Source organism: Onychomys torridus, chromosome 6 (genome assembly GCF_903995425.1).
Source record: "Onychomys torridus chromosome 6, mOncTor1.1, whole genome shotgun sequence".
Taxonomy (NCBI): Eukaryota; Metazoa; Chordata; class Mammalia; order Rodentia; family Cricetidae; genus Onychomys; species Onychomys torridus.
Window position 1 is genome coordinate 114027946 of NC_050448.1, and position 288358 is coordinate 114316303.

At 41.4% G+C, this 288358-nt stretch overlaps 2 protein-coding genes and 1 non-coding gene across 7 annotated transcripts in view; 2 read left to right on the plus strand and 1 right to left on the minus strand.

The window, feature by feature from the left end:
* Nucleotides 1-60022, plus strand: part of Tspan5 (tetraspanin 5) — a 167235-nt gene extending 107213 nt beyond the window's left edge. Inside the window, exons 2-8 of one of the 2 annotated variants that reach the window (XM_036190340.1) lie at nt 20700-20750; nt 45219-45365; nt 48842-49012; nt 51597-51722; nt 53496-53543; nt 53647-53763; nt 58021-60022. In XM_036190340.1, coding sequence (XP_036046233.1) covers nt 20700-20750; nt 45219-45365; nt 48842-49012; nt 51597-51722; nt 53496-53543; nt 53647-53763; nt 58021-58086 — 726 coding nt within the window. In that variant the 3' untranslated portion in view covers nt 58087-60022. Of the gene's footprint in view, nt 1-20699; nt 20751-29101; nt 29324-45218; nt 45366-48841; nt 49013-51596; nt 51723-53495; nt 53544-53646; nt 53764-58020 lie in introns of those variants that run through there. The other variant, XM_036190341.1, reaches the window with a different exon arrangement.
* A 21978-nt stretch (nt 60023-82000) lies between these two features.
* LOC118586450 lies at nt 82001-82072 on the plus strand. Its single transcript, XR_004945335.1, has one exon. It is a non-coding gene; the product is annotated as a small nucleolar RNA SNORD113/SNORD114 family (small nucleolar RNA).
* Nucleotides 82073-92853: 10781 nt separating this feature from the next.
* Nucleotides 92854-236056, minus strand: Rap1gds1 (Rap1 GTPase-GDP dissociation stimulator 1). 4 transcript variants are annotated; one of them, XM_036190900.1, is made up of 15 exons: nt 235861-236056; nt 212210-212317; nt 175768-175890; nt 166982-167107; nt 145590-145736; nt 124087-124215; nt 120812-120937; nt 115322-115465; nt 114732-114863; nt 113234-113368; nt 111952-112077; nt 111236-111372; nt 102500-102626; nt 97966-98094; nt 92854-94634 (listed from the first exon to the last, which is right to left on the minus strand). In XM_036190900.1, exons 1-15 carry the CDS (start codon nt 235862-235864, stop codon nt 94507-94509), a joined length of 1821 nt encoding a protein of 606 aa, XP_036046793.1. In that variant the 5' UTR covers nt 235865-236056; the 3' UTR covers nt 92854-94506. The 4 variants fall into 4 exon arrangements, with proteins under 4 accessions (XP_036046793.1, XP_036046791.1, XP_036046795.1 ...); XM_036190898.1 differs by having other exon boundaries at nt 111236-111375; XM_036190902.1 differs by lacking the exon at nt 145590-145736.
* Nucleotides 236057-288358: the final 52302 nt, after the last annotated feature.

Consider the following 288358-nt stretch of genomic DNA (forward strand, 5'->3'; position numbering starts at 1 on the left):
ATACCATTTATGTCATAGCATGCTATACCATTTACATCATAGCACACTATACCATTTACATCCTAGCATGCTATATACCATTTACATCATAGCACACTATACCATTTACATCCTAGCATGCTATTCCATTTACATCATAGCACGCTATACCATTTACATCCTAGCATGCTATTCCATTTACGTCATAGCACGCTATACCATTTAAAGTGGCCAAGGGGCTTCTGTGATTTGGAGTTTGGATTATGGAGTCAGACTTTACCACTGTGTGACCCACGTGAGTTCCTTAACTGTCCCCTCATCTGTTAAATGTAGTTCTCATCGTGCCTCTGCCCTAAGGTAACTGTGAAGACTGAATGAGAGAAATGTAAACTGACTTGTGGTCCGCTCATTCTGAGTTGGTAGCATGCTTTTGTTTCCAGCAGAATGGTGGGCACCCTTGTAGCTACACCTCACAAAACTGATCATTCCTCATCATGTATCTGGTAAATAAATGAGGGGAAAGCCTCTTCCTCATTCAGAAGAGATTGGATTACATCCACATCGGACTGAATCTTACTAATGCTGCCAATGTTAAGTCTTCAGATGAATCTGAGACTCACCCTCTTTACTCCTTGTCATAATTGGCTGGCTTGGGTTAAATACGAGGGCTAATTACTTCAATCTGGCCTCTGGGTTTGGCTGTTTTGTTCAATATACTTATGTAAACAGGTGTTCTCTATGTAAACATTTGTGGAAGTCAAAAACAAAACATTAAATATAGAAGCAGACTGGATGCTACATCAGTGTTTTAGCAAAAGTGAGAAAACAGCGTCTGTTACTTTTCATTCTTGGGGCTGGTGTGATTTCTGTTGGTTTGATAATGTTCCTTGGAGTTGGTTGGATCAGCTCATCTGGGATTTTTATACCACTCTGCATCAGCACATTTAAGGGTTGTTTTATTGAATGTCCACATCATGGGTCTCTTTCTTCTTCTGTGCAAGGAGGCACCCTAGACTAGATCACCAAGAGTGTGGGAGACAAGCAGAAACAGCTGCTTCTCTGATGGGTGGCAGAACTGCCATCTAGCACATGTCCTGGCTACTCTGCCTGCTGGGCAGTGGGTTATTCTGGCCATATGGAAGCACAGCCTTGATTCTTTTGAGTGGTGTGTTTAGTAGGAAAGAGAAGACTGATTCCCTTACCTCCTGTATTCTATTCATTGAAACTAATGACTTCCAATTCCTTTCTTTTCTCCTTTAGACACACCATTGTTCTATCAATATTTCTTTTACATTTTTTTTTTTGGTTGGGACTGTTGGGATGTTCTCAGCCATCCTGAGGGCTGGCATCTGGGTTGTCTGTAGCCCTGGCTTTTCCAGGCTATGCATGGCTCACACGCTGAGTCCTCCAGTGTTCCTGGGGTGGGCAGGATCAGAGAGGATGCCTTGGGGGGTCAGAATAGAGCTTCACTGACTGAGTCTGGGGAAGGCAGTGGTTCCCTCTTTCATGTCAGGATTTCTGCTTCAGGCTGCCTTTTGCATTTGCACCTATTTTTATATTTTCTTCAAAGCATTTTTTCAAGTGATAACAGTCATTAACTTCTTTGCTGCCAAATGAAGTAAGAGGGATTTACTGCAGCTGGTGAGAAATGAGAGCCTTTGCTCAAACCTTTTTGGGGGAGTTGCTAAGAAAGAACAGTTGAACTCCTGAGGTTTTATGTAATTTTTTTTTGCCTGAGATTTGGAGAGTATTAAATTGATCTCATATTCTGGAATTGAGTGATCAAAAGACACTCAAGTAATACAGTCATGTGATGTCTATTCACATTAGTCCTTTGAAGGTGCAAGTTTAAAATTCCTGAGGCCCTGGCTCTGATCACTCTGTAGTTTTGTATCTCTTTTGGCTATTCTGAGCCTTGGATTCCAAGCCATAGCCTCATTTTGTGGGCTGGTTGTCAAGTCTGACTGTAATGGCCACAGTCGGTACTACCTCAAAAGATAGCTCCTGCAATTAAGCAGAAGCCTGTGGGCGAGGCGGTCCGAGCTGCAGATGTCAGGAAAATGTAAGGCAGGAAGGGTGAAACACTAAACGCTGCCTCGGACCTCGTTCTTCACCCGTTATCCAGTCTGAACGCTCTGATGCCATTTTGTAGATAATGGCCTGGAATGACCTCATAACCACGTTCTCTTCTAGCCAGGTAGACGTTTTCTCTCTTCGTTTCCCATAAATCAGGACACACCTTTTAAACCAAGACCCTCGATGTTTCATTTTATCGGTGAAGCAGAAGTTTCTTGAGGTAGTCCTTCATCTTGCCACACTCAATAACATCGTATTCCGTTTCATTAAGGAAGAAAATGCTGGTCCTGACCTATGAAACTGACAGCAGGGAGGTTGTGACCTGCTATTTGGCAAACAGTGGTCTGGAAGGCTCTCCATCCTCATTTCTTGACATCCTGAGCCCTCCCTGGAGTCTCGTGACCCTCATGAAATCCTCCCTCATCTTGGCATCTGGTGCCTTCTATGACCTTATCACTTTTCTCAATCTCATTTACAGCATTTACTGCAAATTGGCTCTTAGGCTAATCACTGATTTACGACTTATCTCTGGCTTGATGGTGAGTGTGGTCAGGGCACAGGCTCTGTGCTAACCTCATCCATCAACCCACACATGCTGCGGAGTGTCCTGGCCACTGAAGCCCATAGAAACTGCACAGTGCCCTGGATGCTCCCCTACCTTTGCGCTGACATTTGAAAGCCACCAAATTAGACTGCCTTTGCCCTTGCTCCAGTGGCATGCTTATCTACGAGGCTGCCTTGATTTCTTACATATCTGAAAAAGAATGACATTAAGTTGGTGTTGCAAATTTTTAAACCTTGGACCTTTGAAGCACATACCAGGTAATTATTTCAGCCTGGAGGCCTGCCTTTTTACCACAGAAGTGACTTTTCATGTGCTTCTGTGTTGATTGTAGATCCTTGACAGGAGAGTATGTATATGCAGCATTTTACTAATTTATATTGGAGCCTTTTACCTATAGTGTAAAAACATCACATGGGGGAGAAAGAATACAGATACCTTAATTATACGCCATCTCTCAAATTTGGAACTCAGATTTGTGCTTCTAGTGATGACATTCAGAAAAGAGCAGGGCCTATTTTATGTTTACACAAATTATCTACCCAAAGGCTGACCTTATTTAAAGGAAGTGATTTGATTTAGGAAGGTTGTTTTAGTCCCCATTGATCTAATTTTCAGAAGCTTGACTGATGTAATAGGACCTGCCCCATACCATCTCGACTAACAGATGTCGCCACAGTCCCATCAATCTTGGGGCAGTACCTTGATTAAAATACATGCCATCCTTGTACTTCCCAGACTTTATAATTTGAGAAACAAATGTATGCTGTTTATAAATTTCTTAAAAAACTACCTGCCAGAAACATCTAGGAGCTCATAACTTACGAAGATTACTAAACATCTAAAGATGCAGACAGTTAAAGGGCTAAAATAGAACCCACCAATGACTGCAATGTCAAGTCCAGGAAGAATTAGTCACTACTGCACACTATGAGGGGACTTTTTATTTGAATTACTCACAATGGATTTCACTATGATGTTTTCATATATGAATACAATGTATTTTCGCCATGTTCACCCAGTTAGCCTCTGGTTTCTCTTAACCCAGCCATTCCCCTGACTCTTCCCAACCAGCCCCCAGGAACGCCACGTCTCCCCCCTCCCCTGGCAACCATTTACTATGAATAAACTGGCACACACTTCTTATAATGATTTCTTTTGTAGGCTTGATGGACTTCTCAGCATATTTAGCAAGTCTGTTCATCCATAGGCAAATGTCTCTTTTGAGCATCAAACACTTAACGGAGACTTTGAAATGGGTTTAGTTTAATTCCACACTCAGCGAATTTGCAGACAAGTTGCCTTATTTGGAGTCTTTCCCATCCCGCCTGCCACTTACCCCAGCTAAAATGTATGTCAGAGGAAGCTGGGTTTTCTTAAAGGAGATTTGGAGGAAATCTTCCTTCAATATTTAAAGTGCTTGACAAAGTCATGCTCACGTGGCCATTGGTTCTGAGATCGGGAAGTGAAAAGCGGTGGCTTATTTACATACTGGCAGAAAGCTGCTCTGGTAGGATTGACATGGGGCACTAATTAATCACCCAGGGTCTCCCCATTCACTACTCATATTGCACGAACCTTCCCTGCTGGCTGAGACTCAAGGGCAGGCCGGAGGCTTCCCGCCAGCTTCTTTTTCATAGGCATTATGCTACCGCTCGGAATTAATGCACGCCTAATGTATTCTGTCAGTGGTTTACTCTCCCGTGGCGATCTTCTCGGTTAAACAGCTTTAAATGAAATTTTATATTAAGTATGAAAAGAACTTTCTTTCAAATGAGGAAAAGGGGATTAAAAAAATCCTCTTTGTAATCTTTTCCCCACACAATATATACTCTTTCAGTTCTGATAGAAATCTCCTTGATTAATTGTGTAAGGCACAGATGGCGTGGTAGTTTCTTCCCATTAGCTGAGGAGTGACCTGATATTAAGCTTAGGAAACGTTCTCCATTACATTTTAATTGCCGCAGCAGTGTGTTTATTAAGTGCCTACTGCACACGCAGTGTCTCAACCACCAGTTCTTACGTCTGCCTTGGTGAATATTGTTACTGCCTGCACATATCGTTGTGAAACCAAGTCTGTCAGCTTGCCCAGGGTCACATTTGGTGAGTGCTGGGGCCAGTTTTGAACCGGAGTTGGCCATTCAAGGTCTTGCTTATTGGACCATATTACTGTTTCCAATTCATGCAGTCCAGCTGTGCTTTTCTTTTACCTTGGAAAGGTTCAACGGTCTTAATCCTTAATACTAAAGTTTCTATTTCCATATTGACTCTTTACATTTATCTGAATCAGTCATTTTAGAAGCATGTTGATTTCAGGTTCATTATTTCATCCCTTCTCTTGACCATCACGGTGCTTTCTTTATTCAGAGAACAAGAAGTTACGAGCATCTTTGAACCAGGGAAAATAAATATAGCTTATTCATATCCCTCATGCTGTTCTTCATCATTCTTCAAAAAAATTTAATAGAAAAGGAAAATTCCAGAGTGTGTTCACATGGCTAGCTTCCAAGGCAGCGCCTGTTGAGTGCTCAGCCTTCCATCTTCTTCAAGCTGCACATGGTTACGACTACAGCTTGTCCTGTATGCAAATGAATTTCCAAGAGTCTGGGAAATCAACTCTCATATAAAAGGACATATAAATGGCTGATGTGTCCAAACCCATTCCCCGTACCCAACTGCAGAGAGGTTGATGTGTGGTGGCGTATGTGGGTTTCCTGTGAAGCTCATACTCCTTAGTATGCAGAGCCGATGTTCTTGGCTGAAAGGGATCCATCCTGTTTCTTTTTATAGTGTCATGAAAAGTAGAAAAGAGGAAAAACTGAGCTGAACATACAGAATAAATAACTAAACGCTGCCGGCAGGCTGCCCTTTGTTTTCCTGCATCCCGCTCCTTCCTCTTTTGTGAGCCACTGAGCCAGGGAGGCCGATCAAAGATGCCTCAGTGTACAGAGCATTGTATATGGAGGCTGTTTGTCACTCACAACAAAGGGCTAATTGCTTCTGGGCCTTCTTTCACATGATAATCAATGAATTTGGATTTCCTCCGTGTGTTCTCTGTATCGTATATTCATCTCGCCAAGTTATTTTTTTCCCTAGGTTTTGATTGAATGTTAAGGATCAGAGAGATGACGTCAACGCAGTGAAAGTATGAAGGGGATTTTAAACACAGGCATGGGAATGTAAGAGCGAGCTGGAAGTGAAGGTACCTGCCACCACTTCCCTTGTGATTGACTTGACCAGAATTATAACTTGTAATAGCTGTTAACAAGGCCCTGCAATGTTTCTAGGAAGGGGTTTATTTCTCTTAGGACTTACCATTCCAGAAGGCCCACTGTGGGGTAATTCAGTTCCTGTCTGAAGAGGGACCCAAAGTACTTCTGGCTTTCTTGGGTGCCTTTGTTACTACTGGGATCTATATGCATTCACTTCTGGCATATTCTAATTCCAACGAGAAATTGTGTTCAACATGGATTTCTGTAGTAGTTTTGTCTGAATGTGGGCTGTGTTTGTGTGTTGTGTATGTGTTTGAGACACATATATGGCTTTATATTTGAGTGTCACAGAGTGACCTGAACAGACAAAAATCTCTACCTCTCTGGAGCTTATGTTTCTATAAATAACCCCATTTCATGTATTTAGAAACTGAGGAGCAGGAAGGTTGGATGGTTTGGCCAAGCTCACGTTTTGGGGACTGTAAGATAGAAAGATGGAAATGTTTAGAGACCACGAGAAAGGACGTCACTCCCTCAACCAGGATTCTGGTTGACGACAGCCACTCAGCTGCATCAGAGTGAGAATTTCTGTGCTCTTAATAACTGCTTAAGGCCTTTCTCCCTTTCCGGCTATGAACTGAAAATTTTAGTTTTCTAGGAATTTCCCCCAGAAACCCCATTTACAGGGAAAGGACACAGAGTAACCTACCACCCTTGGATAACCTCAGTGGCTTCTGGTTTATCATATATAATCCGTCCAAGGCATCTCTGGAGCCACTCTATAATCTTACACATATAAAGAATGAAGGGAGAAAGATATCTTAGCAGTCTTTTGGGATGTAACTTGAGAGTCACCAAAAGTACATATATGAGGATATATATATATGGCTAATATTAAGACGGTTGTGACTCACCCTTGTGAAGCGCACACCTACCTATGACATTCCTCCATGACTCTTTAAGAATCCCGTAGTCACACACTTGGGTATGTCTTACTTTCTTGTGAAACCCTCTTTCTCTAAATCCTTATGCTGGAGCCCATATTAAAATCCTCTATTTCTGCTCCCTAAATCAGCTAGTCCCAGATTCTTCTCTGTGTTGAAACTATGAGTCCCAGTTTGCCCAGGCCTGAGGCCCGGAAAAGTCTGACCATGAGTGTGGCGGTGTGGAACTATGGCTCAGTCTTCTCACTACCTACAAACCCGACGGAAGGGCCTGCAGTCTTCTCCATCCACCCTTCTGCCTCTTGTCACGGCGTGCTCTGGAGTCTCCTTGGAGTCTCCACCCAGATGTCCCCGTGTCTTCCCCCTTTGGCTGGTGTCTTTCCACGATGGCTGCAATGGCTTCCCACTTTGCCTTGCTGTCAGCAGCCCGCCCCCCTTCTCTTCATTCTCTGCTCTAGAGAATAAGTTTCCAAAGTGCGAACCAGGCCCCTGCCCTGCCCTGTTCTGCTGGCAGTCCTAACTTGGTTCCCCATGGCTTGGTGGTCCCTGGGTGTTCACACCACATGTGGTGTGCTGACCATGCCCTCAGTTAGCCCTCTAGCCTCAAGGTGCTCAAGCTTAAAAAGCCATACAGCAGGGACTGGAGAGCTCGCTCAGCTGTTTAACAGCACCTCCTGCTCTTGCAGAGGACTCAGGTTTGCTTTCTAGTACCTACATGGCACCTTACAGCTCTCTGCCACTCAGTCCCAGGGGTCCCGATGCCTCCTTCTGGCCTCTGTGGGCACTAGGCACACACATACTACACATTCATGCATGCGGGCCAAATGCTTATGCACAGAAAATAAAAACAAACCTTTTTTAAAAGCCCTGGATCACAGTGACCTTGAGGGCATGTCACTGAAAGCTCGCTAGCCTTTGCCAGTTTCCATGTAGCAGGACAAGAGATTCCTGAGACCTTGCATTTCTAATAAGTCCCCTGGTGCTATTGCTGGTGCAGAACCATCCTGTGAGGACCGCTGCCAGCCTGGAGCCTTGCTGCACGCTTGCAAACTCCTGAAGGGACTCACTGTGTCAGACTTTGATCCTTCTGCATAAGCTGCTGCCTCTGCAGGAGAAGGCTCCTTTTGCCTTCCCTTTCAAACACAGCTTCCTAGAAAGCTTCTTCTGACAGCATCCCCAACCCCAGTACCTCTGTTTCTATGGCAACTTATCTATGCCTCTGGGAAGGCTCCAGTCCCTGAACCTAAGTTGTGATTTTGTTTATGTGCCCTCATTAGTTCTTTAATAAAAGGAAACATCCATTATCTCATTCACCCTTCTTTCTTTCTTTTCTTTTCTTTTTTTTTTTTTTCTTTTCGAGACAAGTTTTCTCTGCATAGCCCTGGCTTTCCTGGAACTTGCTCTGTAGACCTGTAGGCTGGTCTCGAACTCAGGGCTCAGAGATCTGCCTGCCTCTGCCTCCCAAGCACTGGGACTAAAGGCGTGCACCACCACAGCCTGGCTCTGTCCTTCACCTTTCTACCCCTGGCACCTAGCATGATGCTTGCTTAGTACTAAATATATGAAATCCATTGAAAAATATAGTTCTTTTTGCATCCTTAAGAAGAGGAATCCTATTTTGAATTTTATTTGTGTTCTCTTAAAACATGTCTATGGTGTTTTATTTTTTAAGTTTACAAGATATTTCAGCACAGAAGCTGTTCACCTAAGAATCCTAAACTTTCAGACAGAGTCCATGAGGGCTGGACCGCTTGCTGCTTGACGCAGATGGTGTGAGCTTGTTCACAGAGGCTCATGCCTGGCTGCAGGTGACTTACCTCTCACACCTGTAGGCTGCCATACTCCCAGTCCATTTCAGCCTTCAGCCTCTGGTATGTTTTCAGCCTTGGCTTTATCTAATGGTTGGGAGAGGGGTAACAAATGGAACAGCCCTGTCAGGGTAAGCAAAGATTAGTGAGCTGTAAGCTTGCAACTTCCATGTTTCTATCCAGAAGTGGATAGCTAATCCCTCACGTTCTTTTTTTACGTGCCTGCATTGCCTGGGTAATTTCCAAGAATATGGATTTTATTGCTCACATAGCCCTCCCCCTCCACATCTCATATTACTAGCTCTTGCTAAAATGTCAAGGTCCAAACTCTAACAAAGAGCTTTCTAAACTAGACTGACCCAGTCTGAGGGCATTTCTTTAAGGCCTTCTCCTGGAACAGTGCATGCTCAAAGGCCTTTCATCATCTCTGGGAAGATACTGCCAGCCCATCATGCTGGGCAGTTCCAAAGAGGCCCCCTTCCTGGCCCCTGATTCCTTTCCCAGGCTCTGTGTGATGTACTGCTTCCGATCCAGTTCTTGGATTCGAGCCCTGGCAGTCTGTGTCCACAGTTCCATAAACAAGCAGAGAGTAGCCTTCAGGTGGATGTGTAGACTAAGTTATGTATTCTTTCTCATGCCTGGTCATGACAGCTGGCCTAGCAGTTTAGAACACCTGGAAAAGACTAGCACCCTCCTCCGGGACAGAGGAAGCCCCTGAGCCCTGTGGTTCCAGGCCACTTTAAATGTTCTCTTCATAGCATGGGGATTATCTGTTTTTAGGACTCTGTGGCTGCATGTAGCAAAGTCCCCTGAAGCAGCTTGAGCTGAGGGGGGTGTTGTAATAGAAAACCAGGGGTGCCACATGGAAGCCAACCTCAGAAAGTATGTTCATGTTCCCTATATGTGAGGTACCAGAAGCGGTAATGTCTGGTCTCCATTCTCTGCAGCACAGACTAACTCTCCTAAGTTCTCTGTAGTGTAAGGAGACTGGGGCTACTAGAAGTCATTGCATATAGTAGCAGACTCCTGGGAAAGGAGACTGTGTGGCTTTGCCTAGTGTTACGTGACTTAGGTTTCTCTTACTATGCATGATACAGCACCAGTGACCAAAATCAGCTTGGAAAGGCTTTATTTCATCTTACAACTCAAGACATGCTTCATCATTGAGAGAAGAAACCTGAGGCAGGAGCCGACGCAGAGGCCGTTTGCTTCCTGGCCTGCTTTGCATGGCTTGCTCAGCCTGCTTTCTTATACAGTCCAGGATCACCTGCCCAGGGATGGCACCATCCATAATGTGCTGCCCCCGCCACATCAATCACTGATTTAGAAAATGCCCCCACAGGCTTGTCCCCAGGCCAATCCGATAGGAACATTTCTCAATTAAGGTTTCCTCTTCTCAGATAACTCTAGCTTGTGTCAAGTACGTACACACACACACACACACACACACACACACACACAAAACAACAACAACAAAAAACCAAAAAAACAAAAACAAAACAAAACAAACAAACAAAAAAAAAAACCCATCCCTGGCAGCAGGGCCAGGACTTATCCCAGGTGCATGAACTGACTTTTGTTTGTTTGTTTTTGGAAACAGGGTTTCTCTGTAGCTTTTGCAGGCTGTCCTGGAACTTGCTTTGTAGACCAGGCTGGCCTCTAACTCACAGAGATCCACCTGCCTCTGCCTCCCGAGTGCTGGGATTACAGGCATGCACTACCACCGCCCGGCTGAACTGACTTTTTGGAACCCATTCCCTGTGGTGGGATACCTTGCTCAGCCTTGATACAATGGGGAGGGGCTAGGCTCTCCTTCAACTTGATATGCCAGACTTTGTTGGCTACCATGGGAGGCCTTACCCACTCTGAGGAGTGGATGGGGGTAGAGTGGGAGGGAGGTGAGGAGGCGGAAGAAGGGGAGGGAGGGGGAACTGGGGTTGATATGTATAATGAAAAAATAAAATAAAATAAATATATATAAAAAAACCAAAACAACAACAACAAACCCCCCCCCCCAAAAAAAAATCCCAAACATGTAGAATGATTTCTTAAGACATATGACCAGCCTTGATGTACTCATATATCTGGAGGAAGGTAAGTGAAATTCAGCTCATGCATGTCGGTCATCACACCAAAACAAGAAATGATAGGCAGGAAGAGCCAGAAGATGTGAAAAAGCCTGTAATAGATAGGGCGGGTGAGGTGGCCTAGTGGACAAACTGCTTGCCACGTAAGTGTGAGGATGGGAGTGAGTTCAGATCCCAAGCGCCACATAGATGCAGGAGGGCTGTGGCAGCCTGCCTGGAATGCCAGCACTCAGGAGGCAGAGGCAAGCAAGGGGTCCCTAGAGCAAGCTGGCTGGCTAGAGCTAGATGAGCCTAATCATCAAGCTCTGGTTTCAAGTAAGATACTTTGTCTCAATATATAAGATGGAGAGCAGTTGAGGCAGTCATCAGTTGGCAGTCTGTGGCCTCTGCACATGAGTGCACACAGAACTGTACCTACGTATTTGAAAACATGCATGAATACACAAATACTACACACACACACATACACAGAGAGGGGGGGGGAAGAGAGAGACAGAGAGAGAGGCAGAGAGAGAGAGAGAGAGAGAGAGAGAGAGAGAAGCAGAGAGAGAGAGGCAGAGAAATGGAAGATCTGGGAGAAATTTCTTCATTTCTTCATTCATGTATCTATCTTCATACTTACTAATTATATACTGTTGGGGATCAAACCTAGGGCCTGTGTATAGGTAAGCATTCTGAGCTAAGTCTTTGAATGTGGATTCCCCAAATTTGTGAGTTTAAGTATTTTGGAGCCGTTCAGTCAGATTGCTATGAAAAGGAGTGGCCAGGATTTCAAATTCTAGAGTTTGTTTGTGTCTCTGACTTACACAGACACTCGGTGCACTCTTCTGGAAGGATCCTCAAGCTGGTGACAAAAGAGAATTGAACAGTGCTCAGGTGCTTCATGTGCACCTGTGCTCCGTGATGAGCATAGGTGCTGACCTGCCTGTTATCTGACACACCCTTCTTTTCCAGTCCCGTGTGCACCTGCAGATGTGACCAGGTGTGGTAGGGAAGCTCTGAGCAGACAGGGCCTGTGTTCATCTTGCACCAGGGTTTTTCTGATGCTGAGAGGGGATCCGGCGCTAGGATGACCACTGTGGATGGTAGGAGTTTGACATCAGATAGGGGAATGTCTGAGGAGAGATGGGGCAGGGAGTGGTCTGCATGGGGTACTTGCTATCCTGGGCAGTAAGAACTGCCTGTGGACTCTCACACTTGGTCTCGCAGCCCCCACTGTTTTGAGCAGTTAGTTATACGAGGCGTTCATTAGATCTCTTTTCCACAGGCAAGGACTGCAGGACTCTGGGAAGCCAAAGACCCTCCTTCAGGGATTCTTGTTTCCTGGGGGGACACACTACAGTCTTCACTGTGGCCTAGGAAGCCTGACACAGCCTGGCTACTGTGCTGTGCTTCCCTGCCCCTGGCACTTTGTATCACACATTGTTCCCCCCTCTGTTCAGGGCCTCAGCCCAGATGTCTGGCTTCAGCTCGGATGCTGTTCTGACATCCGCCAGTCAGCAACTTCATCTCTTCATGGCGCCACATTGCTCACAGGTGGTTTTTCTTTCAGATTTATTTTGTTTTTATTTGTGTGTCTCTGTGTGTATGTGCTCACAGGGACCAGAAGAGGCTGTTTCATCCCCTGGGGCTGAAGTCACCAGTGGTTGTGAGCTACCTAACGTGGGTGCTAGGACCCTGTCTTCTGTAACAGCAGCAAACTCGACTCCAGAGTCACTGCATGTCAGTTCCTGCCCCTCACATGGGTTAATGGAGACCCCTTGTCTACCCCGAGTTCACAGTTTAATGGCCACACCTGCCTTTCACGGCGCTTCCACCTCCTCACACTGCCCTCGCCATCAGCCACCCTGTGCAACCTTCTCACTTGCGACTTTCATTGCTCATCTCTTCCCGAACATCCCCGCCAGTAGGCACTTGTCTGTTCAGTACCCTGACTTGTCTGAAGCCCTCCGGCGGCCGCCTTGCTGATTGTAGATGCCCAGCAAACGCTACCTTTCCCATGGTCTGCAGCTGTGCAGCAGTGGGGCTAGAGTTCTGTGAGCAGTATGTACCCGAGGCACTCTGACAATGGCCTTGTGACTGTGTGAAGTGAGACACTGACCCTGGCCTCGATGAGGAATGTCCTGTTTACAGGTTTGAGTTTTATCTGTCATGCCATCTTATCGAGACAGTTCTGGGCTGTTTGTATAAACTGGGACACCAGAACCCAGTGGCAAGAGTAGGATTGACTTTTTGTGTATTGAATTTTCCACCAGCCCACACTTTCTTCTTTGCTGTGGCAGGAATTGTCCAGGGACTTTTCTCCCAGAATAAGTCACTGCTGTAGGAAGACAGGTATTGTGTTAGTGTATGTACTTAGCAGACCTCTGTAAACTGGCCACCCATCTACCGGAACTGCAGTGTTGGTTCAGAATGAAGGGGGGTCAAAAAGTGTTTTCTTTAAACATTCGGCGGAATGTTAATTCTTGCTTCCATTGCTTCCTAGGCTGGCACTGAGGCTCTACAGCGTTTTAGCTCCCGCCCTGCTGATCTTGAACATTGTTTCAGTCTGGGCAGAAGCCAGGGGTGAAACTGCTACTCTCTAAGCAAACAGGAGTAAAGAGCTAAAGAGTTTAGAAGCTGCCGGACAACTTTGATGAGCTGCTGCACCCTCGTGGGTGGGGTTTTTTTTTGTTTGTTTGTTTGTTTGTTTTTTTTTAATAAAACTAGCAGAGGAGGTAGAAATATTTGGTGATTTTAAGATAGTTTAGTTTTCAAAACTACAAAACGTGAGATTTGCTTCACAGAGAATTCAGATAGCAGCCAAGTACTCATTCAAGAAAAACATCCTTCAGAATTGCCGCTAGGTCCAGCCAGCTCTGAAAACAGAACCCAGAAGTTGATTCTGTCTGCAGAGCAGTGGATGTATTTCTCCTGTACTGGAAACTGAAGGGCCATAGTCTCCAGGTATAAGGTCAGTTACTTTCCCACCTCTGGCTTGCCGTTACTGAAAAATGTCACCTAGCAGCTCTTGGTTGTACCCATTTCTCCTCCATATGCTGGAAAGGACCAGTTCCTGTCTGCATGTCCAAGCTGCCTCCTTTGGATCCTTGTGGATCCACTCCAGACGTCTGCCACCCACATGGTGATTCTTTTCATCAGTACCAGCCTGCCCCACCCACTCCCACCCACCACACAGATGGTCCCCGAGCAACTTCCTGTCACTGGGGTGATGAATGGGTGCCTTACAAGGAGCCAGTGTGCGGTGCCATGCTTGCTTTTCTGAGTACATGCCATGCCCCTGCCAGCTGCTGTGTTCCCGCCACACCAGTCTCCCTGCAGACGCGGGGACTTGGAACTCTCTTCTTACCATGGGGCAGTTTCCGTCTTTCACTATTTGACAATTATCCCCTCTAACTGAACTGTACTCCTATGGCAAACCAGAGCCGTGTCTGTTTTCTTACCTCTGTTTATCTTGAGACATGTAAGGTCAAGTACAAAGCTGGAACTCAAAGAGACTGGAATTACTGCAAAGGGATGGATTAGTGGCTTTTTGAAGTATCCATTTAGTGCCAGTTAGGATGAGACACTGTTCCATTCCACAATAATGGAGAGCCTGCCAGGCTGAAAATAACTGGATATGGAAGAGGTTTTCCACTTGACAAGGCAGCAGATGCATCCTTCTGGAATCACCCCATTAGACCGTTTTCCTTTCCAGCCTTGCCAAAGGATCAGTTGTGCTGGCCCTGGAAGCGAGTCTAGCAGGCTTCCACCATTGCACGCCTCTCTGTTTCCACAGGGGCCCATTCTCAGTTCTGTCAGAAGAATGTGCCTTTGATGCCTAGACATCAGAGGAGCGACGTAGAGGATCAGTGCGTGCACTTCCCAACACTTCTCCCCCTCTGCTGGGACTGTAGAACAAGTTTTAGGCGTATTAGGAAAGCACAGGATGAGTACCCCTAATCTGGAAGATTGGGTTCAGTTCCCAGCACCTGAGTAGCAATTTATAACTCTCTGTAACTCCTGTTCCAGAGGACCTGATGCTGTCCTCTGGGTTCTGTGGGCACTGCAAGCAAAACACCCATACACATAAAAATAAATAAAACATTTTTAAAAGTAAAAAAAATTAAAGGGATATTCAATAGCACCTATGTCCCAAATGACCCAGCTCGGGCACCTACCTGTGCAGTGCTGGGAGAAACAATGTTTCTAAACCTATTTAGTTATTAGTTAAATATGAGAAATCTCAGATATCTACTGCATCGAATTGGTGTGTGATACTTTAGGCCAACATTACTCTCCACAAATGTAATTTAATGCAAGCTGCAAATACAGCACATTTTCCAGGAATTATTACTAAAAGAGAAAAGATAAAGGTTTCTCAGTTCCACCAGGCCCGGTGGTCCAGACACATTTCTCCCACTCATGGTCCCACAGATGTTTATAAAATAATCACTCAGAGGCTTATATTAATTATAAACTGTGGCCTATGGCTTCAGCTTCTGGCTAGCTAGCTCTTTCATCTTAAATTAACCCACCCCTATTAATCTATATGTTGCTTCGTGGTCATGGCGTTACTGGTCTGCTGGCATCTTGTTGCTCCTTTGGCAGTGGCTGGCATCTCCCCCAGTTCTACCCTTCTTCTCTCTGTATCTCTGCTTGGATTTCCCACTTGGCTGTAAGCTTTCTTGCCATAAGCCAGAACAGCTTTATTTATTGTCCAGTGGGAGCCACACATATTCACAGCATGCAGAAAGACATCTCACAGCAAATAAAATTACTTGTAAATTTATATTTGCCAAGTAGATCTGAAATATTAACATTTCAACATAGAATAAATAACAAACCAGCCATTAGTGGGATTTTATATTCTTTTTATTCCCATCACATCTTCAAACCTGGTGTACACTTAACACTTGTCTCCATACCTCCGTTTGAATGATCACTGTTTAGTACCAATCACATTGTTAGTACTGCTTTTGCAAATTTGCATTAAAAACAGAATATCAGGGCCAGACATGGTAGCACATGCCCTTAATCCCAGTACATGGGAGACAGAGACAGCCAAATCTTTGTAAGTTCAAGGCCAGCCTAGTCTACAAAGCAAGTTCTAGGCCAGCCCAGGATACATGTCAAGATTGGTCTCAAAAAACAAAAACAAATTTAAGAAAAAGTAAACTTAAGAAAACAAAACATTTTCTTAGTGGTAAGATCCTGTTGCTGAAGATACAAGATGACTTTGGTTGCAGGACAGAGAAACTGAGCTGGAACTGACCTGGAATCTTCTTCCCTGATGCATAGCTTTCATAGTGACAAAGAGTTCTATGCAGGCTGCTGGGGGAGAAGATTCATCAATGGACTTACCCAGTGCTGAATCCTGCATGCTACAATACCAACCTTACAGGAAAGAATGTGCTCACAGGTGTAATAGTGGCAAGACTGTTACAGAAGTAACCAACCGCTTTCTGCTGAGATTTGAGGACTGCTCTGTGGAGATAATTCATGGCTGGTCAAAAGCCTGTGGACTTGGAAGCAGCATGCTACTGTTGTTCTGGCCAACAGACATGTTACCAAACTTCCTTCTAAACATATATATGTATATATGTTTATACTCATAGGTCAGCGTTACTCTGAACCTTGGTCAGGGAAGCTTCTTTTTGCAGTAGGCAATAGTCAGTGCAGAGTCTTATACCTGGTCCATTGCTGAGAGTAAGTGACTGTTGAGAATACGGGCTCAGCCTTAAATAGGACACCTCTATCCGTCTCCCTAAGGCCCAGGGAGGATCATGGAAGAGGGACTAGAAAGAGGTTAAGAAGTTTGGTGGAGTCCTGTGAGATGCTGTCTTCTAGACATAATGGCCGTTGCAACTTAGGAACTCAGAGCAGTCAAGGTTACCTGCATAAGACAAGATGAGGCCAGCCCTGTAATTTCTGCATGGGTGAGAGAGGGGCTCATGAAGCTCCACCCCTCTGTGAGGCGCTATTGGCAAGTGAAGCCCACTGGGGTAGGAAGAGTCATTTTTCTTTGAGAGTGTGGCCCATGTTCATTCAGACAGCACTACCGGGAGTCAGTGAATGATGAATGAAAGAAAAAGAGAGAGCATGGAGAAGGGAGAGACACATGTTGGAGGTGGGCCTGGGAGAGCAAGAGGGGGTAGTTGGAGGTGGATATGAAACAGATTCATTTTATATATATATATGAAAATTAAAAAATCTGGTGTCTTGGGGCTGAGAGTATGGCTTCGTGAAGGACACCTGCTTGGCCGTGTAAGAGACCCAAAGTTGGCCCCAGCACTACAAACAGAAAGGAAAATAAGTATCTCAGCTTGTATTTTGCATTCAGCAAATTTTGACGAAAGTATCATTACTCATGTTACAACTCCAGCCGTTTGATGGAGAGACATTTATGGCACACATTTGCATACACTCCTGTGTGGGAGGTGTTGGGTTTTCCTCCCATCTCGGAAGGGTGACAGGGTGCCGTTCAGAGTGCCCAGCACTCCTCCACACCAGTCTCTCTGGGTTTCAGAGGGAGGTCAGGGTGGGGTTTCTGGGCACCCTCCCTTCAGGAAATGGGAAGAGGAAACTGCTTCAAGTGCTGTGTGCCTGTCTCTGGGGTTTGGCTCTTCTCTCTTAATTGTTTGGAGCTGGAACAACTTGAGTTTTAAAACAAAACACATGTGCTGAGGGCAGTTGGGAGGACATTTGCTGCTGATGTAGTGCTGAAGGTATGCAGCAAGCGGAGGCCCTGCCCCGTGCCATTTGCTTACTTAGGTATGGAACATTTCCCTTCGTTGCAAATTATGCCCCCTTTCCAAATTCTTAAACCCTCCTTTGGAAAGACACAAGTCAAACAGGAAACACTGAAGCAAAATTGTAAAGGAAATTATGAGTCTCTCTCTTTTTTTTTCTCCTCTGTAGAAAACCATCTCTTTCCAAGTTTTTCATTCTGATTCTTGAAAGAAAAGAACGATTTCCCCCAGAGTGCCAAGAGGAGGAAAGAGAACTGTGTAAAGAGGAGAAGAAAGTGCGCACACCCCAGACACCCCCCATCCCCACCCCCCCACCCCCACTGGACTTTGCACCTTTCTCCATGCTCAACACCAGCACGGAGAATGGCCTTCCACAGTCAGTCCTTATATGAAGGCAGCATTTTGTCTCTTCTTGTTTGAGATGGAGTCCCTGGTAGCCAAGGCTGGGCTGGAACTCCTGATCCTCCTGCCTCTGCCTCCAAGTGTTGACACTGAGGTAGGCGCCCATCTCTTACTTCAGCACTCCTCTGCTTGCTGGCATGGTAATATGTTAAGTCCTGATCACATCCCATAAACTTCTGGCCTGAGTGCAAGGCCATTTCCATTCCAGGTGGGAGTGGGAATTCATTAGGACTTGTGAGAGCAATTTCCCGTGGCTAAACCTCCTTTCCTCCACGTAGGAGCTCTGTGGTCTCCAAAACTTACCCAAATTTGTTTTCCCTTTTCCCTGAAAAGGGCCAGTATAGTGCCAGTTTCAAAGTAAAACTTCTGTGACGCTCAGAAAAAGACACTGCGTCCTGTCCGTCACAGTCAGCGCCGACCGTCTCAAACATCGAAAACGGAAGCATGAGTGGCTGGCATGGGCGACATGCAGCAAGACAGGCAGTTAACCATGGTGCCTCTGTGGCCCGTCCCACCCACTGCTGGTGGTGACCCTGTAGCTGAGCACTGCATCTGGGACAGTGACTGCTGTCCACGGGGAGCTTTAGCCTTAGAAAGTCAGACATTTCCCCCCTGGGGTGCATTTGGTTTCATTTGCATAAAACAAAGTGTGTATTCTGCCCTTGGAGTAATCCTGGTCTGAGAGAATCCTGTGTACTCCTACCCACCTGCCACTTGTCACTGTATTTTGTCTGGCACCATAAATAGGGCACGAACCTGCCAAGGTGTTTTCTTCCTATACTTTTATCATGTTTTAGATCAGAAACATAAAATGAAATAGCACACTGGCCAGGCTAGTAGAAGGGCTGACCATAGTTTTTTCATAGGGTGTTGAAAACAAGAAATCTTTCTAAGCACTTGTGCTGGCTAGTTTTATGTCAGCTTGACACAAACCAGAGTCATTTGGGAATGGGAACTTTTGATTGAGAAAATGTCTCTATAAGTTCAGCCTCTAGGCAAGTCTGTGGAGGCATTTCCTTAATGACCGAGGCGGGAGGGTACAAATCACTGTGGATGGTGCCACTCCTGGGCAGCTGGCAGATTGTATTTTTTTTAAAAAAGTAAGCTAAGTAAGCCTTGAGAAGTACTCTAGTAAGCAGTGCTCCTCCATGGCCTCTGCATCAGTTCCTGCCTCCAGGATCCTGCCTTAAGTTCCTACCCAATCTTCAATGATGGGCTGTGATGTGAAAGTGGAAGCGAAATAAATCCTCTGCTCCCCAACTTGTTTTTGGTCATGGTGTTTCATCACAGGAATAGAAAGCTAATCGTGACAGCATTTTTAAGGTAGCTCCCTCGGAGCAAGGGCAGGAAGAATGGAGGCCTAATTTTTTTTTTTTTTTTAATTTTCTTATTTTTGCAGAAGATACACTGAAGCGTTTCTGTCGGTGTGTAGACTATACCACACTCTATCTTATTTGATGTCATACTGTTTTTTGAGCTCTGGGAAGTTCTGCATTTCTCTTTCTCCACTGGGATTTACTATCCTCCTGCCTCACTCAGTTCAGACTCCCTGCTGTGAATGGCAAGACCTTGCTGGGCGGACAATTCCCAGACTTCCCTGAAACTGCAGAGTAACCACCACCCCCCCACCATTGTGCTCTTTGCCCACGCTCTCAGTAGAGAGCTTTTTCTGACATTTAACTTAATCAAGATGTTAGTAAAGTCAACAGTGTTCTCACACTGCTGTCCGTTCGCCACCCCACCCCCACTTCAGTGTTTGGAAAGTAAAGACAAGGGGTGGGTGAGGTAGCCAGTCTCGAACGCTCAGCCCGGGTCGTGGCTTCCTAGTGGGTGGGCGGACCTGTACCATCAGTGCCTCAATTGTAAGACACGCTGTTATTTTAAATACTGTCAGGGGTCGGGGACGATACTGTGAGTTTTAAACCACATTTCAATTTCAGAGGTGTTAAAATGTGAAGGGGAAAATGTGTGTCTCAGAGCAGACAGGGTATAGTGAGAATCAGTTCACATGGCTGGCCCTTTCCACCATGGGTGCTGGCACCGTTATGGCCCTCCCGTTCCCAGTGTAGCTAACTGATGGAGCAGCAAGGTAGTCGGCCTTAATTCGCTCTGCATGCTGTGCGTGTGTGCCAAGTTATCCGTGGAGTTACGAGATCAGCTTAGACCAGGAAGAGGACTGAAGCCTTGGGAACTGCAGTTTTAGTTTCTAAAAAACAAATGTCACAGATCTGGGGATTTCTTTGGATCACATTGAACCTGATAGGATTCTTACTGCCTTTGAAGGAGCCGTAAAGGACTTCTTAGAGGACACAGGGGCTCCTGGGTCCCCTCTGCTACCTGGTCCACTCATAATGGTTCAGTGGGACAGAGACAGATGCATCTCTAAATTCGTGCCTTTTCTGTCCATGTTTAATGAACAGCGGCTCAGATTCTTGAACATACTCACTATTACTAATTAATGTTCATTTCATTCAAGATTCTACCTGAAGATTTTAATTCATGATTTTAATGACTGTGAGGCACCTATGGGTCCCTACCCCTTTTCAATGTTATAATAATTTTAAGCAAGGAGGCCATGGTATTTCTTTTCCTAGTTAATGCAGATTTTTAAAAAGCCTTTTTCCCTCTGATCAAGTAATGTAGTAAAGCAATTCATTGAAAACTTACTTTTGCTGGGCAGTGGTGGTACATGCCTTTAATCCCAGCACTTGGGAGGCAGAGACAAGTGGATCTTTGTGAGTTGAGGCCAGCCTGCTCTACAGAGCTAGTTCCAGGACAGCCAAGGATACATAAAGAAATGTCTGTCTCAAAAAACCTAAGAAGAAAAGAGAACTTATTTTCATGAGTAAAAACATGGATTTTCCCTAACACTTACCCTGATCTCTTTTTCTCTTTCAGTTTTTGGGAATAACATTTCTTGGAATTGGACTGTGGGCGTGGAATGAAAAAGTAAGTTGAATCTCATGAAGGCAAACAGGTTTGGTTCATGGCCATATCTTGAATGTTTCCCTTTTCCACCACGGGGTAAAAACCAGTGTCTAATGAAAGGAAGCCTTCTTCAAGACTGTTTGGGTGTCTAAGGTGATCGCTACATCAAATTAATCACTATAGTCACCATGTAGAGTGTGCAGAGGGGACTGGATTTGACCAAGGCATAGCCCCACCCTGCTGTGATGGTCTCGGTGTGCTTAGGAATGTCACTGTGTGACCTGTAACCTTTCACCCCCCCCCACTCCCACCCCCACCCCCGTCTCCTGTCTTTTGAAGCCTTTTGGAAGATGACTTAAATGTTAAAAATGGTTTGTCATGCCATGTGGTAGGAAGAAAGCCAAATATAAATTCCTGTTTAAATGTCAGATAAACTCATCATCGGTGCTAAAGACTGTGAACAGGCAGCAGCTGGTCATAAATATGAAGAAATGCTCAAAGTCAGTGGTCACATATAGTATAGAAAAAGGAAAATCTGGAAGTACCAAGGGACATATTTCAGATTGCAGTGAAGAGGGGGGTTCTGGGCAGCTTTTGTCCTGGGCTGGTGAGCAGGCCCTTGTCTCTCCTCCTCACTGCATCTTTTGATTTTCTCTTGCTTTCCCTAGTCACCACTGAAATTCATCAATGAGAGGCACCCTCCCTTTCTTCCTTGTTTGGAAGGGAAGTCACCTGTAGCATGTTTTGGCCACACTGCAAAGACTTCTGTCTCCTACCTTGTGAGAGTGTGCAGTGTTTGAATTGGTCAGTGTCCTAGCAAACTGAGGACTTAGCTTAGTCTTCTCATATCTCCTGGTGTTTGTCCTCTTGAGTCCTGGCTGTACTTGAAGGCAACGGCTCTTTTGAAGTGTTAACTGTGTTAAGAACCATCACCAGTAAATAGAAAGGAGACCCGAACCAAGGCTCCTGACAAACAAAAGACTTTCAGATGCCACAGATAGACCACAGGAGGCAAAGAGTGAGACCTGAGTCTTCCCATTGACTGGGGGTGTTGTTACTCAGGGGTAGAGCGTTGTCTGAGTCAGTCCCAGCCCTGCATGAAAGGAGGGGAGATATCATTCTGTTGGTATGATGCTTGTCACACAAATGTGAGGACCTCACTTCATCACCACACTGATGCAAAGCCAGGTATCATCACACCTGTTTTTAGTTCTGTACCGGGGCAGTAGAGAGGTAGGATCCCTGCAGCCAGGCTGTGAATCAGTGAGTTTCAGGTCCCAGTGAGAGACCGTCTCAAAACACAGATGGATAGCAACTGAAGAATGCCACCTTTGACCTCCACATGCACGTACACACATGTGAATGCACACTTGCACACACACACACACACCTTTTTTTTTTTTTTTTAAGAAAGAAAATAGGCTTGGGAAATGGCCTAGAACAGTGGTTCTCAGCCTTCCTAATGCTGAGACCCTTTAATACAGTTCTTCATGCTGTGGTGACCCCCAACACTAAAGTTATTTCATTGCTGCTGCCTAACTGTAAATGTAATGGATAGTAAATGTAAATACCTGATATGCAAATATGGAACCCCCAAGGAGTCATGACCCACAGGTTGAGAACCACTGGCTTAGGGGGTAAAGGCATTTACTGCCATACCTGACAACCTGAGTTCAATCCACAGTTCTCATCCAGGGGATGGAGAGAGCTGACTCCTGAGAGTTGTTCTCTGACCTCCATGGCATGTATGTATCACACACACACACACACACACACACACACACACACACTCACAGGGACACATACACACACACTCACAGAGAGACACACATACACACAGACACATACAATAAATGCATGAACATAATAAAATTTAAAGAAAGAATAAGGAGAAAAAGGCACCACCCCTTTTATATTTATAGAATGCTTCTATAACATATAAAGTACATTCCAGAAATGGACTGCTGCCCAGCAAACAGTAACCTTTTGAGACAAAGCCTCTCTTATACAAAGTAAGACAAATTAAGTTCCCTGAACAGATATGTTCATCCCTGGAAACTTCTCTGTTGAATACCAATCTTCTCTTGGATTGTGGTTAGCTTCTTCATCCCAGTTAAGCCTTGAGATTTGTCTGGGTGGAATCTCAGAAATTCTCCCTTTAAAACCCTCTGTTTGGTTAAATGCCAGATAACACAGCTTCTTATAACCCTTTAATAAGAGCCATTTGTGGCCGCTTTGAAAAAGATACTGGAAGGCATTCAATGAACCAGTTGTCTGTCCTAGCAATAAACAGGCTGTTGGTCATTTTGAAGGTTTTTTTCTCTTTATGAAATACAATTATGTTTTTATTTTGTTGGTGGCCTCACATATCCCTTTTCTGATAAAATAAAAAACTTCCAAAATTGGCAGCATCTTCCAAATAGAAGAGGCACCACCATGTTCGCTGCCAGTAAGTGGAACCTTTTTCTTGAGAACTGACATTACATGGCCCACATCACTTAGCTACTGCCCAGCAGAACTTGATGGGTAAGGGGCAGGTAAGAGGAGCAGGGACTAAAGGTATCCGGCCATACAGTAGCCCAAACTGTGGCGCACTGCTCATAAGTCTGGACCTCATGCACTTAACATTCTAGGAGAGACACTCACTGGCTAGAAGGAGGTCACTGGCCAGGAACTGCATCCAAATGCTGGCAAGAAACACTAAGCACAGGCTACGTGGAGAGTGGCAGGAGACGGGTATGTACCACTCTACAGCTTGATTATTACGTAGTAAGGTTTAAACCCAGGGCTTTGTGTGTGCCAGGCAAATGCCCTGTTACCAAGCCACAACCCTAACCCTGAGATGCCCCTCTCAGAGCTCAGAACCAGCCTTCCTGAGGAGGTGGCATTGCGATCTTTATGAAGTAAGAGAGATCTACATAGGAACAGGTTGAGGACATTCAGGAAGAGAGATGACAGGGCCTTGCTGATTCCACCTTTGGAACTGCAGAAGCCCCTAGTCTCTTCACCAGGCCAGGTCTCTAGTTCAAGGTAAACCCCAGTCAGGTTGAGGGTGGAATGTAGTTTGAGCCTGCTGAGCTAACACCAGTTTGAATGAGTAAACTCCCAGACAAAGCTGTGGCATTTACTTTAAAGGAGGATCCAAGGACAAAGTTTTGAACTGTGTCAGAGCTGGAATGATGTTGAATCCATGGCAGGGATCAGATTTCTGTAATACACAAAACACACTTACGTAGAATAGAGAGGCAGCTGAGGTAAAAATTACTACCCTTCAAACTTACTATCCATGAGTCAAAGTTACTATTGCAGGTGAGTACTGGAAATAATTATTAAATAATTGTATCTAAATTCCAAGTTGGCCTTGAAGATAGAGAGAATGGCTGTGTCTCCAGGGGAAGCTGGTCTACTCTTAGTTTTCCATGATCTCAGGATCTGCTCCTTGGAAGGAATGTTAGCAGTTGTCCAGTGTGAACCCCGTCTCTAACACCCTCGGCAACCTGTAGCCAGAGTGACCTCATTTATCCCAATAACATTTCTGAGCACATAGCTCGTGATTGGGTCCTAATGCCGGGTCTAGAGATGAAGCAAAGGGTTTGAATCCTCAGACTCAACCTCAGACCTTAGATGCAGGAAGGGCATGCATATATCCACAAAAGAAATGCATACAAGCCTATTGCAGTAAATGCTGGTTGGGACTGAACATGCAGGTAACAGTTCCCAGGGTTCCCGACTCTCACCATTTCTGTCTTTGGGTTCCTTTTACTATTAAAATTTTTTCCCATCAGATGAGGATATGTTCTGTAGGTTATTCACTGTGTTTTGGAGCATTCCTCTCAGAACCCACAGAATAAATCCTTCCACATACTTGCTCCTGAGGTTTCTCAGGAGGGAGCTCTGCTTCCTTTGAGGTTACCAGATGAAGCATCTTTTCTCTGGGTGGTCCTCACATGCTATGGACCGGAGTCCCACCACCATCCTCTTGGTCACGTTCCTCTGGCTTCCCTATAGTCTATCCTCCATCATTGAGAGGGTACTAGAGGAGCCGTAGAGAGTATGCCAAGGGCTGGAGAGATGGCTCAGCGGTCGAGATCACTTGCTGTTCTTGCAGAAGACCTGGATTCAGTTCCCAGCACCCACATGGTGGTTCACGACTGTCTGTAACCATAGTTCCAGGGGGATCCAATGCCCTTTCTGCCCTGTGCAGGCACTTAATGCACACGGTACTCATGCAGACAGAAACATGCACAGACAGGAAATATAAACAAATAAATCCTTTCACTATTGAAATACGTTTTGTATGAAAGAGAACAGACCTGGATCGTGTCTCCCTTTTGAGACCCATTGCCTTACCACATCTGCCTCACATCTAGCTGGGTTTGGGGGTCAGTGCAAGATTAAGCATGCCCATGGTAATATGTGGGTCCACCTTTCCACTCCTACATCCCAAAGCTCTCACCTAGAAGGCTGCCCTTCCACACAGTGTGGCTTCAGCTGCGCATTTTGATCAGTCTCCCTCAGTTCCTCATTCTCAATAAAGTCTTGCTCCTTTCCCGTTTCCTCTACCTCCATGTATATGAAGATCTGATTCGCAAGGGCTGGGACACTGTTTGCACAGGCCTTCTCAGTTGTTCTAGTGGCCGTGACTAATAAAAGCCATCAGAGTATTGATCCGGTGAAGGACATGTCATTAGAATGTTCCTTTGAGACTGGCATTGGCTCACTGGATGTACAACCTGGGGTCAGTCACAGGGTTTCTATACTTGTCATTGCGTCGGACCATCTTTTGAGTCCTGTGTTTGAGAGGCGACATCCTCCACGTGGTCTTCTCCCATCCCTTTGCCAGCCTAGGGACTTGGCTGAACCTTCCGCTTTCTCATGGAGCCCTGGCTGGATCTTGACACAAACCTTGTTCTCATCCCACTCAGAGCCCATCAGTGGAGCAAGATGTGGCGCCTCCTCTCATCCACTCACGGGTTCTCGGAGACCCATGCTCTGCCGCTCTTCCCTCCTCACGGCTTTGCGAATTCCATCTCACCTTCTTGACTTCTAAAGTTTGGGATGCCCCTGCCCCAAGACCGCTTCTGCCTTCACTCATGCTCTGAGGAGTCTTAGTGGGTGGAGGTGGGGCTGCACTTCATAAATCCTGCGACTTCCGGGTGTATTTCATTGGCCCCATCCCTGTCTGAACCTCAGATTCTCACACACAGCGGCCTACACAATATCTATGTTTAATGCCCCCAATGGGCTTCTGACACTCAGCATATCCAAGACAAGACTAGCCTGCCCCAGTCCTGCGTTTCTAGTAGACCCTTTGCTTTCTTTTCTTTTAAAACGACATCCATGTTGTCAGCAAATAGTCACCTTTACCCTGCAGCTATACCGGTCCCTTGTCCTCTGTGCCCCTTTCGTAACAACGTGATGAAAGTCCAGCTGTGGGACTTGGCCTGCATCGGTATGGAGGCTTTGGTTTCTGCCCACCCTCCCCCACGCACCCACCTAGGTCAGGCTTCTTGTAACAGCTGAGTGATCCCCCAAAAATGTAAGGCAGTTCCTGTTGCTTCTGTTCCAGACCATGCAATAAGCTTTCACCTCAGAGCTGTGGGGGAGTGCCTGTCACTACGACCTTATCTCCTGCACTGAGCCCTCCTTTCCTGTGTACCAGCCCCTGCTGTCTGGTCCTCTACCACCCAAATGTGGACCCAGCACACCATGGCTCCTCAGCTGCTCTTCTTGGCTCGGTACACTTACCCCCGAGATCCCCATTGGCTCTTTCCTTTCCTTTCTGATCTCTGCTTTCATGCCATCCGCCATAGGCTTCTTGTCTGTTCGAGGGAGGCACTGTCCCTGTCCCTAGCCCACTCTTCCCCTTCCTGTGTTGTCCCACCTTGGAGGACTTCTGCTTATGCGGTAAAAAACGTGCTGCTGGGTCATCCCCTCCCCCCCCCCCCCCCCCCCCCCCGGGACGAAGGCAAGCTCAGTTGGGGGCGGGGAGTCTTGATTTCCCGCTGGGCTCCAGCACCTTACTACATTAAATGGCACATTTTTATTTTATTTTAAATCACGGGGGGGGGGGGGGGCTAATGTGCATATGAGTGCAAGTGTCTGCAGAGGACAGAAGAGGACATCAGATGTACTAGAACTGGAGTATGTATGAACTGCTTGATATGGGTGCTGGGGACTGTACTCAGGTCCTCTGCATGAGGGGTACATGCTCTTATTGGCCAAGCCATCTCTCCAGTCCCTAAATGGCATATTTTAGTGTGGTGCTTAAGAAATACTGTCTAGGGTCTGGGGATGTAACGCAGATGTGCAGGGCTGCCTTGGGGTCCGTCTCCAGTACATAAACCAGATGTGTTGATCGATGCCTTTAATCTCATCACTCTGGAGGTGGATTCAGGAGGCTGAGGACTTCAAGTCATCTGGGGCTGTCTAGAGAGTTCAGGCTCCATGAGATCTTGTCTCAAAGACAGAAGTAGGAAAGGGGGAGAAGAGAAGGGGGAAAATACCATCTACACAGGGCATGACGGTGCAGGCCTAGTCCAGCACTTGGGGGCAGTGTGGGCAGGATGATTACAAACTCAAGGCCAGCTTGGGCCACTTGGTGAGACCACGTATTAAAAACAGTGGTAAGAAATGTGATCCTTGAAACCGTGAAAGATGAATAAGGAGCAGTGGCTGCATTCTGTTAAATCCTGGCCATTCCATGGCCGCTGTCATGAGCTGCGGCAGTCATTGATACCTAAGAACTCTAGTGAACTGACTGTATTCACACTTCTCACTGCATGAAAGGAGATAAACTCATGTCTGGTTTGTTCCTGGTGTCTGATATGAGTGATAAGGCTTTGCTCCCAAGCCTGGTGGTGGCTGTTAAGAGTCTCATTGAAGCTTCCCTGCTGTCCCTCTGTCTCTTGGTTGCTGTGAGCTGGACTCTGAGTGGCCCTCTTACCCCCGCCAGCTCCTCTGTCCGTCTTAGGTCTGTCCCTCTGAATTCTGCTGACGCCACATCTTGCCATTGTGGGCAGCTCTGTGTGGTGGGGTCATCGTGGCCCAAGCTGCCTCTTCCATGCTGCCCTCGTGTTTCTTCTTGGTTACACCCTTCTCCAGGAGAGGCCAGAACAGCCCTCGCCTGCCTCTGACAGCAGAGCGGTCAGCAGCCCCCCCCCTCTCTCCAGGTTCCCGGGGCAGGTGTGAATCCTCCTTTCCCTGGTGAGCAGGCCCTGTGTCTTTATCACAGACCACCACCTGCAAGCTCCCTGGTCGTCCCCTTGACACTCTACATAAGCAGTGAGTAAAAAGAGAAGTCTCACCGCCCACACAACTCCCCCCACCCCCCCCCAGAGTGGTTTCATTCATGAATCACTTATTTGGGGTCTGGGGATCTGGCCTCAGATCGTCACAGTCAGCAGAAACTTCCCTGGCTGAGCCATCCCCCAGTCCCTACAGCAGTCACCTCTGGGACAGTTTAAGCCTCCTCCCCAGGCTCTCTCTCTCCACCTCTTGCATGCCTGACAGGCTGGAGTGGAACCTGTGGCAGGGGTGGGGGCTGAACAGGAAGGGCTTAGCTCCTACTCACTTTGGTTGTCTGTTCCGGTGAAATCTGAGACAAGCATGTTCTAACACGTTGTGTGTGTGTCTCGATTTCACTGTGCTGCGTTAGTGATAAGAAGCCCCTCTCCTGCTGTTGCTGTGTGCAGGTACCATTCAGTAGGGCGTTCCGAGAGGGCAGGGCATACAGCTCAGTGGCCAGGTGACCTAGCTGCAGATCCCCACTCGGCCCCTTTCTTTCTCCCTCAGTGATTTTGGGGCCTGGCTCTCTCTCACTTGGTGAGTTTTCCCACCAGAGTGCCCAGTTCAGCACAAGGATGAAGTGGTGCAGGCATCCCAGGGCACAGTCTGATGCGCAGCACGGTAGCTCTCAGGAAATGGCTTTCTGTTGAGCTCTCCACAGGAGGTCCACCAGCTGCTTCCATAGTGCCCTGCCACTGCCTGCACAGGGTTTCTAGGCACAGAAATGCCTGAGTGCCTGAGGGACAGATCCAGTGGCACCCTGACACCCCCTTCTGCTTTCATCCCTCGGCACGCACTTACACCGGCCCTGTTGACCAAGTTCTGTTTCTTAGTCTCCACACGTGCTGACGTGAGCTTCTGTGCCTCCTCTGTGTGCACGTGGCACCACTGTGGATCTCTGCCCCAGTGTAGCCTCTTGATGTAGACACGCTGTGGGGTGTCACTGAATCTTCTTCTAAATGCCCACGGCTGACGCAGTACTTGGCATCTCACTTTTGGGCTGCACACTAAGACAAGACAATATACTGTGGACTAAAGGACTTAAATGATGGTTCTCATTCCACAGTTCTGAGGCCGGAAGTCTAGATCAAGGTGCCGGCCAACTGTTCCAAAGAAGGCTGTCATCGTGGTCTGCAGATGGTGGCTCCTCACTGCATCTTCACGTGGCAGGGTGAGAAAGGAGAGGCTCTAGTGTCCTCCTCTTCTCACAGTGACACCTGTCAGGTCACGGGGAATCCAGCCTCATGAACTTCTCTCAGCCGAATTTCCTTCAAAAGACTTCACCTTCAACAACTATCACATTGGTGGTGATTATGTTTCAACATATTAATGGGGTGGAGAGGTGTTCAGTCCTTACACAGAGCCTTTATTATTATTTCAGTTCAAACATGCTGCTCAAGACTAGAATGCTCCTAAGCATGCTTTCTGTATTCTGAATAGGTGCATGAAAGTGTCAGGCAAGTGGCAAGGGACATGGGGACCTTAGAACACAGGACATTTCTGTGTTGGGCTGTTTCTGTGTCTGCGGGGCAGCTGCTCACTAGTGTGGGTGGGGACTGTGTGTGTGCTCTACCTGTGAGCAATACCAGCCCCATGGAAGCTACAAGATTTTATATAGGCCTAAAAGATGATCCTCCTCATCTTCTCAAAGATACCCCGTGAACATTTTTTTTTAATGTGCAAGAAAGGATTACTTGATTCACTCTGATGGCCTTTCTTGACAAGGGAAATGGAAAGGATCACATGCTTTGAAGCAGCTTGCCTTCTTGCACATGAGCTTTTCTTCTAGGCGTGGCCTAAGCTGCTCTCACCCCACCATATCTCCTGAGACTGTTCGGGTCTGGCAAGCTCTCCTGCATCCGCTCATCCCCTCCCCTCTCTGGCCTCTGCAGCAATTCATCAGGTAGATGGAAACTTGGGTTTTCACAAAGTGGCTTTGCCAATGGAACATTCTCGGAGGGTCTTGGATAATAATAGGCCCCTGCCTGGTCCTTCTCTGGATATCATCCAAAACCACATTTCCATTTTTCCAAGACCACCCACTCTACGAGTAGCTGCAATTTTCTTTGAAATGTTGCACCTGACACTATCTGTCAGCAAGGGAATGTTTCTTTTCCCTCATATTCTGTGGAAGTGTTCAGGCCCACCACAGTAGGGCCTGGTGTATGGAGGGGAGGTAGGTAAATCAGGACTCAGTGTCATAAATATCTCAGAGAGGTCCATCTGGTCTGGGTTTGCACACACCTTTCACGTGCCTGTCCCTGTGCTTCTGGGCCAGCAGTTGGAAGGATGCGCTTGTGTATGCGAAGGCAGGAGAGCCCTAGACCCTGGGTGTGCTTGTGTTTTTGCCTTTCTTCTCTGTGTGGGTTGACAGAGAAGAGGCTGCCAGGTGGTACACAGAGGCTGCTCGGGGCTGGCACCGAAGGAAACCACAGACACTCCTGAAGGGTGTTGGCTCGGAAGACTGCAAAGCTTTGTTTGCCTTTTTTGTTCCTGGCGCTTGCACAGCAACTTCTTTGAAGAAGAAATTGTTACCCAGAACAGACTCCTTGATTGCGGAAACCACGAGGGAGAAGCTGCTTGAATGGCATAGATGGCTGGCTGCATGAGGTGCTGAAGAGGCGGTGAAGGTGGGCAGGAAGGATGGCGGATGTTTCCACATTCGTCCTGGGACATACATACTATGTTCATCAAGCCATTGAAGAGCCGGAGCTCATGGGGACAGAATGTGGTTGAGCAACTAAGAAGATCACCACAGAGTTCTGAGTCCAACGGGCACCACGTGCAGTCGGCTCCCTGGCTGCAGAAGTACCCAGCTGCTGAGTGTGCAATGTCGTGTGACTTCGTGCTCTCCGTACCACTGTACCACGTCTGTGTTCCCACAGCAGCTCTTGTTTACTCATGGTTCCCCTCTGCCTCTCTGTGCACAGCTTAGATTATTTTCACACACCCCCTAAAGATCCAATTAGCATGCCACCTCACTAGGCATAATCGACAGATGTGGCCACAGATTTCGTAGACAGGCATCAGGCAGGGCAAGGACTTGGATCAAGAGATTCTCCTCCAGTATAGCAGGGTTAGCACCCCAGGCTCCCCTTTGGATGCAGTGGCTTCCTCTTATTCCAACATCATAGTGATGCAGATGGCAGAGATGAAATTCATTAAATTATCTCTTTGTGCCAGGGATTTAGCATGGTGCTTGCATTGACTTGATTTACCTCATTTTCATAATAACCTTATGGCATAATTTCACAGGTGGTATAATTTCACAGATGTGTAAATTGAGGCTTAGGCAGGTGAGCTATCTGACCTATGATCACGTAGGCAGTAAGTAGAGAAAGTGAGATGCAAAACAGTTTTGTCAGATGAAAGATACTAACAGGTGCTAATGAGGATGTGGCAGAGGGAATCCTTGCACAGTGTTGGTAGGAATGTAAATCAGAACAGCCATTATGGAGAAAGGCGTAGGGGTTCCTCAAAAGATTACATGTAGGAGCCAGGTGAAGTGGTATATGCATGTTATCTCAACACTTGGAAGGCCAAGGCAGGAGGATCACACTGAGTTCAAGACCAGCCTGGCTTGCACAGTGAGTTTGAGACCAACCTGAGCTACATCCTGAGAGTGTCTCACATGAAAACACAGAACTGTCATGGCTGGGGAGACAGCTCAGCGGGTAAAGTGTCTGCTGCCCATGCACAAGGATCTGAATTCAGATCTCCAGCATCTATATAAAATCAGACAAGGTGGTACACATTTGTGACTCCAGCACTGAGGGGCGGGGTACAGATACAAGACAATTCCAGGGTCTTGCTGGATAGTATAGCCAAAATTGAGGTTCATTGAAGGACTCTGTCTCAAAAACAAACAAACAAATTATGGAGAAGCAGTTGAAGAAAAAATTCTAGTGTCAATGTCTGGCATCTACACACTCCCACATAGTAGGCAGGCACACATACATGCATATAACACACACACACACACACACACACACACACACACACACACACACACACACCTATCATTTGATCCAGCAATCACACTTCTGGATATAAATCCCAAGGAAGTGACATTGGCATGTTGAAGAGAAGCCCACACTCCCACATTTATTTCTGCACATTCAGAATAGACAAGAAAATGACCGGCCTATGTGTCCATCAGCTAGTACATGGATGAAGAACATATATATATATGCACAGTGGAATACTATGCAGCCATAAACGAAGTCCTGTGATTTGTGACAGCAAGGATGGACCTGGGGCACTATTTTGTTAGTGAAATAATCCAGACATAGAAATTAAAAACTACCTGACCTCAGTCCTATCTGAGATATAAAAAGTTCATCTGTAGAAGCCGAGAGGAGAATGGCAGTTGCTAATTACAGGAGCAGGAAGGCTGTGATGAGGAAAATGACCCATGAGTCCTAGGTGTCCGTAAGAAGTGCTGGGGCACCAGCACATCACGACAGAGAAAGCCCTGTGCAGTTCAGAGAGCTACATGAAACATTCCGATGTGGGGATCACGAAGAAATGTTCGAGATAGATGTTACCTCAAATTCAACACTACAGTGTGTGAAGCGCGATCCTGATTAGTCTTAACAATAAAAGCCTGGAGTCAGATATCAGAGTGAAAGCTGAAAGATCAGAGAAGCAGAGCAGCCAGGCACTAGGGTTCTTCTTTCCTCTACCAAATCTCAGACCGAAGCGGGCATCCTGTCTCTACGAATCCTCAGACTGAATGGAGTGGGGGCAAGATCCTGTCTCTACCCACCTTTTATTCCCTGTCTCCACCTCCTGAGCGCTAGGATTAAAGGCATGAGCCTCCCAAGTGCTGGGATTAAAGGTGTGTGCTACCACTGCCTGGCCTCTAGTTAACTAGTGGCTAGCTCTGCCCGCTGATCTCCAGGCAAGCTTTATTTGTCAGAACACAAACAAAATATACAAGTGTGTAAATTTATCGACACATTCCATGGGTATCCCATAAGTGCATACAAATTTTATGTTTTTAATGTCTTAGCTTAAAAGTAAATATCTAGTAATTTTGAGACAAGGTCTCATATAGCCCAGGTTAGCCTTGAATTCCCTATGTGTTGAGGATGACCTTGAACTTCTGAGCCTTCTGCCTCCATCTCCCAAGTGCTAAGATTACAGTTGTGTACCACCACACCCAGTTTATGATGGCTGCAGGTGAACCCAGGGCTTTATACATGCTAAGCAAGGCCTCTATTAGCTGAGCTATGTTCCAGCCCTGACAGAAAATTCTGTAATCCAGCCTTTTTCTGGGCTGTCCTACTTGTGTTGAGTACCACAGGGAAATTGCAGATTGAGTAGTGTGTGCAAGAAGATGGCTCTGGAATGTTCTCTGCCCCACTGTAGTGTAGACGTTCTGAGCTGCTAGAATATCAACTCTGTTTGATATCACGATGGACACATAAGGATATCTGTTTGTCAGCTGGTTCTGTTGCTGTAGATACCTCTTCAGACACTTTCCCTGAATAGGTCTTCCTTTTCAGCACACACTGGTGTCTGCTGAGCTTGGGTCCATTATTTTGTGGATGATGGAAGTCTGTTTTTACAGGAGGGTTGTTTCTTTGCAGCTTTAAATTGTTACACCAAATGCAAGTTGTCCAGTTTTTGGAATATTGATTTGTTGAATTTTGTTAAGATTGACTTATCTTTATATGCATTGGTGTTTTACCTGCATGTATGTCTGTGTGAGGTGCCAGATCCCATGGAACTAGAGTTACAGACAGTTGTGAGCTGCCATGTGGGTGCTGGGAATGGAACCTGGGTCCTCTGGAAGATCAACCAGTGCTCTTACCAATGGAGCTATCTCTCCAGTCCCGCTTTCATCCCCTTTAATGAAGTGGTGTGTACCTTGTGTTTGTAGTATTACTTTATGTTATATAAATGATTTGTTTTCCTCTCCTACCTGCTCTAGCAACCATGCTAAAAGTAATCTAGGCCAGATTGCGTCATGAATCTGAGACATGCTTATGAGTGTGTGCTCATTTATATCAGCTCTTATTAATATAACCTTAATGTCTTATTAAAATATATGTTCAGAAATACCTCCAGTATTATTAATCTCCTTACATACTTTCTTTTTGTGATCACTGTTTTAGTCTCTTATTCTCACATTCTCTTTTTCTGTTTCTGCTCCCCATGTTCAGAACCTCCCTTCCATGTGAACTGAAAAGAAATGTTCAACAGAAATCAGTACATGTGGCCAGTCTCCCCACTTCTCAGTCCGCTTAGACTCAGCCTCTCAGGGTGGTGTTTTCTGAGTCTGCCAAGAGCAACACCTTTGGCATCACTGCAGGATGCAGGCAGAAGGATAAGAACTCGTGACAATCCAGTGCTAGGCCACCTGTGTGCCTGTGATATCTGCTCTGGTCACAAAAGACAGTTGCCAGAGGATGGTTCATGCTCATTTTAAAAAATAAATTTGAAAATTTAAAAGCTAGTGTCTAAACTCAAAAGCGAAACATTCAACTTTACATGCAGAATTAGAACTTAAACCAGGTTAGGTATTATTGGTCAGCAATGTAAATAAACCCCTCCCATTTCCATTCAGAACTGCTCATCTCGTTGATAATGCTGAATTGAAAGTGGGGTCTCATAAATGAGACTGGACCAGCCTTCATTGCTGTTAACTTGAAATATCAGCTACCCAGCCGAATCAGTTAAAATCTAGCACTTTTCTTTACCCTTATCTGAGCTCCGTAAACAGTGCTCTCCCTTTCCCAGCTAAGTGTGAGCTTTAGTTTTAGACATGCACGTGCTCCCCCAAAATTTTCAGTAGCATCAAAGCAGGACTCCTTGGGTCCAAATGAAAACCAAAATAGAACTTTCTCTTTTACTCCTTGGTTTTTTTTCTTCTTGATATTTTGTTTTGTGTTTTAAGACAGAGTCTTGTATGGCCTGGCCTTGAACTCACTATGTAGCTAAGGATGACTTTGAACTTCTAACTCTTGCGCCCCCACCCGCAAAGTGCTGGGATTGAAGGCCTGCCCACTAAATAGAGCTGTCGAAACCTCCAGCTGGCTGTCTGCAAAAATCTTGAGTGACAGGAGGATTCGGACTCTGGACCGAGGCATCTGTAATTCCAACAGGATTCCCCCCTCTCTGCTCTTGGGTGTTCCTTAAGCACCGCCTTTACATTTCTCTGCAGAGTGGAAAGCCTGACACATGGCTACATGGCTCTGGAGTATGCAGTTCACAGCTTCATTCCCCAGAGAGAAATCCTGTCCTCAGTATGGGGCGGGGGTGGGGGTGGGGAGATGGGGGTGGGGTGGGGGGGACGACACGGGGACTTAGGTTTCTCTGCTCTCTGAGGCAGGGGCTCTTGCGGAGCAATGATGAGCATGAAGAGGATGAGGAAGAGCAGTCCTCACAGAAGAGGCTGGTGCCACAGGTTTCTGGTAACCAGGTGTTTGCCGTGTTCTTCCCACAGGTTTCTCAGGATTTACTACAAATCTAAGCACCTACTTTATACATGGCTGACTTAACTGTGATCTCAAAGTTCTGTTCTTCCAGCTTGAATTATGATCACTTCTCCACAGGCATGGACTAACACTTCTTCCTAATTTGTCATAGTGAGCTTCATGGGATTAAACGTCCAGTGAGAGCCCTCATGGTTATGACACCAGAACAATGATGCCCTGACTCCCCATCATTTTTTTAATCTTAAACTGTTGTTCCCAGGAATATGCGCAGTGTGTTTTGAAGTTCTGTGTAATCAGAAATAGAGCAGTTCTCTGAAGCAAGTGTTGCTCACTGCACACATGAGAGCATCAGCCTGCTTTCCTCCACATCCAAGTATCTAACCTCATTCCAGGCGACTTAGTGAGCAGAGTTGATATGTGGTATTCTTGAAAAGTACTGTGTACTTACCACCAAAAAATTATAACCATGTGAGGTAATATGTATTATCCAGATTTCATCATCCCCACACACATGCATGCACATGCTCACACACACTTAGTTCAAAAACATTGAGCTTACTAGGTACTATATAATAGTAGTGTTGTAAATACATACTTGCTGTTTTGGGAGCATTGTGTTGTCATTCCCCTCACCCCCACCCTGCGTGTGTGTGTGTGTGTGTGTGTGTGTGTGTGTGTGTGTGTGTGTGTGTAGCCCATGCTACCTTCAGAATCTCTAGTCCAGTCTGATCTCCAATGTGAGGCCCCTTGCTGTTACCCTGAGTGCTGGCATTAAAGGCATGTGTCGCCACATTGGCAGCATATGTAAGGTCATCTGCTAATTACGTTTTAAGTTTTCTCTTTCCACTCTGGGAAGAAGAAATCTGAATTAATTTACAACCGATACAGCCCAGGGATGTTCTGAAGCCATCAAAAGTAAAGTCCTCAGGGGCCTACATGTGCTGAGTAGAGCTCCAGCCCCCAGCACTCAGTGGTACCTGTCTCCAGCGCTGTCTTTGTTGGAATTTAGAATTAGATAAGGAAACTGGGCCCCCAAATTATCATCGTTTCCATGGAAACAGTTGAAAGCCTCTCAATTAAAAGTGTCCCCACAGGCTAGAGAGAGTATTAAAATGAGTTTCTCTGAAAAGCCAAGTTATCCTCACAGTAAAGCCAGAGAGGACGAATGAGTGAAGAATCTGCTCTATACTAGTTGGGGTTACCTTTTTTTGACCATCCAGGAAGAATTTTATCTTGATATTTCAGTTACACCAAATTTGTTGGCTTTGGCCGAGCCCCCTAGATAACTGTCTTGTTATCTACTGAGCTTTTTATGGTCAGCCGTGGATCACGGAAGTGTTTGGGAACAAGCTGAGCTGTGCTCACACTTGAACATGAGTCACAAATAAAAAGCCCATTTTTAAAAAAATTGATGAAATCCCAGAAGAATCCTAAGTTGGAAGGAGCCTGTAGGTCATTAAGTATTAACTTCCCATCTGTTTGGGAATCCTTCCTAGAATACAATAACAGAGGTTCACAGTATACTTTTCTTAAGACTGATTTATATGTCTGTGTGTTTTGTGTGCATGTATATGTGTGTGCCACAAGTAAGCCTGGTACCCTCAAAGGTCAGAAAAGGGAGTTGAATTTCCTGTAACTGGAATTATGGATGATTGTGAGCACCACCATGTGGGTGCTAGGACTAGAACCCAGGTCCTCTGCAAGAACAGCAAGTGCTCTTAACCACTGAGCCATCTCTCCAGCCCCCTCACATTATACTTCTAAGGAAAGCATTCAGTGCTCATTGACAGACTTCTGGGTAAGCAGTCACTGTTTAGGATGGGACTTAGCTGAGTGTGGCAGTACACACCGATAATTCCAGCACTCAGGAAGCTGAAGCAGGGGCATCGTGAGTTGAGGCCAGCCTAGAATACAAACAGAAACTTCAAGGACATACGGGCTGGCTTTAGAGAAAGAGGAATTGAAGTGTAGAAGTGGAAGAAAGAAGAGGAAAAGAGATAGTAGAGGTGTTGTGATGGATTCTGCTATACATACAGATATGTACTCTACATAACTACTTATTTTTCATGGTGAGTGGCGGAGAGATGGCTCAGTGGTTAAGAATACTTGCTGTTCTTCCACAGGTCCTGTGTTCAGTTCCTAGCACGAACACAGCAGCTAACAAACCACCTGCAATCCTGGTTCCAGAGGACCTGACACCGCCTTCTGACCTCCACTGGCACTAGGCATGCATGTGATACGCATACATGCATGCAGTACATGTACATACATGCAGGCAAAACACTCATTATTAACTTTTAAAATAAAATCAAGGAAAGAAAATAATTGCATACCGTCGAAGGGTTTCTATTACTGTGAAGAGACAACATGGTCATGGCAACTTTGTATAGAAAACCATTTCATTGGGGTGGCTTACATTTTTAGGGGTGAAGTCCAGTATAATTATGGTGCGTCATGGTGGCATGCAGGCACACATGGTGTAGCTGGAGACCTTGAATTTGCCCCAATGTGAGCACCAACAAGGGAGCTACTAGAGAGGTAGCTGAAAGTCCTACATCTTGACTAGAAGACAAAAGAAAGTAGTCTGTCTCCCAAGGTGTAGCTTGAGCATAGGAGACCTCAAAGACCCCACAGTGACACTCGCCCTCCAACAAGGCCACACCTCCCTTTAGTGCCCCTCCCTTTGGGGGCCATTTTTTTTTTCAAACTACCACACGTACCTATGAAGCCAGGTGAGATCTCTGCTTGGAAGTGGGCAGTAGAGACCACATACCTAGGGCCCAGCTAAACCAGCACCAAACAGTTCCAGAACTCACACAGAAAACCTGGATGCAGCAGCACACTCCTGTACTAGGGAGACAGAGATGGCAGGGTTTGTTGGCCAAGCAGTCTAGCTGAATCTCTGAGCCCCATGTTCAGTGAGAGGCAGTTCTCTACACTAAGGTGGAGCATGATCGAAGTCAACAGTCTGGTCCACAAACACAGGTGCATACTCATCCACACACATACTAGCACAAATATATGAACACACATATGCATGTGTACACGTGTGTAAGTACACACACACACACACACACACACACACACACACACATGCGTGTGCAGAAGTATCCGTCTATTTGTTGTCCCAAGAAACATGCCTTACCATCAAAGATAAAACCTTAGGGCAGAAATTAATGTAACAAAACCCTAAAATACAAAGAATTAATTGCAGTTAGTTTTTTAGAAAAATAAACAAGACTGACAAACTCTTAGCCAGACTATCCAAAAGAAAGTTGACACAAATTAATAAAATTACAGATATAAAGGGAGGCACTGTAACAGACACCAGTGAAAATCAGAAAATCATTAGGACCTATCCCTAAAACTTTTAGAAATGAATGAATTTCTTGACTCATATGATCCACCAAAGTTAAACCAAGATTAGACAAATAACTTAGGTATATTTTTTAAAATACTCAAGCAATAATAATAACTATGAACTAAAATAAAGGCCAGACCCAGAAGGGCTCATACTGATTCTACCAGACCTTTCAAGAAGAACACGAGTGTTCCCCCAAACTATCCCATAATACGCAGGAGGAGGAGGAGGAGGAGGAGGAGGAGGAGGAGGAGGAGGAGGAGGAGGAGGAGGAGGAAACGATGGCATTCTATGAAGTCACATTAGTGTGGCTGCAAAACATGACAAAGACACAGTAACAACAGAAACAAAAATTGTAGACTGATCTCCCTGATGAACAATGAACATTCTCAATGAAATGCTTGTAAACCACATTTAAGAACACATCAAAAAGATCACCCACCATGGTCAAGTTGGCTTCATTCCAGAGATGCACAGGTGTTTCACCAGACATAAATCAATAAATGTAATCATCACATACATGACTTCAAGGACAGAAATCACATTATTATCACAAGAGATTCAAATGGACAGAACCCACTCTCCCTTCATGATAAAAAGCCCTTAAAGGGGCTGGAAAGGTGGCTCATCAGTGTAGAGCACATACTGCTCGTGCAGAAGTCAGTTCAGTTCCCAGCACCGGTGTCAGGCTTGCTGCCTTGAACTCCAGTTCCAGGGGAATCTGACATGACTGGCCGCCAGGCACCTGCACTCACTTGTACACACACTACACATATTTTAAAATGATAAAAATTAATTAAAATAAAGTCCCTAAGGAACTCAATAGATGGAACATAGCTCTACATAATGAAGGCTATATGTAATAAACATATACCCAGCATTATACTAACTGGAGAAAAGCTCAGTGCAGGTCCACTGAAATCAGGAGCAAGATGGGGGCACCTACCTTTTCCACTCTGGGGTTTGGGGGTGTGCGCAAACCCGTGTGTATTGTACATATCCTGAGGCCAGAGGCTGAAGTTGCCTCTCTCTATTTTTAGTGTTCAACATAGGATGCAGCTTATCCTTGCAGCTAGTCTGGCTGCCGAGCCCCAGGCCCTGCTTGCTCCCATCCCACCCTCACCTTGGAATGAGAGTCACATCTCACTACACCTGGCTTGTATGTGCATGCTAGAGAGCTCCAGGCCTTGTGCTTGCATAGCAAATCCTTTCTTCACCGAACCATCTCCTCAGGCTTTCCCCACAATGCTTTTCTGCTGCTGATGAAATATGGCACTTGAAGTCCTAGCCAGAGCAGTAAGATAAGATAGGAAAATAAAAGATACAGACAGAGAAATCAATTTTTTTTTATTCCCAGCTGATATAATCAATACGTAGAGACTCTGAGGACTCCACCAGAAAACTCAGGGCTGACAATCATCACATCAAAATAACAGGATGCAAAATTCTCATATAAAAGGTAGCCTTCTTATATACCAATTACAAATGTACTGAGAAAGTACCAGCCCTGTTCACAATTGCCTAAAGAAATACTGTGGAATAAACCTAACCAGGGAAGTGAGCAAGCTCTACAATGAAAACTTTAAAATACCAAAGAAAGCTAGAAAAACCTCCCATGCTTGTGCATTGGAAAGATAGAAAAGCCTCCCATGCTTGTGCATTGGAAAGCTAGAAAAACCTCCCATGCTTGTTCATTGGAAAGATAGAAAAACCTCCCATGCTTGTGTATTGGAAATTTTGATATTGTGGAAATGACTCCACTACCAGAAGCAATCTGCAAATTCAGTCCAATCCCGTGAAAATTCCAACATCATTTTTCACAGAAGTAGAAGCATAATTTTCAGTTCATATGGAGCACAAAAGACTCCTGATAGACAAAGCAATCCTGAGGGAAAAGGACAACAAGTGGATTCATAGTGTATCTCAGGGACTCAGAGCTGGTGACAAAACGGCTCGGGACTGGCACAGAAATGGCCACCAAGCCGGTCACAGAACTCAGGGTCTGGATGTAAACGCGTACGGTGACAGCTGCCTGAACTGTGACAAGATCCCAAGACTACACAGTGGAGAAGAGTCTCTAACAAATGGTGGCGGGAAGCTGGGCATCCACGTGGAGAAGAGTGAAGCTAGAGCCTTAGATCCTGCCGTACACGAAGATCAACCTCAAATGGATCCAAGACCTTAGCGTGAGCCCCGAAAACTCTGACACCTGTAGACAAAATTCTACAGTCTTAGTAAATAAAAAACACAGAGCCAAATACAGGGGGACTAGCCGAAGAGATCAGAGAACCAGCGAAGAGCCACTGACTGACTACCACCATGCCGTAGTTTCCACACAGAGCTTCTTCCCGTCTAACCTGCACTTTTATTGCCTTCCTGTTCTGCCTCCTCATTGACTCTAAGCCCAGCCACATGACTTCCTCATCACTGCCTGTCTATACAGACCTCCAGGTCTCTATGGCTGGTACTGGGATTAAAGGCATGTGTCACCACGCTTGGCTGTGTCCTTGACCACACAGAGACCCTGTCTGCCATGTGATTGGATTAAGGGCATGTGCTGCCACCACCTGACTTCTGTTTATGGCTCACTATGACCTCTGATCTCCAGGCAAACTTTATTTGTTAACATACAAATAAAATATCACATTTCAGCACAAATGAAATATCACCATAGACACCAGTAGAGAAAACATTTCCAGGTGTTGGCATAGGGGCTGGAGAGGTGCTTAGTGGATGAGGGTGCTTACTGTTCCTCCAGGGGACTGGGATTTGGTCCCCAGCACCTGGGTTTGGATTCTCACAGCTGCCTGTGTAGCTTCAGCTCCAAGGACTCTGACACCTCTTCTGGCCTCTGTAGGTACCTGCATGCAGGCATACAGATACACACATGTAAATTTAAAAAAATACTGAAAAATACCTTGGCACTGGCAGGAACTTTCTGAATAGGGCTCATAAAGCAGTTGACAAGTGTGATTTCATGAAATGAAAATAACTTCTGCACAGAAAAGGAAACAACAGAGAGAAGACATAGCAAAATGGGAGAAAATCTGTGCTATCTGACATTTAATATCTAGACTATACAAAGAAATAAAATATACCCAATGAAGCAAACAATAAATGGACTAGTGAACAGACAGTTACCAAAAGAGGAAATACCAATAAACATGAAAAACGGTTCAACAGTTCCTGAGAAGTGTAAATAAAAACTACATGGAGATCCCATCTCATCCCAGGCAGGGTGGCCGTCAGAAAACAACATCAAACAGTGGTATGGATGTGAACAAAAGAGGACCCATAAGCACTGCTGGTTGGATGTGGACTAGTCAAGCCACTGTGGGAATCAGTGTGGAGTGTCCTCAGAAGACAAAAATAGGCCCACTCTATGACCCAACTATATTCTGCTCCTAGATATTTACTTAAAATACTCCAGTCAACATAGCACAGAGACATCGACACATCAGTGTTTGTTACAGCACCATTCTCCATAACTGCGTTGTGGTACCCATACCTGTGATAAAGAAAGGTGCAGTGTGTACGCACAATGAATTGCTTTCATCCATGAAGAAGAATGAAGTCATTTGAAGGAAATGAATGATGGAGATCATCATGCTAAGCAAATGAAGTGGTCCTCAGAATGACGGATTCCAATGTGTTCTCTCACTTACGGGTAATAGATGTTATAAATACATAAAATCATGTGTGTATAGATGTTTAGGGAAATTCAGAGGACTAAAGAGAGCGTGGAGAGCCAGGAAGGGAGGTTAGCAAGATGGAGGGGGGGGGTGTTCTGTTCAAAGTACATTATATAGTTACAAGTATATACTTGCCTTATGTAACCAAATTAAAAACCAACAAAACTAATGAGGCTGGGAAGATGCCTTAGTCTGTAGGATGCTTGGTGGACAAGCATGAGGACCTCACTTCCATCCTCAACATCTATGGAAAAAGCTGGTTGTGGTGGCTCATGCATGTAATCCAGGACTGGAGAGGCAGATAGACCCCTGAGGCTTTTTGCCCAGGCAAGCTGTATTAATTAGAGAGCCCTAAGCTCCAGTGAGAAACTCTGGCTCAAAAAGTAAATAAAATTTAAAAATAAACCAAGAGGATGGTGCCTGAAGAATAACACCCAAGGTTGGCCTCTGGTGTATACATACACTGTACACACACACTGCACATATGTATGCATGTTGCACACACACTGTAAATGCTTAATAAATGTAAAACTGAAGCAGAATGATGAATTCCCAAGGTGATATTATGCTAGTTACTTCTGGCTGATGGTCACACACTATAACCGCCTATCAAAATGATACATTGTACCCTAAAAGTAACGTGTGCAATTACTATGTATCAATGTAACAATTTAAAAAAATTGTACGGAAAGGAAACATGTTTCTCTCTCCCTCACACGGTTGCTGCTTTGTCTTTCATACCAAGTAAATCAAGTCTACTGTTACCCTAATGAACTTTCCAAAGTGCATCATGTGCACTCAAAGTCTGCTTGGCCACTGACAGAACGAGTCCAAACGGTGAAGCCTTTTAACACCCGTGGCAAGCCCAGTGGCTGGCCTCCTCCCAGCTCTGGGGCCATAACTCCCCTGCTTCATTCTAGTTAATGTCTCTAGCAACAGGTTGTTTTTGTTTTTGTTTTTGTTTTTGTTTTTTTCTCAGCATCATTGTGTAAGTGCAGATTTGTTTTGGTGTTTCTGCATTTTCTGTCCTGGTTTCCCTCCTGGGGTGAATGTCCAAGTTTAAGCTTAAAGGCAGAGCTAGACCTAGCCATGGGTCTGTGCAGTGGCCTGAGGGTACAGCTGCCATGCTGCGTCCTCATGCACACACTCTCATTCCCCTGCTTTGCAACTTTGAAACTGCCCAGCTTTCCTTTGTGTCTTTATCGAAGCCCTCGGCCATTTTTGCTAAGTTAAAGCTGTATTGTTGCGTGTTACAGCTTCTCTTCAGACATATCCTGTTGTCCTCAAGTTGACACTCCTGAAAAGAAACAGCCCCCAAGCTCTCAAATGCTGTTCCCAACACGTCTGAACAACTTTCAAGTGGATTGAAAGTTAATCTCCTACACTCGGGTCTGCTAGGCAGTGCCTGGGAAGCACATGCAGGCGGACGCGTGGCCCGCTCCATCTGAAAGTGCTGAGATAGACATCTGCTCCCGTTCTAAAATAACCCATGACCTTCTTCTGCCTGCACCAAACTGCTCCACCTTACATTTTCCTCATCCAAAAGCAGATGCATCATCAGCCCTGCTCCCGGTTGGCGGCTGTGCTGTGTAGACAGGTATTCAATACCTAGTTTAGGTTGTGTGGCAAACAGTACTGCAGTTGCCTATGGGCATTTTGATTTGAGAGCTCAAAAAAAAAAAAAAAAGTAATAGGAAAATAAAATATTGGTGATTCTGAGTATTTCAGACTTTGGGTTCCAAAAACAGTGTCATTGGTCTCCATAGGACCAAATCTAAGTATGTACATTTCATTCTGTCACTGACCTCCATAAAACCAAATCTAAGTATGTCCATTACATTTTAGAGAAACAGTATCATCATTTCTGGCAGGTTTTGATGTGTTCTTACACGTCAGAAAGGAGTTCATTTAAATGGGTATTGTTTGTGGAGAAATACCATTACTTTGGATTCCTTGTGTAGTCTTGGGGTAGAAGAATAAAGGAACTGAAGTGAGGGAGTGACTTCTGTTGTCTTTCATCTCAACCTCTGAAGTGTAGGGAATGCCTCCAATAACCAACAGAGCACACGAGCACAGAGCACAGAGTGGACCTTTGGGCCTGAGCCTGATGGGGCTGCCCACGAGGCTCAGGGGTGGATTCTGAGGGATCGCTTTTCCTTGGGAAGCTTTGGGCACATTTTCAAGCTCCTAGCTCCCCCGTACCCCCATATTTCTGGAGACATGCCAAGTGGTCCTGGGGGCTTAAAATGATTGTTCTTTCTGCTCAAGATGGTGTGTTTGTTGTTGCATCCACTTTTTACTCAAAACCATATGTATTTGAGGGCATTGAAGCAAAGGTATCATCTATATTTTCGGCATCCAGAGTCTGATGACAATGCTTTATTATTCTAGTGCTGTTTATCATTTTACCAGAAATATAAGCACTGCTGATCTTGCAAAGAACTCTGTTTCCCTCCCTCCCTCCCTCCCTCTCTCCCTCCCTTTCCTTTGACTTTTTCCCTTCTTATTTTCCTTTCTCTTCCTGTTCCTTCCCCTCTCCCTCCTTGTTCCCCTTCCTCTTTCGTTTGTGGTCTCTTCCTGATCATCCCAGATGGTCAGGTGACTGCCGAGGGTTTTCTCTGGGAGGGAAAGGCAAGTGACTAACCCTTCCTTGTTGGCAGTGTGGCCTTGAGTTCTGACCCCTTGTGTGCTTTTCCTCTCCCAGGGCGTCCTCTCCAACATCTCGTCCATCACTGACCTCGGGGGCTTTGACCCTGTCTGGCTCTTCCTCGTGGTGGGAGGAGTGATGTTCATTCTGGGGTTTGCAGGGTGCATTGGAGCACTTCGGGAAAACACCTTCCTTCTCAAGTTCGTAAGTATTGACAACCCTGCTCTCGATTTGAGATCAAGATTATTACACCAAGATGTCACTCTTAACTACTGCCAAGATGGTAAGCACACCAAAGGCCTAGGCAAAAAAATATGGCCCAGTCCACTTTTACTTCAGGAGGGCTCTCCAATCCTGCTCCTCTTCTGCCCCTACCCCATGCCTCTTCGGCAATGAAAGTGCCACCCAGCCTTGCCATACATGGAGGTTTTGTACATATATGCGACAGACTCATCTCCAATCCCTAACGTAGCCTTAGGGAGGAATGAGATGCGTAGGGGTGTGTGTTGTATGTGTGAGAGCGCACACATGTGGCTGGTGAATATTGGACATAGAAAGCTGTGCAGATAGTGATCCAGAGAAAGTAGGCAGTGGCCCAGCTTCAGTAGTCTGTCCAGCTTGCGTAGTTTGGATGAACATGGCAATATGGTCGAGGTGAAAAGTTCCTTTGTATAAGCAGCACTTTGTAGCTACTTTCCAGTGTGTGACTGCTGCATTTGTGGAGGATGGACTTGAGCAGGAGGTATGTAGGGGTTCGGGGCAGAGTAGAGAATGAACAGTGAAAGCCTTCCCTTGGGCGCTCCTTTCCAAGCAGAACAATGGCACACACAACATACTTGTATCTTAAATGAGACTGGTAAATGTGGCTATCTCCGTGAAACAGATACAGCTTCCTTGTTGATGACCTCAAATGTAACTTCAAGTTGCTTTCTGTACTTTGGAAAATGAGGAATTAGCTCACAGGGCCCACAGCATCTGTTTCTGCCAAATATTTGGTATAGATTGAATTTGGCCTCATTTTGTGTGGGGACTGGCATTCTAGTGATTTCTGTAGGAAAAACATTCACTCTCCTCTCCAAAGACAGGAAAGATCAGAAGGACCCACCTTCCTGTGATGAAGGACACAGAAATTTCCAGGGAACAACTTTGTGTGATATTGCCTGTTATTACGCATTTGTACCCCGACTGACACATCTTCTAGGGTCATTTTCACTTAAAACCAGAGCCTGACCTAGAACTAGGCCAAACAGCCACATAGCATGTCTGCTGGACTGTTCTCTGACATGTTTTCTTGACCATCTCAAAGAGGAGACTCACCATTCCACTCTTAGGGTAGCCCATTTTGAACTGGGGTGCCTTCTGCTCCCTGAGTATCCTGATTGATGTTTTCTTTTATCTTTTTATGTGGTTCACTCCAAGAGGGAAGCCTGGGGAGTCCTCGCTCTCAGACATAGTTTAATGAGGAGCTAGCTCTTTTTTCTGTGTGCATAGTGGGAGTGACTAATTTCCCATGGTTCTCACTACCTAGCTACCTTATCTTCCAGATTGACCCTTTTCTACACAGGCACATACAGAGGCTTGTGTGATACCCCCCACCCCCACTGCTGCTTTCTTCATGGAGTCAAAGACCTGTGGAGTCCCTCCAAGGGATGTTTGTCCCTGATCATGACCTTCCAGCCTGCCAGTCTTCTTGGTATCAGGCATCTCTAAATGCTGGCCTGGATTCACTCAGCTTTCCTGTAACCCATGATTTGCCCCACTGCTTAACTGATGCAACCTCCATGCTTCCAAATGTGGGGTCCCTTTAATATAGTTTTCTTGAACATGGCTTTATTCATTATAGCAATCCCCTTCCTAAAGCCTCATATTGATATGAAAAGAGTCATGTTCTTACCTTTTCATCTTAGAGAACGTTTAAATGGCCTCCCTTTATTTAGTACTAATAATAGAAGTTGGCCTAGAACTCTCTCTAAGCGGGAGCTATGAGATAACTAGGCAATAATGTCACCGTGCCTCCCCACAACCTCAAAGATCATGTTGCCCAAGACTAGGAAGATTGCTGGGGGAAACCCAAGAGGTGAGTGTGAAATAGATGTGGCATTTCTTGGCTGACTGATGCCCTCAAATGAAGCTTCAGGACACTTTCTGCACCTCTGGAAATGGGGGAGTTAGTTCACAGCTGGGCAGGTAGGCCTCTGCCAAGTATTTGATATGGATTGAATTTGGACTCCATATTTGATGTGTATATTATATAACTGGAGAACTTACCAGGCAACTGGAAAGGGGACTTCCCTTACCTTTGTGGAGGTGAGAACAGAAATCTGAAGTCTTTGTGCAACTGCCCAACTGTTTCGCACACATGCACGCCTGTTCGTGTTTGATTCTTTCTGTGGTATGGTTTGGTCTTTCTGTATGTGTCCATGTTTGGGGTGGTAGCATGTACAGGGAAGGGGGTTGTTTTATATGAAGATGAAGGCAAGGGGCATAAGTGCTAATTTTTTTCTTTTCCAAGGCAAACTTAATTTGAAATTATTGGTACCACTGAAAATTGAGAACTTAGCATTTTACTTCATTGAGGACAGATAAACAGCAGCTCAGGGGAGATTTGAAGGCTGAGCCGAAGAGCCTGGAAGCAGAGCCTGTGCCTTGGCATCCTAGACTTTGTCAGGCACTGGTTTTGTCCCTCTGGCTCTCTTCCCTCACTGCCCCATAAAGACACACTTGCCACTCCATGCCATGAAGAGAATGGCCACATCCCACTGTCCACCCAACATGCCCTCCCTGCCATGTGTCACCTCCAGGTCATAGCTTGAGGAGGGTTAAGATGCAGGAGGAGGAAGGTGCAGAAAAGCCGTGGGCAGAGCGGCAGTCAGGATGACTAAGAAGAGACTCTGAAGTATCTAGGTGGAAGGGAAATTTCCCCAGGGTTCTGATGGGTTACCTCAGGGTCTCATGCCTTATACCTTGTTATCGGCTTAGCCAGAAGTCTCCTTTTGATTGCACTGTGGTGTTATTTAAAGTGTTTCCTGAGGTTGCTGCTTCCCAGACGGGGGTCAAGAGCGGCTAGTGTTCCTGAGAAAGCCCTTAACCCACAGTTCATTTTCACGATTGGGAATTGTTTTCCCGTCACAGCCACCCCCTCCTACTTCCTCTCTGACCTCCTTAAAATGAACAGACCTACTTCACACTGTACAGGAGGTGCAAGGAGGGATAAAATGGGAATCCAGAACAGGATAATGGAGTGCGTGTGGAACCAAGCCACAGTAGCAAATGACAGGCGATTGTAAAACATGGAATAATCTACCTTTCCAGTTAGGAAAAGGGCTTCCTGGAGGTCAGGCAGAACATTGTTCATATGTCTGGTAGTACATTCATCAGGAGCAATTCATTACGCCTTAATGTGGGTCTAATGAGAAATTCCTATTACTCATGTTTGATTTGGGCTTTGTTGGTTAATTATCAAATGGAACACCAGAGACTCTAAAATGTGATTATGAAGTGATCTTTAATTTTTTAAAGTCCTTTCTTGAAGTGTAATATTCCATTAACAAACCTTAAGAAACAGAGGGTTCCAGTTCAGAGATGTGTCCCAGTTGAATGTAATTACAGTCCTTTTCAGAGCCAGCCCCTAACTCCTCTGATCTCACCCTTGTGCCCATTCCCTGTTGTTTTTCTCCTAGTTTTCTGTGTTCCTGGGGATTATTTTCTTCCTGGAACTCACTGCTGGGGTGTTGGCGTTTGTTTTCAAAGACTGGATCAAAGACCAGCTCTATTTCTTTATTAACAACAACATCAGGGCTTACAGAGATGACATTGACTTGCAGAACCTCATAGACTTCACCCAGGAATACGTAAGTTCAAGCTTCCTTTCCTCTCCAATGGAAACAGCTTCTCACCAGGGGGACTCCCATAAAGCCTTGCGTGTCTTTGCTGGCTAGAGGTCCAGCTGATGTTTCTTTGTAGCTTCTGGTTGTTTACTGGTTTCCCTTGCTCCACAGTTTACATTTGTATCCCAAACAGAAACGTTCTGATTTCACTTGTTTCAACTTGTATTAAATTAGAGGAAGGAAGACATAATTCTTAAGTGAAAATGCCATCACCATGCCTGTACCCTTGTCCGCCCTTGGATAAAACTGCTTTTCTGTATGTTTAAAATTCTGTTTGACTAAATATGAATTTTCCATGTTCCTTCCCCTACAGCTCACAATAATTGACAGGATATTTGTTCATAAAGCTGCTCTAATGTGCCTATCCAGCTACCACATGTGTGCAGTCCAACTCAAAAGTTTGAGACTTGTAAGCCTGCTGGCTTCTAACAAATGGGATAGGCGGGCCCCTCCCTGCCTGCCTGCCACACAGGTGTCTGAACACGACCGTGTGACTAACTGCTCCTGTCCTGCCGACAGAACAGGCACATGGCATGCCACTCAAAATGCACAGTGGCAACAGACAGGGAGCCAAGAGATGCACAGTCTCATTGACTTGGGACTAACAGACGCTTGAACTCTTTCCCTGATAGTAAAATGAGAGTAAACGTGAGCTATTGTCTAATTCCTGTGGATATTCCGACACTCTAATGATGTGCATGGTCTCATATTAGGCCCAAGATGTTATTGTCCTGCAGATTACGGGGCTCTCACACACTTGCACTGGAAAAGTAGGAGTAAGCCAAGGAAATTTGGTCAGTGGTGTCCATGGCATTAATGTTTAGAGCAAGATCAGGGGCCACACAGAAGCTCAGTGGACCAAGGTCTTGCTTTGAGTTGGAAAGGTTGAGCTGGATAACATTTACCTCGAGTCAGGAAGACATCACCATTGTTGAGGAAGGCCACCCTTCTCAGGATGCTGAGCAGTCAGCTGGGGTCTTAGTTTTTCGCTCAGTGGTTTAGTGGATTCAGAACGGCTGCCCTCCACAGCAAGCTGCCCTCAGGTGAAATGAAGCCCTGTTTGACCTGCTCAGCAGACCTCCCTGTGCTGTTAGGTCTCAACGGGTGCAAGCTCACAGCTTCCCAGCTCTTTTTCCTGAGTAGTTTGCAAGGCAGAGCAGATTGGGCTTCGCAGGGAAACCTGTGGTGCCCAGATCAAGCCCAGAGAAGCAGCTGGACGACAGAGCATGTGTTCATGGGTGTTCCAGAAATGCTGGCTGCTTTACTCAGCAACACTGCTGTTTCATGTGATTCTGGCCTTCTGTTCTAGAGTTAGATTTCTGACAGAGCTTTTGGTCCTGAAAGTCTTAAAATGAGCAGGGGTTGGTTTTTGTTTAACTTTAAGAAGCCAGGATAACCCAGGACAGGGAGGTTGTGGGTGGGTTATATTATAGCTGGAATCAGTCCCCATTTAAGAACCACTGAATTGATCATTTTGGTTAGTATATTTTAATTGGCTAATTGGTTTTGTAAAGTTGAATATATAAAAATATGTTCTTTTTTTAAAAAAAAAAAGAGTCTGGAGAGATGGCTTAGAGGTTAAGAACACTGGCTGCTCTTCCAGAGGATCTGAGTTCAATTCCCAGCAACCACATGGTGGCTTACAACCATCTGTAATGATATCTGCCGCCCTCTTCTGTATACATAATAAATAATAAATCTTTAAAAAAAAAAATCAGAGTCTGGAGAGATGGCCCAGAGGTTAAGAGCACTGGCTGCTCTTCCAGAGGACCTAGGTTCCATTCCCAGCACCCACATGGCAGTTCACACCTATCTGTAACTCCAATTCCGGGGAACCTGACACCCTCACAGAGACATACATGCAGGCAAAACACCAATGAATATACAATAGTAAAAAATTATTTTAAAAAATTCAGCATAGAGACTAAGATAATGAAATTTAAGCCTCTAAGGTTGTATAGAGGTGGGTTTTATTCGCTCTGGTTTTGTTTTTGTTTTTTGTGGTTGTGGGGATTGGACCCAGGGCCCCACCATGTTTGTTCACTGCACCACTGGACATCAGCCCTGATGTTCACTGCTTGTGAAGGGTGACAGCGCTACAGCATTGTACATAACCAGAACTTGTCAAGGTGTCTGATGTTCATCTGATGCCATTTACACTCAGTGAAACTGTTCAGGAACCATTCAAATAAGATCAGATCCCCCAGCACAGCCAAGTTGCCTCATTAGACCTTGCCATTGTTGATAGTGTTTTATTTTTCCTTCTAGAAAGTTCTTGTTTATCCCTCTAGCATCTGACCAAGCCAAATAGGTCTGAGCCCTGCTCTACAGTGCCCCTCCCTCTCCCACCTAACGTCCCATGCCAACCCACCTGTAGAACCTTCAGTCTTAATTATTTTGCAAGGCTTTACAAGGCCAGTTAGGTTAATTTTAACTTAAAAGTGAAATTTGAGGAGCTGGAGCTGGCAGGGGATGGGTGTCGAGTGGGTGGAGCGCAGGTCACCTCCCAGCCTGGACGTTCTTTCTAACTCTCTCCTCTTTGCTCCAGTGGCAGTGCTGTGGGGCTTTTGGAGCTGATGATTGGAACCTAAATATTTACTTCAATTGCACAGATTCCAATGCAAGCCGAGAGCGATGTGGTGTGCCATTCTCCTGCTGCACTAAAGACCCCGCGGTAAGAGCGACAGCTCGCTGACGGCTGCTGTGCCCTGTGCTCACTATGGGTGTGACAGCAGAGTGGTTTTGTCTCAGAATCTCTTCTCACAAGCTCATGCCTGAATACAGCCCTTAGGTGGGGGTGCTGTGCCCCAATCTTCTCACTCAAGACAGGGTGGCTGGTATTCATTTAGCGCGCGCACGCGTGTGGTGTGTGTGTGTGTGTGTGTGTGTGTGTGTGTGTGTGTGTGTGTGTTGGTTGGTTCCTATTCTCAGCGTTGGTGTGCATTGGCTCATGGGAGGTCAGAAAAGGAGCTCCCTTTCTTGGGTGAAAAAAAACCATGGGGTCATGTGGAGTTCAAATGACTTCTCCCAGATCACAGTGCTGACAGGTGACAGAGTTGGGTGCCAGACCCAGGCAGCCTGCCTGTGCTGCTCACTTGTCCCTCTTTGATGAGACTGTGGGGCTCACAGGTGAGCCGTCTGCAATAGCTTGGGTTTGTAAAGCCGTTTCTTCTGGGAAGAGAATTAGGCGTAGGAGGAGAGATGGAGACATGACAATGTGGGAATGCGGCTTAGGGAGCCACAGCGACCCTGAGGGAGGCATAAGGATGGCAATAACGGCTGCCATCTGTGTTTTACTTTGAAAAGGAAATAGAGAACCCACTGACAAGCCACATCTCCTTACTACATGCCACACTGTGTGCATGGCTTATAGAATGGGAAAAAAAAAAAAGAACCTTTTGTACGATAACTGAAAAACCAGGACTGGGAGTGGTGTGGCCCATGGGAGGAGGGGCCACTGCCCTTCCTGGACAGGTCTGCCATCCCCCACAGTGGAGCACAGTAGGTGCTGCCCATCAAGGGCAGATCAGTCTAGGCTGAGCATCACTAAGAACTATGCCACCGTGCCTGATTCCATTCCAGCCAGCCTGTCTTCCTCCTCCTCTGAGGCGGGTCAGGTAGCAGCAGGATGCCCAGGTTGAAGTCTGTGGTGCCCACTCAGGCAGCCCAGGCACACACTGGCCCGCATGCTCTCTGTTTTCTATCTCTGTCCTACATCAGCTGTCCACGAGAAAAATGGTCAGAGTAGGTAGGAACAGTAGTCTGCCTTATGCCGTGGACTCTGAGCTGATGAGCTCCATCTCTGACCCCGGAGGGAGGAAGCAGCTAACCCATAGTATTTCCAACCAGCTCCTGGAGATGCCTGTTTGACACGTGGTCAGGCAGTGTTTCACTTTGTAATTAGTAACATAATGCTTTTTCATTAAAACAAAAACTGCAAGGGACAGAATTTTATTGATGAAAAGGGACAAGCACATATTTCTCATGCTTAAGACCCTAGCTCTTTTGTAGATTTTTTTTTAAAGGGAGCGTATATTTGGCATGCATAAAACCCTGGATCTAATCTCTTGTGCTGTTTTTTTAAAAGCAGAAATTGTCAATGGTCATTTTGTCCTTCAAGTTTGATTTTTGCCTCTGTCCCCGCTTTCCCAAACCCTTGAAGCCTTCTGAGGTTGGCAGTATTTTGAATCTTGTCCTTCCCAGCTTAATGGGCCTGCTAGGGTCTTGGTTTTCCTCATTTCTAAGGTGGAAAATTTTTTACTCCATACTTCAGAAGCTGCTCTCATACGCATGCGGCATTTGATGCACATGGCGCGTTGAACTGTGCTGTGGTCTGTGAGCCCTCACCGGGTCTCACCACTGACGCTGCAGGGGCTCCCATTCATTATTAGATGGGCTCTCTGATGAACAAGAATGAGTTTCACTTTTCTCTTCCTTTCTTCCCCAGGAAGATGTCATCAACACTCAGTGTGGCTATGATGCCAGGCAAAAACCAGTAAGTGGAACCTGCCCTTGTGTCTTAGCACACAGTGTTTGGAGGAGCATTTGTGCATGTACAAGGCTGTATCTGTGACACTCTGCTCTCTTCCCCTGTAAAGGAAGTTGACCAACAGATTGTAATCTACACGAAAGGCTGTGTGCCCCAGTTTGAGAAGTGGCTACAGGACAATTTAACCATCGTGGCTGGTATTTTCATAGGCATTGCACTGCTGCAGGTAAGATGTGGGTCCTTGGTGGTAAAGCTCAGACAGTGGTGCCCAGAGAGACCTCACTAGGACAGGAGCTTTGCTCAATCTCTTCAGTGCCAGAGCTTCTGAGTGAGACACACTGGAGGTCCTGGAAACAGGCTGGAACTACTAGGTTTGTGTTTATTGAAGGTCTGGTTCTAGTTCCAAAAACACATTAAGAAACCATGCCTCCTTTTCACCATGAAGAGGTTGGTAGTATCACTGGCATCCCATTGTTTCCATGGGCTTAGAGGACTGCAGTGTGACAGCTGGGGAGACATGGCTGCTCACAGTGGATCTCAGCAGCAAGGCTAAGGCTCTGTGGAGTTGCAGAAGTCTGTGCTGTGTCTGGGCCAGCTTGCCAGAATGCCAGTGAGGGCAGTCTCGGAAACGACTTGTCCATTGATGTGATGGTTTCTGTGGAGGTCACAAACGGGCACACGGTGGAAGGAAGGTAAAGAAGTCTTGAGTAAACAGAAAGGCATCCACAGATCATGAAACTCAGTATGCTTCACGTGGCATCACTACTCATGATGGCAAGAGGCTCTGTGCAGTCTCTAGCTCAGTTCCAACCTTCTCAGTCCTAATCGTGGGCAAGCTGGGCCTGAAATCACAAGGAAAAACTAGAAACCAGAATAGCCCGACATGTTTGAGAAAGAACAGAAGATGAAGAATTCATGTTTCCTAATTAAAACTTCCTACAAAATAACAGGACTCAAGACAGTCTATCTTCTTGTAAGGTTAGCCATTGTAGACAAATGGGGTTAAATTCGGACAGAATTTCTGTGAGCTTTGGTTTGATAAGGGAGTCAAAACTATTCAGTGGGGAATGAAGAAAGGTTTTTGAGGGATGGAAAATGGCTCAGCGGCTGAAGAGCACTGGCTGATCTTCCAAGGGACCAGGGTTCAAAACCCAGCCCCCACGTGGCAGTTAACAACTGTCTTTCACTATAGTTCTATGGGATCTGATGCCCTTTCTGGCCTCCATACACACTGTATGTATGTACAAAAAACCACAAATACACATTAAAAAAAACAAAAACAAAAAAACATAGAGAAGGGTTTTTCAACAGGTGGTGTAGGAACACTAATTTTCTGAAAAGAGTGACTTTTAGATACCTGTTTCTCAGATATTTAAACAGTCACATAAAATAGATGAAAGACTAAACTGTAAGTGTGGTACGCTGTATGCCTATAATGCAACTATTAAAATGATTGAAAGCAGGATGGTCGCTTAAGACTGCACAACCAGCCCGGCCTTCATAGTCAGACCCTGGTGTAAAAACAAGTGAACAAAACTCAATATAAAAACCAAAGCTGTGAAACTCTAGAAGAAAATAGGGTGTAAACTGGTGATTTTTGTCTTGGACAGTTTCCTTCAAAGAGCATGATGGCAAAAATATAACCACCCAATAAAACCTAAGTAACGGGACTTCATCAAAATATGAAACTTCTACACTAAAAATACTATTTACGGGTACTCACAAAATAGCAGAAAATATTTGTGAGTGGTTACCTGAAAGGGATCTTAATGCTTAGAACATATAAAAGGGGCTTATACCAAACAAGAAGAAGAAAGGTCAACCTGAGCTACCTAGCAAGACCCAGTTTAAAAGTGAACGGAGTATCTCAGTAGACATTTCTCTAGCATAGACAGAATTGGCCATTACATATGAAAAGATGTCCACGGCGCTTGTCACTAGAAAACTTCAAATCAAAACTATAGTGAGCTCACCGGTGCATACCCGCTGGAGTGGCTATAATAAAAAAAGACAGAGGGTGTTCATGAGGGTGTAAATCGGAACATTAACACATTTCTGGAGGGAGGAAACAGAACGGCTCAGCCCTTTGGAAAATATGGAATCGCCACGTGACCCCACCACCCCTTTCCATGAATGCAAGCAGAAGGAATGAAAACTTACACTTACCAACACTTGCACGTACATGTTCACAGCAGCAAGTACTGGAAACATTGCAGAATCCGTCAATGGCTGTTAAAGACCTTGGTGTATACTTACAACAGTCTTAGTACTCAGCCATCCAAAAGGACTGAATTGACTAGGTGTGGTGGTGCGTGCCTGTTACCTCAGTCCCAGAGAGGCAGGAGGATAACAGCTTAGACTATATAAGAAGACCCTGTGGCAAGAGCAAAGCAAGACAGACAGACCGACTGGCTGGACGTTTCTTTGTGAGAGTCGCCAGCTTCTTTCGTCAGCTGCGTTTGCATAGAACCCAGCACTTCTTGTCCCCCACCCACCCCGCACCCCTGCACCGTCTGAGTCAGCCACCCGCCGCACCTTCACAGTGCCTTGGGAGTACTCCGGGGTCTCACCAGCCCCACCTCTGGGGCTTCTCGGCCCACCCCATGCCCCTGCCTCAGACTTTCACCCACCCCCAATCAGCCTAGAGCTCTGCCTCCCACTGCGACCTTGTTGATGGGGATTGGCACTCTCATGAGGAGAGAGAGGAGGAAGCTAAGGAACGGATGACATAGCAGCCCCAGGGAATCTTCTCCAGAATGTCACAGACCTGACCTCAGCAGGGAGAGCTGGGCAGGTGCAGCAGGCGGCGCCTGGATCAGACAGGCTGATCATCGACAAAAGTGTTCCCTTCACGTGGGACTTTGTTGATGTTTATTACCTGAAAGATCAGGTGAAATCCATAGAAGGATTGAGTGGCCTTGTGACACAGCTGAGCTTCAGACTGACCTTCTCATGGACGCACGTGACTTCCCTGGTCACGAAGGCAGGGAGTGCATGTTGAGTTTACCTCAATTTTCTGTACATTGTATCAAAACGTTCACCAAAGTTCCTTAATTTGTGTCATATAAAGAAAATGGGTAGTTGGGTCATGAAGTTTTACAACTGTGATCAAAGCCTTGCAGAGCAAAGGAGAGGTTTGTCTGGGCCCATGAGAGGCCAGTGCCCAGCATGGCGGCCTGGAGGTCAAGGCAGCTCAGAGGCAGAGAACACCTCTGTCACCTGTCCCTAGCAACCCACTTCTCCTTGCTAGGCTACAGTCTCAAATGTCCGAGAACCTCTCCAAACGGTGCCATTAGCTGGGGCTAAGTATTCAAACCCATGAGATTGTATGGACCTTGCATTCGAACGGTACCAGTGGATGAACCTGGAGAACATTTTGCTACATGAAAAAAGTCACGGGCACCACATACTTACTATCTGATGCCATTTTCATGAAAAGTCCAGACTAGGTGAAGCCAAGATGGAGAAGGTAGATGAGTGCTGTCAAGGCCACAGGGAGCGTTGGAAATGACTTCTCTTGGTACAGAGTTCGCTTGAGAGCAGTGAACATCTGTATTTAATATTGAAGAGCTAGGGTCATGATAAAATTAGGGATTTTATAGAATATTAATTGCATCTCAGTTTTTATTTTCTCTCTCTCCCCCACTCTCTTTTCCAGCAATTTTGAGACAGGCCTCATGTATCCCCCCAGGCTGGCCTTAAGCTTGCCGTGTAGCTAAGGATAGCTTCTGATGTGCCTGCCTCTGCCTTCTCAAGCGCTGAGATTATAGATGTGTACAACTGTGCCTGGTTTTCTGTGGTGCTGGAGATAGAATCCAGGCTTTATGTGTGCTAAGCAAGCATTTTACTGATTGAGTTATGTAACATGAATTGTTGGAAGGTCTTATTAATAAAATCAAACCTGGTGCCAGTTATTGGGGTGAATGCTGGAAGATCAGAGAAGCAGAACAAGCCACAGCCACCTCATCTTGCCAGTTCCTCAGCTGATCCTGTTTCCTCAGACTGGAAGCCTCTGTGTCCTCATACAAATGGATCTCAGCTGAACTGTTGCTCAAAAGCCTAAAAGCTTAACTAGGCTACAGTTCCTGGTCCTCACACCTTATATACCTTTCTGCTTCCTGCCATCACTTTCTGGGATTAAAGGCTCTTCTTACCATGCCTGGCTGTTTCCAGTGAGGCTTTGAACTCACAGAGATCCACACAGATCTCTGCCTCTGGAATGCTAGGATTAAAGGCGTGTGCTACCACTGTCTAACCTCTATGTTTAATATTGTGGCTGTTCTGTTCTCTGATCCCCCAATAAATTTATTAGGATGCACAATATATTGGGGAACACAACATCACCACAGAGTTATATCTTCATTCCTTGTATATCAGTTTAAGAATCAGATTACTAAACAGGAAGTGGGTAGACCCAGTGGCCAAGGAAAAGCTAAAAGCATTTGAATTCTGCTGTCTAACTTGGTTTTCTTTCCTCTTTTAGATTTTTGGGATCTGCCTGGCACAGAATTTGGTGAGTGACATTGAAGCTGTCAGGGCTAGCTGGTAGACCTCTTTGACCACTGCTGCAAGACACTGGACCGACCCCCCTCGCTGACTCTCCTGTGCTGGCCGATGGCGGGCTGCAGGGACCTGGTCACCGGCCTGCCGTCCTACCTAATGGAGCTGCCAAGAACTTACTTTCTGAGAGGGTAAAACTGGGAAATGCTATTCCCAGATGGAACTTTTCAAAAGAAAAACCGAACAGTGTGAAAGTCGCTGAGTCGCTGTGCCGTGAATCTCTACTGTAGCCATAAGCTGATGGACGGATGGATGCCAGCAGAAACGGAAAGCGGGGAGGCTGGGCACTGCATGCACTTGAATTTATGGAGAATCCAGTGCTGTCCACATCTTGGCTAAAACTGAGGCTCTTCCCCCACAGGGCCAAGTGTTTTGAAATCTCTCAATGCACATTTCCAGAAACTGTACCAACTGTCCTCTGGAGGAGAAAACAGCTGTCCCCTGTGTTCAGATTTTGAGATGGGTGGAACGGGTCACTTCCAGGATGCATATCCTAGAGAGCCCCTGAAGAAAGCAAGCCAGGTGTCTGGGTAGAGCAAGTTAGGGTAGCAGAGATTGTGATCCCTGTTTCCACAGGACTGATCTTTCCTCTGAGTGGCCAGCCTGAGAGGAGAAAAGGAGGTTAATGAGAGTCACTAATTCAACACTCCCTCACCCCACCTTACCAAACCAGTGCTTGGGTTCTCCTGATACTCTGGAATACTCTGGGCTGCGTTTTTGTGTTTTTGCTTCTTTTTTTATTGGTTGTTATTTTGGATCTTCTTGTCTCCCAAAGGCAAAGGCTATAATACAGTCCTGCGTAATGTTTTCTTATTCAGCTTAAATAGTGTGTGTGTGATCCTCACCTGCATGTGCTGTGACCCTGAATCCACCATGTTCTTTTCCAGGAGATACTTGAGAACATTAATCAGCATTTATGTCCTAGGTCCCAGCCTTGGGTGGTTGTGGCATGTTCTTCTAGCCATGTCTTCTTACGCCCTGTGGGCTCACTGTCTCCCAGCATCCAGGTGAGCTTCTGTACATGCCCTGTCTTCCACATTGAATGATGTAAAGCCAGTTCCAACGCAGGGCTGACAGTCAAAAAGCATTTAACGAGGGTTTCTTCTTCTTCTTCTTGCAATTTTAGTTTTGCCATATATTAAAAAAACAAAAACAAACCTAGCTTAGTGCATGGCCAGAGCTGTCCTCATGAGGTGGCCTCAGGGTAGTAACAAAGCACAAATACTTGAGGGGCTGCATTGAGGCCCAGCCAGGGTTCTGTGGAACTAGATGGGAAGCCACCTTCAGGGCCTTCTCTGCCTCGTGCCCACTGGGAGAGTGGATTTGGGCCCCACGTTTTCACCCAGTTTGTGATAGCTCCTGGGTGTTGCGGTCATGGGGAGCAGATCTTAGACTGTGGGTTGCTGGGAAGGCTACGGCTTCTGTGATAGCAGTTCTGCCTTCACCCGCTAGCCTCCTGAGAAGTTCAGCACGGCTTCCGTTTCCACAACATGTGTGTTGCCATGGCTGACGGACAGTCCGCTCAGAGGGAGGACAGGCACTCCTTTACAAGTCCCATCTCTGCAGTTTGGGTGTGTGTGGCTCTGCATGTCTGTACCTGTGTCTGTTGTAGGTAGAGATAGTCATTCCATGTGTGGATGTGAGGTCACTTGACCTCACCCCGTCCATACCATCATTTGTGACGTCCTTCAAGGCGGACACTTGTGCTCTTGGGTCAGCACTTCTGTCTTCTTTATTACCTCATTCTCCAGTGAACTGCATCTGGCCGGTTGATTCAGAATCAGGCAAGATCCCCACCCTGTGGCACACCCAGTGAAAGCCAAGCCACAAGCCCAAGTGAGTTTTAAATTTTAATCACCCTTTATTTTTTACACTCGAGAGTGATTGTAATAAAAACTGTCATTAATAAACTTGGTTCTACCTTACATGGGATTATGTTGTCTTATTGTAAAACATTCTGGAATGGCTGGTTAAAACACAAAAGGCCTGGGCTGGGGCGAGGAGGGGGGAGGATAGCTCATTAGTAGTGTGCCTGGAACTTTGGGTTCAATCCCATGTCCCAGCAACTACCACCATCCCCAGAATTCCTAAGGAGGTAGGTCAGAACGGGGCTCAAGGCCTTGCACTTCGGAGGCCCTAAGACGCCGATGAAATCACAAGCTGATTTTGAGAAACACTGGTCAGTCCTGAGAGGGAGGGAATCTTGTGGTTGTAGGGACTGAGTCTCTCTGGGTTGCTCAACTAGACAGACAGACAAAGCATCCTGTAAGCAGGCATTCTCTGTGCCAGGGCTGTCCTCTATTTGTTACAGACACCTTGGGAACCTTGGAAAACACAGATCTCAGACCTTGACCTTGCCATTTTGGACTGTGTATTAAAAAAAAAAAAAAGCTTTATGAACATTTAATACACAGTGGACCTAGATAAAAGTTACAGGGTTTATTAATTAAGAAAATATTTATTAATTAAGAAATTAATTAATTAAACTATTAATTAAGAAAGTAATTGCCAGTAGTCCCTTGAAACTGCCATCTTAACCCACTGGAAAATACCAGCTTACGTGTCTTTCTGTTGTGAATTGTCTCTGCATAATACTTTAAGAACAAATGGAAACAAAACCTTCCATTTCATGTAGTACTGTTCTAAGACAGGACAGAACAGTGTGTCCCCAAGACGTGAGAAATGCCGTGCCTCGCTCCCGGATATAGAAAACAAAAGTATTTTGATTTTGAGGAAATTTGCCCATGACTGAGGATGGGCAAGTCCTGTTGATGTCCCTTATTGTCTGATGTTACAGGTCCTGGTCATTCCCTCCACACTCTGGCAGCAGGGGCAAGATTCTAGCTACAAGGATGCCCTGTTTTACAAGGCTTGAAACTAACAGAGGCTTCTTCCTTGTGCTGACTCTAGACTTTAGGGAATGGTTCCCATTTCTTTGTATTTCTATTGTTTACTGGGCCTCACAAAGATTGCTTCTGTAATATAAAAAATGTTCTATTCATAAAAAGAACAGTAAAAAACAGAACACATCAGGGAGTACTTGATCTCCCGTTCCTTTTCCCAGGGTCTAACCCCTCGGCATTTCTCTGGGCTTCCTTCCTGCTTCAGGTCCCAGGTTACTTGCCTCCAGGAGATTTGGAGAAAGGAGTCTGTCCAAGCTTTTGCTTCTTTGGAAAAGCACTTGATCGCTGGGGGCTCGTGTTTGTGTGGGCAGGAATGGAATCATTTTTGGTGTGTGGCTCTCCCAGGGCCTTTTGCCGGCTCTCTTGGAGAAGAGCCCTGGGAAGTGGGTGGGCTGAACAATGCGGGTCAGAGCCCATATGACCTGGCAAGCCTTCCCCAGAAAGCTCTGCCATTTATACATCAGCACTTGCTCCCTTCCCCTGGGAAATCTGTACAGACCTCCAAGGAAGGACCGGGAACCAAACCTGGTCATAAACACTGGCCACTGTGGCCAGCGTACCAGGGCAGGGGACAGTGACGGTGAGGTACTGCCCACACTCAGCAAGTGGAAACCAAATGCACAGCACGAACAGGCACTTTTAGTGACTAGGGGCAGAGCAGTCGTGTTCCTGGGTTTGGGCACAGGAGTGGGGAAGAGAAGCTAAGTGCTGAAGGTACCAAAGCCACCTCAGGGTTCCCCTTGATCTTTATTTATTTTATTTTATTTTTTGAGAGACTTGCTATAAAGATAGAGCCTATTTATTATTATACCGCGGTGTTTAGGACATTCTTGATTTGAGGAAATAATTATGGCTTCAGACAAGCTGCCCACGTGCCTGTCATCTCCCTGAACCTGCTCACTGGTTAGAACAGAAAAGTTTTAGTGGCCTGCCCTCTAGTGTTGGCCATGGAAAACTACAGCTGGCTGCAGTCGGAGAGGGAGCAAGCTTGTTCCTGTGTTGGGAAACAGCGCACAGGGCTGGTGGCAGGTGTGCAGGGAAGGTGGGGACGTTCCTTCATGCTCCTGAGACCCAGGCTCATTCTGAGAACCCAGAGCACGGAGCATTTTGTTCTCACCAATATCTATGCACTGATCTTGCCACTGCATTTCATTGCCCTGTTGCAGCAGGGCTGTGCAGGCCTGGTGGAAGCCGGCCCTGCCTCCTGTGCAGTCTCAGATGCAGTTTCTAGAAGCCAGCGTTTACTGGCACCAAGTGGTTACCCGCCACTCTGAGGTGCTATGTCTTCCAGGCATCCATCATCCTGGTGGAAGGTGGCATTAGCTGAACCCTCTCCCTCCCAAGGCTCAGAGTCCTCACTTAAGGGGTTTGTGTGAGCCAGGGTCCCAGGTCGTAAGCTGCACCTCAGTTCTTCAACATAAACCATCCAGAATACGGGAGCAAACTTTGCTGAACTTTCCTCTAAAAACATGACCGAGGGGCTGGTGGAGTTGGCTTTGATTTGAGGGTTTCTAATTTTTTGTTGTTTTTGGTTTTTGCTTCTTGGTTTAACAACGTCTTGTTGAGTAGCCCCAACAGGCCTGACACTTCCTGTTCTGTATCTCAGTCTGCCTTCACTCTTGCAGCAATCCCCCTGCATCCAAGAGCTGTGATGACAAACCTCATACCGTCTGGCTACAACTTTGATTTTAGAGAATACGGAAACTATGCTTACATGCTAGGAGTTAAACCGTCTTTCAATATTTCATACCCCGAGAGTCTACACAGGACTTCAGACACTGGCCCACAGAGTGTAGGGAATCCTTCTTTACAGGAAGGCAGATTCAGGTCAGATGTCCCTAATTGGAGGAGCACCAAGCTTGACAGCAGCTTCCAGAAACTGGGAGGCACAGGGAACATGCAGTCCTAGCCTCTAGAACTCTGAGGGAACAAATTGCTCGTTGAAGCCATCCCATTGGTGTTGTTTTTCTCGCCCCCCCCCCCCCCCAGCTAAGAATCGAACCCAGGGCCTTGTGCTTGCTAGGCAAGCACTTTACCACTGAGCTAAATCCCCAACCCCAGTTTGGTTTTTCTGATGGGGTAGGACAGAGCTCAGTGCCTGTTGCTTTTAGACTTGAAGGGGCCTGCTGCAAGCTGGATGCTTTCCCTGGCAGTCAGGAGGCCCCATGTGATATTGATTGGAGGGAGCTGAACACTGTGGGGTGCATGATGTCTGTCTGCCCTATGCTCTTGGAAAGCCTTGCTGCTTTCTGGTTTTGTTAAGATGGGGTCTCGGTATATATACCCGGGGCTTCATGTGCAATTCAGGCTGCTTGGCACTCAGTCCTCAGAGTTAGGCCTCCCAAGTGCTGGAATTCCTGGTGTGCACCACCATGCCTGGCCAGTCTTGCCACTTTTTTGGGGGGGGGCGTTTAAAATAAAGAATGCGTTATTACATTATATTTAAGATTAGGGTGGTGCATTCTGTATTTATTTGAAGCAAATTATCTAAAATGCCACCTGCTGCAGTGATTAAAATCACATAAATAGGGTTGGGATTTAGCTCAGTGGTAGAGCACTTACCTAGCAAGTGCAAGGCCCTGGGTTCGATCCTCAGCTCAAAAAAAAAAAAAAATCACATAAATCAAATACAAGTAAAATGATCTGTACCTTCGGGAGACCCTCATGTTGTCTCCAAAACAACCCAGCAGTTCACTAACTCTCAGTTGCAAGCTGTTGCTGGGGTAAATGACTCATCTGTCCCTTGAGTCGTGAAAGTATACTGTATTCCAGGTACTGCCACAAGCTCTCAGGTAAGTTTCAGAGGTGTAGTCACAGTGGAATCTCCACAGGCTGGAGGTCTAGACTTGTTCACAGTTAAACTGCCATTTTTCCCGGGAAGAATAGACTCCAAGGATCCAAAGGGTAGAGGTAGAAGTGAAAAGACCTGGGTTTGGGGGATGCTTAATCATTGCGGGGCTATGATTTCCAGACTCCAGGCAGTAAGGTCACGAGTGCAGCCTGGAGGGGTTGTGGAGCACTCAGCAAAGGAAGGTAAAACTGTGGAACCAATGGCCTGGTGGTTGTGGATTTCATTTGTGGCAAAGATAACTCAAAAAAGTGTGAGTTTTCCATACAACATGACATCGAGGGAACAAACTCACTGTCGCAGGAATGTTTTAAAAGTAATTCCGAAAACTTGCTAGGATTGTCCATCACAGCATGCCATTAAAGACAAAAGTAGTAACAGTCAACACCCTGTCCCACTCAAGTTGTCCCCAAGCTTAGTTAACACAACTGCAAACCAAATGGGCTCCTAGCTCTGTGGGCAGGGCGCAAACTCTAGTCTTGGAGGATATGAGGGAAGCCAGCTGCTGTGCTCGGATTAATGTATCCTTGAAATTTTTCTGTGTTAAAAGTGATTCTAGGCTTGAAGATGGCTCAGTGGCTAAGAGCACTTACTGCTCTTGCAGAGGACTTGGGTTCAATTCCAAGTATGGCGGAGCACAACCGTTAGTAACACTAACTCCCATTCCAGGGAATCCGAGCCCTTCTTCTGACCTCTGCAGACACCCCACAAGCACACAATACACATACATACATACATGATGCACATACAGGCAAAATACTCATGAAACCAAGAAAGGCATCTCTAGGGAAGCAGTAGCAGGGGGAGGGTAGCTTCAGGTGATTGGTTCATGAGAACTCCACGGTCTTAAGTAGGGTGAGGAGCTTCAGATGATTGGTACACAAAGACTCCACAGTCTTAAATAGAGTCTAGCTTCAGGTTATTGGTGCTCGAGGACTCCACGGTCTTAAGTGGGCTTGAGTGCCTTTATGAAGGATCCCTGGAGGCATTTGTGCCTCTTTTAGCAAGTCCAGAGGCCTAGGATGTGCTGTGAGGACCGGGTCTCCACCAGACACCAAAATTTCAAAACTTCAGTTGCCCTGACCTTGGACTCCTCCGCCTCCAGAAAAGTAAACAATATTCTGTGTTGTCTATAAAATACCTATTTTAGGCTGGGTGGTGGTGGCGCATGCCTTTAATCCCAGCACTCGGGAGACAGAGGCAGGCAGATCTCTGAGTTTGAGGCCAGCCTGGTCTACAGAGTGAGATCCAGGAAAGGCGCAAAGCTACACAGAGAAACCCTGTCTCGAAAATAGGTATATCTATGTATACCTATTTTAATAGCATGAGTGGACTAAGCCACCGTTCTCCACGCACTTCCTCTGTCCCGCTGAAATTTCTGGGACCCAGGAACTGGCAGGGAGGTTCCTACATGCGGGTGCTGGGGACGGCTGCAGAGCACACGCTTCTGAGCAGTAGTTAATTTACTAGAGGGTTCTATTTTACCTTTTTCAAAATTGAAACCAAGATCTTATAGTTTCGGTTGTGAGCCTAGCCTTTAACGGCTGAGCTATCCCTCCAGCCTGAAACCAAGATCTTAAGTTATCGTTTTCCGGATGCAGTGGTAGCATCAGCCGAGATGATTCCCAGCAGCCCTCCCAGGCATCTGGCTCTTTCAGCTCCCAGGTGGAGGCAATGCACGGCCAGGGCTTTCACAGCTGCTGTCCACAGAGATGAGCAGGTTCTGAGCACAGATTGTGACTCGGTAGTTCTTGAATGGGGCTGCGGAGCCACGGTTCTAGCAAGCTCCAACTGAGACGGTGTTGTGGAGTGTAGACAACCCTGGTTGTCCTCACCGGGGACTGGAAGGACTGGCAGGTTCCTGGCACTGAGGGCGTAGTTGAGTGGTAGAATGTGTACCTAGCATGGACAAGGCCCTGGGCTCAATCTACAGCGTGGAACAAAGAAACAAGTGAGCACCTCACTGTTGGTCATGTCTGCTGGTGTCTTCTAATAATGAAGCTGACATTAGATGGCAAAAGTAAAACAATCTCATTGCAGAAAACCCAAAGAATAAGTGTTTAGCACCTAGAGCTCTAAGCTTGTAATACACTAGAAGGTTGACTTTTTAAGAGTTCCATTTTAAATTGTACAGTAAGAGACAGTGAGGCTGTGCCTGCCTGTAATTTCAGGATCAATGCAAGTTCAAGGTTACCTGGGAGATTCTGTGTACAATCATGTCCTTACATTTTCGTTTTTCATTGAATCAGGATTTCTCTTCCATGTCAGTGAGTAGTTTATATATTAATGGTATGTGCATGGTATTCAAATAGATTGTGTTCTCAAAATTTGGTCCATGGATGGACTTTTTGCAATTCTTAGTGGGCAAGAGTCCCTGGGGTTTAATCTATCTTCGAATCCTAAACTGTTCTGCCCCCTCCCTGCTATTAGTCATTCTGTGAACATGGAGGTCTTCAGAGAGGGTGTAGCGCGATGATGTCCACTCTCAGGATAGAGACGGTGTGTGCTTGCATTTCAATGTTCATAACATTCCTCACTTTTGATTTGTAACATGATATCCACAGCAATTCCACACAAACAAGGGCTCTTCAAGGCCCTCAACCTCCTTTGAAGGAGTAAAGGAGCCCAGAGTCTGAGATGTTTGAGAGGCAATGTGGATTAGCCATCACTTGGCAGACCCCTATCCACCAGCTGTTACAGATGTGGACACTTCACAACTGAATGCAGCTGCTGGAACCTTTGTTACATTTCCAACACTTTGCTGTAGCTCTAGATAGATTATGATAGTGAATAACTGAGTCAAATTATTAAAAGGAGATACCAACTTTTATGTATACCTACTGATTTATGATAAAAATAACTTATCATAAAATAATTTTATGAGGCGCTCCAGCCATCCCGGGAAGACCTGCCCAACTTGGCCCCAGTTTCCGGCCATTTGGCAGGCCTTGCGGGAAGTCTTCCCTTTTCCAAGACTGCAGGCAGACCCTGCAATCTCCACACCCTGCCCCCACACCCATCTGCCTGAGACCCAGCCACTTCCTGAGACTCAGAGACCAGCCCCCAGCTCCGATTCACCCCGGAACTCCCATCTGGACCAGAGGTGAGTGCATGGGGTCACACCCAGAGAGGCCCGCACCTAGGTTCCAGCCCTGGGCACCAGCCACTCTGGGGAAGACCTGCTCAACTGGGCCCCAGGTTCTGGCCATAGGGCAGGAACCCCCATCCCCACCAGGAAGGTTCCCCCTCTCCAAGACCCTCCAGTGGACCCTATAACCTCCACACCCTGCCCCCACACCCCTCTGTGGGAGACTTAGAAACCAGCTTCCATCCTGCCCTGGAACTCCCATCTGGACCAGAGGTGAGTGCCTGGGGTTGTAGTCAGAAAGGCAGCCACCCCTGGGCACCAGCCATCCCTGGAGGACCTGCCCAACTCGGCCCCAGTTTCTGACCATTTGGTGGGCCCTGCAGGAAGGCTCCCCCTTTCCAAGACTGCAGGCAGACCCTGCAATCTCCACACCCTACCCCCCACCCATTTGCCTGAGACCCCAGCCACTTCCTGAGACTCAGAGACCAGCCCCCAGCTCCCATCCGCTCTGGAACTCCCATCTGGACCAGAGCTCCCATCCGCACCAGAACTCCTATCTGTACAAGAGGAACTCCCATCTGGACAAGATAAGGAGACCCCAGGGACTTCCTGAGACTCAGAGTACAGCCCCCAGCTCCCATCTGGCCAGCACTCCCATCTGGAACAGAACTCCCATCTGGGCCAGAGAGAGGCTCCCTAAATCTGTCAGCTCTGTCTGGACCAAGTGCATTGATAAGACCAAGAATGAATCCACAAGGAGATGGGCAGACATCAAAACAGAAGTACATACAACAAAATAAAGAGCAATACAGCATCACCAGAACCTAGCCCTTCTCCAACAGCTAGACCTGAACATCAAGGAATGGAAGAAGCAGAAGAAAACAACCTTATAAGTAACATCATGAAGAGGCTAGAGCCTTATATAGAAGAAATCAAAAATAAAGTGGAGGAACAGACAAACAAAAAATGGGAAGAATGCTAGAAAAAAAAAACTAGAGGAAAGGACAAATAAAGTAGAAGAAAACAATAAGTCTCTGAAAGAAAATCATGAAAAAGCAACAAAACAGACGAGGGAAACAGTCCAAGACATGAAGAGGGAAATAGAAAAAATGAAGAAGACACTAGCAGAAGGAATGCTGGAAATAGAAAATCTGAGTAAACAAACAGGAACTTCAGATGCAAGTATAACCAACAGAATGCAAGAGATGGAAGAGAGGATCTCTGGTGTTGAAGATACGTTAGAAGAAATAGATTCATCAGTCAAAGAAAACACTAAAACCAACAAAGTCATGACCCAAAATGTCCAAGAAATTTGGGACACCATGAAAAGACCAAACCTACAAATAATAGGGATAGAGGAAGGAGAAGACTACCAACTCAAAGGCACAGAAAATATATTTAACAAGATCATAGAAGAAAACTTCCCCACCTTAAAGAAGGAAATGCCTATGAAGATACAAGAAGCCTATAGAACACCAAACAGACTAGACCCCCCAAAAAAGTCCCCTCGCCACATAATAATTAAACAACTAAACGTACAGAATAAAGAAAGAATATTAAGGGCAGCAAAGGAAAAAAGGCCAAGTGACTTATAAAGGCAAACCCATCAGAATAATACCCGAGTTCTCGATGGAGACTTTGAAAGCCAGAAGGACCTGGACAGATATAATGCAGACACTAAGAGACCATGGATGCCAGCCTAGACTAATATACCCAGCAAAACTTTCAATCATCATAGATGGAGTGAACAAGATCTTCCAAGACAAAACCAGATTTAAACAATACTTATCCACAAACCCAGCCCTACAGAAAGCACTAGAAAGAAAATTCCAACCTATGGAAGGCAGATACACCCATGAAAACACAGGCAATAGATAACACCACAGCAGTAAACCCCAAAGAAGAGGAGTACACACACACTACCACCAAAAAATAAAAATAATAACAGGAACGAACAATCACTGGTCATTAATATCCCTTAATATCAATGGACTTAATTCACCTATAAAAAGACACAGACTAACAGAATGGATACAAAAATAGGACCCATCTTTCTGCTGCATACAAGAAACACACCCTCAAATTCAAAGATAGACACCTACCTCCTAAGAATAAAAGGCTGGGAGAAGACTTTCCAATCAAATGGTCTTAAGAAGCAAGCTGGTGTAGCCATCCTCATATCCAGCAAAATAGACTTCAAACTAAAATCAATCAAAAGAGATGATGAAGGACATTACATACTCATCACAGGAAAGATCCACCAAGATGAAGTCTCAATTCTGAACATTTATGCCCCAAACACAAGGACATCCACATATGTAAAAGAAACATTTCTAAAGCTTAAATCACATATAAAACCCCACACATTAATAGTGGGAGACTTCAACACCCCACTTTCACCTCTGGACAGATCGGCCAAATTGAAACTTAACAGAGACATAATGGACTTAACTGATGTTATGACTCAAATGGACTTAATCAATATCTACAGAACATTCCACCCAAACAAAAAAGAATATACCTTCTTCTCAGCACCCCATGGAACATTCTCTAAAATCGACCACATACTTGGCCACAAAGCAAATCTCAACAGATACAAAACAATTGGAATAACCTCCTGTGTTCTATCAGGCCACCATGGTTTAAAGTTAGATTTCAACAACAACAACAACAAAAAAGCTACAGAAATCCTACAATCTCATGGAAACTGAATAATGCTCAACTGAATCACCAATAGGTTAAGGAAAAAATAAAGAAATAAATTAAAGACTTCCTAGAGATCAATGAAAATGAATATACCACATACCCAAACTTATGGTACACTATGAAAGCAGTGCTAAGAGGGAAATTCATAGCACTAAATGCCCACATAAAGAAGTTGGAGAAATCTCACACTAGTGACTTGACAGCACACCTAAAAGCTCTTGAACAGGAAGAAGCAAAGTCTCTATAGAGCTACCCTAATAAAAACACCTTGGTACTGGCATAAAAACCGACATGTGGACCAATGGAATCGAATTGAAGACCCTGACATTAACCCGCACACCTATGAACATATAATTTTTGATAAAGAAGCCAAGAATGTACAATGGAAAAAAGAAAGCATCTTCAACAAATGGTGCTGGCATAACTGGATGTCAACGTGTAGAAGGCTGCAAATAAATCCATATCTGTCACCGTGCACAAAACTTAAGTCCAAGTGGATCAAAGACCTCAACATAAATCCAGTTACTCTGAACCTGATAGAAGAGAAAGTAAGAAGTCTTGAACGCATTGGCAGTGGAGATCACTTTCTAAATATAACTCCAGTAGCACAGACACTGAGAGAAAAAAAATCAATCAATGGGACCTGTTGAAACTGAGAAGCTTTTATAGAGCAAAGGACAAGGTCAACAAGACAATGCAACAGCCTACAGAATGGGAAAAGGTCGTCACCAACCCCACATCTGACAGAGGGCTGATAGTCAGAATATATAAAGAACTCAAGAAATTAGACATCAAAATGTCCAACAGTCCAATTAAGAAATGGGCTAAAGAACTAAACAGAGAATTCTCAACAGAGGAAGTTCAAATGGCTGAAAGACATTTAAGGAATTGCTCAACATCCCTAATTATCTGGGAAATGCAAATCAAAATGACTCTAAGATACCACCTTACACCTGTCAGAGTGGCTAAGATCAAAAACACAGAAGACAGCTTATGCTGGAGAGGATGTGTGGAGCAAGGGGAACTCTCCTCCACTGCTGGTGGGAATGCAAGCTTGTACAGCCACTTTGGAAATCAATATGGTGCTTCCTTAGAAAATTGGGAATCCATCTCCCCAAAGACCCAGCTGTAGTACTCTTGGGCCTATACCCAAGGAATGCTCAATCATACCACAAGGGCATTTGCTCAGCTATGTTCATATCAGCATTGTTTGTAATAGCCAGAACCTGGAAACAACCTAGATGCCCTTCAACTGAAGAATGGATAAAAAAATATGGTACATATGCATAGTGGAGTACTACTCAGCCAAGAAAAACAATGACATCATGAGGTCTGCAGGCAAATGGATAGATCTAGAAAAAATCATCCTGAGTGAGGTAACCCAGACTCAGAAGGACAAACATGGTATGTACTCACTCATAGGAGGATACTAGATGTAAAACAAAGATGACTAGACTGCTACACAACTCCAGGGAGGCTACCTAGAAAACAGGACCCTAGGAAAGACCCAGAGATCGCCCAATGACAGAGAAATGGATGAGATCTACATGAACAACCTGGACGACAGTAGGAGTAATGAAGGGCAAGGTTCAAGGAAAAGAAAGCTTAGGGGAGCAGGAGATCTCAGCTGGATCAAGAACAGAAAGGGAGAACAAGAAATAACAGACCATGATAAATGAAGACCACACGAGAACAGGAATAGGCTGAGTGCTGGAGAGGTCCCCAGAAATCCACAATGATACATCCTCTGTAGACTGCTGGCAATGGTCGAGAGAAAGCCTGATCTGACGTAGTCTGGTGATCAGATGGTCAAACACCCTAACTGTCGTGCTGGAACTCTCATCCAATAACTGATGGAAGTGGATGCAGAGATCCTCAGCCAGGCCCCAGGTGGAGCTCCAGGAGTCCAATTGTCGAGAAAGAGGAGGGACAGTAAGAGTGTGAATTGTTGAGACCAAGATTGGAAAAGCACAGGGACAAATAGCCAAACAAATGGAAGCACATGAATTATGAACCAAGGGCTGTGGAGCCCCTAGCTGGATCAGGCCCTCTGGATAAGTGAGACAACTGAATAGCTTGATCTGTTTGGGAGGCACCCAGTCTGTGGGTCCAGGACCTGTCCTTAGTGCATGAGCTGGCTGTTTGGAACCTTGGGCTTACACAGGGACACTTTGCTCAGCCTGGAAGGAGGGGACTGGACCTGCCTGTACTGAGTCCACCAGGTTCAATTGAATCCCCAGGGGAGTCTTGGCCCTGGAGGAGATGGGAATGGAGGGGAGGGGCTGGGGGAAGGTGGGGATGGGGGTGGGAGGGGGAGGACAGGGAACCCATGGCTGATGTGTAAAATTAAAACACAAATATAATAAATAAAAAAATAATTTTATGATACCTACTGATGTCTTAAAGCTGTGTAAAACAGAGCTACATAATGTGTAAAGTTTTAAAGTAAAAAGTAATTTAATTTTTTTTTTACATTTTTTTTGTGTGTGTGTGTGATGGCACACATGTGGAGGTCAGGAAACAACTTGTGGGGAATTGGTTATTTCCTTTTATCAAGTGGGTTCTCTTTATCCACTGAGTCATCTTGATAGCTCCAAAATTAATTTAAAATGTTTTTATTGTGTTTGTGTGTATGTGTGAATACAGTGCCTATGGAGGCCCTCAGGGGCCAGTAGATTTTCTGGGGCTGGAGTTACAGGTAGCTGTAGGTAATGGGAACTGAACTAAGGTCCTTTGGAAGAGCAATACATGCTTTTAACCACTGACCATTTCTATGCCCTCGCTCCCCCCAACAATTTTTAAGGCTTTGTACTTAAAAGGGGACAACTGTGTGTGTATCTCAGTGGTTGGATATTGATTGTTGGGTGTGCAAGGCTCTTGAATTCAATTTGAAGCATTGCAAAAAAAATTTAAGGAAAAAATCATTTTAATGCATTCTGCATACACCATATTAACATTGCTGCCAACTGGTAAAATATTAGGATGCCCATTACACCAGAAGCCAAAACCTGCTGTGTGATAGGCACAGTGGTTCCTGAGAATCCTCTCAACCCATACCAGAATCTACTGATGTTCAAAATGTTAATAAAGCGGTATAATGTTGGTATGTAACCTAGATACACCTTTTCATAAGTAATCTCTTAATTATACACAATACAGTGTAAATATTATACACATGGCTAGATTGTATTCTTTGGGGAATAATAAAAGAAGGGGTCTACTTGTTTACTACAGATGTAATTTTGTGTATGCACTTCCAATGCTTGCTCAGTTGGCTCAGCAGAGATGGAGCCACGCACTCGCCAGACACACACACACACACACACACACACACACACACACACACACACAGACACACTCCCTCCCAATGCTCTCCCCAGTTACCTGGTTAGAGTGTAAGAAAATAAGAAAATAATCAAAACACTAGGCATGGTGACATATGCCTGTAATCCTGCCACAGACCACCCAGAGGGAGACCACCACTGCGGGAGAACCAGGGAGAAGGCTCAAGGAGAAGTCAGGAATCGGCGAGGAGAATGACAGACAGACACATGTGTTGATGTGCTGCTGCAATTTTACTTCTGTATAGGCAATGCTTATATACTTTTACAATCGAGGAACTTGGCAGGGGGTTACATCAGGCCATTATTTTTTACAATTACTCAGAATCAGCAAGAAACAATAACAAGAGACATCCATATCTATTTTTGTGTATCACTTCCGCAGCGGGAGTTCACCGTGGCTATTGTCTGAGGGCATGATCTCAGAATTTTGTGAAATCTGTCTCGCGCCAGCGACCACATCTGTGGGGAGCCAAACTCTTGCCAGCCTGGGTTATATTTTACTATCATATACCCATTTGCTTTCCAAGCCGTTCTTTATAATTTACCCATCTGTTCCCAACTTTATCATAACTTCCTGTATATGGGAGCGGCTCTAGGTAACTTCCACCTTCGGGGGTCCACCTAGGGGCTGTCCACCAGCTCCCTCTTAAGAAGTACTGTGTATACCCCCCGGGAAGTGTGTGCTGGGGAATTTTCTCTAACTCTTTCTCTCTAGAAGGGTCTGGCACGCTATGTTTACTCCCTCGTAACATTTTTATTTTTACTTTCATTTTTGGGCTCTCTGGCTGTTTCTGACAAGAGCTCGCGCTGCTCTACTCTAAACAGGAATGACCCCAGAGATGTATTTGAGGAAGTCTTTTGAGGTTCCTTATACACTGGTCTGATAAATGGAGGTGCTCCGGGTACAGGTGACCTGGGTCAGTCATGTTGGTGCCGACCTGTGCTGGTTGTGCTGTTAACTGGAGAAGACACAGATAAGACATACAGAGAAAGATCGTGATTAGTGCCAACAAGGACTGTCGTCAAGGCCATTTCGTTCTCCAGGGCTTTCTGGGATCCTCAGGCTGCATGACGATTGCTGATTGTGGGGGAACCGCCTGAGGCCACGCTCCGGGAAGCTCCAACCTCAACCCTTCAGCTGCTGGGCCCCAGCGCAGCGGCATACTTGCTACAGCTACACAGGTGTCACAGCTGTGGGCGTAGCATAATCCCAATCCTGGGGAAGTAGAGGCGGGAAGTTCAGGAGTTCAAGGTCATCTTTGACTATAGAGCAACTTCAAGGCCAGCTTGAGATACATGAAACCTTCCCTCCTCATACAAGAAAATGGCTCTTAAGAGAATATAATATCTTTTTAGGGAGGAATATCTGGGGCTCTAATGTGGTGGTATTGTGTTCCCCAAAATATTGTGCACCCTAATAAATTTATCTGGGGTCAGAGAAAAGCCAGCCACTAGATACAGAGGCTAGAAAATGGTGGCACACACGCCTTTAATCATAGCATTCCAGAGACAGAAATCCCTCTGGATCTCTGAGTTCAAGGCCACATTAGAAGCAGCCAGGCATGGCGACACACCCTTTTAATCCCAGGGAGTGATGGCAGAAAGTGGAAAGATATATAAGGCGTGAGGACCAGAAACTAGCAGCATTTGGCTGGTTAAGCATTCAGGCTTTGGAGCAGCAGTTCAGCTGAGATTCATTTGGATGAGGACTCAGAGGCTTCCAGTCAGAGGAAACAGGATCAGCTGAGAAACTGGTGAGGCGAGGTAGCTGTGGCTTGTTCTGTCTCTCTGATCTTCCAGCATTCACCCAAATACCTGGCCTCAGGTTTGTTTTTATTAATAAGACCTGTTAAGATTCCCGCTACAGCTCTGATTTCAAATCCACTTTCTCCTAGCCTCAGCGCCTGCCCTCATAGTAGTAATACCTTTTTGGTAAGGTCTCTGCAAAGATGAAAAGAGTTCAAATGATCCTACCCTAATTCCAGTTCATGCCTCAACCTGTCCTAAGGAGCTTCCTGAGGAAAGTCCTCTGAACTCCATTGTCCTCTACTCTCCATGGGCTCCTGTGGCTTCCTTTTTTTTTTCCTTAAGACTCCATCACTTTGAACTGACATGAATGACATCTTTTCTGTTAGAATGAAGGCTCTGTAGGCCTGGCCTGTGTTGCTAACCTCGATGTCAGTAGCATTCAAGTGCTGTGGACTGAAAGTGTCCCCCACCAACACACACTCCACCAAGTTCATGTATGGAAGTTGTAATCTCTATTGAGGTGGCATTTTGATGACCATTGATGAGTAATTAGGTTTGGGTCATGAGTGTTGACCCCAAGATGGCCTGAGTGTCCTTATAAAAAAAAGAGAGGAGACAAGAACCTCCTCCCCTCTTCCAAGAGTCTATCTAGGAACAGAGACCTAAAAAAGAATCCACCTTTCCTGGCACCCTAAATTGGACTTCCCAGCCTCCAGAGCTGCAAGAAATCTGTGTTGTTCAGATTACTATGTCTATGGTAATCTGTGAGAGCGTCTGAGCTGACGGAATGGCAAGGCAGATGTCAGGGTAATTTGGTTTGTGTAGAAAGCCTATGTTCTCTTAAAGCATGGGCTTTTATTCTGCAACAGATAACTCTCCACTTGTCTCTAAATGGATTTTTAGAATGACAATACAATTCCAGTACCTGTCAGTTGACCCTAGAATAGCCCAAGCCTGGCTCCTGAGAACAGAAACCATCTAAGCCTCCTGGGCATTGGAACATCTCTGGCTCCTTCCATGTCACAAATCCTATTTAAACATCAAACTGGGGAGGTAACTATGAGTGGAAATTCCATATTAGAAGGATTAGTTTGCTAATAGAGTTTCTCCAGGATTAATGGATTTCTCAACCAACTGCTCTTTGGAGCTGCTGTGTTGCAGGGAGTGGAATTCAGGTTAGATTGACAGAACACTGTTGTGTTGATGGGCAGAACTGAGACTCACATAAATCCCATGCTCTTGGATCAAGTATTAAGGATGGATATGCATAAGACTTGTGGCTTCCAAGACAGGAGACCTGGCTTTTCAAGACAGGGACAGCAAAGCCTCACATGGGGAGGCTGTGGGCCACACACTGACTCATGGCAAACTGAAGAGGAAGGCTAGGCACTGATTAGGGGTACAATCATGTCCTTTGCCTGCCTTAAAAGTTCCAGGCTCCACAGGAATCCTGAGAGGTTCTGATGTATGAGCAGACTTGGCTTTGCATCCACAGTGATGGGTGCTTGGCTTTTTATCCACAGTGATGGGGTACATGAAGGTGGGTAGTGGTCCTATCTGGGGCCATTCCCAGGAAGACTGGCATGAGACATCCCAATTATTTTGCTGGAGGATGGTTTCTGAGGGTCAGCAAGATTTCTGATAGATCCTGAGGGACAGTGTCTATCTTAGACCAATATCTGGAGCTGCTGGTTAGGAAGTCTGCTCATACAAAGATGTGACAGTGATAATGGGTCCCTGAGTCCTCAGGGATCCCAAAACAGAAGTTGAAGAATGGTTGCTTGGCTACTGGCCATCCCACTTTAGGTGGGCAGTTTGTTTGTGGTTTTGTTTTTGTTTTTCAGACAAAGAGTCTCACTACACACCACTAAATATGGCCTTACACTCATTATTCTTCTGCCTCAGCTTCCCATGGGCTGGGATTACAGAGTTTCCTATGTGAATTTTGAGGAATGCATGAATGCTCTTGGTTTTTAACAGCCAGAGCTGTCTTAGGGTTTCTATTGCTGTGAAGAGACACCATGACCATGACAACTCTTATAAAGGAAAACATTTCATTGGGCTAGCTTACAGTTTGGAGGTTTAGTCTATTATCATGGTTGGTGGCATGCAGGCAGACATGGTGCTGGAGAAGGAGCTGAGAGTTCTATATCTTGATCAGCAGGCAACAGGAAGTAAACTGTCTCACTGGGCGTGGCTTGAGCATCTATGAGACCTCAAGGCCCACCTCCACAGTGACACACTTCCTTTGACAGGACCACACCTCCTAATAGTGGCACTCCCTATGTAGCCATTTTCTTTGAAATGACCACAAGTGTTTTCCCACTTACCACAGAAAATAGATAGCCTCATTTTACATCCTCAAATAATCCAGCTTCGCAGGCTCCAGTTTTAGGAATTTGATTCCCTATGTGCTTCATAAATTTTGACTAAAAAAAAAAAAAGTCTGCAGTTGGCATTTTGAGGGAACTTTAATGCAGCGCAGAGACTGAGTGAGAGGGTACCCAAGAGCTTGCTGTGTTTATAGAGCTTGCCTATCCAAGGCCGCAACACACCTCCGCCCCTGGACTGCAACCCTGCAGATCCCCTGCACTGCTCCTGTCTGCCCATGAAAGCCAGCCGTTGGTTGTCATGTCCCTCTCAGGACTGACTCTTCCATCATCTTCTGCACTGGAGTTCCACACCAGTCTCCTCCTCTTCCATGTGCTCCTGACAGTCCTTATCTGTGTGAAGCATTAAGGACTGAGAAGCAGCCGGAAGCCAACCCCACTGCTGGCTCACAAGTCAGTAGCCTCAATCTCAGATGGTTCCTGGGCTAGAACGGACTGGCTCCACGGGCACTGTGTTTGGTGTTTTTGTAATCCTTTCCCGAGGCCCACTGGGAACAGTGGCCCAGGTGGGTGTGACAGACACACAGTTGAACACGATGAGCCTGGGAAGCCCATCCTATGAAAGAGTCTGCAAACATTCTTGGCCCAGTTTTGCCCATGAGAGACTTTATCTTATTCGCCTGTACATTATAAAACAAAACAACAACAACAAAAATCTGCTCTTGGTCTCAGGGAGAGGCTGTATCTCTTACACAAGGCTGCTTGCTATCTAAATGGCCTTGAAAAGCACTTCAAACAAAAGCTTTTCTGTCTTTTCACAGAAGTACAGAAACACAATGCACCCAAGAAGAATTGTCTCCCAGGGTGAGGCACATCCCTCCCTCCTGCCTCCCCATTAGCAATAATTCTGGCTCTGGAACAAAACACAAAAGAAACATACCAATCTTCTATTCAGAAAGCTGGGATTTGCCCCTCCCAGTATATAACAAAGCATTAAGACATCTAAGGTCCCATCTGTTTTCCAGGCCCAGGCTTTTGCTTCCATTTCCCCCTCCCTCCCGTGTGGATGCTAAGAGCCCAGAGTCATTTCCAGGCACAACACTGTTACTGTCTCTGCCTCTGTTAGCAGACTTAAAGGCTCCGGTCTTCTCCTGCAGTAGACAGCCAGTGAATCTCCGATCTTAGGCCAGGAAGGTGGCCTTTGGTGGGGGTCTGCCCTTGGGAGTGAAGTCTGGGAGTTCTGGGTTGTACAGATGTCACTACAGGCAGAACAAGATGGCCTAGAGTGATCTTGATGTGCTAATGACGAGCCCTGTGGCACCCCTCCTCCGAGGGCGGGGTCCTGTTTTATGGGTACTCCTAACATCTGGGTTCTGTGTAACTTCCTTTCCCTGGTTCTTACTGTCTACCCCTTCGTCTTTGTGGTACTTAATGGTGGCGAGAAGGGAGGGCTGTTGTACTTGTGGGGCTCCTGTCAGCATTTAAAAATGACAAGGAAGGAAAGACGGGGACAAAGAGGGGCTGTCTCTAGCAGGTTTTCGCCCTATTTCCCTTTCTGGGAATCATAGCACGGGGTAGGCAAACTGGGAAGACAGGAGTTTTCCAAGCTTGTCATATTGTCTCCTGAACAAAGTTGGAGCTCTGTGAACAGGGAGGACAGAGATGGATATTGAGAAAATAACGTGCAGTATCACTGCCAAGGCACTTGGCCCACTCCCCAGTGCCAAGTGTCTTCTCATACTGAGCAGTGGGATGAGGAGCTCGGGCACTTTCCCTGACCTGGGTTGGTCAACCGTAGAGGAAATTGGCTTTTGACGAATGCCCTGTGTGATTCCCACCTTCCAGCTTCCAGCCTGTGTGCCCTTTTGGTAGCTTTGGGCTTGGAGCATGACTCCTCATTCATTTCCTGAGTCTGTTAGGCTTTTTTTCCTCGGGTGCACATCCTCCTATGTGCCTGATGCCACTGGATAGTTTCTCAACAGGGTGTCCTCTTTACTGGGGCCTTGGCTGCATGTGGGACAAAATTTCTAGTTTGGTTAGCCACTTAACACATGGAGGCTTCTTTTCCTAGGATGCAGTGGAACTGTAGATGCTTGGGGCATCCTGGAGGTTTGGCAAAGTAGTGCTGTGGGATGCAGTCTCCCAAGGCAAGCCTCAAGGAGTAGAGAGCGGTGAGCTTGGCTTTGCGAGATGCTGCCTCCGTCACGACCTCTGAATCACAGTATTTGGCTGGGATAAGGGCTCGACTAGGTTTTGTCAACTTGACACAAACTAGAGTCACCTGAGAAGATAGACATTCAGCGAAGGAATTTGCTCTGTCAGCTGGCCCGTAGACATGCCTGTGGGGTATCTTCTTGAGTAATGGCTGATGTAGGAGGGCCCAGCTCACAGTGGTCCTGGGTTGTATAAGAAAGCAGGCTGAGGAAGCATGAGGAGCAAGCCAGGAAACAACATTCCTCCGTGGTCTCTGCTTCCAGATTCTTGATTGAGTTTCTGCCTTGATTTCCCCCAATGATGGACTGTGACACAGACAGGTAATATGAAATAATCCCTTTCTCCCTGTGTCTTGTAGTCATGATGTCTATCACAGCACAGAGAAATCAGGCTACAACAGGCTGCCTTCTTAACCTAATCAAGAAGGGACACCGTAAATTCCTGCAGTCACCATGGGATGCTGCCAGTGTTGTGGGGGACAGTGGTGGCAGCATCTGCTCCCTCCTGTTAGCAAGATGGCTGGGGCACTAGCTTGGGATGGCTTGCTGCTCTGCTTTCGTGTTCCAGTCATTTCTCATTCAGCCTCCAACTGCCACCAGCCTTCAGAATATCTAAAGGAACAAAACCAGTGAGGCGGTGTACAAGCCGTGGAAATGTCCTTGAGTCAGCGACTCCAGCCTCCTGTGCTTGTGGCATGTCATGTCCCCAAGCCCAGGTCACCCTCCCATGAGCCTCCAGAGCTGAGTTAAGGTCATGTGAACTGAGCAAGGCCTCTCACAGGTGGGACAGGCATGCCCCGCCCACAGCAATCCCAGAGCAGCAGACACACACTAAAGGTATGTTTTGCCCCTGAAGTGCAGGCTCCTGGTTACTAGAACTCTCCTCCCCCATCTCCTCTTGGTTTGGGGATTGAACCCAGGCCCTTACACATACTAAAGGTATGTTTTACCACTGAAGTGCATGCTCAGCCTACAGATCTCCCTAGTGTGTGTATGTGGCATACATGTGTATGTTTGTGTACATATGTGCGGCCAGGCATGGGCATATGGAGCCGGATGCCAACATAAGTTGTCTTTCTTAGTAGTTACTGTCCACTTTATTTTTGAAACTGGATTTTTGAAACACGAAGTTCATGAGTTCTGCTAGGCTGGCTGGCTGATGAGCTTCAGGAAGTCTCCTGTCTGTCTCTCCAGTGCTGGGACTACAGACATGTGCCATAATGCTTGGCTTTCATGTGGGTGCTGGAGAGCTGAACTCAGATCCATGGGCAAGCATGCTACCAACTGAGCAATTCCTCTTACCCCTTAGATTAAAAGTAGTCAGAGAACTAGGCCTATATTAAGTCATTCAAAATTTCAATGGATGTATCCAATTTTTTCCCCCTTAAAACTGCTGTGTGGACCAAACAAGCATGTGTGAAGGCCTCCATGCCATATCTGGCTTATAGGGAAGGACTGTCTTGGTCAGATCATAGAGGGGTGAGTGCTAAATGATGCCTCTCTATCCCTTCTCCACAGGGAGCTGTGTCTGCAGAGTGCTGATTGGGTAGAGCAAACAGGAGTGTCCGGTCAAAGGCATGGTGAGAGGTGTTAAGGAACTGCAGGAGCAGCTGCTGACAGAGCTAAGAGGCAGTCAGGTGCAGTGAGCTGAGCACCAGCTCCATGGCCGGTGACAGCTGAACTCTGCTCTTCACCGCTAGGCCCTCACACTGATATGCTGGATAGTGATAATGGGGAGAGAGAAGGTCAGAGCCAAATACCTAGAGGGAGGTGCTGGCAGTCTGGGCTTAGGAGAGTAGGGTATCTGGGGGTCACTGAGTCCAGGAGGGTTGAGAACAACAGGGCTGTTAAGATTAGTGACCAAGAGTAGAGAGTCCTGACATGTCAGATTTTTTATTTTTTACTTTTTCTTTTTGGCTTTTTGAAACAGGGTCTCAAACTTACAGAGGAGGCAGGGGCACTCAGAGCTCTGTAAGTTTGAGGCCAGCCTGGTCTACATAGTGAATTCTGGGACAGCCAAAGCTATGTAGTGAGACCCTGTGTTTTTTAAAACTCAATATATCTTAAACACCCAAATGTAAGGAAGAGGTTAGGTAACTATGATACATCCATGTAATTGAAGACTCTGTGGTTATATGTCACATGAATTAAAATTATAGGCAATATTCCTGGTAGTCAGAATAATGGCCATTTGTTTGTTTAATAAGAACGCACATGTAGATGAATAATAATAAGAGGAACAAGATGGGAAAGCAGAGAGCATGGATGAGAGAACAGAATCTTTTCACAGTTCCTTCCGCTCTACACTCTCAGAGTGGATTTTCCCCAAGCTGCTTTACAAATTCTCACTTGGATGTGAGCTTCAAGTGCAGCTTTTTGGGTTCATAATGTAGACACTGTGTGAGTACAGTCGGCATTCCTGTGTCGGTTCATGCTGTTTTTAATGACTGTGCATGCATTGATAAGCCAACAACGAAAATCACTTATTGTCTGAGAAGAGCCGCCATCACTGAAGGGTTAACATGGCATGTGGATGAAACACTGCTTAAGTTGCTTTCCAGACTAAGAATGTATAACAAAATAGACACTAATTATGGCAAGAGACCCTCAGACACTCTGGAGTATATTCAAGGATCTTGTCCTTAGATTTTTGTGGTTTATAATGATCTCAGTATTAGTGGCCAATTACTCATAATCCAATAGGGAAGTGGGGGGGTAATGTTGGATTAATAATGACTGCTGGCGCTGTATGAGTCATTGTTTGTGTCTGCAGGTCTGGGAGTCTGAGGTCTACATCATTAAAAAAGAAAGTGGGAACAGGAAGCAGAAGAGGGAAGAGTGTGCCATGAGGAATCGACTAAACCCAAGCAAGTGTGAAATACTACAAGGAAACCTGCTACTTTGCTAAGCTAATTTTTAAAAAGATAAAATTCTTACTATACAAGTGGAGAAAAAAAAAAGGTTTAGCCACACATGGCATAATATTTTAATGATGTGGGGGCTCCAGAGCACTGGCTGCTCTTCCAGAGGACCCAGGTTCAATTCCCAGCACCCACATGGCAGCTCACAACTGTCTGTAACTCCAGTTTCAGGGGATCCAGCACCCTCACACTGACATAAATGTGCACATAAAATAAAAAAATAAAACAAACTCTAAAAAGGCCTGGCAGAACACTGTTGTAGAGCTCTGCTTTGGACTTCAGTCACAGATGTAACAGAGCTCACCAAATGCCTTTTAGATGAGGGCGTGATACACAAAGATACCTGGGTAAGTTTTCTTGGTAAAGCAACTGGAGGTGAGTTTTCATTGGTTGCCTTTCTTCACATGGTGCCTTGTCTTGTTCTCTGGAGGCTAAGGAGAAGACACTGTGCTTCTCAGTGATCTGACTGGGAACAGGAACGGAAGGGGAAAGGGGGCAAGCAGAGAAGTTAATGGTTATTAGAAGTGGCCATTCTGCTCTCCCTTCCCCTCCTTTGTGCTGGACGTTAGGATGACACAGTAGGGGTGAGAAGAGCGAGTATGCTCTGTATGAGGAGTGTCTCTGTGAGTATGAGCCCGTGTATGTGACACGGTGTGTAGAGATCAGAGGACAACCTTGCATGTCCCTCCTCGCGTTCCACCTTGAGACGGGATATCTGTTCCCTGCTGCACATGCCAGCTCGCTGAGCCATCCTGCCCTTCTCCACCCCCACCCAATCTCTCTGTAGAAACACTAAGGTTACAGATGGTTGTTGCCGTGCCTGGCTTTACATGGATTCTGGTGATCTGAACTTGGGTCCTCATGTTTTCAGGGCAAGCACTCATGGAGCTATCTCCTCAGTCCCAGAATGTGATTACTTAATGATGTCTAGTTCTGTTTGTTTTCTTTATTCATTTTTCACACTGTTGAAGATCAAACCCAGAGCTTTACGATTGGTTGCCAGACAAGGGTTTTACCATGGAGCCATACTCTAGCTCCTTCCTCTTGCTTACCTTTCTTGCACAAAAATGAAATCATTGGAGAGTGAAGTGCTGTGCGTTCTGGAGACTGAGGGAGGAAAGGAAGGTGGAGTGATAGAATTGTCTTACAGTTGGATGTAATTGAAATAAAGGGCAATAGTAATATCCCGTAATGTTTGGGGTGTCTTGAAAACCCTGACCAATAACTCAAAAGTGGGCTTCTCATGCTTGGTGTAGGGGCTCTGTTAGGTCTTTGATTCTCCAAGAAAGCATTGCCAGCCCACATGAGAGAATTTCATATAAACTGTATATATGTAGGAAGATCATTAATAGTATGATTGCTTATGACTTTTTCAGGCATTCTCACTGTTATAATTTACTCTCCTCTCCTTCCTGTCTTCCTCATAACTAGAGCCCCCATTTTTCTATTTCCTCAATCAGATCATGTGTACCCGCTATTTCTCTTACTTCCTCCATCCTGAAACCTAACAATGGTATCTTTTTCCTTTCCTGATTTTTGTAGTTACTCCACGAAATGTACTCACATCTGAGGATTTGGAACTAGGAGCGTCCAATAATTGAGAACATGTGACATTTGTCTTTCTGGGTCTGGGTTACCTCCCTCAGTATGATCTTTTCTAGTTCCATCTTGCAAAGTTCATGATTTGATTTTAATTTATAGGTGAGCAGTACTTCACAGTGTATCTGCATCACATTTTTATTATCCATTTATCAGTTGAAGGCCATTTAAATTGTTTCCGTTTCCTAGCAATATTGTGAGTAGAGCACATGACTGAGCAAGTGTCTGGAGCAGGATGTCCAGCACTTTGCCTATGCCTAGGAGTGGCACAGTGGCTCCTATGGTAGATTCAATTGGAGCTTTCGGAGAATTCTCCACATTGGTTTCCATAGTGGCTGTGCCAGTTTGTAACCCACCAACAGAGAATGAGGGTTCCCTTTCCCATGAATCCCTTCCAGCATTTATTACCAGTTGTTGTGTTGAGCTTTGCCATTCTGACAGGGATAAAATGGAATCTCAAAGTTGTTTTGATTTACATTTCCTAATTGCTAGGAATGAGGAACATTCTTGGAGATATTTCTTAGTCTTTTTTTTTTTTTCTTTTGAGAACTTCCTGTTTGGGTCTTAGGCCCATTTTCCTAATGAGTCTGTTTGTTTTTGTTTTCAGTCTGTGTTTTGAGTTCTTTATATATTTGTATATTACAGCCAGAACAGGCCCTCTCCATTCTGTGGGCTTCCTCTTCATGTAGTTGTTTCTTTAGCTGTGCAGAAACTCTTCAGTTTTGTGAAGTTCCACTTGTCCATTGTTGGCTTTGATCCTTGGGTCAACGAAGTCCTATTCAGAAGTTCCTTTCCTACCCTATGTAATGTTAGGGGACTACTGTCCATGTTTTCTTCTAGATGTTTCAGGTTTCATGTTTAGGTCTTTGATCCATTTTGATGCAAGGTGATAGTTTTTGTGCAAGATGATAGATACGGGTCTATTTTAATTCTTCTATACATGGACATCCAGTTTTCCCGCAACATTTGTTGAAGACGCTTTCTTTTCTCCAGCTTATAGTTTTGTAAAATATTAAGTGAGACTGAAGTATAAGATGGGTATTTTGATCAGGACTACATCAAATATGAAATTAGCTTTTAATAAAATGGCCATTTTCACAACCTATGAGCATGAGATGGCTTTCCATTGTCTAGTATCTTTATCTCTTTCTTCAGAGGTTTAAATTTTTCATTGTAGAGGTCCCTCCCTTTCTTGGTTAGATTTATTCCTAGATATTTTATCTTCTCTGAGAATATTGTGAATGGAAGTGTGTTTATGATCTTCTCTATATGTTTGTTGTTGGTGTATAAAAATATATTGATTTGTGCAAGTTGATTCTGTATCCTGTAATATTGCTAAATTAAAAAAAAATGTTTCTAGAAGTTTTCTGATAGAATTTTTGGATCACTAATGTATAATGTCATATCATCTGCAAAATGGGATAGTTTGGCTTCTTCTTTCCCTGTTGGTATCTTTTTAATTACCTTCTCTAGTTTTACTACTCCAGCTTGTGCTTTGAGCATGGTACTGAAAAGGAGAGGGGACTTTTTTATGACTGATGTCAGCAGAATTGCTTCAGATGTTTCCTCCATTTGGGATGATGTTGGCTGTGGGTCTCTCATATATAGCTTTTCTTATGTTGAAGTGTTCCCTCTAGTCCTGTGTGCTGTATGGCTTTCATCATGAAGGCATGATGGAGCTGGCTCTTTCTTTTCTTTCTTCCTTTTTAAAGATTTATTATGTATACAGGGTTCTATTTGCATGTATCCCTGCTCACCAGAAGAGGGCACAGATCTCATTACAGATGATTTTGAGTCACCATGTGGTTGCTGGAAACTGAACTCAGGATCTCTGGAAGAACAACCAGTGTTCTTAACCTCTGAGCCATCTCTCCAGCCCCTAGAGGCTTTTTATCTATTAAGATGATCATGGGATTTTTGTCTTTAAGTCCATCTAAGTTTTTTAATATATATTTTTATTTTATAATTAACTTAATTTCACATATCAGCCACGGATTCCCCCTCCATTCCCACCTCCTCCAAGGCAAGGTCTCCCCTGGGGAATCAGTCCAGCCTGGTAGACTCAGCTGAGGCAGGTCCAGTCCTCTCCTCCCTATACCATGGCTGAACAAAGTGTCCCAGCATAGGTCCCATGCACCACTGCCTGGGGGCCTCCCAAACAGTTCAAGCTAATCAACTGTCCTGCTTATCCAGAGGGCCCGGTCCAGTTCCATGGGGTCTCCTCAGCCATTGTTCATGCATTTCCACTAGTTTGGCTATTTGTCCCTGTGCTTTTTCCAATCATGATCTCAATATCTCTCGCTCATACAATCCCTCCTCTCTCTCACCAATTGAACTCCCGACACTGGATGAGAGAGTTCTATCATGACAGCCAGGGTGTTTGGCCATCCAATCACCAGAGCAGGTCAGCTCAGGTACTCTCTTGACCATTGCCAGTAGTTTATAGTGGATTTCTGGGGACCTCTCTAGCACTCTGCTTCTTCCTGTTCACCTGGGGTCTTCATCCATTATGGTATCTCCCTCTCTGTTCTCCCATTCTGCTCCAAAGACCTCAACATAAATCCAGGTACTCTGAACCTGACAGAAGAGAAAGTAGGAAGTACGCTTGAATGCATTGTCACCGGAGATCACTTCCTAAATATAACACCAGTAGCACAGACACTGAGAGCAACAATTAATAAATAAATTAATTAATAAACAATAAAAGAATAAACCTCGTGAAACTGAGAAGCTTTTGTAGAGCAAAGGACATGGTCAGTAAGACAAAACGACAGCCTACAGAATAGGAAAAGGTCTTCACCAACCCCACATCTGACAAAGGGCTGATATCCAGAATATATAAAGAACTCAAGAAATTAGACATCAAAATACATAACAGTCCAATTAAAAAAAATGGGCTATAGAGCTAAACAGAATTCTCAACAGAAGAAGCTCAAATGGCTGAAAGACATTTAAGGAATTGCTCAACATCCCTAATTACAAATCAAATACAAATCAAAACGACTCTGAGATACCACTTTACACCTGTCAGAATGGCTAAGATCAAAAACACAGAAGACAGCTTATGCTGGAGAGGATGTGGAGCAAAGGAACACTCCTCCACTGCTGGTGGGAATGCTAACTTGTACAGACACTTTGGAAATCAATATGGCACTTTCTTAGAAAATTGGGAATCAACCTCCCTCAAGACCCAGCTGTAGCACTCTTAGGCATATACCCAAGGAATGCTCAATCATACCACAAGAACACATGCTCAACTATGTTCATAGCAGCATTATTTATAATAGCCAGAACCTGGAAACAACCTAGATGTCCTTCAACTGAAGAATGAATAAACAAAGTGTGGTATATATACACAATGGAGTACTACTCTGCAGAGAAAAACAATGACATAATGAGGTTTGCAGGCAAATGGATGAAACTAAGTGTTTATTACATTTATTGACTTGCATATGTTGAACCATTCCTGCATGTCAGAGATAAAGCTAACTTATTCACAGTGGCTACTCTTTTTGATGTACGTTTCTATGCTGTTTGTAAGTATTTTACTGAGAATTTTTGAATCTATGTTTATCAGAAATATTGGCCCATAGTTTTCCTTTTTTATTGTCTTGACTGTTTTGGTATTAGTGATACTGGTGTCACAGGAGTTTGGGAGTGGTCCACTTGTTTCTACTTTTTAAAATAGTTTTAAGAAGGATTGGCTGAAGATGTTTGAAAGTCTGATAGAATTCTGCTGTGAATCCATCTGGCCCTGAATTCATTCATTCTCTCTCTCTCTCTTTTTCAATCTCATTTGTTACAGGTCTGCTTAGGATATTGACTTCTTGGTTTAATTATGGTAATTTGGTTGAATCTAGATATTCATCCATTTCTTTTAGGTTTTCCAACCAAATGGAGAATATTCTTAAGAGCATTCCTTATAATATTCTGAAATTCTTTGCTGTCCAATATAAGGTTTCTCTGTTCATTTCTGATTCTGTTAATTTGGGTCTTCTCCCTCTTTTGGTTAGTTGAGCTAAAGATCTGTCAATCCTTATCTTTTTAAAGGACTTGCTCTTACAGGATTTTTCATACAGTCTTCATTGTTTCTAGTTCATTAATTTCTGTAGTGGCTAGTTTCATGTTAACTTGATACAAGCTAAAGTCATCAGATGGGAGGGAAGCTCAATTAAGAAAATGCCTGTATAAGATTGGGCTGTAGGGGCTGGAGAGATGGCTCAGTTATTAAGAGCACCGACTGCTCTTCCAGAGGTTCTGAGTTCAATTCCCAGCAACCACATGGTGGCTCACAACCATCTGTAATGAGATCTGGTGCCCTCTTCTGGCCTGCAGTCAAACATCCTGTATACATAATAAATAAATAAATAAACAAACAAATAAATCTTTAAAAGATTGGGCTGTAGACAAGTTGGTAGGACATTTTCTTAGTGATTAATGAGGGAGGACCCTGTCCATTGTGGGTGGTGCCATCCCTGGGCTGGTTGTCTTGAGTTCTATAGGAAAGCAGGCTGAGCAAACTAGGGAGCAATCCTGTAAGCAGCATTCCTCCATAGCTTCTGCATTAGCTCTTGCTTCCAGGTTCCTGCTCTATTTGATTTCCTTTCCTAACTTCCTTTTATTATAAACTGTGATATGGGAGCACAAGCTAGATATACCCAAGTTGCTTTGGTCGTGGTGTTTCATTGCAGAAATAGAAGGCTTAAGATAACTTCTCTGATTTTTATTGATTTGCAGTCAACTGAGTTTGGATTTGGTTTGTTCTTGTTCTTACAAATTTTTGAGTTGCATCATTCAGTCATTCATTTATGCTCTTTCTGATTTGTAATAAAGTCACTTAGAGCTATAAATTTCCCTCACAGGACTATTTTTGATGTGTCCCAGAGATTTTGTTTCCATTTTCATTTAGTCTCAGGACTTTTTTCCCCCCTTGACTACTTCTTTGACCCATTCACCATTCAGCAATGAGTTGCTTCAATTCTATGAGTTTGTGTACTTACTAGAGATTTGCTTGGTGTCAATTTCAAGTTTTATTATATTGTTGTCAAATAGGATACAGGGAAGTATTTCAACCTTTTTGAATTTGTAAAGATTTGTTTTGTGTTCCAGGATCTGGGCTGTTTTAGATAAGTTCTGGAGCATCGCCGAGTAGAATGTGTACTGTTTGGTGTTTGAGTGGAATATTCTGTAGATAAGTCCATTTGATGGATGATGCCAACTCATTCAGATGTTTTTGGTCCAGATGATCCATCTATTAAAACAAGTGGGGTTTTGAAATCACCTGCTTTAATGGGTTGATGTTAATCTGTGTCTTTATATCCAGTAGATTTTTTTTTAATGAAATTGCACACCCCGGAGTTTGGCACATGTATGTTTAGAATAGTAAATTATTCTCGATTAATTATTTCCTAATTTAGAATGAAGTATCCCTCTTTATCTCTTCTGATTAGTTTTAGTTTGATGTCTTGTCAGTTATTAGGATAGTGATGCCTGCTTGCTTCCTGATCCTATTTGATTGGAGTGCTTTGTCTGTCCTTTTAAGGCTTTACTTATTTTTGAAGCTAAAGTATGTTTCTTGTAGGCAACAGATAGATGGATTTTGTTTCTTGAGCCATTCAGCTAGCCTGCATCTTTTGATTGGAGAATTGAGGCCATTGATACTTACAGTTATTATTGAAATATGTGCATTAATTGTGGTCATGTTGATTTTTGTTATCATTGATATTTTGTATTTTAATTATGGCTTCATATTTCTTTTCACAGTCTGTTGGCTATATTCATCCCTCTCTTCAATAGAAAATATTGCTTCCAATATCTTCTTCAGGGTTGGGTTGTTGTATATAAAATTTTTAGGCTGTTTATATTGTGGGAAGTTTTCCTTTCTCCTTCAACTATGGTGGATAGTTGTGCTGGGCATATTGTCCTAGGCTGGCTACATTAATTTTTTTAGGATTTGGAATGGACTGTTCGAGGCTCTTCTTCTGGCTTTCAAAGTTTCCCCTGAGAAATCATCTGCTGTTCTGCTAAGTTTTCCTTCCTATGGGACCTGAATTTTTCTATTGCAGTTTTCAGTACACTTTCTTTGTTCTGCATACTTAATGTTTTAACTATGATATGCTCTGGGGAATTTCTTTTCTGGTCTTGTCTAGTTAGTGCTCAGTGTGCTTTTTAAAATTTCTGTGGGAATGACTTTCCATAGTTGGGGAAAGTTTTCTTTTATGATCTTGTTGAAGACCAGGTCTATGTCATTTGATTTGGGGTTCTTCTCTCTGTTATGCTTATAACTCAAAATTTGGTCTTTTCATGATGTCCCACACTTCCTGTATTTTCCTGTTTTAGAAATCATATTCCATGTTTCTTTGGCTTATATCCTTCACTTCAACTCTTGATATTCTATTTTCTCTTGATCCATTTTACTCGTAAGGCTTTGGGTTTTCTAGTCGGGTTATTCAATTTTGTCTTCACTTCAGTTGAATCCTCTTCAGTGTTTCCATCTCCTGACTGAATTCTGTTCTCAAGTCCTAGAATGTCCTTGTCATTTCCATCAGCCTGTTTGTGTTTTCTTGGGCATCACTTCAGGTATTTATTCTCCTTAGTTTCATTGAGTTGTTTGTGTCTTCTTAAAATTCCTTGAATTATTTGAAGTTAGTTTATGATTGTTCTTTTAAATTGTTTCCTGGGTTCATCCAGGTATTTCTTACTGGCAAACATTTCTACAGGATAGGTAGTTTTTAGAGAGGAGACATCAGGTTTCATATTGTTTGTATTATTTGCAGTGATATCTGGGCATGTGGACTTTTTATGCTAACATTGACAGAGCATGTTGGGGCAGAAGAAAGGATGTGCAGGTGGTTGGGCCTACAGGTTGGAAGGTGGGATGAAATTAGATGGACAGAGAAGACTGGTCTGGTACATAGGATGTTTGTACCAGTCCAAGCCTGGAGTGTGGGGTGGATCTGATGAGCTTGATTCTTGGGTTTGCTCACAAAGTGGGAGGCTCTGCATGCCTCTTGGGACAAGTGTGATGACACCAGTCAGGAGGGAAGGTAGGGATTGAGGGAATACGGGCCAGAGAATGCAGGGACCAGAACTGCTTGGCATACATCTGCTCTACTGAAGACTGGATCTGGAATACAAAATAAATTGTCAACATAAATGTTCTTATCTGGAATTGTGAACAGCACCGTGATGTATACTGTCTATGTTTTGGAGTGCTGGATTAAAATATCTGTGCTCTGGATAGAACGAAAACATGGCTTTATAAAAAGCTTTTTAAATTTTATTTATTTACTTATTTTTAGGACAGTTTTACTATGTAGCCCTGGATGGCTTGGAACTCATTATGTAGACCAGGCTGGCCTCAAATTCACAGAGACTCCATGCCTCTGCTTTCTTAGTGTTGGGATTAAAGGTATGTACCCTCATGCTCAGCTTTCAGCTTTGTTTTAAAATTACTTTATCTGGGTAATATGCAGAAGGCTAAGAGTAGTTTAGTCCATAGTATATTATCTATCTTTATCTTGAATTTCTAAAGTTCTGTCTCAAAATTCTGAGGACCATTAAGTTTTCCATGCTGAAGAGAAAATAAGGTGAGTTTTAAGTAATTTGGCTATGGTCCTATAGTCAGTATGTGACAAAGTATCCAAAGACCAAGTAGTTTACATTATTACACTTTAAAATTTATATTATTGTGTATGCTTGATGTGTGTGCAAGAGTGTAGGGCATGCATATGAGGGACAGAGGACAACTTTTCGAAGTTGGTTCTCTCCTACGATGGGTTTCAGGGATCAAACTCAGGCTGTTAAGCTTGTGTGGCAAGTGCTTCTACCCACTGAGGCATTTTGCCAGCCCTATATTACACTTTTAAAGTATAGCAACCACAACGTTCCCATTAGATATGTATGCCTATACAGCATTCACTTATATACACTACATGAAATGTTTCTGTCTCTATGTATATATGTAAATTTATGAGATCACATGATTGTATAAAAAATGATTTACATTCCTAACTGCATTTAAGAGGCTTCATCCCAAACATCATTGCAATGTTACGGTTACCCCGAGTTGAATGGCGGTCTACCTTATTGATTGCACAAACTGGATACAAGACAGATACAAACAGTGATGCTCACCTATATAAGTGTCTTAACCACCTACACATCTTCAGCCCATATGTTCAGCAGAATTTGAATAACCTAATTTCCTTTGAATTCTTTATATACAGGTTTTCTCAGACCTTTACCCTAATGCCTCCAGGTAGCTATAGTCCATTCCCAACAGGTAATCATTTTAGAACTTTAAAATTTGGTTACACTTCTCTATTCACATCATAGTATACACAAAATATAGTTCCAAGGAAAACACTGGATTCTGGAATAGTGTTTATCAGATTTGTCCTGAATGCAAGGTTACAGAATGGGAGGTGGTCAGAGGACTCCAAGCTTCTGGTGGGGCCAAGGGGAAGAAGGGACATTCTTGGCTTTGTGGTGCTATTCCTCCTACTCCTTTAAAACGCACTCTGGGGTAGCAGAGTAATTTAATGTTAGCCCCTGAAGCTCAGCTTCATTAGCTGGCGGTGAAGGATTATTATCTGGTCTTCCTTCTCCCAACTGCCCGAGCTTTGCAGTGAATTTCCTAATTTGTTGGCCTCTGTAGTTAAGTGCACAATCCTCCTGGAGAAGTAGACTGCACTTGGTTTTGCTGGTGCTAGGGAGCTATGAGTTTGAAGTGACTGTTGGCAGCTGAGTCACATGGTTCCATTTCTCAGGTCTATGACTTTGGGATGTTTCTGAAGTTTTTTTTTTTTTTTTTTTTGGTCCCCCCCCCCCCTGTAATTCCTTTCAGTAAGAATGCAATCTATTAAGTATTTTCTTTTTAAAGATCTGGAAGTAGAACTCTCCAAGTCTCATCATCTATCTGGAATTTTTTTTTTTTTTTTTTTTTTGCCAACAGAATTCATTCATTCAACACACTTAATACCAATTATGAGCAAACCCTGTTCTTGGATGCGAAAATATAGGCAACATACACAAAGAAACCAAGTAATACCACTGTAGTTTCATATACTATTGATTTATTAAGTTATTAATATGGACAGAATTCTGCACGTTAGTCCACGTATCCAGCCCAGGAGAAAAACGTTAAAGAGCTCATTCCTACAAGAAGTGTAGCACAGGCGCTCACAACAGTTCCCTTATTGGGACATCAGAGGGAACTGGCAGTCAAGTTTTTACTTACGTTAAGTAAATCTTCCTTGAATTTAAAAGTGTGAAAACCAAAGTCCGATTTAGATAATGCAGAGACACGTGTATCTCCTGTTGGGGAGGAAGGAGCTGTCCCCTCTTCAGTAGCTCCTTCCACTGCCCTCCAGTCCTGTGAAGGAGCCCACCCGTCCTTGTTTATCAGCAGGGGTCAAACGGGTGCAAGAAGGCAGGTCACAGGGAGTCCTGATTAATTTATAAAGATTGTGTGTCAAAGCTCTAAAAACTCACTTGGTGGTGGTTAGTGGCAGTGACGAGCACACTACATTTTGCCAAGAAGGTTCCTCACACCAAGTCCTGGCTTGTAGCCTGTGGGATTACTATGGTTCTCAGCAGGGAAATGCAAGTGAGGAACTCTAACAGTGACTGCTATGAGACCATCTGCAGAATGTACCGGGCTGGCTACTATGGCTTTTAAAACTGGCCTTCCTTCCTTTAGCGTAGACAAGCTTACAACTTCACGTCTCCTCTTCTATCCACCTAGAATTAGCACAATAGTTAAAAGGAGTATGAAAGATGAAGCTCCGAGCTTTCAGCCCGAAAGGTGAAAAACGGGGGAAAAAAACCCTGTTTTCCACCGAACAAGCTGTACTCAGTTTTCCTCAGTTGGAACAAATGGCGAGCAAGTTTTAGAGACACGTGTTGGACAACGCTAGTTAAGTGATGGAAGTTCTCGATGTAACTACACACAAATCAGAATGTAAAGTACAGGCAAGATCCAAAGTGGTCCAGTATGCTAGGGTTTCTTTATCCCCTTTGTTCCGATCACACTGAAAACCATGTCTTCAGCATTGGGCCTCTGTACCACTGTCAGTTAAAGTCCGAGTGAGACGCCTAAGGAAATTTTGCCATGTTGTTTGGCAAATTGCCTATACAGTTCAGAAACAGGAGAAACCGTAGGGAAATAGAGTGTAATGAATCTATTCGACTCCAGGCACAAGGGGCCTGACATTAGTAGAAGACTAATGAATGAGCAGCCATACAGTTTTTGATCACTGTGCTTCCCAAGCACCAAAACCTATGGTGGTACTTTTACTGTTCAGTCTCATCTTTAAATAAGCTAGACAGATCCTGCTGCATTCTTTGTTTCTAATTTACCAGTACATTATTATGTAGCTTACTGCATGTGAAGAGCAAGTCAGCATGTAGTACCAAGTTTACATCATCATAGGGCTACAACATGCACATTCTACTTAATGTAGCTCAAGCGTCAGGGATACAGGATAACAGTTATGGGTGGAGACTTGTTTGGACAGTTGTGTTCACATTAACTATGGGTTGAGAAATCTTATTAGGCAGGTACCTACAGAGTTCTTCAGTTGGTACTGGAACATTACACGCATGCACAAGTGATGTAGAGGATGGAGCGGAAGAAGCAGCTGGATGGAGAACAGTGGGGTAGTCAGCTGGGGTGATGCCTTGTGCCAGGAGGGGCCATCCGCCCTCAGCTTTCCACTGTAAGTCTCTGCTCTGTGAGAGAGGCCTGTTGGGCAACACTTTTGTTCTCGTGACTTCGGAGTTTGGATACAACGTCTAGAAAGGCCAAATCCTGCACTTCCTTGTATAGAGATTCTGGAAGAGAGAAGAGAAAGCTCACGTTTCTGCTACATTGTTCTAATTGCACTATGTAATCTTCTTTAAACATACACCTGATGATTTGACTAGACAGAGCTATAAAGCCAAGAATAAATCAGGAAAGAGTCCAACAGTACCTAGCAAGGTCTTTTTTAGGAGTGCACTGTCTTTTATAAAGATTTACATGAGGTTCTGCAGTCTGAAGTTGTTCAGGGTAAATAAACTGTAATTAATATAGCTTACTGCATAATCTCAACATCTAATAATCTACAACTTAATCCCACCAGCAATTCAAACAAAAAGCTAAATAGTTGATTTAAAAACCTGTTGAATTTTGTGATAAGTGAAGTTTTTACTTCATATACTTTGAATACAATTTGTGAAACTCACCTCCTTGTTAGATTTTTTTTTTCCCCTAGCCTTTTCTGACCTTTTTGGCTCATTTAGCCTTAACTGTAAGAAAGTGTAGGATTCCCAGGATAATTGAGGACCTGCTATTGGGAAGATTGGGGTCTAAATATGTTCAATATAATCAATACTCTGCAACTTAAATTTATTTTATTTTTTAAATTTTCATTTAAACCACAAGCTTATACCACAGGGCATGAATTGTGTTTGGAGGACAGTGTGTAGGAGTTGATTCTCCTTCAACCATGTGGATCCCAAGAACTATGCTCAGGCTTTGGTGGCAGGCAAGTACCTTTAACTGAGGGGCCATCTCCTTGATTCCTGGTGCGTTAATTTTGGTATGTTCAAACACCACAACTAATCTTTTAGTAGAAACAGGAGAAGTCCATCCTAAAGTCACATAGAATTTTTTTTTTCCCTCTTTCTTGTTTTGAGGCAGGTCTCTCTACATAGCCCTGGATGTCCTGGAACTCACTATGCAGACCAAGCTGGCCTCAACTCACAGAAATCCACCTGTCTCAGCCTTCTGAGACCTGGGATTAAAGGCATGGGTGAGGCCACCAGATCTCATTACAGATAGTTTTTAGCCACCATGTGGTTGCTGGGAATTGAACTCGGGACCTCTGGAAGAACAGCCAGTATTCTTAACCTCTGAGCCATCTCTCCAGCTCCCAGAACAAGGAATATTTATAAATCATATATGATAAAGGATTAATGTCAGAACACATGAAGGAACCAAACAACTTTCAATGTACACAGGAAAAGATTCCCAGCATCACTGATGAGTGCAGAAAGGCAAATCAAAACAATCACCTCACATTCATTGAGTGGTGATTACAGAAAAACAGGGTTAGTTGGGATGCTGAGAACTGGAACCCACATATGCATTACTGGCAGAAATGTTACACAGTCAAGACCCTGTGGAAAACAGCACTGCAGCTGCTTCTCAAAAAAAAAAAAAAAAAAAAAAGAAGCAGATTTATCATAAGATCCCACATTTCCATCTCTGTATATACCCCAAAGAACAGAAAGCAGGGCTTGAAGAGTGATTCTTATACTGGTGTTAAGTGGCTTTATTCCCAAAAAGGCAAGGTAGAAGTAAGACAAATGCCCATCAAGGAGGGAATGCTGGGGGATGTCTTTCTGTATGCTGTGAATATGTGTGGGTCCCATTGGATAATAAATACAGCTGCACTGGCCTATGGCAGGGCAGGATAATGTTAGGGAACACATTCAAACTGAAAACAAGATGAAAAGTAGAGTCAAGAAGACTCCAGCTGCCACTGAAGGAGCAATAAGAGGCCAGCAGACCGGTAACACTGTGGCCATGTGGTAACACATAAATAGAAATGGGTTAAGTAATAATTGTTAGCTAACAAGAAGCCTGACCCATAGGCCATACAGTTTGTAAGTAATATAAGCCTCTGTGTGTTTACTTGGGACTGAGCAGCTGTGGGACCAGGCGGGACACAGGAAAATTTCCAACTACAGAGGGAATAAATGTCATATACACATACAACAGAACATCACTTAGCATTTAGAACAAATATGTTATTATTCAACTTACATGACATGCCTAGAATTAATAATAATAGAAAAAGAATACAGAACTGCAGCAGGAAGAGGTAAAGAGAGCTGCTGTTTAATGGATACAGGATCAGTTTTGGAGGATAGCAAACAGCCCGGAGACAGATGGTGGTAGTCAGGAAGCAAAGTGAACATACTTCCTGCTACTGAACACTGAAAAATAGCTAGTATGGTAAAGCAATGTTTACATATTCTATTACAATTAAACTGTCTCAACAGAAAGCTATGACTGTGCTTCAAACAACTGGAAAAAAAACCACCCCAGGAAGAAAGCGAACTTATCAACACTAGACTGACACTAAGAAAAGAAAAAAATGAAAATGCTACTTAAAAATACGCAGGAGTAGCTATGTTAACACCACATAAATGAGACTTCAGAGCAGGAACAACAGTAGAGACTGAGAGGGACATCACATGCGGCAGAAGAGTTACTCTACCAAAAACCTGCAAGAGCCCTAACATCGTACGTGCCTACCAACACTGTTTACAACATTCTAAGAAAAAACTGACAGAGCCAGAGGACAAACATACAAATGTATTATTATGGGGAGGAGGGCTTCAATACTCTTCTCTCAACAACTGACAACACTCAGGAAGTCAGCAAGAATACAGGAAACACCACCACATCACCCCACAGACTCAATCGGTATTTCTAAATCATTCCATTCAGTAACAGCAGAATGAACATACATCCAAGTAGCCATGGTACATATACTGATATAATAAATCAATGATTTCTTGAATAAAGTCTTTAGTTAATATGACATGTGAATCCAGAACTTGTTCTTTACATAAAAACGTATTTGGACACTAATAAACACAAGTTGACGCACACCTTAGATCCCAGCACTCAGGAGGCAGAGGCAGGCGGATCTCTGTGAGTCCGAGGCCAGCCTGGGCTACAGAGTGAGATCCAGGACAGGCTCCAAAACTACACACAGAAACCTTGTCTGGAAAAAAAAACAAAAAAATACACAAGTTTATTTTTGCTGTATTTACTGTATGACACAATTTTAGAAGAATCCTTTGGGAACAGTTTCAGTTTAGAAGTGGTCTTGGGAGCTGGAGATGGCTCAGCTGTCAGGAGCATGCATGCTCTTGCAGAGAGAAGACTGAGTTTGGTTGTGAGCACCCACATCTGGCAGCTCACAGCTGCCTGTAATTCCAGCTTCAGGGGGTCTGACAGCCTGTTCTGTCCCATGAGGGCAAGTTCCTGTATCGTCTTAAAAATGAATGTCTCCACTTCTGAAACACAGTCAGCCATTTCCCATGACTGCCATTTACCATCTGATGGAAGCCATAGACTGATACCAAGTGACAGAGGAGTACATACCAGATCCCATGAGGGCACAGATCAGGACCATGGAGTTATATTTGATTTCTGGAGCACTTCTCTCATCTGCTAGCAGTCGGTGTAGAATCTGTACAAGCTGAGCACTTTCAAGATCTTTCTCAGCAGGACCTACAATACGAAACAGAGTGTCACAGCCACTGTGCATGGTAGTAGTGCCATCAGGTTGAACACTGTTTCCCCTTCTACACACTAGAACTTCCCAAAAAGGAGCCGTGAGAATTTCTATGAAAAGACCAGGATGGGGAAGAAATGCTTAAACAAAACACACACACACACACCCCAAAAATAAAACAAAAACAAATAAAACCCCCCAAAATTTCACCTATTTTTTTTATTAAAAAACATTAGTTGTTACTTAATATTCTATGCTTTAACCTTACTCTCATAAGAAAAACCACCAGAAAAGACCAGACAAAGCAGAAAAACAAGATAATACATACAGACATGTACAAGAAAAAACATGACAAAAACTCCCACGAAGTCTAGGATACATTCAAGAAATGAATCCTAAGAATCCATAGGGTTCAATGAAACAACTCAAGCAGTGAAGAACCTCTGCATGACTTATCATAAGCAAGATGCCAAGAATATAAAGAAACAACATTAAAAGGTTTAAGGGAAAAAATACAAAAACATCGTCTTTCATTAGCACCCTTAAAAACCAGGAAAGCATGGAACAACACAGGTCAAACCCTGAAAGTAAATGACTAACACCAAAATTACTACACCCAGCAAAATTACTTCTTAAAACTCACGGAGAAATAAGGACAGTTCAAGACAAACTCAAATCATGGCAATTCATGCCTGCTGTGGGATGTTCTGTATGTCAAATGTGTTGCTCCGATTGGTTAAAATAAATAAAGTGCTGATTGGCCAGTAGCCAGGCAGGAAGGATAGGGTAGGCGGGACAAGGAAGAGGAGAAGGCTGGGAACAGGAAGGCTGTGGGGAGAGACACTGCCAGCTGCTGCCATGAGAAGCAACATGTAAAGACACCGGTAAGCCACAAGCCATGTGGCAAAGTATAGACTAACAGAAATGGGTTAATTTAAGATAGAAGAAGTAGATAACAAGAAGCCTGCCACGGCCATACAGTTTGTAAACAATATAAGTTTCTGTGTGCTTACTAGGTTGGTTCTGAGCATCTATGGGCCTGGCGGGTGAGAGAGATTTGTCCTGACTGTGGACCAGGCAGGTAAACTCTAACTACATATGCCAAGCAGGCCAGCACTATAGAAGATTCTTAAAGGAGTGCGTATAGAGAAAGAAGACAGCATCATCCATGAACACACAGGAAAGTAAACATTTCATGAGACGAACGAAGAGATGAACAGAGAGCCAAGGTGGGGGATCGATCACACCCAACACAGCAATTTGCTAATACTAACAGCAGGAAGGTAACACTTTCACAGGAAACAGCAGACCCTTCTAAATGATACCTCTAAATGCAAATGACCAAATTTGCCAATTAAAAGATGCAGTCTGAGTGGATTAAAAAAGGTGGTCTAGCTGTTGTTTCCAAGGAACACAGGTATAAGATGTACAAACACTGAGAGTCAAAGGCTTTATACTCTCAAGCAAACAGCTGTAAAGAAGGTGATACAACTGACAGAGGTTAGGATTAGTCCTTTGGAAGGTAAGACAGCAAGGGAAAGGGCACTCTGGGGTGGGTAGTTTCTCTTGGCATGTCCTATAATAGTGGAGATGGTGCCTCCTTCCTCTTTCTTTTCCCTGAAGCCAAAGTGTGCAGCTTGCTTGCCCCAGGCATGTGCAGTCAGAGACAGGCTGCATGCCAACCAGCCCTTCCATCTTTGAGTAAAGCAACTGGGAGGCACTTACACAGGAAAAGCTTACCTTCTCTGACAGAGATACTCAACCAACTAGACTCTTGCCTCCCCTGGGAATGTGCGTTCCAGTTCTCTCTTCCTTGAAGGAGGAGTCTGCTTCCTCTCCTCCTTCCACTTGAAATCAAAATCTGGCTCTGCAAACTTTCTTTCCTGCCTTTTAATTCTTTAATTGGCAGGAAAAACCAATCTGTCTCTGCACTCTAGTTCAGTAGACTCCAGCTCTGACTGGTAAGGAGGAAATGTGGACTACAGTTCATCAAAGACAGGCACAACCCGGGAACCAAATTTTGGGGCTTTGAATTTAAATAGGCACACAAAGGCACAAAAGACCACACAGGTCCTCATACAGTCATAGCAGCAGATTCCAATATTCCATGCTCTTGACAGATCTGCCAAACAAACCAGCAAAGAAGCTTCAAAGCTAGATTATATCACAGACCAACTGGATATTCCATCCTACCAATAAGGAATATGCACACATTTTAAGGCCACAAAACATGCCTTAACAGATACCCCAAAAGCAACAACACCAAAAAAACCAAACAAAGGCTGAAATAATTCCTTCTATCTTAGAAGACCACAGTAAGCAAAATAAGAACTCAATAGCAAGAGAAACATCAGAAACTATACAAATACTTGAATGCTAAAAAGTTACACTATTAAATGAACAATAGTCATTGAAGAAACAAGGAAGACATGATATTCCTAAAACCTCATGAAAACAGTACTATCTCTTATCACAACACCTGGAATACAGTAAAGGTGTATTAAAATGAAAAGGTTACAAATATAAACACACACACACACACACACACACACACACACACACACACACACACACGATATCGGGATCTCACAGTTCTAGCAAACCAAAGAAATCACCAAACCTAACACAGCAAGATATAACAAATATTGGGAAAGAAGCTAATGAAAAAGAAAAAAAAATGCATATAATCAAAGAGCGGGCTCCCTAAATAAAACAAACAACCCCCTCCCCCAAATGTTCAGTAAATCCTTAGCCAAACTTAAAGACTCAAATTCGTAGGAGCAGAGATGAACAGGCAGTTGTTACAACACGTGCCACCGAACCCGAAAGATCACTAGAGGCACCTGTCTTAGCTAGTGCAGTAAGAGAAAGACCTAAAAATGATGCCAATAGGGAAGGAAGAAGCCACATTACCCCTATTTGCAAAGAACATGATTCTATATTTAAAAGACCCTACAGGCGGGGTGTGCTGTAAAGCAGTTTTGGGTCTTAGCCAAAAGTTATATGGCTCTGATACACCATCCCTGGCTGACAGTTATCAGGGTCTGGTTCTATTTGTGTCTTGGCTTCTCATGGAGAATTCTGCCCACATGGATGCTGTATACTAGACAATCACACACAGAAACTAACAGTTTTATTTAATTTTGCCTAGTGGGAAGTTTTGAACACAGACACACAAAAGACAGAGATGAGAGTTTAGATAAAGGAGTACTATAAAGTGATGGAAACACATTTTTAGGGCCATTAAAGGGGAGAATCAGTAGAAACAGCAGACATAGAAAGTCTGGGTCAAAATATGAGCAGCCCTCTCTCCTCTCCCTCCCTTACTTTGAGACAAGGTCTCACAAAAGCTGTAGGGTGAAAAGGACCAAGGAAAAACATCCTGCCCCTGAATTGACCCCAGGACCCAGGTTTGAAATCCCACCAATCCCTGAGCTTGACCCAGAATCAGGCTACAAAAACACACCAATCCCAAGCCACCCTGGAAAGCCTCCCCTATCCCCAACAAGAAACCCTACATAAACTCTGTATCCTGCTCAGTTTGCTGCTACCTCCCACCCTAGCAGAGGCAGCCACCTCCTGGATTTTTCCTCTCCAATTTGTTGTGCTGTGTGATAGTCTAGCGGAGCCCAGCTTTAACACTTTGACCAGAGCCCGATTGGAGCAGAGCTGTAACACTGGCTGGGGAACTATCCCTAGCAGAGCAGAGTTGTTACACTCCACAGGACCTGAGTAGAGCTGTCACAACCTTGCTGGGGAAACCCTCCAGTGCTGGAGCAGAGCTGTTACATGTGTACTGGGAAAACCTTTCCTTGGAGCAGAGCTGTAAGCTGCTACACTTACAGCGACTGTGTTTGTCCTTAGCTCCCAACTACCAGGATACCTTTCCATCTGAGTTGCAAAGCTTACATAATATACACAGTGGGTCTTAAACTCACTATGTAGAAAAGACGATGTTGAAGTTCTGATCTCCCTATCTAATACCTTGGGAATGTTGAGATTTACAGATATGTACTACCAGCCACATGGGGATTGAACTCAGGACCTTGTGCATGCTAGGCCAAGTACTCTGCCAACTGAGCTATAACCCCAGTTCCAGATTCTTCTTCCTGTGATATTCCAGGTTTCATTTCAATGAAAATGTTTTATGTATCTTCCAAGTAAAATAATACTTAAAAGTTAAGTCCTAAAGTGTTGATCTAAAAATGTTACACAAAGCACAGCCACAGGAAACACCTATGACAGCAACTTCCATACGATTTTCTGTATATCAGGATTTAAGTAGACTCTAGCAAAAACACTTCCACAGCCAAGGTTCTATTTGATTTCCATCCCACTCCTGTGCTTCCTTTCATCCAAGTTAAAAACAGTGGAGACCAAGGCTGCTGGCGGGGCACTTACCCAGTTCCAAAGCTGCTATCAGTGCCAAAGCAACAAGGGCTTCGTTTTGCATTATTACATGTTCACTGGTTGCCATGGTAACGAGGTGCTTGATGCCGCCACTCTGTACAATGGTTTTAATTACATCCTACAATAAATAAATATCATGGAATTATAAACTTTAACCCTACACATAAAGAGATGGCATTACAATCCGTCAGCTCACTGTTGAGTGGCTATCTGACGGCGTCCTGTAGGAATCGTTACATTTGAACCGTGCATTTGTTTTTTCTTCACAGAAAAGGAAGAGCTTTCAGCTTTAAATAAATTCATCAAACGGTGACAACTTAAATTGCCCAAGTGAAAAAGACCATTGCATTTCCTATCAAGGAACAGAGAGGCCTAGAAGCTACTGCAACTGACAAGTAAAAGTGTCATTTCCCCAAATGTATGTATAGCAGGATCAACCGGGGGAAAAATGAAATTTGGAATTAAAAAAGCTTTGCTTTAACAATGTTTACGATAGTGCCAGGCGGCTATTCTCTAGATACGCTGGTAAAGATACATTATTATATTTTATATATATCATTTTAAAATTCTCTTTTACCCCTTCACTTGACAAGTTTGAGAATATTCAATGTCAGAAGACTGAGAGCAGGAGAAATAGCCTTCCCCAGAGAAGAGCACAGCAACTGCCTGTCCAACACCAAACAGTCCTGAACACACACACACACACACACACACACACACACACGTATGTACTGAGAAACGAGGCCATGAGTCTGAGGGGGAGAGAGAGGGAGGGAGGGCACATGTGGACAGAGCTCTCGAGTGGAGAAGTCCTCCTACCAACACTGACTTGACAAGTGACGTCATCTGTGACACGATTTACCTTTCCTGTGTTTTGTAATAACTAGAAAGCTATATAAAAAGGACTTATGAGAATGTGGCAAAAAGTCACATGCAGTAAGTAGTCACAATTCTTCTTAGCAACTATTTTGTCTTCATTCTGCTACAAATTTTGTTTTCTTACAACTCAAGCTAACTGATTTTGTGGAAAATCACAATTTTGGAATAATTTACTGTTAGCTTCAATGATGTACAAATCTAATTTTGACTACTTTTCTAATTTTGAGTTATTTAAAACATGCGCTTCCTTTATGTTTCTACCTTACATAAAATTTTAAATCAATTATTTATAGAAAATGTGGCTTTGAGCCCTGTGATAGCATTCCGAATTGCTGTCACCTAAGAACTGCGTTTTATGGGCAGCTGTGCCTTGACAGCTCTCAAGTCTTTCCCTTTGACTTCTTTTAAAATTGTATTTATTATTTATTGTTTGTGCATGTGAGTGCCAAGTGTGTTTACAGAGGTCTCAGAGAACAACTCTTGGAATTCTCTCCTGTCACCTTGTGGGATCCTGAGACCAAACTCGGGGAATCAGGCCTGCCCATAAGCCTCACTAAGCCGCACTAAGGCACCTCACCTGTGCCCCAGAAACGCTACTTTGAAGCCCATTCTAACTTTCTAAGTATTGCCTACTCGGTCAAAAGTAACAGCTGACCAGAACTGTCATAGGAGCTTACTGAGTGAAGGCCAGAAAACATTAACAGATGCATGTAGTTCCCTAAGGAAGGCCTGTGGACGCTGCCATCTTTCCTTTTTCCTTTTTTAATGGCTAGTTCACTGTGGCTGGGGAGGGAGGGAGGAAGGAGGTTTGTAATGGGAACAGTCTCCAAGTCCAAGCATGTCACCTCTCTTACTAGGACAGGTATCTGAGTATATCCTTTTTAAAATGTCTACTATCTCTCCAACTATTTCAACAAATGATTATTAAACTGCTTCTCCATATGGCTGATTTTCCTGATAGAATATGATAAAAGTCTATAGACATAGCTCATTTCTATCTTCTAGAAGATTCTAAGAGCAAGGTTTCATCTCCAGTTTATAAATGAAGAGTGATATCTTCCTAAATGAGACTGGGACCAAGGTTCAGATCCAGAATTTCCAGATCCCTGCTTTAAACCAATCATGTCCAAAGCAAAGCTGCACTCAGCTGCTTTACCTGATCCAAAGAGGCTCCACAAATGCACTTAGTTATATTGTAACTGCAAGTTTTTTGTTTATTCCCCCAGAACTAAAGGCTCATTAGTACCATTTCAGAAACCAACAAGGTTCACCTGGAGTATTACAACTTAAATAATATTCTTCAAAAAATAATAAATCCAGCTATTCAGTTAGCTTCTCTCAGACCATTTCAATCACAATAAATAAACTAAATAACATGACTTTGTAAGGAGTCTTTTTAAAAAATGATTTATTTTTATTTTGTCATTGGTGTTTTGCCTGTATCTGTAACTGTGTGGGGATGTTAAATCTCTGGTAGCTGGAGTTACCAACAGCTGTGAGTTGCCACGTGGGTGCTGAGAATTGAACCCGGGTCCTCTGGAAGAGCAGACAGTGCTCTTAACAGCTGAGTCTTCTCTCTAGCCCCATAAGGAGTCTTATTTAAGCCTCAGATGTCTGCAAAATCTCTAGAAATTTTAGGTATATTTTACCAAGTTTAAAACATTGCTTCACCTTATATTTTATTTCTCAATGAGGCTTTTTTTTTTTTTTTTTTTAAATAAAAAACCAAGTTTTGGAACACAGAAAACAAAGGCAAACAACCCCGCTGACAGTCTCACCTCCAACATTTACAGGTGCTTTCCCTTTAATTACTTTATACTAATGTGCACATTAGATGTTCTGTGATAGGCTTGGATTTCAGACCACTAATTTACTGGACTGTAGTATGGTATAGCCAATGAATCATGTAACAAGAATTTTCATCTTAACACTGTATCAATGCTTGCTCAGAAATTTGAAGAAATGTCCGATGAGTGAGCCAATGACGAAACACATTAGTCTGAACAGGCTTTTAAAAGCTTTCTAACCAGGGACATTAAACTTTTCTAAGTGATAGGCCAACCTTGTTAAGTGGCTGACTTGGTAAAGGCAGCACAAACTTTTCGCCCCCTGCAGTTGGGAAGTATGCATTCACCTAATGGTATAAGCACAGGAAGCTACTGCACATGGCCAAGATGACTAAGCATGTGGAATCTGGTGAGCCAGTGACGATTCTGGAGGGCTAAATCTTAAGACAGCATTCAAGACGGCTCTGAAAGGACTACAGCGTTTCACATGTATGACTACACAGGTCAGTGCAAACATGCATGTACTCTGCTGTGTGCTGGTTGATCAGGGGCCTGCCAGTCATGAAACTGTCTGTTAGGTATGACATTAGTGGACAGGAACAGCTCAATATGTTCAAAGTATAAAACTTCACGTTCAACCAGACAAGACAATTTTGAAAATAGAATAATGCTGCTAAACCACGAATCTATGAAATCCTCAGAGAAGTTCATGCCTCCCTCCTAATTATCATCTTGGACAGAGATCTCTTGATGGTTCCTGAGCCCTACTTATCATTCAATTGCTGAATACCCCAAATTCAGCTTTACGTAATTACTGAACATTTTAAATTCAAGTGCACGACTGACTTCCAAACAAAAGAGGGTAGCACGAAGCTGCCGGGTGAGTGAGTGTGCTTTGACAAAGCTGCTCACAAGCACTACACTGGTTTGGCAGAGGGTCTTCTAGTAGCAATTCAAGAAATGGAATGAGATGCACTGCAAAGGACTGCTGCTTTGTGCAGCATCCACATGCAGCTGCACTACCACAGGCAGCAGCTTAAACACCACATGCAGACATTATCACAGGGTGAGAGAGAAGCACAGGATGAAGGATTAACACAGCTGACTGGCAGCCCCACATCTCCTCCTCATCCAATCTTTGAAGACCACAGTCTAAAAGAATTACAGCATCTCCTACTAACATGAGAAACAAGGTGCTCATTCTGAGTTTTACTTATTCACTATCAATGCCTACCGTCAACAGACAGGCTGCCCATCCTTAGGAAATGGGCACCAGCATTTATAGAGCCATGCCAAAAAGGAAAAGAAAAGGTGGATGGTTTGGGAACAAACCCACATGGTTCTGATGGCCTGGCTTGCGCTCTCGGACAGACTAGACTATGAAGGCTTTGGAAGGAAGAGGAGAATTCTCTGTTCTAACGGCGTCTACTGACGGCTGAGTGGGATGCTCTATGAACCGGATATCAAATATGAGTTTTCACCAGTGAATACAGATATGGAATTGAAACCATGAGAGGAGGAGAGGATTCATGAGTGGAATCTACTGTTCCCTAAGGACCTAGCTGACTTCTGCACTTCAAGTAATCTGTGACTGAAGCATTTACTAAACTGTCTCTCTACAAATTCTGTCTATAAGGAAACTAAATCCAACATGAACCAGCACCTGTGAGCCACACTTGAAAACCTCATGGAATTAGACAAATGCTCAACCTCCAGACACTTACAACCTGGGAACAATAGTAAGGAAGGAAGTTCTATTAGTATGTGTGCAGCCTTTCGTCAGACTGATTTCTTCACACAGCTGAACAAATCATAAAATCCATATGGAAGCAAAAAGATCTGAAAAAGCAATCGTTAAACAAAGCTTGAAGTGTACCACTTCAAAGTACACACTTCAAAGCTATAGTAACTCAAATGTCACAATAATGGCATAAAATAGATACAGAACAAAACATAACACCCAGAAACAACCTCTGCATTTACAGACAAATGTACTAGGAAAATGATATTCACAGGTAAAGGCTAGGACTTCTTTCTATATAAAAATCAAAGAGGGGAGGGTCAGAAACCTAAATATAACACAAAAACTGTGGAAATACTAGAAGAAAATACAGGGCAAAATTTCAAAACACTGAGATAAGGAACAGTTTTTGTATAACTCCAAAAGCACAGAAACTAAAGCAAAATCAGAAAAATAAAACTATCAAACACCTTTGTACAGCAAAGATAATCAATGACAGAGTGGGAAGGATTCTGCACATTAATACTCAGAATATATAAATATCTGAAAAAGCTCACCCCAAATCACCCATTTAAAAACAGTAAATTGATACTTCTCAAAAATCAAACAGCCAATAAATTTATAGAAAAGAGGGGCATGATTTCATTAGCTCTGAAGGAAATTCATGTCAATACCACAGTATCACCCATCTCACTAATGATTATCAAACAATGTGGAGAAACAAAAGGAAAGCAAATTTTCATTTATATTCATACACCATCCATGGGACTGTAAATAAGGACAGCAATCAAAGACAACAGTATACAAATTTCTCAAGAACTTCAGAATGGAAATAAATAATTTGGTTTTCTTATTCCTAGGTATACACACAGTAGATCAGTTGGTAAAATATTGTCATTTATACCAAAAAAAAAAAAAAAAAAAAAGGATGAAACTGAGGAGTTATATATTAAGTGAAATACCTCAGACACGGAGATCTCAGGAGATCTTCAGGTTCTCTTTTATAGTGGATATAAAAACTAAAAAGGCAACCAGACTGTGTAACTGTGATGAACTGCAGGCTAGAAAAGTAGGTAGGCTCTTAGCGGGCTTACTGGAAAGTCAAATCACTGGGTCCCTCTACACAGGTATAAGTAAGTTCTGGTGTTCCAAATACGGTAGCAGTAGTGCCGGTTCACATCTGGAGTTTACAATTACTGTGTATGTTTAATGAATAACTACTAGTGAGGAGCCCAAAATCTTTAGACACAAAGTAATGATAAAGAAATGGACATGTAATTATACTAATTAATCAGTATCTACTATATACACATTGAATTCCACCTTCTAGCCCATAAATATGTATGACTATATTAATATTTGAAAATGTTTAAAGAAAATGTTAACTGCCCTGATATATCATTATCCAATGTGTATGCATCCAATTATCACACTGTACCCTTTATAAATTTGAACAATTAACTTCACAGGTTCAGAACATGCTCACACTATTAAGTGGTAGTGCACTATCTTACTCATAATGTATACTAAACATCTGCCAAGTTACAGGCTTTTAAGGTAGCAGCTGTCACTAGCTCAACACCTGGTATTCAGAACTGTAGGACCTTCACCTTTTGTGGGTTCTGTGTATGTAATAATTTGGTGAGGGCTTTTGAAATTTCAAGTAACCCAGGCTGGGCTTGAATTTGTGATCCTTCTGCCTCAGCCTCACGAGTCCTTGGATGACAGTGGTATATGACCACGCCTAGCTAGATGAAAACTTTAATATACCTTTTCTGACTTTAGATCCATTCCTACCCAGTAAAGTAATTAAATATGGTTAAATTTTGCTTTATTTTGGTTGGTTAATGACTCAAAGCACCAATTACCCCAAACTGAGAAGGATTTACAGAAGTGTGAGGTTTTAGGAAAATAGTTGTTAATGGAATTTTGTAATCTCTCAATTCTTGAACCAGTAATAATGTTGCCAACTGACAAAAAGCACTAATTCTTTTTTTTTTTTTCTTCCAGAGCTGAGGACCGAACCCAGGGCCTTGTGCTTGCTAAGCAGGCACTCTACCACTGAGCTAAATCCCCAACCCCAGAAAAGCAGTAATTCTATTAACGAAACAAACAAATATGGAGAAAGATAACAACTGAGAGAACTCTGTAGAGATGTATCCGATGTTTAATTATTTCAAAGCTTTATTCCAAAGCCTTTCCCAAAGTATGTTCAGAACATGGTTTAGAGACACAACTTGTAAAACAAACTCTTGGTCAACTCAGTTTACTAGTGAATTACAGGGGTTCACTGAAATGTTTAATCTATGCTTTTAACCCCAAAGTAACAACAGGGATTAACAAAATTACACTATTTCTGTAATTAAGCCTACCATATAACCCTGTGTCTGTCTGTCCATCTGTTCCTTTTTGAGACATAGTCTCACTATGTAGCCTAGGATGACCTTGGCTGACTTGTGCTATGTTAAACCCAGCTGGCATCAAATTCAGAGAGAGATCCGAATGCCTTTGCCCACCATGTACTACCACACCCAGCCTTACACAGCCTTGATTTTTGGGTAACATCTCTTGGATAATTATTTAATAGAATACATTTTAGAATCTGTTCTCTACTTTGATGTTTGTTATATTAAAAATAATTTAAACAAACAATCTTGATTTAGACCTCATGTAATGACCACACCTTAAAGGCTGATCACAGACGTATGCAAACTAATGTTCCTATTGCTGTTGAACAGCTTATTCTTGAACGTGGGAAAGACACAAAAAATACAGCCATGTGTACTAAATTGTAAACCTAAACCTAAAATTATGTGACCATTGGCTACAATTCCTATATAGTTCCCAGTTGTTTTCTGTACATACATATCTTCAAAGATACAGGCCACACTTTTGATCTTTCCAAGAACCTACATGGTGTTGGATACTTAATGGGCACTTAAAAATGTTCTGGGGGGTGAAGGAGGAAGTAGAAGCTAGGTGAAGTAAAGGGGTACCTATGACAAATGAAATATATAAAACATCTTAATATTTATATTTCAACTACAATATTTGAAAGGTTTTGGTTCCTAAATATGGTTGTTTTAAAAGTTGGTATGAATTTTTCCATGTACAACTGAAGCTTGTGGGCTTAGCCACACCTTAGTATTTATTTATTTATTTTGCCTTACTACCACATGGAACAGGAATTATCCAAGAGTTCCATGTTCAGATGGAAGAACTATTTTGCTGTTGTATGTTATACAGTAAACAGAGATTTGGTTTCCCTAAACTCTAAACTGTTGGTGGGAAATCTCATGGGGCAAAGAAAGTCTAAGGGGAAACACTCTGAAAAGTTTGGGAAAGTGGGTTAGAATATAGAAGTGAGGGAGCCTGAGCTGCTCTTCTGTGCATGCCCTGTCTGGTACCAAGCCCCTAACTAACTCATTTAAAGAACTGCTTCCTCCTGTATCTAGTATAGAGGCCAGCCGATTCTATGCCTACGTCTTGTCATGTCCATTTCCCATCTCCACTGCTACCACCCAGCTGGACCGTGAGCTGAAACAAACTCTTGTTGGGACAATGAGATGAGTGTGTCAAAATGACGATCGGCCCTCTCAAAGCTCAACCACAGACGGCGTCATCTCTTACATACACTTTGCTTTAACTTCAGCTTTTTTTTTTTCTGCTCCCATTAAACGCTAAGGTGATTTTTCCAAATAGAAATGAAATAATGATACTCTGCTAGTTAAAATCCTTCAAGAAGTTTATTTATACTTCTTCTGGGTATCGTGTCCCATGCCTCAAATCCCAGCCTTTCAAGGCTGGTCTGGGCAAGACAATGAAACTCTGTCTAAAAAAAAAAGAAAAACACAGAAAGGCTGAGGATGTAGCTCAGTGGCAGAGTGTGTCCTAGTGTATCCAAGCCTGATTAAATCTCCAGTAATTTCGGAGGGAAGGGAGTGGCAGACTTACTTTTCTGGAGAATCTAACACACATACTTTCCTTGGCATATAATTCATCTTAATTCGAATAATCAATCTCTGTCCACTCTCTCCAACAGATCTGCATTTGCTGTTTTCCGTTCAAACTGTGCCTTTTGACCTCTGGGTGTCCAGATATACATGTCTCTGGGGGAAAGCCCTTCTCCACTTTCTCTCTCAGCCCCCACTACCAAAGCCTTACCTTTAAGCATGGTGTAATAAAATTGAGTCTCTACTTCCTGCTGGCACTGGAGATTAGCTATTTATAGGAGAGACATGAATCTGTAGGCACATGGTGCAGAATCCACACTGACAATCAAGTGTTGGTCAGTGTGCGCTTGCTTCCTGGGGAACTTACTTTTGATTTACTGTGTCGGATGAGGGCAGAGAGCAGTCTGTTGGACTCTCCCATGACACCAGCATGGTCTTTGGCTTCACACCACTCAACCAAACGCTCCACCAGTTTAGCATTCTTTCCCAGTTGTTCAGCAGCTTCTGCTGTAGGAAACAAGGCAAGCCGAAACCAGACGGAATCACTGGTAGGCAATCAGCGGACAGGAAAGCAGGTGCAGGAAGGGAAATTACAGGTCTACAAAACTGCAACAATCTTATAAAAGCAAGCACTGTAAATGCTTCTTGCCTGATGGCCTTTAGCTTATTCTATATTGTCACAGGCTTTCACACAAACATAAAAACCAGAAACTTCATAGTCTTGGTTGAGCTGAGCCATCAGTCAGTCCTCAAATAGAAAAATACAAATAAATCTTTAAAAATGGTGACTGTCACTGTATTAAAACATGGCAAGGCAAATGTGGGTATGAAATGTCCTCAAAACCCCAGGAACCAATAATAAGACATCAACCTAAAGAAAACTTAGGTATTAATAATAATATAGAACATAATTTTTATTCAAAATCATTTAGCATAAGAATTAAGTCTAAAATCAATCTCTTTTTAACTTTTGTTTTCGATTTCCTTTTTCAATTCTAGAATTCTGACAATTAGAAACTAAAGTCCCTTTTAAGCACACAGAACACCACACCAAGACGGTGACTTGGAAACTATTTCTTTTACCTTGCGCATCTATTAACATTCTTAGTGTTCCCAGGAGTTTGAACTGAACTGGTGGCATTTCAGATTTAAGGAATTTCAAAACTGTCTCTGTGACCCCAGCTGATAACATCTTTGCTTTATTTACAACTAGAAAGAAAAAGAGACAATGATTAAAATGGTGCTAACATTCTCAATAAACATTCTATTCAACATGCATCTAATACCTACTATCTTTAAAACCCGTTTTATATTTTTCTATGTAGAGATGTTAAGAGTGAGGTTGTTGGGCATGCTGATGTATGCTAGCAGTAAGAGTATGAAATGGTGAGGCAGGAGGATCAGGAGTGCAAGGTCCTCATAAACTACATAACAAAATTGACACTAGTCTGGGATACAATCGGTCTCAGTCCCCGCTGCCCAAGGCAGGTGGACAAACAATATGGTTGGGTTTATATAAGTATCCTGCTTACAGGAACATAACACAGAAAAATCATGCTAGTTTTTAAAAACACAATTTTAAAGCATTTAGTAAAGAAAATCTGAAAATGGTATCTTTTGAAATACACATGTATTCTTCAGTGTTTTTCTTATCACTGTATTTGACTTAACTATACTAATATGTGATAGATACTATTAAATATTATCAATATGCTATACAAATCAAATATATATGATTTACTTCAATTACTACACTATTTTACTGTCAGAAATTTAAATTTAGTAAGTAGAATAACATAATTAGCCTTAAAAATCATCTATGTCATTTTCTCTAAAAATATCATTCTATGGATCAAACTGTTAATGCAAAGATATATCAAGGCTATTTTCAAAAATATATATATATATGCCCATAGGATGAAACCAAAGGGACCCCACTACTTTAGGAAACTAGTCTTTAGGGGACCCTGTTCATTGATGTCACATCTTACTTCACCTGAAGATGCCTTAGAAAGCTCAGGCATGTAATATAATGAAAGCAAAGAGCTCATAAAAGTTGATCAATTCATTTAGACATCTCAAGAGATCAGTTTTGTACTGTCTCAGAAAACCTATTTAACATATGGTCTCCATTTCTTCGTTAGGAAAAAGGTGGAGAGCCTGAAGACTCGTCCTTGCCCCGCCCCTTTCGAGACAGCTTCTCACTATGTAGCCCTGGCAGGCCTGGAACTCACTACTTACATGCGACTGACCACTAGCAACATCTTTGCCTCCCCAGTGCTGGGGTTAAAGACATGTGCCCTAACAGCTGGATCCCCCTTTCACTGACACGGAGGTCTGCAAACTTGTAGCTGCTTCATCTTACCTGGAATGGCTAAATTCCTGAGGGCACTTAGTGCTGCGTGCTGTACAGTCACATTCCCATCTTCTACATGTCTGTCCAGCAAATCCATGAGTTTTTCTACAATTCCATTGTCTACCATATGAATGCAATTTCCATCTGCACAAAACAAAGGCAAATTTCCTCCTTTATAAAAATGTGTTTAGGGTTGGGGATTTAGCTCAGTGGTAGAGCGCTTGCCTGGCAAGCCCAAGGCTCTAGTTTTGATCCTCAGCTCAAAAAAAAAAAAAAAAAAAAAAGTGTTTAAGTATATTAGAGCACTAAATCTTAAGCACCAAATCTTTTAAACTATACTGATCTATTCTACCAGTCTTACATTATTAAATAGTTCTAAAGAGAAGTGAGGAGGAAATAAGTCAGCCATGAGAGTCTATAGGTTGAACTTTTTGAAAACCTCAAAGTCTGAAATGTTCTAAATTCTGAAAATTTGTGGTAGAGATAGGAATCTGTAAGTAGGAACCCTATAATTGAATTTATGGGATCAATCAGCCACAATTAGGACACACTAAAGATATCTTCTAAAACTACTTTCAGACAATGTGCACACGGTGTAAAGGAAAGAGATAAATTTCATGTTTGGGCTTGGGTCTTCTGACCAAGATATTATCTAATGTCTATATAAATATCCCCAAATCTGAGAAAATCCAAAATCTACAATGCTTCAGGTCTAAAGTATATTGGATTAAGGGACATTCAATCTGTGCTATATATGAATAGCTCACATTGGAGTAAAACTGAATTATAAAAACAGTCCACATTTCTTAGATGTAGGAGTTCTTAGACTAACTATCAAGGGTATCAGATTTACAAGCCAGTCTAATACCGTTGAAATATTATTAAACTAAACACTGTACACCCATAGGATTATTCATATATAAATTTCATGGATATAAGGGCATAACCCAAGAACCTAAGAATGACTATTCAAGTTATTAAAGCCAAAACAACATGACTGGGAAAGGAGCATATCTCCCATCAGATGTACATGCTCAGGTTCACTAAATGTGAAGTACAAAGTATTCAAATCCAATGCACGATCACTGATCTTTAAATTTCAAAATTCACATGACTATATAAAATGTGTCACTTGTTAGGAAAGTCACTACAAGTATTTCAGACCTCTAAAAGATTAAGGAAACAACACACTAAGCATTTCTGGACTGTACACTTTTGGAATATGTAATAGAAAAGCAGAAACTTTAAAAATGCAGAACACGGGGGCTGGAGAGATGGCTCAGTGGTTTAGAGCACTGGCTGCTCTTCCAGAGGTCCTGAGTTCAATTCCAGCAGCCACATGGTGGCTCACAACCATCCATAATGAGATCTGGTGCCCTCTTCTGACTTGCAGACGTACACGCAGGCAGAACACTGTATACATAATAAATAAATAAATCTAAAAAAAAAAAAGTATCTTAAAAAAATGCAGAATACTTTATTCACGAGGAATAACTAATATGCATACCATTCCTGGCAAAATTTGCAATTGCTAATGCCCCAGCAAGCTGCAGCTGGTGGTTATTCGAGGGAATCCAAGAAAGCACCCTTTGGAATACACTGCCCTTTCCTCCTTCAAAAAGTTTCTGCATGGATTCATCTGGAGGGAAATGAAACAAACAGTTAAATAAGATAAATATAATTAAGAGTAACAAACCCATGTTCCAAAGTGGATATCCACCTAGGAAACTAGACACCTCACAATAGTAGGTGGTTAATAATAATAATAATAATAATAATAATAATAATAATAATAGTAATAACAATAATAATAAACAGGCAATTAGTAGAGATTAGACACTAAAGTTTATAAACTGTGTAGCTCAATTTCCAAGTACCACCCGGCTTTTAGGATCCTGCTGTCATAATTGTCTATTCCACATGACAGGTCTCCAAACACTGGAAGACAGCAAAGAGTTAATCTCTTGTCCTTTTCACAGGGTGTATAAGGTTTCAAAACCACCGTAAGCAAGATAAGAAAATAAGATGCTTAGTGTAGTGTTTCAGAAAGGTACAACAGGTCTAAAAATCTGACGACTAGCAGAAGTTCAAACTCACCTCCCAGAAGTAACAAAACCATGAGATCTGACGCAGTTTTAAGCTCAGCAGTGTCGTCCTCTTTGTCACTGTCCACCTTCTGTTGAACAATCTCCAGTAGACACTCGACCAAACCTGCTTCAACCAGCTGTAATTTAATCGCATCTGAAGAACAATGGGAACAAAATCTAAGTTTGATGACACGGGGCCTCTGGTATAAATGACCTGTCATGAAGAATTTGAACTAATGTATTTTAAGCTTAGTTAATGCACAACCTAGATAACAAAAAAACAAAACACCTTTGAACACATGAGTTTCAAGATGAAGGACTTGACGGTCCAGCTTGATTACACGAAACTTACTTGATTTTTCTATTTGAGATTATTTACCCTCTCAAATGTCTTGTGGCATCCAAGTACACTAGGTCTTTTGTAGCTCTGACAATAACCAATATCACTATTCTTTTAGATACGATGATAATGTTAAAAGGCAAATGTACAGATTATAGAATACATATACATACTTGTTATGTAAAATTAAAATATACCTACTATTGGTTTTGAATAAAAAGCTTTAAAAAATTAGACAATCTGAACCTACACACAAGTATCCTTAGTTTGGTATTTTGTATAGATCCAATTTTTCTAGTGTGGTTTATAACTTTGTAAATCTTGTTTTCAAAAAGAGCTTCAAGTTTTCATTAATGTAAACTGTCTTTTGGATCACAGGTACATGGTGGTTCCTTGCACTAAACTATACTTCCTAATGTGTCTTTAAAATGTTTATAATATAGCTGAAAGGAAAACAAATTAAGTCCCCTCATGGTTAATTGATAAATTTTGGTATTTCAGAAAGATGATTTATAATCGTTTCATTAAAAAAACCTGACTGCAATTAGTAACTTGACCCCCATACTAAATCTATTGTTTTATAGTGCTAATATCCTATTATTATACCACTTGTGTTCTTGAGGATTTTATATTTGTAGCCGTATTTATCTCCTCTTTGTCAAAATTTAAGTGTACATTTTATTGTTTTAGTTGGACTTTACTTGGTTGCATTTATTGGTATCCTAAGCTGTATGTGTGTCACATACAGCAATGGCAATTTCAGTTTGTCAGGTGGAAGAAAGAATTTAAAACACACATATATTTAACATTTATTCTTTTAGGTAACTTCAGCATTGAAAATTTTAACTTTTTATTATCACAAGGATTATTAATTTTCCTTTGAATATCTTTAAGTACACAAAATATACTGTTTTTTTTTTTTTTTAAACATGCACCTGTATTGGGCCATACTTAAAGTAGGACGTTTCCTTGGTTACAGACCACTAGGCTAGAGAAGTGCAGAAACTAGAATTGAAAACTATGATTAAAAAAGTCTCAGAAATATTAAAGCCTTGAACTACACAGATACAGTTACAATTAGCCAAACGAATGGAAGCACATGAATTATGAACCAAAGGCTGTGGAGTCCCCAGCTGGATCAGGCCCTCTGGATAAGTGAGACAATTGAATAGCTTGATCTGTTTGGGAGGCACCCAGTCTGTGGGACCAGGATCTGTCCTTAGTGCATGAGCTGGCTGTTTGGAACCTTGGGCTTACACAGGGACACTTTGCTCAGTCTGGAAGGAGGTGACAGGACCTGCCTGTACTGAATCCACCAGGTTTAAATGAATCCCCAGGGGTGCCTTGATCCTGGAGGACATGGGAATGGAGGGGAGGGGCTGGGGGGAAGGTGGGAGTGGGGGTGGGAGGGGGGAGGACAGGGGAACCCATGGCTGATGCATAAAATTTAAAACACATAATAAGAAAATATTTTTTAAAAGTCTCAGAAATATTAAAGCCTTGAACTACACAGATACAGTTACAATTATGCTTCTTGTACAGTGAAAGAAAAAAATCATAAATAGGATACAAATAATACAGAAACAAATTTTCAAAGGTCTGCCACTGTCCCTTGCACAATTATTTAACAGAATTTAGGTAAAAGCACGTAATAAATAAAAACTCTACTCTATGGGAACTCTGGAAGGTGGGTACAGTGATTCTTTGGCATAAGACCTGAAGATCAGGGTAACATTTTCCCTCTGTAGAGCTACCTAAGGAGATGAAAAAGAAGTTTCCCTCTGAAACATTAGATTTAGGTATTCAGAACATGTAAAATGTGCAGGATAAAGGTGACATATCTTTCTGACAGTCTGACTGTAACCACGGATTTAGAGACCTCAAGTTGCCTTTGTTAAGGTCAGCCAGACATTTTAGGAAAGCAGACTTTCTAGCTTTAGCAACACCATTTAACCTAAGGACTATCCTTGGCACTTGTTTGTATGATATGCATGAAGGTGTATGATATTCACGGAAGGTGTTATCACATATGCATATCCATTCATATTAAATAACCTGCAGTTCAGCAAATAAACGAAGGCAGGCAGTTTCTTTGGGCTCATGCTTCAGTCGGCCACACTACAGTGGGGTACTGTCACCAGGTCTCTGCCCCCTTAGTCCCCTCTGGACCCTGACACACACATTCAGTACACTTTAATCCTAGGAGCTTCTCAGCCCAGGCCAGCCAATCTAGCAGTCGAGATTCTCTATCATACAACCTTTATTTAAAAGCCAGGGAAAAGCCATCCATCAGAAAATACATATATAAACATAAGCAATTGCGAAAAAGACAATTGCTCAGACCAAGAAATTGCCCACAACCTAAGAAGTCCCTTTATACATGTCTCATTCTGATCCCAAGCTCTTCCTTTTTTATCTCTCATGCCAATCCCCTGGCTGTTATGATAAATCACCTCTATACTTTATTACCTCACCAAATAAATAAGCATTCTTAAAAGCTAGCTTAGTGTTGTCTTTTCTCATTACTATTTTGTGTGTGTGTGTGTGTGTGTGTGTGTGTGTGTGTGTGTGTGTGTGTGTGTGCGCGCGCTGGAGATTGAGCACAGGACTGCATGCCTTCCAGGCTACTGAGCTATCAGTCCTGACCCACTTTTCATTTAACTTTATATAACTGAAATGTGTATTTCTTAGTGTTTGTTTGCATTTTCCTTGAACTTTTTGAAGCAAGAGATATTGATTTTGTGTATGTGTGGGTGGGGAGATGTGGATGGAGAGCGAATGAATGCCCATGGAGAGCCAGAGGACAATTTGTAGAAACTGGTTTTCTCCTTACGTTATGTGGCTTTGGGGATTGAACTAAGGTTTTCAGGAGTGATATCAGGACTGCCCCCAATATTTTAATATGTTTTTAGCTTTAAATTTCAAATTGAAGCCAGTACTTTATCTAAAATCAATTAAAAATATATGTGGAACTGGTTGTATTGGGACATGTATGTCTTTAATGCTAGCACTTGATAGGCAAAGGGAGGTAGATCTCTGTGAGTCTGAGTCTACATAGTAAATTCCAGGATATCCAGAGCTACATAATAAAGATACTCTGTTCCTACCCCACCCTCACCCCCAGGAAAAAGGGCAATGGGAATGCCTCCAACTGTATTTTCCCCTGTGTTCTCAGTACTGTTTAGCAAAAAGTCTGTCTTTTCCTTCTGTGGTATATTTTAAATTATGTGCATTTTCCTTTCTTTTTAGAAGCCTTTTGAGACAGAGCCTCTCTGTGGTGGCCCTGGCTGCCTACAAGAACATGGTATCTTTTGCAATTTCAGATATTTTCCACCAGCACTCTGAACTGTCCCTTCCCAAAACATCTCCTCTCTTTTGGAACTAAAAACAAGAACAACAAAGGAACATAGTGAGTTCTCTTCCTTTTTGTAACTGCGTCTCCTTTTCTTTAGACTTCCTCCAGGGTTTCTTTTCCACCTGTGTTTCAGCTCATGGGTTCCATAGTTCAACTATATCTAACCTGCTTTAAAGCTTCCATCAAGTACTTTATTTTGGTTGGAAATTTCAATTTGGGAATTTCTATTTGTTGACTTTTAAATCTGCGGTGTTAAATTTTTATTATCTATAGTTTTCATTCTGACTTTTTAAACTCTTGCTTTTCATCTCTTTGAACATAGTAAGTGACCTGCTTTGATCTTCTGTGTGTGTGCATGTGTCTCTGAGTGTGGGTATTCATGGTGCACACGTGGCGGTCAGGACAGCCTCAAGTGCCGGTCCTCACGCTTTGCCTTATGTTGCCAAGTCTCTCTTGTTAACTGCTGGGCACACCAGGCTACTGCCTCTTCTTCCACTTTATCAGTACTGGGGTTACAGATGCATGTGGGATTTGAACTTCGATCCTCACACTTGTCCGGCAAGCACTTTACCTAGCACCTACACTCTGTCTGGCTTCCACTATCCCTACTTTAAGTGGATGGATAATAACTGTAGTAGCAGGAGGTTTGCTGCTGTCTGTTTTGTTCTTAGTTAGTGTGGTGCCCTGTCAGTGTCTGGCTCCCCTGAATATGTAGTAGATGTTATATAGAGATTTTGGTTTTTCGAGACAGGGTTTCTCTGTGTAGCTTTGCGCCTTTCCTGGAACTCACTTGGTAGTCCAGGTTAGCCTCAAACTCAGAGATCCGCCTGGCTCTGCCTCCCGAGGCTGGGGTTAAAGGTGTGCGCCACCACCGCCCAGCTAGATGTTATATTTAAAAAATCATTTCACAGCGGGTTTGTTTCCTGACTTGCTCCTATCTTTTTGGGTCCATCACTTAAGTGTTTTTGCTAAAGAAGGTATGATTCACCAACATCCCCACTGTCGACAGGCCCAGAACTCCTAGCTATTATCCTCTTGTGCCTTTATAGGGCTCAGAAGTAGAGTTCAGTCTCTTACTCCATTTGTCTTCTTACAACTGTGTCTGTGTGTGAGAATGCATGTGGAGGGCAGATGTCAACCTTGCGTGCTTTCCTCCAACATTCCCCACTGTTTCTTGAGACAGGATTGCTCTGAACCCGAAGCTCACTTACTGGACTGGCTGGCTGGACATCAGCATCCTGTTTCCATATCTCCCCGTTGCCATACTTGACTTTGACATGGGTTCCGGGACCTGACGCTTGAGTGGCGGAGACCTTATCCATTGAACCATCTCCCCAGCCCTCCTCTTTCTTCTACATTAGAGCAGAAAGAACTGCAGAAGCATCTTTGCTAAGACTTTAAAATCAAACTTGGAAAGTAGCTTCTCTAAATTTAGACATAGTCATGGAATAGATAATAAAGCTGAAGTTAAGGATACAAAAATAAAATATAACATTAATAGCACAAAGAAGGGCTTTGAGTTAAGAATTGGCATTAAAGAACCTGAAAAGCTAGGCTGGAGAGATGGCTCAGAGGTTAAGAGCACTGCTTGCTCTTCCAAAGGTCCTGAGTTCAATTCCCAGCAACCACATGGTGGCTCACAACCATCTGTAATGAGAACTGGTGCCCTCTTCTGGCCTGCAGGAATATGTGCAGATAGAACACTGTATACATAATAAATAAATAAACCTTAACAAACAAACAAACAAACAAACAAAAAACCTGAAAAGTCCTACATGATCAAACAAAAGGTGGTTTTTCCTTACCATTTTCTGCCAATGGAGCTAGAACTTCAAAAATCATCTCTCTTTTATCATGTTCTACTTGTTTCTTGAATAGTTTTACCAGCTCTTCAGCAATGTTTGTACTAGCAAACTGTTCTTTACTTGACTCTGAAAAATAAGAGAAAAACTTAGAGTAAGCAAACAAAATTAAACCCAGAAATTTGTTTCCTATTACTTTTATTATTCAGGCATTTTGTACTATTCATGAACACAAATGCTCTTCAGACACAGAAAACAATTCAACTGATTTCTAATGCCCCTGAAAAAGAAAGTGTCTAAAGCTTTAGAGAAAATGTTCTGACCCAGTTACATTAGAGGCCATAAAAAAATGTTCACTGGAATAATATATAGGTAGCTATAGCAACAATAAAATTACTGAGTCATAAATTCATACTTTCAGGGCTTTCATGCAAAGTGGAAAATTGTTCATAACCAATTATACTTTACATTGCTGAATAAAAGATGACACCACTGTATCTTTAGTATAACTTAATGTTTTTGGGCTGGTTCTGACATGACTACTGTATTTTTGTTATTTGTTTTTGCAGTGTTAGAAATTACATGTAAGGCTTTGTGCATGTACTCCATCACTGAGACACAAGCTCACAGATATTATTTCAAAGCCATTTCATCAGTGTTCCTGAAGCCGTATCCCCTGTCCTCTTCGGCGTGTCTAACCTCACCCTCTCCAGAAATTCACCCTCTGTCAGCACTGAAATGTCTACATTTCTCACATAAAACACTCCCTCTCTTCAACTGTCAATTTCATTTTTACAAACTAGCTCCTTAAACACATCCTCTATTTACCAGCCTCCACTTTTTTGACTTACACAAATCAGATGCATCCCTAAATGCTTATTACTTTCTGTCAGGAGGTCACTATGCATGAGCATGCTTTTGGTAATGCCTTCCTTCCCCTCTCCTCAAAAGGTAAAATGGAATCAATGCAGACACACTCTCCTGTTCAACTTTTCAATCCTTGAAATTCACAACACTGGCAAGAAGGTCAAGATGGCCACTTAACTTCCTTCCCATGAAGTCATGTAGTTCTACATATTTTTCAAGTTGATGTATTTACAACATGTAGAAATATAACCATGGAAGGACTGAAATTGGTCCTCAGTAAACAACTGCAATTGTATGTGCTTGTACACTCCAGCCTATCAAGGTCAGGTGACACAGAGCTCACCAGAAGCCTCTGATTTCTTATTGTACTCTCTTCTCTTAACCTTTCAAAGGAAGGGACTTCCATAGGTGAAGGACACCTGTGGTAGAGCTTCTTCTCTAGAGCTGCCCTACAGAAACAGGCAAAGCTCATCTTTATATTTTACCCATTAGCTTCAAAGTATTATCAATCCATCATGAAATGAACAGAAAATATTGGCAAAACATCTATTTTTCATGCCGTCATTGTGTATTTTATTCTTCAGCACGTTCTCAATTTAGACTCGCCGTATTTCAACGTTCAACAACCACGTGTGGCTGGTGGCTACTCTGTTACAGCGCAGTAGACCTAGTAATGTGACGTAAAGCATGGAATGGAAGGTGAGTGACATGAGATCTGAACCATTCTGTTGTGCTTGGATACGAAGAATGATGTCAGTATGAGATTCTAAAGTGACTTCTACAAGTCTACTGGACATAAACTCCTACAACCCACTCTGCTTTATTAGAGGAAAAGAATACTTCTAAATACTAGCTGAATGTTTTTTCCTTCTTAGCCTCACTTGAAAAAAAACTGTGTATTAATCAGTCTAGCACGAAAAAGAAGAGGAGAGACGGCTACTAGGATATGACCCAGTACATCATAATGGCTTTTGAGCTAGGTGCAGTGCACCCCTTTAATCCCTGCACTTGGGAGACACGCAAGGAGATGTCTTGTCAATGAGACCAGCCTGGGCTAGTGAGTTCTAGGCCAGCCAAGCTATAAAGTAAGATTCAGTCTGAAAAACGAAAAAGAGAAAGACTGAAGAATATTTCCAGGGAAGGTAAGATGGCTCAGTAGGTACCAGCAATTGCCAAAGAAACCTGATGACCTGAGTTTAATACCTGGAACCCACAGTGGAGAGAAAAGACTTGCCAAAGTTGCCATCAGATCTCCAGACAGACACACACCCCTTATTATTTTAAGTTTCGAGTCAAATTAAAGTATTAAAAATTAGTGTGCAAAGAAAACAAACTTTTAGAAAGATACATAGCAAAGTCCTGGTACCTTATGTTTCATTATAAAGTGTAAGATTAATAAATATATTCATGCTTTAACTAGTGCATTATCTAGGACAAAAAAAACCAGTGACATTCCTATAAATATAATAAAGAATTATAAACATGGCTGTGGGGATGATTCGTCCCCAAAATTGGAAGGGAAGCAAGGGACAGAAAAGGAGGAATTAATGTAGAAAACAGGGCAGGGAGGAGAAGAAACAGAAACAGAGATGAAGGGCAGAGGTAAGCAGTCTTTTTGTTATGACAAAGAAATGTCTGCAGCACTGGCATTGTTCTACCTGTCTTCCTATTTTCAAAGGTTTCTTGAATTTTGCTCTATAATACTCTTACAAATACATAGGAACCTGCAAGGTGGCTCAGCAGGTACGGACACTTGCTGCCAAGCCTGGCAACTGAGTTCAATCCCAGGGAACCACAGGGTAGAAGGACCAAAGCAGCTCTGGCAAGTGACCCTCTGACTTCCACACTCATGCTGTGGTGCATGTGTAGGCATACACATATACTCTAAATGTAAAATATTATAGATATAAATATATATTCATATGAAAAATATAATATATATATATATACATATATATATATATTATATATTTATAGGAAAACCCCCCACTTTTAGGGATTTTGTGAAAAGATGTGGAAACACTTTAGTTTGCTATGCTTTTAAGGTTCTATAATCAAATAATTTATATTAAAAAAGAAATTGTAATGTCTATTTTGTGTGTGTATTGGTGTAAGTAAAACCACAGGCCTCTTGTAGGTTTTACAAACACACTATTTTTGGGCTATATACTCAAAGCTCTTAAATTTTAAATCCTAATATATTAAACAATTAGAGAAGCAAAATAGTTGCAATTGTAAACAATGTAATAAAAAAATCTAATTGGATTTATTTCTTTAACATTGAACAAAGTACCTTGAATACATAAAAGAAAAACTGAAATAAATTAAGTGGATCCCAAGTTCATAAAGAAATAACCACTATACGAGCATTAATAAGTTAATGACACTTATGGCTTGTGATGTAAACTTACCAAGTTCTGCTAAATTCCCAAATGCAACAAGACACATTTCTGTAAGAGCTGCATTGTGGCAGTGGATGCCCAGTAATTTCACTAAGGTTGGGATAACACCCATATTGATTAGCTGAGCTTGAAGAGAATCTGTTAAAACAGAAAAAGAAAAAGGGAAGAAGTGTTTATATTATCACATATTGTCAAACAGAAAACATCTGTTACTTTCTGTAACTCAATTCTCTTTGAATTACAGCAAAGGCAATGAAGTCCACTTGTTTCGTTTGGGTTGTGAGCCTAGCCAGAACCTGCTGAATCATCTCTCCAGCCCACGTATACTCATTTGATTGACTTGAATATTTAAATCACATCCGTTCAGAAGAGCTGAGATTTTAGTCTTTTCAATGATTAGCAGAAATGTATTAATAACTTAAAAAATATATAAAACCATTATTCTTTTTCTTCAAATACCTCTAAATATGCTTAATAATGAAGCTTTTAAGATATATGAATAAACACACCATTGGTTTTAAATGGAAAGGTTAGAAATAGCTGTGTAACAGGAACTCACAATACAATGCTAAGAAAAACAAGAAGTGAGACCAAGAGAGAAGAAAAGAATCTTAGAATTTAAAAAATACAGTTCCTTCATAATCAGAAAAAACGTCCAAAGTAAGTAACAAGTCAAGCAACTGGTTCTGAGTATTTGCAAGGAGAGTGGTTCGTTCTGTGATGACTGCTAGAACAGTGCATTCTAACACGGCAAAGAGAGTCACCTAAAGCAGCTTTCCATCAGTTTTCCTGAATTATAGTAACAGGCTGTTTCAGTAGGAAGGACGACTTGAGAAGTGAGGAGGAGGACGTCAACACTGTCTTTGTTCACTTTCATTTTCTAAGTAACTAATTAGTATTAAGGTGCTAAACATGCCTTGTGTCTCCACAGTATTTCCTCATGGACACTGCTAATAAAATACCTGTAGCAAGGTTGAAGGTAATTAACCCAAATGAAAACCAGAAGTAGTCCCTCTTAGAATGAGCTAAAAAGAATGACAGACACTCATGCATTTACACAAAACAGTACTGTCACTAATGGGTTCATCTGAAGACAGGAATGTTCTTTCCAAATTGGTTTTTGGTTGGTTTGTTTGTTTTTCTACTTTAAAATGAAATGCTATTTAAAAGGTAATTATTATCTCCAAAATTTTAAAAGTTATCTATCTGGGATGTACAGATAAAATTGTTTCTTACAAAATTCATTTTCTTTCTCCACAGCAAATCCCTTGACAGCTGCCCATCCCTTCTTTACTACTCCTCACAATTCTTGAGATATGGATGTGAGTGGGCGGGTATCAGAAGAGAACACAAACGGAGGGTGCCTGGTGGCCTTCGTTTAATTCTCGGTGGCTTTTAGAATGAATGATGAAGAGATGGTCAGAGATTACTAATTGCCCTTGAAAACTGAGTAAGTAATTATGGCTAATTATCTGGTTTGATTATTTGAGCCTGTCTGTACTGGAAAGGGGCCTATTATCAAAACAAGAATAGAAAATAAACTTGAGAAAAAGGCAGGGCCACACTTACAGTTCAAACAACCTAATAATACATTTCAAAATCGGCAGTGGAATTACGAAGCTTATTCTAAATCAAGGAAAAACATATATTCAATGAAATGATTTGCTTTTATACTTTTAATGCAAAAACGTTCCTGAATATACAATGAAGCATTTAAATGAATGATTCTCAATACTTACAGGCAAAACACTTAGGTAAGACTATACAGTGCAGTATGTTACATGGCCTGAATACTTCCATTGTAAGTATGCTACTTATAATGATCATGCACCTCTCCAAGTTAGAAATTATTCTGGTTACTTACCAGCAGCATTCTGCACAGGTAGATCAAGCCAGCATATCTTTGCTCTTTAGCAGTAATATTTACTCATTTTGACTATCTCGTCACATACTGCAGAACTGCCGTATACTAAATAAATCTCAGATATGTAAGCGTGGGCACTAGCGCATGCATTGAGTGTGGGAGTCAAACTCTGTTCTATGTCTGCTTACAGAAGCATCACACACCCCCTCAGTACTGTCAGTATGAGCTTTACAAATACCCAACAATGCAGGGACATCAGAGTAACGGTCTATGAGTAACGTAACTCAACAGGATGATGCCGCTTAGAAGATGATCTTCACATTCTAACTTGGCATCACTATAATTTCCTTGGACTACTTAAAAAAATGTCATAAATTTAGGTGTCAGGGTAAAGAACAACAAAAGGTTAAGAAATGTAGAACTTAATAAAATTTTTGGAATACAAACTGCACCAGTAACATCTGAATTATAGCAAATCATCAGGAAGAGAGTAGCATAGCCAAATAGCCAATGGTGTGAATCACCATGTTTTGTGAAAACTGCTTCTTTCTGAAAGCATGTTTACAAACTACTCAGGAGCCAAATTAATTATATGCTCACACAGAACACACATACCACACACAAGAGAAAATGTACAGTCATCCGACTGGACAGACTCATTTTGGACCAACTGGGCGCATTATTTTATATCCATTTTTCTGATGCTAACTAAAGGCAATAATCATACTCAGATAACTCTAAAACTTGTTCACAATGTATGTAAGTTTTCCGTGGATATTGAAGACCCAGAAAAGAAAAAAATGAACTTAAATAAGCAGGCACAAACTTTTGCATTGTGGATAGAGGTGTTCTACAATACTGTTTTCCAAATGGGATTGTTGAAACCCTTCTAGAAAAACTACCAAAGGAAAATCTGTTTTATAAAAATACCAGAATTTTTATCTTTTTCAATATATTGACATGTGTGCTGATGATGTAAAAAGAATGGTTGGTAAAAATGCTGGCACTCTGTTTGAACCCAGGCAGTGATATCAAAAAATAACTACTATACTCTTTTTTTGTTTATTTGTTTTTGAGACAGGGTTTCTCGGTGTAGCTTTGCAGCCTATCCTGGGCCTCGCTCTGTAGACCAGGCTGGCCTCGAACTCACAGAGATCCGCGTGGCTCTGCCTCCCAAGTGCTGGGATTAAAGGCTTGTGCCACCACTGCCTGGCTGTATTCTTTATGGTAACAATATTCACAGTAAAAAGGCTGTTATTCTCAGCAATTTTATTTTTGAAAATACTTTTCATAGATTGTTCATGTTAACACATCACTTCATCATAACATATCACCTATCACTTTAAAATGTTATAAGAAATACTTAAAATTTAATATCTATCACTATAAGCACTGCTAGTAATAACCTAGACACACAATACAAATTTTCATCTTTTTAGATGTTTAAAAGGGCTCAGAGGACAAACATTTAAGAATCACTATCAAAGAACTGCCCAATTTTTATAAGAGTTGGGGGTATGGGGGGAGAAATCAGGGAAAAACATCCTGAATTTTAATGAAGCACTTGGCAGATACAATAAATATGGGAGAGAGGGGAAGCCCAGCACCAACAGAAAGCATGTTATAATTTAGGTTTTGGTCTCAGATATTTTTGAAAGAAATTACTTTAATAAGCATCTTAATTTCTCATCTCTTTTATCTGAACAGGCTCTACTTAGGCCTAGGAGACTACTCCAGATCTAGTTTATTTCAGTTGTGACTAACTATGTATGTGAATACTAGGTAAGTCTTCAATTAAATGGGAATATTATTTGTGTGGGGTATTCTTAGTCATGGAAGCAAACCAGTATATAACTGATATTTTTTTAATTGTCCAAAGAAAGATTGTGGATGTTCTTCAACAGATAACAGTTGACATTCATGCTGTCATGAATCTAACGAGAAGCAAAACTTTTAAATTAGAGAGCAACAGGAAGAAATTCGTAGAACCACAGATAATTCATGTTTTCTGGACACACTGAAGAGTACATGAAACAAGAGCAAGACTATGACGTTTGCATCCCTCCACCAACACCAGCAACTCGAGGTGAGTTTGTATCAGAGGTTCTACAATACAGAACTCCAACAGTGCAACCCAGGCCAAGACACAGCAAACACGTGTGTATGAGACAGTCTTCAGACAACACAACCTGTCAGTGTCTAAAGACTTTCTACAACTGCTCCTGACACACATCACAGACAAATACCAACCAAGTACAGAGTTGCAAAACCACGTTTTATCAAGATGACACAGGCCCTGCATGATTGATCTATGGGGAAGAGGAAGAAGGCACTGAGGGGGTGCAATACAGATGCATATACAAAGAGATAAGGCAATCAACGCATGCGCTGGTGTGAACACTTACCTACCTACATTTGAATTTCAATGGTTCCAAGTTCTTCAGGTCACATTCATGGAAACTCCAAAGAATGGAGATCTGGAGAGAAGATCTCAAGTTGAGGAACCTTTTTCCCCCTGAGTTTTAAGTTTAATGTTTAAAACATTGGTATAGACTACAGGTGCAAAAAGTATGCAGAAATGCTAATAACTCAATTATTAAATCAATTACCAAAAATAAGTTTAAGTTTTTAACATGTTTAGCTAATTCCTAAAGGCTTCTACAGACAGTGCTAGAAGATTATTAACCCTATTGGTAAGACTTAAAGATGAAATGCCCAATTAGAAATACAGCCTACATATTAGTATGTATGTATGTATGGTCTTTCTATTAGAATAAAGATAGGATATTGCTACCTAGAGGCTTTCATTAAAACCCCAAGCTAAAGTAAATGAGCAGTACACAACTGGTGCAGTGAAAACCAAAAGGCAGACGTCTTGATGAAATGTTCTATTACAAATTGGTTAAAAACCATTTGAGCATAATAGAGACTGAAAACAAAAAAACAAAAACCCACCTGTGACCTAATGAAACACCTGCATTCCCCAAACCAGGATATGAATATTAAAAATTAGAAATGATTTCAGTAATGTAGCATTTCAGACTTTAAGCTGGTCTTAGCTCATTAATACTGAGATGAAAGCTGATGTAAATACACTTACTAAGAGGGTGAGTAGTGTTAACTGGCTACACAAATGCATCTGTGTGAGTAAAGATGTCCCTCTACTTTACAAACAGTACCCTCCTGTTGATTACCAGGAACACAGAGTTTTATTCTAAACCCAGTGCTGAAGTATAAAACCACAACTAAATATTTAAAAAATAAACTTCAAATCTATTATTTTAAGAGGTTTTAAAAAACAAAACATGCATAGGTGTTTCATATCCAGAATGCCCCATTAATTCTAAGGTTAGATATTTCAATGACATGTAGTCATTTCAAAAAGAAAAGAGAAGCAAATCAAGATGCATTAGTCATGAGAATACTGGAAGCTTTAACCAACATACTCATACTCCAAGTTAATAAATAGTAAAGGAATTCAAATAAATTCTTTCAGGGTTTTGAAAATAAAGCAGTCTCAAAATAGCAAGCCTTGTCTTCCAGGGAGCTCCAAGGTTAAGCACAGTACCACAGGCAGGACTGGGAACTGCAGCCATAGGCCCAAAGAGACTGGCAAGAGGAAGCGGATAGCGTTCCATTATCCCCAAGCCCAGCACATGGTCCCAGCCCAGTGATATGCGGTGATTACATCGTTGTCGAGTAGACAACTTTTCTCAGTACCATCTTTAGGTTCAATTATTTAGTGCAGATGAACTCTAGTTTAAGTGAATGCTGTAGCAAATGATATTTATTTTTACAAGTATGCCTACTTTGATTTTTAAAGTATATTCTCATCTCAGAAATTGGCTTTTAAGACTAGAACTCCCCCCCCCAAAAAAAATTGAATGGATTTCACATCATGCATCTCAATCCCACTCATCTCCCCATCCCTTCCCATCCACCCTTTACCCTTGCAATCCCGCTTCAAGGATAAAACAGAATAAATGCCCTGGTGGCTTAGGTGTGAGCCAGGACATGAGCAGGAGAACCTGCCCTCCCCTTGCTGTTTCTACACAGGGTGAGCTAGCCAGGGTGTGCTGGAGAGCTCACCCCAGTGTTGAGGATGAAGGACAGCTGGCAGGCTGATGACTCCAGCAATGACTTGAACCTAGAACCAGGGCTATGTGTTGGTCCATCCCATCATCCACCCCACCGACAATCTGCTGAAGGGGCTGGTCCTGCAGACCCAAAGTTGCAGCGTTTCCTTGACACAAAACAACAACAGGATATCCAAGAGGAGCTCCAGTGAGGGCCCAGTACTGAGGATGTAGCAAAATCCAGAGGCCTTGAACCAGACTAATGACCCTTTGCAATGAACACTTGCAGTAATCATATATGGACTCGAGGGTTTACTGAGTGACTCACTGTGTCACAGTACAGCTTCCACAAGGAGATGACTTGTCTTTGAATGTTAGCAGGTGTGACTGAAAAGCCTCTTATTAAGAAAAACCAATCAACAGCTCTACCCTCATATGACACTGCAGAAATCATCTCAGTTTTTTGTTTAGCAAACTAAGTTAATGCCAAGCTAACTTACACCTTAGCATGAATACTTTACAACTAGGGGTATAAATTATCCTAGAATAATGTAGTTTTTACACTTCAAGGTTACACAGGATTATTTATAATGTATAACTTATGTTAACAAGACACCTACCCTACCCTATCCAAAGCCTCTGAATTTCTTCTGGTTGAATTTCTAGCTAGTAACCCTAGTTTTCAAATGCCTTTTCATTTCTTCTTTTTTTATTTTAAGACGAGGTCTATGTTGCCCTGGCTGGCCTAAAACTTTCTATAGACCTGGTTGGCCTCAAACTCAGACACTTGCTCGGTCTCCTAAGTGCTGGGAGTAAAGGTGTGTGCCACCACATCTGCTACATAATTTTTTTACAAAATGTAATCATCGCAGTATTTAAGGCACCCTCTCTATTTTAGAAAGGCTTGTGGAGTGGCTTGGAGACAGGGCTATTTAGCAGACATGTTCTCTCCCTCTGGCTTCAGTCTCAGCACTTACAAGACCAAGAAGCTTGCTGCAGAGCCATCTCCAGCAGAACTACGTACTTGATCCAAACGTATTTCAACTAGTGTGGCAACATGGGCAAAACTTGCCCTTTACCTAATAGCCATTTTCAGAAAAGGTAAACACTCCACACAGCAGAAACATCTCCCACTGTGCTTCAGATGCTGCAAATTTGTTACGTCAAGAGAAATAGAAATGTTCACTATTGAACTATTAAAATAGAATTGAAGCTGAGTGGTGGCACATACCTTTAATACTAGCGCTCTGGAGGCAGAAACAGGCGGATCCCTGAGTTCGAGGCTTGCCTGGTCTACAGAGCAAGTTCCAGGACAGCTGTGAATTATCTCAAAAAAGTAGTCTCCACCCTCCCACCAAAAGGGCCAAAAACCAAACCAAAACAAAGCAAAAAAAAAAAAAAAAAAAAAAAAAAAAAAAGATCAAGGTAGACTGGTTTCTTTAGAAATTAGAACACAAAATGGAGTGTAAAGAACTTAAAAATAACTATTATTATTATTTCACAGGTATAGGTATTTTGGCTGCATGTATGTCTGTACACTACATGTGTGCCTCTAACCCACAAAGACCTGAAGAGGGCCCTGGATCCCTTCAAACAGGAAATACAGGTAGTTGTGAGCTGGAAGTGAGTACCGACAACCAAACCCCTGCCTACTACAAGATCAAGAAGTGCTCTTAACTGCTGAGCCATTTTGATAATAGATTTTTCCTCCTCACATATTATGTCCCTCTACCCCTCCCAGTTCTTTCCCAGCTCCCCTCCCACCCAGATCCACTCCCTTTCTGTCTCTCCTTAGAAAACAAACATGATTCTAAGGGGTGGTAGTAAAACACGGTAAGAGAAAGTGAAAACCATCTCATCAAAGTTGGACAAGGCAAACCAACAGACAAAAAAACGGAGTCCTAAGAGAAGACCCAAGAATCAGAGACCCACTCACTCACGTACTCAGGAGTCCCATAAAAATACTAAATTGAAAGCTATAATATATACGGAGAGGACCTGAGAAGATCTGTGCAGGCCCTGCAACTGCTGTTTCAGTTTCTGCGAGTTCATAGGAGCTTTGCCCATGTTGATTTAGAGGGCCTTGTTTTCTGGGTGTCCTCCATCACCTCTGGCTCTTACACTCTTTCAGTTTCTAATTTTGAAGGGTCCCCTGAACCCTAAGGAGAGGGATTTGATGGTAATATCCCATTTAGGGCTGAGTGTTCCAAGGTCTCTCACTCTGCACAGTGTCTGGCTGTGTTCTCTACATTTGTTCCCATCTGCCGCAGGGAAGCTTCTCTGATGATGGCTGAGCAAAGTACTGATCTATGAGTATAGCAACATGTCATTAGGAGTCATTTTATTGCTACATTTTTCTTTGTTTGCTTTAAATATTTTGTTTTACCCTAGGTCCCTGGGCTATCTAGTTTCAGGCTCTTGGTCACTCTAAGAGTGTCAGGTATGTGTCGCATCTTGTGGAGTGAGCATTAAATCAGATGTTAGTTGCTTACTCCCATAAGTTTTGTGCCACCATTGCAGATCAAACAATTTGTGGCATTATTGGTGTTTACCTGTATTAGCATGCAGAGTCCTGTCCTACACCAAAGCCACTAGAATGTAAGGGGGAAGGCTCTATATGTGCAGGCCACAGCTTGACTTCTCCATGTTCAATGAGCTGTACCGGTGCTGCCTTCAGCAATGGGGCCATGCTGTCAGTTTGTGGAGCGGGAACTACACTCTTGGCAACAGCCTATGCTGTTAAGGATTCCAGTGGAGTCTCTTTAGCCAACAACTAAATTAGATGTAACCCAATCCCAGCACTGGAAGTAATCATTTGGTGACATGACATGTCCAGTCCCCTCCATTATTTGATGATTTCATTTAAATTGCCTTCATAAGTGTATATACTTTAGGAAGCTTCTGCTATATTGTTTCCATACTATCCCTCAAATGGCCCGGAATTTTATGTCTCTCCCCATATTTCCTCACCCCCTCTCCACTTCTCCCTTGAGCTTCCCATCCAGGTCCCACCCAGCTATCAGTGACAATTCTATTTCTCTTTCCTAATGAGAACTATCTGTTGTCACCCTCCACTCCAGTCCTTTACTCTATCTCTAATCTCTGTGGTTCAATAGGTTGTAGCTTGCTTATCACTGACTTACAAGTGAATGCATACCACATTTGTCTTTCTGGGTCTAGGATACCTTACTCAGGACGATTTTTCCATCCATTTAAAGTAAATTTCATTCTTTTTAATGGTAGAGTAATACTCCATTGTGTAAATGTATCACTTTTTTTTTTTAATCTCGTCTTCTGTTGAGTGACATCTAGGTGGTTTCCAATGTCTAGCTATTATGAATAGAGAGGCAAAAAACATGATTGAGAAAGTGTCTCTGTGACACTCCTTTTGCTATATGCCAAGGAGTGGTATAGGTGGACTCAGAGTAGTACTGACTTACATTTCCTGGTGGTTAAGGATGTTGAACATTTAAGTGTTTCTCAGCCAATTGGATTTCTTATTTTGAGAATTCTATTTAGGTATGTACTCCACTTTTTAATTGGGCTATTTGGTATCTTGATATTCTAGTTTTGGCTTTTTTTTTTTTTTTTTTAGTTCTTTATATATTATTAGCCCTGTACCGGGTGTGTTTGGTGACAATCTCTTCTCATTTTGCAGGCTACTAGTTTGTCGGTATGATAATGTCCTTTGTTGTGCAGGGGCTTCTCAGTTAAGAGTTTCTATTTATTAATTGTGGACCTTAGTATCTGTGCTAATGCTATTCTGTACAGAAAGTCTTTTCCTGTGCCAATGAGTTCAAGGTTATTCCCCATTTTCTCTTCTATCAGGTTCAGCATATCTGCTTTTATGTTGAGGTCTTTGATCCATTTGGACTTGAGTTTGCAAGGTGATAGATATGGATCTATTTGGATTCTTCCTGCTGACATGCACCATTTGTTGAAGATGCTGTCTGCTGTGAAATACTAAACTATGTAAAGGTGTATTACATTTGTTTATGCTGCATTTCTTTAATGATTTAAGGAAGTGTATTTAATTATGTAAAGATGTGTTGCATTTGTTTCACCTTGCCTGCCTAAGGCACCTGATTGGTCTAATAAAGAGCTGAATGGCCACTAGCTAGGCAGAGAAAGATAGATGGGGCTGGCAGACAGAGAGAATAAATAGAAGGAGACAAGGAAGGAGAGAAGGAAGGAGGAGAGAACAAGGAGGAATGGAGGGACACATTTGGGGCTAACCAGGTAGTCATTAGCCAGCCAGAGAGAGGCAGTGAACGTAAGATAAAGAGAAGGAAGGAAAAGCCCCGTGGCAAAAGACAGATAAAGAGAAACAAGATAATTTAGGTTAAAAGAGCTATCCAGAAACAAACCTAAGCTAGACCAAGCATTCAAAACTGAAAATAAGTCTCCATGTCATGATTTTGGAGGGGGTTGGTGACACCAAAAGAAAAACTCCTGGTACAGAGATCTTTTTCAGCAGTGTGCATTTCTGGCTTCCATTTCAAAAATCAGGTGTCCATATGCAGGTGGATTTATGTCTTGGTCCTCAATTTGAGTCCATTGATCAACAAGTCTGTTTTTATGCCAATACCACTGTGTTTTAGTTACTATAACTCTGTAGTACAACTTGAAATTGGAGATAGTGATACCTCCAGTACTTTATTTATTATTCAGAATTGTTTTGGCTAACTTGTGTGTGTGTGTGTGTGTGTATGTGTGTGTGTGTGTGTGTGTGTGTGTGTGTGTGTGTATGTGTGTGTTTCCATATGAAGCTGAAAACTATCCTTTTAAGATCTGTGAATTGTGTTGTTATTTTGATGAGATTACATTGACTCTTTGATGATTGCATTTTTACTATATTAATCCTACCAACCCTAAGATCCATAGGCATGAGAGATCTTTGCATCTTCAATGTCTTAAAGTTTTTATCATACAAGTATTTCACTTGTGTGGTTAGGGTTACCCCAAGATATTTTATATTATGTCAGGCTACTTGGAAAGGTATTGTTTTCCTGACATCTTTCTCATTCTGTCATTTGTCTACAGTCAGACTGATTTTTGTGAGTTAATTTTGTATCCAGATTCTTTGCTGAATGTGTTCATCAGCTGCAGGAGTTCCCCAGTGGAATTTTTAGGGTCATTTATGTATATTATCATATCATTGCAAATAAAGATACTCTGACTTCTTCCTTCACAATTTGTATTCCCTTTAACTCCTTCAGATATTTTATTGCTCTCGCTAAGACTTCAAGTATTATATTAAATAGATATGGGGAGAGTGGAAACCTTGTCTTGTTCCCAGTTTTTTTGGAATTACATTGAGTTTCTCTCCACTTAACTTGATATTTGCTATAGTTATGTGCTTGCTATAAACTGCTTTTATTATGTTGAGGTATGTCTCTTGTATCCCTAGTCTCTCCAGAACTTTTGTCATGAATAATTTTATCAAAGGCCCCCTCTGCATACAATGAGATGATCATGTGACTTTTGTCTTTCAGTTTGCTTATATAGTGGATTACATTTATTGATTTACCTATGTTCATCTATGGGAATGAAGGCTACTTAATCATGATAAATAATCATTTTGATATATTCTTGGATTCAGTTTGTAGGCATTTTATTAAGAATTTTTGCATCTATGTTCAAAAGAGAAATTGGTCTGTTATTCTCTTTCTTTGTTGCGTCTGTTGGGTCTTTGTTGGAACTTGAGTATCAGAGTAAAACAAATTAGTCAACGTTCCTTATGATTCTATACTATGCAATAGTTTGAGGAATATTGGCATTAACTTTTCTTCGAAAGTCTGATAGAATTCTGCATTTAAACGATCAGGTTCTGGGCTTTTTTGGTTGAAGACATTTAATTACTGCTTCTATTTCACCAGCAGTTTTAGGTCTGTTTAGCCTGCTTATCTGATCATGATTTAATTTGGGTAAGTGTATATATAAAAGAAAATTATCCATTTGTTTTATATTTTCCAATTTGTTTTTTTTTTAAAGTATGGTTTTATGATTCTCTGGATTTCTTTGGTGTCTGTTATGCCCCCCTTTTCATTTCTAAATGTGTTAATTTGGATAGTCTCTTTCCACCTTTTATTTAATTTGGATAAGCGTTTGTAGATCTTACTGATTTTTCTCAAAGAACCAACTCTTTGTTTCATTGATTCTTTTTTGTTTATTTCTACTGACTTCAGACATGAGTTTGATGATTGCTGTCTAATGCTTTTGGGTGTCGTATCTTTTTTGTTCTATAGTTTTCAGACGTGCTATTAAGTTACTAGTATACTTCAATTATTTTTGTAATGTAAGAATTTAGCGCTATGAACTTGTCCTTAGACCTGCCTTCATAAGTTTGGATTATGTTGTGTATTTAATTTCATTCAAGTCTAGAAAGCTTTTAATTTCTTTCTCAACACATTTTTCATTTGGTAGTAAGTTGCTCACTTTCCATGAGTTTGTAAGCTTTCTGCTATTGTTGGTATCCAGCTTTAATCCATGGTAGTCAGATAGGATGCAGGATGTTATTTCAATTTTCTTCTATCTTTTGAGAATTGCTTTGTGTCTGAGTATTCAGTCAATTTTGGAGAGAGTTCCATGAAGTGCACTAAAGAAGGTGTTCTCTTTTGTGTTTGGATGAAATGTTCTGTAAATATCTGTTAGTTCTATTTGGTTTACAACATTAGTTAGCTAAAGCATTTCTGTTCAGTTTTTGTCTGGACGACCTGTTTATTGGTGAGAATGGGATACTGAAGTCTCCCAATATCAGCACGTAAGCATGAATAGATGACTAAAGTTGTAGCAGTGTTTCTTTTATGAACTGGGTGCCCTTGTGTTTGATGCATAGATAATTTGATGAGTATGGAATACCCTTTCCTGTCTCTCTTCTGGTTAGTGTTGGTTTGAAGTCTATTTTGTCGGATAATTAAAATGGCCACATCAGCTTACTTCTTAGGTCTATTTGTTTGGAGTATCTTTTTCTAACCCTATACCAAGGTGATATCTATCCCTGATGTTAAGGTGTGTTTCTTGAATGTAGCAGGAAGATGGATAAATCCTGTTCTACACCTATTCTGTCAGTCTGTGTCTTGAAATCACCAATGTTGAGAGTGATCAATGAACAAGGTTTGTCAATCTGTTATTTTGTTGTGCGTGTGTGTGTTGAGTACTAGTGCATGCATTCACATCTCCTCTCTTTTGATTTACTTCTTGGGGATTCTTTATTTCCTGTGTTTTCTTGGGTGTGGTTAGTCTCTTTAGATTGGAGTTTTCCTTCTAGTGCTTCTGTAGGGCTCAATTTGTAGATAGATATGGTTTAAATGGCTTTATCATGTAATATCTTATTTTCTCCATCTATAGTGATTGAAAGTTTTACTAGGTATAGTAGTCTGGGCTGCAGACTGTGGTCTTGCAAGAGATTGTGGCACATCTATCCAGGCCGTTCTGGCTTTCAGAGTCTCTGGCAACTCAGGTGTAATTGTAATAGGTCTGCTTTTATATGTTATGTGGCCTTTTCCCTTGTAGCTTTAATAGTCTTTCCTTGTTCTATACATTTAGTGTTTCAACTATTACATGGTAAGATGACTTTTTTTCTGGTCCACTCTATTTTGCTTTCTCTATGCTTCTTGTACCTTGATAGGCATCTCTTTCATTAGGTTAGGGATTTTTTTTTTTTTATGGTTTTGTTAAAAATATTTTCTATACCTCTGAAGTGTTTTTTTTTTCCCCTTCCTCCTCTATTCTTGTTATTTTTAGATTTGGGCTTTCCATAGTGTCCCAGATTTCCTGGATGTTTTGTACCAGGTGTTTTTTAGATTTAACATTTTCTTTGACGGAGGTAATCTATTTTTTGTATAGTATCTTCAAGGCCTGAGAGTGTCTTTTCCACCTCCCACATTCTGTTGTTGAGGCTTACTTCTCAGACTTCTGTTTGAGTCCCTGAATTTTCCCTCTTCAGGTTTCCCTTAGTTTGGGTTTTCTTTATTGATTCTATTTTCACTTTTACGTCTTAAATGGCTCGTTGACTTTCATGATTTGTGTTTACCTAGACTTTAAGGATTTTTTTTTTTTCATTTCCTCTTTAAGGACTTCTATCATATTCATAAAGGGTGCTTTAAGGTCTTTTCTTGTGCTTCATCTACACTGGAATACCCAGGGCCGGCTGTGGTAGGGTTGCTGGGCTCTAGTAGAGACATTGTCCTGGCTTGAACTGACTGATCATGTTTATATGCTGGCATCTAAGCATCTAGGTTTGTTAACACTGTAATTCTAGGTGCTGATATTTGATCTTATCTTTGTTGGGTGAATGTTTATGGTGATATTTTATTTGTGCAGAAATGTGATTTTATTTGTATGTAATAAAATTGCCTGGGGGTCAGAGCTAATAGCAAGCCATAGCAAAAGCCAGGCAATGGTGATTCACGCCTTTAATCTGATCACATGGCAGGCAGAGTCTGTGTGTTCAAGGACATAGCCAGCTTGGAGACACACGCCTTCAATCTCAATACCAACCATAGAGACCTGGAGGTCTATATAGACACGCAGCGATGAGGAGGTCATGTGGTTGGGTTTATAACCAATGAAAAGGCAGAACAGAAAGTCAATAAAAAGACAGACACACAGGAAGCAGATCTCTATCTCAGGGGAAGGACACCAGTGGCAGCCGGTGGTAAGAAGGTGGTCTTGGTCTCAGCTCTTAGCTACTGCTCTGACTTCTGGGGCTTTTAACTCTGCATTTGGCTTTGTGTTTCTTATTTAATAAGACCATTTAGAATTACATCTACAAGTGTTTTGTTCCTCGGTTTCTGTTGCTCTCTCTGGTTCTTGGAAGAGTATGGTGGCTATGTGGTGCTTGGTAGAGAGTTCTTACGGGATCCTGATAGGCGTGTCCACTGGGGGTTCCTGGTGAGATGTATTTTGGTATTAGGGGTGACACTTAGGAATGGGGATGGGACAGGAGGAAGGAAAGCAGGTGCCTCACCAGGACCCGCTTAGGCCCCTGGCCATGGGGGAGAGTCAGGGGAGGAGAGTGGAGAGTCTGCCACAGAAGCAGATGTGAGAAGGGGTGACTGCACTTGGAGGAATGGAAGGAGGGTGAAGTCCTGCAGTCAGCCTGCAGCTTTGCTGAGCAAATGGCCCTGTTGGGAGTATGACCTGAGATGAATAAATGAGTGAGGTGAAGGAACGTTAGAGAAACATCTGGGTGGTTTACTGGAGATGGGGTGCAGAGAAAGGGGAAGTTGAGGCAGGTGGTCTGCTGTTTTTGTTTGTTTTTCTACTTTTAGTTACTTAATCACATTTATGCTACCAGTCTTCTAATTAAAAGTCCAACTTGGGAATTCTTAGGTTTTGTAAAGATGAGGGGAAAAAAAGAGATCAGAGAACCAACCGTGCCACTTTCAAATTTCACAATGATGAAAATCCTGAAAATAATATCCAGTGGCCTTGATTGTCTGAAATCCAAACTTTAGGCAAATTCAGAAAAGAAAACTGGCTTAGAGAATACACACCCACACAGCCTTTGCTCCTCCACCATCCTCAGGTTGTACTGAGCACATATGCAGCATTATAGGGATAAATGTTCAGTCATCACTGCAAGAGCAACCTGAACTCTAATATTAGGGGCCAACAGAGTATTAACTCCTGTGATACAGTGCCAAACTTTATTTATGAATTTATCAGAAACACAGACAACGTAAAAGTAGCTCAATGGGTTAAGCTGAGTATTTGTGCCAACACTTGACCACATAGGATTAAGAACAAAGCATTTGTAAATAAAAAGGTATCTGTTGCGGAATTTCATTAATTCTACCTGATTCAACAAAGGGATTCAAAAGCTCTGTTGCACAGGAAGATATCAGAATTTTCTTAGCGACAAAAACAACAGGTAGTTAATAAAGTGCAGCAACCAGAAGGTAGTTAATAAAGCACAACAGCCAGCAGAGCAAGAATAAGAATCCCAAGCACGCAGCTGCACACTAGAAATCCCAAGGCACCTTCACTGACCACACTACGACGTTTCAACGTGACAAACTGGATTTAAAAGACGTGAACTTGAAAGTATATGGCCAATGTCTTTATAAACAGACAACATTTAGAGAATACCCTTAACGTAGTAACACTGCAAGATCCAATCTTACCATTATTTTTTGTCCTATAGTTATATATATAAATCTAGTATGTAGAAAATATATAGACATGCGAGTTAATTAAACTTTGGAAGTAATGCATCACATGGAGCAAGAATTCTTCTAAACATCTAACATTTAGGAAATGTTCCTGTGTGTTGTCATCAAAGAATACCAAAACACAGGGTAAACACAGCTTAGGACAGAATGTGTTTTAATCAGTATCATTCCTTATTTATTTTTATCTCTATTTTAAATGTGAAGAAGCTAATCCAAGTTACTGAAGAAAAAAAAAAGCTAATCCAAGTTACTGGATTAGATTCACTAAGGAAATGAACTTCATGATAAAAATAAATGGTGGATTTTTGTTTTTGGGAAGTGGGGAGGTGGGGGACAGGAAGTTTATTATATGCCCTGATCACATTCATCACTGACTGAAGCTGAAGCTGAGGCTGGAACTCCAGCAGGGCCCATGGAGGAATGCTGCTTACTGGCTTGCTCACTTTACTTTTCCATAAAACCCAGGCCACCTGCCCAGGGATGGCACCACCCACATCAATCACTGATCATAGAAATGACCAGATTTGCCTACCAACCAATCTGCTGCAAGTGTTTCCTCAGTGGCGTTCCTTCTTCTAGTGACTCTAGCTTGAGTCGCACTGACAAAACCTGCCAAGCACACGCTGAGGGAATCGCTTAGCTCACTACTCTACACCTTGGACTGTACCAGACACTGTGTAGTACCATTTGTCATATATAGTAAAACTCGAGCTATAACAAGTATGATAAACATTTTCTTCTTTTAAAAATATAAAGTAAATATAGCCACCATGATTAAAATTATTTAGAACTTAGAAATTCTTTGTTTCTGGAATTTTCTTTTAGTTAAATTTTTTCTATACAATATATTTTGAGCATATGCTTTCACCTCCCTAAACTCCTCCTATATTCCCCCACCTCCCTATCCACCCAATTTTATGTTCTTTTCCTCTCAAAACAATGAAAATGAAACCTACAGAAACACAGGTGTTAGGTAAAATTAATTACACATGTAATGATCTTTACATTTAAAAAAAAGTGTGTGTGTATGTGTGTGTGTGTGTGTGTGTGTGTGTGTGTGTGTGTGTGCACGTGGGGGGGGTGTTTAGAGGACATTCCTGGGAGCTGCCTCTCTTCTGCCACCTTTTGGGATCCAGAGATCAACTCAGGTTGTCAGGCCTGCTCACACCTTTCTACTCACTGAGCATTCTAGCCAGACCAGCAACAAATCTAGACCAGAGACAGAAAATACCCTAGAGACCTATTTCAGCCAACTGAAAGAAGTACTAAGTTTCACTTAAACACAGTTATTAACCCTTAACTCAAGTACCCAAAGAATAGCATTCCCTACCTCACAAGATAGCCTCTTTAAAGGAGATATTGGGGATACTAGAGAATGTTAGTGCTACTGCTTATTAAAAGCATATATTCAGCCAGGTGGTGGTGGCACACGCCTTTAATCCCAGCACTCGGGAGGCAGAGCCAGGCGGATCTCTGTGAGTTTGAGGCCAGTCTGGGCTACCATGTGAGTTCCAGGAAAGGTGCAAAACTACATAGAGAAACCCTGTCTTGAAAAACCAAATCAACCAACCTATCAACAGAAAAATATTAAACCTTTAAGCAGAGTATCTATTACTTACTGATTTATCATAGCTACTTACAATTTTAACATTGGTGACCACGAACCGACAGATTCCTATACAAGGTGTTATTTTGATTTCTAAATGGTTAAGATTATGTCTGTTTGTAGTTTCCAGATGTGCATATACATGCTTACCAAGTTTGTGGATAAAATGGGAAATTGTACTTGTTTTCAGCATCCCTCCCTGCTACTGCTACCTTTCAACTAATACAAGAATAAAGAATGTATAGTGTTTCTAGCTTATAAATGAAGGACTGCTTTGGACAGCACAGTTTTCCTCCAACTACTGATTCTATTAATGAAAATTTTAGGTAACACTGAAGGATCCAGTGCCTGGACACTACATAACCAGAGGAACGATATACTCAAACACTATACTACAGATAGTCTTTGACTTAAAATGGTCGATTTAAGGCTTTTAACTCTCTGATGGCATGGAAGCAGTACAGAGTCAGGAGGATCTAGCAGAACTTGACATTTGGTTTTTGCCCAAGCCAGTGATGTGCAGCCCGACTCTTGTGATGCTGGGCACAGCAAACACTGAGCATGGTTCTTCGTCAGCTACGTGGCCACGGGTTAAATAAGAGGTACTTCACGGTGCTTGGTGTGATGTGTCGTGGGTTGAGTGTATCAAGTGTAATGCCCATATAGGCTATTGTCAGTTTTATGATGGACTGATTGGGATGCACTTCCACTGTCAGTCAGAAAGCATCTGTGTTAACAGCTGGACAACTGAGCACAAATATTTAGTGTTTTGGCAAGTGTTAAAAAAAAGGAAAAAAATTAGTAAGATAAAATATCAATAATTAAAGATCTGAGTTTCTCATTTAAAACTGGAGTCATATCCAGATAAAGGAGATACCACCACATTCCCTCATGCTGAATGCCAAATCCTTAACAAGCTTTCTATAGGCAAACTATCAAATTAATGTTTAGGTTATATGGGGGACTACACAATTTGAGTATTTTTGTTTGTCATAAAAATGGTTATGATTTTTTTTTTCCCCGAGACAGGGTTTCTCTGTATAGCTTTGTACCTTTCCTGGAACTCGCTTTGAAGACCAGGCTGGCCTCAAACTCAGAGATCCGCCTGCCTCTGCCTCCTGAGTGCTGGGATTAAAGGCATGCGCCACCATCGCCTGGCTGATTTTTAAAAATTTTAAGTGACTTTTAGTAAGTAAACTTATTTCTGTCATATTCAAACAGGGTTTTTATACATTATCACTCAAACATTTTTGGCTCAGCAATATACATTTTATAACCCAGACACTCTATGCTTTCCAGTCTGGATATAAAAAGTTCTAATTGCTTCATCAATGGGTAAAAATAAGAATAGCCCATAGCTTAAAAATGTAGTCCCAAGCTAGTCTAAACTTTTAAACTAATAAACTTCCAGTCATATACACAGTTTGTCAAGTGGTATAGGGATGTTTCCACTGAGCAAATACACTAACAGCATAGACATCTTCCTTATGTTTAGGAAATGGTTTTGTTCTTTATTTATTGAACTGAAACCTTGATGTACCGACAGTTTCATGATAAAAACAAGTATTTGAATGAATATACTGCATAGTGTCATTGCATTTTAAGACTAATACATAATTCAAAAACGTTATCATCGGGGGCCTATGTTGAGTTCTTTGTGATCAGTTTCAATACTATCGTATCTTAATATTTAAAGAAAATCATGCAGCTAAAAATATCTTAACTATGGATAAAGCTTAAGTTATTAGGCTCAAAGAAACAGTTAATTTTTTTTTTCTTCTACACAAGGGAGATATTTATCACTCATATTCTACTCACAAATTAGCACAAGGGTATGCACTAAGATTCAAAGGTAAGACATCTAAAAGGAAACTTCCCGTTAAGTGCTGATATAAAGTACCTCCTGAGTTTTTCTGGATTTTAGCAACTCCTGGGTACACAGGACCAATCCTAAGTCATTATATGTTAGCAAAGAAGTTCTAATATTTAAGTCTTTGAACAGAAAATTTAAGTAAAATAGTAACTAATATGAAAACAACACTAGAAATGCTTTATAGTAAGTAATGCAAAAAAATTTGGATCAGCAAGTTAAAACGCTAGTACCAAGAAAGTCTCTTCAAAGGGTGCTCAAGACAGCACAGAAACGGGTAAGAGTGGCCTTCGCCTTGTTCTTTAACGGTCTAAAAATACCGTTTGTTTTTATCTACTAAGTTTTAAAGGAGGCATTTCTCCCCAGCTTTTGGAATACAGCATTTGTCCAACAACATTATGAAAAAAGTTACTATAGCTTCCCACAGTATCTGTCCTATTTCTCAAGCTTATTCACCAGCAGAGGAAGGCCTAGTCTTAGAAAGCACGCAAGCATGAGCACTCGGCATGTCACCTCGATACACTCTGCCATACACTACGATATTATAGGAGTTGGCGTGTTCTGGAGGCTCTTTCAGTCATTTTGTCTGTCCTGTGTGGAGGTCACAGGCTGACACCAGGATGTGTTCCTCAATGGCTCTCCACCTTACCTTTTGAGACGAGGTCCCTCACTAAACCCTTTTCAGTTAGACTGACTGGCCATTGAGCCTCCAGGTCTGTCTGTGTGCTTTAACTGGGTGCTGGGGACCCAGGCGCAGCCCCCCTGCTTGCACTACTGCATTGCAGCCACCAGCTAAGCCACTTCCCCGTGTTCATATTTTTATAAACATTTTCAAGTAGCTTCCTCAGAAGATGACAATTCTTAGTTTAGATGCAGAAACATGTCTATTGTATCACGAAATGCTCTCCCACTTGGCATTCTTCCATTTTCTTGAGCTGATTCCCAAATGAAGTTTAAAAGGAACATGGACAGCTGACCAGTGATGTCTACTATAATTAAGATACCTGTGTACTCTAGCTAAACTCCAGTTAGAAACTACAAACTGGATTTTACCCAGACTCTGTTCTGTTTCTCTTCATGTTTAGGATCCTTCAAAGCGATTCAGTGAAGGTGAAAGAAAATAGAAATTACTGACCATATGAAAGCTACCAACTGTTCTTCTGTAAATTCAGTATATATAAAAAAAAACAACCCTACATATTCAATGTACAACTGTAAAACTTAAAATACCCCATGAAACAAATCACAGAAGGACCTCTGATAAATGCAAGGACATTTCTATGGAGCTGGAGCATTCCATTCTCATAATATTTTACATAGATAAGAGAAATGAGCATGCTTCAACACAGAAGTACTATAAAAACTGACAACTACTGCATGGGTGGATGTTCCTGTAACAAACAACCACAGGCTAGGGGAAAGTGTGTCATTTGTTCCTAGGTTCTAAAAGTGCCCTATCGGAAAAAACAAATTGTTTTACAGACTAATGTTTAAAATGAGCTATTTCCAGTTACTTTGAACTGTTATTCTACAGCTGTTTTATTGAAGGGTTTTTAACTCCAAATAAATAATGGTAACTAGAATAAACTAATTTCTGTTAAAAGCAATGTTTATTTAGAACTACTCCTGGTATTTAAAGCCTACTTTAACACCGCTTCTTTTTAAAATGTTCACACAAGACATTGTAAACTATTGTGTCCATTTGATTTTTAGGTTTAAGTAATAACATGGGCAACCTTCAAAGCCTAGTTCCAATCTGTGACTCAGGCCATTTTGTAGTTTTCAAACACTGTAAAGTTAACTCTTAATTTTATGTGCCACGTACGAATCTGTTCAGTTTTCAAATATCTGTCATCTAGTATAGTGAAAAGTATTTGCAAGTTCCCCCCCAGATAAAGCAAGTTTTCAGTTTGTTTACCATTCTCATTGCTATAGTTCATCAGCATGCCACAAAAGACAGTCAAGAGCTTCTCACTGGCGGGGTCTGTTCTACTGCACAGCGACCTTAAATGGTCAACTACAATCTGTGCACCACCTGCTTGGTCAACTGCACCTCTGCCCTCATCTGTAAAACAAAGAGTTAAATTAAAAAGAAAAGAAAAGAAACGGACCTTACAATTTCAAATACAAAACACAACACTGTTTGCTAGTCTTTATTTAATAATTCGAAAATAAACCTAAGCAGGGTGACTGAATGTCTTGCTGAAAACTGGACAAAAGGAAAACAAAACAAATAACCATGAACATGGGAGTGGGATGGGGCAGAGACAACCACTTTTAAGAGGAAAACAGTCTCCTCACTGGTGTACAACGGGAGCTTATAGAACTTCTGAGCGTTCAGTTGATGGGGAGCGAATTCACAGCCCTCTTTCACAATGAAATTGTCAAGACTTTTAAAAAAGCAGGAATAAAATGATTCTCCTCTGAAGGGACAGGTCGCCTGAGGAAGAGAACCCAGGGCCTCACACATACGAGGCAAGTGTTCTATCACTGAGCCATGTCCACAGCCTCCCAAGTACTATTAATTGGTGAACGTGTTTGTTCCTTAACTTGGAAAACAATAAATATATCTTCCTATGCGTGTTTTTCACAGTCTGTTGTCAAACTAAAGTCAATGGAACACAGTATAATTCTAGGTTACACTATACAGTTACTAAATACTAGTGCCCGGGTCTAGCAGTGTTTTCTATCACCCACAAACATTCTTTTCACTCTTGACTGGTGCATTACTTTTCCTTATCTCCTCTCCTAGCTTACACCATTATATTTCAGCTTTTTAGTGGTGGTCAAGTGATGGTCAAAAATACTTGTGAACCTACAATACAGAAATGCCATTCAGCTGCTGGAACATGTGAACAGCGTTAGAATACTTTCCAACCCTTGAATACAGGAATGGAAAGAGTTAAAAGGGGTATGTGCCTTTTAAAATCTGACCTCTTCTTAGAAAAAGACAGTCTACAGAATAGCTCTGTCCAACAGAATCACGATGGTAACACAGGAAAGCCGCATGTGTAATATGGATTTACTAGGAGCCACATTAAAGAGTAAAAGAAGGCGAGGGATACATTTTAATATGATTTTATTCAACCAAATGTCTAAACTACTACTACTGTAACATGCAATCAGTGTTATTAGTGAAATATTTATGTTCTCCATAATAAATTTTCCAAATCCAAGAGTATTTTACCCTGGAGATACCTCTCAATTCAAACTAACCCCGCTTCAGTAGTTCAAGAGCTAACTGGTAACCAGATGCCATAATGAGTAGCTCAGCTAGAGGAACAAAGGGTAAGGACAAGAAACGCCTCACAAAGGAGCTATTGCTAAGATGTTCCTAAATGCAAAACGTTTAGTTTTCTACTAACGGAAGCACTGGACTGAGGCCTTTACATTTCTATGTGATGCTAATCATCTTATGATATGAAACTTTATACATCATTTCTTTTGGCATAGACTTATACACACAGATAACACACTAATTAATTAAAAAATTAAGGAAACAGGTTAAAATGAAAACAATTTCATTTATTGAGCTTCATACCATGTCCTAATAGTTATACTACTATACAGATGCACAACAATGCCCTATGTCCTATGCTAAACAGCTAAGACTACAAAAACTATATACTTCTAGGGTAACCAGTCAGAGAAACTGGCTGAGAATGTTCTACTCTTAAAAATTTAAGTTCCAGGGCTAGGAGATTGCTCAGTGGATAAAATATTCACCATGCAGTTTGAGGCCTAGATTTAGATTCCCCCGAACTCACATAAATAAATGTTGGATGGGCCTAACAGCCTACTTGTAATTCCAGCACTCAGAAGGTAGGGACAGGGGATTCCCCAGGACCAGCTGGCTACCTACACTAGTCATATAGGTCAGCATATAGGGTACAAGCGAGAGATCCTGCCTCAATGAATAAAGTAGACAGCAATAGGAGAAGAGACCTAATATCAACCTCAGGCCTCCCCATGAACACATCACATACCCATACACAGACACTCAGACACACAGAAACACACACATCCCTTTACTTTCCAGCCAGGTATGGCACACACCTGTAACCTAGCACTTAGGAGGCTGAGGCGACTGTAAGTTCTAGGCAGCCTGCCCCACAGATCAAGACCCTGTTTTAAAACAAAAAGCCAATATAATTTCCAGTAACAAAAAACATATAAGGATGAGTCGATATGCATGTGACGGTATTTTAGAAAACGAATACTTACAGTTAACAATCTAAATATTCACTCTATGGCTATACAGCATGCATATTCCAACCTAAAGTTTAAATGACTCAAATACAATTTGATGTCAGTTGCTGAGTAAATGTGAGCTTTCAAAACATAAATTGTGAATTCCAAAGAAATCTTTAAAAATACCTAGAATAAGCCAGTTTCCTAGTACACAAAGCTATGTTGAGCCCATTTAATTAATCTTGAGACAAGGTCTCACTCTGTAGCTCAAGCTGGTGGGAAGCTCACTCTATATCTAACTTTGGCCTTGAAATCCTATCAATATTCTCTCATCTATACCTAGCTGCTGGTAGCCCATGTGAGTTACCAAGCTCAGTTGTGGTCTGTTAAGTCAGCTCCCTATCAATAGAACCCATCAGGGTGAAAAAAATTACTCAAAAGCTCTTTCAGGGTGGCACTTTCAACCTTTCCTTATAGCCCATTTCCATGCCTCTGTGATTCTCTACAATCCTTAGACACATTCTCTACCATAGATCCCCTCTGGGCTAGAACTTGGGTAGACAGCCTTTACCATCACTCCTGTCTGCCAGCAGCCTCTCCAGACTTACTCTGAACCCTGCTGCAGCCTGATCAAAGTCCTGGAAACAAGGGACATACCTCAACATAATAAAGACAACCTACAGCAAGCCCATGACATCATCCAAAACGGAGAGAAACTCAAAGAATTTCCACTAAAATCAGGAACAGGACAAAGCTGTCCACTCTCTCCATATCTAGTCAATACAGTACTTGAAGTCTTAGCTAGAGCATTAAGACAACTGAAGGAGATCAAGGGAATACAAATTGGAAAGGAAGAAGTCAAAGTATCTTTATTTGCAGACAATAAAATTCTCTATATAAAGACCCTAAAGATTCTATTAGGAAACTCCTACAGCTGATAAACAATGTAGCAGGATACAAAATTAACACAGAAATCAGTAACCTCCCTATATACAAATGATAGTCATGGAGGAAGGAACCAGGAAAACTACAGTACCTTTCACAAGAGCGTCAAAAATGTACCTTTAGATAGCTCTAACCAAGCAAGTGAAGGACTTATATAATAAAAAAATTTAAGACACTGAATAAAGAAATTGAAGACACCAGAAAATAGAAAGACCTCCTCCCATGCTTAGGAATTGGAAAGATCACTACTGTGAGAAATACCCATCCTACCAAAACCAATCGATAGGTTCAATGCAATACCCAACAAAATTCTTCACAGAAATTTAAAAAAAAAAAAAAAAACCCTCAATTTTATATGGAAACACAAAAAACTCAGCCTAGCTAAAATACTCCTGAATAATGAAAACTTTCGTGCCCGCTGTATCTGAAGAGAAATAGTGGAGGAGTGGTGGAGGGGTTGGCGCCGGGGGAGGGAGGAACTGAGATACTTGCTCATCCATGCTTGTGCCTGGCCTACCTTTTTAATTTTTATTTATTTTTCTTTTATACAATATATCCCAACCCCAGCTTCCCCACCCCCATCTCCCCCCAGAAAACGGCAAGCCTCCTAGGGACCTCAACTGAACATGGCACAAGAAGATGCAGGAAGACTGGGCAAAACCCTCACACTAAGACTGGGTGGAGCAATCCAGTAGGAGGAAAAAGGTCCAACCAAAAAGCAGGCAAGAGTCAGAGACAGCCCGACACCCACTGTCAGGAGCCCCCTCACAACACAAAGCTAAACATCACAGCATGTATGCCGAGGACCGAGCTCAGACCAACGCAAGCTCGGTGACTGTCCATGCGTCCTGCCTAGTAGATTCCACAGGCAGTGCTCTTCCGGTGTCCTCAACCCCTCTAGCTCCCAGAGTTCCTCTTCCCCCTCTTCTACAGGGTTCCCCAAGCTCCAAGGGGAGGGACCTGATGGAGACCTCCACCCTGGGCTCTCTCCACTTCATGTCTGGCTGTGGGTCTCTGCACCGGCTCCCACCTGCTGCTAGAGGAAGCCCCTCTAACGACAATTGGACTAGGCACTGACCTATGAGTGGAGCAGAGCATCATTAGGAATCATGCCATTGACTTCTCTGAGGGGGCAGGCAATCATGTTTGGTTATACCCCAGGTTTCTAGGTTATCCAGCCTCCATTTCCTGGTCATCTAGACAGTGTTGGCATGGGTTCAGTCTAATGTGTGGTGTGGTTGTCCACTCCCACAAGCTCAGAGCCATCACTGCCCCAGCACATCTTGCATGCAGGACAGATAGTAGTAGGTCAAAGGCTTTGTGGATGGGTTGGTATCACAGTCCCTCCACTGGAAGCCTTGCCTGGTTACAGCCTATTTTTAATAGCTCCAAAGTGGAAACAACATAGATGTCCATCAACTGATGAATGGATAAAGAAAACGTGGTACAATGAAGTTTTACCCAGCCTTTTAAAAAGTGAAATTCACAGATACATGGATGGATCTAGAAAAAAAAAATCATCCCAAGTGAGTAAACCAGATGCTGCCCACCCCCAACAACAACAAATACTGCATGCTTTCTCTAATATGTGGATGGTAAGTTTCCATATGTGTGCTGCAGTCTGAATAACTACAGAGGGTAGGTACCAAGTAACAGATTAGGGGCAGGAGAGGATCTTCCAAAGATGGGGAAAAAGAATGTAGTATTATAAAAAGATAAGGGGAAACCAGAATTGCAGGATTAAAAAGGGAGGGGAGTGAGAGAGCAGGTTAAAGGAGGGCATACGGGGAGAGACAACAAACACCAAAGGACTTAGAAAAAAAAATATGGAAGTCTACTGAAAAAACTTCCTATAAAATATATATATATATGAAAGAAAGAGAAGTCACCAGATAATGGGGAAACACAATGCCCCCACCAGATGTCCTATGTCAACAGTTAAACCTCAAGTTCCAGGAATGGATTATATCTAGTGGAGCTGTTGGCCAAAGGGATCCCATGGGACACCCCAGACATCACAAGCTATTGCCAAGTCTATTTATTGCTCTCCACAACCTATGGTAGGCCCTATTGCTAAAGACAACACTTAACTTACTTACGTCTTTGAACATGGAGAAGTCAAGCTGGTGACTGACTAGAAGCTTCACACCTTTTGACTAGCATTCACGGTGCTGGAAAGGAGAAAGGTTATCATCACTATCACCCAGCTACCCTACAACAGCCACCTCTCCGCAGGACACACTGGCACAATGCTGGTACAAAGGTTATGTGATGAGCCAACCACTTCTGGATAGGATTTAAGGCCCACTTCATGAGATGGAATCCACACCTGATCATGCCAGAGTGGCCAAGAACCTAGACTAGACAGATCATGTACCTAGGGGAAAACCCGATACTATTATTCTGCTAAAGGAGTAACAAAATGACTCCCACTGACATATTGGTGTACCCATACATCAGTGCCTTACTCAACCCTCACGCTTCTTGAAGTTGCTAGGAACTAACCAAGGGACCACAGCTAGACAATATGCCAAGAGTGAGAAACTTTGAAGCACTCAGTCCTAAATGGGATGACTATATCCTTCCCTCTAGGCTCAAAGATCCATGCAGAAGAGGATGTGGAAAGACTGTAAGAGGCACAAGCAGTGGATGACTCCAAGGAAATAGTGTCTTCCAGACATAATAGTATATATGAACTCAGAGACTGCAGCAGCATGCACATGACCTACACAAATTCAAGTTAGATGAGGTCCCATATTTAACCAAGAAGCTATTTGTAACTCATATCTCTGAGAAATGGATAATCAGTGTGCTCTAATGGAGTGTCACTGGGTATATCAACCACATCCCAGGGCAGGCCCCATATCCAAGAGCAGCTGATCAACACAAAATGAACTCCCTATGTTTTTATGAGATTTTTACTTTATTTTGGTGTGTATGTGTGTATACATTATGTATGTATGTATACACACATGTATGAACATAGGAAAAAAATATATATAGAAGTCTCTCTGTGTGTGTATTGAGGGAGAGAGAGAAAGAAAGAATCTGGGGAGGATCTGGGAAAAGTTGAGGAGGGAAAATATAATCAAAATATAGTGTACAATTTTTTAAAATTTACTCAACCATTTTTGTAATATAATAAATAAGATTCTAAGTACAATCAGAAGTGATTTAATTACTCAGAAAAAATAAAATTACTGAGAAAATGTATGTACAAGGTCATATTGATCCTATTACTTAGTTCTCAATGAAGTTTTAGCAAATAAAAAGCATGCTTGTGCCCATATGGATGTGGAATCATATACCCTTGAGTATAGAGACCAGATCAGTCTTGGAGTATGCACCTTGTTCCCTTGAGAGGCTCTCACTGGGATCTGGTGGTCACCAACTAGGCTAGGCTGGTGTATTAGTTACTTTCCCATAGTCACAACAAAAGAGAATGAACGTATAGAAAGAAGTGTTTATATGAGTTTCCATTTCCAGAGGGAAGAGTCCGTTGTCATGACAGCAATTAAGTATGGCAGCAGGTAGGCCTGGTGACTGGAGCTGCTGAGAGCTCCTATCTCCAGCAGGAAATAGAGATAACAGAGAAGCAGGGAATGGCACATGGCTTTTGAAGCCTTAAAACCTGCCCCTAGCAACATACTTCCTCCAGCATGGCCAAACCTCCTAACCTCCAACACCTATCCAAACTACTCCACCATCGGGGACCAAGTATGTAAATGCCCAGGACTATGGGAACATCTCATTCAAACCACCACAGCCAGATAGCCACGAAGCCTCAGGGATGTCCTGTGTGCACCTCCCCAGTGTTGGGATTACAGGACAACACTACCATCAGGCCTTTTACATGTGTGCTTGTATGGCAATCGCTTGACAAACAGAACTATCTCCCTAGCTCCAGAGCTTTCCTTTTACATATTCAGTGTCTCGTGTTTGTAAATGCACTGCCTTCCTCACTCTGCAAGGGATGATGACACCAACTCTGTATGTGCTGTGTGTATACATTTCCACAAACCAAAGGGGACAGGGGACATAGTCCCTGAAGTCACTGACAGCCAGAATAAAAGCTAAGCACAGAGGAGCTGCATACAAATGCCTGATTCTGAGTATTTTTCAGAGCTAAGAACATGGTGACTGGAAAATTAAGAAATCGTAATTTTTTGCTTTTATTTTAACTCGTACTTGGCTTAAAGCAGTTATCGTGTTAAATATCACCAAATGGAATTTTGGAAAAGTCTGATTGCTAATTCAGCGTTCTCTTATTAAGTATCTTTTTGAAGAAGTATTTCCCTTGCCCATTGAATTTAGGAGAGTTGAAAGCACTTCTCTGTTAGTGATTCTGAGGAAGCACAGGCTGTGCTTCAGCCTGCAATCCTCCTGTCTCAGCGGTCTCAAGCCCAGAACTACAGGCATGGGCCGCCAAGCCTGGTGGCCACAGTGTGATAGTACTGTGTGATTTTCAGCATCAGTTGAGAGGACATTTCAAAGGAGTCATTTCTGCAGTGTTATCTCTTCCTTTTCTCAAGCAATCTCTTTAGGACATGCAATATTAAGTCATCCAACAGCAGTCTCAAATGTACAAAGGCATCAAGTTGATCAACACATTATTTCACAAATAATTAGTTCAGAGCTTAAAGTAACAAAGCACGACACCACAGTTTTGGGGTTCATATGCAAATCCAGCTGTGTGCAGTGGAAAGTTCGCATAGTCCAGGTTACAGAGGAGACAGAGGTGGGGCTATGCAAGCCACAACACAAATACTTCCCACTTCACAGAGGAAACAAAGTCATAAGGAGAACAGCCTTCTCTACTTTTTTACCATCTACTGCTAGACACGGGGGTTAACTATTTCAAGTTCAGTAGTAGTTAACAGTAAATAAAAGAAAGTGAGCTGGTTTACTTTAAACAGAAGGAAAGACATTTCAGTCAAGGGAAATTGTAGGTATGTCATGTCATAAACTAAGGTCTCTGCAGAACTGAAGAAAATACTGTAAATCCTAAGATTACTCCTTATTGTCAGAAAGGTCTTTTTTTTTTCCTTTGCTAAGACTCAAAAATGCTAAGAATTTCAATAAGAATTTAACATTAGAAAAACTGTTATCCCTAAGGTAATGATCTATAAAATAATCAAAATGCAGTCTCTATGAGTTGAGAAGCTTGCCTGTGAGCAGCATTTCAGTATCTGTCAGTTTCCTGGTCTAGGTGGGAAGTGGGAGGAGGTTACACTGAGTTGCCGTTAGCTCCGATGCTTCTTGCTCCTTTCTTTCTATACTGTGTCTACTATGGTCTATGTACAGAAAGTACCTACTGTGAGTTGTGTCTGGTAATGAGAAAGAAGCTCTCAAATCTTGCTACTTTTAGCTTTCTAATCACTAATAATTATAATTCAAATTCTGTTTATTTTTTAAAGTGGTTCTTCCTAGACAAAATCATGGTAAATTGGTCAGAAATTATTTTTTCCCCCAAGAAAAACAAGGAGTGAGTTTTTATGCTGATTCAGAAAAAATTATAGCAACTATAAATTATTTTTGTGTGCACTTTCTCAGAAAACAATAATGCTTGATGTCAACATGAGCTTTAGTTTACTCATATTGGTTTGGCCTGTCCTCTACTGGGAAAGCAGCAAGAACGTGAAGAAAACACCTAGGACACAGCACAGCATCAATTGCTAAGAGCTGCAGCATAAGCAGGAACCCTTAGGAAAGTCCTCCCGCACAGGCAGGCAGTCTAAACCCAGGAGACAACAGCACACCATTAAGAGGGTGTGAACTGGGGCTTAGTTGATGGAAGGCAATGGTTCTCCACCATTCTAATGCTGTGGCCCTTTAATACAGTTCCTCATGTTGTGACCCCCCCCCCAGCATAAAATTATTTTGTTGCTACTTCATAATTAATTTTGCCACTGTTATGAATCATAATGTAGATATCTGATATGACCTGCAGGGTATGTGATATGAGACCCCGTGAATGGGTCATTCATCCCCAAAGGGGTCACGACCCACAGGTTGAGAAGTGCAGATGAAAGGGAAGAACAGAAGAACCCCATTCAACTCTTGACTATATTTGACTTGACCTGTATTCCACACTAACAACCCAATATATAAGAAAGTGTGTTCATTTCCAGAGATTAAGTGTTTATTCATCACATCTACACCATCACTAAAAATACAAGAAAGAGTAAAAGGATATGGGAATAAAGAACAGCTCAGGTGTCAGGAAGCAGCTGGGAAGATGGCTGTATCAAGGCAAAGTCTTTCACTTTGAAGGCAGAGCTGGTCAGATTAGACACAAAACAGAAGCAAGCTCTACAAGTCACCTACTTGAAGTAGAAGAACATTCAACAGCATTAAAAGAACAGTTAAAGATGTACCATATAAACACTAAACAAATGAAAGCTAATATGTCTATATTGTCAGACACAGTTGACATCAAAACAGGAATTATGATCACAGTTAAAAAGAAACATAATATGGGATTAATCCAAAATAGACATGGATCTAATAATTTTAAAAAAGCTTCAAAACACATACAGTGAAAACAGACAGAACTTAGGAGAAGTGGACATATGCACAAGTACAGAACAGGTGTTCTCTGCTTGACATTTATCAAGTCCACTGGACATAAACAAGAGTTCAGAAAGGCTTTGCTGTCAGTTTCTAATCTACTGAGGCAGACAGAGTAGTAAACAAAATAAAGGCTTCAATAGGACTTACAGTGTGCAACTGATAAGCTCTGATATTTGTATACTATATCAAGAGACACTCACACTATGGTCAAGATACTGAATATCTTCTTCATAACCAACAGATTGCTCGTCTGGTTGCAGGCCATCTCTCCTTTGGCCTCTGGTCCTAGGAACCAATTTTCTGTCCCTACAGATTAGTTGGCCTTTTATAGAAATGGATTTCTACATTATATGTGCCTTTATGTCTGGGTTCTTCCCCTGCATCTGAGGATTGCAGCAGTCATCTGTGTCTGTTTTAGCGTGTTTTCTACTGTCACAGATGATCTGAACGTATAGAAGAGCACAGTGACAGCAGGTAATCAGCGTCCTCTAAAGGCCTGCCTTCCAGGGGTGGGAAGCGGAAGAACAAGCATGGAGGAGAGAGAGCTGGGACACTAACAACTCACTCCTGAAATAACTAATGTTCGTGTTTATTTACGAGTATAATATATGTTTGCTGCACATTAGAACATTTAAAAGATCCTAGGCACTGCAAACAGGGAGAATTACAGGCCCGTGTCTGAAGTAAATGCATCTGAATTCCCTGACGCGTCACCCGACTTATTCCCAGACCATATACAGTTTGAAAAGTAGCAGCCCTGCTACACTGCAAATGTAGTATACATTACATAATTATTTTTTAAAATAGCCCAACTGTACAAATTATGATTTGATTTTAAAATTCATGGTTAGGAAAAATAAGAGTTTAGGTTTAGATACTAGAAATAGTTATGGAGGAAATATTTTATTACTTAGAAATAAAAAGACAACAGGAACATTATACAGGAATGATGTAATTGCCCTCACTTTAAAACTCATTATTTTTACCCAGAGGTTTGATTGTCAATCAATTTTAACATCAAAAGCGAGTTTTTGAAAAATCAGTAATGATTCTCATTTACTTATGAATTCAAGAAACATGTACCAATCAGAAAACAAATCTTGGCTTATCATCACCATTCTTTTCCTTATCACAAAGAATTACATAACATTATATCTAAATAAGATGAAATTATGCTTTTCCTTTTTAGTGAAAATATTTTTTCTCATATAATATACCCCTGATTATGGTTTCCTCTCCCTCTTCTTCTCCCATATTCTCTCAACCCTTCCTCTCATCCAAATCAAACCCCCTTACTGACTCTCATTAGAAAACAAAGGGGTTTTTAAAGAATAATAATGAAATGAAGCAGAATAAAATAAAGTGCAAGAGAAAACAAAAACTAACACACTGGAATGTACAGACAAACAAGCAGATGGAGAAGAGCCCAAGAAGTACACAAATCAGACCCGCTCATTTACACTCTCAGAAAATCCCATAGAAACACTGAAGTGAGCTGGTTGGTGGCCCAAAAGAAAAAGCCTGGTACATTAACTATTTTTTGTAGTGCCTGCACCAATGGTGTTCTGTTCAGAAAGTATTTTCCTGTGCCAATGAGTTCAAGGTTATTCTCCACTTTCTACCTATCAGGTATCTGGTTTGGATGCCTCAAATAAAATGTGATTTAAAACTAGGATTGGGGATTTAGCTCAGGGCTAGAGTGCTTGCCTAGCAAGCACAAGGCCCTGGGTTCGATCCTCAGCTAAAGAAAAAAAAACTAGTAACTTCTGAAAGACCGATTTCTAAGCTCCATAGTCTGCAGGAGACAATTCCCTGGGAGGGCCAGTATTTTTGTTTTTCTATGGGGGCTTCAACAGCATGAAAGAATGGGGCAAGGTGCTTTATTGTATGCACTAACTCCTAACTACCTTATAGTCCAGTGTTTGACCAACTATCAGTTTGGTCTGTGGTGCAGTAAGTTGACATGTAAAATTATAAAGATTTATTGTAACTTTGTATGTATGTGTGTTTTGTCAGCAGAACATTCACCAGGTACATGCCCAGTGCCTGTGTAGGCCAAATGAGGGTCCAGATGCCCTGGACTGGTGTTAGACTACTGGGAGCTGCTGTGTGGGTGCTCGGGGAGCTGCTGTGTGGGTGCTCGGGGAGCTGCTGTGTGGGTGCTCGGGGAGCTGCTGTGTGGGTGCTCGGGAGCTGCTGTGTGGGTGCTCAGGGAGCTGCTGTGTGGGTGCTCGGGGAGCTGCTGTGTGGGTGCTTGGGGAGCTGCTGTGTGGGTGCTCGGGGAGCTGCTGTGTGGGTGCTCGGGGAGCTGCTGTGTGGGTGCTCAGGACTGAATCCTTTCCCTCTGCAGAGCAGCAAGAGCTCTCATCAGCTGAGCCGTCTCTCCCAAAGTCTCCCTTTTAAAATGATCAATTCTAGGTAGCTTTACTCCCATTACTAGTTCCTCACTGTTCCCTTCATTCTATATACCCCATCTGATTAAAAATATCTGAACCTTTTGCTAAATGAGAAGTTTATTTGACTTTTTGAATATTCATTCTCAAATGTATAAATAAGCTACTGTTGACCTATATCCTGGTCAGCCTCAACTGTCCACTTGACACAGCCTAGAGTCATCTCAGAGAAACCTCACAGGGCCCACACAGATCAACTGGCCTGTGAGCATGTCTTGGCGGGGGTAGGGGTAGGTTGGTTTTCTGGACTAAGGCAGGAGGCCCAGCTGCTTGTGTACTATTCCACTCAATGGGCAGGTAGTCCTGGGCCGTGTGAGAAAGCTAGCTAAGCATGGACCTAAAGTGAGTCCACAAGCAACATTCCTCCGTGGTTTATGCTTCAACCTCTTGCTTGAGTTCCAGCCCTGACTCCCCTCAAGGAGGGACCGAGACCTGGGAGTGTAAATAAATCCTTTCCTACCCCAGCTGCTTGCAAGCAGTCAGTGCTTTGAAATTATAGCAACAGAGATCTAAGAACACCTATTTCCTCCTCCGCGTGTCAATTAAGAGTCTTAGACTCACAATTCTCAGCAGAGAAAAACAAGAGCCTGTAGGAGTAACAGTAAAACCCAGAGGAAGAAAGAAACCTCTGCCCTTTCTGCATCGGCAACTGCTCCACCCTCCATGAGACACTTAAGTCCCACACAGGCCGCTGGACAAATGTTTCTGGTGACAAAGGTGTTTCTAATTTCAATTTGACTCATTAGAGATGAATTTTTCTCTGTATACAGAAGGCTGATTTAAAAACAGGAAGCTTCGACAGGTTCTGTCTAGTTTAGCATTCTACCTTCCGTGGTATGAGTATCATGACTGTATGGAATGACTAACCTGCAGATGGACTTTTGATAAATGTCCTCTCAATTACAAAGAGGCAACCTCCCATAAGGTACATCTGGAGTCCCAGTTCGGAAGAGGCTGAGGCAGGAAGATACTGAGTTTGAAGTCAGCCTGGACTACCTTATAGAGACAGTCCATCTCACCCCCAACCAAATTCTAGATTTCATGCTTCCATTGTATTAATGTGTTTCCTCAATTCCTAAATTTTACAAGTATAATCTTTATTATGTGATTAATATTCTCAAAAGAAGAGTGAGAAAACATTGCTGGTGTTAAAAAGGGGGCCTTCATACTTGAAGAAGAGGGCAGCCAATGATCTAAATCACTCAGAGTGGGGTCAGTTTTGTGAACCACATAAATCTGCCATTGTGAGCTGTATGCTCATGAAGGATTTTTTTTCTCTTCCCTTTACATATACCACTATTTAATTTTACTAAGTACAAAAGAAACTGTTTTCCTGGATCAATAATAGGCATATCTATATTGTTTTTAAAGACAAAGTCAAAGATATTTATGAATTCTACTAGGGAAGAAAATTGCCAAACACTGAAGGTTTATGTGCCTAAAGGTATGTTCAAATTTTTATTTAAGCTTTCAAATAAAGAAAAATTATCAAACACATTAACATCATTTTTCAAATTAAAAAAAGCATTTTTTTCATGGTCCAGGTGCAGGTGGCATCCACTAAAAACCAGATTGAAAAGCAAAAGTTATAAATATTCCATTAGTGGAATTATAAAAGTGAGTCATGAGGATAAGACCATGATGATCATTAAATAGCCATATCAGAGGCAGAAACTTGCATTCTGTGATAGATTATATTCAGATTTAAATGATGCCTTCGTGTAGGAATATATCAAAGTTTTAATGTATTTACCCATGTAATACCAGATCAGGAAAAGAAGAGGTAAACTCTGGTCCCCAAGCTCTGGTATGGTACGGCAGATGCAGTTTAAAATGAGGTCACAGCATGGCATCTGATGGGTACATCAAAGCTGTGCCTGCTGCAATTAATGTTAACTCTGAACACTACTGCATGTCTCATACCAGTTACAACTATTTGATAATGCTTCCTAAAAAATCCTTCATACAAGTAGATGACTTATAAAATGACATTATTTAATACAGCAGGCTAGTGTGGATTAACTGGTTTTCAATAAGCAATAGGGAATTTATGTTTAAGCTGAAACTTTTTTAACAGATAAAAACAAAGTGGTAAAAATAAGAGTAAAAAAGAGTTAAGACACACAAACTCCTTTTCCAGGGCTTGATAAAGTGACCTTCTCTATGTCACCTAAATCTTAATAATCAGGAAAGGTCAAGCCAATCATCAGACTTTTTGACTCTGGCACAAGAAAGCAATCTGGCATCCAAGACACAAAATTAGCAAGTGTGAAGAATGAATGTGGTTTCTTATTGGCTTCCCCACGCCAAAATCATTTACTTTTGTCATATACAGTACCCTCAACGGGTCAGCTCCACTATCATATCTGTGAAGTTACAAACAAATTACTCCAAAACTACTATTCCATGTCTTTGCTAACATGCTGCTTTTTATAATGTGGTGCTACTTAGAAACCGATCCAGCATGGACAAACACTAGTTTATTCTTCTCTGATATTTTTGTTAAAGGAAAAATTTACTCTGTGTTTCTTAATACCATTTTAATAATAAAAGATTTCAAAGTGTAAACAATCCGTTACTGAAGTATTCAATATTATTTAAAGCTGGTATAATGCTAACCAAGAACCAACCAAATGTGTAACACCCCAGTCTCCCCTTCTTCACATTTCAACTTATATACGGCATCACAGCTGGCCTGTTAAAACAGCTTCCTGTATCTCTGCCTCATGTCTTTCCCCACATCCACACTGTATGCTGCTATGAAGGTGAAAATATCAATCACAGCTACACTGGAAGATGTTTTTTCTTGTTATACCTTAAAATATACAAGGGGAGTGAGAGGAGGGAGAGGGGAGGAGAGAGAGCTCTCATCCCATGAAGAGCTAAAAGAAACAAGTATTTGTCATAGAACAGAGATTATGTATACCTTTTGGACATGTGAATGTTTTAAACTTTTTATATAAGTATGTAGAGACAGCAAGCTATCAGAGATACAGATGCACACAGGCATGGGCATATACACATGCAGACACACATGTACATATGCACTCAAACAAAAAACAAACATCCCAACCCCTCCATGGCCCCCAAACACAAGCATGCTCTTATTGACTACTTTTTCCTGTGTCTCAGGGGGATATCACATGATTCAGGTACACTATCTCCATCAGGAAATCAACACTGGTAAATGTCTAAGGACTCTCTATTCAGACTTCATTACATGTTATTTTGTGTGTGTACATGTACAGATCTAAGCAATTTATCCATGCATAGGTTTGTGCAATAACCCTAGTACAGTGTTTTCAGTACTCACTTTTAAAGCAAATTAAGAGTCTTAGCATACTGGCAATGGACCTAATACACAAACTTATAATTTTCTTTATAGAGACTTCAAGGACATATCATACAAAGTACCTTGGGTTAAAGTTAAATTAGTGGAAAATTAAGTCAGAATTTGTTCGAAGTTTTAAGTTTCATACTTGAGGTAACCACCAAAACTCAACATATTTGGGCTATATCTTGCAAATTACACTAACTTCACTAAGTATACAGTATTATTTCCTGGATTCTATTAAAGAGTAACACAAAATCATGAGATGGAGCACATGAGCAGAATCTGCAGAACTACCATCAAAGAACCACACTTACTGCCAGCCTGCATTTTTACATAGTTTTACTAAGTATACATAGGGTTATCCTAATTACTCCCTGCTAGCATTTTGTCTCAAGGGTCGTTTAAGAACTATAACATTCTTCCTTCTGGTAAGAATCATATAAGCCAAATTTTTGTTCTCTGTGGGCTGCCAAGAAGCTTGGGTTTTATTAACGCTCACATATGGTCACGTGTATTCCTGCTTCCTACGGAGTTTCCTTTGCCTTTCTTTATAAGCTTCCTTTCTTTTATGTCTTCATTGTAAATATACAGCTTATGTTAATGTAATATACATTAGGTTGCATTACTGTTTAGAAATGATTACCATAGTATTTATTAGCTCTGCATTATAGTTTATAATCTATGTTCAACTTACATATATAAGTCCTATTTGGAGGTGGAGGGTGAGACAGGTTCTCACTATGTAGCCCTGGCTGTCCTGGAACTCGCTCTGTAGACCAGGCTGGCCTTGAACTCACAGATCTGTTTGCCTCTGCCTCCCAAGTGCTGAGATTAAAGTTATGTCCCACCACACCCAGCTATAAATCCTATTTAATCCATGAAACAAGTAAAATATTAAATAACAATTTAGTAAATGACACAGCTGAAATATGTCTCTTTACATTACCTGCCTTCCAGGGGACATATTAAACGTTTATGTAATTATCGATCATTTTTAAACACACTATTTCCTTTCTTTACCCAGAATGCACTATTGGATCTATTGAAAAGCAGATGGGACTCTCATCACCGGGGTAAAGCCACGCACTTAACATGTACTCTAGTCACCCTCAAGAAGTCTGCTTTTGTCCATGTTATTTTCTCTCCTACGTTTACAGCATGGTCCTTTCTCATGCACGTTTTTTAGAGCTTACAAGAACTCTAAGATAGCATCTACTTCAATCCACACAGGACATTTTTATTTAGTGTTGTCATATGATAACAGTCATTAATAAAATCTACATTTCATTGCAAAAGTTATTCATTCTTCTATAAATGGCACACTTCAAGAGTAAGTCAAGTTTTAAGATAAAACAGATTGATTCAAGTTGAAGAATCATATTTGGATGCTACTAGCTGATAATTCAATTTCTTCTAAAACTAAACACTAAAGGACAAAAGGAAACAAAACCCTCTTAACAGCGTAACCAAATAATCTAATTGATCACTGAAATAACTATTTCCAAGTGCCAGCATAACAATTCTATTTAATAAAGCTGCTGCAAGTATTGATTACCTGCACAACTTCAATGCATTTCTATCCTATATTAATTAATCTAACCAACTTTCACTATAAAACATTTTGAGCTATTATTATTATTTCTTGGCATTTGCAGTTAAAACTAGATGATTTGGCCCTTATATAAAAACAATACAATAGTGGGGCTGGGGGGAAGGCTTAGAGTAAGCAAGAGTGCTTGTCTACAAGCATGAGAACCTGAGTTCCAATCCCCAGGGCCTGTGTAAAAAGTTGAGCATGGCTATAGGTGGAGACAGCTGGATTCCGGCAGCTCATTGCCTAACAAGCCTGGTCCAAACAGCAAGTTTTTGGTTCAGGAAGGGAACTAGTCTCAGGCAATCAGGATCCCAGTCCATCCATCCACCCATCAATCAATCAATCATGTAACAAACACATTAAGAATCTCTAACATACAAATGGGTACATGTGTGTATTTGACTATTCTTTTGTATACTTGAAGTCAATTAAATAAACAGTTTTTATTTCACTTTACAAACACTGACTCTGGCAAATCTGATTATGAACTCATTCTGATTATTTTATTCATTCAGTAAGTAGGACTATAATTTTCTATGTGAGACAGTACATCATGTAAGACTCTTAAATATGCATATCATTCTAATAGAATTATATAATAATAAGTATTGCTTCATTACTGTAAGTAGCATATTTGTTTAATTTTAAATTTTGACTAATGTGTTAATCTTGCTCTTTATATAAAAAGGGTAAGTATTTAATTTTATGTAATCATTTTCTGCTAGCCCCTGCTCTTATCTTTTAACTAGCATAGCAAATGCTATTTCCTAAACTCAAGCAGTAATATCAACAAGCAGAAACTCAATTCTCCAATAACCTATGTATCCCCGGAAATGACAAATGCAGATGAGACATTACCATGGGCCTTTTAGAGCTTTAGGAACACTAAATCATACCAGAAATTTTAAATGTTTGTACATCTATATAAATTTTAAAAATTAATGAAAATAAGGAATGCTACAAAAAATCCAAGTAAAGCAATCATACCCTTAGCCTTAAATATAGGCTTGAAGGGGATGTGCACACAAGGACAAGCATTTCTGAAATATAACATTACTTTTCTGTTTAAAACAACATTCCTGAGCAGGTTCTACTATACGCACAGCTTTGCTTATTTCTTTCCAAAGTGAAATATAATTTTTCTGTCTTCTCTGAAAGATGTCAAACTTCTCAAAAATGGTTACTCTAACAAAGTTAATAGTCTGGCACACAAATTTTAACATGTTGCTTGCATCAAAAGTCTATTTGGATGGTTTGAAAGAGGAATCCATGATGAAATGCCTGGAGGTTACATGAAGAAAACAAACAATTTTAAATAAGTAATGTTCCTAGGCAGTGATTTTTTTTCCATCTCCATATACACAAGGGAGATGGATTCAAAGAGTTCATTGGCACCAAAACCTCACTTCATTCACTTGGTAGATGTGTCAGTGAGTTCTTGGTGTGGGGATTATATAAAAACATTTTCTTTCATTAGGAAGAACACCTATATTGGGAACTGACAAGGCTGTTACTAAAACTGAAGTCTGACCTACTTCTTTGTTAAGAGTTCCATGAATTTTATGGTTATTCTTTCAAATAAACTGTTAGCTAAAGATATCTTAGCAGACGTCTATCACATATACACAGATTTCCCAACTTTTTCTCCGATAGTGAGTTGCTTACAGTAACCTCTGTAAATGGCGGTTTGCTATCTACTGCACATCTACTACCACCCCTAATAAAACCACACTGTAAAAGCATTCATCTAGAGCACACGAATATAACTCATCCCACTGGACTGACAGGTTAAATTTGATAGAACAAGTATGAACTTTAAAATATACTGTATTTTGAAGAAGCATGTCTCTTAAATTTACTAGTTGATAATATTTTCTGTTCTCTCTCAAGAAAGCATCATTTTCTTGAAAAAGGGGAAAGGGTTGACCAGGTAACATAGAAGCCATTACGGTCTTTTTCAGGTTTCTTAGAATCCCAATTACCACAAAATAACTGATAAAAGCATTTCAAGTAAATGCACTAGTACTGAATTTATAGTCTTAGATCTTGACATTTAAGTATAAACTCTAGTTTTTCTAGAATAATTCTGGAGAAAACATTAAGAAATTGACACAAATTTAATTTAAAATAAAAGTCTAAGAAAGTAGTCTTAAGAAGTTATGCACTTACAACAACACAGTAAAGTGAGGATACACTTTTGTCACATGATTTACAGTTACGTTTATTTTTTAAGACCATCAGCTTCACTTTCCTTAGCCAAAGCTGAGAAGTGAAAACTATGGCTTAGAGTCACTATGTTCACTTATCAATTCAAATATAATTTCTACCCAAGTCATTAAAGGATGAAGTAGTTACAAACACTTCTACATAAATGAAAAACATTTAAAATCACAGCCTGGAGCATGCCCGTAAAACTTTGTACTGTGTATTTCAAAAGACAAAGGGACAGGCTATAAACCTGTAACAGTGAACTTCAGCTCCATCATGTTATAGCCTTAGTATCCTGACATCTACCACCCCGACTTCAAGGTTCTTTGGAAATAAATGACTGTGTGTCCATGAAAACTATAGCAGAATCAGGCAAGAGATCCCTGTGTGTTTCCTATTTTGTCATTATAAAGTGAAACTCGAGGACAAAAGACTCACAAGAGGAAATAATCTCCATGGTTAGAGAAAACAATTCAAGAATAATAAAGCTGAATACTATCTAAATACTCCTGGCAGCTTTAAATTCCTCCACAAACACAGACGAGTAAGACAGCAAACTGGAACACCAAGTATCCGCAAGTGCATACAACCACTCTGTAACTACCACTGTCCGCAGTGTATCTCTGTAAGTACTGATAAAAATAATTTTAAATAATAATTTTGAGAGCTGAGATTACAATCTATGATGCTGAATAAACACCATACACAAACACATTCACACACACACACACACACACACACACACACACACAGAGAGAATACAAAAATCACAAATATGAAGAACTATCATTTTGTAAAGGAAGCTAATACCTTAAGATGCAGAGAATCAGAACAGAGCAGAACTGTAGTGGATAGCCAATACAGAACATATGTTACTTTATATGCATTATCAAGGACTGGAAAATGGAAGCTAAATTTTGCATTAAGATGTCCTGGACATCATTACACACAGTAAAGAGAAATAAGCAAGAATAAGATAGTCTAAGGCTATAGAGCAATTACAGCTAATAACCAGAGTGTCTTTTTGCTCTACAGTAAATATGTGTTCACTATCTGGTTCACAGACAGAAACCACATTTTAAAGTTTCGTTTGTTAGAGCCAAATATTTAGTGTTCACAGAAAAATACAACTCACTTGAGGTATGGACTCAAGAGGGAAAATGTAAAATTATCCCGGTCATACAAATATAACTGAATTTGTAGATGGTATAAATTTGAATAAGCATGTGGTTTCTGTCTCAGAAAAAAAAAAATCTAGGGAAAACCAAACTATGCCTCGTTAATGTGAATACACTAAAAGTCTCGGGTTTTTGTCTGTTGAGGTAAGTTCTTGCTATTATAGCCCAGGCTGGCCTTGAACTCATGAACCTCCTGCCTCTCCCTCTGGAGTGCTGGGATTAAAAGTGCATGTCATCACGTCCAGCTTTATACTCAGAAGTTTTCTGTGTATATGTGAGATGAGATGTAGAAACTACAGTATGTTTGTGATAAATCCACACACCAATTCTTGCTTACTCTGTCTAGAACTGCATTCCACAAGGTGGTAAGGATGGCAATGATGTAGGAAGAAACTGGAATGGAACCAATGCAAATGCAGTGGGCCAATCTAGCTTTGGATATGATGGCTTTTATGAATGGTTTTATTGAATGGTAATTAATTAAAACTTTATTTAGACAGACTTAGAAATCAAAAACTTCCCATAAGTATTTTCATTTAGATAATACATCATAAGACCTAATTTAAAGATCTGTAAATGGATTTTTGTGAAACTCAAAGGTCTCAGTTTTAGCAATGTACTTAACTTAGAAAATAACTTGTGAAAACAGGCTAATTTATTCCCTATAACTTCTTAGTTAAGAATATGATGACCCAACTTTCAACCAATTCTGCTACATAAGCAGAGCTAAAGCTTACTGGCCCATCTTCAACACCAAATTGAAACTAATTTGAAAATGATAAATTAAATTTTAAAGCACTGTGGATGTATTAGTGCATTCTGATTGACACTTACGGCTATCGTAGCATATGTTTCCTAACGCCCTGCCCGTCTGCAGCAGCACTTCCTGGTCTTTGCTATTTAACAGCTGGACCAGTGGTGAAATCAATCCGGCATCTACACATGGAATTCGCATAAATTCTGAAAAAGAGAGACATATTTAATTAGAACCTGAAAGATACATATTTTACATACATCATCTCCCCTAATAAAATAAACACATGCTATTGAAATGTTCAAAGTGCTCACTATTTGAAGAACACATTTCTGTTCAAAAGCACCCTGCTACAACCCTCTTCCATACGTGATGAAAGAAAGAAATGTACAAAAACGAGTAGGACTGTATTAGTCACTGTTGGTGGTCTCCACATAAAACCAATAGTATTTTTAATTAACTTTCATTACAGCTAAGCTGTCACTATCTTCTGAGAATGACTGATGTGTTTTAGAAACAGTATATGAGGGTGGCAGAATTCTTTCAAAGAGTGTGATAATCAAAGGATATGCTATAAACTAAGCTATCAAAAACAGTCCAATTTATTCCTATATGGTCTCTAAAAGCTCACAGTTAAATTTTAAATGTTCCAATGAATCATTTTAATAGGTCTTTTTCAATTGTTAAGGCCTAGAAGAATCTTGAATTCCTCATCTTCATTCTTATTATTAACACCCATTTGACAGACCACTGATCTTTGCTGTTGTTATATGCAAGCATTTACAGGTCTCACCTGCAAATATTTTCCTTTCTTCTCATCCGAATCTGTTTTTCTCGAATCTTTTATTTTTATTTTTATTTATTATTATGTGTTTTAATTTTATACATCAGCCATGGGTTCCCCTGTCCTCCCCCCTCCCGCCCCCATTCCCACCTTCCCCCCAGTCCCACCCCTCCATTCCCATGTCCTCCAGGATCAAGGCACCCCTGGGGATTCATTTAAACCTGGTGGATTCAGTACAGGCAGGTCCTGTCTCCTCCTTCCAGACTGAGCAAAGTGTCCCTGTGTAAGCCCAAGGTTCCAAACAGCCAGCTCATGCACTAAGGACAGGTCCTGGACCCACAGACTGGGTGCCTCCCAAACAGATCAAGCTATTCAATTGTCTCACTTATCCAGAGGGCCTGATCCAGCTAGGGGCTCCACAGCCTTTGGTTCATAATTCATGTGCTTCCATTTGTTTGGCTATTTGTCCCTGTGCTTTTTGCAATCTTGGATTCAACAATTCACGCTCTTGCAGACCCTCCTCTTTCTTGACAGACAGTTGGACACCTGGAGCTCCACCTGGGGCCTGGCTGAGGATCTCGACCACTGCCAGCAGTCTACAGAGGATGTATCATTGTGGATTTCTGGGGACCTCTCCAGCACTCTGCCTATTCCTGTTCTCATGTAGTCATCATTTATCATGGTCTGTTATTCCTCATTCTCCCTTTCTGTTCTTGATCCAGCTGGGATCTCCTGCTCCCCTAAGCTTTCTTTCCCTCAAATCTTGCCCTTCATTACTCCCACTGTCATCCAGGTTGTCCATGTAGATCTCATCCATTTCTCTGTCATTGGGTGATCCTTGGGTCTTTCCTAGGGTCCCGTTTTCTTTATAGTTCACTATTCTCTGCTTACTGACTCTCAGTGATACCACCACAGTAACGGGTAGAAATGAACTTCATTCTTGCAGTGGCTTATCAAAAAAGTTGAAAAGGTAATAAAGAAAGGGAGTTGATGAAATTCTCCAACAGTCACTATTCAAATTATCCTTTTAGATTCACACTTACTATCAGAATGTTCTGATGAATAAATGGAGAGCTATTCTTCATGGTAAAACTTATCTCACCAAATAACCAACTTTCACTCCCACTGTCAAGAGGGTCCGTTCCTCAGTCTGTTTTTGTCCTCTTAAGCATTCTTTCTCTTTTCCTTAATTTAAAAAATCTCAAAGAATGACGCCTTTAGGTTGCTGTGAGGGACCTGAAGGATTCCATTCCTCCTGTATCTCTTACTGCTACACTCCTGAAGGCTTCTTGCTATTTAACTCCCACGGTTGAGATTTTCTTTTCTACTTCAAAAGCTAACCTCTGAATTTATCACGGAAAGTTTTTAATAATGTAGAGTATCTTACGATATGTTGAGAAAAAGGAAATTATGTTATACATACCCACAAACTAGGAAGAGCACACCATCCACCATCCATCTACTTATGGGCTTCCTTTCACATTAATTCGTATTTCAGAAATATCTACAGATCTCAACTGTTAAATTAACATGCAATCAACTAAAGAAAGGTGTTCATCTCTTTTTCACTAAGCTATACCTAGCTTACCATAGTTGAGATAATTTCACTGAATATCATTTAAAAATGAAATTAAAAATGGTACCTGTTGTTATATTGCTGTTTTGTTACCATCTTCAACGGATGCAAACATCAAAGAATTATGCTTTTCTTTGCTTTTATGTGCTGTTTATCTGATCCCATTTTTTTCAAAACTTGGACTCTAATCAATATGTATTTATAAAAGGCGGGAGAATAAATAGAGGAAACTGTAAAATGTTCTGGTCACTGTAACTAGGAAGCACACAGCTGGAACAAAGATGCCAGCAATGCCAGTCTGTAGTTACTGTAAAGACAACTTGCCAGCCTTTGAAGAAAGTCACTTCCTAAAAACCTTTTTGACTGAGGATGGGCAGCAATCCTTACATAATTTTAAATAACCAACCTGTCCCTCCTTCCTTCCCTCCCTCCCTGTGTGTGTGTGTGTGTGTGTGTGTGTGTACATGCATGTGTGAATCAACAACTCCAGAACTTAGCAAGAATGTTTTAAATACGTGTATATGATACTAGAAAGGCTTCAGAATGGCTACGATGATCATCTCAGTTCAAAGTGGTCCCCAGCACACACAGAGCTATGTCAATACCACATGGACCAGTACCCAAACTCGTCAGGCTGGGTTCTGAAACACATCCGGCCTGCACAGCACTAGTAAAGAGCCCACTTTGAGAGATCTGTTAACAGAACAATGGTGACGAAATAAGACAAGGTCGGACTCTCTCGTCAATTTGAACTCCAAAAATGGAGACCATGGAGTACTGTACAGGGAGGCAGAAGAGGGTAGTACGACTGAGCACAAGTTGATGGAAGCCACAGAAACACATTTGTAAATATGCCTGCTTGTCTATAAACCTAGATTTTATTTTGTATTTTTTTGCATTAAATGTGGACTTCAAAACAGGAATTCAATTCAGAGGCATTGATTTAGCTCAGTGCTAATAAAATTAAAAAACAAAGTGGATTCCCACCTCTTTGCACCTTTGATTTAGTAAAAATATTCTTAATTTCTTATTTTTTTACTTTTCCTTTGCCAAAATTACTTCAACTACATATTTACTCAGTATTATTATAAAGTATAGGCTGAGATGAAAACCACAAAATAATTTTCTTTGTGCATACACAGATTCATAAATTTTACATATATAGTTATCAAATATTTGAAAATGAGATTTGTGTGTACCTTTCTCACTTTCAACTACCTGAAGGAAGCAAGTAGTAAGCCAAAGCTCACAAGCCAAATACAAGGAGTGCTGGAGTATGCCTTAATGCCTGGGACTCAGATACTGCTCCGTCATCAGAGCTTCCATTTTCTAGTAACCTTCCTTCATTAACTCCTAGCTTGACACAACTTTCTTCCAACCGACAACCTTCTGTTTTGATGCAATGCTCTTATCTCTAAAGATAATGCTGATGGCTATTCTTCCACAGTCATGGGCTAAGGTTCCAACACTTGAAGTGACAAGGCAAAAAACTTCAGCTACTCCATCCACACATGTACATATTCCCCCCTCACCCCCACTGTGTTTCCAAGTGCTGCTTCTAAGGCCAACATATTTCACATTAAAACAAATAACTACCTGATACAGAATGAAGGACAGAATTGAAATATATTAAACTACAACACTGAATGAGAAACCCCCATGTTTCCAGTAGGGCAATACCTGAAATCCTTTCATTATTAATGCTGTGAGCATTCTGGTAGGGAGAAAAACCATAATGCTGATTCATGCTGCCGATTCTATATTGTTTTGGACCAAGACTTGGTTCTTAACCTTACATTCATCAGAATCACCTAGAGTACTTGTTAAAGCAGATAAACTACAACAAGAATTTGGAATAATGTATAACACACAACACAATGTAAGCACATAATAGTGGCTAGTGTTGACAATTACTAGTACTATTATGGATAACCACCAATACAAGTTTTTATTATTTACTGCATGTGTATGCATGTTCATACTTGGACAGGACCATGTGTACACAAGAGTGTTCACGAACATAAGCAGAGGTCTGAGTTGACATTGGGTGTCTTCTCAACAGCTTTCCAGTTTGTTTTCCAACAGTGGGTTTCTCCTAGAACCTGGACTTCATTGATTCTGGCTAGTCTAGCTAGCCAAGTTGCTCTGGGAATCTCATCTCTGTCCTTGGAGTGGTGGGATTGCAGGCAACCAACACATTAGCCAAGTTCTCGCGAGAGTTCTAGGGACCTGAACTCTGGTCCTCACACTTGTGCAGCACATACTTCATCTGTAATCAACCCAGGCATGAAATACTCACAGATCACCTCTGTCTCACTTATTTCTCTACTGTCTCAAGTCAGCTGTAAGTCTATCATACACTGGAATAATTTATTTAAAAGGTCTACGTTATAGAATATTACTTCAAGGTGTGTTACTTTTGTTTATGCTCTGGATTATTTCTTTAGTGATGCAAAGATGTGTTTGATGAAATAAAATTCACCCTGTGGTCAGGAGGCTGCGTCAACAATTAGCTGACAGGAAGTGGTAGGGAGGAGCCGGGGAGAAGGGTTTATAAGGAGAGGAGAGGAGATGCAGGAGGGGAGCTTCTTGCTATTCAGCCTCTCTGAGGAGCAGAATCCACCTTAACCTTTGAATCTTGAGTTCCTTAGAGGGACAGAGGTTTAGTTAAGTTCCCTTCGTAGCTTTTCAAGAGTCAGAACCTGAGGAAACAGAATTCCCCCCAGCTAGGCTACGGCCCTTGCCGTCTAATCGCTGCTGGTAGTGGCAGAGTTGAGTTGCTGATTCAGACAGCTGTGGCTTCAAAGGCAGCAACCACTAAAAGGACAACAGGTCTAAATGTCTACTAGAATTATAACTACACTCCACATCAAGCTTGAATGTCTCATGGAATTATGAACACAGTTGGGTGTATCAATATTCATATTCTTTTATATGCAAATAAAATTGAAGCACATTTTATGTTGAACCTGAACCTAGGAGTTATATGCCATATTTCTTCCTTGTAGTTACATAATCTGCATAGCAATGAAAAATCATCTCTAACCTCATTTTCCTATGGATCAAATGATAATCTTTTCTTATGGTCAATGAATATGTTGTTGTGTTCTAAAGCAATGTTAAAAAAAAATCTTTTAGTACGAGTTTATTCCATTTTCTCAGCCACTCATTTTTTAAAAAACAATTAAGCAATTGTTAATTAAGCAATACACATCCAAGTATGTCCCATTTATTTTCACTATTACAGTAATATGCTTTTTAATGGCCTGATTGAGGATGCTAATGCTAAACATTTATCCTGTTTTTAGGACACAGATACCACCCTCTAGAGCACCTCTACATGAAACCTGTGTTAGCAGAACTGTCGTGAGTACACTGAATGCTATAATAAATATAATAATAATAATAATATACCATAATAAAAAGGAGGATTTATGATAAAAACAAATCCTGTCTTCTGAATTCCCCAAATCTATACTGTGACTCTGATGAGGTTAAAAATAAATCACTTGTCTTAAAAATCCAAGCTGCTTTGTATAAAAAGAGGTTGGTTTAAGTTAACCAACATTACCTCGGGAGGCTCTGGCGTATAAATCAGAGAGCCAGTTTTCAGTGAACAAACATGATCTGCCAATACAGAAGGTCACTGACACGTGAAAGGCTCGGATGAGCTTTAAAATAAGCAAAGTGTCTACTGCCAGTTTCATTTTTGGTAATTTACATAAATGGACAGTGCCTTACCAGTTCAAACAGTTCTTTGAAAAATCAATTAGCATGGTAATTACTCAAATGAAATCAGAAAATTTTAAATTTCCTGTGAAAAGCATTGATGTATGAAACATATTAGAATAAAAGACATAATACCAAATTCTGTCCAACTGAAACATACTAAATATTGTAATTACTAAAGTTTCCCCTTATGTTTAAAGGTTGCTTTACTTATTTGGTGTTTGCTAAAACTGATTAAACTGAAATTATGTAAATGCAGTTCTGGCTTAATTCTTCCAAGGAATCTGTCACTGGATATAAATAACACATGGGGGGGAGAATTAAGTATTAGATAATTTATATTATCATTTTTGTTCCCCAAAGTGCTTTCAGTAGAGAATTTCAGACAAAGTTGTTTTCTAAGAAAGCAAGAGTGGGAAACAGAACATGCATCCCAACTGCAATGTTGCTGTCAACTGTCAGCACGAAACATGCAAAACTGAGGGGGAGAAGACAATTAGCCAGGCTCTGTCAGCACAACACCCACCAACACACCGCAGACAAATACCAACACACCGCAGATAGATACCAACACACTGCAGATAGATACCAACACACCGCAGATAGATACCAACACACCACAGATAGATACCAACACACTGCAGATACCAACACACCACAGATAGATACCAACACACTGCAGATACCAACACACCGCAGATAGATACCAACACACCGCAGATAGATACCAACACACCGCAGATAGATACCAACACACCACAGATACCAACACACCACAGATAGATACCAACACACCGCAAATAGATACCAACAACACACCGCAGATAGATACCAACACACCGCAGATACCAACACACCACAGATAGATACCAACAACACACCGCAGATAGATACCAACACACCGCAGATAGATACCAACACACCACAGATAGATACCAACACACCGCAGATATCAACACACTGCAGATACCAACACACCACAGATAGATACCAACACACCACAGATAGATACCAACACACCGCAGATACCAACACACCACAGATAGATACCAACACACCGCAGATAGATACCAACACACCACAGATAGATACCAACACACCGCAGATATCAACACACCGCAGATAGATACCAACACACCGCAGATAGATACCAACACACCACAGATAGATACCAACACACCGCAGATACCAACACACCACAGATAGATACCAACACACCGCAGATAGATACCAACACACCGCAGATAGATACCAACACACCGCAGATAGATACCAACACACCGCAGATAGATACCAACACACCACAGATAGATACCAACACACCGCAGATAGATACCAACACACCGCAGATAGATACCAACACACCGCAGATAGATACCAACACACCGCAGATAGATACCAACACACCACAGATAGATACCAACACACTGCAGATACCAACACACCACAGATAGATACCAACACACTGCAGATACCAACACACCGCAGATAGATACCAACACACCGCAGATAGATACCAACACACCGCAGATAGATACCAACACACCACAGATACCAACACACCACAGATAGATACCAACACACCGCAAATAGATACCAACAACACACCGCAGATAGATACCAACACACCGCAGATACCAACACACCACAGATAGATACCAACAACACACCGCAGATAGATACCAACACACCGCAGATAGATACCAACACACCACAGATAGATACCAACACACCGCAGATATCAACACACTGCAGATACCAACACACCACAGATAGATACCAACACACCACAGATAGATACCAACACACCGCAGATACCAACACACCACAGATAGATACCAACACACCGCAGATAGATACCAACACACCACAGATAGATACCAACACACCGCAGATAGATACCAACACACCGCAGATAGATACCAACACACCGCAGATACCAACACACTGCAGATAGATACCAACAACACACCGCAGATAGATACCAACACACCACAGATAGATACCAACACACCGCAGATACCAACACACCACAGATAGATACCAACACACCGCAGATAGATACCAACACACTGCAGATACCAACACACCGCAGATAGATACCAACACACCGCAGATAGATACCAACACACCGCAGATAGATACCAACACACCGCAGATAGATACCAACACACCGCAGATAGATACCAACAACACACCGCAGATAGATACCAACACCCCACAGATACCAACACACCGCAGATAGATACCAACATACCACAGATACCAACACACCGCAGATAGATACCAACACACCGCAAATAGATACCAACAACACACCGCAGATAGATACCAACACACCGCAGATACCAACACACCGCAGATAGATACCAACACACCACAGGTAGATACCAACACACAGCAGATACCAACACACCGCAGACAGATACCAACACACCGCAGATAGATACCAACACACCACAGACACCAACACATGCTGCCTGTGATACAAGATGGACGAGGAAGCAACACCAAAAACTCTTAGATCTCAACTGAGATGATAAAAGGACACAGAGACAAATAGTAGTTTTTCTCAATTCTGTTCTGAGTAAGTGGAAATACAGGAAGAAAATAACTGTTAACCAGAGTCATCTAAAATAGTAACACAAAGTCAAAGAAAAGAAGCAGAAAGAGTCTAACCTATTACTAAATCAAAACATAAATTAATAAAACATACTGACAAGTAAGGTGTAAAACTGAAGATGTTCCGAGCAGAAAATTCTGGATGAAAACCTCACCATTTTTGGCTACTTCTGCTATGATGTTGGCTACTTTGGCTGTGCAGGAGGACTGTGGCGTCAACAGATTTGCAAACAACTGAAGTATTCCACCTCCTTGTATTTTTTCACTTGTTTCTGTGTCTGAAAGAAAGAAAAAGGAGGGGGCTTCTATGAAATTCTGTAATGCAGACATGAACTACTTAAATGACAGGAAGTTATTCACGAACTTTCTCTATCCATAATAAAAGTTGGTTTCATAGACGGTGAACCACTTATATAAATTACCTTTTGCTATATACGCTGCTTTTACCTTGTTTTAATTTTCACAATACACTATAGAACCATTTCTCTCTCTCGTCACACTACAAAGGGAGTTTTCTTAATCTGTCAACTACTACAGGACAACTCAGTTTTAGTATTAGTTTCAACGGTATCAATGTGGAACAGGAATGCTTTTTCCTACATCCTTTGTAAACCCCTAGAGCTATACCAATATCATTTTATGTATTTTTTATGGTTCCCAATAAAGGTATAGTAACTTGAAAATAGTGATTATGAGTAAAACCTATACCTCATATAATTTTTATGTGCTGAATGATAGCTAAGATTATACACTTCCATATGATGACCACATTTTTAATACAATGTATTAGAATCACTATTAATATAAAGAAATAGGAAATAATCTCCATGATATTTAAAGCTCTGCTTGGTGATATAGAAATTCCAGAGCTGCTTACTGCTTCCCCTAGAGAGTCTTAGAACAAAAACAAGCCCCTTCATGTATCTATTATTGAAATAACCCATTAAACCAAAGATAACAGGGTTATTTAAATGACAGAAATAAAGAAAATCCCCTGGATATCGTATTTGATTATAGGCAATAAGAAATGATATGTATTTGATGAGAAGATTATACGGCTTATTAAAATCTTCAACTAAAATCTGACTGTATAATATGCTTTTTTGCTGTAGATCTTTGTACACATAAGTAACAGAAAATACTGAGTTTCTTAAAAGACGGGTGACATAAATAATGTAGTAGGAAACTCATTCTTACTCAAATAATTCAAGAAAGTATACAAAAATGTCTCTACAGTTAATGCTTAACATTAGTTTTCTTTGTCTTGAAGACACTTTCATATTTACTTATTTACATGTGTGTGCATGTGTATAGGCATGCTTTTACGTCAGTGTGTTTGTGGAGGTCAGAGGGGAACTTATGGGAGGTCAGTTCTTGTTCCCCCATGAGAGTTCAGGGATCAAGCCTAGGTCATCAGGCTTGTTGGCAAGCACCTTTACCCACAGAGCCATCTGAACAGCCCCTAAAGAGTGTTCTTCAAACTGCAGCTTCCAATCTGTCAGTGAGCTCTAAAGTTTTATTCTGGAAAGAGAAATAAGTATCACCTACAACAACAAAAGAATTAAAAACCCACATATTAAGCTAAAATTTTTATTTTTTATGTTTTGGGTTAAATTATATATGTGTAAATATGATTGTATGTACACGTGTGTGTGTGTACACACACACACATACACACACACACACACACACACACACACACACACACACACACACGTTGCTTTTGCTATACTAGGACCCAAACCAAGAGCTTCTCACATGCAAAGACTCTACTACTAAGCTACACCTCCAGTTCCTGTAAAATATTTTTAATCAAAGGTTTGGATCAAAATATTAGAAACTGCTGTTTCATGTGCTCCTTATCAACCCAGGATTCTAAGTTAAAGGATCGTAATTCTTCCAGGATATGCTTTCATTTTGCATCTTTAACAAAAAAAGTGTAAGGTTTTAAGGTACCATCAGGAAATCTGACACTTAAAATCTATTGTGTGTATGCATGTGTGTGCACGTGCACACAGACAGACAGGCAAGCAGGCAGACACACACACCCCTCCACCATGCCAGGAAGCAGTAAAGTCATTTCCCACGTTACAATGCTTTGTTTTCTGACAACTACCCCAGAGGAGCTACAGCTGAAATCACTGGGTCAGAGAGCCCGTAGGGCCTAGCCCACCATCTGTTCAAGCCCGCTGACAGCAGGATCTGGCACAAGACAGCATCCAGACTGGATGGGAGGCTCAGGCGTGTACGCATGGAGGCAAATGTTAACTGCACATTATCCATGCATAGTTCATTTTAACTATAACTTAAGGATAATTGAGTGTCACAGCTGAGTGTCAGGGCAAGGGAAAGACACAACTAAACAGTGCAAGGCTCTCACTGGACACAACTTCCTACAACCACAATCCAAATAACTGGCAGAATAGTTGGATGAAAAAGCAATCGAGAATTTGGGAACAGTATTTATACTATTATATAACAAAATTTCTACACAGGTCTAGAATTTAAATATTTCAGAGTTATAATTTTCTTTTGTCATAAAAATATAACTAACAAAATATGCTATGTCACTAAAATGCCAGTGTCTAATAAACATGAAGTTGATGTTTTTTTCATACAGGGTCTCTCTATGTAGTCCTGGCTGGCCTGAAACTCACTATGTAGACCAGGCTAGCTTTGAACTCAGACATCTGTCTGCCTCTACCTCCCAAGTACTGGGATATGAGCCATGTGCTACCACACCCAATTAAACAGTTTCAATGAATCAATCAATCTCTCTCTCTCTCTCTCTCCCTCCCTCCCTCCCTCTCTCCCTCCCTCCCTCCCCCCCATACTCCTCTTCCTCCCCCTCTTCCCCCCTCTCAAAGCATACAATTACCTATATGTTGTCAGGTATTTGTGAGCATCTTTAAAAATGGCTTTTAAAGGCATTAACAATAAAATGGCATTCTCTTCATTAGAGCTTTTCCCAATGGGTCTTAAATAAAAGAGCAGAGATACAAGAAAGAAAGGGGTATGCATAATCATAAGAAAGGAAACACAACTCAAAGTATATTATATACTTGTACAAAAAAAATCCCCTCATGAAACCAAGTACAATGTAGAGTGAACACACACACACACACACACACACACACACACACGCTCAGTCTAATGGAAAACGTATAAAGAAATAATAGAAAAACATTAGAAGGTCTTACTAGTGATTAGCTATGAGACTCATTCTATAAGATGACATCAGATGATTTTAATAATCTTATCATTATTTCCATCCTAGGGATAACATAAACTGTGGTTAAAGCTGTGGTTGGAAATCATCACTAGAATAAGCATGGGGGTGTGCTAGCTTTGCCTCTTTAAAATTATCACTAACTAGGTCATAAAGAGACTGCTAAAAATTGAAAGGTGTACAATAAAATGACAAAAGGCATTTATCCATAAGTAAACACCACAAGAAACTATTAATAATCATGGGAAAACAGACTATATAACACAGTGTTTATCTCAAAGGTAAAAGTAATTACTGAAGAAATGGTCCCGACTAAAACAGTGGATTTCCTCATTCCAGACTCACAGAATTTGGATATATTAACTGCAAAGGAGCATTTTCTGATAAAGCTCCATCTGCATTCTACTGTCAGATACCCTGGAGGGAAACAGGAAGTAAACAAAGATACAGAAGTCTGCCATCTGCAGGGCTTTACCGTTCTGAATTTAGTAATATTGACAGCGAGTTTAACAAGATTATATTCTGCTTCTCAAGTAACTTAACAAGGGATCTAAAAATGAGTAATTGAAGGGAAACACTGAAAGTAGTATTTCTAACTACTGTTATGTCGATGGTGAGATGATATTTACTCCAGTTTCAAGGGGAAACAAAAAAGTACCAAGGGATTCAGAAAACTTCTTTTTTTTTTTAAGGTAAATCACTGAACACTAAATTTTTGGGAAAAGTTAAAAAAGAGATAAACGTTTTTATCACTTAAGCTGTAAAGAAGAATGCTATGTAAGGGGGGCGTGGCTGGTTCCCCAGCCATGGTGTAGCTTAGGCAAGCAGGGTTGGGGATGGGGTGAGACAGACAAAGAGAAGAACACTGTTGGTTGGCCCAGCTTGAGGGTAGAGCTGGGAGGAGGGTCCTTGATCTGCTGCCCCCATGGCACCCGCAATGCCCATCCATGTTCATCATTAAGGTGTACAGCCTTGGGCAACCCTGGGAGCTTGCGCCCTTGAGAGGCCTGCTTGGTTCTGGTCCCACAGTCTAGGTGTCTAAGGGTAAGGGACCTTAAGTGCTATGGCATCTAGTGTGTTGGTGAAACCTCGAATAACTCCGTGGTGTCATACTACTGGTGCATTCACTGTAAGTCTGACATGGCTGATTTCTACAGAATTGTAGATTCCATGAAAAGATTCTGAAGATGTGTGGGAAGCTGGTAGAGTAGTTTGAATCTGAAGAATTTCTTTGGATTGAGAGCCATAAAAGCTTTTCACTGACCTGTGTTCTTAAACGATGAACTATGAATTATGTGAGTTAAGACTCATTTTTCTCAATAAACAAACAATTCACATGTAGAAGAAGAATGAGCACCTCTCACCCTCCACAAAACCCAACTCTAACAGGATCAAAGACCTTGATAAGAAACCTAAAGCCACTGGAGGAAACACAGGGGAAACACTTCAATGGACTGGCCCAGGTCAGAATTTCTCAATAGGCCTCTGGTCTCTCAGAAAATAATTCCAACAATCATCGATGGGACCTTATGAAATTAAAAAGCTTTGTACAAAAGAGGGAAAATCAAATGAAATAACAGCCTAAAGAATGAGAGAAAATCTTTGCTAGCTACACATAAGCCAGACTGCTATTATGTAAAATATACAAAGAACAACCAAATACAATATACAAGAAATGGAAAAACCAAATTAATAATAAGTGAACTAATGAAATGAACAACAGTTCTCAAAAGATGAAATAAAAACACTCAGTAAGGGGCTGGGAAGATGCTCAGTAGATTAAACACTTGCTGCTGAGCATGAGACCGTAATTCAGGTCTCCAGAACCCTCGTCAAAGCAGGGCAGGGATAGCGGCCAGAACTGGTGAGCTCCAGGATCAGCAAGGTCTGCCTTAATATGAAGTGATGAGTGATCAAGCCGAACAACCAATGTCAACCTCCATATGCAAACACAACTTGTGTGTGCATACACCCAAACACACATGTGCACCCACATACATACACAAAAGAAAAAAGCAGAGACAATGGGCAATACACACACACACACACACACACACACACACACACACACACACACAGTTCAATCTACCTAGCTCTAAGAGAAATAGAAATCAAAACTACACTAAGATTCTGTCTCAGCTCAGTCAGAAGGAAAAGACAGCATTAACAATGACAACAAAATGCTGGAATGGACATCAGCAAAAAGGAACATTCATTGGTGGGAATGCCTCTATGGAAGTCAGTATGGATGTTTCTCAAAACAGATGTTCATTCAGTCTGGCTATCTGTAACCCCTGGGTGTTTACTGGAAAGACTTCAATCTAGCCTATCATGAAATACTTGCACAATAATGCTTACCATGGTACCATTCACAACAGCTGTTAGAGAACCAACCTAGATGTTCAATACTGAAAAAAAAAAAAGGTTAAGAAAATGTGGCATATATACACAACAGCATTGTTTTTCACCCATAAAGAACAACATTATGTACTTGCAGGAAGGAAAAATGGATGCAACAGGGGATGATCATATTATGTGAATTAAGCCATACTCAGAAAGACAAATACCATATTTTCTCTCATTTGTGGTTCCTAGATTTTTATAGTCATGCATGTTATATACACAGAGCAAAAATGGTCTAAGGGAACTAATGAAATAGAGAGGAGAGGGTGGGAAAGAAGAAATCATGTACAATATAGCCATCTGAATATTAAAAAAATAATTTTAGTGTGGCCAAAGATCACTTGGTATAATGTGGACAGCTGTATATTTTTAACAGGACAAATGAGCCTCACCATTCTGAGAAGAGACAAGATCACATAAATATAGTCTAAACGTGCTGAAAAGATTGTGGTTACAGTAATAAACCTGCTCCATTAAACTAATAGAGAAACCTGCTTCAGACCACCACACTAGCAACACACGGGAGTGCATGTACTGGTTTTGGTTAGCCTTTCAGAACACTTATTAATTGTGTTCTTCAAGATTGTAAGAAGAACCTAGATATTCCCAAAGCCAACCATCTCCTCTTTACTTTTAGCCTGATTCAACTCTAGACTTTCTTTTCTCTAAGTACTCCCATGAAGACATCCTAAACTCTGTTTTCTTCCTAATTAATCCAAGACTCACCGGGTAGAAATTGAGCTGCATTTTCGTAACTTAGAAGCACCTGGGATGGGCTGGCAAGATGGCTCAGTGGGTAAAGACACTTGCTGCCATACCTGACGACCTGAGTTCCATCCACAAGAACCATATGGTGAAAAAAGAATAATCTGCTACTATTCCTGAACCACTTTGAATCTACATGAATGGTTTAAAATATGACATCACATTTCCTGACTTTAATGGTTCAATTTTGACTGTTATTTTCATAATCCATCACAAAACCATGCCCAGGACCTCGGAGAGGATACCTTTCTCTTCTTTGTGGCCATCATCTACTCTGCCATCAAACTGCCTTGCCACCACAGTTTCTACTTATTTTTACCTGCATGTCTTACATCTGTCTAAGACATTTTTACAATAGTCGTGACATGGCCTCAAAGTCCCTTCAGAACTTGGTCTCTTAGACAACTCCCAGCTTCCATTTCTTGACCACCCCGCATGGACTCTATTCGCTGGCCACGCCAATCTCCTAAGTTTCTGACTGGACAAGGTTTTCCCACCACTGTGGTTTTCTGTATCTTCCTTCTGTTGTTTGAGATGTTCTTTCCATCTAGATGAAGTGCACTACATTTTAAATTCATTATTCCTTCTTCTTGCTTATTCCCAGCACTAAATACACAGAACCCTGTAATTGTTTTCCAGCTGTCAGACACAGGAGTGGGAAAATATTCTTTTACAAAGTCCCTCTTACAGTGAAAATGTAAGATAAAGAGGCTATAAGCTACCATCAGAAAGCTAAGTATTGAGCTGGAAAGAGATATAATTTTTAAAACTATTAATGTGATTCATACTACCCTGGAGGTTTATGTATGAAGGACAGAGGGAGGCTATCAGAACTTCATAAACATCATGGAAAATTCCCGAATGAGTTAATTTCTGAGCTGAGGGGTGTGTGTATAGATGTATGCAAGTGTGCTTGCCCATGAGGTCACTTCTGGAAGCCAGTGGCTGATGTCAGGATGTTTTCCTCAACTGCTTCACCATCTTATTTTCTAAAATAAGGTTTGCATTTATTTTTATTGTATGTGTGCATGCACTGCCATAACATATACGTAGGGATTGGAGAACAACTCTGAGGGAGTGGATTCTCTCCTTCTACCGTGTGGGTTCTGGGAACTGAACTCATGTCATTAGGCTTAGCTGTAAGTCCCTTATCCACTGTACCCTGTCATACCTTCCACATTAATTTTTGAGACAGGGTCTCTCCCTGACCCTGGAACTAGCAGCTGTGTACCACAATGCCTAGCTTTTTCCATGGTTGTTGGCAGGCTGACCTCAGGTCCTCAAGTTTACACAGAGAGTACTTTAGCCACTTAGCCATCTGACCAGCCATCAGGAGAGCTTGTAAGGATGATAACACACATTCTATGCAGAAAAGAAGAAAGATTTATTTTACAGGGAATATGTGAAAAGTTGAAATGGGCAATTCATCATTTGACTGGATGAAGAATTGTCAATGAGACTAGAAAAGGGCAACTCTGTATATCTGGGAGGACATTTCCAGAGAAGACCGGAACTGACCCGAACCATTCAGGTACCACCTGACAAGTTAGAGGCTAAACAGAATAAGGGGTGGGGGCTGCCAGCACAGGCAAAGTCTCTGCTTCTTGGCTTCCATAAGGTGAGCTGCTTTCCCCACACATTCCTGCCACCATGAGCTTACTCTTACCATGGATCCAGAACTAAGAACCAAAACCTACGTACAGACACACTGTAAGCCGAAATGGTCCCTTCCTCCCTTCAGCTGTTTAGGCCAGGAATGTTGTCAAAGTGACACAAAGACAGACTGAAACACAGCTAGAGAACTTTAATTAGGAATGGCAGTATTCCGTACTGGGTGATTTCTTCCCCAGCAGCTGGCCAGTGCTATCTATGACTGCATCAAAGTGTTAAAAGGGCAATGGCTGGCATTGTCCAAGATATGAAGAAAAATTAAGCAGAATGAAAAGGATAAGAGTTTACCCACACAATACCTATTATTGACACAGGTAACATGTCATTCCTTCTGTGATGGTGACTCTTAAATTTGTGAATTTTAAAATTCTTAAAACTGTTGAGTTGAATCCAACTCTTTGTACAGTGTTTTGTAATCAGTACTATTAGTAATACAGGTAGCTCACGTATTTAATCTCAACAGGGAGGCAGAGGAAGGCAGATTTCTGTGAGTTCAGGGCGAGCATGGTCTATTTAGTGTGTTGCAGGTCAGCCAGAGTTACACAGTAAATACCCTATCTCAAAACCAAGCAAACAACAAAATCACCCAACTAGGGGCAGCGACTATATCTCAGCTGGCAGAGTGCTTGCTGAACATGCAGGAGGCCCTGGATTTGATTCTCAGCACTGCAGAAACTGGGTATGGTAGCAACATGCTTGCAATCGCATCCCTCTGGAAGTGGAGGCACAGGAACTGGAAGTTCAAGGTCATCTTTGGCTACATAACACATAACGAAACAAATTATCTACAGCAGAGCAGAGACGCACAACTGTAATCTCAGCAAACCAGAGGTTGAGGCAAGAAGATAGCGAATCTAAGTCCAGCCCGGGCTAGACAGCAGAATTCCAGGTCTGCAAAGGCTACATACTGAGGACTGTTTCCATAAATAATCACACTAGGTATTTATTTAGACTACCAATTTCTCTAAGGTAATCACCAACAACTGTATTGTGGTGTATGATTAATGGCAAATAAGAACTGCATTCATGCCCTTAAGTATTTACAATTAAAGAAATGAAAAAGGCATACAAAATAATGAGTATATCCTGATATAACATGAATAAAGTGATGGATGAATTGTTACAGGAGGGAGGAATAAAGATCAATAAATAAGCGATCTTATTGATGTCATTAGGATTATGTAATTACTTGTCACTGAACTCAAAGAAATTATCTTGTATTTTTAAAACTCTCTCAACATTTGTTCTCCCAGTACCTGGGGCCTTATATATACTAGTAAGCTCATGAAGGATTCTGAAGTCAAAAACCGAAGTTTCACAGAATTTCACTAGTCATTAGCTCATTTTTTTAGTTTGCTTTAGACTAATCAGGTCTTAGATCATATTTTTCAAATGCAAACATATGCAAAAATATTCTTAAAACCTTCAGAAATCACTTTAGAAAACTGCCTTGCTTTTATACTATCCTTCCCACATACACACGTCACAAAGAAAAGATAATCATTCCATGACTAAGTTATTATGAGTCAAAGGAAAACATTCTGTTTGCTCCTTTAGTATAATGAAAAGATATGGAACATTCAACTATGGGAAGAGAAAATTACAAGCATCTAAAATAAATTCACCTCAAAGAACACTGTGTGCTAAAATCTAGACTCTGAGTCCATATGTTCCCACTTTAAAAAATTACCCTGCCTTTTGGAACCTCATTTTGGGATTTAACAGTAGGTATTGAAAAGTAGGTCAGGATAATTCTCAGTAAAAAATCAATTATACATTTTTTTTGTATATAGTTATCACTCTAATGGCATTCTTCCCTCGCAATTGTTCCAAACACATCTATTGTACTATATAATCCATTTTTCTATTTCAATAGAAATGCATATTTTACTTGTCATAGTTAATTTTTTTTGGGGGGGTCACTTTGGCTTAATGGCAGTTTCCAGGTATTTAGTCAAACATTATTCTGGATGTTCCCACGATGGTGCTCTTGGATAACTGAAATCAATGGGTCTTGAGAAAAACACATTTGCCCTCTACAATGCAGGAATGCTCCATATTATCAACTGAAGACGTAGAGAGAGAAAAAGACAACTGCCCGAGCAACAGGGATGTCTGTTAGCTGCTTTCGAACCTGGGCTGTGACATGAACTCCTTGAGTCTCAACCCCTGGCCCACTCTGCCAACTGAGATTTGCCAGCCTTCGTAGCCGCACACGTCAATTCCTTTTCCCTTGTGAACCTAAGGCTCCTGGAGAAGAGAACACCTTTGTCCTTTCAACACACATCTTCAAGTAAGAATGCAAATGTGCCACAGATACACTAGGAAAACATGCCGCCACATTTCTTTTTATAATACCCTAGTGTTCCAACAGAGGAAACAAAGGATGAGATAGCGATTCCCCAACACAGAAGTTTGGCTAGAAAGAAAAGAGTATTTATATATTTACCCAAGAGCTAGGAATGGGTCAAAGAAATAGAAACTGCATGGAAGAAGACTAGGGTCAATAAAAGTGTTTTAAAAACCAAGCACAGTGGCACAGAATGGTGAAAGCTGGATGATCGGGATCTGAGGCCAGCCTCAGTACAAACAAGAGACCACGCTTCAAAAACAAACAACAAAAAAAGGGTTTTTTTAGATCAGGGTTGTTGAAAACAAGCAGAACCCCTCATAAAAACGAAGCCTGGTGGTGATAAGGGAGCTAGCAAGATGGCTCGGGTGAAGGCGTTTGTGCTGTCTTAGTTAGGGTCCCCATGGCTGTGATGGACACCATGATCAGAAAGCAAGCTGGGGAGGAAGGGGTTTATTAGGCTGACCCTTCATCATCACTGAAGGAAGTCTGGACAAGAACTCAAACAGGGCAGGATCGTAGAGGCAGGAGCTGATACCGAGTCCACGGAGGGCCGCTCCTTACTGGCTTGTTTTCCTTGGCCACTCAGCCTACCTTCTTATGGAACCCAGGACCATTAGCCCAGAGATGGCACCACCCACCATGGGCTGGGCCCTCCTCACTGATGACTAAATGAGAAAACGCCTTACAGCTGGATCTCCTTCAAATGAGGTTCCTTCCTCTGGTGACTCTAGCTTGTGCCAAGCTGATGCACAAAACTAGCTGGTACAGCTGCTAAGCCCCACAACCTGAGTTTAATAGCTCGGACTCATGTAGTGCAAGAAGCGAAGAGACCCAAACGAGCTGTTCCCTCACCTCCACACATGTGTTGTGGCACTTGTGTGAACACATACAATAAATTAAATGTAATCAAACATTTTAAGTGAGGCTTTTCATGAAGGCTATTTGCTAATGACAAGACTTCTGGAGGGGATTATTTACAAGAGACTAGCTTAGTAAGCTATTTTAAAACAATAAAACTAGATAATAAGGTGGTGAAAATACCTTCACTCATTGAGGACAGTGACCAAATAAAGATGAAAGTATTTTAGGGAACACTAAAGGCTTTGTTTCCACACTTGCAGTGCTGGGGACTAATCCCAGGGCTTTACACACGTAGGCAAGCATCCTACCACAGTGGAAACTGTGACCCTATTCCCCAAACTTTAGTAAATCATGTTTCTCCTAAGTACTTTTTCCTTTTTGTTATTTACCATTACACATTCTTCCCTCTGTCACTCTGGTTTCTAGCTGATTTATTTTTCTCTCCATTCCAATTTCAAGATTCCTTGCTTCGTGCGTGTTAAACATACAGAGACCACAGAACAATCTCTGGGGTCATTCACTGGGGGCTATCCGCAGGTTTACATTTGTTTGTTTGAAAAAGGGTCTCTCACAGGCCTGGGGCTAGCCAGATAGGAGAGACTGGTTAACCAGCAGGCCCAGGAGGACCTGGCCAGTCTCCACTTCTCAGTGCACATTACAGGCACATGCTACCTCTGACTTTTTGTTTGTCAATACTCAAATGAGGGAAATAGTCTAGGAAAAAAGTGTTTTACATAAAAGGTCCCTATGCAACTGGACCTTCATGGATGTGTTTTCCTATGATTTTCTTCTTTAGATTATATCACTAAGTTCTCATAATCAAAAATAATGAGTTATGTTTTCCCTCATATGGAAATATTTTTATTTTCATTTGTATATGAAACAGTAACAAATATATATGATGAAATTTCACAATTTTTCTTCAAAAGCCTATTTCCATACTTCCCTATTCCTTTAGACAGTATGTCAGCATCTTATTCATAGATAACAGATTGTGAGAACATTTAGTATTTCCTTTGACTCATCTGAGGCAGCCTTCTTTTTCATCTACTGAAAAGATAACTACCTTTGAATCTTGTGACTGTAAGTGTGATCCACAGATTAGCACATCAGCATTCTCCTAACACTTATTAAAAATGCAAATTCTAGGCTCTAACCTGAGAATTACTAAATCAGAATCTTTGCAGCTAGAGGTCCGGGGGTTGTGTATTAACAAGATCTCCAAATAATTACATGCGCGAAAAACTTCAAGCAGCACCTATCTGTCTAGGACGCCAGTTTCTGTATTGTTTAACTTCTCTGTGTGATAAAATACCACAGCCAAAGGCAACTTATGGAATAAAGTTAATCTGGGCTTATGGTTCCAGAGGGATGCGATGATGAGGCGAGACAACAAGGGGCAGGCATGGCAGCTGGGGCAAGAAACTAAGAGATCACATCTTCAATCATAAGCATAGTGTGGGACCTGGAACAGGGACAAAGTGATGAACTCTCAAATCCTACCCCAGGGATGTATTGCCTCTAGCAAGATCCTACCTCCTCTACCACCAACTGGGAACCAACTGATCAAAGTCTGTGCCTATGAGTGACATGTTCATGTAAACCACCACACTTTCCAATGAAAATATAATGTAAGCCACGTGTGTAACTAAATTTTCAAGCAGACAAGTTTAATATTTATGTTAACTGCTTCATTATGAAGTCAAAACAAGATTAAGTAACTAATTTTTTATAACTAAGTACTTGAAATAAGAGCTAACTTCTTAGGTGCCCTTTCAAATGTCCAATGACTATAAGTGGCTGAATATCTATTAGATTATGAAGCAAAGATGTTGAACCACATTATTAAAAAAGCAGTCCATCACCAGGAGAAAAAAGGGTCCCTTAAAACAGCTGAGCAAAGTGCATATGAGCTCACAGAGACTAAGGCAGCAGGCACAGGGCCTACACATGTGTGCACCGGGTCCTCTGCATACATATTACAGCTTCCAGTTAGTACTTTTATGGGACTCCTGAATGTGTGAACAAGTGGATCTCTGGTTCTTGTGCATTCTCTTGGGGCTTTTCTTTTTCTGTTGGCCTGACTTGACCAATTTTGATAGGATGTTTTTTATCTTCTTATATTTTATTGGAGTGGATCCAGATGTGAGAGGCAGTGAGGAGGAACTGGAGGAGCAGTCGGAAGGGAAACTGAATTCAGATTATATTGTACGAGAAAAGATTCTCTGGTTAGTATGTATAGTTTAAGTTATTTCCAATATAAGAAGACAGTAAAACCAGTTCATTCTGTGTTACACAAAGCAACTACATCTAGTGTTGCATAACATGATTAAAAGAGAAAACTCAAAGGCTCAAGAGTTGAAATTTTTAATAAATTGAATTACAAAAGTCAGATTATTTCTGATTTGCCTTCCATTCTTTCATGATTATTTCCTTTTGACCTGACAGTTGATTTTCCTTTAACAGTAGCAAATTAGCATACTCTCATTAGATATTAAACACATTTCAATTGTAGCATTTCTAATGACAAATTATAATTTTACATTTATCTATCAGTTTCCATTACTAAATAGTCAGCTTCAATCCTCTTATGGAAAGAGTATTTATTTAGGCTGCCTCAAACATTGTGCTAAGTGACTTGAAAATGGGGAGCTATGTATTTATGTATTTGCTTCATAAAAGCACAATAACTTTAAAATATGTATTTAATGTCTGACCATAGCATTGCAACACCAAATGAACTCATCTGCATTTGAATTGTTTCCAGATATTATAAAGGTTTACCTACATTCAGTAAGTGGACTGCTTTTTATTCTCGACATGAATAATTGATGTGCAGGACCATGACACTCTGCACAGCATTCTCTCTCGCTGCCCTAACAGCCTGTAATAAATGGAATAAGGGAAAGGAAATAGACTTTCACTCTATCTGAATAAGTTAGCTTTCTTAAATCTTAGGAGAATTACACACTGTTTTCAAGTGGCAATGAATAAGATTAAATACTATTCTATTTCAAAAACTAAATCTAACTAAAAATCTTCCATATTAAATGGCCCAACACAGAAATATTAGCTTAGAGATTTGCACTCGACCCTGAGATTACTAAAAATATGAGATATTCAATGGGATCTTAGGAGGCTCCTTTTCTCATATTATCATGTCAAGGCTTTTTTTTTTAATTTTATCTTATTTTTTATTTCCATTTTTTTCTCTCTTTATACAGGTCCTTTGTGTATACATATTGTGGCTTCCAGTTTAGTATTTTTACGGGATTCCTGAGTGTGCAAGCGAGTGTGTCTGTGTTTCCTGTGCCTTCTCTCAGGTTCTTTTCCTCCTGTTTGTTCTGTCCAATTCTGATGTGTTAGTGTTGATTTTATTGTCCCATACAATGAAAGGAGTGGATCCAGGTGAGAGGGGAGATGGGAGGAGCCGGGAGAAGTAGGGGAAGGGGAAACCTTAATGAGGATCTGTTATGTGAGAGGAAAAAAATCTATTTTCAATAAAAGGAAAAATATGAGATATTCATCTTTCTTCAGTTATGGTTGATTTATGATGGAGCAAATGACTATATCCCGTAAGGATGCAGTTTAGTTGGTACTGCGCTTGCTTAGTATGCACAACAGCCTGGATTCAATCCCTCCACTTTGTGTGATCTGGCATGTGGCAGACAGCAGGGTCAGAAGTTAAAGGGTTATTCTTGGCTACATGGCAAGTTTGAGGCCAATCCTGAATATATGAATCCCATCTCAAAACAAAGGAGGGGATAAGAATACGGCATAATAATAGAGACCTTATTTTACAGCCAGCAAAATAATTATATCTTACATTCAGTTAGAAACGATGTGCCTGACCTGTGTACCTATGAGATAAAAATCGCCCAGCGAAAGTGTGTTCCTGCGATCTTCATTCTGGATCTTTCCCATTCTTGGTTTTCAACCCTTTGACTACTTCAAGCAAACAGCTAACTTCCTTTCTTTTTCTTCTGAGAAAGAGTCTGGGCATGTAGTTCAGTCTAGCTTCCAACTCAGTTTCCCTGCCTGATTCCTGATCGCTAGATTAGTTATGTGCTACCATTCCCAACTCTAAAAGCTCATTTCTGACTCTACCCTATCTTCAGTATTTCCACTATTTTTCCAATTTCAACCATTTTATAGTTGGTGATAATACTCACAGACATTCATAACTCAAAAAAATTAAAATCAAATAAGAAACAAGGAAAATGGAGTAGCTTTGCTTTTACTGACTTCACATGAAACATACAATTATGATGAGACATTTCCTTACGTTTATTTAATGAAAAATCTAGAGCTTTATGTTGAGGCCCATACCAAATTTTTTCCAAAGGAAAATAATTTATTTTCATTACTTATTTTTATAGCTAGAGTAAAGTCTTTTTAAGGACAAACATTAGAAACTTTAAATAATTTTGTATTAATCTATAATTTCTAACCCATATTTATTAAATCTTAAAATACCAAAACTCACATGACATTACAAATACATTATGAAAACCTAGGAAAAATGACACTTTTAAAAGAAAAAATTATAAGCAATCAAGTTTACATTTTCAATGTGGAATAATATAAACAAACATGTACTTAATTCACAGTCAGAGGTTTAAAGGCTGCATGACCACAATTATGAAAGTATTTTTACCTTGGCAATTGAAATGCTGGAGAATTTGAAATAGTTGATGACATTCTTTGTGTGTGTGCATATTCGAGCATGGATGTAGTCAGAGAACTTTACTGGAGGTGATCGTCTCCTTCCACCATGCAGCCCTGGAGATGAAATTCTAGACTCAGGGCTCAGCAGCAAGTGCCCTTACCAGCTGGGTCACCTCACCAGCATTATACAGAATTTCCTGGTAGTAAAATTAATCTTTTATGGAATGTAATTATGAAGACTTTGGTAGGTACATATTACTATCTGGAGAAATTTCCTATGCTTGCCAGGCCACTTAATAAACATTTCTTTTACTACATTAAACTCATGATATAAATCTTAATTATTGTTTACTAATTTAGGTCAGCATTTAGTTTTGAATAAAAGACATGTAAATTATCTGAACCTCACTATACATTTAGTATAAAGGGTCTACTTTTTTCCATTAAGAAAAAGTACCCCTATTGTTAGTGTTAGCCAAAAATAATTTTATTGACTTAAAATAGTAGACATAGCAGAGTTTACGATTTTTAATATTAACTGATTTGGCTAGCAGCCACTCTATTCACAATGATTTTTTTTTTAAAGAAAATGGAGTTTCATATAAAATCAAGGTGTTACATTTAATGTAGTAAAGACTGCTATTAATATTAGAAACTAAAATACAGAACTAGGCATCTCCCTGTTTATTACTAAGTTGAAAGTTCAAGCCAACTTTAGTTTAACAGGAAAGAAGCAAGAATATTGCTTTGTGGTGTCCTGGCTGAAAATTCCAAAGCAAATATAAGTTCAGAGAGTAGAAGAAAAACTCCTGGTACTTTGAAAGAGATCATCTTAGTTACGGTTTCTATTGCTCTACTGACTAAAAGATCATGAATGAGCAAAGGCAACCTGGGGAGGAAACCAGTTCCACCATCAGTTCAACATCAAAGGAAGTCAGAGCAGAAACTTGAGGCAGGAACCTGGAGGGCAGAACTGAAGCACAGGCCAAGGAGGAGTGCTGCTCATGGATTTGCTCCCATGGCCTGCTCAGCAGGTTTCTCATAGCACCCAGTACTACTAGCCCAGTACTGTGTGCACTGCCCACCAAGAGTTGGGCCCTCTTATACTGATCAACAATCAAGAAAATGTACCACAAGCTTGCCCATAGGCTAATCTAGTGGGGCGTTTTCTCAGCTGAAGTTCTAAAATGACTCCATCTTGTGTCAAAGTTGACATAAAACTAACCAGCACAGAGATAAACCAATCGAGACATACAAAAATGCTCATGTTCCCTGTCTGCAGCCAGGTGATACTTGACCCCACCTCAGGCCTTTGACAGAAGTCATCACCAGATGAAGCACCTTGACTTTTGACCCCTAAGCTATGAGCCAAAATAAATGCCTTTGCTATAAAGCAGCCTGTCTCAGGTATCCCATTGTGGTAATTAAAAAATAATAATAATAATAACAAAAGCATTGTGTTTTGCTCAAATTTTTGTATTTTGAAACTTAATCTGTTACATAACAGTAGTGCTTTGGAGAAGCTATTAAATCACAAAGATCAAGGAGATGTAGTGGCTCATAACTGTAATCTCCCTGCAATCTCAGTACACAGGAGGTTGAGTCAAGAAGGCACCTCTTACAGCTGAGGCCAGCATGAGTTACATAGTGGGTTCTAGGCCTGTCTAGGATACAATATAACACCCTGTCTCAAACTTAAAAGAAAGGAAAACTTGAGAAAAGGAAAAACAAAGCCACAAAGCTTAGGTCTCTTGAGTGGATTGATGCCATCTTCAGGGAGCTGCACTCTCTTACTCTCTGCCCCTTGTCTGCCATCACATGAGTGCCAAGGTACTAACAAGCACATATGGTAGTTGAACGGTCTTCATGCTTGCTGGTACCTTGGTTCTGGGTTTACTTGCCTCTGCCTCCACAACAAAGTTACCACAACAGCTGGGAGGAGAGACATCTGTTCGACCTGGATGGAAATAAATCATCAACAGGCAAGGGTTAGGGTTTCTTCAGTGTTGGCTTCCTGAACTCCTCCGCACCAAAGGCTTGAAGGCCAGAGTTTCATACTCCAGCATCTTATAACCCCAAGCTGTGAAGCTAGAGATTTATGGCTCCAAGCTTTCAAAGCCTAAGCTTACTGCTCTAGCGGTTCAAGTCAGAGCAAGTTCTAGGCTTTCAAAGCACTTAACTTGCACCAGGCAGTGGTACTGCAACTTCCAAGCCTCAGGCGTTGGTACCCTAAGCTCTTAACTCTAAGCAGTTCTTTAGAACTCTCCCAGCGACTAAAGCTAAGTCCTGACTCTATTAAAAAGTGTTGTGAAATCTTATTTTAAGATGTGTTACATTTGTTTATGCTGTGGACATTTATTTTAATGACGCAAAGATGCGTTACATTCTTTTATGTTCCATTTGTCTAATTCTGTGAAGCTGTGTTACTTTGCCTGTCTAAAACACCTGATGATGGTCTAATAAAGAACTGAATGGCCAATAGCAAGGCAAAAGAAAGGATAGGCAGGGCTGGCAGGCAGAGAAAATAAAAAGGAAGGAAAATCTGGGAAGAGAAGATTGTGGAGCAAAAGAGAATTGGAGAGGAAGACTCCAGGGGCCAGCTACTCAGCTACACAGCAAGCCATGGAGAAAGAAGCAAAGAAAGGTATACAGAAATAGAGAGAGATAAAAGCCCAGAGGCAAAAGATAGATGGGATAATTTAAGAAAAGCTGCTAGAAACAAGCCTAGTTAAGGCTGGGCATTCATAAGAAAGAATATGTCTCTGTGTGATTTATGTGGGAGCTGGGTGGCAGGCCACCCAAAGAGTCAAAAGAACAAAGAGTTAAAAAAAAAAAAAAAAACTATATAAGAGTTTTCCTCACGCAATATATTTTGATCATGTTTTCAATCTCCCTCAACTCCTCGTAGGTCCTTCCCACCTCGCTACCCACCTAACTTCATATTCTTTCTCACTTGCTAAAACCAAAAAGGAAAAATCAAAAATCAAACAAACCAGTAAAACAATAGAAATGCCAAAACAAAACAAAACTACTGACAGTCCACTGGAATAAACTGATTTCCCTTTGCCAGTGAGTATCAATTACAAATAGTTACTCGGTTATGGGTGGGATACCCTGTCAACTTTCCCCTCTCAGTGCTGGAACCCCATCTGGCTTGAACCTATTTCAGGCCCTGTGCATGCTGCCACCCTCTGTGAGTTTATATGTGCACTGGCCCTGTTGTATCTGAAAGATAATTTTCTTTGGAGTCACACACCATCTATACCTCTTATAATCTTTCTGCCACCTCTCTGGAAAAGATCTTTGAGCCTTGAGAGGAATGTAATGAAGAAATCCCACTTAGGAACAAGTGCTCCGAAGTCTGTCATTCTCTGCTTATTGTCAAATTGTGGGCTTCTGTGTTAATCCCCATCTACTTCAAGAAGGAGCTTCTCTGATGAGGGTTGGGCCCTATAATGATCTATGGATATAGCAGTAAGATAATTCATCACTGCGTTCCTTTAGCAGAGTAACAATTATAGGCTTTCCCCTAAGCCCATGATCTACCTAGTCTACGGTTCTTGGCCACTTTAGCAGAGTCATTTCTGGGTTCCATCTCATGGAGTGACCCTCAATTCCAATGAAAAAGAGACTGGTTACTCCCAGAACATGTGTACCACTACTGCACCAGAATATCCTGAAGACAGGTTGGTGGTGGTAAGTCTTGACTCTTTGTATTTGCATACAGTTTCAGTTCTGTGGCCTCTTCCTGTGTTAGTACTTCAACAGCCCTTCAGTCGATACTTCTAGCCCCTTTCAAGAACTCTTCAGTCGGCTCCTAGGTGCTGAGTGAGCAAGAGTTTCAACCCCAGAAGTCATGCTACTGTTGCTGGGTACCTGGGTCTAGAGTCACAGGATTCCATCAGCTTTAACAGCTCAGCCTGCTTGACTTACATTAAGGATTACAAGTAGGCAATAAAAGACCATTTGGTAGAAACCTTGTATTGTGGCCTGTGCTGCAGCTGTCTGGAGCAGTTGTGACTGGACCAACACCTCTTAAAGCACAAGTCACAGCTTCAGTTATATAGCCACTGAGGAACACTGATCTTGACAGCTGCAGTAAAGTTTCGCTGAGTAAGTACTCAAATCATTCTATTTGTTAAAAATGAGGCTGCTTGGTTGAGATTTTTTTCCCCTCAATTCAAGGTATACAAGGAAAAGGTTGAGCAGCTACCCATCAAAGAATCAAAGTGGTAATCTCTAGCATCTTAGTTTATGAGATGGAATATATTCTTCAGTGTTTATAATAAAGATATATCATGATTGTCTTAGTTACTTTTCTATTGCTATGAAGACACAATGACCAAGGCAACTTACAGAAAGTTTTATTTAGAGCTTATGGATTCACAGGGTGAGTCTATGTCATCATGGTGTGGATCATGGCAGTAGACAGGCAATCATGGCACTGGAGTAGTACCTGAGAGCTTGTATCTTATCCACAAGCAGCAGGCAGAGATAGAGACTGAACCTGGTGTGAGTTTCTGAAAACTCAAAGCCCACCCCTTAGCGACAGACCTCTTCCAACAAGGGCACACTTCCTCATTCTTTCCAGACAGTTCTGTCAACTAGGGAGCAAGCATTCAAACATATGAGCCTATGGGGGCCATTCTCATTGAAATCACCACAATGGCATTAACATTTAAAATTTTTTTATTTTATTTTATGTGTGCCTGAACATATATATGTGTAGGTATCCACAGAGTCCAGAAAAGGGTATCAGATCCTCTGGACTTGGAAATTACAGGTGGTTGTTAAGTTGCTTGATATGAGTGCTGACAACCTAACCAGGTCTTCCCCAAGAACAGCAGTTCATTTAACCCTTGACCATGTCTCCAGACCTGGAATTTAATTCTTAATATTACCTAACAGTGACCAACTCCTAAGCGAATGCCCTTATTGAGAATTAGATTCTTCTGATCTGAGTGAGAAAATGAATACCTGTTACTTATAAATTACCCAATCTATCATATTTTCTTAGAGTAGAACAAACTGACACATTGAGTTAGTGCTTACAGGAGTTTCTCCTTATGTGCAAAGTATAAGTCCTAAGACCTCTAAGATGCATGAAATTGTAGACAGTACCGGATTCTATGCACACACACACACATAAACTTGTTTGTGACTTCCCTGTGGTATATCCAAAATGCCACAACAGATAATCTGATACAGTATATACACTTATATAAAAATATGTAATTAATATGTAATATATATTTCCCCTAAATACATATCTACGGTGAAGTTTAGCTTATAAATGAAAGATTAGCAATAAAAATAACACAACAATTAAACCAAAAGCTATGTAAATGCGCTCTTGTTCTTTCACAGTATCTTGCTGTTCTATACTCATTTTTTTCTTGTAATGACGTGAGATGATACACTGCCTACATGGCAAGATAAAGTAAGGCTTAACACTTTCTGGCATAATACATTGCCACACATCCATTAGAACACAGTTTCTGTTCATGTTTCCACCCACAAATTTAATGTCATTTCTATTTTCTATCACATATTGTTCTCTAGCTTAGTTTGAGGTACAACAGCAGAATTAGTATAAGTTTTTCCTTCTCCACAATTTTATGGATGAAAAGGTTTGTTCTTACCACACAGACCTTTGCAACAACAGCAGACAATGTTTTCTTTCCTTGTTTCGTGAGAACCTTCCTTTTCACCTAAATGAGGTACTTGGTGGGCTTTCTTTAGCATAATCAGATAGCAAACATTATCACTTTTGAATTGGGGGCTATTATTAAGTAATGTAAGGGTCATCTGAGCATAAATAATAAGATACTTCCAGGGTCAACCTTACAAACAGATAAGCTGATCTAATATACAGTATTGCACTGAGACAGCGCCCAGGAGACTAACAGGCAAGTAGCACATATCATAGGAATGACTCATGTGCCCGGAGGAACAGTGCAGAACTTCATAATGTTAAATAAATTGTTTGCATTCTACCAGTTATGAATTCTTCACTTCTAGAACTTTCACATCTGTGTGCCATAACCAAGAGTAACTAGATTTCTAATAATAAAGACTCTTGCACGTCAATAATGATGTCAGTTAACTTCAACCATAGAATACTAAAGCTACATGTAGTCTTTCTCAACAGCAACTCAGTGCTGAAACAATCAATATTAAAAATAAAATAAAATCTAAAAATTCTAAGAATTTCACCATGGGTCACTATGACATCCTAGGTCAATTTTCACAAGTACCTGTTGGGTCCTTTTACAACAGAGTCCAGTCTTCCTTTACCTGTAGGAAGGTTATCATTTTGTGTATTGTTTCCTTTCGCTGTTGTGTCTTTGGGACTCTAGTCACATGTGTCTCTACAGACACAACCAGATCTAGCTTTAATATTAATCCTCTCTTCTGGATTCATTCTTTTCACCCTTTACTATATTTTCAACCCTTTCCCGTATTTTCAGTCCTTTTTAATTTACGAATTTCCAAAGTGCTTGTCATGTCCTTTCATGTCTTCTGGTTAATCTGAACTTCCCATCTTCCAGTTGTTCTCAAGTTCCTAACTGTTTCTCCTTTTCACATTCCAAAAGCTTACTTAAGGACACCAGTACAAGTTACAGTCGGTTGTTTTTGATAACTGCTTCATAAACCTTCTTCATTGGGAAAAAGAATGTTTCCAGTAGCTAAAACATTTGGTTAATTTCTTTTCCTGCTTTCTTCCTTATATACTTCACCTGAACTCTCTATTCAATGATTAATACAACTTTATACAGTAAGGGTAAAGACTTGAGATGAATAGACAGACTTTTATTTCAATGGGTCTCATGTCTAACCAAAACCCAAAGCAGTATTTAGTGTATGTGGTAGTTAATCTTCATTGACAACTTGACTGAATTTGCAATGATCAAGGAGGCTGGGGGGACACCCCTTCGTGTCTGAGAGGGTGTTGTTTCAAGGGACAGTAAGCCAGTGTGAGAAGACACATTCCAAGTGTGGGCAGCATTACCCCATGGACTAAATAGGAGTCAGACAAGAGCAGTGGAGGAAAGGGACACTAGCCACGCCCTCGCTTCTCAGCTTCTCAAGATGTAAGGTGCTTTACTTCACTGTACTCCTCGTCACAACTGACTGAACCTTCGGAAACCTGAGTCAAAAATCATTTTTTCCTCTTTTGTTTCTGGTTAGGTATTATGGTCATGGTAACACAAAATTATTTAATACAGCACGTCTTCTAATTTTGTGCTATTCTTATTTCTACAGACACTTAACTTCTCGCTTTTCACCAGGTATCCAAGAGGAGTAACTCCTTCGTTCCCCAAAATAGTCCTCTTGATTGGCACATGGGATCCTATGCACTTTTTTTCTTTTTGTGCTGGAGGGGTGTCACAGGGACTTGCTATGCTTTCTGGGCTAGTCTTGAGCTTCTGGGTTCCTGGGGGTAAGTGATTCTTCTACCTCAAGCCTTTAACTGGAACCCCAAACAAGCGCCACTATGCTTGGTTTCCTACATACTACCAAATAGCCAATACTCCAATCTAGCCTTAGTCAAAGCGTAAAATTTCCCTACCAAGTTAGGGCTTTTCCTTTCTAAAGAAAAATGTAACAGTGTGCTTTTGCCCTTGGGCATCTGCTTCCCAGTTCTTTTATCCTCTTGTGTAGTTTCTGTGGTCTTGGCAGAAATCTCCCTAGCATAGTGTCTGAATAACCACATTTAAAGGTTTCCTTCTTTTCTTAATAATCTATCTCCTGGTTGTGCTGAAGGCACAGATAGGACTGGCTGGTTTACCTTACTTTCTAACTGAGCTAGCTATATGAAGTTGAAGTCTGATTCATCAGGAATACCAATGTAATCTCATTTGAATGTTAGTTTAGTTGAGATGTTTATCGCCTGCATTTATGTATGTGTACCTGGTGCATGCCTGGTGCCCACCGAGGTCAGAAGAAGGTACTGGACCCCCTGGAACTCATTCTGAGCAGCTGTGAAGCCCAATACAGATCTAGCTGGAAGCTGAATCTGGGTCCTCAGCAGGAGCAACAAGTACTCTTGCTTGTGGGGTCATCTCTCCAACCCTCTTCCACATATTCTTAAATGTTCTGTTTCTTTGGTAAAAACTGGAGTATATCATCAGTATCAGTTGTAAACATTCATGAGCCACGGAAAAACAACAACAAAAGAAATGCAATATAAATAAAAGTAAACCACTGAATTTAGCTTGTACAGCTTTTTTTCCTGCATTTGTTGATGGTATGAAAAAATAAAATCTATTCTAGATAATGCTATGAAAAAGTAAAACAATACTTTTTTTTCCCCATCTCTCCAAACAGCAACAAATCTACTTTCATTAAGAGTAAATTTTTTTTTTTTTTTTTTTTCCGGATTGGGGATTTAGCGCAGTGGTAGAGCACTTGCCTAGCAAGCACAAGGCCCTGGGTTCAATCCTCAGCTCAAAAAAAAAGTAAATTTAGTGGGGTTTTTGATAAACATCTGGTGTTTCAGTCCCTTACACAGAAGCTAGTTTTGCTACTACTAAAGGTGTACATATCATAGACTAAAACCAAATGAAGACACAAAAGACTTCCGTTTAGAGAAGTTACATGAACAACTCACACAAATTAAAAGTGTGCTTAGAAATATAGCCTGGATGGAAGAAAACAAACAAACAAACAAACAAACAACAACAACAACACAACAGGATGAGCTAAAGAAAAGGGCTAAGAAATGAACTAAGAACTTACCAAGTCAGTAAGATTAGCAAGAGGGAACTAACACTGTTTATTCACAAAGACAAATCTGAGTTGTCTAGCAAAGTCAGATATTAAACAAACAACTTTGTAATTTTTATTATGAGTTATTTATCATCAAGCAAGTAGCTGGGAAGTTTTACACACACACCCCCCCTCCCACACACACACACACACACACAAGCAATGAAGAAGACCTAACTCTTCAGTAATAAGAGTTTAAGGTGATGACCACAATGGGATTATTTCACAGATGACTCCCCACCCCCAACCCCCAGCTTAGAAGAACAGTACTCATGCTTTAAAAGGGAATAAAATTAACAAGATTTTTAAAAAATATGAACAAAATACTAATTTTTTTTTTTTTGCCTTTCGGCCTTGAAACTAGTAGCTCCTTTGCAAGGTGATTAAAACTCCAAAATAGAGAGAGGCAACTTCAAACTGCGCCTGGGTCCCACCACTGGATACAGGCCATCCCTGGAGGACCTGACCAACTTGGCCCCAGTTTCCTGCCAATCAGCGGGCCCTGCTGGAAGGCTCCCCTTTTCCAAGACTGCAGGCAGACACTGCAGTCTCCACACCCTGCCCCCACACCCATCTGCCAGAGACCCCAGCCACGTCCTGGGAATCAGAGACCAGTCCCAAGCTTCCATCCTGCCCTGGAACTACCATCTGGACCAGAGACCAGAGGAACTCCCATCTGGACAAGAGGAGCTCCCATCTGGACAAAATAAGGAGACCCCAGGGACTTCCCTAGACTCAGAGTCCAGCCCCCCAGCTACTATCCGGCCAGCACTCTCATCTGGACCAGAGCTCCCATCTGGATCAGAGCTCCCATCTGGCCCAGAGCTTCCATCTGGACCAGAGAGAGGCTCCCTAAATCTGTCAACTCTCTCTGGACCAAGTACACTGATAAGACCAAGAACGAAACCAAGAGGAGATGTGCAGACGTCAAGGCAGAAGTACATACAACAAAATAAAGAGCAATACAGCATCACCAGAACCTAGCCCTTCTCCAACAGCTAGACCTGAACATCAAGGAATGGAAGAAGAAGAAAACAACCTTATAAGTAACATCATGAAGAGGCTAGAGCCTTATATAGAAGAAATAAAAAATAAAGTAGAGGAACAGACAAACAAAAAATGGGAAGAATGCTATAAAAAAACTAGAGGAAAGGACAATTAAAGCAGAAGAAAACAAAGAATCCTTGAAAGAAAATCATGAAAAAAACAAGGGAAACAATCCAAGACTTGAAGAGGGAAATAGAAAAAAATGAAGACACTAGCAGAAGGAATGTTGGAAATAGAAAATCTGAGTAAACAAACAGGAACTTCAGAGGCAAGTATAACCAACAGAATGCAAGAGATAGAAGAGAGGATCTCTGGTGTTGAAGATACGGTAGAAGAAATAGATTCATCAGTCAAAGAAAACACTAAAACCAACAAAGTCATGACCCAAAATGTCCAAGAAATTTGGGACACCATGAAAAGACCAAACCTACAAATAATAGGGATAGAGGAAGGAGAAGACTACCAACTCAAAGGCACAGAAAATATATTTAACAAGATCATACAAGAAAACTTTCCGAACTTAAAGAAGGAAATGCCTATGAAGATACAAGAAGCCTATAGAACACCAAACAAACTAGAACCCCAAAAAATGTCCCCTCGCCACATAATAATTAAACAACTAAACGTACAGAATAAAGAAAGAATATTAAGGGCAGCAAAGGAAAAAGGCCAAGTGGCTTATAAAGGCAATCCCATCAGAATAACACCCGATTTCTCGAAGGAGACTTTGAAAGCCAGAAGGACCTGGACAGATATAATGCAGACACTAAGAGACCATGGATGCCAGCCTAGACTAATATACCCAGAAAAACTTTCAATCATCATAGATGGAGTGAACAAGACCTTCCAAGACAAAACCAGATTTAAACAATACTTAGCCACAAACCCAGCCCTACAGAAAGCACGTGAAGGAAAATTCCAACCTAAGGAAGGCAGATACACCCATGAAAACACAGGCAATAGATAACACCACAGCAGTAAACCCCAAAGAAGAGAAGTACACACACACTACCACCAAAAAATAAAAATAACAACAGGAATGAACAATCACTGGTCATTAATATCCCTTAATATCAATGGACTTAATTCACCTATAAAAAAACAGAGACTAACAGAATAGATACAAAAACAGGACCCATCTTTCTGCTGCATACAAGAAACACACCTCAAATTCAAAGACAGACAACTCCTGAGAATAAAAGGCTGAGAAAAGACTTTCCAATCAAATGGTCTTAAGAAGCAAGCTGGTGTAGCCATCCTAATATCCAGCAAAATAGACTTCAAATTAAAATCAATCAAAAGAGATGATAAAGGACATTAGATACTCATCACAGGAAAGATCCACCAAGATGAGGTCTTAATTCTGAACATTTATGCCCCAAACACAAGGGCACCCACATATGTAAAAGAAACATTACTAAATCTTAAATCACATATAAAACCCCACACATTAATAGTGGGAGACTTCAGCACCCCACTTTCGCCTCTGGACAGATTGGCCAAATTGAAACTTAACAGAGACATAATGGACTTAACTGAAGTTATGGTTCAAATGGACTTAATATCTACAGAACATTCCACCCAAACAAAGAAGAATATACCTTCTTCTCAGCACCCCATGGAACCTTCTCTAAAATCGACCACATACTTGGCCACAAAGCAAATCTCAACAGATACAAAACAATTGGAATAACCTCCTGTGTTCTATCAGACCACCATGGTTTAAAGTTAGATTTCAACAACAGAAAAAACTACAGAAATCCTACAATCTCATGGAAACTGAATAATGCTCAACTGAATCACCAATGGGTTAAGGAAGAAATAAAGAAAGAAATTAAAGATTTCCTAGGGATCAATGACAATGAATACACCACATACCCAAACTTATGGGATACTATGAAAGCAGTGCTAAGAGGGAAATTCATAGCACTGCCCACATAAAGAAGCTGAAGAAATCTCACGCTAGTGACTTGACAGCACACCTGAAAGCCCTTGAACAGGAAGAAGCAAAGTCTCCCAGGAGGAACAGACGTTAGGAAATTATCGAATTGAGAGCTGAAATCAATAAAATAGAAATAAAAAGAACAATACAAAGGATTAATGAAACAAAGAGTTGGTTCTTTGAGAAGATCAACAACATAGACAAGCCCTTATCCAAACTAACCAAAAGACAGAGAGAGAGAGAGAGCATCCAAATTAACAAAATCAGAAATGAAAAGGGGGACATAACAACAGACAATGAAGAAATCCAGAGAATCATCAGGTCATACTTCAAAAACCTCTACTCCACAAAACTGGAAAATCTAAAAGAAATAGATAATTTTTTGGATAGGTACTACATACCTAAGTTAAATCAAGACCAGATAAACCATTTAAATAGTCCAATAACCCCTAAGGAAATAGAATCAGTCATTAAAAGTCTCCCAACCAAATAAAGGCCTGGACCTGATGGTTTCACTGCAGAATTCTACCAGATCTTCAAAGAAGCCTTAATACCAATACTCTTTAAATTGTTCCACACAATAGAAGCAGAAGGTATATTACCAAACTCCTTCTATGAGGCTACAATTACTGATTCCTAAACCAAACAAAGATGCAACAAAGAAAGAGAACTACAGACCAATCTCCCTCATGAACATTGATGCAAAAATACTCAATAAAATTCTGGCAAACAGACTCCAAGAACACATCAAAACAATTATCCACCATGATCAAATAGGCTTCATCCCAGGGACACAAGGGTGGTTCAAAATACGAAAGTACATCAATGTAATACACCATATAAACAAACTCAAAGAAAAAAAACCACATAATCATCTCACTAGATGCAGAAAAGGCATTTGACAAAATCCAACACCCATTCATGATAAAGGTCTTGGAGTGATCAGGAATACAGGGAACATACCTAAACATAATAAAGGCAATATACAGTAAGCCAACAGCCAACATCAAATTAAATGGAGAAAAACTCAAAGCAATACCACAAAGGCAAGGCTGTCCCCTATCCCCATACTTATTCAATATAGTACTTGAAGTTCTAGCCAGAGCTATACGACAAGATAAAGAGATTTAGGGGATACAAATTGGAAAGGAAGAAGTCAAGCTTTCCCTATTTGCAGATGACATGTTAGTATACATGAGTGACCCCAAAAATTCAACCAAGGAACTGATACAGCTAATAAACACCTTCAGCAACATTGTAGGATACAAGATCAATTCAAAAATATCAGTAGCCCTCCTATATACAATAGACAAACAGGCTGAGGAGGAAATCAGAGATACATCACCCTTTACAATAGCCACAGATGATATAAAATACCTTGGGGTTACGCTAACTAAGCATGTGAAGGACCTATATGACAAGAACTTTAAGTCCCTGAAAAAAGAAATTGAGGAAGATGTCAGAAAATGGAAAGATCTCCCATGTTCATGGATAGGCAGGATTAACATAGTAAAAATGGCGATCTTACCAAAAGCAATCTACAGATTCAACGCAATTCCCATCAAATTACCAACACAATTCTTCACAGATCTGGAAAGAATAATACTAAACTTCATATGGAAAACCAAAAAACCCAGGATAGCCAAAAGAATCCTGTACAATAAAACAACCTCTGGAGGCATCACAATCCCCGACCTCAAGCTCTACTATAGAGCTACTGTAATAAAAACAGCTAGGTACTGGCATAAAAACTGACATGTGGACCAATGGAATCGAATTGAAGACCCTGACATTAACCCGCACACCTATGAACATATAATTTTTGACAAAGAAGCCAAAAATGTACAATGGAAAAAAGAAAGCATCTTCAACAAATGGTGATGTCATAACTGGATGTCAATGTGTAGAAGGCTGGAAATAGATCCATATCTGTCACCATGCACAAAACTTAAATCCAAGTGGATCAAAGACCTCAACATAAATCCAGCTACTCTGAACCTGATAGAAGAGAAAGTAGGAAGTACTCTTGAATGCATTGGCACAGGAGATCACTTTCTAAATATAACACCAGTAGCACAGACACTGAGAGAAACAATCAATCAATGGGACCTGTTGAAACTGAGAAGCTTTTGTAGAGCAAAGGACATGGTCAACAAAACAAAGTGACAGCCTACAGAGTGGGAAAAGGTCTTCACCAACCCCACAGCTGACAGAGGGCTGATATCCAGAATATATAAAGAACTCAAGAAATTAGACATCAAAATGCCCAACAGTCCAATTAAGAAATGGGCTATAGAACTAAACAGAGAATTCTCCACAGAGGAAGTTCAAATGGCTGAAAGACATTTAACGAATTGCTCAACATCCCTAATTATCCAGGAAATGCAAATCAAAATGACTCCGAGATACCACCTTACACATGTCAGAGTGGCTAAGATCAAAAGCACAGAAGACAGCTTATGCTGGAGAGGATGTTGGAACTCTCCTCCACTGCTGGTGGGAATGCAAGCTTGTACAGCCACTTTGGAAATCAATATGGCGCTTCCTTAGAAAATTGGGAATCCATCTCCCCCAAGACCCAGCTGTAGCACTCTTGGGCATATACCCAAGGAATGCTCAATCATACCACAAGGGCATTTGCTCAGCTATGTTCGTATCAGCTTTGTTTGTAATAGCCAGAACCTGGAAACAACCTAGATACCTGTCAACTGAAGAATGGATAAAGAAAATATGGTACATATACACAATGGAGTACTACTCAGCAGAGAAAAACAATGACATCATGAGGTTTGCAGGCAAATGGATGGATCTAGAAAAAATCATCCTGAGTGAGGTAACCCAGACTCAGAAGGACAAACATGGTATGTACTCACTCGTAGGAGGATACTAGATGTAAAACAAAGATTACTAGACTGCTACACAACTCCAGGGAGGCTACCTAGAAAACGGGACCCTAGGAAAGACCCAAGGATCACCCAATGACAGAGAAATGGATGAGATCTACATGAACAACCTGGACGACAGTGGGAGTAATGAAGGGCAAGATTTGAGGGAAAGAAAGCTTAGGGGATCAGGAGATCCCAGCTGGATCAAGAACAGAAAGCGAGAATGAGGAATAACAGACCATGATAAATGAAGACCACATGAGAACAGGAATAGGTAGAGTGCTCGAGAGATCCCCAGAAATCCACAATGATATATCCTCTGTAGTCTGCTGGCAATGGTCGAGAGAAAGCCTGATCTGACCTAGTCTGGTGATCAGATGACTAAACACCCTAACTGTCATGCTGGAACTCTCATCCAATAACTGATGGAAGTGGATGCAGAGATCCTCAGACAGGCCCCAGGTGGAGCTCCAGGAGTCCAACTGTCAAGAAAGAGGAGGGACTGCAAGAGCATGAATTGTTGAATCCAAGATTGCAAAAAGCACAGGGACAAATAGCCAAACAAATGGAAGCACATGAATTATGAACCAAAGGCTGTGGAGCCCCTAGCTGGATCAGGCCCTCTGGATAAGTGAGACAATTAAATAGCTTGATCTGTTTGGGAGGCACTCAGTCTGTGGGTCCAGGACCTGTCCTTAGTGCATGAGCTGGCTGTCTGGAACCTTGGGCTTACACAGGGACACTTTGCTCAGTCTGGAAGGAGGGGACAGGACCTGCCTGTATTGAATCCACCAGGTTTAAATGAATCCCCAGGGGTGTCTTGGTCCTGGAGGACATGGGAATGGAGGGGAGGGGCTGGGGGAAAGGTGGGGGTGGGGCGGGAGGGGGGAGGACAGGGGAACCCATGGCTGATGTGTAAAATTAAAACACATAATAATAAAGAAAAAAAAAAACTCCAAAATGTTTAGGCAACCACAGGTAGCTCATTGTTTTAAATTCTCAAATGAAAATGAAATAATCATACTAGAATTTGACAAGCATTTACTACAAGTCATGTAGCTATAAGCAGAATCAAATGAAACCAGAACAAACAGGCTGATTTCTTGGCTGGTGGCCTTCATATATTTACTAAAAATATTTAAAAAGTGAGATCAAAGTGTTTATATGAGTGAATGTTATTAATTTAGATCAGAGATTTATACAGAATACTTGCTCAAGCAAAATGTATTCTATAAAATACAGTGAGTTAGTCAAGTCTTCTAATTTTTCTTTAAAATTTGACATAGACATTAAACTCAGGAAGGGAGGGAATAAAGGAAGAAGAAATCCACATTAAAGCCATATATCAAGGTTAACAATAAAATTCTGATTTCAGTGCCATGAAATAGGCAGCATGGAGGAGGCGTTCCAGCCAGGAGTCTCCCCAGCTAGTAACCTGGGAGCTGCAATGAAGACTGGCCTGGCAAGAGATGTCCAAGGCGGGCAAAGTGGCACAACACTTATCAGGGTCAACAACTGCTTTTTGCTTCAACTTAAGGTCTGCTACATAGGAGAAAACATACGTCTGGTACTGTAAGCTGACCTAGAACCCAAGACTGGGAGCTCATAGGCTCCAGGGGTGAACCTACCTTTATTTTGCTAAATTGACATAGTACCAAACTACCACAGATTAAGGAAGCCTTCAGTCCTCATCAAAGCAGTTTCTCTGTGCAGTGAGTAGTGTTAATGTAGCAACTGACAACTGGTCAAAGCACAGTAGTGACTGTGGAACACTCAGAGACAAATGGGACACGTGCATCACCCCCACACACACACATCCACACCTTAGGGAACACTGAGGAGAAAGGGGCAGACATTTTTAAGTGGCACAAGTTGGGGAGGGGAGGGTGAAACTAACTTCTGGACATGACATGACTGATGTAGTCATAACTCACAGTGCTCTGGTTGCCTGCACAAGATCAAGCCAGCCACCATTCTAGAATGGAGGAGCAAGGGCTCACAAGCTCCAACCCCTAGTGGAGAAGCCACTGGCAATTTACGGTTACTAAGGGGAGGAGAGTCAGTTTTCTTTATGGGTATATTTCCTGGTAAGTAGATCACATTTCAGTGGATGGCCCACCCCCATATGTATCGAGATACTACAAATTAGATCCAATCATTAGCTAAAGGAAAAAAGACATGAAGTGGATAAGGCTAGACTCTAGAGTAGTCAGAGGCAGGAGTGAAGATGATCACAATACACTGCATGCACATGCAAAATTCTCAAAGAACTAGGAAAAGGGAGCCTGGCATCATGGTGTATGCCTTTAATCCTGGCACTTGGGAGGCAGAGGCAGAGGCAGACAGACCACTGAGTTCCAGCCCAGCTACTACTACCTAGTATGACCCTGGCTCAAACACACAAGAAGCAAAAGGAAAGCAAAACTAACAGCAAAGGTGTCTGAAAAGGTCATAAGGAAATCATACTATTATTTACTTACCTAAATTTACATATAGTACAGATACATCTATGTGTATACATATATAATTTAAATGAAAATTTCCACCTGGGCTGGCAATCCTTATCCCCTGCTCCAAAAGCTATAGACTATTGAACAAAACCCACAATACCAGGAATGAGGAACCCCCTTACAAGTTGTTTGTCAGAGACTCCCAAAACATAGAGAGAATGTTGTCCTTGTTGCCTCCTAGAGGTTGAAGTCCCTACTGCTAAAGACACCATGCTCTTTGGACACAGAAACCAGAGGATCTGAGCCTTACCTAACGTGAAAGCCTCTTCCCTGAGGACTAGCTTTCATGTTACCAGAAGGTACAGGCATGCTTCCAAGGGAAGGAACACCAATAGTCCTACCCCACTATGATGCCCATGAACTACAACTATGGCCAACATGGCATGATGACTAAGGATGCAATGGTGACGTTCATGTCTTGACAGTGACCAGCAGCTCTCTAATTGGACTTAAGGCCTTCTCAACAATTGGGAAATTGTACTGGAAACCTAACTGGGTTTGAGGATGTCATGAATCTGGAAGACCCTACAACCACTCCTAGTTACATTCTGAACATTCATCCTATGCCCACAGTTAAATGTGGTTCTCAGCCCTCAAAAAAGAAACTTCTCTTTGCAATAGATGGATACCGTTATGGAAAACCACAACCAATTAAAATTGCAGAGTAGAGTTCAAGGCCTGCCTGGTCTACAGAGCGAGATCCAGGAAAGGTGCAAAGCTACACAGAGAAGCAAAGAGTAAGTGATCATGCGCTCCCTAGCCCCAGCTGACTGATCTACAACCCAACTCCTGCACCTGAGGCTCTGGGAAGGGACACAGTGAAGAGGAGGGGGAAAGACTCTAAGAGCCAAAGAAGCAGACGTTTGCCATGAGACTGTGTCCTAGAAATGTCAGAAAAACTGCACCCATGATGTCTGAACAACATGGCTGCCTGAATAAGACCTGAACACGGACAACACCAGCCAACACGCTGACATGGAAAAGGGAAATCTCACAGGGCCCTGAACACAGGCAAAGAACAGGCAACCAAGGGATTCTGAGAACAAGAGAAACAGTCTTCCCCAGGGTAGAGTAGGGCCCCAGATTGATGAACCAACACCAAGTCATCAGCCTGCGGTCACACACACACAAGCAACACTATGCAGACTGAGCAGGCTTTCTCTATGTATTAAGGAAGGAACTGGAGGGAGTAAGAGGGGGATGGGAGGAGCTGGAGGGAGGGAAGGGAAAGGGTGAATGATGTAATTATATTTTAATTTCAAAAATTAAAAAAAATCTAAAAATATTTTACAATTCTAATTTCAGATTGTAATCATTCATAATATACAGTTCAGATATGCCAAAGTCACAGTTGTAGATACTTCAAAATTATATTTTCTTCAATAATATGCTTTTCAATGACTTTTTAAGTCAAATACAAACCTCAAGAACTTCCTGTGTCAAATTCTTTTAGTAGTCTTAGAAATGAGAACATTTACAAACTTTATGAGACTGCTAAGGAAACACTTTTTCATTATCTTTAGTTCATATTCTGTTGGTTCTGTTAAGCACCTTACGGGTATATGACCTTAAGATTCTGTTTGACACAATTCTAAGACCATTTTCAATACGCAAATTCAACAAGCCTACATGCAGGTTTTGAATGTAATCCAACACTCATACCAGGCAACCTTTCTTCAACCTGTCATTTAAAGGACCTTTACTTCCCTTCGTCACTTTCCTCCCTCAACTCCGGCCTTTCCACACGTTACTAAGGAAACCATCTTTATATCGTCCAGTTTCTAAAGCTAATGGTTTCCTTTAAAAAGTCTTTTCTCCCCTCAAATAAACATGGAGTAAAAAAATGAGCTGACAGTGGAAAACAGAGGAAGGTTATAACAACACAACTCTTAAAAAAACTACGCCGACCCTCGGTCCACTTAAGAGAAGTGTGTTGTGCAAAACCGCCAACATAAGCACTTGTAAAATCAGGTTATCGTGTTCTGTCTGGTTTCTAGACCAACACTATTCAAAAAAACTTCCTATGGTTGTGGGAATGTTTTACATCTGTGCTCTGCATAAGTCATCACCTGGCAGGCTACTGAAAAAGTTCGTTTTAGTGGATTTCACAAAGCATGACCAGCCAAGCTCCTACAGTGATGGGCAGCACAGGATTAGACATTTCTTTTTCTTTACCATCTTGAACACTATGCAAATGTTCTCACTGAACTTCTTGTCTCAACTCATCTGTCATCTCTGCATTAAATGGCTAGACAGAGTTTCAATCTCAAAAGGAAAGGTTACCAAGACTCAAATTTAAAGGCTATGTTACCGTCTGAATATGAAATGCCGCGAGCAACAACCTCATATGTTGAAGCCTGGTCACCAACAGACAATGCTATTCGGGGAGATGGTAGAAACTTCTGGAGTTAGCACTAACTAAAGGAGGTCGATGATGAAGGGTTTTCCTTTAAAAGTCCCAATGCCTCCCTTTCTCTACTTCCTGGTTGCTGGTAGCTGAACAACTCTATCCTACCATGACCCGCCATGATGGACTGAAATCATGAACCAAAAGAAATCTTTTTTCAAGTTGTTCTTGTCACAGTGACAAGAAAAGAAAATCCAGGTTAGCTTCAAAATGTGCCCTTTTCCATGAAGAGAACTGTAATCGATTATTTTGTATTTTCTAGGCAGTTTAAGAAAAACTAAAGAAATAGACTCACCTCTGAGTACTTGAAATTAAAAACATAACAATATACTCTCCCCTAAATTCTTGGACAGGGCTACATAATTAGTCCATGAGGAGAATAGCATAATCAAATACAAATATGGTACAAACAAGTAGATTATGGATAAAATGAAGATCATTTTATACATATCCACTTGCTACGTTAACACAAAAATTAGTGAACAGAAAAAACATGTTCTATCAAATGCAATAACACATTGTGATAGTCAATGCAGAATTATGTGATTTCTCTCTTTGGAATTATTTATCAGACAGTGAACACCAAACTTGGTCCTAGATTTTCAGAAATATAGTTCTTTCCAATGTATTCTATGTATAAATATATGATCTTAAAATAAAATTCTTTTAAAAGCTAAAAGAGAAGCACTAAGAAAAACAATGTGAAGTATTTTAAACCCCCTTTGGTTTCTGCTGTCCCTTCCTTACACATAACTGTTTAGCCTTTTGATTTTTGTTTTGTTATAAAAGCACAAATGTAGGTGTTGGGGGAAAGCCATAATGGCTCCTCTCTGGAGCTGGTATAAATGTCATCACCCCCAATCAATTTCTCTTTTCTTTGACTATCAGCTGGGTTTTGAGTAGTTTTCAGTGAAGGGTGGGTAGGCGGACAGAACATTGGAAACAATTTCAGCATTCAAGAGTAAGATTCAAAAGAATTCAAGATATGTGAATACAAGTTATGTGCCTAAGTATATACCAATTTCTAGACAATGCTAGTCTGATCCTTTTTCGGTCTGGAATTTGAATAAACAATGAAACTTACTATTCTGAGCCAAGGCTTGAAGCAGACAATCCAAGCATCCTTCTAAACAGTCCTCTGTCCTGTCAACAGCCGTTATCTTCAGTTTCTTTAAGGTGTCACTGAGATTATCTGTTCACAGAAAGACAAAAAAACAAAACACTTCAGTATCCTAACCATCACACGGCAAAAGGAAAACCAGTAACTACTAGTGTACAAAAGTTCCTGCTATACTAGTGGTTCTCAACCTTCCTAACGCTGGGACCCTTTAATACAGTTCCTCATTTTGTGGTGACTCCCCCCCATAAAATCATTTTATTGCTACTTCATGACTATAATTTTTCTGTTATGAATCATAATGCAAATATCTGATATACGACCCCTATGAAAGGGTCGCTCAACACCTCCCCAGAACGTTAACCACAGATTGAAAACCATTGCACAAGATAGAATCAGCCTCCATCTATATTCCAAATGGCCCTCCCTGAGCACTGCATGTAATAATCTACTGTAAATTTAAAAAAAACAACTGTCCATTTAACTCAATTATGAGCTAGAAACTCCCTATGTAACTAAAACATCATGAATATCACAGATTATCAATGATTGTTTTCCAATTGCTATGCCTTATAGAAGAAACCAGGTACACTTGAGAAAAATTAGTAATGAAAGCATAGTTTCATAGTTTGCTGCTATTCTCTTCTTTTACATTTATTTATTAACTGTGTGTGTGTATGTGTGTGTGTGTGTGTGTGTGTGTGTGTGTGTATGTGTGTGTGTGTGTGTGTGTGTGTGTGTGTGTGTGTGTGTATGTGTGTGTGTGTGTGTGTGTGTGTGTGTGTGTGTCCACAAGTATGCTCATGTCGGGCACCTTTGTGGACTTGAGGGGCAAGTTTTCTCCTTCTACCCTATGGGTCTCCCAGGGACTGAACTCAAGATGTCAGGTTGGGTGACAAGCACCATCTAACTGCTGAAGCATCTCAGCAGCTCTGTATCTCTGTACAGACAGAAAATAAAAATGAAGGCTTTAGCAAACTAGAGGAACTCATGAAAGTTGGACCAATGGCTGGGGAGCCCCAAGGGACTGGACTAGGTAAGCCCTCTGCATGACTAGACAGTTGTGTAGCCTGATCTGCTGGGGGACCCCTGGTGGTAGGATCAGAATCCATCGCTGGTGCATGAGCAGGCCTTTTGGAGCCCACTCACTACCTATGATGGGATATCCTGTGAAGCCTTGAGGCAGAGGGAAGGGCTTGGACTTGCCTCTACTGGATGTGCCTCCTCATGGGAGGCCTTGCCTTCTTGTGGAGGGCAATGAGGGGTGGGTTGGGAGGGGAGGCTGGGGGGTGGGAGGAGGGAAGAGGGGGATCTTTGATTGGTGTGTAAAATGAATAAAAAAATTGCTTAATAAAAAAATGAAGGTTTAGAAAAGTTGCAATGATTTCAATTAATATTAAATGTGATACAAAGCCTATTTTTATACTACCATTTGAAAAGCGCTTCACATGTATCACTTTAAAAAGCAATACATTCTGGGTTATGATGTTCATTCTCTGCTCCTGAATTCTAAGTTGACTGTCCTAGACCATGGAATCTCAGAATTTACATTTTATTGGGATTTACCAGAGAACTTTTGTTTTATTTCTATTTAAAATGCAAAAGTAAAAACTAAGACTTTTAAAGTTTTATTTTGCAAGTCATCTAAACATGTGTTTTACATGAAAAGTAGTAGTATAAAAACAAAACAACGAAAGTGGCTTGTCATTATAGGCTCTATGTGTAGCTCAGCAGAAGATGGCAGCGTCATCTTTTCTCCTACATGCAGTCTCGTATAATGTGTTGTTTTGATTGAACAGAAGTGGAAAAGACAACCATGTCTTCTACAGACAGCTGGAAAGGTAGTATTTTATGCCCCTCTCAGGTAACTGTGGATATGCTGTGATAGTAGAGCAAAGTTGTACTTCCTCAACAGTTAGCTGCCATGTGAAATCAGAACCAACACTTGATCAATTCCAACTATTACATTAGAATCTGCTGGTCTCTTACACATTAAATCTTTCGTGTACACAGGCTGTTTTTATTTTGCATTAGTCACTTAAAAAACATTAGCCACTGAATTATGTTTATCTCCAAGTGCTGACATACCTCAATAAGTTTTTTCAAATTACTAAATTGATTATATCATCACCAATCTTATTTTTAAAGCAGTATATTAAATATTGGAAAGCTATCTATGTAACAAATGTGACATAAGTTTCCCAAATTTTAATTTTATTTTGAAAATCTAGTTTTATCACCAACAATAAATATAGCTAGTTTTTTTGTTTTTTGTTTTCTCATTTAATCGACAAACTATCAGTGAGAAAGTAAACACAAAGACACGGTCCGTTCTTTCTAATTTAAGGAGACAGGTTCTCCACAGAATGACAAGTACTTCCAACAATCTGCAGCTGCACAAATCTTCTTCACAGCCAACAAATGTGTCTTACACACACTTCCAGTTTCCTATTGTAGTACTTTTAAAATGTAGCCTTAACGGTTGTTTTCAAAAATATTTTTCCTGGGGTAGGAGAGATGGCACAGCAGTTAAGAGGACTGGCTGCTTTTTCAGAGGACCCAGGCTTGGTTCCTAGCACCCACACAGCTGTTCACAACTGTCTGTAACTCCAGACCCAAGGGATCTAAATCCTTCTTCTGGCCTCCAAGGGCTCCGGGAATGCATGCGTGGCAGACATACAGGTAGACAAAACATCCATACACATAAAATAATAAAAGTCTATCATGAACATTCTTAAAGTTTTTTTAAGGTTTATAAAACATGTTAGTATAGACTTAATACTAATACAATCTGACGGATGTACACTAAAACATCAGCAGTGTTTTTTAACTCATAAATACTACACAACTGTACCATTTTCAGTGAAGAAAATCAACACAGTAAAAATTGAAAATAGTGGAACCAATAATAAGATCTTTCTTCCAAATAAGACACCTTCTCTCTCTCTCTCTCTCTCTCTCTCTCTCTCTCTCTCTCTCTCTCTCTCTCTGTGTGTGTGTGTGTGTGTGTGTGTGTGTGTGTGTGTGTGTGTGTACTAGTGACCCAACCTAAGGCCTATACAAGTCTTCCATCACTCAGCTAAATCTCCATCCCAACAGCATATATTTTCATCAAGTTTTGTACATGGCAAGTTTATGGTAATTCTAGAAATATGGTATCCCCACTTGAAAGAGAGGAATGATGTACTCTTTGGGAAAGATTGAATTTAAAAACTTATATCAAGAAGTTTAAAAACAAAGAGCATGCTCTAGTTCAGTGGTTTTCAACCTTGTGAAGTTGCAATGCTTTAATACAGTTCTTCATGTTGTTAACTCCCAACCATAAAATGATTTCATTGCTACGCACATAACTGTAATTTTGCTACTGTTACAAAAGGTAATATAAATATCTGATATGTAGGGTATCTTTTATGTGACCCCCCCAAAGGGGTCGTGACCCACAGGCCAAGAACTTCTGCTCTTAATGCTCAAATTTTCTTTTAACCTGTATGTCCTAATGTTCCCCTAATACTTAGCAAGTACTTAGCTAAAGATTGTTATATTAGATTGGACTGGAGAATAATTTAAAAATAAGTCTCTAAATATAACATTTCTAAACTGAGTACAAACAGGGCTTTTTTTCCTTTTGTTTGGAGTCTCAGTATGTAGCCCTAGCTAAGCCTTGACCATGCTACAAAGACCAGGCTGGCCTTGAGATCAAAGATGCCCTTGCCTCAGTCTCCCAAGTGCTAGGGTTAAACGCATGCACCACTGTGCTTACCCAGTAAAACCAGTTTTAAAGAAACAGTTCAAAATTACAGAACAAAGCAATGCAGTACACTGTAAGAGTAACTCAATAAACACTAATTTTCTGATTTAACTGATCCTGACTACAAATATTAATATCTATGCCTCCAATCCAATCTCCTATATATTTTGCAAACATAACAAATTAAGGAGTCCAAAACTAAATACATAGACTTCCCTCTAAATGTATTCTCCCACCCTGCTCTGTCAGGTCTCTTACTGTCACTCCACACACACCTATCACTGACACTGAAGTCCTTCTGAGGGCTTCCCATCATCACATCTTCAGTAGCACCCTTGACACCCTCTGATCAAGTTCCTTTCCCATGTCATCATCACCTCAGAGGTCATCCTACCAAGGCCTCCTCTTCCTTAGTCCTCCAGGGTCACTCTTTATAAACACCCAGGTCTGACAGCTCATTTTCTATACTGCTGATAGACACTCTCCAGCACACTGTATGGGCACCTTGATGCTGATAGACACTCTCCAGCACACTGTATGGGCACCTTGATGTTGATAGACACTCTCCAGCACACTGTATGGGCACCTTGATGCTGATAGACACTCTCCAGCACACTGTATGGGCACCTTGATGTTGACAGACACTCTCCATCACACTGTATGGGCACCTTGATGCTGATAGACACTCTCCAGCACACTGTATGGGCACCTTGATGTTGATATGCACTCTCCATCACACTGTATGGGCACCTTGATGTTGACAGACACTCTCCAGCACACTGTATGGGCACCTTGATGCTGATATACACTCTCCAGCACATTGTATGGGCACCTTGATGCTGATATACACTCTCTAGCACACTGTATGGGCACCTTGATGTTGATAGACACTCTCCAGCACACTGTATGGGCACCTTCATGTTGACAGACACTCTCCAGCACACTGTATGGGCACCTTGATGCTGATATACACTCTCCAGCACATTGTATGGGCACCTTGATGCTGATATACACTCTCCAGCACACTGTATGGGCACCTTGATGTTGATAGACACTCTCCAGCACACTGTATGGGCACCTTGATGCTGATATACACTCTCCAGTACACTGTATGGGCACCTTGATGCTGATATGCACTCTCCATCACACTGTATGGGCACCTTGATGCTGATATACACTCTCCAGTACACTGTATGGGCACCTTGATGCTGATATGCACTCTCCATCACACTGTATGGGCACCTTGATGCTGATATACACTCTCCAGCACACTGTATGGGCACCTTGATGCTGATATACACTCTCCAGCACACTGTATGGGCACCTTGATGTTGACAGACACTCTCCAGCACACTGTATGGGCACCTTGATGCTGATATACACTCTCCAGCACACTGTATGGGCACCTTGATGTTGATAGACACTCTCCAGCACACTGTATGGGCACCTTGATGCTGATATACACTCTCCAGCACACTGTATGAGCACCTTGATGCTGATATACACTCTCCAGCACACTGTATGGGCACCTTGATGGCTGTAGTTAACGCACTATACTTGTCGATTAGCATAAAGGAGGTGCATACTCAACACTCAGTAAGTGGGTAAATAAAAGGATAAATTCTTTATTTCCAGAAAGCTATCTATTATTGACTTTTGTCTCAAATACTTACAAGTTATGGAGTGCCAACAGAAAAGGAAAGGCAAATGATGCCTGGAAGTTCTCCACAGACTCAGAAATATTAACATGGCATTTTACATTTTAAAATGAGAGCAACAAGGCCAATTTAAGAATCTAGGGTTTTGAGCTTTTTGTTTTAAGATTTATTTTATTTTTAATTATATGTGCATACATGCATGCATACCTGGGCTGGGGTGCCCCTGGAGGCCAGAAAAGGGTGTCAGAGCTCTTGGAGCTGGAGTTATAGGTGGTGTGAGCCACTAGACATGGGTGCTGGTCACTGAACTCAGGTTCTCTCCAGCTTCTTATTTTGCTTTTTGGAGAGGGGACTCACTATGTATCACAGGTCAGTATGGAACTCAATCCTCCTGCCTCAGCCACCCAAATGATGGTTAGAGGTATGCATCACCACTTCCAGCCCAATTTATACATTTGAAGATATAAAGTATTTAACTAAACTAACACAGAACAATCCATTTGCTTAAGAACTCTTAATTAAGGCCAGGTGTGGTGGCGCATATCTCTAATCCCAGCACTAAATCCCAGATTTAGGCAGTTGGAGTTCTGTGAGTTCTAGGCTAGCATGGTCTAGAAAGAGACTCCATCTCAAAAAAAAAAAAAAAAAAAAAAAAAAAAAAAAAAAAAAAAACCTTAATTGGTTCAAATAAAAAAACTTAGTCTTTCTATAGAAATAGTTATTGCCCTATAGTAATGTGAAAACATTTTAGGGAAAGCTCATTAAATTCTTCATCCAGAGAAGTTCTCGACCTGTGGGTTGTGACCCCCATGGGATTTGCATAGCAGATGTAAATCAGACATTTACATTATGATTAGTACAGTGACAAAATTACAGTTATGAAGTAGCAATGAAAATAATTTTATGGTTGGGGGTCACTACAACATGAGGAACTATATTAAAAGATCCAAGCATTAGGCAGGCTGAGAACCACTGATCCAGAGGCAGCTGAAGCTATGACAGATGCCAGCATTTTAAATTAAGATCAATACTTAAAGAAACCTTACTGTGAATCTACTTATAAAACAGTGTTAAAATGTTTCACATCATGATTTAAGTAGTGATTATATGAACACATTTATCAAAACTCACCTAATAGTCATTCACATCTGAGTACATGTGAATTATCTTTCAATTTTGAAGGCATATATTGGAAAATAAAATGATTAAGCAAACAACTTTTTTCCTACTGGCCTCAAGCTTCCTAATGGAACATTATCTATCACAGTGACACCTCCAGCCCTCTCTGCCTCCCTCGGCATTAACTGATGAGATTAACGTGCCCAGAAGAGCCAGGGCAGTGCTGTGCGTCTCAGCCCAGCTAACTGGGAGGTGAAGACAAAAAGGTCGTGTGAGCCCAGGAGTTCAAAACATCAGCCTCAGCGACACAATGAGAGTCCAGTTCTAAAGCTAGAGGAGTGGATATAGGAGCTTCAGCCCCTTTTGTGGTCTTGTCTGTTTTGTTTTTCAAGACAGGCTTTCTCTGCGTAACAGCTCTGGCTGTCCCCGAACTCTGTAGCCCAGGCTGACCTCGAACTCAGAGAGATGTGCCTGCCTCTGCCCTCCGAAGTGATGGCAGGAAAAAAACCTTGAATATTAAAGAAGGTAATATAAGTGAGCCAATTTCTTAAAATTAGTTCTTATGACACTGTCCTACAAAAGCATGGTCTAGCAGCAATATAAATATTAAATATGCTTCATAAGTACATATACATACACATGATGTGGTAAGGATTTACCTGAACAAAAATTACTATGTGCTGGGCGGTGGTGGCGCACACCTTTAATCCCAGCACTTGGGAGGCAGAGGCAGGAAGATCTCTGTGAGTTCAAGGCCAGCCTGGTCTACAGAGCGAGATCCAAGAAAGGCGCAATGCTACACAGAGAAACTCTGTCTTGAAAAACCAAAATTACTATGCAAAGTGCATATGTGCAGTACTTAGGAGACAATTTAGATAGCATTTAAGAAGTAGGAATGCTAATAATGTTTGGAAAAAAACAAAATTAATAAGCTATTCCATTTAATGAAAACTCTAAACTTCATAAATTATACACTCTTTATTTTTGGTTTATGTATAGCTCTAGCATATACTGTAACTATTCATAGGCATGAGTTTGCTCCCAATACGGGCTACAAGTGGCAATAACACTGAAACCCTGCATTTCCTCAGCATGTATCCACTCTAATGTTAATTTTTATTGTCAACTTGACAGGATTTAAAATCATCTGAACACAAAGATATATCTAGAGTGCATTTCTAGTAACACTGAACTAAAGAGAGAAGACTCAATATGAACGTGAGCAGCACCATCTCATGGGCTGGGGGCTAGGACCAGAGGAAATCGAGTCAGACTTAAGGCTGTGAGTTCCAGGCCAGCCAGGTTATATAGAGAGACCCTGTCTGAAAAAAAAATGCAAAAAGGTGGCAGAATGTGTGTATGTGTGTGTGTGTGTGTGTGTGTGTGTGTGTGTGTGTGCTTGCGCGTGCGCGCGCGCGCGCACTGAGCATCTGCATTCATCACCGGCTGCCTTCTAACTGCAGGTGTGACTATCAGCTGCCTCCAGTCCCTGCCACCGTGACTTCTCTGCAATGATGGGCTGTGCTCTCAAACTGGCAAAAAGGAGCCCTCTTTCCTTCCGCCGCTCTGTCAGTGATGGCAGTGATGAGAAAGGGGACTAATGCACCTGTTATTTACCTGTGGGGTGGAGCTCTTCCTTCACCCTGCAAACTAACTGTAACAGCACATCGCCCATCACTGCCTCTTCCACTGCAGACAAAGCTAAGACTTCACCCAAAATAAGACCAGATGAATTTAGTCAACTTCTAAAAAGCGGCTGATTCCACAACTTAAGTAACTTTCTAAGTTGACTGATTCAGATTGAATGCAAATTGATTCAGAAAATTATTTTTTCAGATGTTCATACAGTTCCAATTTTGTGGGTTTCTTTTCATTTCTTTAGTATTATATTTTTGTGTATATAAAACTCTATTAGTATACTTTTATTAGATGAGAAATTCGAACATTTTCACATTATTCTCCTGAGTGAAAATGTAATAGATCCTGACAACATAGCATTCATTTTTCCATGTCCTGTACTTACATCTTGTTACAAATTACGATATAAATTGCCTTGACTAAGAAATATTTTTATTATGACAAAAATAATGACTTCATATGACTGTGGGGTTGCTTCTCTTGTTATTTCAAAAAGCTGGTACAAAACTTTTTCAGCAACCTTCTTTCCTATAAAAAACATTGTGAGTAGCCAGGTGGTTGTGACATATGCCTTTTAATCTCAGCACTGGGGAAGCAGAGGCAGGCGAATCTCTGTGAGTTTGAGGCCAGCCTGTTCTGCAAATCGAGTTCTAGAACAGTCAGAGCTACACAGTGAAACCCTGTCTCAAAAACAAACAAATAAAAAACGAAAAACCAAAAAACACCACTGTGAGCAATAACCACCTCCTCACCCCGACCTCTTTTTTCAGGCTGTGGCTGAGGGCTTTGAGTTCAATCTACCATAAGTAAATGTTCCAATAATGAGCTACAACCCAGATCTCATGCGTTCTGAAATGTCATGAAGATTATTTCAATTAAGAGAGATACCACTGTCTTACTATAGTCGAGTTTAAGTAGAGAGTCAGCCGATCTTCATGATTTCAATACTAAACATTAATGCTTAAGAACAGGGCACAGTTAAATTTTATTTCACATACACCAAAGAGTTCTATTTTCTGTTTTACATTGTCAATATGGCTTTAGCATACAACATGATAGAAATTACAGATCAATACATTATCTTTTGTATTTAGTCACAGAGCAAGTCACAGTAAGATCCAGGCTTAATTCTTTAAGAACTGAACAAGAAAAATGTTTGGGGTAATGTATTCTCCACAGGTTCCTAAATGGAAAGATTTACTATAGTTCCATACCAAATAGTGGTCAATAACCAAGATGTTATAAGACAATGAAGGAAAAAAATCAATGCAGACAAATTAACACAGCTTGATAGCATGTTAACACTTTTAAAAGAAAGCCACGAACCACACTGGCACAATGCTGATGAACGTGACCTGCCAATACCAAGCTGCTGTGGACTGCTGAAATGACTAGAGGGGAACCCCAGAAGGAACCAAATGGGACCAATAGACTTTCGAACCTCACTTCAACACACTGGTAAGCTAACGTCCACAACAAAGAGTTGTGTGAACACAAAAATAAAATACCCACTTAAAACATATCCCCCTGTTACAGTTCCTTACAACTATGGTGCCTGCAAGACCACCTAAGACCTCACAATACCAGCACTCTTTCACAAAGATTCTTCCAGAATAATGTCTCAGTAGTTTATTATCCTGTGCTTCCCATCTAAGGCTCCATTTTATTTTTTTCTTAACTCTCACATTCCACTTAGCTCCTCAAGTTAGTACACAGGGTTAGACTTAATACTGAGGCTGCGAGCATCAGCTCCTTCAGCATCAACTCAAGTACCTGCTTATGATGCATTGTTGGTTCCTGGCACTTAAGTTCAAGTTCTGCCCCAGATCCGAGGATATGTCTGACAGCAGAGGAAAACTACAGAACAGATTCAGACAAACTCTTAAGCTTATAATGGAAACAGAAGGCATGACTATTAAAACATTAATACATCACATACTTAAAACAAAAGAATAAAATCTAAACAAAAGATTACATCAGGCATCAACTAACTTATCTGCATTTCATGTGCAAGTCCACCTGACGACCTGGCCTGTAAACCCCAAGCTAGAGAGGCAGGTCTGAGGAGAGGGCTCAAGCTACAAAGACGGCAGCATAGGAACCGGGTGTGCTTCTGGAACTCCAGTGTTGGGGATAGGGGCACATACAGGAGCAGATCCCTGCAGCTCTCTGGCCAGCCAGGTTAGCTGAATAGGTGAGTCACAAAGTCAGCAAGACTCTCTCCCCCAAAAAGGAAGGAAGGAGGAAAGGGAGCAAGCAGAGGCTGGAGAGATTTTTTTTTTTCCCAGTGTCAAATGCCTGGAAGTTACAGCTTTTACCACATCCTCTCTTCTTCTCCTGCACTCATGCAGTTCTGCACAGTTGAGTCCACACCAGCTCAGCACCACTCAGTCCAGAAGTGTTCACAGCACCGCCTCTGCACTCCTTGAAGTAGGTAGGCTGGAGGCCTGCCTCAGTCATACGCAGAAGCGCTTCCAGTTCCTGCTGAATGCTTCTCTAGCTCCGGGTTCTAGCACTACTTTGCACAGTTCTCACTTCCTTTTGCAATTCTCTGTGTCCTCGCCGCAGCACGGTCAGCCTTTTTTCTTCAGAGCTGTTCTCATAGGTCAGGTGACCATGGAGGAGCTCTGGCCTGTGCAAACTCAAGTGAACGGTTCCTCAGAAGGCTGGCAACTGGGACTGTAGCTTAGTGGAAGCATGTACAAGTTTAGTATATGCAGGGCTCTGGGTCTGACCAGAAAGAAAGGTCAGAATAATGAAACTGCGTATTTCAATGAAAATCCGCTTTCTCCTCTTCAGATACCCTTTCTTGGGTGTATCTTACCCTTCAGAATTCCCTAGTCTATCACTGCTCAATAATTTAACAGTAAATATTCTGTTTAATTTACTGTGTGCTGAGCTGGGAAAATAGAGAACATGAGTTCAGTCCTCAGAATTGACAGAAAAATGTTGGGTTGTTTTTACTTCTAATCCTAGAGCTGTGAGGCAGAGCCTGCAGGCTCTTAGGATTGCTGGCTAGACAGTCTGGCCTAATTAATGAACTCCAGACCATTGGGAGACCCTGTCTCAAAGGAGGAAGACGTAAGCATACATACATATATGCAAAACACACACCACACACACACACACACACACACACACACACACACACACAGGCACACACACAGGCACGCACGCACGCACCCTACCTAAAATATTTACTGTATGGAAGAGATCATTTCCCCTAGATGTCTTGGCATTTCTGTGCCATTATAATTATCTGAAGGGGAAAGAAATGTAAGGTACAATAAAAATAAGGCTCCCTCTCTGGAGACACTCCACAACTGCATAATACCCTCTTCTTTCTGGAGATTTGTTTTTAACTCATTTTTAAGGAACTACACAGAGCGATGCTTTCTTCTTTGCAAGGGAAGATTTATGTAACAGATAAAGGTATGTGTGTATATTTATTGGCTGGTACCCTACATAAGCCTTTGGTGTCTTAGGTTTAGTGTTCTTCTGCAGTACACGCTTCCATGTGTAGATAGCACCAGGTTCTTAATCACATCACCCAACTGAGATTTGGGCTTAAAGAGCAAGCTTTAATATGCTCAAAGTGGGGCCTGGAAAGATAGCTCAGCGGTTAAGAGCACTGGCTGCTCTTCCAGTGGACTCTGGTTCAATTCCCAGTATCCATATGGTGACTACTAACCACCATCTGTAACTCCAGTTCCAGGGGATCTAACACCCTTGACCTACTTGGGCACCAGGCACACAAGTGGTACACAGACATACATGCAAGCACCCAAATAAAATATTTTTTAAATGCTCTGAACAATAAGCTATGTCTTCAAACATATATATTTCGTGTTTCCTGTAATAGTTTCTATCTAACGAATATTCTATGGTTTGTCTCCTGATTGGACATGGACAGATACAGATCCATAAATAGCCTTCTTGAGAATTGAGGAGCTATGTGAAGAAGGACTAAACACGTATAAGGTGATCAAAAATTAAGAAGATAACATTAATTTTCTATTTATTCCAATATGAACTAGATACCCATCAATCACTAAACATCACACTCAATGCTAAAGACACAAAGATGAATACAACATAGCTCTCCCCAGTTTTCACAATACAGAAATTACTTTTTTATTTTTATTTCTGTGAGCGTTACCTTTGCATATTCCAGTTAATTCCCAGAGGCAACTTGTTTTAGCACTTCTCATGTATCCTTCCATGTACACAGTACACATACACCCCTTCAAAACATAAGCAACTCAAATGCTAAAAATGACTTGTTGACTCATTTTTGGAAGATGGTGATTACTACTGAATAAAATAATACTCTGCCATACAGTGACCATCATTTACAGACAAAAATCTCCATATGTGAAACCCCAGAAAAACACAGGAAGTATTTGCTTACTTTTATGATGAATTTTAGTATCCATCTGTTTCTTACTAAGGAAATGCTCCAATTATCATCATTCAACAAATCATAACCAAACTTATTGGCATTAACCAAAAGCCATTATATTATGTGCACAGATTCCATTCCATGAGCTAGGAACATGCACATTCATGCTGTGGATTGCTTATCTTCCCACAAAGTTCAGACTTCCTATGCTGAGTCTTAAGAGACTTGGGGTGACTCTGTAGTGCCCCACTGGCTGGATCTGGAACATCATCTCAACATGCAATGGGTTCATTTACTCACAGGTCTGATGACTAGCCCAGGAGGGCTTGAGCACAAGGACTGCTTGCCTAAGTCCTGACACTAACACATCTCCACAAGGCTTCATTCACTTCCCACAGCAGCCTTGAGGTACACAGACTTCTCCGGGCTGCAGACAGACCAGTGCTGCTGCAAAGAAGCATCATTAACTTCTATGACTGGGACAAGAAAGTCACTCAGTATCACTCCTGCTGAATTCTGTATTCAACTGATATATCCAGATTCTACAATAGATCCCAACTCTCAAAGGGGATAGCAAGTTATAGACAATTATGCGGGGCAAGAGCTTGTTATAACATCTTTGAAAAATATAATCTGCTGTAATAATAATGTTCAATGCATGGCTATTTGAGTACAATAATCATGTCTCTCTTTGTTGGTTTAACTTCTGAATGTAAGATCAAGTTTTCCAAACATGATTATATTTTCAGCTTTGGAAACAGATGTTCACATTCACATATCTTATAAAATACCTGCAACTTTCTTGTGAAGTAAGTACTGTCAACCAAGTTGAATACAGAAGCTGAACAACTTGGCCAGAATTCATCCCAACGCTGGGATGAATCAAAGTTCCGGCCCTTCTTCTGTCCAGACAGTTAGCACTCCGCACAGCTAAGTGAAACTCACTCTGTGCAGACCAGAACTGTGCAAAAATAAGAACTCTCTGTAGGCTGTGTTATGTAGATGGACGTTCTACAAGAACGAAAATTTCCAGCCAAATTAACCAGTTGCACTAGGTAACAACTGTCTATATGTCTGAATTTGTAATTAAAAACAAAACAAACAGTGAAATATGGCAGGGGACAGTCTCTGCCATAGTATCAAAGAGGATGTCTAATAGATACTCAGCTTTCTACAGGTGTTTAACTCATAAAGGAAATAAATTCTAGGAAAACAGTCTAGATCTTTACAAGTAATAAACACATATACATGCCAGCCAAATCTGGGCTCTACCATTACTTCAATTTTTGGAGTCTGTTTTCTCTGAGGTTTCAAGGTTACGTCCTTATTCATTCTTTACATTATTCTTCATCTACAGTTAGAGTTCGAGCTTTTCCAACAGTGGAAAAGGACCATTTGCATACTTGTTTTGTCACTTTCTATTAACGCCGACTATGGCAATGCTGTCCTGTTTCTGATTTCACGGCAGTGCGTGTACGAACAGTGTAAAAGCCAGAAGCTTGTCTTAATGGACAAGTGTTAATTCTCTCATGCAGCTTAACATAACCTTTCCAAAATGGATTTTTGCAAATAAAAGGAAATTAATCAGTTCACATGAAACTTTATATTTGTTCTGATTATATTTTAAACCAAACCTATTCTCCAATTTTATGAAAGTCAGTTGGCATTCTCATGTCTATGAGGCATACATTCATCAATTTTTTGCTTCGTTTATAATAATCAGCACCAACTACTTAATGAATTTTGAAACAAGCATATTTGCCAAGACTTAGAGAAAATAGCTTTCTTCAACCCGACAAAGCTCTTATTTTCACAGTATCTAAGATAGTGTGCATGTCTCCAGCTTTCAAGGCAGTAGTGTAGAAAAGTACAATAAATTCTGCTTTGTTTTTCTATTTAAAAAAACCCCAGCATAAATGAAGAGAACTTATTAATTACTTTAGATTATTTTAAATAATTTGTATAAGTCTTTTTCATTAACTTAAAAATAACAGAGTTAAGTAACTTAGCCATATTATCGTTTTGTAGTTCTCTTATAGGTAACAAATATGTTAAGTCTTCTATGTTAGTGAAGTCTTTATTAGATAAAATAAAATAATACTCTTTAGAAACAATCTAGTAGCCCTGTTATACTCTGATGATCACATGATTTTCCCTAGAAAATAAAGTCAATGTTCAAAGGCCGAAAGTAAAGGAAGGCAACAGCAGCACCTGGTCTGAAATAATGGAGTTCCCACTAGGTACCCGAGTGTTGTTCGACTCTTAGGGGAGCATATCCCTCTCTTCTCCTTTCTTCTCTCCAGTGTATCTGTTTGGATTTCCCGCCTGCCGCTAGGCTGCCTTGACACAGGCCAAGGCAGCTTTATCATCAACCAGTCATAGCAACACAAATTCACAGCATACACAGAGATACCCCACAGCACTTGAGCTTAGAGGTCCCTGTATTACAATGTGTCCTAGTTGTTCTAAAATAAGCTCCCCTAACTTTCAATTTTCATTTCTAATCTATTCTTTGGTTCCTATTCAATAGTGATAGTATTTTTATGGCATGGATAAAATAAGTATATAAAGAATTCAAGTAATTGTCAATGGCTATACTACAGATGTCATTTATTTTATTTTATCTTATTTTAAGATTTATTTTTATATGTATGACATTTTGCCTAGACAGGCATATATGCACCATGTGCATATTTGGTACTCACAGAAGAGGTCCTTGGATCCCCTATAACTGCAGTTACTGATGGTCATGAACTATCACATGGATGCTGGGAACCAAACTGAGTCTTCTCTAAGAGCAGCAAGTGCGCTTCAACCCTGAGACTTCCCTTCAACCTCTATACTGCAGTTTATAAAAAAGCTGAGAATAAATCTCTTCTTCTTTCTCTAAGTTCTTATTTCATTCTGGTCAACTGAATTCACCTTAACTATGGCTTATAACCATATACATACAGGTAGGTATGCTATTGACTAGTTATATGATTTAATTTTCATAGCTTCCTAATTTTAAATGTATTAATTTTCAAAATGTTGTAAGTTCAACTATACCTCATTTTTATGCAATCAAATCTTTTGTAACTTAAAAGCAGTAACAGAAATCCCAGATACTATGAATTCATATACCTCCATGAGTCAACTTTGAATAGAGTCAACTTTATAGGATATAAAGTATTTTAGAAAGTTCATAGAGTTTTACATTAATTCAATTCCTTAAATGAGTCCGTGATATCAGACTTTCATGGCACTCATGTGTGTCCAGCCTTAATGAAGGATTCTCCACTCACTACTAATCAGATGTGTCATGTAGGAATGCAGGTCCAATGAAGCCACATTTGGGGACTATTTAAGAAGTCAACTTTTCATTTCTACCAGCATGTCAAATCAAGAAGTTTATAGACAGACCTCAATTTATATTTTTTAGCTTTAGGATGGTGCAAAAGAAATACATATTGGGGATAAATCACAGTTTGAACTGTTCCCATGCCAGTGAACATTAATACAATCCTTATTCTCAGTACCATGGATCTAAAGCTAAACAGGAGATAAGTTTATAGTTTACTGGGTTACCATACTATTCTGAATGTAAGTTAGACTACAAGTATTAACTTATTGTATTTTCTACTTATAATAGAGTTCTCTTTCAGCAAACCAATATAATCACACTGTAAACTGAGGACTATCTTACCTTCAAATATTGTGCTTTCAAGAAATTAAAAGTGTTGTGTAGATTATTTTGTCATTAAGTAGATAGCAAATCATGGTATTATATACTAACACTGTAGCTACACTAGAAAAATACATACTACATAAATATCACCAGACTAAACATTCATCACATTCCCAATTCACAGGATAGCAATCATCAAAGAGATGATGATGATGATAACAAAATATCTTGTCACAGCAGATTTTCCTCATGAAAATTAGGGTGCAAACCAAGTTAGTTTCCAAGTGGCACATTTCTTACTCAGGCAAGAGAAAAATGACTTACCCATGGTGAGTTAATTGTATTTGACTGCAACAACCAAATCTAAACATGCTTATTGAAGAATAAATGGCCTTTTAGGGTCTGGGGAGGTGCTTTATGGCAACCTTTTCCCTAGGCGTAACAGGATTGCATCCTGGGCTTTGCCCTGGTAGCTATGGTAACTAGAGCAGAACAATACAGTGCCAGCCAGGTCTATGGTCCTAGAAACGGTACTAGAGTTATTGAGACTCCCTAGGGAGTGGAAGCAAGAGTCAGACAGACCCTCACCTGAGATTCACCTCCCCACCCCCAACTGCAAGCGATCTTGGGAGATGCCAAGAGTGTAAGGAATTAGAGGTTTAAATGAAGGCAGGACTCTATGATGACGCTTCCATGTTGTAGCCATTATGATGGGGTGGACTTGACAGTGATGCAGCTATTGGGGGAGGGGGGAGGGGGAGGAATCATGTATGTGCCTGTAAGCAAGCCCTCAACCTGCAAGCCCTACAAACTCACTGGTCTGACCAGGTCGGACTCTGGTCTATCTTGGATATCCATCTGGGTGATTAGATGTTCCTTGGTGCCTTCCCAAGGAAAGTCAATGCAACAGGAACCAGCTCAGCAGGCAAAGTGCTTGATTTGCCAAACTGAAGACTGGATTTTGATCACCAGCATCCACTAAAAACAGCAGGGCATGGGACAAGTGCTAGCAACACTATCAACAGGTGACTGGGAATAATAGCAAAGTGCAACTGAAAAGTAAACCACAAGATTTTTGAGGAATTTTCCCTGGCTCCTGGTAAGTTTCCTGTGAGCAGTTGTTTTGTTTGTTTGTTGTTTTTGTTTTGTTTTCCAAGAAGTCAATCCCAAACTACTGAAGAATTTAGTTCAATAAAGCTTTTACATAGAACAATGATATGAAAGAGTATTTTCAAAGATAAGAAAAAGCTAATTCTGTATAATCTGAAGTGGAATCCATCAAGATGTGTTACAACTAGGTGGCAAAAATATACGAGGATTACAAAGAGGCTAGTTTGGGCAATTTATAAACTGTGTTTTCAAAACATACCATCTTTGAAGCTTACTGTTCTGCACTAACCGGCTTTTAGGGAGGAAAATATTTAATCCATCAGTGTATCATGTGACTGTACCATAAGTAGGGAACTTAGGTTGCACTCACAGACTTAACCACCCCACTAACCGGTTCTATCTCTATCAAAGAGGAAACTGAAAACTCTCATCTTGCCTTACCACAAGAAAGCCTACTGAATTAGCATTTGTAGAGTTATAGTTAATTAAAAACAAAATCAGGACACAAGAGATGCTCTAAACAAAAAGAAATGCTCGCTACAAATAGCAAAGAAAGATAGACAGACAGAGAACTAACCCAAACCTGTGTCTTTGAAAATTAGATTTCCCTGCAAATTTGATGTTTACTAATGCATCTCATCTCAAAGTCAATGTGAAACTTATATGAGAGATTTATATTACAGTAAAGCCATCTGAACAACACTGCTCAAATCAGAAGTAACACCTGATCTGTTCTGGGCAGTTCCTGTGTTGTCAACCATTAAACAAGACCTCCACATATATACAAAACTTAACAGGTATATTTTTCAAGCTCAAACTACAGTTGCAGCTTTTCATAAACTCACCAGGAACTCTCACTGAGTTTTCAATTGGAAGTAGTTAATCTGAATGCAAATTGGGAAATATCAAGAGAACAGGGAAGAATTCTCAAAATGCCTCACATATAAGGCATATGTTCATTAAGTACGTGTTAGAGCACAGAACCCTGTGTTTAACCCTCAACACATCCAAAACAAGAAAGGAAACTGTATGTATCTGGAAATATCTATGTAAAAAAAAACTTCAAAGACAAAAGTCACAAAATTGCTTTCAGGACCTGCATTAATGGGTAAAGATGTATAATCAATTCTGATAGTATAAGTTAGAACCATAATTAAGTGAAATGTAATCCTTCAAAACAATTCAATCTTTTCACTTTGTTGTACTACACAAGCTGTGTTCAATCAATGTTACTGTGTTTTTAACTCAAGCAAAAGATTGCAGTTGTTTATTTTCTTTAACTGTATATTTCTTTTATCTGTTTTATCTCTTTACTTTGCCTCCTGGCCGGAAAAGTCTAAAATACTTACCATATGGCCCTTTTACAGAAAAAAGTCTGCCAGCCTCTGCTATGTGGCGGTGATATTCCCAATACAGCATCACCTGAGACTGTCTTAACAGCGCAAACTCACTGAATCAGAATCCTGAGCTGCCAGCCTCTGCTTTGTGGTGGTGTATTTCCCAATAGAGCATCACCTGAGACTGTCTTAATGCAAACCCACTGAATCAGAATCGTGAGCTGCCCCAGTCTTTTTTTTTTTTTTAAAGGCTCTCCAGATGATTCTTATGCAAGCTAAAATTTGAAAACTACTACCTTAAAATCAAAATTTTTAGAATGTTCTATCCTCTTGGATAAATTATTTCTTTGAATCAGTAAAATATGGCATGTCACCCAATTGTTTAACTGTTGAAAAGATTTTTGAATTATATAAAGTGTAGCATGGTAACTGATATCAATCATTGGTAATTACCATCTCAATGGTGTTCTAAAGACTCCTGTACTGGCCCATGAGACATGTTTATTAATTTTTAGATATTCTGAGTTACTAAAATCACTACCGAAAATTAATCAATAGGCATGTAGGTGAGACATATTAAAATAGGTATTTATATTATGCAAACTATCATTACTTTTTTACTATCTTTGATTATTATTTGTGTCCATGAAATTATTGCTTCTAGAGTGAGTATACGATATAATCACGTAAGGAAATCAATAACCACTAAAAATAAATCCAATGGATATATTGAACTCAAATGAGTTTCAATTAATTTTTCATATAGTCATGTTAAATAATCTAGTAGATACAAAGTTGGAGAGAGAAGAGAATAAACCAAGAGGTGTATCTAAAGTCATCCTGGGAAAACAGAGGGGAAAACGTCTGGAATTTTGGAACTCTGGAATTTGCAAATAATGCTAGTCACAGCTAGTAGCCCAACTTAACCATTCCCACCATCACTGTCCTCATCCCTGACTGGATTCCAGGAATTCTCTATGTACCGCCAATACTGTATAAACACATGCACTGAAAGAATTCTATTCCTCTGCAGTTTGAACACAGGCCCCATCTCAGCCCACATTAGAAAAGCTTTGTAGGCCATTTATTTAGATAGAGCTAACAAACTGGTTCAAACACTTAAGTTACATTTTAAGGAGAAACTGACATTCTAAAACTAAGAAAAACCATCATACATAGATAGGAATGAATGTAAGACATCTGAGATAGTGGGTACATTTCAAACTTAAATTTCAAATATTGTAAAATTTTGTAATCAAACAGACTTTGTACTGCTCTGGTTTGAATGATTCTGCTCTCTCCAAAGCTCACATTAAACCAAAATGTATGTCTCTAAGACTGGGAGACATAAAAGAGAATGTCAAAGAAGTGTGAGACACTATGGTGAAATGGCCATTATCACCAACTAAGAGAACAGCAGCAGTCTACAGCATAACGACATTTGAAGGTTCCCTCAACAAGCCCAAACTCTCCAGCTTAGCATTTAACATCTACCACTATTTGGTAATTGCTATTCTGTCACCTACCATTTCTGTAATGTTTCTCGAGCTAAATGAGGCTTTTTAATCACACCCTAGAAACTTCTTCAAAATTCCTTATTTTCACTTGTCACCCCCCTCTTCCTAGTCCACAATCTGATCTCCACCTTTTTAAAGAGTAACTAACTAACCTTTGGTTCACATAACACTCCTCTAAAACCTCTGCATCCCAGTACCTTTGTAATACAGGAAAAGACATTTGTATCATTTGCAGACTTCTTCCTGTTAAAAGAAGATTTTATGTTGCTGTTTGAAACAGGGTAACTTTTCTTTTTAACCCTGCCAAGCCCGAGTCCAGGCTGGCCTCAAACTCATCAGTCCTCTTGACCCTCCTGCCTCAGACTTTCCTCCAATGTAGTGGGATTATATATGTGTGCCATTACACCTGTTATTTATACATTTACTTCTATTACAGTTATTTGTGGGTCATATAGCTCCTAAGAGTGCTGTGGATATCGCTCTGTAAAAATAAAATGCTGTTTGGCCAGTGGCCAGGCAGGAAGTATAGGCGGGACAAGAGAGAAGAGAATTCTGGGAAGTGGAAGGCTGGGGGAGAGACACTGCCGGCCACGGCATGAGAAGCAACATGTAAAGACACTGGTAAGCCACAAGCCATGTGGCAAAGTATGGACTAACAGAAATGGGTTAATTTAAGATAGAAGAAGTAGATAACAAGAAGCCTGCCACAGCCATACAGTTTGTAAACAATATAAGTCTCTGTGTGCTTTCTTGGTTGGGTCTGAGCATCTATGGGCCTGGCGGGTGAGAGAGATTTGTCCTGACTGTGGGCCAGACAGGAAAACTCTAACTACATCAGAGTGTAAAAAATATGAAGTATGGTTGTCTTACTCGTTTTTTCTCCTCCCCATGGTATACTCCATTGGATCGATTTTCAATCACTATTGGATTATACATATACACATAAAGTAATAGCTGTCTGAAAGGCTACATAGAAAACTAGCTTTGTTTCTTAGGGAGAAAAGTCAGTGCCATAAAAGTATCCTTTAAGGGTTCCACCTGGGGCTCAAACATGCACAAGGCCCTGGTTCAATCCCCAGTAAAACAAAAACAAAACAGACTATCTTTAAAATAAGTTAAATACACCTTATTTATTTCTTTAAAAGACAGAGTAAAAAGCAATTCCCCTACCATTAATTAATATATCTTAGGAGCTGTTATAACTTCACTGGCTCAGATATAAAATTATCTTCCAAGGTTTCAATGTATTATTTTATATACCTCCTGATCATATACAAACATCTTAACCACTGGAAATAGCATTAGAGAAGGGAAGGACTCAGTTTCCTTAGAAGGAGGGTTGACTTCAAACCCAGACCCCTGAGACAATGCAACTTTTCTTTCTTTCTTTTTTTAAATGAGAGACCTCACAACTAGACTGCTCTGCTCCCAGCTCATCTATACCTCTGTGTCTACCGATGGATGTCTTTGTTCAGGACCTGCATTTTCAAGTTCAAGAGCAGGAGGAAACGGTAGTAGTAAGAATAATGTGACCAAATTTTACTAAACACCTACTAAGTGAAAAGCACTAGAAGAGATACAAAAATTAAGACATAAAATTCATCTTCTTAAACTCAAGGTAAGTGTATAAAGCATATAAATAGCCCCATTAGAGATTATGTAAGTGCTGGAAAAATTTTTCTAACAAGGCACCCAAATGATAGGAGGAGGGGGCATAAGTTTCTGAGAGGCTCCAAAAGAAGATGGGGTTCTATTTGGCTTCTTCTCGTGCCTTTAATTTTAATCAAGTATTCAAGATTTGCAGGGTTATTAAATAACTTAATCTGTCTGGGTATTTTTATTCCCCAGTTTACAACAGACTTCGGATATTTCTCCCACTGAAAAAATACTGATTCAATATTTTGAATGCTTAGTTAAAATGAGTTGTAACTAAATCTCACCTTGAAAAAAAAAAGACTTCTTTCTACACTAAACCTATAATTAAAAATCCTTTGAAATGCAGATTTTAATCTGTAATCTGGATTAGTATTCATTAAAAATTCTATTCCTAGAGAAAGGGACATATAAATGGGATTATGCTGCTTTTTATAAAAAAATTGTTTCAAGTGTCAGTAGTACTCAATTAGAAGAAAAACAAGTGAACATAAAATTCAGGGTCATGGTTGTTTTTGTTTTTGTTTTTGTTTTTTCTTCAAACCACCTCCTCCTCCTCCAACTGTCTTTATCCTACTGAACTGGCAAAGGTCTGCCTAGAAGCTCTGGCATTTGCTCCTCCGGGAAACTCCTACCACATCATTTCTAGATCAGATACTTCCTTGCAGATTCACAATTGCCACGGCCTAGCCCAGAACATGCGTTGAGCACGGTCCTGACAGATGAAAGAACCACACTCATAAATAACTTACACAGAGGAGTGGGAGAAGTCCAAGTGGAGGGACGCCACGAAAGCCCATTTAAAAAAAGAGGAAATCACATAGACAGAGTGAAAGCAAACGGGGACGTGTGCTGGGAAGATGATCTGAGTTGTTACTATCCAAGGAAACTTTTCGCTCTTAATTACAGGACAGAACGATCAGGTGTTTGGGAATTCTACACAGGTAAACAGTTATCTGATGAAGAGTTCAGGTTCAAATATATACCGTTTTATCAAGCATTTGCTTTGAAATATGAATTTGCCATCTCTTGGGATTAAGTAAACAGAATGGAACTAGAATCAGATTAATGCAGATTTAGGCAGGGGGAGCTGGGAGAGAATAACCAGCGTGTCAATTCCGTAACGTGCTACAATGGGTAACAACGTGTTACAGTTTCCTGCTACTGTAGCCAGAAGGAGGAAATCCAGAAAACCGCTTGAGCACCGGAGCCGTGCACACCGCTGTCAACCCCGCACTCACTCAACAGCTAGCGGCTCCCGCCAGCCTCGCCTGGCCCACGATCATCCCTCCTGCTCGGAGGCTGTCCCCTCTCGCGTTCGGTTGCCAGTCGCCCTCTACCCCGAACAACTTGCCGGCTCTCCCCGCGCCGGCGCCGGCTGCAGGCTGGGGAGAGGTCGCGCCCACGGGCAGGAAGTTCCGCCAAGTGCCCGGGCTCGCGGTGGGACCGAGCCTGCAGCCGCAGCAGCAGCAGAGCAGCGGCAGCACGGCGGCCTCCCAGCCCCGGGGACGCCCCGCGCGGCCCGGCGCCGGCAGCAGGCGTGGAGGAGGGGAGGCCGCCCGCCCGCCCGCCCGCCGACCCCACCCCGCGCGCGACCCCGCCGGCCCGGCTCCCCGCGTGCGCCCGCGGTCCCCGGGGAGGGCCGCCGCCCGGCACCCCGAGGACCGGGGGAACCCGGCAACTTTGCACGAGAAAATGCTTTGCCACCCTTGCAGCACGCTGAGGGAAAAAAAAAAAAAATGTCAGGCGATGACGGCGGGAGGACTTACCCATGTTCCTCCTACAGAGTGAGGACCGGCCGGGCGAGGCGAAGGGTTCGGGTGCAGGCGGACGGACCGGCGGGCGGGCGGGCGGGCGGGCGGGCGGCGCGGCGGCGTCCTCCCTCTACCTCCGCGTCTCCCGCAGCCAGGGAGGGACCCGCGGGGGGCGGCCGCCGGGGAGGAGCAGCGGCTGCGGCTGCGGGCCGGCGGCGGGGACGAGCGGCGGGGGGCGGGGCGGGGCGGGGCGGGGCGGCGGGGCGCAGCCTGCGGCGGGCGCGGCTGCGAGCGTGCGGGCGGGCGCCGAGGCGCCGAGCCTTCCCGAGAAGCGGCCTCCCGACGCGCGGCCGAGCGCCCCGCCCTCCCCGCCGAGCATGCTCAGTGAGGCCCGCTTCGCCTCGGGCCCTCGGCGGGCGAGCCTGAGCTCGCTGGGGGGCGGCGTGTGTCTGCGGACCGGCGCCCCGGAGCCTGACGGCTGTCGCCTAAAGGGCGGAGGCGGGACCCAAGTCGCCAGGCTGTGGGGACAGAGCTCCCCCGGCCCGCACCCCCAGGAAGGAGCGTGCAGGGCAGGGCAGCGGACGCCCCTGTGGAGCACGTGCGGGGCGAAGGAGCCGGAGGGTGAGGATGCCCGCGGGCGTGGCCCCGGGCCGCGGCAGGCTGCCCTGCAAGGCTGGCGGGAAAGCGGGTCGAGCGGACCGCGGCCGCAAGGTCACGGCCTTCGCTGGGTGAGCCCTCGCCTAAAGACCTTTAGCCCCGCAGCCGTCGGGCCGGGCCCTCCGGGGTGTGCCCGCCGCTCTCTATCTGAGCCGGGGAGGAAAGGTGTGCTCAAGTCAGAAAAATCCCAAGTCCAACTGCGAGCCGTGGAGGATGAGCAACCCCGGGGATGGGGTGCTCCCATCGCTGGTACCCTCGCCACCGGGCATGCGCTTGGGGCTTGGACCCTCACTGCGCCCTCTGCGCGGAGAGGAGGCTTTGGGAGAGCTGCACTCCTCCTGACCCCTGTGTGGTCGATTAGGACCTGGACTCTGGCGATCTGAAGGAAGCAGATAGCTGAACCCCAGGTCTCTTTCCTCAGACCCCTCTCTAATATCACATGCACAGCTCAGAAGAACCTCTGGATGTGTTAGGCACTGGGTTTTTATGTAATTTTCTGAAATAAAAATGCAACATAAAGACAGGTGTGATCAGTAGACTGCTGTAGAAGTTAAGCACCCCGTTCTTGAAGAAAAATACTCTTCCTGTTTGCCTCAAAAATCATGTTGCAGAAGTTCCCTAGGGCTGTTGTAATAATCACTTCAAGTGGGATTCGAACAAGGAAATTACTGAAATTATGGAGGACAGAAAACAAATCAGGACAGGACCATGCATCTTCTGATGGCTCCTCTTAACTTCCGGTAATTCTTTGGCTTGTGGCAGTGTGACTCCAGCTTTCACATATTCTCCCCGTGTGCTTATGAGTCCAATTTTACCTTATTTATAAGGACACTGGTCATGTAGACTGGGAAGATCGCTCTGCTTCAGTATGACTCTGGTGTCAGCAATGACCTCATTTCTAAACAAGGTTGTGTTCTGATGTGTTAGGGATTTCCGCACGATGTCTAGGGCACAGTTCAGCCAGTAAGACCCCAAGTTCCGTCTTACAAACGTAACGTGCCATTTGCCACTTCTTTTTTTTCCTTTTCAAATATTTCCAAAAGACCACCCTAGACCTTTGTGTCGCTCGACGTGTGTCACTCCTTCCTTAATACTCAGTCTTCTAGATTCTGTTTCAACTTGTTTTAATTTTTCCGTTACTTCCATTGCTACTTATATATCACAGTCATTTCAGAGTATCTTCTAGCTTCATTTGCATAGATGAGTTGAAATTAGAAAAGCAGCTGTTTTTTTTTTTTTCTTTTTGTCTCCCCACCTGGCATTAGTTGAAGCATGATTTTTTATTTTTGCTCCTCTTGCATTCTCAAGCTATCCCTTTAACTTTCTTACCAATTAAAATCCCAGGCAGTTCAAACATAGTGTTTACGGTCAACTCCAATTCCACCCTGGCATGTAACTGTAGTGAGACTCTGCACTACACCTACATGTGACTAGTTTCATGAATAACACCTATTGTGCTCTGTTTTATTTTGAGACAGGATCTTGCTATGTAGCCCTGGCTTGCCTACTGGCTGTGTAGCCCAAGTGACCTCACAAACATCAGTTCTTCTGTGGCCTTTCAAGTGATGGGATTAAAGGATTTGCCCCCACACACTGACTCATATGTATTTTCCCACACAGCTCTTTCTTGTCCTTTTATAGGAATATAATTTTTCTTTTTTTTTTTTAATTTAAAAGTTACCTATATGAGACCTCCCATAGTCTCATCTGGACTTTCTGTGTACCACTTTATATCCTCAGTTCCATACTTTATTTTCTCTTTAATGTTGTCACTAGACTGGCTATCGCATTTAAAGGTAAGTCCTGAAAGTTAGTAAGTGTTGCCTTCCTTATTTGCCATTACATTCCCAGTGCGGAGAACAGGGCTAACACAGCAAATGTTTAGTGACAGTTGCTGTATGAATCAAAGTCTTTCGTCGTCCCCCCCTCCCCCCCCCCCCCTCCCCCCTCCCCACCCCCCCCCCCCACCCCACCCCAGTGATTTTTACCCCAAAAGAGAGCAAGAATGGTGCTCAGGGCACTGGCTGCTCTTAGGAGGACTTGGGCCCCATTCCCAGCACCCTCCTGGTGTCTCACAAGCAGCTGTAACTCCGGTTCCAGAGAATCTAATGCCCTCTTCTGGCCTCCGAGGGCACTGTGCACTCGTGGGTACACACAAGCATATATTCCAGCAAAATACCCATATACATTAAAAAAGAACAGTGTTGAGATTTTCCTTACAAGAATAAAAGATGGTTGGGGATTTAGCTCAGTAGTAGAGTGCTTGCCTAGCAAGTGCAACGCCCTGGGTTCGACCCTCAGCTCAAAAAAAAAAAAGAATAAAAGAAATTTTAAAATAAAGAAACTTGGAATCTCACAGTAAAAATACTTATTCAATAACTTTGATATAACAGCCACACTGTAGTATTCTGTTTTAAACATGAATCCTCTACTGGATTGAGTGTTATACTGTGCTCACTCTTTGTGTCCATAAAGGTTCCTGCTTTCAAACAAGGAGATAGACTAGAAAAATTGCCTTTCCTTACTTGCCGTTACATCCCCAGTGCTCAGAGCATGGACAACACAGCAAATGAAAGTTACTGCGTGAACACAAGTCTCCCCATTCTTTTTTTTCCCTTTCTAGTCACAAACAACCAAGAAAATACTCCTTATAGAAGAGGTCCTCCCAGAAATCAATTCACTCTCCCAGTGCTGCAAATTAGGACGTGGTCAAGATGTGAGCAGGTCTGTTACAAAGTGAAATGTAGAGGTTTACAAATTCCCTCCATGAAATACATTCATAAGCATCATGTTCATTTGGATAACAAGTTCTTTTGAAAGTTGACATGATTCAATAAACGGGTTTTATTTGAGGGGGGAAAGCATCAAGGAAAATGTCTCTGAGAAAGAGAACTTAACTAATTAATGCCTGTTAGAGGGTGATCAAAATCCTTTAAAGAAAGCTGGGAGGGGCCGTGCAAAAAAGAAAAAGAGAAAAAGAGAGGAGAGAGGCTGTCATTCCAAGAATAATAGGGATTTGACTGCCTCTTCCCGGCCACCGTGCTCCGAATATCATTTGAAGGGATCTCCCTGGAATGGTTAACTGAACTTTACAACAATAAGATGAATGATTCGCAGTGAAGTTTTCTACCTAAACCCTCTCTTTTTAAAAGACCTCATTAGTGAAGTCATGCTTATCCAGACTGAGCTACTGACATGTTTTAACCTTATTTCCATCCCTGATCATTCTCCCGATACCACTTAATTAAGTATCAACAATTCCCGAAATCCGTTGAAACCTACATTTTCTTTTTCATATTTTGTCAACTCAAACTAATGTCTATAGCGCTCAAAAAAGTATAGACCTACATTTCTGGACCTTTGGAGACAGGATGTAAGAGTTAAACATCGTTAGCCTGGTTAATGAGCACTCCTCTGCGCGGGGTGCTGTGCCAATGTGTCCATTACTTTTCTCATTGCTGCGGTCAGCTAGCTGACAGAGAAACTGAAGGGAGGGTTTTTGGCTTAAGAAGGTACAGTCCATCGTGGCATGGACGGCGTGTTGGCAGGAGCTGAGGCCACTAGTAATATGCCTCCGCAATTAGGAAGCAGAGTGATGGATGCTGGCGCTGAAGGACTTCTTTTTCTTCAGTCCAGGCAGGCCTCTGGGCTGTGGAATAATGCTGCCCAGAATTAGGGTGGCTCCCCCCCACCTCACTTAACCTAATCTAGAAGCTCTCACAGACAGGTCCAGAGGATTGTTTCCACGGTGGGTTGAAAACACATCAAGTTAACAATCACAGGCTAGATCTAACTGTACGTATATATTATGCAAGGTGAGGGTGAAACCAGTCTGTTCTAAGTCTATTCCTGCTGGCGGTGGGGGGGACCTCCTTGGTCTGTGAATACAAAACAGACAGAAAAGAAGCCAGAGCTGACTTCATAGGAAGGTACCGAAAGGAAGGGTAGAATTGTTCCTGGGGAAATTATGGGGGGGATAATTCCATCCTACAAGAAGGCTACCGGTGACCCCCAACACATCTATCACGTGAATTAGACCATTAAAAGACCACCTGGAAAAAAAGAAAAAAGAAAAAGAAATACCAGTGACATGGCAATATAAATTCGGGGTTGGGGATTTAGCTCAGTGGTAGAGCGCTTGCCTAGCAAGCACAAGCGCAAGACCCTGGGTTCGGTCCTCAGCTCTGGAAAAAAAGAAAGAAAGAAAGAAAGAGAGAGAGAGAGAGAGAGAAAGAAAGAAAGAAAGAAAGAAAGAAAAGACTACCTGTTGAGAAGTAAGATTTGAAATTCATTGTGATAGACAAAAGGCAAAGAACTGAAGAAAACCAGACATAAGAATTGAAACTTGATAAAGTTGGAAATAAGGAGCCTCTGAATGTTTCAGGGAAATGCAATGGCATGGTTAAAACTAGTGAGGAAAAGGACAAGTAGTGTCATTTATGTTATATTGAGAATACGGGTCCTACTTAGGAATTAGTGCACAGGATGCACACAACCAAGTCTTGGTCCTTGAATGTACAGGAAAATAAAGACAAATAGTTAAAAATACATTGCCATGACTACGAGAACAGGGTAACATGGAAGAACTACCAGTAGGTGGAATATTGAATTTATCTGGGAAAACCTGGAAGGGGATACTGTTAACTATGCAAGGTCTGTAGTGCACAGGCCTAGACAGAAGGATCTGAGAAATCTGTGAGAAGTTCCTGTGGTTTCAGGGAAGCAATCAGAGCTGGAAGAGAATGGAGTTGTGTGTCAGAAGTGGACAAGAGGGCACCAGCCTTGTAGCGCCTTGGTAGCTAAGGTAATGGACATAATTCAAACGCAGCAGCGAGCCAGGCTCAGCAGAGTTTGTTTGTTTGTTTTGGTTCTTTGAGGCAGGGTTTCTCTGTGTAGCCCTGGCTATTCTGGAACTCACTCTGTAGACCAGGCTGGCCCCAAACTCACAGAAATCTGCCTGCCTCTTCCTCCTGAGTGCTAGGATTAAAGGTATATGCCATCACTACCGACATACCTGAGAGTTTTTAAGTTTGAAAATGTTAAATATATAGTTAAGTCATTGCCAGAAGAAAATAACTGAGAAGGAAATCCATACAGGAAGCTGGGAGACTGTTGAGAAACTCTAAAATATTCTAGGTGAGACTCCTCCCCTCAAGACTCAAGAATCTTTGAGGGAGAGGGGGTAGAAAGATTGTAGAAGCCAGAGGTGGTGAATGGCTTCAAGGATAAGTGTTTTCTGGACACAAGTGGATAGATGCATATATGAACTCACCGTGACTGTTACTGTGTGTACAATCTCAAGGCAGACAAAGTGTCCGCATAGGTAGGGAGATGGGCAAGTAGTCCACTGCTAACTGAAGAGTTATTGGCACATGAAAGCTGCTGGGAAAGGCAGTCCGTTTTCTCTAATGCAACCATTGCTGTGTGGACCACACTAGAGGGGAGGCTCCATACTCAAGAGTATTGGCCAATACAAACTGAGCTTGATGGATTTTTAAAAAGGAATACAAAGTTAGTGAGTGGACCTAGGAGGAGCTGGGTGGTAGGGAATGAATATCAGCAAAATACATTGTATTAAGTTCTCAAAGAATGAAAACTATATTTAAAAAGAAGTCTCAAGAAAATGGCTGTAAAACATGTACCACTCCACTTACTAGGGAATAACAAGGAAATTAAGCATAAAAAAGGAAGAAAGGAAATGTAGTTGCCAGCTAGCTTAGAAGTTATGCAGCATTGTTTGGAACCAACACTTAAAAACCGCTATAGCGGGGTTGGGGATTTAGCTCAGTGGTAGAGCACTTGCCTAGCAAGTGCAAGGCCTGGGGTTTGATCCTCAGCTACAAAAGAAAAAGAAAAAAAGAAAAAAAAACAAAACACTATAGCTCATCAAATGGTTCAGAATAGAACAAGCTCACAAAGGGTGGAACTACACATTATATAGTAAGGGTTAATGAAAAATAAAATATATGTGTGTATGTTTAAAAAAACAACAACAATACAGTCCAGGTGTGAGCAGAAGTAAAAAGCAGTAAGGTTGAAGAATAATGGACAACCTTGGAAAATATTAAGAAGGATGTGGTGGTTTATTAAAGGTTGAATAACAGTCTTTTAAATAAAATGTCTTTTTACATGTATGCATTTATTTGCTATGTGTGTCCATGTCTGTGTGTATGTACATGTGTGCACATGAATGCTACAGTGTGTGTATGGAGGTCTGAGGATAACTTGGAGTCTCTCCACCATGTGAGTTCTTGGAATAGAAGTCAAGCCATGAATCTTGGCAGCAAGTGTCTTTGCCTTTGAACCATCTTGCTAGCCTTCAGTAATAATCATCTTAAATAATAAAATACCACAAATAAGGCAGTACTTCTGTTTTACAAATAACAGAACATGCTCAGAAACTCCACCATTTAACTTAGTGTCTACAATAGGAAATGGATAAAATATCATATATAAGGTACTGCCTTGGTTTTACAAATAACAGAAGATGCTCAGAAACTCCACCGTTTAACTTAGTGTCTACGGTAGGAGATGGAAGCAGCAGAAGTAAAACATGATTCTATCTCAAATTAGCATTGTGATAAAATGAAGATAGACACAGTGAGGAAAACTGCCTTACACTTCCTGTAGCCTTAACTAAATAAAGGATACCATTATAAAGTAGCCTTATTTGAAGCAAGAGTTTCGAGTCTTGAAAATATATCTGTGTTCCTGTTTCTCTGGAATTTACAAGTATGAAAGAATCTGCACTACTATAATATTTTATATATAGCTATTTACAAAGCTCCTTTTCCTTAGGATGTAGGTCATTTATTCTTGAAATAACCAAGAAAAATGTACAAAATTTCTCACCTCATTTTATATATTGCATTTTGTAGTGATGATAAAGTTGTGCCAGAGTAAGCATGTGGCTTGAGAACACCACGAGATTTGATGGTTGAGAACATTACCACAGGGAGGGAGGGAGGGAGGGAGGGAGGGAGGGAGGGAGGGAGGGAGGGAGGAAGGGAGGGGGACTTCAGGAGACAATATCAAGTCCCGGTCCACTGCTTCCTTCCTGGAGCTTATTTTCTCTTCCTGAGCCAATGACTTCACCGCTGACTTTCTGATACCTTCCCTACAAAACCTGTGAAGGAGCCAAGGATGCTGATGTAATTTCAACACTTTGGAGGCTGAGGCAGGAAGATCTTGAATTTGAAACTAACCAGGTTGTACAGCAAGTAGCAGGCCACCTTGGAATACACAGGGAAGGCTGTCAGGCAGAGGAAAGGGGACAGGAAGGGGAGAAAGAGACAGAGAAAAAGGAAGAAAAAAAAGAACTGTGGTTTAATAGGGAAGTCTGTCAGGCAGAGAGGAGGAAGGGGGCAGGAAGGAGAGGGGAGAGACGGAGAAAATGGAAGAAAAAAAGAACTGTGATTTATGGCCAGGGGGGAAAAACATGAACTGTCACTTAATGTAAGGAATATCCATTCCATGGAGCTTGACCTGGTTGAGGCTTTTAGCGCCACCACTTAAAATGATCGCCACTTTCTGCCCCTCCACCACAAATGTGCATACAGATTCACCCCAAGTACTTCCTCCAGTCTTAAACTGTTCCATTCCTTTGACCCTGGATTGACCTAAAGCAAAACTGGGAAGTAATTAAAAACTAATTATATAAATTAGGCAATTTACAGATAGTTCCCAATGTAATCTCATCCAGTCATTGTGAAATAATCCATACTACCTATGAACATTCTATAATAAACACTGGCTCATTCAGCCTTCTGAACAGAAAAGCCTCATTAACCACATGTCTATTTACTTACAGTTCACTGATAATTGATTCAAATAATGATGACCCTGAGGGGCTACACACATCTGAAGTACCAAAGACTATATAAAATTTGCTTAATGCCTGTGTGGTAGCTTCCTATGACTGCTGTAACAAATGATCCCAAATGTAATGGCTTCAAATGACACAGATTTATTGTCTTACAGCTCCGGAAGGAAGATGTCCAAAGTGGACCTTACAGGGGTAACCTCAAAAGTCTGAAAGTACTTTTTTCATTTGGGAGGTTTAAAGAGAGATCTGGGGCTGGAGAGATGGCTCATCCATTAGAGGCCAAACTCAGAACCAGAGAGAGAGAGAGAGAGAGAGAGAGAGAGAGAGAGAGAGAGAGAGAGAATCTGTGGCGTTCCTGCATGTTTTCCAGCCAGCTCACTCAAGCCTTGCTTCTGTCATCAAACCTCTCTCTTCCTTCTCTTCCCCTCTTTCCCTCATAAAGACTCTTGTGGTCACACTCGATCTGCTCTGACAACCCAGGGTAATCTTCCCATTTTATGACCCTTCATTTAAAGGACCTGCAAGAATTCCTTTGCTTTGTAAGGCATCATAGTCCCAGGTTCCAAGGACTAGAATATGGGCATCTTAGGGGGATACTGTAAGCATGCTACCTCCAAAATATAGATGGACATCATTGTTTCTTTCCAAAACATGAGAATTTATTGAATAACAATAAATTTGCAAGCTATATTAGTTTTATTACTGCAATTTGTCAATTTTTAACCCTGATTTTCCCTTGAGTACTGGCTGTTGCTAATATAAGTTATTTAATTCCAATTTTAATTAATAATAGTAACTCATACCCAAATTATCCACTACATATCTCTCTCTGTCTCTGTCTCTGTCTCTGTCTCTCTCTCTCTGTGTGTGTGTGTGTGTGTGTGTGTGTGTGTGTGTTACAAAATGGTTACCAAAAAGTTAGAGTCCACTGCAGAATTTAGAGACTTCAAAGACACCTTATTGTAGACACCGCCAGAGAGCTGATAGAGATGGAAAGAAAAAATCTCTGCAGGCGTTAGATAACTAATCCTGTCGGAGAGGGGGTCAGAAGTTTGAGTCAGCAGAGCTGTACGGTTTAGTTGAGCATCAGAAGCAAAGTGTGGGACTGTGGAGGCCACAGAGGCAAAACGTAGGACCAGTTCTAGACAGATAGACAGATGAGGAGGCAGATGGATGGTGTCATGGTGAACTTCTTTTGTCAACTTGACCCAGACCTAGAGTAACCTGGGAAGAGGAAATCACAGAATTGCTCCCATGGCCATGTCTATCAGGCATTCTCTTAATTGCTAATTAAAGTAGGAGGGTCCAGCCTACTGTGGGTGGTACCACCCATAGGCAGACGGGTCTGTGTGGTGATATTTTGTTTGTGCTCTAACAAATAAAGCTTGCCTGGCCATGTCATTTTCTTCAGTGACATCCATTGCTTATCCAAGAGCCTGATGTGCCTAAGAATAGTTACAGAGCAGGTGATAGCGCACGTAGGCAGGAAGCATCAAAATTGAACCCTGTACTGCAGAAGTCGTTTGGTTTCTCGATCCTAAAGCATGAAAATGAGGGGAAGGACGGCTAGGAAATAGGGAAACAGAGAGAAAGGATGTAGGCTGCCATCCATGTGACTGCCGAGAGCACTGGGTGGGATGGAGAAGGTAGGAGTCGAGTGTGTGGCAGGAGTAAAGAAGAACGGCACAGAGATTAGCAGAGGGCAGCCACAGGTAGCCAGATGGCATGAACTTCAAGAGATCAGAGGTCTGTACAGATGACAATGGGGAGCAAGGAGACCAGCCGTTCTCTCCATTGGTCCTGTGGGTGGTGAGGAGCTAAGCACATGTCACCCCATGGGGGATGGGATAAAACGCCCTGCAGTGAAAAGTTCCTTTATACTCAGGATAGGAGAGAAGGTTCCAGAAGATTGCATATACACGAGGAGTTTGTTATCTATTATTGAGGTTTAAGATACCAGAACAATTATTATTTCTCAAAATACTGTAGGCTGACTGGGTCCGACTGAAAGAGTTCTGATTTGCAGTTCTCAGATGCGGCTGAAATCTTATGGAGCTTTGAATGGGCTAGGGCAAGAGTCATTTGTGTTTCCAATGACTGTGGAAATGACTCAGTTTTCTTTTCTCTTCCTCCTGGAGGTCTCTCCCTCTCCAGGTTTTACATACATACATACATACATGCATGCATATATATTTACGCTTTCTGGTGGTGTACCTGAGTGACTTACCTGGCAGTTTAGCATCCCTGTAAGTCCAGAAGCAGAAGCCACTAGGCCTTCCTGAAACTTTGATCTACAGTTGGAATAGAAGAGCAGCTGTGCCACTCTCTCTTTGTAAAGTGAGTCAAGAGTCTGAACAGAGTCAAGGAGAAGGACTCACAAGATAATAGGAGAGAGACCATGGGACACAGTTAAGTATATTAGCTACAGATGGAAGTCTATTGTTCTTTGTGACAGAATGTCTGAGGGTAGAGTGGAAAGACTGAGGTGGGAGAAGAGACTCAGGGGTTTAGGAGACTGTAAAGGAGTCTCACAGTGGGACAGCAGATGGAAAAGGGACCGCAGGGACCTGAGGCAAGATGAGACTAATTCCACTAAAGCAGCACTCTCCAAATCCCATTTCAATCATGTACTCCTAAGGAAAGCATTTTGAACACTCCTCCAGTTTAATAACTATAATCTTAATTGTGTGTTCAATAATGTTCTGCTATAAAAATGCACTTTGTAAAACAAGTGGAAAAATAGAAATCATTTTTGTCAATGGCATGACAAATCCTTTTTGACCTGTCTAGAAAAGAGCAACTTGGTTAAAAATGCATCATCAATTAAGTACCTTGAGTTCTAGTGGGTCAGAGGATCTTGGTTTAAAGCTCGTTATTTTGGCCATGTCATTTTTGATGAGCACTTCAGTTGAAAGAGTAATCTCACAAAAATAAGGATGGTTAGGACGAGGAAGGCACCATTGCTGAATTCTATCATTTTTTAGTACCATCCTGTGGTAGAAATCATCTACCAACAATGCAAATGTTGAAATTCAACTATATTAATCTTAGAGCCAGTTCTTGCAACTAATCAGAAATTGCTATGTTGTAAGAAAAATTTTGAAGAAGTGGATTCTAAACCCACTGAAAGTATCCATTTAGAAGATTTTTTTTAAGTTTTAAAAAATGCCATTCTAAGACTTCAGTTAAGCAGGTATTAAAAGTTTTTTTATATTTAAGTTGTTTTCAACAACAAAATTACATAATGATCGAATGTTCCTATTTTTAAAATGTTGTTTTGTAACTTATGTGTTGGGAAGAGCAATTGTTTCCTCCATCTTTGTCAGAAGTGTTACCCTTGCCTAAAGGAACTGATTAAGAATATTATTGCTTTAAAAATATGGCAGTCGCTTGTGTTCATAGCAAATGTCAGCATATTGAGAATATGTCAACTCTTGGGAAATATAAGCATTTCTTAGCCTTTAGTTTGGGAATCCTTTCTATAGGCTGTCAGTGAGCTTCCATGTGACCTTCATGGTTAGCCCATATCTTTTTACAAAGTCTCTGTCATTATGTGAAAAGATCTTATTTTAAACATTTGCTTCACTGGAAACATCCTGCAGCACATACGGCACATATAATATGAGAGAGGATGATAGACTTACAAGGCATCGCTGCCAAGCTTTTCTGGGGCTGTTTTACATACTTATCCTGAGCAAGTGAGGAAAGCAGTGTTTTTAATATATTTAGTGGCTTAGTAAAGCATAAGTCCATTCTTATAGATTGTAAGCAAATATTACTGTAAAGCATAATCTTTCCTTTTGCCCCCATTGCTGATGGGGTAGGAGCATGGATCCATTGCATAGTGATGAATGTGGCTCTAGGTACAATGGTTGAACAACAGCTTCAAGGTGACTATTCTTCTAGAGACAGAGTGCTGAGGGCTTCATACCAAAGAGCTTCCATGCACAATAATTTGGTACCAACTATATGCAAACAATGGTTTTAACAAAGACTTTTACACTGGGTGACATAAATCAGGGAGGAAGATGAAGAGATTAATATCAGTGGTGTATTTTTCTCACACAAAATCCTTAACTACCAAACAAGAGAGAGTGGAAATTATTAATATTAAGGTATGGGAAGGCATCTCAGTGACTGCTCTGAAAACAAGAGGGCCTGACTGAGTCAGCAGCACCCACAGATCAGGCCGCAGTGGCCGTGTCTATCACCCCAGCATTGGGAATTTCGGGGCAGAGATAAACAGATCCTGGGAGTTCACTGGCTGGTCATTCTAGCTGAACCTAAGAGCTGTGGGTTCAGAGAGAGATCTTGCCTAAAACAAACAAACAAAAAATAATAATAAGGCAGATTCTCTGAATCTGGTATAGGAGGAAGTACAGAATATGCTGAACTCAGGCACAGGAAAGGACTTCCTTAACAGGACTCCGGTAGAGCAGGCACTAAGACGAACAGCTGACAATTAGGATCCAATGAAACTAAAAAGTGTCTGGACAGCAAAGGATGCCATCATTTGAGGGAAGAGGCAGCCTACAGAATAGGGAAATATCTTTGACAGCTATACGTGTGACAGAGGGTTGGTGTCTGGAATATACAAAGACTCCAACAAACTAAATACCAAGAAAATAACCTAATTAAAAGCGAAGCAAGGAGCTGAACAGAAAATTCTCAAAGGAAGAAGTACAAATAGCTGAGAAATATTTTTTGAAAACATCCCTAGCCATTGGAGGCATACAAATTAAAACTACTTTGGTATTTCAACTTACTCCAGTCAAAAATGGCCAAGAGTAAGAGAGAAAGAAAGAAGGTGCTGGTGTGGATTAGGAAGAGAAACTCTTCCTTACTCTTTGTGGGACTAACTGGCGCAGGTCCTGGAAATCAGTGTGGGGCATCTTCAAAAGCTAGACATAAATCTGCCATCTGATCCAGCTATACCATTCTTGGGCATCTTCCCGAAGGACTCCACGTCCTCTATAGAGATACTTGCTCATCCATGTTCCCTGCTGATATAGTCACAACACACAGAAAATGCAGACAGCTAGATGTCTGTCAACCAGTGAATAGATAATAAAAATGTGGTATATTTAAACAATTGGGGATATAAAGAAACATGTAAATTATGAAAAGAAAAAGGAAATTGTGAAATTTTTAGGTAAATAGACGGAGGTCTAATAATTATTCTGAATGAGGTAACCAAGATGTAAAAAGATAAATGGTACACGTTCTCTCGCATGTGTAGGTGCTAGCTTTGAATTTTTAGATATGTGTGTTTAAATTAGACTACCCACAGTAGACAGGAAACTAGTAAGGGAGCATGAGGAGGGCATCTCAAGAGAAAGGGATGGGATGCAGGAAGTGTGAATGGAAAAAGAGGAACAATGGGACAGGGAATATTACTTGGGGTGAAGGGCTAGGAGGGGAAGGCAGTCTGGAGATGGATAACTAATATTAAAGATCCTTTAAAACGCCATGTGGAAACCTTTTCCTCTAGAAGCTTCCTAAAATATATACATGAACATACATAAAAGGAGTTTAAAGGACAGTGTCCTATAACAGGGGGACAATGCCTCCCCCAAACACCATAGACTATCAAATAAAAAGCCCAATGATAGGTAGGGGTTGCCTTTTCTCAAGTTATTGGTCAGCAGGGTTCCATAGACCTCTACAAGCATTACAGGATATTGCTATTGCTTTTGGTTATCTGTGCAAACTTAATGTTAAGACCCTATTGCTGAAGACACCATATACTCGAGTCATAGAACATGGAGAAATCATGCTAGTACAGTCCTAAAAGTTTCATTCCTACTGACGAGCTTTCATAATGCTAGAAGGTGCTATGCATGCAGGGGGTAAAAACCAGCAGTCTTACCCAGCTGTGAGCCCTGCAAGCTACAATCATGACTGGCCTAGCAAGATAGGCCCATTTGTACAATAGTGACATGTATGTCATGGGAGCAACCAAGTACTTTCTGATTAAATTTAAAACCTACTTTACAAGATGGAGCCAAGAACTCATGGATGGCTAGATCATAGTCCCTAAGTGAGAATCTAAAACTATTATTTGGCTTTGTGGACACTGTACTAAACCGGTCCCTAAGTTCTCATTCTTATGCCCATAGATGAATGTATATCTCAACCGTCCTCAAAGAAGCTTCTATGCACAGTAGATAGCAGTTAATCCAGAGGCTCCCAATGGTCAACATGCAGAAAATAAGAGGCTGTGGAGTGATCAGATCTAAATAGGAGGTCTATACTATACTTTCTCTCCTCAATGCTCAGGGATCCTTGGGGAGAGGGGACAAAAAGATTGTAAGAGCTAAATTAGCCCTTACATCTGCAGTGAAACAGTATTTTCTAAAAATGAAAGTGTTCACAGTGGCTGTGACTGCATGCATAAGGCACATACAAGATTGATCTAGCCAAAATCTCAGCATTTGTGGGAGCTCATGAACTTCTACCCTTAGTTGAAGAGCTATTGGCCATTGATGGCTGTTGGGGTCAGGGGAGAATCAGTTTTCTTTATGGATGCGACACCTGAGAGGCTACGCATGTCCCAGTGGATGGTGTTACACCCATGTACATACAGGGACACAAAGGTAACTCAGAAGGATTAAGAAAATTTTTTAAAAAGAGCACATGAACTTGGGAGCGAGGCAAAAATGGGAGTGGGGATAGGGGAAGAATTGGAGACGAGGGAATGGAAAGTGGATTTGATCAGAACTCATTTGATCAGAACTCATTATATACATGTATGAAATTCCCAATTAATAAAAAAGGCAACCTTCAAACACTTACACACTCATGCACGCACAATGTCCATGTATTGCTGACAAGACTATGTGACAAAATACATACCCAAACCACTTAGTCACCTGGTTCCCCTCCCACAAACCCTCAGGACTTTGCATCTATCCATTTTAGAAGTGAGACAAAGGAGCTTCAAGTACTTACCAAGTTTTACTGTGTTTGTGGTGCCACTAAGCCAAGCACCCCAGTTTTCCATCCCAACATCTTAAGAAGCACTTCAAATCACTGGGATGGAATTTAGTCAGGCATGAAATGCTAGAAACAAAAAGAAAGCACATATATCCTCCTCAAACAAGGCACAACAAGATTTATGCCATGAGGGGAAAGCCGGAACATCTAGATGCCAAAGTCAGATAACAGTATGCTGAGTTCAGAAAGGATGGGTGGGTGGTTTGCAGCACACACTGTATCATTTAAATGAAGGAAGTTGTCAGAAACATTTGTCTTGGAAGAAATAAGCACATTAGACCAGTGGCTCCCAGTCAAATCCTAGAATTTCTACCAGCAGGAAGATAGGAGAAGTGGTTTTGCTGGCTGATCTAGGGTGATTATCAAACTGCAATGGATATAGATGTCTGAGCTCAGTAGAGAAGCACTCTTTCTTCCTCAGAACCGTGAGGTGCCTTCTCTGTTGACCTCTGATATTGGTGGGCCCCTTCCCGCTCCTTTTCTCATAAATCTCCTTTGAATATGTCTATTTTGTTTCAAGGCCATAGGCATCTTTGATCCAAGCATAGTTCCAAGCGCCTATCAGATGCCCATAGTACTATTTCCTCTAGATGTCAAAAATTGAAAATGTATATGATTCAAACAGGAAGTCTGTTTGTTTCCCAGCTCCCAGTCTGCTCTTGTCTTAGTTTTTATGATCTCATTTTGTTTAGACAATAACCTGGAAGTTCTTTGTTATCTCTGGCCCCCTCTAATCTACCACCTTCCAAAATATTTTCACAACATCTATGTCTGCCATGATGCTATCTTGTACAAGCCACTATCTTCTTATCCTAAGACCTCAAGAGCTTTCTAGCCATTCTGCCTCGTTTACCTCCTATGCCCTACTCCAGGAACAATCTAATCACACACCCAGCAATCACCATCGTGAAATGGAAGTTAGACCTGTTACTGTAATGCTTCAGGTCTCACCAATATTTCCCACCTTACACAGAAGAAACTCTAAATTTTGTACCCTGCTTCTAAGACCCTGAGTAATATACCTCACACTTCCAACTGTGTCATCTTTTGAAATAGCTCCCTACTTTGAACCATCTTTCTGTTTTCTTAACATGCCAAGCACAGTGCTGTCTTGCAGCCACAGAAAGGGCTCTTTCCTCAGCCAGGAGTGTTTTACTCCTGTATTTCCATACTGTCTCGTCATTCAGGTCATCAAGCATCTCAAAGAATAATTTAGTTGTTTCACTTTTAGACAAATAAATCTAAAATAGCCACTGAATCACTCTGTTTCATTTTCTTCCTTGCCTAGTTGTTTGATATCTTGCTTATTTGTTCGCTTTCTCCCTGCCCCAGACTATAGCAACAACAAGAATGGAGATTTTGTGTTTCCTGTTGACTAGCACTGTCAGGACGATGCCTGACATGACTTCCGTTCAAATGCCCATTGCGTGCCTAATTGACTGCAGTGGAAGAGGGAGCCTCAAAGACAGACTATTAGAACCCTCATTAAATGTATCTCCTATCTATTTCTATTTAATGGGAGAAAGGGCCATATCCAGCATCAGCTGTTTGGTAACGGGAACAATGTCTAATGGAACAACTGTTTTTGAAAGAATCTTAATAGCTTTAGACTTGGGATGAGGGACTGAATGAATAGGTTGGGAGTGCTGCTGAGCAAGTGCTGTGCGGCTGACTGTGATAGGCTTATGTAGAGATAAGACTGGGGACGGGGGCTAACTCATCTTTTCTGCTGATTGTGTGATGAAGGATTGGGAGAATGGAGCAGAGAGGTAGCATTAATGTAGCAATTATAAGAGAAATACAGGATAAAGTAAGGTAGAATACAAACCAACTGCACAAACAGAGATCACTGCACAATATGATTAGTGCTTTCCTGGGAATTTACAATGTGAAGATGGAGCAATCATATTCTTAGTTAAAAGGAATCCAAGTTCTTGAGTTCATTTTACTCATACCTTCTAGTCAAGCTATTGTTCATTTTTAGTCCTTAAGTAATTTCAGCTCTGAGAGTGGTGCTTAGAAATATAGACTTACTAAATATATAATCAGACAAACAGGGTAAAAGGCAGTTCTTCCTGTGAAATTCATCTCTTGAAATGGTTTTATTCCTTCTGGTTAGGGCTCAGAATATCATCAAAAGCCTTTCTGACAACATTGTTCAGGCTTCTTTTTTAAAGTGCAACTAGCTTTCATGAATTTCTCCACAAAAATTTCCAACCAACACACACACACACACACACACACACACACACACACACACACACACACACACACACACACACAATGTGTCATCCAAACTATGACTAGTTATTATCTTTCAAATACATGTCTGATGACCATCCTACATGGTGTGTGTGGGGGCGGGGGTGGGAGGGGAACAGATTCTTCTTGGGCTTAAGTTTCACAGTGGGATTTAGTTGGAAATAAATCTGAAAAGGTAGTTGAGGACATAATTATTGTCTAATGCCACTTCAAACAGTTTTTGATTTGTAGGTCACTGGGAAATCTTGAAGATTTCTGAAGAGATAGGTTTAAGGATCAAATTTATATTACAGAAAGAAAACTCTGGAGACCCTGGGAGAAATAAAGTTGAGAAATAACAACCTAGGACAGGAACACAAGGCGAAACTATTTTAAAGGTATTCAATGGTGAGGGCATAAAGGAAGATTGTAAATGACATGGAGGAGACAATTTCTAAATATATTTCAAACTGGAGAACATTTACAATTTCAAGTTTGATGGGAGGTAGATTCTCTCTGTGGGAGAATGATACAATTAAGTCAGGACTATGAACAATGAATAGTTGTCTACTTTCGTGTTTTTTTGTGATTTGTTTTTGTGGGCAGAGATTATGTTTTAGATGTCAAACCAGACAAGTGTGAGCAGAAACCCCATACACCCACACGAAGATGAGCAGTCTTTGGAAATGCCGCTGTCAGGCTTTAAGGGAAGGTTCAGTGAGAGGAAATTAGTTGTGCTGAAAGCCATGGAAGCAGATAAATGAGGCCTGAGCAAGCGGGGGAGCTGGAAGAAAATGTACTGGAAGAGCTTTGGTGTGTGGTACTGTACTTTAGAAGATGGTGGGGGAAGAGGAACAAAAAATGGTTGATAACGAGTTGGGAGAAGGAAGACTGTCAATAAAAAGACTATTGTTATGAGACAGGGAGAACAAGGAAACTTCAGGGACAGAAGATTGGAACAAGGAGATGGGGAACCGAGACATCCCATGGGTAGAATTGACGCACATGTTCCTGGTCGGAAGTCCTCATTGCAGTGGTGTTGCCGGGAAAGCAGAAGGGTCAGGAAGTTTTGCTCTGAGGTCGATAAGGGGCAAGAGAACCCCAGCTCTCAGGGTTAGAAGTCAGTGCCAGAGTCAGACTGCTCTGCTTTCTCCCTTCTTCTCGAGTGCAAGCATCTGCAACCATCTGCAGAAGAACAAATAGCACTTCTTTTAGTTTCATTGTGAGCTATACTCCCCAACTACTTAACTCACAGCTACGTTGTAAAAGCAGTCACACATGGACAGTACCTAAACAGATGGGCAGTTTGCTTCAATAAAATTATAGTTGTAAAAACAGATGATGAGCTGTTTTTGGTTCATTGGCTAAAGTTCTTCAGCAACCATTTCTGGTAAATTGATGCCCATGAGATTCCTATCTGGTTATATTGGGATAAGTCTGATCTTGATACGAATATTTTTTTTTGAAGTTTTAAATTTTTTTATGGGTATATGAGAGTTTGCATGAATGTCTGTTCACTATGTGCATGCAGTGCCTGAAGGGGGCCAGAAGGGGCTGTTGGGTCCCCTGGAACTACAGTCACAGACAGTTGTGAGTTGGCCATGTGGGTACTGTGAATTGAACACTTGTTATCTGGAACAGCAGCCAATGCTTTGAACTTCTGAGCCATCTCTCCAGTCCTGAAACAAGTATTATTTAATTATAAATTAACAGAGTTGTTTTTTGTTTAGTTTTTTTTACACAAAATTACAAATTATAAATTAACAGAGCTTGGGTATATATTTGTCTAGGTAAAACTCACTTTTGTAAATTTGGATTTTGCTTTCTATGTGATAAAAATCAATCTGGTGACCTTTGAAAGAGCAAAGAAAGAATGATGGTACTGTTAAACTTTTGAGTTTTTGAAGTAAAGGTCAGTGTAGATAACTGTGTACCCACAGGACTCTTGAAGTTCCTTGGGATTTGGCAGCCATGTGAATTGCATCCACTTTATTTTTATTTATTTATTTTTTGTAGTCTTGATTTTACTGGATTAATCAACATGGTAACAAACAGACCAAGCTCACTGATGATATTGTTGAAGTTATGCTATAATATTTGCCTTAACTGGTATAATTTGCTTATACACTATTAATCACTATAATTAAATCAGACTTCATAAAATGGATTACTACAACTCTTTATTATATTTTAACTGATATTTCCTATGTGCTTTAATCCTCAGCTGGTAATATATACTCATTCATTTATTTGTTGAAGTCTAATTGAGTGACACGTGTCAGGCAGAATGAAATGCTCTGAGAATACAACAACAATCCTGTTCAGTCTTTAACCTCCCAGCTGTCACAGGAGAGACGAGGATCTCCATGGATGGAAGTGTTTGCCCTACTGGGACCTAGATACCCGGGAGAACAATGTAAGGAAGGGCTGCATTTTGTTCCTGGGTTTAGCCCATCAAGGTGGCCAGGAAGTAGAGCAGTTGACACCAGAAAAGACAGAAAGCAGAGAAAGGACAGAGGAAGGGGCCAGACAAAATAACCACCAAGGAAGGACACTCCTCCCCAATGACCTACTTCCTCCAACTAGGACCCACTTCCTGAATTCACTGTTTCTCAGTAATGCCATTATCTTATGAAACCCTTAAGCTAATTATCCACTTGGCAGGACATAGTTCTCATAGTCTCAGTCTAATCACAGAGATCTGCCTAGATGTGCTTTACTTATCTCTGGGAATTTCTCAATTCACTCTAAACAAAAGTTAACCCAACCACCACTGAGAAAGTAATCCAAAGTCTCAAATATGGCAGAAAGGTTAATTCAGAGAAATAGTTAAGTTTAGCAGGTGGTGTCAAAGAGGGAGTGGTTTTAGTACAAGTGGGCCCAGTTCTTTATTTTCCAGACTCTACACTACTAGCATGTTTTTCAATAGGGCAGGCATGCTGGATAGTTTACTTTCCTGGTAGAAACCAATAGAATTCTGCTTTGCTAAGTATAGCACCAAATTAAAACAATAAAGAATATGGGATACCTCTCAGAGTCTTTAGAAGGACAAGAGAATTAAACTTACAGATACACAAATAGCTAGTTGGAAGTGGTGCACACCTTTAATCTGAGCACTCAGGAAGCAGTGGCAGGCAGATATCTGTGAGTTCGAGGCCAGTCTGGTCTACAGAGTGAGTTCCAGAACAGTTAAAGCAACACAGGGTAACCCTATCCTAAAAAAACAAAACAAAACCCAGAGATAGAGATTGAGATAGAGGATAGATAGATAGGTATATGATAGACAGGTATAGATAGATAAATAAACGATAGAAAATAGATATAGATAGTGATATATAGAGATAGAAAGATGATAGATAAATGATAGATACAGAATAGATAGGTGATAGAGGATAAGTGATTGATAGATAGATAGATACATAGACACATAGATATATAGATAGACAAATAGATAGCAACAGCATCTAGCATCTAGAGCCAAGCCAATCTCATAAAGGCCCATTGCCCAGAAGTAGAACCTTGAATATTGGTCAGCACCAGTAAGAAAGAGGCAATGTTGCTAGTCCTGCAATCTAAGTGACTTTTGGCTTGGATGGCATGGTTCCTGCTTTTTTTTTTTTTTTTTTTTTTTTTTTTTTTTAACTAACTCTTGAGTCAAAGTAGAGAGCTTGGGTACATTTTATTCCACCTGCAAGAAAGACTGAAAAAGAGAGCATACAGCTTTGGATTGGATAGGAACATTTTGTCCCCCATCAAGATTCAGAGGCTAGAACACGTGAATTGAGAAAAAAGGTCAAATGCCGAGCAGCTGAAACATTCAACAAGTACCTGCTATGAGAATTTAGAAAGATGTGCACAGGTATCCTTTCCTTCCTTGGCTCAAATCTAGAATAATCCTGAACGATTCGTGCTCTGCTTTTTCTACTCTTACACCTTTAAGAAAATAGCTTTTGTGGGCTGAGGATGTAGTTTAGTTGGTAGCATGCTTGCCTAGCATGATGAAGCCCTGAGCATGTTCCCTAACCCAATGAAGAAAACTTCCACCAGCACCCCATGCCAAGAAAGAAAAGAACTTAGCATTCTTCAGAACAGAAGGTTCAAAATTGTCCCAAATCCGAAAGTCCTCAAAAGACCCTGTAAAATTCCTTTGCCCCAAAGACAAAACCTAAGGCCACAAAAGTAAAAAGACCAGAAGTCTGTGGCTGCCTTGGTTTGTCTATGTCTATGAAATATTGTAGCAAGATCTTGAATGTTTCTTAAAGATACCATGTTTTCAATGCTTAACCCTAGTTTTTGACACTATAGGGAGATGCTAAAACCTTCAGGAGGTGGAGTTTAATGGAAGGAAGTCAGGTCAGTAGGGTTGTAACCTTAATGAGGGATCTGGGAATCCTGGCTCCTTCTAGGCTCTCTAGTTTTATTCTCATCTATCATGCCCCGAACAAGCTTCTTCAACCACACGCTGCTTACCATGAGGTACTGAACTACAATTGGCTCACAGTAACAACATGAGGCAGTCATGAACTGAAACATCTCAAACCCTGATCCTTAAAAAAAAAACCATTCCTCAGCCGGGAGGTGATGGTGCACGCCTTTAATCCCAGCACTCAGGAGGCAGAGCCAGGTGGATCTCTGTGAGTTCTAGGCTAGCCTGGGCTACAGAGTGAGTTCCAGGAAAGGCGAAAGCTATACTGAGAAACTGAGAAACCCTGTCTGTAAAAACCAAAAAACAAAACAAAACAAAACAACAACAACAACAAAAACAACAACAAAAAACCAAAACCAAAACCAAAACAACAACAACAACAACAAAAAACTCCAAAAACAAAACACCTTCCCTCCTTTCAAATAGATTACTTCATGTCGTTTGTTATAGAAGACTGTCCAAAGCAAAAAAGTTTCATGAATTTGTCCCATTTTCTAAAGGCCTTAGTGCTAAACCTAGAGTCGGGATATTTTATGGAGGATGACTCTTCATTTCTTAGTCTATAAGTTTGTCTTTGTATTTCTAGTGTTGTCCCTTTATCTTTCTCAGAGGTTAATATAAGTGTGGCAGACGTGGGATAGATAGTGAGCATGGTTCTTAGTAATACCAATGTCTTAGGTTTTCTATTGCTGTGATGAAACACCAGCTTGGGGAGGAAAGGATTTATTTGGCTTACACTGCCATATCACTGTTCATCTTTGAAGGAAATCGGGACAGGAACTCAAAACAAGGCAGGAACCTGGAGGCAGGAGCTGATGCGGAGGCCATGGAACCATGCTGCTCATTGGCTTAGTCCCCATGACTTGCTCAGCCTGCTTTCTTATAGAACCCAGGACCACCAGGCCAGGGGTAGGCCCACTCACAGTGGGCTGGGCCTTACTCCATCAATCACTAGTTAAGAAAATGTTTTACACGCTTGGCTGCAGCCAGATTTTACAGAGACATTTTCTCAGCTGAGGCTCCCTTCTCTTAGAAGCTGTGTCAAGTTGACATAAAAGTAGCCAGCACAGCCAATTTCAAAAACAAGTTGCTAGTTCTTGTTTTCCCACAGCCCCATCCCCCATGTACGTCATGTGTTAGACTAGACGGCCATGAGCATGATCAATGATAGACCTCTGAACATTATTGCAGTTGCAGTCAATTGTCTGTAGATGTTAGGCTGTAGTCGACGTGATTCTTTAACTTACCCTTCTTATCCTTGTAGCAATTTGTCAATGAGTATGGAAAACCAATGTTTTTGTTTAATGCTTCTTTTTTTATTAAGAAAAGAATTTTTTATTCATTTTACATACCAATCAAAGATCCCCCTCTTCCCTCCTCCCACCCCTCGAACCTACCCCCTCTAACCCCCTCCCCATTCCCTCTTACAAGAAGGTAAGGCCTTCCATGGGGAGTCAGCAGAGCCTGGTACATTTAGTAGAGGCAGGTCCAAGCCCTTCCCCCTGCCTCAAGGCTGTGCAAGGTGTCCCACGGTAGGGCTCCAAAAAGCCAGCTTATGCACCAGGGATAGATCCTACTGCCAGTGGGCCTCTTAAGCAGATCAAGCTACACAACTGTCTCGCTATGCAGAGGGCCTAGTCCAGTCCCATGGAGGCTCCACAGCTGTTGGTCTAAAGTTCATGAGTTCCCACTAGTTTGCTTTGGTTGTCTCTGTAAGTTTCCCCATCATGATCTTGATACACTTGCTCATAGAATTCTTTCTTTTTGACTGGACTCCTGGAGCTCTGCCGGGTGTTTGGTTGTGGATCTCTGCATCTGCTTCCATCAGTTACTAGCGAAAGGCTCTATGATGACAGCTAGGGTATTCACTGATTTGATTACTGGGGTAAGCCAGCTCAGGCACCCTCTCCACTACTGCTAGTAGTCTAAGCTGGGGTCATTGTTGTGGATTCCTGGGAACATCCCTAGCATGCTGTTTCTCCCTATCCCCACGATGTCTCCCTCTATCATGGTGTCTCTTTCATAGCTTTCCCACTTCATCCCTGGACAACCATTGTTTTAATAAGAGTTGACTACTTCACAGTAGTTGTGGTCATCTTTCCTTTGGATCCCAACAGTGGTAACTTGGAATTTTCTAAAAATTCTTTTTATTTATCTTCATTTTCTCTGTTTTCCAACAAGATAGATATCTTTATCTCTAGAAAAGCTGAAGATAATGTGATGCATTTGGTTAGACATCATCAGTCCCTCTGCAGAACCTTTGTGAGACCCAGGCTCCCTGGGATTTCAGACTTGCCTGTTCCTGGATCTTGTGCTCTTCCTCCTGTCCCCCACCTCTTCACTTCCTGCTGTGTCTTATGAACACTTCGAGTCACATCTGCCAGCTTGCCACCTATCTTTAGATTTGCAGTAGACTCCTTCCTGCTGGCAAGATTCAGATAAGCTGTTCACAAACTTCTAAAAATATGGATCATCTATGGCTATCACATTTGACTTCAGAGATGTTTTGGAAATAAATATATTTTGTCAGTCTTTCCTAATGACCAAAAATAAATAAATAAATAAATAAATAAATAAATAAATAAATAAATAAATAAAAAAAAAAAAAAAAAAAAATCAAACCATTCTCTCCTCTTTTCCTCTGCCCTGGTTGGAGAGGAGCCTGCATCTCGGTCAAGGATATAAATGGCACACTGGATTGGAGCCATGTTCTCCAACTCTCTTCTGCCTTTCTACCCCCTTGGCACCTCATTCACACCTTTCTTCCTGTGACTGGAATAATGAAATGAAGGCTGGATGAGTTGTCAATCACTGCTTGTTTTGGAAGGCTACCCAGAGGAGGTGATGGCCCACCTTTGATGTGGCCTCATGATAAAGGGCCCAAAAGAGTCCTTGAGGCTTTTAAGGAGCTTAGGTGTATTTTATCAGAGTGAGAAACAACCAACACACTATCAAGAGAGCTTTTGCCTGATGCTCCCTGGGATTTGAGCATGGCAGCTGGCTAGGAAACAGGGCTTAGGATGCGAGCCATATGTCTTCAGAGACAGGCTAAAAACACATTCCATTTCCTGGACTTTCAGTCATGGTTGATTTGCTTGCTATAAAAGACTCATTCTGTTCTATAATTTTATACTTTCTATTCTGAGTGTCTAATTTCTATTATAAAATGCAAAGGCAAACTTGCCCCAATTCCAATAGTGTCCTGCTTGTGTTGCTGAGAATGATTTTCTGATCTGTTATGCTGGCCTTGCTGTAAGCCCTCAGCACAACATAGACTGACTTTTTAAAAAAATATTTTCCTCAGTCATCACTGGCCACCTTCTTTTCTGCCTTTAAATACAAAGGTAGAAAGTACCTATTTTAAATTTTTACCTTCATGCTAAATTTCTGTCTCAAAATTAGACTTTGACCTTTTTTGCAATGTGCCTTCAGTCTATCTCCCCTAATTTTAAGATAGGTCCCTCTCTGGTCCCTTACTTGACCAGCTATTATATGTGAAATTATTTTTCTTTGAGATAATTATTCAATATACATATACTAGATTTTTCTTATTATAGAAGATTCATAATTTTATTCTTTCCACTTTTAATTCTAAAAAGTTAGGAGTCCTTCTGGAGATAAAGAATAGCAAAAGCAAACCATAACAGTACTATCCACTGAATTTCCTACAATAATAGAAATGTTTTATAATTGCACTGCCCAATACCATTAGCACTATCTGTAGTGGTGATTGTAGTGGTGAAATTGAAGAAGCAAACTTCTAATTTAAATTAAATTAGTTGTGTGTGACCATACTGGTGGGAGATACTGAAGAGATGGAGGCAGGGGGATCATAAGTTCAAGGCCAGCTTGAACTACACCTTAGGGGTATAAGAAGTAGCTCAATGGATACAGGCACTTGCTGTCCAGTCTGGTGACCTGAGTTCAACCCCTGTCACCTACATAGTGGAGAACCTTAGATTTCCACATGCATTGTGCTGTGGCACACATACCCCTCCACACACACACACACACACACACACACACACACACACACAGAGAGAGAGAGAGAGAGAGAGAGAGAGAGAGAGAGAGAGAGAGAGAGAGAGATACAGCAAACACAACTAAAAATGTAAATGAAAATAATTTAAATAGCCATGCAGAACTTATTGGACAGTAGAACACACTTTCTGAATTAGTATTTTACTTTATGCCTTCCATTTCCTCTTTCACATTTAAATGATGTAGCAACAAAATATTACCATTTCACTCCCCCACCCCAGCCTGTGGAGGAAGTCAAGGCGACAAAAAGGGCTAGTCTAAAAGACAAAGAAGACAAAGTTCAGGTCTGAATGATTCTTTTGTCTCTCTGTATTCCCAGGAACATTCAGCTTCAATTGAATTGAAAAGCATGAAAAACCTCATTTCAAAATCGAGTGATACAATCATGGTTTTCATTTTTGTTTCAAACCAGCATACATCTCAGTCCAGTGCAGGAAGCGGTGGAAAGAACACTGGATACCTTAGAAGATTGGTGTTCAATTTGCACCTCACCCATTCAGTTGTGTAGCTTTGGCTAGATTCTTCTCTTAGCTGGGTCTCAAGTTTCCTTATCCAAAGCATGGGGATAATAATCTCTGTTCCATTTGAGTTAAAAGCATCTCAAAATATTAAGTATTGAATAAATACACACCATCAACTTTTAGTTACATTAAATAAGTGACCCTCACTATAAGGGTTTTAGTTCATGACTTTTGGATTTTATTTGCTATTTTCTCAAGTTAACTGTGGGAACAAACAAATTTATAAAATTTCAAGTAATTTTAGACAAATGCAAATAAATATGAAGTATTAGAAAAAATAACAAAAAGGTATTGTTTAGATTCAGCATGAATAAGATTTTTGTCATGTTGCTGAAAATGTCTCCTGAACCACAGACCACTAACAAGATTATTCCTCATTCCCAGAACATACTGTGAGCAGCACCATTCTAAGCTATAAGATGACATAGTTAAGAACATGTTTCATAATATTGACACCAACTCATCCACTATACTTAAGCTATCACATTATTTATCCAATCCAAATGAAAAAATTATAGATGAATTAATATTTTTATTGTATCTTTAAAAATCGTTTTTTTTACTGAGCCTCGAGTTCATATTTTCTCTCTCTCTCACTTTCTGTCTTTTTCTCACATACATTTTTGCTTTCTATTTTAGTGATGGCAAGAATAAAACCCATAGGAGCCCAGAATTCCACCCTCCCCTCCAGTTCTGGGAATTGAATCCAAAACCTTATGCATATTAGGGAAAAGCTGTAGCACAGAACTTTCCACCACCCCCCAGGATGATAGACTCATAATGAGGTGATAAAATCATAATGATTTGTGTAGAACTTGTCATTGAAGGAGAGAATACATAGCCCCATTAAAAAAAAAAATGAAGAACTGAGAAATCAATAGAACTGTGGAAAATATAGACATTAGAGAAGTCTACCTCCATATTGTCCATTTTAAACACACAATCACATGATATTCAGTAATGTGTTTGTTTACACAGATTTTAATAAACCGTGTTAATAAATTGAAACAATTGCTGGGCAATAGCACTCAATACAGCTTCTGTTGGTATAAAATCCAGCTTCTGAGTTTTATATTTTCCTAAATGTAAATAAGTACCTTCATGATTAAAATTTGTAGATGCTAGAAAAGCTTACATTTTCTCTGATTACAATATAGTAAAATAAGCACATGTACTTTCCTCCCAGCTTATTGATTTCTTGTTCAAAACTCATCACTGATGATAAAAGTATGTAAATCTTGCTCCAGTCAGAGAAAATGATGCCTGAGTTTGGCTGTGTTTTTCTTAGTGAGTCACATGACTAGATGTATTCTGTTAGCTCCTTGTTTCTGGTTTGTTTCTATTAGTGAATAAGATAACACGCCTGAAAGCAGCTTGGAGAGAAAGGGTTTATTTTAGCTTATTGGTTATAATCCATCACTGTGGGAAACCAAGGCAGGAATTCAAGGAGGGAACCTGGAGACCATGGAGCAAAGCTGTTTCCTGGCTTGCTCCTCATGGCTTGCTCAGCCTGCCTTCTTATATAATCCATGACCACTTGCTCAGGGTTGGCATTGCCCACGCTATGCTGGCCCCTACCACATTAATCACTGATCAAGGAAATGCTCAACAGACTTGCCTACAGGATAATCCGATGGAGGCATTTTCTCAGTTGAAGTTCCCTCTTCCCAAACGACCGCCGCTGCTCGGGCCATATTGATGAAAAACTCCCAGCACTCTCCTCATTTCTAAGCCTCCTTGCATTTAGACTTTTGAAACAACTGGGTCTCAAAAAGACATAAAGCCAAGTGCAGTCTGGGTAGTGGCTTTTGTGCAAGCTCAACTTTTTCAGCTCACTGAAAAGGCAAGCTTCAGGAGCTCACTGAGGCCTTAGTGAAAATTCCAGACTTTACATGAGTTCTAGTATTATATTTAAGTAAGTATAAACCTTTATCTGGAAAGTGCAATGTCTGCTTTGGTGATTTGTTACAATTTGGTAATCAGTGAATCTAGATGACTATATTTACCAATCCTGTAAACATTTTCATCTATTTACTTAAATTTTTGCATATTATTATTCATTTATTAAATGTGTTTAAAGGACATTAGTTCATTTATATTATGACACATTTCAAAGTCACAAAAATACAAAGAATGATATAATGAAAAACCTCAGACTCATCACCCAGATTTATGAAATTCTAACATTTTGATAAATTTGCATTCATTTTTTAAACATCACAAATGAAGTTTTCCATGTATCCTTCCTTGTCTCTTTTCCTTTTCTTTTCTGGTTTTATAGTTTTACTCTTGTGGCAGAGGGCAGTACAGGACTATCCTCTGAGCCAAACTGCCACTATCTTCCAGAGTCCATGGGGGCCTGCTCACCCAAAGATCATCACAGCTGGGGTTGTTGACTGCCAACATTCCCTCTTGGAAGGACAGGGTGGGGATTGTCTTAAGATCCTCACCTAAGCATCCAGTCACACTTCCCAGCTAGTTATATTCAATTTAACATTATTTGCACGTGGCCTCAGGGTCTCCAGGAGGAGCTAGAGTATATAGTTAGGGAAGGATGAGAGGAAGTGGGCTCCATCTGTGCCACCATGGGAAAGCCACTGTCTCTGTGGAGTGGAGACTGCAGAGTGGCTACTTTATGGTCACTTACCAGACTGTCCACCACCCGTTGTTCTGCAAGTAAGCCTAATAAACTCATTGGTTCCCCCAGGTAAAGTTCGGTGGTGTGGATTTTGGTGGAATCACCTCAGTTTGTCACTGAGACCTTAGGGGGAGGAGCAGATACTGTCCATGTCCCTCCCCAGGGGAAGACATTTTAGCAACACAGAGATAGCCAGTGGGGCCCCAGAACCTTAGTGTGCTGCCAGTTCATTTTTCCTAGCATGTAACCACATGAATTAGTGACATTTCTCAGCTTCCCCTGCAGCAAGGGGAATGACTAACACATGACTGAAGCTGGGACAGTTGCATTAAGTTGCAATGATGTAACCTTTCAGAAGATGCTTGCGCTGCTGTTCTTTCTTCCTATTCCAACTGTCTGGGGATGTAACCCAAACAACCATTCTTGGATAACCTCATGGAAAAAATAAATCTGCCTGTCCTGGAATGCTGTGGAGACAGAAATAATCCTTGGTCTCTTTAAAGAATGTCCATATATCTCTGAAGTGATAGGTCTCTATGGATTTATATTGCACAGCCATTAGCCATATAATAGTATTTGGTCAACAGGGGATCACATTGTGTACACAACAGTGGTCCCATAAGAAAATAACAGTGCTGAGAGTTTCCTCTTGCCTAGTGATGTGTAGCCAATGAAATGCCAAGAGAAAAATAAGCATCAAGAGAAGACAAACTTTTGGAAAATTTACAGAATGAATTCAGAAGTTTCTTCTGACCCCTAACAAAGTCTTTTAAAAGTCTGGAAACTTTGAAACAAGCAAAAGGTCTCCATTAGCAGGGAGTGGGTATCCACAGGGCACGATCTGCTCACAAGCAAATCCATGGTGGGAAGCAGAACAAAGCAGGAAAACCACTAAGGACAGACTTCTGCTTCGGGAGAACTCAGGCTGGTCCTTCAAAAAGTGCCCAGAAGAAGATGCCACTGCCCTAGAAGACAGCGCCATGTGTGTGATTGCCCACAGCAGTTTCTGTGGGATGTAATGTGGAAGTGGAAGACAGTGATGCTGATGATGCTGACCCTACTAAGGTATGTGTTTGAATTTTAACCAATGGATAATTAAATTGCACATTTTAACTATATGTATATCTTAATATACATATAAAATATACATATAAAATATAAAATGAATATTTTAACTATTTGAAGTGAAAGATATTTTTGTCGAGTTATGCAATGTGCTATGTTTTAAGCTATTATTACAAGATAATAAAGAAGTTTAAAATTTAACAAACTAGCCAGACTGTGATGGCACACACCTTTAATCCCAACACTCAAGGCAAAAGCAGTGGATCTTTGTGAGTTTGAGGACAGCCTGGTCTATAGAGTGAGTTCCAGGACAGCCAGGGGTACAGAGAACCTCTGTCTCAAAACACAAAAACAACAAACAAACAAATAAAACAAAACAAAGTTTAATATTAAGAGTTTTAAAGTAAGTGAAATTTAATCTATTGTTGGGGACAATTTTTTAACATAAATTTAGTATATAAGGGTACAGTTCTTACATATTCTATAGTGATGTTCAGTAACATCCTCAGCCTTCCTTGTTCACTCACTCTAACTTTCCCAGAGCGGCTTCTAGTCCTGCAAGCTTCACTCAATAAATGGATATGTCACAGAGTACAGGCAGGGACCCTGCAAGCATGGGCTCTATAGAATGAACATCTCCCCAAGAGATCTATACTGGGGAGAGAATGTCACAGAGTACAGGGACCCTGCAAACATGGGCTCTATAGAATGAACATCTCCCCAAGAGATCTATACTGGGGAGAGAATGTCACAGAGTACAGGAACCCTGCAAACATGGGTTCTATAGAATGAACATCTTTTACTGGGGAGAGAATAAGCTGAAGTCCTGAGCCTAGAGAAGGAAGTAATCTGCTGGAAGACTTCCCTCTTTCACAGCTCACTCTGCATACGCATATGTTTTGGCTTGTGTTCCATCTTTTCTATAAATTACCACAGGAAAGGCAGAGAAAAACTAAGAACTTTTCTCTCCCTGGTTCTGACCGAACCATAAATGAACACATTTCCATGGCCAGTCCCTGCCTCCTAGCTTTCTCTTGGTAACAAGATGAGCAACAGGTCTTAGATTCTGGATCTCAATGACAGATGTACATTTTTTAAAAATGCTTCATACCATATTTTCATTTTTGTCTTGATATGTTTAGATATAGCAATACTATATATTTATTTATATAGCATGTATATTTATGTAGTATATTTACATGTTATAACTGACTACATTATTTAGCACCATAACATGCTGGGCAGGTTGGTAGCCTAGGAGCAGTGACCTAGGCTGGGTGTGTGGTGTATTATACCATCTGGATTTGTGTGAATACACTATGATGTTCCCACAATGATAGGTGTGTTAGTTGTGGTTACTATTTTTGTGATTAAACACTATGACCAAAAGCAAGTTGGGGAGGAAAGGCTTTCTTTGGCTTGTACTTCTGCATCATCATCCATCACTAAAGGAAATCAGGACAGAAACTCAAAGAGGGCAGGAACTCCCAGTGCCCTCTCCCACCTCTCTCCACATCCACTAAGCTCCTTTTCCTCCTACTTTCAGGTCTGTTCTTGTGCAGGTATCCTGCAGGCCACCACCAGTGGCTGTGTGTCCATGATTGCAACAGTCATGTCATATCCAGAAGGCAGCATTTCAAAGCATTCATATTATGGGTGAGTTAACAGATGAATTGACAATTTTATCCTCTCTTTTGAAAAACAAAAATCAGCTTTTACATAGCACAAGTGTCTTGGTCTCTCTCCCTCTCCCATACTTAACCCCTGTGCTTAAATCTCAAATTTGTACTATTTTCTTATCTCTACTTAATGAACGCATTACTGTGCTCTGATTTCTAAAATTTTGCACCTTGGACGAGGTCTGGCTTTATTTGAGTGGAGTTCCTCGAGGGGATCCCCCAGGATCCTGGCAGCCATGCTGGTCTGTTTTTGTGCTGTGCTGACATTTTCATGTCTGCACTCATCCTTGCTCACCTGTCAGCTTTCTGGTTATCTGGTTATCTACCCACATTCCTTGGCTTTGAGAACAAACATTACGTTTTTATCACATTCATTTGGAATCCTTGCTACAGGCTAACTTGGCAATGTTGCTGATGTGATCACCAAGCGCTCTGGTGGTTTGCTTACTTCACAGCCAGGGACCTATAATAATTTTCTCTTCGCCCAAACTTGAAGCTTCATGTGTGTTATGGGCAGAGTAGTAGACACAACTTGAAAAAAAAAACTTTTTTAAATAAGAGATGAGTTCTACCTGACACCCCATCTTTGATCACCAAGTCCATGTTTCAGTGGGTAGATTCTGTCCTTGTCAACCTTCAGGAGCCAAATTTCAACCATCAGTGTTTATTTTTGTATTTCAAGTACATGGGAACTTGTGGAACTCCCGCTACTTAATCCATGGACATTTATCGTACATTTGAGTCTGACTGGATCTTTTTGGCTTTCTCTCTTCATCTATTGCTGATCCATTTTTGGCACTGCTAGGGGATATGAAAGTTAATACTTTCAGTGTCATTTTGACTGTGTCTCAAATCTCTGTCCAAGCCTAATATTAACATTTCCCCTGTACCAGAAAGGTTAGATAAGAAAGCACATTTAGAGCAAACCCTCTTAGACTACAGTTTCACTGGAAAGAAGAGTTAGTCTGTCTAACCTTCATGTGAAAAGGAAATCATATATATTTATTTAAAATGATGGCCTATACACGCTATAGTTGGAGGCATAGAGAAATCAAGCAGGAACCGGGATGAAAACTTCCTCTTAGCTTTCTTGTGTAGTACAAGAAGGTACCATGCGCACGGCTGGGGAATTGTCATCCAGAGTCTCCTCAGCTGTGGGTTCTGTGCACTCTGCTATTTACCTGCTAGGTAAGCTGTGTCTGAGTGTGCAATAATGGCATGACTGTTACGGGGCAACTAACCACTTTCTAATTGGATTTGAGGTCTGCTCCATAAGAGGGAATTCATGTCTTGTAATGTAAGCCACTCCCCACCCCACCCCAAAAACCCCCTATGGCTGGGGTGGTCGTAGGTCCTGATAGAAAAGGGACTGCTATGTTTTGCTATCCATAGTGTGCTGGAAAACTTCGAAATATTCACGTTTAACGCCCGTGAATCAGCACTTCTTGTCAGCTTTGATTGAAGAAGCTTCTTTTTGTGGCAGGCAGCAATTACTGTGGGGATCCCTGCTCTGGTCAGACTCCAGAGAGTAGGTGACTGTTGAAAGCTCATTCCTCAGGGGATATTTCCAGGTCTGGGAACATATTGCAGGTGGGGAAGGAGAGAATGTAGAAGCTGGAGGGAGGGTGGCAAGCTATTGGAATGCTGTTTTCTGGGCATGATGTGGCCACTTCACTCTTGAATGCTTGGCTTATAATTATTTGCAAAATATGTACAGGACTGTCTGTGTCTTAGGGTTTTCTGCTGTAACTCTTGTAGCAATGTTGGACTTTATAGTAGTTACCTCATATCTTGGTTACTTTTCTGTTGCTTATTTTATTATATCAAAAGTTTCTGGGGATCAGAAGTCCAAAATAGATATCATGGACTAAAATCAGGATGTGGGCAATAGTCACTCCTTTTGGAGAATTTATAGGAGAATTTTTATTTGTTATTTTATTTATTTATTTTTTTTTTTGTGTGTGTGTGTGCCTTTTCCAACCTTTGAAGGTTCTTGGCTTACGTTTCTAGTAATTCCCTCCTCCATCATCAAAATCAGCAGCAGAGCTTCTTCAAATTCTTCTCTTATTCATTTGACTCCCTCTTCCATTATAAGCATCCTGTGCTGTGATAGGTTGGACTCACCTAGCTAATAGAGAATTTTCTGTGTATTACAGGTTCATGAGATCAGGAATCTTCATTCCATTTAAATCCTACGCTGACTAGTTGTATGTCAACTTGACTCAGGCTGGAGTCATCAGAAAGGAGGGAACCCCAATTCAGAAAGTGCCTCCATGACATTGAGCTGTATCAGCAAACCTGTAGAGCATTTTCTTGATTAGTGATTGATGTGGAAGGGCCCAGCCCATTGTAGGTGGGTCCACCTCTGGGCAGGTGGTCCTGAGTTCTATAAGAGAGCAGGTTAAGCAAGCCATGGAGAGCAAGTCAGTAAGCAGCACTCCTTCATAGCCTCTGTATCAGCTCTGCCTCCAGGTCCATGCCCTGTTTGAGTTCCTGTTCTAACTTCTTCAGTGATGAATTATGGACGTGGAGCATAAGCCAAGTGAAGCCCTTCCTCCCAACTTACTTTGATCATCATGTTTTATCACAGCAATAGTAACCCAAACTAAGACCAATCTTTAATTCTCATCTTGCATGTGATTAAACAGACTTACAATTCCTGAGAATTAGGACCTGGGGAAAATCAAAGAGTAAAGAAATGTTTATATACCAGAACAGGTCTTAGTGGTTTAAGCCAGAGGGGGAAATGCCATTATAAATAGTTAGAAAGGAATAACTTTGTCATATATAAAAGAAAATGAAAATATATGCTTACATTTATGGCTGCCATATTTTTAGTGAGTCAGAATACAGATTCACCAAGTACTGCAGTAGCAGTATGTATATTATAATATATATAATATTCAATTATAGCACACATATATTACACACACACATACATATCCAAAGTAAATAAGACAAGTATATAAAAAAGAAACTTTCATACACATGTTTTTTAATGGTAAAATTCACAAACGCTAAGATACAGAATAAACTTAGATGTTCTGTAATGAAGGATCAGAGAAAGAAAATGTGGCATATATACCCAGTGTAATAGTATTCACCTATAGAAAATATCTTATGTTGTATCGCAAATTGAATGAGGCTGGAGGCTCATTGTATTGATTGGAATAAGTAAGACATAGGAGATAGTGTATGTTCCCTTTCATTTGTGGATGCTGAAAAAGAGTTGATCTGAATATATAGTAATTTCATAGCAGCTATGAAAGAAGAGAGGAAGGGAAAGAATGACTGAATAACAGGTACCAGAATGCAGGTCAACGGAATAGGTTGTGGGGCTAAGGAGATAGCTCGGTTGCTACAGTGGACACAAGCAGGACTGTCTGAGTTCAGATTCCTGAGCACCCATGTGAGAAACACAGTATGGTATCACATGCCAGCGCTAGCACGATCTTAGGGGTTCCCCGGGGAACTGGTCTCTTTGGGTCTTGACAGCTCCTGGCTGGTGAGAGATGAGCAGATACCATCTATAGTTTTTCTCTTATTTTAGCAAAGCTTATTTTGTACTTCAGAAGACAGTTTCACATAGGTTTCCTGGAAAATGACAGAGTTCTCCATGTTCTAAAGGCATCCGCATTTGTCACTGCTGTGCGCAGTTGCTATCCCTACCCATGTAAGGTGCAGGTATACACGCGCTAAATTATGCATACAAATTGTACATACAGAAAGTCTCACAAGATTGTTAGATCTTGCCAAATTCACAGAACAAAATTTTTATCAGATGCCTTACAGGAGACAAATACCACAGTGGTTATTTTTCTGTTAGTAATTCAGAGAGTGGACTCATTATCATATATTAACATTTTAAACTGTAAATCAAAATTAGATTGAGAACTCTTTATGCTTCTAGAAAGTTGCTTCAAATTAAAACATTTTTTTTTCTGTGATAACTAGTCAATGATCACTTCATCATAATGGTTTGGTAAATGTTCAAGAATACAATTTAGTGAAAGGTTTTTAATTAAATTTTCTCTACCTTGCTCACTTTTTTTTTCTCTCTCTTTTAAAAGGCAGGAGAAAAATGTGACTGTTTCTTAGAAGAATATTACTATTCAAACTCATAAACACCTTCTCAAATCCTGTGAACATTACTCTTGAATTAAAATGTTTAGGTGGGAACAGCCAAAGTAGGAGCTTTCTCTGCATACCCTTTGCAAACTCTTCCTTTTCATCACTTTGTGACCCAAACACTATCAGAAAAGCAATACTATTTTGTTGAGCCAGGAGAGACAAATAACTACTGCTCTCAGCTTTCAGATAAAGGATATGTTCTTGTAACCACAGCAGAGCCCACACAGACTGACTTAACATGGTCAGCCTGAGGTCATTTTACCTTTAGGACCCAGCCTTGCTTTTAGAGTTGAGACTGGGGTTTCAGTTGTTGGGCCCAATTCTTTTGTTCCTTTGTTTTTTAGATGCTGTTTTCCCTGGTGGGTTTTTCTAAGTGTTGCATCAGCTTTGTTTCCTAGGTGCCCATATCTGAGAAATGGAATAAGATCTCCCAATGAGATCTCATTACCTAAATATTTTGGGTTTGAATATACACAGTAGATTGGCATCCATTACTGTCATCCCTTTTCTGATCCCAATTATTAAAGTAACTCAATCTTGTCTAGTCATCATCTTTGGTAAGAGAAAGATAGTATACAAAGTGAAGAGCCCATCTATCTTACCCAGAAGGTACCTAAACATACTATTGTGATTAAAAAGGAAAAAGATGACCCACGTTTACCTACTCAACTAAAACACATGGAGTATTTTAGCCCTAACTTTAAATAACTTTCTAGTTAGACATCAATCAGAATAAATAAATTATTCTTGAGAGGCCTGATAGACTCTCGGTTCTACCCAAACATACAGGTACCCAACTGTCATGCAGATGGGACACCATGGAACAGATGCAGGCTGTCCTCTTTCCCTATAGTAGCACCTCTATTTATTAAAACCCCCAAGGTATTTCAGTCACTTAGGTTTTCTTTTTCTTATTTTTTAAATTAAAGATTTTTTTTGTATTTTGAAATTAAAATATAGTTATATAATTTTCCCCTTTCCTCCCTCAAACCCCTCCCAGGTACCCCCTTACTCTCTCTCAAATCTCATTTTAATTGTTGATATATATGTGTATGTATATATGTACGTATATATTCCTAAATATAGAAATACAACCTGCTTAGTCAGTATAATGTTACTTGTATGTATATTATTTTAGAACTGACCATTGAACGTCAGGCAACTAAGGAATGCTGAGAGTCTTCCCCAGAGAAGAGCCCCAGTTATGGAATATTATTTTAAATGGGCAAAAATGTGTTACATTTTTTATGCTGCAGAATATTATTTTAACAGTGTAAAGATGTGTTACGTTTGTTTCTGCTGCATTTGTTTAATTATGTAAAGATGTGTTGCATTTGTTTCACCTTGCCTGCCTAAGGCACCTGATTGGTCTAATAAAGAGCTGAATGGAAATAGGTAGGCAGAGAAGGATAGGTGGGGCTGGCAGGCAGAGAGAATAAACAGGAGGAGAAATCTGGGCTTGAGAGAGAAATGAGAGGAGTGGGGAGGGGGGAGAATGAGGGAGACGCCTGGGGCTAGAAGCCAGGCAGCCACCAGACAGGAGAAGCAGTAAATCTAAGATAGAAAGAAAAGTAAACAGCCAAGGCAAAGGGTAGATAAAGAGAAATAGGTTAATTTATGTGAAAAGCGCTAGCCAGAAATGAACCTAAGCTGGGCTGAGCGTTCAAAACTAGTAAGTCTCCATGTCATGATTAGGGAGCTGGTTGGTGGCCTAAGAGAAAAAGCCCGGAACAAGCCCCCAGCTGGCTATCCAATACTGAGTGGTCAGCATTTAGCTTTTCTTCACAGAGCTGCATGTATTTGAAAGATGCTTGGGAATGCTATGAACTTTTAGCTCTGAGGTGTTTTGAAAATATAGTTAAATGTTACACTTTTCATTTCTACTTTGGTCTGAATTATATTTGTTCTGTTCAATGAAGGGAAGGCATGTGGCTGTTAGCTATGGTTTGGATGTGGGAAAAAAGTTCAGAAGTTCATGTAAATGTCGAGTTTTCCAACTGTGAGTTAGAAAGAATTAGCTGTGTCATATATAATAAAAATTTAGATTAATACATGCCTGGCTCGTGATGTGTACAGATACACAAGTATGTGTTCCAAGCATAATTGGAATTCAAGCATGATATATAGAAATGCATATTATTTTATTATAAGTGACCCCCACCCCTGTTTTCTTATATATGATCTCCCTGATTTCCATTTTGCTTCTTATGGGTCATCCTTCACATCACATCCTAAACTATCCTTTGGGTACAATTCACCCCTAAGTGTGCCTCTTCATTGACTCCCAACTGTAAAAAGAATAAAACAAGGGGATGGAGAGATGGCTCAGAGGTTTAGAACACCGGCTGCTCTTCCAGAGGTCCTGAGTTCAATTCCCAGCAACCACATGGTGGCTCACAACCATCTGTAATTAGATCTGGAGCCCTCTTCTGTATATATAATAAATAAATAAATCTTAAAAAAAAAAGAATAAAACAAGACTTGTTATCATGGTCTACAGGCTGCTATGTCTTCTGGCCTCTGTCCACTTTGGAATCAGCTCCTGCCACTGTGCTCCCTATAGGCAGCCATCTACTCCACTTCAGATCCTTCTTCATATCTTCATGCGCTGACTTTTTATCATCTGGGCTCCATGCCAAAGTTGCTTCATCTCGTTCATCTCTGTACTCCCACACCAGCGCCTCCGCTGACTGGCTAATCTGTTGTAGAGATTCCCTCACTACTGGTGACCATCAAACATGAGCTTTAGGTGGCGATGTGGTGACATTGCCTCAAGTTTTGACATTTGTCCTAGACCTTAGAGTCCCTCCACAAAGTGTTCTCTCTGTAGTGACCTTAGACAATGCTGGCTTGGTGGCCTTCTCAGCCAGTTTCTGTCTCTGAAGCATGCAGGAACATCTGAGATTCCCTAAATCCTACCCATTTTGATATATTTGATGCAATGGGTAGGAGCTTCCAAAACATTGAGATGTGGGCTACCTTTGTGTTGTTATTGATCTTTTCCTACGAAGTGGAAACAGTCACACATCACTAGTTCTCAGTGGAGCTTGCGTTGATTTCATGCCATGTTGTCACTGCATTGAAGAAATGAGTGAGGGTCTCCTAGGCCTCGTGACCTCCTCGCCACTGTTCCTCAGGCATCCCTGCCTTCAACGTCCTTGTCCTCCTTTTCCAAGGGTTCTTACCCCCACTACCCTCCAGTTCTTCTGTTGTATCAGAGCTTATGTAGGTGGGGAGAGGAAATGTGCTGTGCACACTGCCCTCCTCACGCTCCCTGTCTCTGGTCTCTCTGCTGTAGCGCAGAGATGAAAAAGGCAGAGACTCTTTTCTTGAAGCTTTGGGCTCAAATGAGATCTTTCACACACGAACTACGTACAGTAATCTTTTGAAGGTAAGGGGAGAGATCAAAGAATTTAGCACACCCCTTTTACATCTCTTTCAAAACAGGGCTCTCTCAAATAGTATCTTCCAAAAGACATTTTTAAAAAGTCTGCTTTGCGACTCAAAGATAACCAAAGCCACTTTATAACAAAATCGTGGTTTGATAGGCCCATGGCTTGACGTTTTGGAAGTGGAGGATGGGGTGTAAAGAAACATACTTTAACAGAAATGCTACAGTGGATTAGTACTTATAAATATTATCTCTACCACATGGTAAATCACATTAAAACGCCATCTCAATCTGCTTTGCCTTTCTTCTTAGATTCTGTCTGCACAACCCTTTTCTTTGGGCACAGAAGACTGTCTTGTCTAGGCTGTTCTCTGCCAACTTACCCCTCTGCTTGGCATAGTTTTTCTTATCCTTTCAGATGTAGCTGAAGTCACTTTCCAGTGGTACCTTCTTCAGCTGCCTTATCTGCAAGAGCAACACAGAGATCCTAACAGCAATATGTAAATACCCACACTGGCGAGTGTCTTCTCATTGTGCACCTGTAACTGTGTAACTATTTGTTTACTGCTAGCATCTTCAGCACTTGGGTAGCAGGGCCAGGGCTGAGCTCATCTCCTCACCATCAGCCCCAGGTACTCTGTGTCCTCTCTTCTTGTTTCACTGAGACAGCAGAACAAATTCTACCTTACATTTAAAAAGGTTACTTGGTTTTTACAGGGATGTAATTGTTTTTCCGAGTTTGCTACATGCCAATGTGGAAGCAATAAAGACTAGGAAGGTAGTCTAAAATCCCTTCTTGGAACTCCCCCTTTTATGAAAGAATAAAGAATACATGTCATGCAAAAATTGTGATGAATTTTTAAAAACCCACCATTTTATGCAAACTTCAAAAAGAATTATAAACTAAAATCTTAAAAGTCCTCCAGACTCTGTTGTACATTAATAAACAATTAGAATGAGTCGGATAAAATATCCTAGATATGCGTGGATATGCAAACTAGAAAAATAAAGGAAATCTAGAGATAATAACTATTTGTACATTTTAAACACCAATTAAGAAAAGAGGCTTTTTATTTTACTAAAAGATAACATATCTGTGGAATTATAACCTATCTTCTGTCATATTTTTTCCGTTCATGATGAATGACACCAAGAATGTCTCATAATGCCTCAAGGAACCACATTGTTTTATATTTACATAAATTATACACAATAATGTGCATATGTCAATGAAGCCATGCCACTTGAGTTGACAATGCTCTGCACAAGAGGCACAGACCTCCTAGAAAAACCCTAGTATCAGGCATGAGAAACCTCCATTTGAGTGGTTGGTCAGGGTAGTCCAAGTGTCTGCCAACACAGTCTAGGCTATTATTTTTGTCCTTCCTTGCCTTTCAGAGACTAAATGTAAATCCCTACTGTTGAGGACACAGAAAGACTTGAGCTGGATCTGATCTGAAAGCCCTTCCTGCCATCTAGCCATCATAGTTCCAGAAACAGCCAAGGGAGGGAAGCAGTCAACTGTCTTACCCAGCTCTGATGTCAATGAACTGTAAGGACTAGCATGGCAAGATATCCCTAAAGGTGCAGTAGTGGTACTCAAATCTTGACCATAACCAACAGCTGTCTGATTGGACTTAAGACTCATTCAATAACCATGCCTGGTAGTAGAAACTTAGCCAATTACCAGAGGTTAGCAAGTTCATGGATCTAAAAAGAGGACCTGCCAGCATCACTTTCCTGGACTACCATACCGACATTCTAAAACTTATGCTTATACACACAGATAAGTATAGCTCTCACCCCTCATCAAAGAAGCTTCTTTTTCCAGCAAATGGAGAGCCCTACAGAAAACCACAACAGTTCATCATGCAGAGATGAACAGATCATGTGGACTGAGCCCCAGCCGATATGTCTACAACACAATCTAAGGCTCAGGGAACATCATGGACGAAGGGCAGAAGGATTGTATGAGCCAGAGGGCCAGGAAATCGGCTGTGAGATTGTGTCTCCTAGAAATGACAGGGAAGCTTTACCCCTGATACCTCCACAGTATGGCTGTCTAAACAAGCCCTGAACAATGATTATATGAGTAGACATGCTAATGGGAAGGGGGAAATCTCGTAAGGTCTCACCCCTTGGCAAACCATGACTACTAAGAGAGAATTAGCTCCCCTCAAGGATGAAGCCTCTACTTGACTGTCCAACACAAAGTGGTCAGTCCTGAAATCATATACACATAAGCAACACTAAACAGACTCAGCAAGTTGTGTCTATAATTTATGCATTTATGTATAACAATGATAATTTTAAAAGATGATATGAATTTTAAAAGAAGTGAGTGAGTACATGGGAAGGGTTTGAGAGTCAGGGGGAGTGATATAAGTACATACTAATTATTATATTTTCTTTACTAAGAAAAGCAGAACTTGTCTGTTAGAAGTAAGGAAAAGTCAGAAGAACGCATGGCAAACAGCATTACTCAAGGGAAGGCATGTGCTGAAGAGGTTAGGACGGAAGAAATGGGAGAGCTTGACCTTTCTTCCACGCTTTGTGCCACTTTGTTCAAGCCAAGTACTCTTTTTGTGATTCTACATCCCTACTGCAGCACTGTGGCTGTTGTTTTCCTGTTTGAGCCTCAGAACCAAGATAGACTCCTTCTGCATCTTTGCAAACCCCAGAAACTGTAAAACTGTGGCATGCTCATTAAGAGACATAGAAGCATAGCTGTGATGACTAGAGTTGTCCACATAGATATAGGAAGTGGGTTCAACGGTGTTTGCCTGGTATTCTTGTCCACCCAGACTTCCAAATATAACCTCACCTAGAGGATTCAGTAATCATCTTGAGAGGAGATAAGTATGGACTAGGTAAGCCCTAAATCCAATGACACATTTTTTTAAAATGAGGATTGCAGATGTGCAAAGACACACAAAGGTTGTGTGAGGACGGGGTGATGCAGCCACCAGCCGGGAAATGCTGGATTGCAGCAAGTCATCAGAAGCTGAGAAAAGTTGGTAGCAAATTTTCTCTGGAGCCACCAGAGAGGGCAGGCCCTGCTGACAGCTTGCTTTCAGACTGTAGTCCTCCAAACTGTGGGAAAATAAATTCCTAGTGTTTTAAGCCACCAGAGTTTGTGATAAGTGGCCCAAGGAAACTTTTATGATAGAGTACATAATTCATATCTTCAACTTCATCTTGGCTGTGATTTTCTTTTTAAAAAAGGTACTTACATGAAAATAGCTATTCGTTACATTAGTAAGCCCAGAGTTTGGGGTTTTCTTTGCTCTTCATTTTGTCTTCCATGCCAAGCAGCCGCTAAGCTGCCCATGTCTTCTTTGCAGTGTTTCTTGAGTGCTACTCGCTCTCTGTGTAAGGGCCCCTTTTCTCCAGGTGTTGGGCATGGCTACGCTGACCAGATCCCTACAACCTCAGTTTCTTCTTTCTTGACTGTTTATGTGTGGCCGACTTTGCAGAGTCATCTTCAGTGCTGAAGATTGTGATGTCAGTCCCCAGCTCAGGACCTTCCACTGGCTTCTTCTTGCTTGTGCTTGAGTTGCTAGATCTTCCACCCGAAGCTGTTACTTATCCTCTCTGAGCCCGTTCTCTCCCTCTCCTCCGTTCTCTCCTCCATTCTCTCCCTCTCCTCTGTTCTCTCCACTCTCCTCCATTCTCTCCACTCTCCTCCGTTCTCTCCCTCTCCTCCGTTCTCTCCCTCTCCTCCGTTCTCTCCCTCTCCTCCGTTCTCTCCTCCGTTCTCTCCCTCTCCTCCGTTCTCTCCCTCTCCTCCGTTCTCTCCTCTGTTCTCTCCACTCTCCTCCATTCTCTCCTCTGTTCTCTCCACTCTCCTCTGTTCTCTCCACTCTCCTCCGTTCTCTCCACTCTCCTCCATTCTCTCCACTCTCCTCCATTCTCTCCACTCTCCTCTGTTCTCTCCCTCTCCTCCATTCTCTCCACTCTCCTCCATTCTCTCCACTCTCCTCTGTTCTCTCCACTCTCCTCCATTCTCTCCTCTGTTCTCTCCACTCTCCTCCATTCTCTCCACTCTCCTCCGTTCTCTCCACTCTCCTCCATTCTCTCCACTCTCCTCCATTCTCTCCACTCTCCTCTGTTCTCTCCCTCTCCTCCATTCTCTCCACTCTCCTCCATTCTCTCCACTCTCCTCTGTTCTCTCCACTCTCCTCCATTCTCTCCTCTGTTCTCTCCACTCTCCTCCATTCTCTCCACTCTCCTCTGTTCTCTCCACTCTCCTCCATTCTCTCCACTCTCCTCCATTCTCTCCACTCTCCTCTGTTCTCTCCACTCTCCTCCATTCTCTCCACTCTCCTCTGTTCTCTCCACTCTCCTCCATTCTCTCCACCTTCCCTGTCTGTTCCCTCCATTTTCCCTCTCCATTCTTTGAAGCTGGCAAACTGACTTCCCAATCATGTTAACTAGCAACAGCAAATTTGCTGATTTCCCTCTGCCACTTCCCTTTTCAAGTTTTCATCCTGTCCACTTCAAAGGGAGTTCTAGAGGGAGAATTCTGTGTAGAGCCTGAACATGCTCAGCAAAGCAGAGATCTCTAAGACTTTGCAAAGAAAGGGAATAATGAACAGTTAGGTCATAAGGGCAAGAATTGCTAAAGTCTGTTCTAATGTTCAAAACTTGATGGAAAAAAAAATTGATGATTGCTAGGTGCAGTGACGATCTTAAATACATGGACACTGTTCCCCAAGACGAAATCATGTTCACAACAGCAACCTTTTCCTCCATGAAAGGTTTTGATTTAACCAAATGAAGAATTTGTTTTCTATGGTAATAGGATTTTACCAAATTAGCTTTTAAGAACCTTCATTAGGATCCATCAGCCTTTAAAGAGCAGGTTTCCTGGATAATTTTGATACTATTTTAATACAATTACTGGAAGAATAGTTATGTTTGGTAGCAGATATTCACATATATTTATTGGCATTTCAATTCCACAACTGACACCAGCAGAGTCAGAAAACACACACACACACACACACACACACACACACACACACACACACACATACACCTCAAAGCCCTATGTTATTTAGGCTTCTTGTGAACATCTGTCTTCTTCCTCTGCAGTGTTTATCCACTTGCAGCTCAAGGAAGTCGAAAGGCCAAATGGGAATCTGACAGTTATTCAGCCAGAAGATGTCTGTCAACAAATCAGAAAATATTTTAGCTAGAAAACTGCTCAGAAATAGATGCTAGAAATAAAAATCAGAAAAAAAAGGTTAGAAAAAGCATGAAATGAATTTAGACATCAAAAAACCTTACAGGTATACCTCTATGCCTTGTATTATTCCTTGTGAGAATGCCCTAATGCTAACAACTCAACTTAGCTTCTCACTGTAGAGACAAGAAATACACGGATTGAGGTGGGAGTCTTGGTCAAGAAAGTGATGTTTAGTAACAGTGAGGAGAAACTAACTACAAGGTCACAGACAGTAGTTTCTATAAACTACAGATGGTATTATAATTTCAGCACCTGGGGAACAGGGGCAGGTGGATCTCTGATTTTAGGGCAGGATCATCTACATAGTGAGTTCCAAGCCAGCTATGGCTACATATTGAGACCCTTTCTCAACAACAACAATAACAAAACCAAAATGAAACTAGCCAAATAAAACCCCACAAAGCTCCCTCAAAAACAAAAACACCAACCTCCCCTAAACACCAAACTACAGATAGTCTATCTTATCTTGATCTAAAACAGTATTTTCATATCCTCTAACCTATGTTGTATAAAAGTGGGCCCCAGAAATCCAGGAACAAAGCCTAACCAGCTTTATGCATGTGTCTGCTCACAAAGCCTGAAGCATAGAAAATCTGTAATTACCTTACAATTGCATAGTAAGAGCATAACAATTGCTACCAATTTTTATTTTTACTTATAAATAGGATGCAATGCAGTTATTAAACATCTTTTTCTTGAAGTATGTGTCTGTGTGTGTGTTCCTGTGTGTGTGTGTGTGTGTGTGTGTGTGTGTGTGTGTGTGTGTGTTATGTAAGGGTAGAGACCAGAGAACAGGTGTCATTTCTCAGGTACTGTCCACCTTGGTTCCTGATGTTCTCTAAGGAGCCTGGAACTTGCTGAACAGGTCAGGCTGTCTGTCTCACAAGCCTCAGGGATGTGCCCATCTCTGTCTGCCCAGCACTGGAACTATGAGCAAGTGCCAACATGCCTGGTTTTTATTGAGAATCTTCTTTAAAATTTTCTCAAAAATTTCATACATGATGTACATACATTTCTACCCTTCCCTCTTCACACAAAGCCTACTGAGTTCATTTGATGTTGTTTGTATGTAGATGGGTTTAGGGCTGAATACTTGGGATTGGATGACCTATCAGTGACCCCATTCCTGGAGAAAAGGAATTTTCTCTTCTTCAGCAGTCATTTGCTAAGAGCCTAAAACTCCTGTTGTTACTGAGGTTTTACTTAGATAGCCTTGCTATTGACATTTCTTGGGTGCAGTCTCCCAGTTGTGTCTAGAAGACACTACCTCACAGCAGTCATCCGGTCCTCCAACTCTGCATGGGTTCTGCCTCCTTTAAATATTAAATTAGCATCTCCTGCAGGCTGCTCTTGCTCATAACTGACAGTTTTCTGACATGCTGACAGAAGGCTAGGTGGGTAGATGGATCACAGGTTGGATCCTAAGAGCCATTCACAGCTCTAGGAGGAGTAGACGCCCGAGTCAACGCAAAGAGAGCCTTAGAGAACTACAATAACCAAGACAGCCAAACGTGCTTGTACTTGATCCAGGTCATCCTAGGAGACAAGCCCATGAGAGAGCATTGAAGCCTGATTGAAGAATTGCTCATAAAACACCATTTCTACATACACTGTCCATCAATAACCATTGTTAATGGCTTCTTCTTAGCCTTCTGGGAATTTCCCAGTCATATAGAAACACTGACATTTTACTTGAAAAATTATCATATTTAATTAGGAAATTATACTCAAACAAAGGGTTTTTAGATAGCCTTAAAAAGGAGAGTTATTGGAGCTGGAGAGAAGGCTCAGTGGTTGTCAACACTCAATGCTGTTGCAATGGACCTGGGTCAAGTATATAGCACCCACGTGGGGACTCAGAACTACCTGTCACTCTGGTTTCAGAGGTTCTGACACTGTTTTCTGTCCTCCTTCAGCACTAGGCATGCATGTAGTACACTTACCTACATGTAGGCATGCACACATACACATATAATTAAAAAATTAGAAAGCAGAGTTCTCCAGTGTGCATCTACAAATACTAAACAAAGACACAAAAATTGAGCTTTCATACAGAAGGAAACATGCATTAGTAAACATATTTTTCTTATGCTCAATGAAAATTATAGGAAACAGACCACGTAGTTGGAATCAGTTATGAAGAAATTAATACATTTAGACCAAGCACAGATGGATTATACCATAAGCCAGTTTGGGACATAGCTTTATCTTTTTGTTGTTGTTGGTTTTTTTGAGACAGGGTTTCTCTGTGTAGTTTTGGTGCCTGTCCTGGATCTCACTCTGTAGACCAGGCTGGCCTTGAACTCACAGAGATCCGCCTGGCTCTGCCTCCCAAATAAGTGCTGGGCTTAAAGGCGTGCGCCACTACCACCCAGCCAGCTTTATCTTTCTTAAACTATAATACTTTTTTGGAGATCACTTACATAGATTTATTACTGAACAGTTTCTATTAATTGTCTTGTTATGATTTTTACAGTCAGTCCAATGCTAGTCAATGCTGACAAAATGCCCGTTTTGCTACTTTAAATAATGTAAACTTAGCAGTCAGTTTTATGATATATTTGCAGACATGTGCAGGTAGAATTATGCATTAAGTTCTTTGCAAATGCAATTACTGCATCAATTTTTAAGTTTTAATAGGTATTGACAAATTGTCCTGCACACAAATGTTCCTTTACCTCTCTGGAAAGCAGAAAAAGATGCTTGTTTCCCTAAAAAGTAACTGATATTTTAGCTTTTTAATCTTTGTTAATGTCCCAAATGGGAAAAGAGCTACATCAATTTTTTAAAGTGCTTTGAATTAATTAAACTGAAGTTGATTATTTTTTCATAAGATCCTTGGCTATTTTTATTCACTTTTCCCCCTATTAGCATAAGCTAGATCCTCTCAGTCTTCTCCCAAATCCCCTATGGAGTTTTGTTTTACCCAGTTGTCTTAGTTAGGGTTTCTGTTGCTGCGACGAAACACCATGACTAAAAAGCAAGCTGAAGAGGAAAGGGTTTTTCTTACCCTTCCATATTGCTGTTCATCACTGATGGAAGTCAGGACAGGAACTCAAACAGGGTAGGATCCTGGAGGCAAGAGCTAATGCAGAAGCCATTGGAGGGGAGCTGCTTACAGGATAGCTCAGCCTGCTTTCTTACAGAACCCAGGACCACCAGCCTAGGGATGGCACCACCCACCATGGGCTGGGCTTCTCCCCCATTGATCACTAATTGAGAAAATGTCTTACAGATGGATCTTATAGAGGCATTTAGGCTCCTTCATCTCTGATGACTCTAGATTGTGTCAAGTTGACAGAGAACCAACCAATATTTAGAGTTTTTCTGTGACCCTAGAAGCCTAAAAGATCTGGTCCCTGCTTTCCTCTCTGACCCTATTTGTAAATTCCTTTCTTTGTCTCTCTGCTGGCATCCAGGGGTCCTCACAAGTCCTTAAACATGCACATACATACACATTCCAGGGTCTCTGCCCCTGCTGTTCCTTCTGCCTGGAACTCCCTCTTGCTGTACAGCAGTGGGCGCTCACACAGTCTGTCCTGGCAGAGAACTTTCATCTCAGCACTCCAGTGGAAAGTAGTGCGTGCCTCCTTTCACACTGCCCTTCCTTATCCAGCCTTATTTTTTGTCATAACACCCTACCTGGAATGTTATAAATACATCAGTTGTTGTCAGCTGCAGGGCAGCAGCTGGCCGTGTCTGGAAACATTTTTGAATGTTACAACTGGAGTTTGAGAGTGAGTTGCTTCTACTGGAATCCAGTGGGTAGGGGCCAGGGATGCTGTTAAGTATTCTACAGTGCACAGGACAGTCTCAATCCAAAGAATCATCTGCTCAACAATGACAGTACTGCAGAGGTTGATAAACTCTGATACACATTTTTTTAATGAGTTGCTGTCTTCACCTACTAGCAGAGCTGCTACTTAAAATAACTGGGAGGGACCTGTTACTGAGCATCGGGCACAAGCCATAAAAATCATGTGTGGCTATTCAGATGCTCACCAGCTAGGCAGCCGTTCTGCTTGCTAGAAATTAGACTTGTTAGGAGATGGTTCCCTATGTATGCCAGTTCTTTATTAAATGTATTTAAAATGGAGAGGCTAGCCTGTGCCATTTTTGTTTTATCTGTTCTTTCCCAATTAATTTGTGTTATTAATATATTAAAGAGATTATTAAATTTTTTTCTTTCAGTGAATTGTATTTTGTCTTTAATTGTAGATATGTACTGTTGTTGTTTGTCTTTTGGGAACCTCAATGCAGTGAAATATGTGTTTCTGAATGACATCCAGGTTTGAAGTCATTCTGAAAAAAATCCTGTGTTCAGCAGGGCATGATGGTACCTGTCTGTAATTGCAGGGCTCAGGAGCCTGAGGCAGGAGGTTTGTGAATTTATGACAGCCTCAGCAACATAGTGAGATAGTATCTCATCAAACGAAAAGCTAAGCAGAACAAAAATGTCTCCTACTCTAAGGAAAAAAAAATAAGAAAGACGAGCCATTACCTTTTTCTTCCTCTATTTCTCTCATTTCATTTTTTGACAACTAAATATTCATACATCTGGAATTTATTCTGAGATTGTTAAAAATTGTTAGCCCAATTATCCAAAGTACCTCACTAGCTAATCCATTTATTAAATAATATGAATAAATAGTAATAAATAATAATATTATTAAATAATATATTAATCATGTGCTGGTTTTCTATATGTGGATTTATTTTTGAACTCTGTTTCATAGATGTTTCTAGCTCTATTCATACATTTGTTCTTATAGATTAAGCTGGTTAGGTGTGTGTGTTTGCTTCTGTTTTGTCAACTGTAGCTGTTGTATTTGTTTAACTATGTAAAGATGTGCTGCATTTGTCTATGTTGTAGAATACTTGTTTAACTATGTAAAGATGTGCTGCATTTGTCTGTTGTAGAATACTTGTTTAACTATGTAAAGATGTGCTGCATTTGTCTATGTTGTAGAATATTTAACTATGTAGAGATGTGCTGCATTTGTCTATGTTGTAGAATATTTAACTATGTAGAGATGTGCTGCATTTGTCTGTTGTAGAATGTTTAACTATGTAAAGATGTGCTGCATTTGTCTATGTTGTAGAATATTTAACTATGTAGAGATGTGCTGCATTTGTCTATGTTGTAGAATATTTAACTATGTAAGGATGTGCTGCATTTGTCTATGTTGTAGAATATTTAACTATGTAGAGATGTGTTGCTGTTTTACCTTGCCTGCCTAAGGCACCTGATTGGTCTAATAAAGAGATGCACAGCCAATAGTGAGGGAAGAGGTAGAGGTGGAACTTGCAGGCAGGGAGAGTAAGGAGGAGGAGGAATTTAGGCTCAGGGAAGAAAGAAAAGGAGATGACAGGGAGACACACCAAGTCAGTCAGCCAGACGTAGAGGAAGCAGGAAAGCAGGACACACAGAATGAAAGAAAGGTAAAAAGGCCCAAGGCAAAATGTAGATGGATGGAAATAGGTTACGTTAAGTTAAAAGAGCTAGTGGGACAAGCCTAAGCTAAGGTCTAGCATTCATAATATAATAAATCTCTGTGTCTTTATTTGGGAGCTGGTGGGTGGCCCAAAGAAAATGCCAACTACATGTAGCATTATTTTCTAATGTCAAAAAGATAAGAAGAAACTTTAGAATTTTATTGGGGATGACAATGAATTAACTTTATAAACTTAAAGAGAATTTTGTTCTGGTTGCACCTTCTTAGATCAGGGCAGAGCAAAACATTTTCTTTCATTTTAAAAAAATAAACCTCCCAAGATTTCTCAAGCAGTTCTATATATTTTTTTAATCTCAAGTTTACTTCTTTGTTGATGGCAGAATTTGATTTTGAAAATGGGATCTTTCTCTTTGTTTATTTCCTAACGTATTTTTGTCCAATGACTTGTTTTCTATCAGGTGCCAGGCAATAAGGATGAGAAGAATGAATCTCACTTAAAAATAAGGGTGAGGACTAGTCTGAGGGCTGTCTACTTACTCTTGCTGCAGTGGTGGGTCTGTAGATACATCATAGGCAGGCTTCAGGTTTAATGCATATTTTGTCCTTGTCCCGGAGCTGACAGAATGCTTGGAAGATACGAACCAAAGTAGCACTTGGTTAATTCTGGATAGCCAGAAGTTTAGAACTGCCTGGTTCATAAGCTCAACCCCCTAAAGCAAATCTCTGCTTCAAAATTTTAGTATTCAAAACTATAGTTTAAATGTAAATGTCCCCCATAGGCTCACGAGTTTGAATACCTGGTTCCCTGCTAGTGGTGCTATTTAGTTAAAGAAGCTTCCTTGGAGGAAGTGGGCTGCTATGGGCGGGTCTTGAGGATTCATAGCTGGGCTCTGCTTCCTGTCTGCTCCCTGTTTCTGGATTGCAAATCCAATGTGACCAACAGGCTCAGCACTTGCTCTATGCAGTTCCCACCAGTTTGGACTCTACCCTCTCAATTTATTTTGCAAATCGGTACAAACGCTGCTTCCTCTCTTGAGTGCTTGTTGCCAGGTTTTTTGTTTTTTTTTTTTTATTCAGGGTGATGAGGAAGGCTAGCACTGCAGTGCCGTTTGCCAATTAAAAATCCTGGACAAAGTCACCTCAGACTTAGAATCCGTAAACTGCTAAATCTCAGCAAGAAGTTGCTCAGCTCCTGAGTCAGTTGTTTTTTTTTCCTTAAGTGGCTCCTTCATTAGCATGAAAAATTTCCCTAACAGTACCCTAGAGGCAAGCTTTGTATACCTGAAGACTTGAGGCAAACATCAGGATATGAGACTTCCCCCAAGAGAATAGGCCCCTGAGCATCTCACACAACTAAACAAAACAAAGATCTCCAAGGAGGCTGGGCAACCAGCACCTAAAGCAAGAGGTACCTCCACCTTGTCGCTAGTGTTTAAATTTAGCCTCACCAGGAACACTGGTACACAAGCAGGCCAACACAAACCAAAGGAGTCTGGGGAAATGACCCAATCAGTAACGTGTTTGTCACACAAGTATAAAGACCCCAGTTCAGATCCCCAGTCCCCACACATAGCCGAACTTGCTAATTGATGAGGTTTGTATTTAGTGAGAAAGAGAGATCCTATCTCAAAAAAAAAAAAAAAAGAAAGAAAGAAAAGAAAAAGGGGGGTTGGTGAGAATGACTGAAGAAGGTATCTGACATCATCCTCAGGCCTTCCCACTCACATGTACACGTGTACACATGAAGACATACAGACACCACATACATATAAACAAGCAAAAACCCCAAAGGCGTTAATAGAGATGGGAATGTGCAGGAACATTTGTCTGCAGCTTCCAAATGTTCTCATGTTGTGTGGGTGTATCAGCCAGGTGTTAAAGATTGCAGACCCAAGGATCGCTGTAGAAATCCAAAGGTAGTGTGCAGATTGCTAAAACTGCCCAAGTTATGATCAGAATGCAGATGCCCTCTCTGTCACGTTAACCGAATTACACTCTATCCCACACGTTGCTTTAGGCTTCTCATTTGCCAACACACTTGGACATCAGATAGACGTAAATGAAATACTTTATAGAGCATCAAACTTAGAGAAATGTTTACTGACTCCTAAATTAGAGTAATATATTTTAGCTGAAGCAATCTTTTATCAATAAATCTTAATTGAATTTTCATGTAAGAGCCTACAGGGAAAATG

Excerpts from the sequence above, each read along its gene's own strand:
- Rap1gds1 (XM_036190898.1), bottom strand. Across the intron at positions 114,864-115,321 it reads GGTTTTGTTACTTCTGGGAG|ATGAATCCATGCAGAAACTT; the intron begins GTGAGTTTGAAC and ends ATTTCCCTCCAG. Across the intron at positions 113,369-114,731 it reads TGCAAATTTTGCCAGGAATG|ATGGAAATTGCATTCATATG; the intron begins GTATGCATATTA and ends TGTTTTGTGCAG.